The sequence below is a fragment of the Brachionichthys hirsutus genome, chromosome 1 (assembly GCF_040956055.1).
Source record: "Brachionichthys hirsutus isolate HB-005 chromosome 1, CSIRO-AGI_Bhir_v1, whole genome shotgun sequence".
Taxonomy (NCBI): domain Eukaryota; kingdom Metazoa; phylum Chordata; class Actinopteri; order Lophiiformes; family Brachionichthyidae; genus Brachionichthys; species Brachionichthys hirsutus.
The window spans coordinates 10,732,945-11,017,724 of NC_090897.1; the positions used below are offsets into that span (position 1 = coordinate 10,732,945).

A 284,780-nucleotide genomic window follows, 5' to 3' on the forward strand; every position below is an offset into this window, starting at 1 on the left:
TCGCTTGTAAAGATCTTGGGGAAATTGTGTGCAACTGAAAGATCAAGAAACTTTCATCACAGATGTCCGTCAAAATGGCTCATTCAACTATCAGGATCATGTGTGCAGTGAAGAGAGCTGGCGTGAGCGTACGACCTGGGACTCTCGAGGACGGACTTGATTATACTGCCGACTGGGCACATTACAACTCATTGGGTTTGATTGTGGAAGACTGATTGTCGAGCTGTTCAGAAATCTTCTGATGAGACTCCGAGGATATTGACTATTGATGAAATATGGAAAGATGTCAGAAGATTTCCCGAAGCTGATCGGCTGGAGATGCGTTTTTGGCACCCTGGAAAAAGGCAGTGGGATGAACTGATGTTTTCCCCATTTGAACTTGATCACAAGATTCCTATCTGGAGGACTTCCACACGTTGTCGGCAGCATCTGGAATTGTGCATTCAGTGTGATTGAAGTACCGAAAGTGTGAAGATCTGAGGAGCGCCGAATGACCCCCCCCCCCCCACCCCGTTTTCAGTGAAGATTGTGTGTTTTGTGTCTTCCTGTGGTGTCTACGCCCTCGATGACCATTAACACTGAATGTGTGTTCTATTCTACTTTCAGGTCAAGTATCAATCGACATGTCAATGTTAAGTGTTTTTTTTTTTTTTTTGCCATGTTTATCCTCCATTAAATCCCTCAGATGTAACTGAAACAGATGATGGTACGCGTGAAAATACTAATCCAGCACCCCGAGAGGACAGCCTCCCTCAGGCTGATGCTGAGGTCCCTGCTGAGGTCCCTGCTGAGGTCCCTGCTGAGGTCCCTGCTGAGGTCCCGGCTGAGGCTGAGGCCCCGGTTGAGGCCCCGGCTGAGGCTGAACCGGAGTCAGAAGCTTTGGATGCTGATGCTGATTCAGAGCCTGAGCTTGAGCTTGAGCTGGAGCTGGATGCAGAGGCTGAGCGTGAGGTCGGTGCAGATGCCGAGTCCGAGGTCGATGCAGACGCCGAGCCAGAGGTGGAGAATGAAGCCTTGATATCCACTCAAGAAGCTGAGGACGATCACCTGTCCGTCTCAATCCAAAATGAAGACGCCATCACCCTTGATGTTGATGGCGATGATCTCCTGGAAACAGGTAAACATGTGAAACTTCCAGATTCTGAGGCTGAGAAGGACACTGCTCAGCCGGAGGCTTCTGCCGAGATGGGCCCAGATGATGTCACGAAGGAGGAAGAGACAGATGACCAGATAGATGATGGATCCAGGGGAGAGCACATGAAGAAAGACGCCTCGAAGAAAGCTGAAACGGGAGATAAAGAGAAGGATTCTGGGAAGAAAGGGCCCTGCACTACTGGGGCTTCAGGTCAAGCAAAGAGGTTTGTCTTTCTATGTCAGTTCTTTGATACTACCAAGTCGAGCTCGCTATGAACGCAGCGTCGTGGGTAGCCTCAAGATGTTTTTTTCCGTAAGGCGGTATGTTGACCGATGTACCCAATCCTGCCAATTACTACTTTGATTTTGCTGAAGTTGGTTAAAGTGGGCCATTACCCAGCAGCTGAGAAAACGCCTCTTTTTTTTTTTTTGTTACTTTGACCTGCCCGACCGTTTTAAACCCTTTTACAGTTTCCACACGAGGCATTGTAGAAGAGCGGTAGCCCCTGCGATGGCAGCGTTTCATTTTCCTTTCCTTTTCTTTTTTGGTCGAATGATTTGCTGTGAAGTTGAATACAAAAACTTCTGAAGATTTCATTGGTCCAGGGAATAAATTGGCTGGCAATCTTGATCCATCCCCACCACTGGAAAAGCAATGAAGCCTTGAGCCCCATTGGTTCAGATCAACGCCTGCAAATAAAAGACTGCGGTGTTTGTTTGTTTTTTCTCCAGTCTCCTTGTCACTTAATACCAGGTTTATATTTACCTTCATGTCTTTCCTTTTGTTTGTTGTTGTAATATTTGCTTTGCAGCGCTTCAAGAGACAGAGATGGAAAAGAAGAAAAAGGTAAGAATTCTTGAAGACGCTTGGTCATAGAAAAATACAATTCAGGAAAGCCTTTTCTGAATTGGATCACTTTGTTGCATTTGATTTACCAGGAGTCATTAGCATCAGTGGAAACAGCGCCTCGTCTCGGAACATATGGGTGATCGGCTTGTCTTCAAATACCAAAGCGGCGGATCTGAAGAACCTGTTTGGAAAATATGGAAAGGTAAAAGCATTTTTAAAATTGTTACTAAAATAACTATCATTCTGAAATAAATGTAGAGAATCGTCGATGAAGGAAACACTGTTGCAAACAGGTGTTGAGTGCCAAGGTGGTGACAAATGCTCGCAGTCCGAGTTCAAAGTGTTACGGCTTGGTGACCATGACGTCCAGTACGGAAGTGGCGCGGTGCGTCTCCCACCTCGACTGTACAGAGCTTCACGGACAGCAGATATACGTCGAGAGGGTAAACTGGAAACAGAAATCACATTAATATAATGCATGTATTGATCTAATCTTGCATTTCTCATGAGAGCAAAATGTGAACCTGTGCCTTTCAGGCCAAAAACGATCCGTTCAAAAAAGAAGGATTGAAGAAGGAAGCGGACGACAAAGCCGGTTCCAGCAAATCGAGTGACAAGCGCTTCTTCACAGGCGTAAAGTTGGTCAACAAGTAGGTGACGGAAAATATGAAGTCAATGTTTAAGCTTTTGTCACTTTTTGGGCACATTTGACCTTCTATTGTTTTGGCGTGCAGAACACCACCAGCTTTTAAAAAAGAAGACATTAAAATTGAGAACCTTTCCGAGGAGCAGGAAGCATCCAAGAAACAAGAGTCCAACAAGTCTGAGTCTGTTTCATCAAACTCTGGACAGGAGTCTTCAACGAAAGACGACAGGAAGCACGGACGTAGGTTTCATTTGCCCTGTTTTTAATTCAGAGAATCTTGAGTTTGCCAATAAGCACCAGGGACAAGCTTAAAGAGCGCCAGTTTTTTCCTTCTCTTTTTCTTGTAGGGCTGAAGAGTCCAGGCAAGATGATGGTAAATCTCAAAGGTGGTTTCAAATTTTGCAAAACGAGACCTTTCAGGAATACACGGTATTTTGAAAAAGTAAGGCTTTTTATTTTTACTACAATATATTCTATTGCATATTCAGGAGTTTAACAGAGCATGTTTGACAACATTCTGCTTGGTGCTTTTTTTCCAGCCCTTTGTCGACATGAACATTCAAAAGCGGCCAAAATGGTTGATTCCTCCTGAAGAGGTACGCAACGCTTTGTACTCTACGTGATGAGATTAGTGAGCCGCTGTTTGAAATGAAATTCTCTTCCCCCTGCTCCAGTTGGAGATGATGAAGAAACAGCGATCTTTTGCCAATAAGGGGGAGGACTTCCTGCCGTTTGAGAAGATGAAGGAGCAGAGGATGCGTGAACGGATGGTTCGGCTGGAGCGTATCCGTAGAGCCGTGGAGCTGCGCAGGTTTGTCTTGGGTTCTTGTTAAGCAGATCATAAGTAGCTGTATTTTTTTGTTTGCGTTCCAACATGTGAACCTAATTTTTTTGTTATTTAAGGCGCCGTGAAATTGCTGAACAAGAACATCGGGAACGTGAACATCGGGAACGCGAACGTGTCAGCCTGTTGAGGGAGCGGGAAGAACGGGAGAATCTGCTCCGGGAACGACAGCGGCTAGAGATGGAGAGACAAAAGCTGGAAAGGGAGCGCTTGGAGAGGGAGAGACTTGAAAGGGAGAGAGTCCGGATAGAGCAGGTACAGCATCACTTCTGGCTGAAAGGTTGTAGTTTTGCTGGAAAGATGTTAGACTGATGGTTTCCTCCTGTCTGCCACTTGTTTTAAATTCTGTTTGTTTAAAGTTTAAAAAAAATTTAAAGAAAAAAGCTATGTGATTGTCCTATGTTATCTAAGCCTCCCTCTGAAATATTGCATCCTTCAGGAGCGGCGTAAGGAGGCTGCCCGTATGGCCCGTGAACGCGAGGCGCTGCGGAGGCAGCAGGAGCAGCTCCGTTACGAGCAGGAAAAGAGAAACAACCTGAAAAGAGGCCGTGAAGGGGAGCCGGGGTATGTGCACACCTTTTTATTACACGTCTGATCGAGCTTCCAGACTACTGAGCATACCGGATTATAAGACGCAGCTCTAGATGGAACATCACTGATAAATAGCAGATATATTAGTCTACCAGGAAAGCCATTGGTCACCAACTTAATCTTCCTTCTGCGCATCAAAACCACTGAAGCCATCTCCTTCGCTGTCGGAATGGAACAGCCTTAAAATCACACGTCTCTTTCGCTGTCGCTCCTGACGTCCATTCCCGCTGTTAGCCAGATCAATCGTCTTTGGCTAGAAAGCCACATCATGTGTAACTTTCTTCGTGTGTTTTCCATGAGTATTTTTAGCAAGTGTGACGTCGCTGTATCTGCTGGCGTGAAGGTTTGGTCCCGCCGCACGCTGACTGGGACTTGTGCATCAAGCCAGTCCTCTTTAAGCAAACAATGTTACGCTCGAATAGAAAAACAAAGACTCTTCAGAGGCGCCGTGCGTCGAAACAAGTTCCAGTCTGGAAGAAACGACACTACGGTCCGTGCTGACGACTCGCGTCTGTCTGTTTCAGGCGAAGAGACGATTCCTATTGGAACGGCAACAAGAAGATCCAGTCTGAAGATGGCCGACCGAACCAAGGCTCCAACTTCAACCGGAATCAGGACCGCTTTCAGAGTTTCAGCCCCAGAGAAAGGGGGCGCTTTCCAAACACTGCTGCTGACCAACCCAACGCCTATGAAAGGTCTGTGCCTTTCCGTCTGTCTGATGTCCTACAAGTTTAATATTTCCTGACTTGACTGACCCCTCTCGCTGTCGTTTAGACGTCACCGGTTTGACGGCGAGCCGGAGGTAAAGAAGAGTCGTCCCGCTCCTCACAGAGAGGGCTCCGGGTTTGAGCGCTACCCCAAAAACTTTGAAACGGTTCGAAGAACCGAGCCCCCGCCGCCGCCTCCACGTACTGAACTCCGGGACACGGACCGCAGGGAAAGAGATGAGAGGCGGCCTGTTCCCATTCACCAACGCCCTATGGGAGCCAGACCCGCAATACAGAGCATGTCGCACGACCGCTCATCCAGGGATGGAGGCCACGGGTGGAAGAATAATGATGCAAACACCAAGGGAGATACACGGTAAAGAGAGCGCAGCCGTCTATCAGATGCCCGTTTCTAGTCCAGGGAGTAAAAGCCTGCTTCTTTGGGTGGACAGAGGATCGATGCGAATGCGGACAGAGCGATCCAGCAGGGACGGTCCAGGTCCTTCACTCAGGGGGGGCTCCTCCAGCAGCCGCGGGAGGAGCAGCTTTAACGACCGAGGCACAAGGCCCATGGCGATGGGGAATCAGGTCAGCCTGGCTTCTGACTCGGTTCGTCTTTGAAATGAGTCCTTGAGTCGGCTTTATACGCCGTTTTTTAGAATGATGGGTGCATTAAAGACTTCTGTCATTCGGAGCAGATGTAAGATATATTTTTTCCGTGTCTGCAGCCATTCAGTTCCGGCCGGCAGGTGGTGGTGGAGCGTCAGAGCAGGGAGTCGGGACTGAGGAAGGAGTGGCACGGGGGATCGAGCTCCCAGGAAAGGGCGTTCCCTGAGAGTCGCAGGATGGGGGACGGCCGCGGCAGGATGTTATCTTCTAGCAGGTACATCCAGTTCACAAATGGTAGTTGGTGGTGAAGCCTTGATGACAGGCTACTTAGACTTTGGGTTCTCTCTCTCTCTCTCTGCAGCCACTCTTCGTCTGGAATGAACCGCGTTGTACAGATCACCAGCAACTCCGTTTCCAGCGGCGGCAGCGGGGGCGGGTTCAAGCCCTACAAAGGAACGCAGCGGCAGTACTAACTGCAGCCAAACGCTTTCCTGGACTCGTTATTTTTAGCCACGAGGGTGATGACTTTTTATTTAGTGTTTAACCTCATTGTGAGGTTTCCCCCTGTTAAAACGCCCCCTGCACACGTTTTATTTCATAATTTGGCCGCTATTGGACAGCTCTAGCTCTTTCTTACTTCTCAAGTGACGTTGCCCACTTCTTGGATTGCACGTTCTATGTACATTTTCGATAGACCAGTTTCACATTGTGTCCTGTGTAATATGTATTTTGTTGGATTGTAGCGCTGATTAAGTGGAATAGTTATTCACTTCTGTTGCTGCGTGTGTGGAAAGATGATACATGATACTAATTATTTTGAAAAGGCATATTTTGTGTGCACAACTAGTTTTGTAAAGTTCAGTTGAATGTGCTAAACCCACCTCAGACTGGCCGCTCTAGTCATGTATGGATCTAATTACGGTTCCAGGTCTCTGAAATAAAACTTGCCTTTACAACCTGCGACTGCAGAGGACTCACGCTGATTGGCTTCAATATTGTTTTTACGTGTTTCAGCGGTTCCATAAATTTGATCACGCCTGGTAATCCAAGAACTTTTCATTCTGGCTACTTGTATTTAATTCTTTGCAGGTTGTCTGAAATTGAAGACCGTGATTTTGGAACGAGTGTTGGCTTCCTTTCATCCTTTTGATGTGAGCCTCGGCACTGTCTCGGATTTGAATAGACAATCATCTTCGGTTTGATTTTTGTTGTACAAAATTATAGTTTCATTTGAGAGCCGGAGCAACGCCGGCCGCTGCTGCTGCCTGTCAGTCCTCCAGTTGGTCGCTTGCTATGGCCAAAGTGACCAGAAATATTTGTTTTGAGGTCTGTTGGCCTCCCACCTCATCGACCTCATTTCCTGTAAGTCGTGATTTATTGACCCGTTTATGGCACGATGCTAAAAACAAAGTCTAAGCAGGCCAATCGTCTGATGGCAGTCTGAAGGTGACCTTCAACATTGGTGACCTTTAACGCCTGTGTTCCAATCAAATATAATGATTGCATTCCAAGACGCTAACGGCACCTGATTATGTTGCTACAATAGTCTCGAGCCAGAATTTGACTCCCTCACGAGACCTTCCTCTGAGATGCTGCATGCTGCTGAATCACAAAATTACACTCTTGTAAAACGGATCTTTTGATTTTTCTTTCAATTCATTCCTGCAGAATCCTCAAAGTACTGTTTTGGAAGTGGATTCATCCTTGCACTTCAAGTGTTTTTTACATCTCAGGAGATTCTACACTGAGTTCGGGCATCTTTTTGCTGACTGCTTCATGCACTGCCACTGACCTTCTCTCGCTCTGCTTCTGAATGTTGATCAGTCGGTCCGTGATCAACATCACGCATTAAACAGTCAGTTTACAACCTAAAACCTAGCAACCTCTGTGTCGTGATGATACAAACTTGTGTTTAAGACCTTATCGAATCATTTCATTTGATTTATTCTCTTTCTCAAACTCATCGTGTTGCATCCTTTCAGTGCAGTCAGAATGTATCTTTGCATGCAATTCATTCCCCAATACGGGAGACAAACATTTAACATTACCCTGAACCATAGTCAGTGATTTGTGTCAGAGGGAGGAGACTTTTATACACGACAAGGAAACTATTGTTCTTAGTCTTTTATTGTCCTGGTAGTTCAATCAGGTTGAATGTCCCTCGTCTATAAGGCATTTGTTATATATATTTATATATTACCACATACATTATGCAACTGTAATGTGAAAGGCTACATACATTATTTGGTCATTTATGCAAATAGATGAACATTGAAATCAATACAACTGATTAACCTCCTGTATTCACAGACAGCTTCCGTTCACGTGTGTTTGACATGACCTGTAAACATAATGGGCCGTACAGTGGAAATGAATGAATGAATGTGTGTGGGGGGGGGGGGGGGTCAGACCACACTACACAACAAAACTCAAAATCTGGGTGTTTGATATTGCATCAAAGAAAACGCCTCCATCGCGATTGTTCAGCAGTCAGGATGTGACTCACTACAGGAGTGAGCATTTGCTTCTGCTACATAGATAGTGTCTCTCTGATGCTTCCTCCTGTGGTATGTTTGTAGAAGTTTGAGCACGTCTGAAAAAGTGTGCAGTTAAATGATGGAGAAGTCTCCACCTGAATTCAGGGTGCCACTTCACCTTTTTTTTTTTTTTTTTTTGCAGATTGGTTCAAGTACCAGTTATCTATAACTACATTATTTAGGTATATATTATATTTTTTCATTAATTTGTAGAAAAAAAATCTGTTCCGACAAAATAAAATCAATCTGCTGTAATTCATTCCCTATTTAAGAGCTGTGAGCTGAATTAATCAAATTGCAGCAAGTCCTATTGGCCTGATTCCTTTTTTTATATATATAAAGTAGATCATTTTAAGCCAAAACATTTAAAAGAGCTCTTTGCTCTATTCTGCAAATTAATATTTTACACTTTGAGATCATTGTTTTGGCCGTTGTTCACTTTTTAAGGGCACCCAAAGAATAAAAGCACTCCTGCAGGATTTATGTTCTGTATAAAATGAGGTAATGGTTCTCATTTGTTAGTGCATATCAATGAAACAGTGCAAAATCAATTACAATGACTACCATTTCAAAACACTAGTGTTACAGCATTTACCCCACAATTACCTCTACAGGGCAAACGAGAAACCACGTTGAGACACGAACCACACAATATTCCTATCGATTCATTTACGATCCAGGGTGAATCAAGTACGAGAAAAGTGTCAAATTCAGGTGACGAGTAGGGATAGCAAGCTAATGCACTGAAATAATGATAAAAAAAGGGTTGGCATGTGTCGCTGAATCCTCACGATACATCATCATGTTTCCCACGTAGTGAAATGTCAACACGAGAAAGAAAAAAAGAAGCAGAATTTAGTCTGAAAGCACCCCCTACACCTTTTTGCTATTTAATTAAACTGCGTAATTATTTTTTTTATAATAGATTCAATTTAAAGTATATATAATCAGCAACAACCCTGTGCAAAAAAGGTTTTTTGACTTTATCACACACTCGAGTCAACACAAGAAGAGCAGCTTAAGTCATTGTTGTTGAGACGTTGAACGACGAGGGTCTTAAATAAGTGCTAAGCACTTTTCAACGTGTCAAAATGGGTGTCCTGTGCACGCACCGGCAAAGGTGTGGCTGAGAATGGGACAACAGTCCCAGGAACGGTCAGATATATCCTTTCAGAAAAGGCCTGCAAGTATTTCTGTTGTTCGTGCAAAAAGAACTATGTGGATTGTCTTATTGTGGTAATAACACCTGTTTCATTCTGTCCCATAAATTATATTGAAATGTTGTAAGGCTTATATTACACACAAAAAAAACATAGCCTTCGTAGGGCCAAATAAAGATGGAGCTAGAACTCCAGTCGTCACACGAAAGGAAACCCTAAGGAAAGGGATCCCACACAGCAGGTCGCCCGCTGCCTCCGTCTAACCGTCCTTTCCTGACATTGAGCTCGTTCTCACTGAGCAAAATACTGGAGAACATCAACCAAGCGCCACACAAGACACCCCCCCCCTCCCCGCCGCACAATGGCAACATCGTCCCTCAGTCTGTAACGTGGCTCCAGTGAAGGCATCCGATTGGAATGTATAGAATAGTAAAGTTTCACAGGAGGCAGTCCCGTGGTACAAACGAGGATGAAAGTCCGTATCGAAATCCATCGTGAGAATGTGTTGGGTAAATATGTACATCGTGATGGCACGCGCGGCGCCTGAAGCTGACAAAGCAAGGGGCTATCGTACATTTCAACTCCACGAAAATGCTGCAGACGCCATATTGTTCTAAAATTAACGCTTTATCGATTGGTGCTTGGATTTAGTTTGGTAGAAATGAATCTGAAACATTTTCAATTTGGAGGATTCTTCATGCGGCATAATAAAGTCTGCGGTATTCCTCTGAAAACTTGTGTGCAGGTGAATGTTTCCATCATGATACGACATATCTCTCAGCTGGCAAGAAAAAAAAAAAGAAGACTCTTGAGAGGCACCGTGCATCTAAACAAGTTCCCATCTGGAAGAACTCGAATCGCCCAAATCCTTAAAATCTCACAGAAACATCAACCTCATATAAAAAATCCCTCAATTAAAATCTGCAACGTCCCAAACAATTTGAAACGTAATAACAGCTTGAAAGACATTAAATATCCAGAATTTGTTGCTTAACACAGCAAAATAAACAAAGTTGCAGCCATTTCCAAATGTGACCTTGTTATACAAGTGCTGCTCAGTAAAAGTTTTGTATAGCACACAGCACATATACACAATACACACATGAAAACACACACTCATACAGCAGACTGAAACACTCCCATACTCTGGTAAGGCAAATCTGAACAGGGTAAGCAGTGACGAGTGTTGTTGTTGTTGGGGGGGGGGGGGGGGGCTACAGTATCAGCTATCTGGTGTTAACACCCCCCTCATGTACGAAGCCTTTCAGAGGGGGCACAATTAGCATTTTAGCATTACGGTACGTTGATCATAAACAGGCAACATTATGAGAAATCTGTCTCGGCCAATGCAATACAAAACGAAATCCGAGCAACACAAGCACATAAATAAAACATAAATCTTGGCATTTTTACTTTAAAACCCATTGACAGGTAAAAAAAAAAAAAAAGAAGAAGCTTATAACCTGCAGTAATGAATGAATTATTTCTTATTTGTAGAAAAACATGATGAGATGATTTGTTTCTTCAGGTTATGTCTTTTGCTATAAAACACAGAACCCAAATTAACTTAACCCCACATCACAAACATAGTGCACTGTGCAACCTGTAACAAAGTTTGGCCAACTCTGCGAAACACATGGGGTAGTTGTTGTTGTTGGTGTTGTTGTTGGTGTTGTTGTTGTGTCCCTGCCTGGCGTCCAGGCTCCGCTGAGGATAGAGGATGGCAGGCACCAGTGGTTTGGGAACAGCAGATCCTCCGTTTGTCACTACTCTCCTCCAACGTCTCCTTCCCTTGCTCCTCCTCAAGTGGGGGTTGGGCTCAGTGCGTCCAGTCCATGGTGCAACAAATGTTGTCCCCTTTCACACGGATAAGCAAATGCACAAAACACACACACACACACACACACGCTGTATGTTACAAAATAACACATTTGTCTTTATCCTTTGACTCTTTCTTTGCTTTGCGCTCCCCGCTGGAGGACGGTTTCCCCGGGCTGGGTGTGGCTCCAGCTGCTGGTACCATCCCAGCGCCGGCCGCTGCTCCACCTGCTCCTGCTCCTGCACCTCCCTTGTCAGCGTCGTCTCCGTCGGGGGGCTCCTGCTGGCCCTGCTGCAGAAAACGGCACAACGTGGCAAAGGAGCATCAAACCACAGGCTTGTGTGTCTCAAAAGCAAAGTCACCTATTACTCTGGAAAAAACCCGAAGAGGAAAATATTAATGGGAAAACACAGTCCTGTGATAAAGAAATCCAAGAACGTACCCAAGAGGACACGACATAATCAGGTAAAAGGTTTTCATTTAACTCTTTAAGTATAATTCATATATATTGTTCTACTTTTTAAAATACATTTTTGGTGACTGAAGAAAACTTAGATTTGTATGTACTGATCAAACTATCTAATGGAAAAATGATAGTTGAAATATTTGCACTGCCACACGGAGGAGACAGGGAATCTGCCTCAATCATTGCAGTCCACATAACTCCAACGAGGAGACGTGTGATAGTCCAAAGCTGCGAAGCCATTGCAGGAAGACAATGTCTTCGTCTTACGGGTGAAGGCAAAAAAATACAAATAAAAAAATCCATCTCCAGGAATCCATCTATTCCACAAGGGAGCAGATTCCATGCAGTCCCTCTCTCCCTACCTGTGCTTGTGCGGCTGCAGCCGCCGCCGCCGCCGCCGCCTGCTCCTGCTCTTGCTCCTGGTAGTACTGGGAGGCTCGCCGGTCCTCCTCCTCCTGAAGCTTCTTTGCCAGCTCGAGATCGCTGATGCCCTCCGGGAGCTGCTCCCACTGCAGGTCCTGGCTTTGCTGCTCCTGCTGCAGCGACAGCGCCATCAAATAGTCCTGGCACAGGGGCGCACGGAGAGAGGAGGACTTCATTTCAACAAAGCGTCTCAAGTACAACTTAACCGTTTGTGTCTTCAAGAACGTCCATCGCATCAAACCTTTGTAGTTATTAGGTGTGTTGCAGTTTGCTAACGTATGCTGGTGTTGCTATTGCGTCTTCTAATAGGTCATGTTCTTTGTCGCAACCAACCCTGACCCCCCCCCCGGAGACACAAATGACTTTTGAGCAGATCATCGATTTGTCACCAGCCCCGTGTCGTAGAAGCGGATTGCCGAGCAGCCAAGGAGACTACAAAGTAAAAGCACGGCTGTCCTCGTCCAGTCTGAGTCGGAACAGGCTGGAGAACGTGTCCCTCTGACTGGCGTGACACCTGTCAAACTGTTTTCCGTTTCCGTGGCACAGCATGATTAAAGCATGTCATGGTATTTGGTATTCTAGCATTGCCTGCGACAGACCTGGTCTATCTGATCCTGCTGGCCTCGATATACAGTTTCTGGATCAGAAGGAGGACGCAACCGGAACTCCGAGTCACAGAAGTTTCCGTCTCCGTCGACATTGTGAAGACTTTCCCAGACGACCTTCTCTTCTGTCAGGAAGCCTTGGTCTGTAACCAGGAGATACAGCTGTCCCTGGGAAACAACCACACATACACATACATTACATACACATTACATATACACGTGCACATCCGTGAGCATTCACACACACACACACACCCATATTCCGTACAGCGTTGTTTTGTGTGTTCTCGTATGCAGCTCTGAGATGACAAGAGAGCTTGTGGTGGCATCATGCTGTGTCTGAGGGTTAGAGGCGACACTCACAGCTTTGAGCACATTAAGCAACAACAGAGGGCGATTTCAAAATAAAAGTAAGCGGGCGTCACTTCCCCTCCAGCAGATGGCAGGAACGTTTGGTTCGAGCTGCTACATGAGTTATTTGAGATGGGATGCAAGTGTAAGTCGAACTGAAACCTCTTAGAGCACATCATGACTCGTCTAATATTGGCAGCGCCGTGGCCTCACAGCAAGAAGGTCGCAGGTTCAAATCCGACTTGCGGCCTTTCTGTGAGGAGTTTGCACGTCCTCCCCGTGTCTGCGTGGGTTCTGTCCGGGTTCTCCGGCTTCCTCTCACCACTAAGAGCACGCAAACTTAGGTCCAGGTCGTTATTGTAAAAGAGAATTAATTCTCAATTAACTTACCTGATTAAATAAATCTGCTTAAACAAAGTCTGTGAAGGGAACACACGGAAGTACTACTTTACTGGAACACGGCATGTACTTCTCGTAATGTCAACCAATATTTAAATACAATAGAGCTTTGTAGGTGGATGGCAGGCGGAGCCTCGGAGTGTCCATGAAGAGAATTAATATCAATATAAAAAGAAGAATTCAACATTCAATCAAGTCTGTTTATTTCAAAGACAAGACATATTTTGACAGATATCAGCCCATAAAATTATAAAACAGCTGGGAAAAAAATTGTTTTACATGGTAGAAGCTTATGAAAATGTAAATATCAAATGTTACTGCACGTGGCTTTAGGTGCTCGTCCCTGACTGGGACGGCACAGAAAGCCTCCCGGCCTCCTTAAACTGCTACAAGTGTCGTCACGACACGAGTTCCAATCCAGCTGATGCAGACGCCAGCGGTTAGCCGGAAATACTCTTTCAGAGCTTACCTTGTACTTGATCATGGTGCTGAAGTGGTTATTCCTGAAGAAGACGCAGAGCTCTCCCTCCTGGACAGTGGAAGTGAGCTCACACAGGCCGTGGTACGTCAGCTGGGTGGCCGTACTGTTCAGAAACTGCTCTGCCACGATGCCTAGGACGAGCGAGGATGAGGAGGGAACAAGTGAAAACAAAGAGAGGGGAGGGGCGGGGGGATTTTTGATAATCAGCAACTGCAGGAAGAAGAAGCCGCATCCACAGCCAGGCTTAAATTAATATTTTATTAGGGTATGTCTGTTTATATGTGAATTCCAGGATACACAGGTTTAAATTTGATGCTTCTATTCCGAGCGTCTGCCCCGGTAACTGGTCTGAAGGTATAGTAAATGAAATAATCTAACTTCTAACTTTCTTTTGCTACTTGGACACGAAACATTTCAATCACAAAGATTGTTTTTTTTGGTCAACCCCGCAGACAGCCGAACAACGTGGCGCCAACGCACGGCATGAGGGGATGTCGAAACAAGCAAGAGACACAATCCGTCCTGGAATGAGCAACAACTGACGGGAAAGACAGCCGTACTATTACAGTACATGCTCAAATACATTCACGCATGAAAAGAAAACCCCCAAGATGCTCAGGTTTGTCATGATTACGCCGGCCCCAGTTAAGCCACCTGCATCTCCTCGTGTGGTAGCATCGATCCTTTCTATCATCTGCAGACATTTTTTTTAATCAGGAGACTCGCCATTCGATGAGAAAACCGTTTTATAGTGGCAAAGTTATCTGGTGTGAAAGCTGAGAGTTCTGGAAGCAGGTCAGGGAACGGGTAGCCCACATGCACGTCCTGCTCCAATAACAGCGTGGTGCAGTAAATAGTTCACGTAGAGAATGCCACATAATTCATGTTGCATTTCAGCAAACTTGATGAAAAGAAGACACGAGGGGCGTTCGGGAGAGGAAAGCGCTCACCTTCCCCTGCCAGCTCACTGTTGTCTGACTGTTTGCAGGATATTATCTTCTCGACCAGCTGGTTGTAACTGCAGTTGCCCACTGCCTTGACAATGTCGTGCATCTGCAAGCAAAGATAAGAACGGTGGGAACTTTGCTGCCGTCTTACTAAAAAAACACGTACAGCCAATTCATGAAATGCTAAAACAAATGCTTGTTCCTGAGGAAAGTTGGGCCTCTATAGCGATGCTAGCGTCTCTAATAATAGAATTCAACCAAACACTGGGGGGGGCTTTTAAATGAGAATTGTCTTTATCAGACCTGCCAATGTTGGGAAAAGATTTCATTTAGCACGGTCGCGTAGCTGTTATGCTGAGATCATGTTTTCACACAGTGCCATTTATCAGCTCATGTCCATGCCAAGATGTTGTTAGCACATAAAACAAGACAATCAGTTATTCTTGAGAGTATTTATTTTTCGAATGAAATGACGTATCAACGGCCATCTGTAGGATGTGTGGAAAAAAGTCCAGTTGGGATGAGGCTGCCTGCTTTAAAAGTGTTTGCATAATATTATAATATACAGTGAAATTACACAGGCATCTAAGTTTTTTTAATGATTAATATTCCATTGCGCGTGTACACAAACAAATACCTTAGTTGAATTGCATTAAATTATTTGATAAAAAAAATTCACTTATCTTTTATATTTTTTTTACACTTTGATCTTCTAATGTAGACAAATGCGGGAAAACAGGCATATTCCACCAGCTATTCATGTGTGAGGCTCGGGGTGTGTGATGTCAAAACGGTTTATAAAAAGATATTTCAAAAGAAAGGAAGCCACAGAGAAGTGATCCAATGGAATTCTTTATGTTGTAGGTTTGTTTTTGTTTTTGTTTTTTTAAAGTCACAGATCCGTAGGTCAACAAAACAAGCTGGCTCGTCTCACCTGGGGGTCAACCAGCCAGCCGTGGTAGAGAGGGATGTCCAGCAGATCAAACACAATGCATTCTGGGGTGTACTCGAAGACCCGCACCCCCGTGAACTTCACGTTCACATCCAGCCCCGTCTGCAGCTTGTGCAACACCGCCATGGCATCGCTCATGTTCTAGGAAACCAGAAGAAGAAGAAGAAGATCACAATGCAGGAGAGCAATCAGACGTGGCGAAGTGCAGCTGAAACAACTCGCTTCGTGTTCTGCGGACACTTTGAGAGAAGCGAGCAGGAAGTCGTGTTCTCTGAGCCGTCTGCAGTCGTTAAATCGCCCTTGGCTTGTCTGCACACAGTCAGCATAGCCGGAGCGGATCGCAGATCGATCCTCCTACTCTTACAAGAAACCATTAGCAGCCACGCAGTCTGGTGCAAACAAAACGCTGCCACTAGACCTTCATTTGTTTCACTCGTATAGTTCTTCGTCGTGGTTTCCTCGCTGGTTCCCAAGGTGGATGTTTGAGTGCTTTCTGCTTTAGTAAGAAATTAAAAATGTACGCCAGGAAACTATTGAGTGTCACATTTTGGGGGCCGGATCTGCCCTAAAGCGTTTAAACGTTATTCACGTCAGACAGATGATTAAACTCCGGAGTCCTTACCGCCACCAAGGAGGCGAGGCTCTTGCTGCCGTGAGTTTGGACTCTGTTAGCAGAGTCACACAGAAAGTTATCACTGGCTCTTAATGACGGAGAGGTACAATCGCCATTAGGGAAATATATTTTTTTCTTGTCTGATTCTAAGAGCAGCTTCTCATAAACTCATTGCTTACAGGTGTGGAAGCTGAGCTACTTTGAGTTTAGACATTTTAAACTCCACTCGTGTGTTTTTTTTTTTGGATGGCAGGAACTGATTCGCTGAGTCTCGGGACCTGAGCTACATGAGCTCATTTCTCCATGATAAATATCAGAGGGCTGTGGGCGTTGGCTTCAAGCGTTCTGGTGATGTGTATACAGCTTCACACATCCTGTGATGCTACATGACACAGAGCCTGAAGGCATGAAGATGCACGAGGCAGGATTAGCGTTTACTCAGCATGACATAGAGCCTGCTAAAAAACCCAGAAAGCACAGAGCGGTGCGGAGAAAAACGCTCTCGGGTTAATGCGTCCTGAAACGGATGCAGCGGTCACCAATGTTGAGTTATATTGAAGGTTTTCCGGTTCATCTAGAACGCTGTGTGGTCGTTACGGTTACAGAGGCCCATGATGCATGATTGCCTCACCTTGCTGCAGTTCTTTGGCCTTGGGCAGTAAGAACTTGCACCTGAATTCTTTGTACGGCTCTTTAGCATCTTATCAGTGTTTTTTACAAAATACCACCTGACAAGACATTTCTTGCTGTCGGCCTCAGAGCAAGGTTTCCCGGCTGGCTCTAAGGTTTCGCTGCACGTTTAACGCCGACGTCGGGGTGAGACTTACAGCCGAGTCCTGTGATTCCATTGCGAGTTACGGTCATGAGTGATTTTCACGATAGAATTACATTAGAATTTAAGGAATTTAATGGGCTGGTTCTTTCTTCTGAAGTTAGCGGGGTTTCTCCTTCAATGACTAACAAACTAATAATGATTCTAAATCCCATGGCAAAAACATGCAGACAGGTAAAGGAGTCGCACGATGAGGGTCAAACATCCCACGGACGGTGGGCGACTCCAGCTTTGTTAGCGCCACTGAGAGACGTTCAGCTGGGCCGAGTCGAGTGTGGATTAGGACGACTATGAGCGGCGGTAATTGTAGGATAAGCTGGGCTGTGTAATGGACCACATCGCTTCACTTGAGGGCATCGGGCTCCAACAGCAGACGATTAGTCCTGCATCACTGGCATTCATCTGTGCTTTCCAGAATTTTGGTCAGGCTTTTTGCGATACTCTAGTGTCATCCGAGCGGATGTAATTAGCAAGAAGTCGACTGTCAAGATGAGATCCGGTTCACACAAAGCTTTCATTTCTTAATAGCGAGTCGAAATTATTTGTTTGTATGTAGTAAATAAAATAACTTTCCAATCAATCAGCATCAACCAAAATAACCCGACCATGCTTGACAGTCCAAATTCCAAAGCACAAGGACAACAGAACATGAACCACTAAAGTGACGCCACTACACTACATATCATAAAGGCAGAACACTGGAGCTACATTAACAACCCCATTAAACCGTACAAAACAAACCAATACGCCCTGCATACTGGTTAATACTAGATGCTATAATTAGAAGGATCATCATGACTGCTTAAAGCTTCATATGGAATTGAATGTTTTTTTTACTCAGAACAAAAGACAAGTTTAAGAAACATTCCCAAACAATTCCCATCGCTGTGAATGGCAGCGACTGAAACAAGAGCAGGCTCCTGAAACCACGATAAGCCATTTCCTGCAGTAGTTGAACAGTCACCGGGGACGAACGGTCTTGTAAGTGCCCAGTGACTGAGTGCTGCCGAAGCCGGGTCCACCGAGACGTACGCGGAGCAAAGCTGCTCTCACTCCTGCAGCGCTTCGGAGTAAATGTTTAACAATAGCTAAAGAGCAGCCGTGCGTCTGCTATTTTAAATCCGCATAAACTCCTGTGACAGATTATTATTATTATTTTTTTTAAAGCTGCATCTTAATAAAAACAACCGCTTTTATTATCATGAGGTCTTCCTGCACAAATTCAGGGCAACCCCAGCCGTATCCCACAACGGGCCAATCAGGAAAGGAAGCGAGACCTGCTCTCGCTCAGGTCCAGGTTGAAGCCCAGCCCGCCGTAGTCTCCATGTGGACCACACAGCGCACAGAGACGAGGACACTCGCATGCTGGAGCGCTCCCAGGTCGGCGTCTCGGATCAGACTGCCGCAATAACTATGCAACACAATCTCTAACCATCGCCTTATTTTAACTCGGCATGTCGGGTACACACCACAGATATTTTAAGTTGTATTCCAACTCAACTTATATTTAGATAGGAGGGTTGCAGTGAGCCACGATGAGGAGGCTCAACCAGCGGCAAGCACGGCCTCAAACCATTCACAGATGTGCTGCTGCTCTGCCATGCAAGAGGAGGAGAGGCAGGGAGTAGAGGTGGGAGGAAGCAGGAGCGCTGGAGCTCCATCACACACACACACACTCACACACACACACACAGACACACACACACACACACACACACCTTCAGAGCTGAACCAAGCCATGCGTACCTAAGCATTCACAGCCATGTGAAACTACACAATGTGACACTCCTGACCCTCGCTGTTCCCTGGGCCTCACAAGACACATCTTACATAACCTAGAGAGCAGTGGATAAAGATCTGTGTTGCAGTTTTATGTGGTATACAATGTTTTTTTTTCTCCATGCCACAAAGCATTGGTTGTCCTTATGCACTACCTCTAATGCAAATGCACAATCCCACTTAAGCGTAAACACGCAATTATACTGGCTATAAGTGTGTCAGTGGCATGAAGTGAAAGCTCCTCTTAAAATTGCTCAATAATGCTTCTACGCTGAGACACAGTCAGATCCCAAGAGCCTTGCAGCCCCACACAGTCAGCAGCTTTCTAATACGCACACATGAGCAAAAACACACATCAATAATAATAATAACAATACTTTGCAAGGCCTAACCTGCTCATAGTTTAGTCGCTGAGCCTCCGATATTTCTTTTGGCTTGGTTTCCAGGATGTAGTCTCCTGCAGGGCGGCACAAGGAAGAGAAGCTGACACACATTTTGACTTGTTTTTGTACACGGCAAAGCAATCGCTACCTTGTCGCCGATTATCCCGTCGGCTTCATGGCTCAAGCATTTGTGCAGAGGGTGACAGATGTTTCTGAGATGTTATAAGAGGCCCGTTGTGGGATTTCACACCAGCCAGTTGTTTCCATAAGAAAAGCTCGTGTCAAATATGCAGGATCAGCGGAGACACGACCCACTTGGCGGCTCAAGAAATAAACAACACATACGTTTGACAACTCTTTAAAAGTTACTTTTTGAGGGCGGTTAATAAAATGTGTTATTGTGTTATATGACCTCAAACATTTATTTCAGTCTAGTAACGTCTGGGAAAAAAAAGATAATCTTTAATTTATGAGGAGCTGGGGACAAAATGATGCTGCAATGTCAACACATAGTTTTTCACAGAGTTACTAAAAGGAACGTCATCAATGCCATCAGCAGCTATATAAGTTAAAAGCAGCTACGCCCACGGGTGCAGGATAAAATCAACGGTTTGCATTCAGGAAAAAGTTGTTTTCTTGCGCTTCATAATGGCAAAGAACGGAGGACACAATTAATTTTTTTATGCCCATGCTACAAAAAATAACCACCCAGTTCTAAACTAACCAAACTATACATTAGGGCATAAACTGATGCTTCTAGAACCAAACTCAAACCGACGCGCCAGTCAGGCTTGAACCTCCACAGAACCCCTGCTGTAATGGAGAACTCCACTTTGATATTGTAGCACAACTTGAGTCATGAAAGGGCTGGAGGACAGTCACGGAAAGATTAGATCATGAGAAGTATAAGGTCTCTCTGTCTCGCTCTATGCTGCAATAATATACTGTATATTATTATTATTGTGTATAACTAGTGTTGAAATCCTGCACTTGAGGCATGAAACGCTCACAAGTGAAGACTCGCGACACTTTATGTCAGGGTGACTCTGGAAAAAAGCAGGTCGACATATTATTACTGGTGTAAACGTGAATGAATTTGTTATCTTCCACAGGCTGCAGAACTGGTTCGATTATCGTGAAGCCAGGACAAGAAACGAGCAGACAGTCAGACTGAGAGGTGACTCAGATCTAATCCATTGATCTGACGGCTGCAATTGAAAAGATTTCAAACTAACCAAGATACTCCATCAGCTGTTCAGCGGTTATGATTTCCATCATCGGCGGCATCTTAACCTGCAAAAGACACACGTTAAGTTACAGCCGACAGAGCCCGGAGCTACGAAACACGTCTGCATGCATCGACTTACAATGAAACTCTCCATTACTCTGTGCACGTCGTCGCAGAGCCCTCTTACCTTCCATGCCAGCAGCAGGACATTCATAATGGCCAGTAATGGGCATGGGCCGTTCTCGTTCTGGGTGATGATCGGAGTGTTCTCCTCCCTCCACTTGATCCACTTGATGTGGTATATGGACTGGCCGGCGGCCCGGTCCTTGGCACAGCTCTTTGTCCCATCGGCACCGGCCTCGTTCTGCAGGGCCAGGGCCAGTCCTCGCTCCTCCAGCCCGTCGCTGTTCAGCTCCGAGCTGGGGCAGGAGTTCAGGTTGGAGAAGGACTCCAGTGAATCGATGCTTCTGGACTCCCCGCCGAGGCTGGGATCGGGGTCACTCCCACTCGGCAATCCCTCCGATGAGGTGTGATCGCAGGACTTCCCCGAATTTACGTTTTCCGGACACAACCGAGTCGGCTTGGCGGGTTTTGTCGGTTCATGTGCCGGTACTTCTGCACGTTCCTTACCGGGGGGCGAGGACAAGCCATCGGTGTTGCTGTTGACTAACTTTGAGGCGCCACCCTCGCTATCTCCTGCAGCCAGCGGAGAGTCATGTCCCATCCCGTTACTGATTTGATCCCGGAGCCCCGACCGCGATCCACGAGCCGCGCTTTCCCGCTTATCTTCCTCCGCAGGGAGAACTTCCATCACTTCTGGCAAGTCAGACTTCCCGGCATTGGTTATAGCGTTACCGGCGATGGAAGCACTAACATTTGCGGTGCTGTTATCACAGCGAACGGTAACCGGAGTACCGAGAGAAGCCTCACTGTTCCTGCATTTCTCCGCTGCTCCTTTCGCTTCGCCGGCAGTCGGAACATCGCCCATCTCTCCGCCGACCGCGGCACACAAAGCGCTCCCGTCACTGTCTCGATGAAGGCTCGCATTCTCCTCCATTTCGTCCAAGAGACTTGTCGATGGACCTTAGCTAAATTGCAGTAGCAGCTTTGGTCCCAAAGACGCCATGACAACTCTGCGAGTGACGTCATCAGAGTGAATTGTTCAGGCCGAGGAAGGGGGCGGCAGAAAAGTGCCAGCCGGTGATGCGTTTGCGTCAGCTCGTATTCTTTAAATTTATTAAATGACACTTGGTTTACTCCCCGGCTGTTGATTCAATTTATAATATGTTATGTTTGTATATCCATGGCTAGATTTCACTAAATATATTATATTAGATTATATTTTTTTATTGCTCAATACTGAGGTAACAGTGCAGTTCACACCGCTTTTGTTCGTTAAAGGAGAAAAAGTGTATTTTGCGACGGAGTTTAAGGGCCACACTAATATTTGTTTTTACATTACGAGATTAAAGTGGTAATATTACGAAAAAAGGTCGTAATGTTACGAAAATAAAGTGGTAATATTACGAGAAAGAATTAGCAATGTTTAGCATTTAGTGAAGCTTTAGTTCGGTAAAGTTGGAAAGATATTCACAGATTCCGACTTCCGGCAAAAAGTTCTCAGTGTGGCCCGAATAGTCAGCTTTCGTATTTGCCATTTACTTGTATTTGCCTTTATTTATTTATTTTTATAAACTTTCCATATTCTAAAAATATTTCTTGGGTGCCTTGAGTTGCTTGAAAAAATAGCACTCGCTCTGTAAGAAATGCAATATAAAGTTTTCTATGCACGGTATTATAATTTTGACTGGTCTGATCAATTCACATGTGATCAATTCACACGCAGTGAAGCGCATGTGACTGTTTCAGTCACTGGGTGGAAGCAAATAGTCAAACAAGCTGTAAACCTCGTCCATCAAACTTTGTGGTCCAAACAAGGAGACATGTTCAACGGGATTATTTCAATCCCAAAACTTGTTCCTCTTATTTCAATTGTTAGAATAATAATTAGCATATAATTTGTGAAGCCTCCCCCCCCTCCTTTTGATGTGGAAAATAAAGTGATGTTTAAAGTGACAAGACTGGTATAATCTTGTGTCCAAACGAACTTAATAAATTGTGGTTAAATGTTGCCAAGTAATAATAAATAACGAAATAATTATTAAATATGATGGGAAAAAATTATATCTCCTCTAAATGATATAAAGCAAAGACATTACTAAATAAACTATCTTAAAAATGAAGAAGGTAAACAAAATTTAAACAGCACAATAAAATAAGATGGAACATTAAAACTCGGCGCTTTGAAGTTAATTTCTCGGTTATTTCGATTTTTTTCAAATTTAGAATGGCTGTAAAATGTAATAGCTTCACTATGGCATTGCGCGCATTTGTTTGTTAAATTATTTGTACTTATATGTAAAGATTATTTTTCCCTGTTCGTATACGTTAATGTTCGAATCATAAACTCTACTTTACTTTAAAATCCAAAAGTGTTTAAAAAAAACAAAACCAAATCCCGGAAGTGGTGATGTTGCGGAAGTAAACAACTTGCTGCCTGATCGTTTAAAGCGGCGGAGCAGCAGCTTAGCGTTCGTTTTCAGGCTGGGTCCAACACAAGACGACAATAGTTTATTGTCAAACTGCATCGTGGCTGAGAGGAATGTGTAGATTATCTATAAAGTCCAGATCGATGGGTGTGTCGAGGCTTTACTTGGCATAACGCGCCGGAAGGGAGGAGTATCTGTCTGTCTGTCTGTCGGTCTAGCTGTGTGACGTCAGGAGGCAGGCAAAGCAAGCCGGTGGTTGTGATGGGAGCCAACTAACTAGGAAGGGCAACTACGCCTTTAAAAAAAAAGGGACGAGGAAAGAAGCGATCGATCAGCCGAGCCGCTGGGTCGAAGGGCGCACAGCGGCGTTCGAAATGTTATTTGTCAGCCTCATTCTCCTGTTTTGCTGCGTACCAGATGTCACAGGTAAACGTTCACAGGTATCCGGTCACGGTCAGTGGCGCTAACGCTAATCGGATCGAACTGTCGTACTCTTGTCCTTTAACGTGTCAGCGAGCTGGCTAAAGGTACTGTAATTTAACTAAAGTGATTGTGGCTGCCGTATTGGCGGGTCCGTATTGATTGATCAGGTTTATTAAGTTTTGCATATGTAGATAAGCTACTTTCTGATGTTAAGCAATACATTTGTTTTACAGTTCGGAGCGCTGAAGCAACATTGCAATGTTTATGACTGCGCCGATTAGGTTGCCTCCATTGACTTGTTGCGAGGTAGATTAAGAAGAAAAAGTTTGTTTGGTTCAACACACAAGAAGCTCCGGAGTCCACCGACGGGTGGGCTAACGTTCCATGTCTGGGTTTAACCAGGATTAGTACAGGATCGTTTCACTGGAGATTACTTGTAGCATGTCACAATCCACCAAAGAAAATACACATTTATAGTTTGTATTTATACCGGCGGGTACATGTAAACAATATGGTAATGTGGTTTGAATTAAGCGACTTGTAACCCTTGATAAGCAGTGATTTTAGTTTTAAATACGACAGCTCAAGCCATAAAACAGGAGAACACATTTTGAGAGCTTAATCTTTGGGACAAACACCAATATTTATATATTCAAAATAGAAAAGACAGTATTTATAAAGGCGCAGAGTTTTGTTGAAAGTGAAGTACCTGCTGGTTGTAGGATGTGTGTGCAGTTTTAGTTTTCGCTAGTTTAGTTCAGCTTGAAAGGAATTATTTTTACACACACGGCATGCATTATTCTTTTCATTTTAAAATCTTGACTACCTCTTTTGTGTGTCAGCCACAGTTGTTTCTGTATGCCCCACCATGTTTTCTGCAGCGGTGACACACTCTCATGCCACATGTTTTCCTTTGTCAACACACCACATGCTCCACTCAATGCGTTTCCTTGCTTCAGTCTCCACCGCCACTGACATTGATCATGTTTCATCATCGGTCCATGGCTTTTCCTGGCAAAGCATTCATTTGCATTGGAGTCGTATTACATAAGAAAGGGATGGCCATTTTAAGATGATTTGAGACTCATAGTGGGTTTTTTTAGAAACTGGTAAAGCAAGGCATTTATACTCTGTCTTTTTTTAAATCGTATCCTCAAAGTTGGAAATTATCTCGAATAATATGAAGCGTAAATCAAGAAAAAGGTTTATCATTTTTCTGAAATGTGATGGTTAAGTTGACTCTGATTTCTGGGAAAGGGCTGTTATTTATTCGAACAGATGAGTCACGTTATTGGAGTCACTCATTATAAAGAACCTGATGTTTACCTTTGCAAAGGATGTTATGTTTTTGTTTATTAGCAACATTACATAAAAGGCACTCAGCCAATTTCAACTAAATGTGGTGGAAGGATAGGGCATGGGTCAGGAAAGAGCTATTTGGTTTTTGGAGAATATACCGGGCAGACACGGTTTAAACTCCTCCAACATCAGCTCTTGTAGCTGCTCAAAGGTGGAGACCTTGCTCGCAGCACACCACTTCCCAAACAACACGGTTTTCTCCCGTGCGAACTCCACATACGTACGATCATATGATCATACATACGATCAAGGTTTAGATCTGCTATTGCTTCCCCCTCTGCTACTACTGATGAGTGAAGGGATTTGTTCTACTTTCTTTATAGAGGTTCAGTTAAAGTAGGGGTATTATGGCAATTCTGGCCACTTTTGTTCTGTGCAGCTCAGTGAAACCTAAATAATTTAAAAACTATTAAAGATTACTTTACTTTACAGAAACAAATAAATAGAAAGCGAATAAACAATTCAACTTCAAATAAAATATATATTAAACTATAACGTATTATATGTCGCATGTTTCATTAATCGACTTTAGAGCACAATACTGTGTGTTGTAGTTCGTATGGTGTTTAGATGCTCATACGTCCAGGTTACTCCGGTTACCATGACAACGACCAGGATGGTTCAGAACTGATGAAGCTTCAACCAATCCTTGAACGCATCCAATTGATTCCTTGTTTGCTCTCCTTGATTTACCTGGCCCTGGATCAGATTTAATATGAAGTTATTAAGAGCACGACTGTCTGCTGCTACACCAGCATTGAGCTGTCACATTATTGCACATTAATTGGGTTGTTGTTCCCGATTGAGCAGGATGATCTTTGGAAATCTGAGCTCGCAGAGTTTGCTTTTGTAAGAAAAAAAAAAAAAAACAGTATAATCCCTCAGTAATTACAGCCTGTAAATTTCATCCCAAAGGTCGTGTAGTTGACTTTCAGGCTGGTTTTTGGTGTCGTCTTGTTTGGCGTCATATTTTCAGTCTGAAGGAAAGGCTGAAGAAGCTGATGTGTGAAATATTTTCTTGCTGCATTCATGGACAGGTTGCTACTAGCCCACTAGACTGTTCCAGTTTGGGGAGTTGTCACTTCGATTGCATGGAGGAGCTAAAGATGTCAGAATATCATTTTTTTAGTATATGTTTAAAGTTACAGGCGAGGTAGAACATAGCACTTTGGTCTCCTGGTAATCTTTCACAAAATCTTTCTTTGCCACCTCATAAAGGACCATTAGTACAGTAGTACTGAAGCAGAGCCTTGGTCACCTGATGGTCATCATGTGCTTCTATTGTCTACTTCCATTGTTTTTGTGAAAAGGACAAAATAATGGTCTGTATGAAAGCCAGCAGGATTTACCTCTCGGTCTAGAACAGTCTGTTAATCTTTCCTTTTCCTACAATAATATGTCAAAGGAATCGTAGTAAAGAAATATAAATGTTGCGCTTGTTCCAAATGCTGCCAAAATATTGATCAGCTGTTGAACTCTCTTCCAGGTCAACATGGGAGACCCTTGAACCAATATATTCACCATTATGAAGGTTTATCATATGACACTGAAGCCCTGCACAAGAGTCACCAGAGAGCCAAGAGGGCACTTTCTCCTCAGGACGGGACCTTACAGCTAGACTTCCGCGCACATGGAAGGTTAGTTTCAGCACAAGCAAACAAGCTGCACCCTTCCCACTGTTCACTCTCTTTCTATGTTCTGCCTTAACCTCATGCTATGCTGCTTGTGTTCTTGTAAATGTTTCTATCAGCTTCTACATTATAGTTGTGAGCACACAATGCTGTGATAATTGTGTTGAAGTAACCAAGAAACATGTTAGTATTTAATTAAGTAAGTTATCCAGCGTTAAACCTTCTGCTTTCAAAGACCAGAGATATGAACATATTGTGTTGAGTGGGTTTTATACCTAATAAAAACAATGCTTCCCGCTCTGCTGGTGCAGGCTTTCTTGGGAGCACCACCAGCAGCCTTGTAGTTATTTAAAGACTTTTCCGATCTAATCACTTCCTTCCTTTAACCTCTGATAGTGGAGTCCCTTTGTATTCAGTTCCCTTCGTTGTAATTCTGTTTTAAATTACACTTAATTTGAGCTGAATCCTTGTCAAGGCAAAGCTGTCTGAGCACAGTCATTCATGTTTTGAAGCAATTTATTTTAGGCAGAGGTATGTTTTTTTTTCTTTATCAGCCAAGTCTTTTCCACTTGGTATAGAGTCACAGTGGACTATAATGGAATATGTGTGATTGAATCATCTGTAAATAAAGGACTTGGGGAAAAATAAATGCCACTATATATCGGTAGAAGGATGGAACTGCCAGGGAACAGGGCCAGAGGTCGACCCTGGAGAAGATACATGGACATAGTGAGGGAGGACATGATGGTTGGTGTCGGGGAGGATGATACAAAGGACAGGGTGAAGTGGAGAATGTTGGTTTGCCGTGACGACCCCTGATCGGACAAGCCGAAATTACAGTAGTAGTTGATTACTTTTATAAGCATTTGGGCTGCACAGTGGTGCTGTGGGCAGTGCTGTCGCCACATAGCAAGAAAGATCTGGGTTTGATTCCAATCTGTGCGGACTTTGCATGTTCTCCCCGTGTCTGCGTGGGTTTTCCCCGGGTTCTGCGGTTTCCTCCCACCTCAAAAAACATGCAATTTAAGTGAATTGGTTACTCCAAGTTGTCCGTAGGTGTGAGTGTGTGCGTGAATGGTTGTCTGTCTCTGTGTGACCCCGCGATGTGCTGACGATGCATCCGGGGTGTACACCGCCTCTCGCCCCAAAGCAAGCTGGGATAGACTCCAACAACACCTGTGATCCGCTAGACGAGACAATGCAAGAAGATGGATGAACTTCTATAAGCTGTCGCATAACATTTTCAAACTATATTGATATTAAAATAAACCTTCAATGAACTGAATATTAATAATAATATTGTGTTTTCATCTGCATGTTTGTTCAACTTGCCATGCCTCAACTGCTTTAATGGGGGCATTGATGTAAGGAATGAGGTCATATTGGCTGTTGTAGCATCATCAATGGGCCAGGATGAATAACAAGCAGAGGAATTTATACCGGATGATGTGTGACACAGCTCTGACTTCAAGAGTAGATCATGTTGCATTATTTGAGTTGGGTTTTTTGTCCAAGTTAATTTCCTTTTTTTTTTTCACTTTTCTTGTCATTATTTACACTTTGTTTTCTGAATAAAGGAAACTAATACAAATGGCTATAAATAACCATGTCAATATGTTGGTGTAGAATAGATTGTCATCCTTCCAGGTTGTCTCATTTTGGCTCATATGGGCTGAACATGATTTATTAAAAAAAATATGTTCCTGTCTTACAATGCCTACTGTTGGATTATATAGGGCTACTATCCTGTTGACAAAAGGACATGTGATTACATTCTTTGCCTGGAATGTGCATAAAACATAATTTGAGTCATCTAGAGAAAGCTCCACAGTTGGAGATTACAAGTCACGTGATCACTAAAGCGATTCATGATGAAGAAAATTCACCGGCTCCCTGGATCATGTGCACCGCATGTGATGGTTGCCTTTTTGCCTTTGACATCACAGATGGAGGATTACAGAACAGAAGGATTACAGACAAGAAGTAGTGTGACTGCGCACCAGCAATCATGTGGGGTTCTGACATAATAAACACCGAGCTGCTACCAGAACAACGGCTTAAGGAAGCGCAGTAGAAATGTTGCATTGTAAATAAATTGTTTATGTTTTTGAGAGAGCGTCACAATAATAATTTTCCTGTATTCTCCTGTTTAGACATTTCCACTTGCAGATGAAGAGAGACACGTCTCTATTTTCCCCCGATCTCATCATTGAGGTGTCGGGAGAGGAGGAACCCATCGACACGTCACACATTTACAGTGGAGAAATCTTTGGTAAGTTGATTGTACACGCACCGCGTACTGGGTGGAGGTTCGGTTTTCATGAAGGGAAATCCAATTATAATTGTTTTATTTATTTCATTGATGGGAGAACCTGTGTGAGGCTTTGGGTTGATGTCCTAGAACGTAAATGGTACATAGACTGCACTTATATCGTGCTTTTTGCACCTTCACGGTGCCCAAAACGCTTCACAAAGCACTGCCAGGCGCCCTGCATGTTCAGGTTAGGGTTCAGTGTCTTGCCCAAGGACACTTCGACACGTGGACAGTTGGAGCTGGGATTAGAACCACTAACCTATCGGTCACTGGATGTCCTGCTCTACCACCTGAAGCACAGCCGCCTCATATATGGGATTGAGACGCGTTACTGGATGACTTCCTGTATGCACACTAATTTGGCCACTGTCATTGTGCAGTCTGTTAGAAGTGATGGCACACAAACACAGAAGGAGAGTAGAAAAGGTGCATTTGTTTTTAGACAAAGCTGTTTTGTGTCTCTATGTTCATCCTCATCCTCTTTTGTGTTTCAGGTGAAAAGGGTACAATTACCCATGGCTCAGTGATTGGTGGGCGTTTTGAGGGATTCATTAAAACCCAACAAGGAACATATTATGTTGAGCCCTCTGAGAGGTACCTCAAGGGCGAGAATGTTCCCTTCCCCTCTGTCATCTATCATGAGGATGACATTCGTGAGTACCTGCCATTGTACCTGCTTTTCTTACAGACTCTATGATCTAGATGGGATTATCAAACGGAAATCTAAACGGCTGGTATGTTCTGAAATAGCAGCATTCTTGCTGTGATGTCAACCCTTCTCAGTAATGAACAAAACGCACTAAATTCACGATATAAAGGACATAGTGGGATTAGATTTGTGCCTTAGATATGTATAACAAGGTATTTCTAGTATTAAGCTACGGTAGTTAAAGTTGGTGAAGGAAAACCCATCTGCCTATACATTCAGTTCATAAATTATTCAAATGCTAATCGGTAGGACCCTAATAGAGAAAGATCCATCGGCAGGTTTTCATGTTTGTAGCATTAAAAGGATACAGAAGCCCAAGTTTTGCAAACGAATGGACTGATGATAAAAGGTTTGACCAGCCTGACAAGCTTGCACATCATTTTTACTGGAAGTATGGAAGGAGCGTGACCCTGCATATGCATTATGCACGATTCATAGCCGCGGCTATGGGAAGCTTGCAAACAACTGATAAATGCTCAGTGTGGAAACTGAAAAGCTTCCCATTTTTTTCTGTACAGGCAGCTTTGAAAAGGCTTTGATTACATTTCATGGAAGCAATGATTGGTCTGTCAAAAAGACAATAAAATAAACAAATCACGAGTAGAAACATTCAGTGAGATTCATGATTCCAGCATTCAGCAGTCAGTGAGTTTCTTTTCACCCTGACGGCACAAACACGCAGCACAAATTTGAAAACGTCTGGGTGGAAGACGAATGAAATTCCTGTAGTGAGTAGATGGTGATCGTGGGAAATACTGAGAGCGGAAGTTGAACGAAAGCTACGAAGGAGACAGATTTGCTGACCAGGAAAGAAAGAAGTGAAATTTAAAGCTATTTATTTAGCTTTTTTTTTTTAGGCCTTCTTGCAATCGCTCACACTGCTGCACCTCCTGCCTTCTACAATCCATGATGCAGTATTCACAATTCCCTTATCACCCCTTTATCTGCCAGACTATCCTCATAAGTATGGCTCACAGGGCGGCTGTGCTGACCACTCTGTGTTTGAAAGAATGAGGAAGTACCAGGCATCTGGATTGGACGAGCCGGGAAACGTAAGTGCCAACATCATCACAAAGCCCACAACACCGGACAGAGACTGCCAATGGCCAGATTAAAATCCTCGTATCTCAAGAATAGTCATCGTGGCAGACTAGTTTTTACCTCCATCTTGTATGGAATTAAAATATAATGGCTTGTGGAATGAAAAGTAAAGTTATAGGTATTTGATCACAAATGATGAGTATTTGGTTAATTGTCTATTTTACGCTCCTGCTTCCTCTATAGTGATTACGTTGTTATCCGCCGGTCCCTCTTCCATTGGTTTGTTCTTGACAGTTGTGATTTGTTTTCAGGGAGTAAGCAGTGTGTTGGAAGAGGAGCTCTCCCAAGGTCCTGTTATTCTGAGGAGTAAAAGGGCAGCCGCCAAAGAGAAAAATACCTGCCAGCTCTTCATCCAGACTGACCACCTTTTCTTTCGACATTTTGTCACAAGGGAGGCCGTCATTGCCCAGGTATGTTACCTATGCACCGAGAGCTGAAACATGAAGAGATTTCTATGTTGAAATAAAAGTCAGGGATCTGCCATGACCTGGTTGACTGGAGACCCTTCACAGGCGACATGAAGAGCTTCTCTTGTCTGCCGAAGCTGATGTCATATCTGTAAAATCCAAATGTTGTGAAATGGTAACCTGTAATGTCTTCATTGCATCACTGTGAATCTGAAGGACCATTGTCTCTGCAGATCTCCAGCCATGTAAAAGCCATTGACACCATTTACCAGGCCACGGACTTCATGGGCATTCGAAATATCAGCTTTATGGTTAAAAGGATCAGGGTAAGTTGAATGTCAAAAAAAAACCTGAAACATTTTTGAGTCTGTGGCACACAACCAGTTTGTGATGGCTGTCCTGAAAAGGTTAATGCTACTGGCATCTTAAGCCATGAAGACTGCAGGATCTTTTTCTTGTCCTTACTTCCCTTCCGTAATTGTTTCTCATTTGTACAGATTAACACAACCGAAGACGCAAAGGACAAAACTAATCCTTTTCACTTTGCGAACATTGGAGTGGAGAAATTTTTGGAGCTGAACTCTGAACAGAACCACGATGACTACTGTCTGGCCTACGTCTTCACCGACAGGGACTTTGATGATGGGGTCCTCGGCTTGGCTTGGGTTGGGGCTCCTTCAGGTTGGTACGCATTGCCGGAGACCCACACATATTGAATATTTAACACATTGAATAAAATCCATTAGAAATGTCTCCACTGATCAGTTTACCTTAATAAGATGCACATTTTTTTAATCCCAGAACTCAACTGTAAATCAAAGGACAACCACCTGCGGTACATTTTTGAAAGCATGTCCTCATCCTATTGTGTATGCTTGTTGGTCTATTTGAAAGCAATAGTCAATAAACGACGATCAAGATATATTTTATTTATTTAATGAATGATACTTTACAACAATCAGAGTGCACACATCAGGTCTTTGAATTACTGTAACTATTGAAGTATGTTCCACAGTCCCCAATTAGGGACGAATTCACTATCAATTATTTTACCAATTTAGTAATTAGTAGTTACAATGAGACAAACGTCAAAAGTCACTTTGTTGTGCGTTGTGCTGTGGGTACTAGCGTTGTGTTATGGGGACAGGCTACTTCAGTTATATAATAGATACACGGTACCTTGCTCTCCACATCCCAGACATTGTCTGATGGCTTCATTAATCATTTAATTTGTCATTTAATCTGTCCTTCGCCCTCTTTTCCTCTCACAATCCTTTGTTTTACTGTGTTCCATAATAATATTTCTACTCGTGTCATAATTTACAATAATCATAATTTACAATAATCTGTGGGTCTTTTTCTGCTAGGATTCATGATGTGCTTTCAAAGAAAACATTACCGGTATTATAGCTGTGTCGTTCTTTCCTCATGCTTTGCCATGCAAGAATAATATTTAATATTATTTATTGCTGTTCTTTTGATTAGGTTCAGACACCACCACACACACAACATGAGGAATCCTGTAACAAGAACAGTTGACCAATACAGGGAAAATGGGAATGCTAAAATACTGAATTCAGTTTCTCAAAAAAGTTGCATTTAGGGTTCAGACAAACAAGTGCTTCAGTCAATCAGCAGCACATACATGTTCATACTGTAACAAAAACAAACCAGTGTACAGGTAGGCTCACAAAGTCCTGCACATAATGGGCACATTGGGTAGAAGCTGCCTCCTCCTGGCTGGGTTTATGGATTATCGGGATATCAGTACTGCTTATTCTTAGTGTTTTGTTGTGCTTTTTCAAGAGCACCTTATTTTCTCCTTTCTCATTTTAAACAATTCAAAGAACTAGAAAAACATGTGCTTCATGTGCTTCAGTCAGAATAACCCGAGATCACATTTAGGACGATAGATTTGTGTGCCTTACTTTCTTTTGTTGTGTCTTCACATAGCTACTCTAACCGTATATGCCTTTATGTGTGTTAAGCCTGTTAACACACTTTAACAGGCTTTTTTTTTTAAGATGATATAAACCTTCTTGAATACCATGACAGTTAATTAGCAGTGTTATTAGTAGAATATAAATTGAATGGCATGATCATCCATTCTGTTCTTTTCCTGTCACAGGAAGCTCTGGGGGAATTTGTGAGAAGAGCAAGCTCTACTCGGATGGAAAGAGGAAGTCTCTGAACACTGGCATCATCACTGTCCAGAACTACGCCTCCCATGTCCCTCCAAAGGTTTCCCACATCACCTTTGCTCATGAAGTTGGACACAACTTTGGATCTCCTGTAAGCACTGTGATATACGCGTCCCTTCATTTCCCCTCTCTCTCTCATAGCTGTTTATATTTTACATGCAGCTCCCTCTCAAAACTTTCTGCTCAATTTACTCGCTGGACTGCTGTTTTACAGCACGACTCCGGGATCGAGTGCACCCCTGGAGAGTCCAAGGAACGGGACAAAAAAGCACGGGGAAACTACATCATGTACGCCAGAGCCACATCAGGAGACAAGCTCAACAATAACAAGTTCTCCATATGCAGCATCCGAAATATAAGTGCCGTTCTGAATAAGAAGCGAGGCGATTGTTTTGTTGGTGAGCCCTCTCTGCTGAACACATGAATCCTTCTCTCTGTGTGTGTGTGTGTGTGAGAGGGAAACCGTTCTCATGCTCTGTGTACAGAATCGGGCCAGCCTATCTGTGGTAACGGACTAGTTGAAGATGGAGAACAGTGCGACTGTGGATATAACGATCAGTGCACAGACGTCTGCTGCTACAGCGCCAATGAAGATGAGGGCAAAAAGTGTAAACTGCGACCGGGCAAAATCTGCAGGTCAGATTGTGATGAGCATGCATGTGTGTTCTTCTGCAATGTGTCTGAGTATTATTGTGAACAAATATCACTGTCTTTACCATTTTGTTTAATTTTTCAATTTCATTATTTGTAATTCTTATCATGCAGTCCCAGCCAAGGCCCGTGCTGCACATCAGAGTGTTCATTTAAGGGCACCAATAACCAGTGCAGACAGGAGTCTGACTGTGCAATGGAGGGAACGTGCAACGGAGATACTGCTTTGTGTCCAGCTTCAGAACCAAAGGAAGACTTAACCTCTTGCCATTCAGAAACACAAGTCTGCCTCAATGGGGTACGGTAGCCTGAGCCACCCCTTTGCTGTTCCATGTCTGGTATGCACAGTTTTTGATGCTGCATTTGTGTGTTATCACACTGGTTTTGGCCAGGTCTGCTCGGGTTCCATCTGTGACAAGTATAATTTGGAGGTTTGCACCTGCGTCAGCAAAGATGGCAAAGATGGCAAGGATGAGGCAGCCGAGCTGTGCCACGTCTGCTGCATGGAGAAGAGTAAGTGACAGACACAGTAGTGATGTAAGCTGGGCGTCATGTGACATGTAATATCAGCCTGAGTTTTTCTTCCTCGTTTGTCATTTTGAGACTAAAAGAGTGTATTATTGTTAGCATGTCAAAGGTCACTTCTTCTGCCCTCAGTGAACCCTGCCACCTGCAGCAGCTCGGGCTCAGACAAATGGGCCAGCCACTTCAACAAGACGGTCATAACGCTGCAGCCCGGCTCACCCTGCAACGACTTCAAGGGCTACTGTGACGTGTTCACGAGATGCCGTCTGGTGGATGCTGACGGGCCTCTGGCGAGGCTTAAGAAAGCCATCTTCAATGCAGAGCTCTATGAGAATATTGCAGAGTGGGTAGTGGTGAGTGTCTCTCTCCAGTGGAGCCAACGGTGACACTGATCCATATCGAAACGGAACGCATGCCTGACTTGATATTTCCTTGAATGTGACCTCGGTTTTCCAGGCCCACTGGTGGGCGGTGCTGTTGATGGGCATCGCTCTCATTATGCTAATGGCTGGCTTCATCAAGGTCTGCAGTGTCCACACCCCCAGCAGCAACCCCAAACTGCCACCACCAAGGCCACTGCCAGGTACAGTACATCGTCCACCCATCCATTACAGCTGGCATAGAGATGAATTAGAACCTTCTTGCTGTGGGGTGACAGTGCTAACCTCTGCGCCACCGCTGTGATTTAAGCTCCCAGATATCATCCGTTTTCTCTCTTTAGATAAATCAGTGTTACAATCTGATTGATCTTCTTCAGACAAATGCCAGAGAGAGCAAAGCGATCAGGAATGAAGGATTCCTACCTCATGATTGGACATTTTGTTGCTATATTGGCCTCATCGTTTATGCTGTGGCATTAGTTTCTTGCATCTGTCTTGTTTTTTGGATCCTCACTGAGAGGTTGGTGTCTTGTATAGGTACATTGAAGCGGAGGAGACAGCAGCAGCAGCAGCAGTCAAGCCAGCCTTTACAGGGGCAGCGCCAACACCGACAGTACAGGGAGAACTATCAAATGGGACACATGAGGCCCTGAGAGTCCGCCCTTCGCCTTGGTTCTTCCTCGTGCCTACAATGGGAGCACTTCACTCCAAAGAGTAACCTTAACCACATATTGCAAAAATCAAAAACTTGCAACTGGATTTATTTCACCAGAGAAAGCCTGAAAGGCTTTGCGCCTAAAAAAAAAAAAAGACCCTCATTCACTGCCTCTACTCTGAGAGGCAGATTAGCAGTGGTTCACAGAGCTTTTATAGATAATAACTTTTACAAGAAGGGACAGGAGGAGAAATTCACTTGTCTCTGTTATGTGGTCTTAAGTTTGTTTTTCTTTGAATGCTTTTCTTTTTCTACCAGAATGGAGGACAAATGCAGCTTCTTGTTAGCAAACGTCCACCGTTCTACGTCTGTTCTCTCCTTCTCCTTGGAAGTGCTGCCATCATCAGCACCAAAGCAGGACTTTTGTTTCAGTTAAAAGTTACAAATGAGATTTGGAGGAAAACCTTTTAATTAGATTGTTTTAAAAGCACCATTAAAAGGAATAAACTTTTTTATTTTCAAAGCTTATATTGTTATTCAGTTTTTCTTTCCTTCTTTCAAATAAAATGCATTTTCTGTTTTTATTCACTTTCTCAGGATTAATAAAATAACAGCAAGCGTTTGAGTATTCTGACAAGATGTTTAATTCAGGGTGAAGTCCCTCCCTTCATGTAAATGCCGAGGAATAAAAAGAATGTAGGTATATATATCATCATCTATAATCACATGGAAGTGTCGCCTGTTATCAGATGGGGAGAGGTTGATTATCTGGATTTGTCTTTATAGATGCTCATACACGCAGGCTTAAATAAAACCTGCGTATATAAGAACTTATTGAAATGGGTGTCCCGATGTGAATGTCTTGCCGCTATTTTCCTTCTGTTCACCGTTTGAATTTCACACACTGGAATATGTTGAAGTTGTTTGGTTTAAACCACTGTAAGGCAGACCTCTGACCTCTGTAGCCGGATGAGCCTTTCTGCTTTAAATAAGACTGTGGTTTTGGCTTTCATTGATTTTGCTTGCAGTTGTGATTCTATTTTATTTTTTGTGAATGTGGAGGATTTGAATCAAATGAGGTGAAACTAGAGCTTCTAATTTTATTGTTGCTTGTTGCTGTTAAAAGGCATTTACCAGAGTGAACATTAACTTGTCATCCGCCCACTGCTCTTTTGTTCTTTTTCTACCAGCCACTGTTGTCTCAAGGAACTTTGTTACCCTCTTGGTTTGTGTCATTGCGTTAAAATGTGCCTATTCATCCTGTTGTGACTGAAGTTGTTCCAGTGTCAGATCCATTCTAAGACTGAAGCGACGCATGTGGTCGCAGTTTATCCCATTATCAATCTGCCTTGCTTCAATTTGGATGAATCGCATTGTAAATGTTTTGGTCACATTGCATAAAAGGTAAGCGATTATTAAAATACAACCAGCAATACACATATCAAAACATGGAGGCTGATTCTATAATCCCTAAATTCTCATAATTAGTATTTGTATTACGTTACTCTGACTACAGATTGGGCTTACCTTAAATTTCTATTGTCTCCATCCAAAATAAAGTTTGGTAAATTCCACTGACGGTTTGTGTTGAGTGCTGAAAAGAATTTTAGGATGGTAAACTATCTATCTATGGTGTTCCTGGACTACAGTAAAGTTTCCGAACAAATGAAAATGCAATCCACCGTGGCTTCTACATGTTTTGTTATTGTGGTGCTACTAGCTGTGCTTTTTCTTATGTTAGAGCTTAAAATTTACTTTTCATTATCTTTGAATTTTCAAGTGTGTGTGTGTGTGTGTGTGTGTGTGTGTGTGCGCGCGTGTGCGAGTGAGAGAGAGAGAGAGAGAACTGCTTTGCTGAATTATTTTCTGCTGTTGGTAAGATGTTGAGAAAATGTGCACTGAAGTGTAATGATGTAAAGAAAGCATCCAAAATGTTATAGACTTAAAGATTACTGTATGATTGGAATGCATCCTTTATTTTATAAATATAAATGGTATTTTTGTTTTTATTTACTTTTCCTGTTATGTTTTCCCATTCTGGTTATTTGGGAAATTTGTTAAGGTATGGTGTCAAAGTTCAATTACATTTTAACTACTAAGTGAATTAATAAAGCAGAATTGATCAGAATTGTTTTGTCTCTGAGTTTGTACATTGTGTTGAGTGTTTTTATTACATTGTAGAAGTTAGATATTCAGGGCAGAGATCATGTGCCAGATGTTGACGGGACAGGATTTAGATGTCTGATATCCACCTGGAGTCTTGACAAATACCGATATGAACTATGTTGCAATATGTCTTCTGGATCTGATCCAGAATGAGGACAGGAAAACATTTTTAAATTTTAACATTGAAAACCCCAATTACAAATTCAAAAATCAGTTAAAAACACATAAACTATGATTCACTGGTTGGTGTATAAAGATACCAAGAACAATTTAGAACCTTTTGATGATGATCCAGATCACCATGTGGACGGTGTAAATCCACTTAGGAGTGGGAACGAGCTGCTTGGTGGAGGTTTGTGCTCTCTGAGTGCTTTTCTAGTTGTATATTTTCATCCTCAAGACACAACAGATAAACTCATCTGTGTGTCTTGTCAGTAATTTACCAGCTCATGATTACAGTCATTTCAATAAGACAAATCCGAATATAAAAAGAACAGAGTTCATGTTTATTGCTCTGGTATGAGTTTGATTAAAAGATGAACAGAATATAATGGTCACAAAAGGTTGCAGCCTTTGCAATCACCTCATATACAGGTGAATGTGAGTTCACTGTCTGCTTGATATTTGAGTTGTCATTTCACTGTTAATACTTTGAGAAACATTTGCATGCAGATATGGCCTGATTCTCAAAACTAGGCAGTGATGGTTCTGATCAAATAAAATAAAAAGGTCTGGTATAAAGATCACAAGCAATGTTCACTGATAATTTTATCACACAGTCAATTGGTAAATTGTAAACACAATTCAAAATAGTTCCTTGTTGTATTCTGGCCTCGGTTTCCCAGGATTCAGTCTATTTTTAATGTAATTTCTGCACATCCTTGGTTTGAAGAGTTTACAGAATCTCACCAGCTTGTGGATTTGTAGGGCATCCATCAGAGATCCTCATTCTGTTGAACATATTAAGGCGCCCACACACGCTGGTTGTGCTTTCTTCGCCGCTGTTTTGGTGCATCTTCTTTACACCTCACTAACACTTTATCTTCGGACACTTCAAGTTGACTGTCATCGATTGTCATGGCGCAGAAAGAGGTCCTACGAGAACACAAGCAGTGTCGTTGACATGTTGGGCTTAAACTAAGGTAAGAAAGGTTCCACTAGGTGGCATTAAAAGTCTGTGATGGTGTGATTGCAAAGGATTCTCATGCTGTCAGGAATTGAACTCTCCTTATGGTGATGTTATTATAGCGGAATACATTCTTCCAGCCTTCTATTTTAATACTTGGTTTACAGAACTATTATAAAACCTACTAAACAGGCCGTTTTTTGACAGCAAGTTGTTTACTGTGATTGTCCATTTAAAAAAAAGTTAGCAAATCAGCTTGCACAATTACGCATCTGTGTGTGGGAAAAATACATCAATAAATATATATATATGCACACACAAACATTTAATGTGTATATATGTGTGTGCAAATGTGTTTGTATTTATATAATGTTCTTATATCACTGAACCCATCTAGATCTGAATGTACTGAGTGATGTACAGTAATACTGCTACTTGTACTATAGTTGCGTATTTCTTATTGGGATGTTTCTACCATCTGAATACTGCCTCTTCTCTGCCGTGCAGTAACGCTGACTTTTACCTCTCTTGGGTCTCTCCTGCTTTGACGCTGATCTTGCCCACAGTCAGTAGAGGTTTTCTCTTTGGGCCGCCCCAGGGCATGATGGTTTGCACCCGGTTCCAGACCTTCTTCCACAGAGCTGATCCCTCCCAGTGCAATTTGAGCAACATCAGATCCCCCAAGTCCTTGTCCAGGGTGATCAGGGAGGTGAAGGTTTTATTACCTGAAATTGTTTCTGGTCTGTTCGGTTTAAAAGGGAAGACACAAAACCAAAAACACAAAGTTTGTTTATTAGAGCGGGGAAGATCAATCAGTTCCATTTATATGTGTCTAACTAAAGCAGCACAACACATGACGTTTCCTCCACGGCTCTTTTATACACAGAACATGAAGGATAGCACCGTCCTCGGAGAGTAGTGTCTCGGGTAAATTATTTATTCTATCATCCCCATTTAGAGTTCTCTTTCCTGCAGCTGGAGCCGTTTCTCTGTGTGTCAGCTGCTCTCCTTAACTTGCTTTCTTTCTTCATAGAGTTGAAAGCCCGGCTGCACAGTGCTCGTGTCGGAGAGAGAGTACTCTGAGCAGAGATGGGATTAAAGTAAGCCTGAAGTTTGTGGTGCAGCACTCACATGGTAATGGGAAGGTCACCACTCTCATCCTTTGTTCCAGAGATGGAGATGGTGATAGATGGCTTGATCTTTTCCATCTGGTTGACAAACTGGACCCTAAACTGATAATGAAAGACTACACAGATGGGAAAAAGCAACAGAGGATGAGATGCAGGCAGGTAACCCAGCCGGCCATATTCTCACTACACTACACCTGTATCAGTCAGGTGTTTGATAATACTGGGTCAGATAGCCAGAGCATTCCAACATTCCCATTATCTCATAATGTAATGCAAACAGAGCCTCTTTGGAATCATATAGCTACTAGAATTTATATGAATCTAATCTATACTTTAAAGCCTTTAATCAGGTTTTATACCTTTGGGCTCATTCACAATAACAATATTTTCTCTGTATGTAAAGTATTTCTTTCAGTCAATGTATAAATAGTAGTAGAGTTTTTTTAAGGTTTACTTGTACAAAGTAAAAGTGCAAAAGTATTAGCATTAAATCATCATCCTTTAGATTGTATTCTGTAAAGTACAACATTTGCTGTACTAAAAGTTAAAAAAATTGTACTGCATTTTATTAATAACATTCACCTAATGCTGATGCCGATGAGGTGTGACACAAATTCATAATTCTGCAGACTGGCTTAAAGAATAGGGCTGATGATCTGGATTTTATTTCTAACTGTTCCATGAAAAGACAAAAACCAAGTAGTGTCTGTTGTTAGATAATAATTTTCTACCTAGTAATTAAAATTAAAATATCATTTTCATCTTGAATACATTCTTAAAGGAGAAACTAGGGCATTCATTTTTGTCATATATTAAATTCATACATGTTTGGCGCTCTACTCAGAATTTAAAGAAACAAAACAATATATTTAATGTACAATACATACGTATTGTACCAGCCTCTGCTTCCATCAGAGAGGATCAATCTAACTTGTACAGTTGATCTGGAAACTGAGGCCATAATGACGCCAGATCATTTTGAACTGTCGTAGGCTGAAATGAAAAGGACCGCACGTACGTTTGTAAGGCATACGAGGGCGTGTGTTCAGGTAGAGCCTCTTTCTGGTGCCTTTGCGGACCTTCTTGATATTGTAGCCCAGGGTGTTGCAGCGATTCCTTCGACAGTCCAGACAGACACCTTTGTCAAAAGCACTTTTGTCGCTGCAGCTGTAGGCCATGCTCTGCCTGTCTTTATTCAGCAGAGAGTCGATGAATAAATGGACAGATCGCTCGTGAGCACATTTCACTGTCTGCTCAAAACCTGTGGCAAAAAAGCAAAAATTAAACTATTAGGCATTGATTTTCTTTTAAACAAAGGATCATTTCATTCTTTTTACTTCATTCTCATTTCATTTATTCTTATTCTCATGTGAATTTAAAGCCTGTCACAAAGATTCACCCACAAAAATACACTGACTGACTGACTGATTGACTGACTGACTGACTGACTCAACCCTCACTCATCCGAAGCACAGTTGACTTGTTTTAGGATTAGTTGCACTGCAGATTGACAGAAAAGCAGCAAACAAGAGCACAAATTATACAGGAAGTCCTTCAAGACTGTCAGGAAACCTGACATTCAAGATGAGGACCTCGTGAAGCTGAATATGGAACTGTCAAAGACTCAAAGGTGTCATGGAAGCAAAAAGCTATTTCATCGTTTTTGGATGTTTTAATGAAGGAAAAAAAAAACTGATTTAGAAAGTTTGTCCAAACGTGGATACTGTATGTGTCATCATTTCCTAAGACGTTGCAGCGCGTTCCTTTTCGTACCGAGGAGGCCATACTGGGATATGTGGTCGTAAATGTTCCTCAGGTCACATCCTGGCTGAAAGTCTCCTCCGTTGGGATAAAAGTCATAATGTGCCACTGCTTGCTTGATGCCCACACTGAGTCCCATACGTTCGTGAGTGAAGGTATGGATGGCATCCACAAATTCAGCGTCATCCGGAGACAATCTGTCTGTGGGCGACATGCCTTCAAACAGTGGCGCTGCTGGATCGAGACCTGGACAGATGCGATGCACAGTGGAGAAACAGCTGCTACAGAACACAGACTAAACAAGGTCAGCAGCCAAAATATATACATTTGTGAATTACATCTTTTTCTTTTTTTTTGTGCCCCAATGAATTTAGAAAGCACAGTTATGACCTCACCTAGTGGAGGAGCTCACCTGTGATTCTCCCAATCCTCTCAGGACCTTCCAGATAGCTCCCAGCAAATCCAGAGATATGAGCGCCCAGGCTGTAGCCAATCAAATGAGCCTTTCTAAGTGGGAACTGGTAGTGCACCTATTGGGTTTTATGACATGTATAGACTTTAATTAACCTCTGACAGCTGACATCTGGTATATAGGTGCTATTTTATGCTTCCCCTTCCATGTAAAATCCCTTTTCTCCTGACCTGAAGTGACATCAGCAGATGTGCTATGTCTTTTCCAACAGTGCGTGTGCTCTGCGCTGCTATGGGGTAGTGCTGGTTAGCCAGGGACAGCCAATCAGTGATCACTATGTTGCTGTCCATGAGGGTTGTCTTCAGGGCCGTAGCCAACCTCAGCACCCAGCTTTCCAACATTCCATCCACCTTAGGAAAAACAGGAAATATGTTTGGATGGAATAAAAACACTAATGTGAATATTGATGTGCAACCATTTTAAAATAGTTTCACGGTTCCCCACATGGTTCAGGCTTATTGCTATTTCTCTATTATGTTAGGGTTTTATGTGCAGCATTTACATCTGAGGCTTTTCAGCAGCCCCATTAGAGTCCCATATTTTGTATGCAGAGGTTCAAGTCAGTGAAGCTGAAGAAAAGCTGACCTTACCGACCACCCATGAGTGATGATGATGAGGGGATTACTGCTGTTGAAGCCACAGGAGGTGAGAGTGTGCAGCTGCAAAGGGTCCAGTATGCAGTTGTCCTCATCCTCCACAAACAGCCTGAAGACTGAACTGCCAACATGCGGCTCTTTTACCTCCTTGAGTTCCCGCTGCGCCATGTCCACTGTCCCCATGAAAACCAAACAGTAGAGGAGTTAACGGCTCATCCACCATAATTACTCTGCAGGACAGAACATGCTCAACACCTGTTTTATTACTATAAAAAATGTTTTTTTTTTTTAAAGAAAATGATCTTAGTTTGTTTCCTTAAGCAACTTTTTCAGGTTTAAACGGTTACCTGAGAACTAATTCGATATTTCTGTTTAGGCCAGGGGTGGGCAAACGTTTTGACTCGTGGGCCACAATGGCTTCTAAAATTTGCCAGAAGGGCCAGGCCAGGAGCAGGTGTGGGAGTGTTTGTGTTAGCTAATATAAATGACATGGAAAAGCCATTACATGAAAGGATTTGGCCTTTTACAGGTAGCATTACAGGGAAAAGGGAAAATTAATGAGGTTTAATTATAATAACATTTTATTTAATTATATAATGGACAAGTTCGGCGGGCCGGATTAAAAAGACCAAAGGGCCGTATATGGTCCCCGGGCCTTAGTTTGCCCATGCCTGGTTTAGGCCCATGTGGACTGTAGGCTGACTGATGCCTTTTCAGAAGTACTTTACATGTTAAATTCAGCAAGGTTTTCATCATGCGATGGGATCTCGCTGCTAGCATGGCCTGGCTGAATGGTAGTGAAAGTAGAGAAAATAAATACGGTCTGCCATTCAACCCCTGCCAATTTAAATCCTACATTCCCTTTGTGTCACTTTAATGTCATCACTGTTTATCCATATGAACATGGAGTAAAAAGTATGACAGTATGACTGATCGCAAATAAATGTGCGTTTGATGAAATATAGCCTCTTGATGGAGGGATTGAATGATTGGGCAGAAAGAAAGTAGATCGCATCTGTGCCAGCATTATGTGACCAGAGTAAGAACGAACGACTGCCTGCACATGAGGAAGAGGATTCCTGCTGTAATCAATGCTGACTGGAAACACACTAACTACTGATTGTTTGTAATGCTTTATACTGTATTGCAACCACTCAAGCACATTTTCTGACTAACACAGATGCAATTTTAAATCCCTTGAGTGTAAAACTGACCTTACTGACCAGACAAAGCAAAAGATTTCTGACACACGACTTTTAAAATAAACACCTAGAATGACAGTAAGTAGAAGGCATACATCCACCAAGGCGCAACAGTCCTGTTTAATTCAAGGCCTCAAGTGGATTTGGAAGGTGGCGGAACCCTAGATCTCAGAGTAGTGGCCAGAGATTATAGGTCCAGACTTCAATTCATTATAATGCCTCTAATTAAAAGTGTAAAACAAAATTTCAAAAACAACTTAAATTCTATCTATTAATAACATAAAACTTTAAATCAAACAAATGAGTGAGATTCAAACTCAGATCATCCAAATCATCGACGATCCAAACCATGGGTGTCAAACTCTGGCCCGCGGGCCAAATTTGGCCCGCAGTGTAATTATATTTGGCCCGCAAAAAATCCAGACATTTTAAAGAAATTAGGGGGGGGGGTAAAAAAATAGGCCTCATCCTCTTACGTAATGGAAACAGGCGACACAGGCCACTCCCCAGTGACTGCCCACTGGGGGCTTTCTCTTTAGCCGAGTTCCCAACAAAATGACATGGCAGTGACGTCAGTTGATTGCGTCACCTGTCTTCATCTTGTCAACCGGCCACTGGCTAGCAGTGTCGTGTGAGGTAGGTCACATGGTTCAACAACAACCAATCAGCTCGCAGTGAAGTCAGCTGTTGGAGTTCTCCGGACCTAAAGACCTACCTTTCCCCACATTCTGTTTCAACTCCACTCAGGACTCAGGAGAAATAAATTAAAAATCATTATACACCACAATCAGCTTGAGGAAACTGACAGAACAGATGTACATAGGTTCTATGCTACCTCATTTAGTAACGTGAGTGTCTGGACCGATCGCAAACCTTTGGCCTGTAGTGGGCTGCACATGGTGCACAACTGAGAATTGTTCAAACATACAAAACTCTGTCCTGAATTCTGTAGATGGTTCCTTCGGTAGCCTACTTTTATAGAGAACGTATGTAAAACCATGCGCTGTACTGTGCTGTAAGAACTACACAACTGAATATTTAATAGGTGTTAATCACAGGGCACAATAAAAAAATACAGATCAATACAATAAAAACTGTATTTACTTACAATTACATACATATATATACAATTTTGCAATAACAGTAAGTGGTATTTTAATTTAAGTGATGTTTGTGTTATTTTCACCCTAATTTGACTTTACTTTTATACCAATAATTCCTATTTTTACGGATTTCTTCTTTTAATTTCAGTTTCTCTTTTTCTACTTTCTGAATGTAAATTCTTTATTGTAATGCAATATTTTTTATTGTTATTAATGATTTTTAATGCATGTTGGGGAAAAAATTAAAGAGGTTGAATTGGTTTAATCTTCCTCTTAAAATGACACAACCAATTTAGAGGCACACTCCTCAAACTTTCAACGAGTCTACTGTGTATTTATTAATAAGCACAGTTAATGCAATGTAATCACTCACTTATGGCATCATTTCAACTTGACATTTCACTCACCAGCTCTGATTCCTTTGATTTTCTTCGCCTCATTGAGTGGACACATTAACAGCAAAAAGAAGATGCTTTTCACCACAGACATCATAATTCCTCTGAGTGAAAACTTGTCCAGAAGGTGATAAGGCAGGTAAAGTAGTCTGAAGGGGGAAATCCTTTAATCTGAGGTTGTGGAAATGTTTATTTAAGCCTCATTACTGTCTGTAGGCTCAAATGTGAAGAGACACATTTAGCTGTACAGCACAGAAGGGTCCGAGGGGGGGGGGGGGGGGGGGGTAATGGTCTTATTGATAAGGGGCTCTGCCATATTCTGATTGGCTGGGGGAAGTGTGGGCTGAACATATTGCGAAAGAGCAGAGTTTGAACAGTGAGGGAATCTGGTGCAAAGTATACTGATCGGGACTGAGCGGGAGAGGTGACCTCAGATCAGTTTGACCCTCTGCATGTCCCTCTCCAAGGACAACAAATATTATTCAATATTCTGTTGGGTTTTGTCTGGTGAGGAAGTAAAAATATTGCTGCTTGTCTGTCTGTTTGTCTCTGGGGTATTATTCGTGCTACGTTATCAGCATTTTTGGTGAATTTATTGAGGAGGTAGGGCATGTCCCAGGGCACAATGAAACATTATCAATCTTAAAGCAATAATCTGATAGTAAATTTTGGGCTATGTATTCTGGGGATGGCAGTAGCTCAGTGTCTGGGACTTGGATTGGGAACCACAGGGTTGCCGGTTCAAGTACAGTGCATCCAGAAAGCATTTACATTTTCCAGGTTTTGTTATGCTGCAGCCACATTGCTAAATGGAATAAATACGGTAAATAAAATGTCCTCATAATACAACACCCAGTAAAGAAAGTTTTCATTTTTTAAATTTGTGCAAATTTATTACAAATAAAAAATGAAGACATCACATGTACATAAGTTTTGACAGCTATTGCCACAAAGCTCAGAATTGAGCTCAGGACGTCCTGCTTCCACTGATCATCCTTGAGATGTTCCTACAGCTTAGCTGGAGTCCACCTGTAGTAAATTCAGCTGATTGGCCATTAATCTCCGGTTCCGCAGGTAGCAGTGCATGGTAGAGCACAAACCAAGCATGATTCAAAGGAACTGTCTGCAGACATCTGAGACAGGATTGTCTCCAGGCACAAATCTGGGGAAGTGTATAGAAACATTTCTGCTGCTTTGAAGGTCCCAATGAGACCAGTGGCCTCCATCATCTGTAAATGGAAGAAGTTCAAAGGCACCAGAGCCCAGACTTGAGTCTGATCGTACATTTCTAAAGAGATCTGAAAATGGCTCTGCACCAACGCTCCCTATCCAACCTGATGGAGCAAAGAGGATTGCCCAAAACTTCCCAAAGATGGGTGCACCAAGTGCCTCATATCATTTTGGAATAAGGCTGTAACAGTTACGCCGCAAAATGTGGAAGAAGTGAAGAGCTGTGAATCCTTTCCCGACGCACTGTAGAGTACCTAAGCTTTACAATTAGTGTTCATCTAAGACCCACATTTAGTGAATCTGCCTGACCAGAACTGAGCCCTTGCCTGGATCGGGTCAGTATTCAGACACAAACACATACCGAGTTACCATATCTCGTCCTCCGCTGTTTGTATTATCAAGTATACAGAACAGCATTTCAAACTGTAAACATGTTCCCTGAAGTTTCACTTCAATTCAGAAGCAAAAGGGTTTATCCAATGTGTGATGCCAGATCGGGCGGCTCGGTGGCGCAGTGGTGAGCACTGTTGCGTCACAGTGAGATGGTTGCAGGTTCGTCTCCGGCTTGTGACCATTCTGTGAGGGGTTTGCATGTTCTCCCCGTGTCTGCGTAGGTTCTCTCCGGGTTCTCCGGCTTCCTCCCACCACCAAAAACGTGCAGCCTAGGCCGATTGGTGACACTAAATTGCCCGTAGGTGTGAGTGTGTGTGTGGCTGGTTGTCTGTCTCTGTGTTGCCCTGCGATGAACTGGCGGCTTGTCCAGGGTGTCCCCTGCCTCTCGCCCATTGACTGCTGGGATTGGCTCCAGCTTGGCCCGCGACCCGACAGCGGAATAAGCGGTTAGAAAATTAAATGAAATGATGCCAGATCAGCAGATGAAGCGCAAACATGACAAACTTTGCTTTTCCTGGTACTGTGTGCACAATCCTGCTGACAGGAAGCTGGCCTTGAAGCAGAATAAAGCTATAAAGATGAAGTTAATGCTTTGCAAATTATTTTTGATTAAAGTTCAAGAAGATAATGTCAAGGTTTTGATAAATATGTACTCATTCTCATTCAACTTTTAAAAGTACAAATACTAATTAATACTGATGATGTTACTTTTAATATAATATGCCTCATTTTAATTAAAGCAACTGACCCAACTCATAACATTAAGAATAACGTAAATCAGTTATCTATGAGTTATCAACTCATATGCATTTTTATATTGTGGGGGATTTGGATTTATTTTAAATCTAAATATAACCTTACTTTTCAAGGAGATTCACTTCCAGATCCAATTGCACAAAGCAATTGAATATCATGAGTTATCTATGCCGGATATTTTTTTTATCTGGATTGGCATACTATTTTTTATACCTTGACTCTCTTCTGGACAATTATTCACAAAATGTCATAAAAATTTAAAATGTTTAAATTGTCTTCCTGACAAAGAAAAGTAAACAACCTGATGCTCTTCTTGGTGGAGATAAGAAGTTGGAGGTGAAAACAGATGGGAAATGTTATGGAATATTTTAAAAAAGAGCTACTCTATGTACTTAACAAATGTAGCAAAAAAAGGATGTGTGTTTGTGTGTGTGCGGGGACTACAAAACTACAAATACAATGAACCGAAGCTAGAAGAATGCAAAAACTGCCCAAAGTACAAGATCAGAAAAATGGAGGACTACATCCTCAGAAGTGTGAGGCTCCATTAGTAAAGCGGTTCTCACTCCAGCCACAGAGAGGATGCACTCTGGGGAAGAGCTGTGAAATTATTGAACCACAAAAAGCCACTCTTCATCTATTCTCCACCAGGTTACGGAAGCCATTCCTTGTCTTCTTTTAATATTTAATGTGTTTCTGCCAGGATTGCTGCTTTCAGTGACTCATTTACAAAACTACTAGATTTCTACTTGGTGGTGCGCTTATTCATGAAATGATTCAAAAAAGCTGAGAAATGAATAACATTGCTTAAGGAGGTTCTGGGAATTTAGTTTGCATTTGACACAAATGTGACCTACCCTGAATCTGAAACTGTCGGCAGCCCAAATGAGAGGTTAGAAGCAACGACCCTCCTGTAAAGAAGACTTCTAACTTTTTGGAAGAAGTGTGGCTCATGCTATAAAGAAATGGAAACTCGATATGAATGATTGAAGTAACTGATGTTGATGCCTGCCTGTAGGACTGTAAATCTGATAATTCCTTGTATCTTTAATTTATAATTCCTCTAATATGTCCATCACACTTTTTCATAACCTTAATAAAAATTTCCTAAGAGGTGTACATCCCTAACTATACAATATCTATGCGTAACCTGCAGTTAAATTACATAAATCAGCTTTAGATTTTTCCAGATTTTAAAATTTCACTTACGGTATTTTCCATACTTTCAGGTAAAAAGAAAACTTCCTTCAACAAACACATCCTGATACAGCCATGATCATGTATATTTTCTAGATAAGAAGTGTAAAGGATTTGATTCAACTTTATTAAATATTCAAAAAATAATAAATAATGTAAATAGTGGAACATTGATGATACAATTTTGGAAACTACATAACAAGATTATAAAACATCAATTCCTGATAGGCTGCAATTCAGTACTGAAGCATTAACTATCAGCATGCAGAACCGACATCACATTTTACTGAGGCGCTGGACAGAACAGACTCATGAAAGAACGTTTGGCTGATTTTCAGACATGCACATGTTTTTTTTCTGATTCTTAAGCACAGTTGCGCACACACAAGTTTAAAACCGGTTCTCGTGAAAGCAGAACCAAACAAAGTCGGGAACTACAAAATCACTTTCCGCATGTTTCAACAAAAGAAAAACATACCAATGAAAATTATACTTCATAATTTCAATGTTTTTCACATTTCCATACATGTTTCTACAAACATGCTGTGATGTTGTAAAATGACATTCAGTGAACATATTTAATTTGTCTGCAAGTGTCAGTTCAAATTATGTCAGATATCTCATTATGCTGTCACAGTGACGTCAAAACACGCTATTCCAGCATGGGTTAAATTGATCATTCTGAAAATTCACATGTTAACATCATGCATCTCAAACAAACAGTAAATGAAGGAAGGTCCAGCATGTTGTACCTGCATTTCACATTAATGCTCCCTTTGCACAACTTTGTTGTTGTCCAACCTCCTCTGTAGAACTTGGAACCAGATCTAAATGATTACCGGTACTAATTTTTGTTACACAATTTACCTTAACTCTAAAATGTTTTTTTTTTTTATGTAAACAGATTGCACCAGTGTTCAAATTTTGCCCCAGATACAGCATGCTCACCAACTAAAACGCAATTCATCAAGGACATGGCGTGTTTTTAGTGGGAACAAAATTAATTATTTACTTATAAATCATTGAAATGATATAAATGATTTAAGTTTCACATTAAATCAACTGCTTGCTACACGGTAGATAAATAAAGGAAACAAATGTTGCACAGAAACTTGGCAAGATTTCAAATAAAATAATTTGCTCTCCCTCAGATAAATGGAGGCTATAAAGAATACTGCATAGTTATGATACAGAGTAAACTTTCCACATAAGATTGTGGTTTAATAAAATTGTAGAAAAAACTAAAAAGGGAGCATATTTTTAAAAAAGTTCAATAATTTTCATAATGAAAAAGACCCTGCCAGGTAAAACCTTCACAAAAGAAATGTTAAAGGCTTCATTACACATGCATGTATATTATTACATCTATAAAATTATATATTTAAATAAATACATTTAAATCACAAGCTGTAAATATTATCACCATTTCTATTGTAGAAATACATGAAATTGTCTAGGATGACCTTTGTTCAATACTTTAACCCACGGTAACCATTTCATATTTGTCCTGGACGTTGTTCTCCTCCTGTTTTTCATTGTCCGGATGGTGCAACTCAATGAAAAAAAAATAAACAGCTGCTCCGACTGCTCCGCCCACCATTGGACCGACCACAGGGATCCACCACCAGCAACCTCCAGCCCTGCAGGGAGTTGGACCCACACACATTAATTTTTAATACCTCCATCAAGGAGGTTATGTTTTTGCTGGCATTTATCTGTGTCTGTTTGTCAGTCTGTTTGTAACAAAACTCAAAACGTTACATATAGATCTTGATGAAATTTTCAGGAAATATTGGGAATGTTACCAGGAACAGAAGAAAGTTTGGTGATGATCCAGAAGAGATCCTGGATTCTGAATCACTTTGAAACTTTTGTTAACCTTGTGGTCAATGAGCTTCAAAATTTGTTCCTCAATATCTCGGTTGATTATTGACCGATTTTTATGAAATTTGACAGAGTCATGTAAGGCGGCGATGTCTATTTAACCACAAAATTTAATCTGGACACACACCCACACCTATGGACATGAATAAAATAAAAATATATCTTGAGTTGTATTACTCTAATTTCAGTCATTTTAAAGTATATTTCCTTTGCAATTTCCCAGATTTTATAGAAATGGAATTCAACATTTCTGTATTTATTTATGGCTTGCTTTAAGGCGTAATCCCGTACTACAGCTAAATCTGTGGGAGTGTTAGCGTCTCAGTCCAACTCTGGCTGACCTCAGTAGTTGAGGAAGGGAGATTAAAATCCTGCTAGTCAATGTGGCTGTTGGAAGTCATTACTGCAGGTGAAAGGGCTTCACGTAACAGAGCTGATGCACCTACCTGAAAGTAAACAAGCATCCTCTCCTGTAGACTTTCAGGAAGCAAACTCAAGGAGGGAGGGTGGATTATAGACTTTAATCTATGGCCACAGCTAAAGTGATCAGACCCGGAGACAGACACCCAGTAGGTCACATTGACGCCATGTGGACCTTAAATTCAGCCAAATGCCACCCTTCTCACTCAATGCTGAAAATATAGGAAATGCTCAATCTACCTTACATTGCATCGGCAGCGGCTGTAACTATAGCATAGCAGATTATGTCAGAATTCGCCCATGCTTTATACATGCTCTTAATCTGAGAGCACCAAGAGTTTATGTGTGCATTCAGGCAGCCTTGCTATGCATTTGTTAAGTCAAGTGAGCCATCTGGTGACGGTTAAAGCTGTGAGCAGAGTCTTCACCCCAGACTTTACTTAAACCAATGTTATGTAAGTATTGCTTTAATAGAGGTGCTGCCATGATCTAAGGCGTCTGTTGCTGGGTTTGCAGCCATATGTTCTTCAATCTTACCGCATGTTGTCAGTAGCATGCACAGACACTGTAAAGGGCCAGGCCAGAAGACACAAACAGTAAGATCTGTCACCAGTCAAGCCATAAACAGGCAACCCATGAGGTAAGAAGGTAAATATCATACAAATACTACAAAAGATGATGATTTTTGGCAGAAGATATAGCCACACCTAAAATATGCCGTTTCTGAGGACGTCCATCTGCACAGTGTCTTATCACCTAAGAGACAACGTCCATCATTTCAACGCAGTGCAACGTTGCTCTCTCACGACATTTGCGAAAAGCAGAGGAAACATGGATTGAAACATGACCTGGAAGGATTTGGAAACTTTGAGTCTGCAGCCTATCTAATTTGTTAGGTAGAAAGAGAAGCTGAGTAATGTACAATTATGCCAGTTTGGTAATGAGGCTTTCAATATTTCATAATTATCTGCATGGAATTGCTCCGAGTTCCCTTAAATCCCTGAGCCAATTTTCTAAAAGCAGGAACTACACTCATGGCCATTGAAATATTTATTTGGATTGTCAAGAGAGCAGAGATGGATCTACAAATGCTTCTCTTCACATGTTAAAGGACTGAGCAGCCATTAGGATTGCGCTTCGTTCATCGCATTACCCATTATCTGCAAACGCCTCTGAGTGTGTGGGCAGCTCTTATCGATAGACTTTCACACTAAGCTCAGCTAACATTTCCTGCTCGCTCCCGTACTCCATGAGTAGAGCCACTGTGGTGTTTGAACATTACCTGAATACATCCATGCCCCACCCGGCCACAGCTGTGAATAACCGGGGGCCAAGATCTCGTGCTGGGTTGATTGGATAACCACAGTTCAGACCGATGGCCACGCCGATGGCCATGATGATCAGGCCGATGCACAGAGGCTCCATGCCTTTTGGAGCGCCGATGTTCCTCCTGTCAGTGATGGCCAGGATGCACAGGATCAGCACACCTGCACCAATGACCTTAATGCAACACATCAGGGAATACATTACAGCCCAGTACATTTACTTAACTTAATACTCCCTTGAGTAAATGACGGAGGTTATGTATTAACCCATGCTTGTCTGCAATATTTCTCACAAAGTTAGGATTTTGGTGATTATTTTATGGCGTGAAATTCGGGCCTGAAGCTTTTATTCCCTTCCTTCAACAAAAATGGATCAAACTTTCAATTTCAACATTTTCCCAAGAACTTAAAAAAATACCGAAATAAATTTGCATATGGTTCAAACACTGGAAAGGTTGAAGAATTAGGGGGTATTACTTAATTTACCACAAGGGAAATAAGAGTAAAGCAAAATTACAGTATTAAGGTGTCATCAGGTAACGCGTGCTACGCTGGAATCATTGATTACTCACAGTGGCAGATGCTCGGTGAGTGATTCCAAATTATTGATTCTTTTCAAAGGATGTTGTTGACGTGACGTTTGCCCTGTGTTTCTAAGTATATTATGAATTCAGTCTGTAACACAGACTTATTATCGAGCATCAAGGCTGTCTCCACGGCCGTATACGAAGAAAGCAAGTATATACAACAATAAATATATACAGTGATGTAAATGATGGATAGTATTTCGACCTTTGATGCCTTCACGTCCTTCACAGATACTTAAACTAAGAGTGCATCTCGTCTCATACACATCTAGATCACATGGACTCACATGTCCCCGCCTTGTTCATGGCTGCTCTAAATGCCCACTCACAGGCATCTCTGTAGCCTCTGAGTGATTTTCATATTCACACAATAGTGCTGCAAAATGCTTGTACTATGATCAACGTACAAAGAAGGCAAAAGCCAACCAAACCTGTTATTTACAAATCTTTTAATCAATGAAAATCATTTTAAAAACACGATTTAGCTCCATGTTATCAGGCCCGTTGAATTGTATAAACTATTATTACCCATCTGATTTTTTTTAATGAGACCTCAACAGCATATCAAATTATACATTAAAGAGAAATTAATTGTAAAATTAAAAAATTACTCATAAGCTCACCTGATCAACAAACCCATTTAGGACTGAGAGATGTTTTGCAGGGTAAGATGCAAATATGTTGGCTGTGGCATTCACTCCAGTAACTGCAAATTCTCCGTTGGTATAGTCCATCAAAGCATCTGAGGAAAGTGAAAGACAGTGATGTACAATGGGTGTTTCAGTTCCTAAAAACATGAATTGTTAATTGACTGTTAGCGGGAGCATAAATGTTTCAATGCAGGAGGCCATCTTGTGAAGTAAATTACATTTCATTTTTATGGTGGGTTTACTCCGAAGTTCTCTGGCTCAGTTCAGTTCAATTCATGCATTGAAACCTACCGTAATACAACCCATAGACCGCACAGGATCCAGCAAATGCCCCCAGAAATTGTGCTGCAACGTACACAGGGAACTTCTTCAGAGGCAGCTTGCCCAGGACCACCATGGCCAGAGACACTGCAGGGTTCACATGGGCTCCTGGAGCCATACAACAAAAAAAGATGAGCAAAGCGGCACAACAATTAGACAAGAGCCTTTCTAAACAATACCAAATGAAAGAGATAAAAAAAGAACTAAAGGACACAAAATAAACTTCATGTTAGAGGTGCAACTGAGGATTATTTCAACTCAGTTTAACTGTTAATGTATAATATGTACATTATGCTGGTATTACCAGTACATATTAAGTACTAAATAAATTATGTACCGGTAATAGAGTCATTTTCAGTCATTTTAGCCAGTTCTATGCAGAAATGCTACCTATCATATCTTTGTTGTTGTTCAGTCTCTAGTATGTCAGATAGTAGAGTCGGCCAACAGACAAAAGCGTTAACACAACATAAGACTAAGAGAAGTAGAAAGTCCTCCCATATGAAATGTAGCCTTGAGCTGCTAACGTCAAGCATCAATGCTTTATCATGAAACATATTCTAGGGACACGGAAAGACATCCCGAGAATATTGTTCATTTCCAAACTTCTCTTCTTTTCAGATCCAATGGACTCTGATTTAATTGTGATCGCTAGATGCAGTTCATCCGATTTCATGCAGCTCCTTCTGGGTCCATAAAAGCTTTTATTTTATTTTATATATAAAGTATCAACTAGTGTGTATTATTCTGAAAATGTAATCGCTGTTGATTTTTCTGTGAATTGACTAATTAATTAATTGAAGAATCCTTTCGGTTCCAAACGGAACGTGAAACATCTGTGACGGAACGGCGGTGGATGACTTGGCCCAGGTCTCTAACTGTCTCCTGTGTCCTCTTTTGCAAGACAAGGTAAACAGAGTTCAGTGGACTAAAAACAGAGTTCCAGTCCATCTGATTATTTAGCCTTCATATCTGATCCCTCTGCTGCTCATCCATTCAATGCTTTGAAGGTACTGCCAAACAAAGAGCATGTGTCTTCAGAGTCAGGCTGTTTCCTATGTCCCGCTTTGTCCTTAAGAGACGTGTTTGAACACATTTGAGCCAAATGTTACTGGCCTGTGATGGCAGTGTGGGGTCATTTATTTAACACTCTGGGATCTTGGCTTTGACCTCGCTGTGGTAACACCGCTGGGGGTATCAGCCATGCGCCCATTGTTAATCTCTCCATCCTGCTCACAAACACCGACCACGACGACCAGCCAGACCTGCCTGTCTGAATTGCATCTGACATAATCTCCCTGAATCTGCTTAAGGCACACGTAGACTGCAGGTCATTAGAGTGACCATTATGTGTCACGCTTACGGTACGCTGTCATCCAAAATCTGAGACTACAAAGTGAAAACAATTGTGTTTTCTCCTCCTATGGGGGCGCCCTGCCAGGAAAGCCTAGAAAGCCAGGCTTGTCACACCTGGCCCTCCTCCTCTGCAGAGACCCATGCCCCAGTAAAGCTCATTAGTCCAATACCTACGATCATCTTCAGAGATGTCGTCGAACAGAAGCTTCCCACTGGGCTGTGGACCCCAGGGCTGAATGGCCCAGTCATGCAGCAAAAGCTCTCCATATATTAACCTCCCTGTCCCCAGGCCTTTCTGCTATTCCTCTGAAGTTGGACAACTCGTCTCATTAAACAAGAAGCACAACTAACACTGCAACGCGAGTCAGTGTGATCACAACAGTCATCTTAAACAAGACAGACATGAAAAGACTTATTCACACATTAAGTCCTCGGCTTTTTCCATCCTCTATCAAATTCAGTGTGTGCCATCCTGTCACTGGGGGAATGTGAAGCACATAGCGCTTGTTCTAAAGGTTTAAATCAACATTTGAACATGTTAAGAAATACCCTTTCGTGCAGTGAGATGCAGCTTCATTTATAGGAGACTATTTACTCCCTTAATTAAAGGTCCCATATTCTACCCCTTTTCCACAAGATAATGCATTTCCCAGACTTCTCTATGAAATATCTGTGATAGTCTTTGGTCAAAATAGCAAACAGATGCTGCAGGGCAGCGTCCGTCATTTCTGTCTCAAACAGCTCCGTCAGAAAAGCCTCTGAAAACGAAAACGAAACTAAGTTCTAAAAATGTGATGTGACGTCACATTAATGAAGATTTCTTCCAGATGCGTTTCAGTAGAACTTACAGAACTACGGTTTGACTGGATGGTTTATTTAGCTGTTTTTGGGTTGATAATGACCCAAACTCACCATAATAGTGTAGAAACATGGGAAAAGTGAGGTTTTTTCCCATTATTATAGCATCAGATGCAAACACACACACACACACACACACACACACACGGTATAAATACTCTCTCTGCTCTGCTTGTGATGGGTTTTCACTCCCCAACAGTTAATGAAGCCTGCACAGTGGACAGCTCAACATAATAAACCCCTTGAATGCTGGTTAATGGAGACTTATCCATGTTGGCTTACAAACCCACGAGAAGAGCTGTGACATTTAAGAAGTATTCCTTCCTGTCCAGCGAGCGCTCGCCTTGCTCTAATCCTTAAGGAATGTTGCCCATAAAGTTCCAGGACAGTCATCAGAGCAAACTGACACTAGTCTTCCACTGAAACCAGCCCGATGGAAGACAAATCTGTCTAATGCAAACACACTTCCTATTCATAATTAGAAGTCTTATGTTCTACAAACGGTAGAGTTCATGTTCACAGTTAAATGCTGACATAATTTGTGTAATTGTTGGTCTAATTATTACTTTATTTAATTATCAAGTTAGTGAGATGAGCATGGAGTGGGAGTGGCCTTTTCTTTTCTGCATATCTCTTTAAACTCTTTGATGATGTGAATCACAGAAGTTCTTTTGATGCAATAACAATGAGATGTCCACACACCCACTGGCAGTGACAAACACTCACAAACATTTAACAGATAAATAATTATCTGTTGTTTTTTACCCGAGAAGCCCAGAGAGCTGAGATAATGACTGAACTGAAGGGAAGCCATCTTTTTTTATTATTATTAATATTATTACCAACAATCCATTGGGGAGAGATAAAAAACAACAACTTACCGGTAGTAACTTTTAAAATGATTAATTTATAATTTTATGATGAAAACTCACCTGTAACTAGTTGTTATTTTTATTTTTTTACAAATTGTAATATGTAATTATTTAGGGAAAATGCCTTTTGTGAATACTACACTTTAAAGTGTACTGCACTGGATGTGAGCTACTTGTGTGTCCGTGGGCTACTTATACCTGACACTCCCCCTGCCATGTAAACAGCCATCATGACACCCAGGGTGAAACCAACATGGATGGTCAAGGGCTCGCCGAGAGCCCCTTTGCTCAACACCGTCTGGGCCACTGAACCACATCCGAAGAGCTGGAACGCAGACAAGAACAGAAACCCAAAGGGCGGAGGTAGAGCTAGTTATTGTTCATCTTTCCCAATTATTCCCACAGCTAACACAAAACCTTTTGTTCACCAACATCTGACTGCCACATATAATTTCTCCCTCGAAAAATAATGAGGATGGTGGAGGAGCAATTTAGAAACACATAATAAACCGAGAGGCAGGGAGCTGATAACAAATCACAACAAAACAACAAATAATAAAAAACTTAAAATGTGATTCTCTTCTGAGTTGCAAAATGAACAGATCATGTGCTAAAATTAATGGAGTCTAATATTTGCTTTTTTTATTTTCACAAATTGATCACTGAAACATATTTAAAATGATTAAAATATGAATTTGTGAGGAAGACAGACAGCCCCCCATCATCATCCTCATGTTGGAATGATTGTCAGGATCAAATGGAAGAAAGATAAGAATAGTCTGAATCTAGAGACATGCTGTATGAGAGCCGGCAGTCAGAGTCCCAGATTGACATCTTATTAGCACACTGGTCCTCGGCTTTAACGCTGCTTAAGCCGGGTGACAGGTGCAGAGGGAGGTACTCACTATCAGCACGAATATGCCCAGAAATTCCGCCAGGAACTCCTTAAAGATGTCACGCCTCAGGCCAAATCTCTCCTTCATCTTCCTCTTGGTCTCGTTTTCCATTTTTTTTTTTTTTTTACTGCGGATGCTCGATGTCTTTCCACGACCAAAACAAACAACTAATAACAGCGAGGGAGTCTTCGCGTAATTGTCCGGTGCCTCCCACTCGGTGCGCCGTCAACGGGCGCGTTATGCGTTCTGCGTCCATTTCCATCCACAACCACAAGGGGTCTATAGTTTATACTGGAAACCCAAGTTTCTGCAAAGGCGTACTAACTGCTGCTGATTTGTGATTGGAAATAAAAGTAGATTAGGTGGAGAACGATGGATAGATTTTATTATCGGCGAGTATTTTAAATGTATTTATGTATTATCACAAAATAGATAATAAAATTAAATTGATATCCTAACTGACTAATAAGCGACATTAGTAATTTAGACTCTTTAAATTGATTGCATAAATAAAAAAGATTGACATTATATATATATATATATATAAATTCTTTATTTCAGACCCAGGGGAATCCATATCACAAATAAAAAATGAACAAACAAACAAAAACAAAAACAATAACAATAAAAAAAAACAATGTTCAATGTCTAATAAGACAGAAAACTTGAGAGTTCTTAACTTTATACCTATTGCGACAAATGATGTCGCCTTTATGTTTCCTGTATCCGAAAGGCTTTATGATGAAATAGAGAGTTCTAAAATACAGGCTGCACCTTTGATCAGCGTAAATGAAAAACGTGACGCTGCTGAAAAATAGTGTCTCATTTACGTGACAATTTAGTTACTGACAGCTGATAACACATCCATAAAAGTTTTAAATGATCTATAGTTTTGATTATTTTTTTGGTGTTTAATTAAGATCCTGTTAATATTTTAAATCTAAAAATAAATCGAAATTAACTTGGAAACGAATTAAAACCCTCTTTAAAGTAATTAAAACAAATAATTATTATTGATGTGTGAAATTTAAGTGCTTATTTTTAAACATTAATGAGGTAAATATGAGCCGTATGATACGTGATGGTGGGATAGTAAATTATATTTATAATTTAAAATCAATGATGATGAACGTGTCTATACATTTGGACTCTTTTGCCACCCACAAACTCCATAATGGTTTACTATGCAACGACAATGATTAAACTATTTAAACATTGTTGTTCTTGTTCTTTCCTTCCTAAACCAAAATGTCATCGCAACGATTTTCTTTCTTTCTTGGTAAACATTGTCACAACTTGCGTCTGCGAAGGGTCCGCGCTCATTTCCTCCAACAGAGGGCGCTCCACGCACACGCTTGAAGCACCGGCTGGGTTGGTCACGCCGTCTCCACCGGTTTGTCTTATCTTCCGTTCGCTGTGCTTTGTGAAAAGGTGAGGCGACAAGGCTGAGAATGGGATGTTTTCAATGCATTAATCAACGTCACTGATCCACGCAAGTCCCTCTTTGATGTGAAGCAGACTCTTTCAGAGTGTCGCCCACGCTGTGAGAAAAAGTTGATGTGCTGATGGAGAAACAGCATCCTCCGGAGAGCTGCAACTTGTGGGCCTACATCTGTCTCCACACTCCTTTGTCCTGTCAGAGGTCCGGGTTATGAAATCTAAAATATAAAGAGTGGATAACGAAATTTGGTTTATTCTATATGTCAATAAATTGTGTTAAACTACAGTTTTAGTCACCATAACACTTGACTCCAGGTTCCTATCCCATTATTATTATAATAATAATAATTATTATCATCATTATTATATATTTGTTTTACATATTTGACACAATAAATGTCAAACAACTTGTCATTCACCTTTTAGCTGTCGACATGAGCGTGCGTGGGAACTGCAGTTGTTGCGTGTGCGTTGCAACATGCGTGGGAGGCGTGTTAATTCCCTTTTTTCGGGGGGAGACAGGCTCCCTCACAACTATTGATGGATGTTGATTGCACGTTTTAAAGGAGGCGCTGGAAGGAATTATCACCTGCGGGACAAATCTCTGCCAACAACACCCTGGCAAATAGCATCAATCCCTTTGGAGCACATTTACATAACATCTTAAACCACGCTGCTGGTGATAGTGGGCGGAGAGAGCTAGTTTGACACCTTTGTGTCACTTATAGGAACTGCTTAATGATAAGAACTTCTATTTTCAGTGAAGGATAAAGTGTTTGTGGAGAAGTTGGCTTTTAGATTTCTGATTCAAAGCTCAATAATAACGTTTTAATATCAAAGTGTTTTTGCCAACATGGATTTTTTTTTACAATTCCTCAGAAAAATTAGGAATTTGGTAATTTACCTGAGCAAACCGTCACCTGCGGCTGAAGGTCGTGGGATGGGCCAAAAGGTCGTAAACAGTTACAGAGAGAGTGGTGAGATTATGTTTTACCAAAACAAATGGGAAGTTCATTTAACTATTATGCTTCAACACCTTTATTAACCACAAATAGCTCAAATGTCCTAAAAGACCTGCGGAAGAGCGGTTTTAATAAACCACGAAAGGATCCTTTCCGTGCGTAAAACCACGATTTGCTGTAAGAAACCGGCTGTTCGTAAGTGAAAGCGGTCTAAAATCTGAGCGCGGGGTGCGTGGGTGGGGTGGTCGCGTTTCTCCTCCTTATCACGCGTTGCTGAGTCCGTTTATGTAAATGCGTGAATTACATTTTCCAAAGGACAGCCCTTTTCTCTGCCCAATGAAAACCAACCGCGGCTGACACCTGGCTATAAACCCAGGAAGGAGCGCGCCGGTCCTGATCCCAAATCTGTAGGAAAAGCCCCCACGAGCGGAGACGAGCCACGATGACTTCCAGCGAGATCCAGATCCCCGGAGAGGTGCAGAGCGACCCCGCGGCTCTCATGGCATCCCTCCAGCTGATGCCCTCACCGGTGCCCGACGCGGAGATCAAGTACACGAAGGTCAGTGTCTCTCTCTCTCTCTCCGCTGCCGACGGGCAAGGCATCAGCGCGGCCACTCGGGTTTGTTTTCTAATGGAAGCAGAATGTGTGTTTGAGAGCAGCTGATGCTCAGAAACATCAGCCCGGGGTCACGCAGGACGGCTGGGGCGATGACGAACTCTGAGGAGACGTCACGGCATAACCTCCAGTTCAGACCAGAAGAGGTGATCCGCGTCCACGTGCAGCGTGTAACGCAGCAGGGAGGGATCAGAAAGTACAGTTACATTATCATTAGTTGCATAAAAATCATTTAATTCACGTTACCTCATGAAATGAGATTTTCACCTTGTTTTCAAGTTAAAGTCTGGGATTACGTTTAGAACTGATCTGGTTGTGTTTCTGTTTATAATTTAATTTGGGTTGTTTGTAATTGCATGTGCAACAAAACAACTATTTTTAGGAGGCACAATCACAGTTTTAATGAGGGCCGTGTAGTAGTCCAAATTTGTTTTGGGAACAAAGCATGGAATCAATAAAGTACTCCAATGAGTCACATAGATAAATATTACTATGTTATATTTACTGGACTTACGCCAGTTCAGTCTGTCAGGCAAACATCTTCTCAGGTAGCCAAGTAAAAAAATATTGTTTTTATAACTTTGACAATTGATGGGATACAATTAAGCAATTAATCCCTTTAAATACTTAATTTAGATATTGCACAATGAAAAATGTCTCTATATTTCAAAATATCCTTTAAAGTTTCCCTCCAGTAGCATTTTAGATGTATTCATTGAGTAGTAAAGTTCTCAAATGAATCAATGTTTGCAGGCTGACTTCATTTTAAATTTGTATTATTATATTTTTATAGTGAATCACTGAAATCAGGAATCTTTATGATGGCGTAATAAATTTGGCATATGACGCATGATTTTATATTGCCTGACAGTTATAGAGGTGCGTGTGGTTGGAGAAGAGCGACGCAGAAACACATGAAAATAGAGCTGGAGCCAAAGTCTTGAAAAATAATGCTGCATGCAGCGATGAATAAACATTTGAATCCTAACAAGGATACTGAATATAGTCCCACATTATGTGATCTAACAGTTTGTTACCAATGTAGGCAAAGAGCATGTGAACATGTTATTGTGCAATTGCGGCGACCCTCACACAGTAAATCACATTATGTTATTTTAACATTACAGATGACAGAAATAGCTTTCATGTGAAGTGATTTAATGCCTGAGCGATAACAGCTCCATAAATCCCTCACAGGTTTTATTTCTGCATTCACACAACGGAACGCACAGAATAAATTCAGGCCATCAGTTCAGGTTCTTTCCTCTGAGATTCTTTTTATGTCTCGTCACCATCCTCTGCTGGGATGCTGCCCACGTCGGCCTCGTTGCTACTGCACAAATCTGGGGTTTCTAACTGCAGAGCAACTGTGTTTATGATTGTGAGATGAAAGGGCATGCTTCCTGATTCATGATAGCTTGTAAGTGCATTGAGCGCTATTAACTGCTGTGCGTTTTTAAGTGCAAAGGCCACGCTGCTGCTGCTGCGCCGTGAAAAGGACGGTCCATGTTGTGTGTAGCCTCTGTCGTGTTTACATTCCCTCACGGTGCAGACGGTTAGTTAAAGGGGTGAACACGACGGTATACAGGAGGAAATTTAGGGAGCGACTTGGTGAATTAACCCCCAGGAATTTGGATCATCCAGTCCCTGTTGGTTTGGTGGACATAGGGGGCAGAAGGGCCCTGATTTATGGGAACCCCTGGCGTGGGCTCTCCTCACACCCTGGTCCTGTTCCTCCACTCCACTGGCTACAACGGAAACAAGCACCGCCTTTTCTTCCTTTTAAATAAGAATACAAATAAAATATTTTTATAAGCTTGAGTAAAGCTTTTCTGCAACATTAATCTTTTTCTAAAATATACAAACATTCAAGAATTGACTGTTCCTTATTTCACAATACAAAGATCACATCTGGGCAAACCCCAGAATAATAATAATAATAAAAAAAAGATATCATAACCACTTTACAGGTGTGTTCCTATGATGTGATAAAAATGTTACTGCAATCAACTCATGCCCCTTGTCCTCTTTGCTAAGTCATGAACTCCTCAACTTCAAAGACAAGTTGATTACAGCAGTGAAGTTATCCAATTTATGACTTCTCTTATTCAACTCTTGATTTCCCCCCATAAGCTCAAATGGTAGTTTTCACACACCCTTTTCTCCTGTAGCTAAAAGAATGAGGAGGAAGTCTATCTCTTTTTTTGTGTGCTATCCCCTACCCCCACATTTCTGAAGCAAGAAGGCTCTAACAGCTGGGTTAGAAGACAGAAACAGTTTAAAGGTTGATAGGACCACGAAGGAAGCCATAAATAAGAGTGACATCATGACTAGTTATTGATGTTTTCCCACTTGTGCTAGAAGTGAAGAAAAGGCCCCCGTTTCATGAATAATTTATTCAAATACGAGACTTGTCCTGCTCTTTTTTGGTTTGGTTGGGCATTTGTCCTTCACGCCACTCAGTGATAATGAGATGTTAAACCAGGCGATTTGTGAGACATATTTTTCAGAAATGAAAGTGCATAAATTTTCTGCTCTCACTATGAAGGATCAGCCTTTAAAATGTTTTAAATCGCGTGAGGTTAGGATTTAAGATTGAATTCATATTGCCTTTTTAAATGTTCTTTACAGGACATGATGCACAAAGAGTTACACAGCTGTACTTTAGCTGGCTAAAAAAATGTGCAGGCAAAAAAATAAGAACGCATTTTTAAATTGTGGTTTGCAGTTCCAGTTTTATTGTAGTCTGTTTATTTAACAGGGTAACAAAACTGCTACAAATACAAAGGCCTAACAAGGACCAGGTCGAGGAGTAAAATTTAGTGGCTTTGTACACTGTCTGACTTAAAGATCTCTAAATCTAATGTGTTGTAAATGTTTTAGTGAACCTGTGCAGAACCTGTCTGCCGAAGAACCGCCTATTTGTAAAGAAGTCTATGCAGAGGCATCCACTCAGTGTGGATGAATAAGAGGCCCCATCAATCTGTCACTGATTGAGATAGCACAGATGGAGGCTTGGGGCTCCCCGATGCTAGCTGCTGTCCACCGAGATCTAAATTATGGCCCCGTCTCACTGTGTGGGTTAGTGGCCCTGGCTCATCACGGCCTGACCTGCAGCTCTTGAGTTTTTTCACTTCAAAACCGCCATCTTACCGCGATCAAGATCAAACAGAGCCAAAGCTCGGGAGATACTGTGCACCTAAATGATTTAGTGAGACCCGCCGCCCCAGCCCCCCCCACCCAAGACGCATCTCATGTCTCTGCCTTTGCTTACACAACTTCAGCGTTCACACATACGCAGCCACGTACTCTCCAAAGGGCACCTCTTTGATTGTGACAGGGTAAGTGTGCGCCACCATTAATATGTCCATTGGTGTGAAATACCTACTCGTGCAGCGAGTGTAAATTTTCATCTTAGCAGACACGTCAGCATCACGTCCCCCCGTCTCTTAATCACCGCTTAAGGAAGAGCAGTGACAGCGAGGTTACCCGGTTGACTTCCCATACCTTCAGTCTGCAGCCCTTTTGACAAGGAATGTGTAAATCTTCAAGACGTCATTATGAAAAACACCGGGGTTCATAAATCTGTTAGGATGGCTTCTTTCTCCACCGAGCTCGCCGCACAGCCGAGACACAAGTGCTTTATCTGCGTATTTATTTATCTGCGGAAAACCGTCACATCTCTTTTAAAAATGACTTCCTCTTTGTCCAATAATCCCACAAGTAAAACAATTCTTTCAACATTTCCCTGACCGGAGAATTAGAGAATGGCTAAGTACACAGGAAACCCATCGGAGCTCATATGTCAGAAGAACAAAAGAGCCACTCGTGAGTAGAAAGGTCAATTTTACTCTAAAACCATGAAAATCAAAGTGCATGAAGCATTTATATTTTGCTTTATCTCACCACAATCGTTCATCATTTCATTTCAGCAGTACTGTGGAACAAGCGTGATACGCTTTGCTGAGGGACTGATATATTTTTGTGAAGTGATTCCAAGTTCTCTGGAATTCTGCTCTGCTGTGATGTTTGAAAATGGAAGTAACATTTTATGATTTATGTGTGCTGATTAGAGAAATTACTGGCCTAACAAATTGTTGATTTAAACTATTTAAGCACTGGAAGAGAATCTGCTCAGCATTATAAAAAAAATACTGTATTCAGTTTAAACAAAAACTGATTTTCCCTTTAACAATTCTGATAAAACTAAAATAATCTTTAGCGTGAAGTGCTGCTCCAGTGATGTTCACCATCTGCTCTGATTTCGTACTACCGGGAGAAACGCTTCAAACGAGCGAATCAGCTGAAACAGAATAAACAGTTGTTCGTAATTGCAGCCTTATGTCAAATTAGTGTTTCTCACTCGACTTCTGCATCTCTGTGAACAACTTGAGCTGCTCGTCCACACACACACACACACACACACACACACGGCATCAGGACAAAGATGTTTCCCAGCCCGTGACAGAGAGGTTGCCCTGGCCAGACCGAGGAGGGCCGGATGGCTTTGTCTGTGGGTGTGCGAATAAAAAAACGGGAAGGCTCCACAGTGTTATACATGAGGAGAGGAGCAGGAGGAAAAAAAAAACACCAGCTGGTCTCCACTTTCACATGCTCTCCACTCACTTGTAACAGCAGCAATTATTAGAGTTTTGAAACCCGTCCAGATCCAGAGAGGAAATAGAGATCCTGTGATAGGGGAGGATATGAAACTTCCTGCTCAGACGAGTGTTGCAGGTGCCCGAGTCAGATTCATCTGGCTGTGGAATCTTGGCGTGTTGTGTATAAACACTCACATGTACATAAACCCTCCTGCCCCCGCCACCCACCACCATCACCATCCCACCCTTTATGAAAAACACAAGAACTTACGTGGTCCTTCAGACATTAGCGTCTGAGCTGTGAGAAGAAGCACAAAGCCAAACAGATGTGTTGTTGGCTGCAGAATATAATTTGGTGATTCTTCCACTTCTTCCTTCCTGCTGCAGTTAACTCTTAAAAATGTTGGGTTTTACATATATATATATATATATCTACAAATATACATGTTAATAATGTCTCTTCTTTGTCCTGCTTGCCAGCTTCTCTCTCTATGGATGCTGCGATTAACCGCTTTCCCAGAAAAGCATTGGAAAGGCTTAGTATTTTATTTTAAAATCCTCCTGATGAGCCAGGCATTGCATATCCCAACTTCAGATAGCATTTTTTAATGCACTGGTGCAAAAATAATTAAATTTGATCAATTAAAAATCATTAGTGCAAAGCAAAATGAGAAAATGATGTTTTCATTCCAACTCTCCCGATTCCAATTTCAATCTAAGTACTTGCAGATTCTTATAAACACCAACCCATCATGTGGAGCGCTAGCAACAACCCCGCCAGCAATGGGAACGAAACACTTATCATTTATCATTCCTGTACTTGTGTTTTCATCCTTGTAGTCCTTTCCCCTCATCCAAATGATCCAAAAAGTAATTTTAAGAAACCTTGAGAGTTGATTTACCTCTTGGGCCTGTCATCTTAATCAAGTCTCTCAATGGAACGAGACAAAAGTCCAACACCAGTCCGAGCCCAGACAGAGGGCCAAGCCAAGCGGCAGCTGACAGTTGTCCTTTTCTGGCCATGATTTAGGTGGTGGACCGCTCCACTGTTCTCCTGCTTCATCCGTTCTTCTTTAGCGGTGTCTTGTGAGAGGGGTTACGCCATGTATAAAGCTACCCATGGTCTGCATTCTTGCTTGGACTGTTGAGGCTGTCAGGGGGCTCCCCCTGATTTAGGGCACCCAACTTCAGTGGCCCCTATAAATTAAAAAACTAATTCAGTGCTCTACAGGACTTTCTGTTTTTGTAGCTGGCGCTCTGCTCCTTATCATTACTGACAATTTTATGAAGTGCTCTTAATGAGTGTCAGATTAAAGGTGGCCCCTGAAAAGACCGGCGAGCACAGCCTCGTCGATCTCGTTAAGGTGTGTGGGGGATGGTGGAGGTACGTCGGAACCAAAGAGGAACGCTCCTGTAATGTATGGTTCTTGTGGGGTGGTACATACTCATCGCCATAAACGTCTGTATGTGAGTTATTCATATGTAGCATCCACATTATGAGCCTGTGAGCCGTGGGAATGAAGAGGGGGAGGAGGAGGAGGAGGAGGGGGAGGAGGAGGGGGAGGAGGTGGAGTGATGTGTTTGCTCCAACAGTTTTTAGACTCCCTGGAATTTTATACCAACCTGAATGTAAGCACAACTAAACATTTACAACCAATTAAAAAGTACTTAAAGGCCGGTGTTTATGGCGGTAAACATGGGGGCGAGTCCGGGGCGGCTCAGGCCAGTGGGACACTTGAACCCTGATCTCAGGTTTGCTCTTGCAGCCTCTGAACTCCTCTAAAGTAGAAGGACGGCAAAAGCACACATAAACATAGACGTAGAGTTGCGTGAACAGATGTTTTCTTTACTCTCTACCCATCAGGCAGATGACAGCCATTAAAAACAGTGTGTGAGCAGTTAGCCTAATGGATCTAAACATGTCAGCATATTTTAAATCTTGCGTAAGAAACATAAATTCTCGGTCTGAAATCACATTTTGATCCTCTTTTCATCGGGCTATTAAGGGTTTCCTGCGCCACTGTCATATTTCTCCGCTCTGTTAACGTTCTTTGTCTTGTGGTCGTCTCTGTTGGTCATAATAGATGTTAGATGTTGAATAAGTCCTGTTCCCAGGTGGTTGTTTAACGGAAAACTGGCTTTAACGCATCACAGAAACCAAGCACGGCACATGTTTTATGATCTCGTAAACGAGCAGTGATGTTGTGAAACGCGTGTGTGTGTGTGTGTGTGTGGATGGGAGGGTGGGGGTCTGGTTTCTGATAGGGATTTATCTCCCCCCCCACACACACACACCCCTTTGTCTGGATAGTGGAGCACTCCCCAGAGAGCAATGGTGGACAGGCAGGAATCTCTGTCCAGATTTCCAGAGATTCTCCCATATCCCTTACACAAGAGTCTGGAAGAGCTGGGACTCGTCGGCAGTCGTGTTGCTGGAATGATACGACTGCTCAACACGACTTACATAAACCCTGAAAAAAACAACTGACAGGCTTTATCTCCCGTCAAACTCACCTCAACTGCATTAGAGTCAAATGAAAAGTTATTTTGGGGAAAAAAAGGTCGATCAATCAATCTAATTTATTAATTGATATACCTTTAATTATTCTTTTAAGTCAGTTACTTATTGCATCACTGCTAAAATAATAAAATAATAACAAAAAATATTTCCTGCAGATTTTCATCAACAATGAGTGGCAAGACTCTGTGAGTGGAAAAGTCTTCCCTGCATACAACCCGGCGACTGGAGAGCAGATCTGTGAGGTCCAGGAGGCAGAGAAGGTGAACCACAGCATGCATCCTGTCTTCCAGTCCCACTGAGAACTGGTTGTTTTTTTTAATACACACAAGAAACCAATTACAGAAGTTATTGTATAAATGTAGACGAGTGATAATAAAATATATTCCTCTGAAAAGTACAGCTGCACAAGCAGAAAGAAGTGTCTTCTTTGAATGAATTAAAAATACTGCTTTGTTATTTTCCTCTACTATAAAGTTCAATAATTAAAATACAGTTTCAGTTTCTATTAGTTTATTTTGACAACACTATTCCTTTGTTTTCCACCGTCCTCTCAGGCTGACGTTGATAAAGCAGTGCAGGCGGCCCGTCTCGCCTTTTCTCTGGGCTCCGTTTGGCGAAGGATGGACGCGTCAGAGAGAGGCCGCCTGCTGGCCAAACTGGCTGACCTGGTGGAGAGAGACAGCGTCTACCTGGCAGTAAGTTAACAGTAGTATTTCTCTCTGTCAGTTAATAATAGTATGTGTAAAAATGTCCTTGTGTATAAAGACAATGTAATCCACTTATTCATCCACGAGTTCTATAAGAGCTGCAGCAGCATTAATAAAATAAATGCTACCAAATAAAGAAACAGTTTAGTGCTATCAGATATCCGTAAGCTCATGCCTGCATTTAAATATTTCCAACTGCATCAAAAGCGTAACCTTCCGCTGTCTGTTTATTTCATTTTACGCTTTATTTGATGTCCTTTTTCCCTGTTATTAATGTGTTTCTCCATTGGTTTCTTGTGTGTGTAATAAATACACAACCTCTAACTCTAACTGTAACTCAGGGGCAGTGTCTGCAGCTGGGTGTTATTTTAGTATCTCATTTCACCCCTAGGAGAGCGATAAGGCTGGTATTAAATAGTATTGAATTATGTGAAGATCACAAGGTGATGTCATATATTTCTCACATCGTCTCTTTTCAGACTATTGAGTCACTGAATGGTGGGAAGCCTTTCCTGCCCACCCTGTTTGTGGACCTCCAAGGAACCATAAAGACACTGAGATACTTTGCTGGATATGCGGACAAGATCCATGGAACTACAATTCCAATGGGTAGGATTTTTTCAGGCTTTAATGACAGGTGGACACTTTCACATTTTAAGGACACAATTTGAAAGTTAATAGTTGATGATGGCTCATGTTTGTCCCTGAGGACAATTTAGAGATTAACTTTGTGTGGGATAAAGATCAAACACAAAGGATTAGAACATTAACTGAACTGTGCTTCCTGTAGTTATTATAGCCCGTGCCCGGGAATATCCCCCCCCCCAGATTTTGAAGATGACCTGCAACATCCTCGGAATCATAGTTTTGTTCATTTATAGTTTTAATATATGTGGAGAGTTTGTGTTTAAACCTGCAATGATTTAATAACTAGCTGTAAATACAGCAGCGTTATCTTTTACGTTGATATGGCTATGCTTCATATCCGACCGTTGTTTGCTGTAATCTATACTAATATCTAAGACAAATACATTTCACTTTGGCTCCTCAATGCTCCATTATGCTCATGAGAGGAGGGTTAACAGATTCATACTGAGAAGGACAACCCTAAATTACTTTAATGCCACTTCAATGATTGTTATCTATTGCCAATCAATACATTATTATAGCAGAAAAATAGCTCACAGCTTTTTCAACTAGTTTGCCATATTTATATCAAATTTAATGGAAAAAGCCGACCATAAAAGGAAGGTATAAATTTAGTGATCAATCCCAAGATGAAGCCTTATTGTCCAGTGTAGTCACCATATTCCCTGCTCTGAGGCAACTGAATCTGGGGCTGGGTGAGAGGAAAGTTGGCTCTGTGTAACAACAGGAAGCATGAAAAGGAAATAGAGTAAGAGAGAGGGAACCTCCTGATACCGTGGCATTGTCCCTCTCTTCTTTTGTACGGGTCTGCCAAACCAGCCACGGCGAACATTTTCCCAGGGCTTTTCTGCTCCAGTAGAATTTCAAAGAAAATATTCCTGCAGCCTTTATGATGCCAAGTTGTCAGTAATGGCGTTTGCTAACTTATAAGCAGGGCACCTATCAGCAGCGACTACTGAGCATCTTTCTGTCTTGCGTGCTATGGTGAGCTCATTGTGTTGGATTTGCATCATGCAGTGTCAAATGAATAGGGGAGTCATTGTGTGGAGCACCTTTGTCTGTGAAGTTTGATATGGCTTACGTGGCTTGTTCCAAGTTGAAATATAAGTCATTTGTAGGAGTCATGCTTTCAAACGAATCCTGCAGATACTTGAGTTCCTCCTGGAACGATAAAGCCTGATTGGCATAAGCTTGTTCTTCTAACAGTAACTGTTTTGAAAGTTCCAACATCCACTGCGGAATTAAGGAAACACACGACAAACTTTACTGCACTTTTGTTTCCATTGTTATGCCTTCACTGCAGACCGCTGGCTTATCATCCACCATTGATCTGTCCAGTCCAAATGCAACATGAGGCAGTGTTTCATTAGCTGGCCACTGTTGTAAATTTATGCAGACATTTCTCAATATCAATTGTTTTTGTGGAGCACGAACAAGCATGGCACACCCTGAGTAAGTACCTCCTTTTTGCTTAAGTAATGCAAGAAGAATGAGAAAATCTTTCCAGCATAACACCCATCTCTGTGACCTAAAACGGTTACACAGAGGCCTGTGCTGTAGGAGGCTCAAATGAAATGCAATCTCTCACCGGGGTAAAGTAGCCACTAGCCAGGAATGTTGCGTGTGGATTCATTTACAAATTAACATGTTGGGTCAACGACAATGGGGGGTATCAGGTGGAGGCATTTTTCAAGTGTTTCAGGCATAATTTGTCAAAGTTTAAGCTTGAAAAGACTAACCCTGCTTTTTCTCTGTGTGTGTGTGTGTGTGTGTGTGTGTGTGTGTGTGTGTGTGTGTGTGTGTGTGTTTGCTTGCTGCACATGTGTTCCTCCACAGATGGAGAGTATCTGACATTTACCAGATATGAGCCCATTGGAGTTTGTGGACAAATTATCCCTGTGAGTATTAAGCCTTCTTACGAGTGAGATTCTTGAAGTATACAAACTCACGCTAAAGCTCGATAGGAAGAAGTGATCAGAGGGAATTGGCCGAGTTTAAAAGAGATGCTGGAACTGTTGCTTCAGCCTGTTTGCAGAATTCTCTTCTGTATTCCCTGAAAGTTTCTGTCTGTTTGGGTAAAGATCCTGCTGGCAAGTCTCAAAAATAACAGTGCCAGTGATGTTGAGTCATGCGTAATGAGAAATGAGAGGCAGAAGAGGGAGATGAGGGATTCAAAATAAGGGGATTGGGGTAAGGAGAATGGTGAGAAAGAAGGGAACGATCAAGGAGAAAGAGACACTGTTGATTGTGCTCGAGTGCAGAAAGCGTGTGGTTCTGCGTTGAGCCCCATGGGCTCCTGTGTAAAGCAGAAATAACACAAGCCTGCGTGCTGCACAGTGATACGGGTTTATTGCACATGTGTTGCAATTTCCCCGACTTTCTCACAATACTGTGGGAAGAGAAAATACTGTACAAGCGCCGAGAACATTTTCTCACTTGAATATGTTTAGTGAAAATGAGTGACTTAAGAGCGATGAGTTACTGAGCCGCACTTGTGACCACCCAGTGTGTCAGATATATGATGTCTTTTTCCGGTGTGTGTGTGTGTGTGTGTGTGTGTGTGTGTCACGGACAGTGGAACTTCCCTCTGTTGATGACAGCATGGAAGCTTGGTCCAGCGCTTGCATGTGGAAACACGGTTGTCCTCAAGCCTGCTGAGCAGACGCCGCTCACCTGCCTCTACATGGCAGCGCTCGTCAAGGAGGTAACGGGCCGCCACGGTTCATTCGCGAGTCCAACAACCCAATCAGGCGTGTTCTTAGCAAATCCTTCATAAGTGTTCCGTGTTAGTTTAACCACAAACTGACCGATAAATAAGAGTTTACCTGGTGAATCTTTACTTTCTGCTAAATCGCAACGAATCCTCTTTTATCACTCACTTTGATTTAACCAGCTCACGTGTCCAGATTTCACTCTGAGGCTCGGTTCTTTGTGGTCCACAAAGTAATGAAAGTGATGCTTTTAAAGGTCCAGTGTGTGACCATCTTTTATCTTGGCTCATAAAAACACGAAAAACAAAACACGCTATAGAGCCAGTATTACACGTGCCTTTTCGGGGATTCCATAGAGACCTTGTGATGCAGAGGTTGAAAACAGGATTTTTAGATACAGGTGAATGACTAGTGGAATCCTCTCTGTTAAAATCATCCTCCATTTCTGCCACTAAACCCCCTAAATCCTACAGGCAGGGCCTTTAGCACAGAATCACCATTGTCTCAGGACAAATTCTGTAACTTTTAGGGATGATGTTGTCAGGCCAGCCGTCTGCAGCCATCCCGTCCCCTGAAAGCTTGTTAAAAGACTGGGAAAATCATAGAAGCAATCATAAGGCTATTACTGTTACAAGTCTTCGGCTTATAAGTGATTATGCTTTATTTATTTCACGTCGTTTAGACCATAATTACAAGCAGCACAGTGGGAAGGGGAAAAATTATCATCAACCTTTGACTTGCAGTTTGATTTGCAGAAATCGGATGATGTGTCTCGCTTGATTAAAATTACAGGCATGTCAAAAACTGTTACTTCAAACTAAAAGCTGATATTAACAGTAAGGGGAAATGCTTTTGCTCCTTTTTGTTACTTACCCGATAACAATCTGCAATAAATATGCACCACACCTGTTTTTCCCATTGTTTGGGAACTGGATGAATGCAGCATCAACCCAAAAACACTGGCAGTTTGCAGCCGTGGGAAACATCAGGACTGCTAAATATCTGAACCATGAGGGAAAAAGATGGGCCTTTGATTATTGCACTTTTACAACGCTATGTTCAGTTAGTGCTCAGAATGCAGTGAAAAGACTATTCATGGAACAGTGCTTTTATTAAAAAAAAAAAAAAAAGTCATCAGGGGTCTTTGTGACTTGTGTATAGATAAAACAAAAACATACAAGTGGACTCCCAAAACTCAAAGGAAGAACATAAAACAATGCTGACAGTGAGTAACGGAGACAGTCAGATTGGGAATGTCGAAGGTCGGATTCACGAACGTAGTAAATTCAAACGCTACCTTTGTAGCAACTCTGTTTTTTAGCAACAGGGTTAAGGAGTGCAGATGTGTCCAGTAGGGCTAAGTCAAACCGGATAGGATTAATACAGCATCACATGCTCCTGTCGAGAAACCTAATCACGCTGGACGAATGTATCTGCATCCTCTCTGTCTCCCCCAGCCCTCTCTGGCCTCACCTCTTTTGGAGACTATCTGTCTGTTGCCTTCTTCTTTTTCATGTTCCGATCTCTGCTGGTCGGGAAGCTGGGCCGGCTCCAGATTCCCCCCCACACCGCCAGCGGTTTTGCTTGGCTCTGCTGTCATCTCCGCTAAAGCTTGTTTCCTCTCATATTGTTTTGACAGGCCGGGTTTCCACCGGGAGTTGTCAATATTTTGCCAGGATTCGGGCCAAAGGCAGGAGCTGCAATCGCTTCTCACATGGGCATAGACAAAGTCGCGTTCACAGGATCAACCGAGGTAATCGTCTCTAATAAAGCAGCTCTGATGAGCAGCTGCTTTATTGCGCGCTGTCAGCGAGTCACCAACATGTGCAGAGCATAAGAGCAGGGCTGGGTAATTAGAGGACGTTGTGTTCCTGTATTGAAGTCCAAATGACAAACGACTGCATTAAGAAGCGTGCCCTGTCATTACTGCTCATGACAGGTGGGGTCTGATTTTATCTGGCACACATGCACATATTTACTTTGCCCAGACGACACAAAGGCATCTTTGAAAGCCGAGCCTCCCCTGCGTTCCGTTCACTGTGTCTTTGGCATTAATGAACCTGCACATTCTCCAAACGTAATATCAGGACACAGACAGGAAAATAAACCCGTGCAGCTTAGCAGTGGAGCAGCTAATGGAAAGCTCAACCATCAAGAACATGCCATGCTTAGGTGTTGAGCTCTCTGAGGTGTGGCGATCCAAACACATTCCTCAGGCCAGAGTGTCAGCCAGTTCTTTTTTTCTTCTTTTTCTTCTGTAGATCATTTACAGACATCAGTTATTTCTATCCACAAACTAAACCATCTGATAGGAATCATTCACAGCAGCCCTAATGCAATAGTTTATTTATTTTATGATGGGATCAGCCGGTAATGTTTGGATTAGACTTGTGGCAGTGTTTTCCACCTGTTCCATCCTTTTCTTAACCTATGGATGAAAATATATTAGCCATTTTCATTCTTCAAGGGTTTTAGCTGACAAAAATAGTTCTAGTTGCCAAAATGTTTCCTCTCACTAAACTTCTATAGTGCAGCGTCCATATAATCAGCTCCATGTTTTTGCAGATGCAATGGTTACAGCCGCATGCACATCAGTATGAGGATGAGCTGAGGAACTTAAATCCACCTGTGGCGACACAACCACCATCAAGGAAATGCTGTGGTCAGCAGTACCCCCCCCCCCTCCCCCTTCCACGATAGAGCTGACTCACTGTCTGGGCATCAGAGCTGTCCTACAGCACTCGCTTTATTCTATCACTAATTAACTCCAGCTCACACGAAACATGAAAAAACCAACTGGGTCACTCACAAAGGAAATGTTCAATTAACACATAGTGAGAAAAGAAAAAGGAAAGGAGATGATTTTGGTAAAGCATGCAAGGCTCGGGGGCAGACCTCCAAGAATGTTCCTGCAAATGGTGGTGGTTTCATTAACAGCTATCGTGACTCGACTCATGAATAAAAGGCATGCAGAACAAACCGAAGGCAGACTTTGACCATGAGCAGGAGGTTCATAGCAGAATTTCAACATCAGGTTCCACTGAAGAAATCCAGCAATAGACAATGAAGTACAATAAGCAGGAAATGTCGAAAATGAAAGACTGCTGTTTGCTATAATATTAATTAATTTACTATTCAGTAACTTTGGCCCAGATGGCCTCAGGAACACTGATCAGGGTTTGCTAAAGGATGCTGCCTGTCGAAAGGATTATTATTATTATATGTATATGATTTATGAATTGTAAATCCGTATATATACGTTTGTTATTTACATGTTGGTGTACTTTTGAGTGAGAGTTTCTTGAAAGTGTTAAACTTCATCCCCAAAGAGCAGACTGGCAGCACGGCATGTTTCTTTTGAACAAAGTCACGCTAGCCTCTCCTTACCCAACCTCTCTGATCAAAAACAGACAAAACTCCCCAAAATGTAGAAGCTGACCCAACTATTGTTTTGCTTTAAGCCGCTCCAGTATGGTCTGTCCCATTAATCTCAGTGTTGCAGTGACTCAGCTTCTGCAGGAGATAGTGAGTCTTAAACATGTAGGAGGTAGAGGTTTTTTTGGGATATTTGTCTGCTTCATCCTGTCTGTCCTCTGTCAAAGATGAATGCTTGTTTAGAGAGTCATTTGGGGAAGTACACACTTTTTCAATACCATGCTAATCCTGCTACTTGCGCTTATCCGTTACACAACCCATGGATAAGTGCAAGTACATCGATGGACATGGGTGGATGGTGCACCTCAGGATTTTACTGTAATTAATATATTCCAATCTTACAGATAAGGATTGAAATCCTAGAGTGAGCAGAGTCTCAGAAATAAAACAGTTAAGTGAGGTTTGGTTCTCGGGGAGAATCAAAAGATGGGTCAAAATCAGATCTGGTACACAGAATCCAGAGGAACAAATCCGAAATGGTAGACAATGGTCAGATTCAGAAAATTGGTAGCATAAAAAAAGAAATCTGTAGCAGCAGCAACACTAAATTTAAATCACCATAAGGAAACGTAACGTTTTAGGACCGGGGTGTGACACAATAATTGAAACAAAACGAGGTTTAAAGGTGCTGACAGTGTTCATGCTAACAGTTCCCCCTGCGTGATACCGTCTTTGTGATATGCTAAGCTTAGTGACAAACCTGCCGCTTCCAGGTACTTATCTGGTGTCGAGATTCACACGCCCATTCATACACATCTGATGCTGTTGCTACCAGGAAGACCGTTTTCTATTCCCGTTGCTCCACAAACCTCTTGTAGACATTCGTTATGTGTTTGCAGAAATCATGTTTTACCTCGTCTGCCGGCCTGTTTAATCTATTTAATAGCTCCAGCTGATTTACTGATCTGGCCACAGGCCTTCATCTCTGAGTTTTAAAACGCCCGCTCTTTCCCTTTGATAGGTCGGTAAGCTGATCCAAGAAGCAGCTGGGAAGAGTAACCTGAAGAGAGTGACGCTGGAGCTGGGAGGAAAGAACCCCAACATCATTTTTGCAGATGCCGATTGTAAGCTTTCATTTACTTTTTATTTAGTGCTCCATTTACATGTCACCCTCACTTGGTGGTCCGTCAGCAAGGTTGTTTTGTTTAGTTTCCGTCCTCAGGACCTTAAATCATCGTGTAAATACACATAGACTGATAACCTTGAATTGCTCTAGCTTTGTGCTGCTATTTAAACTTGGATGGATGGCGTTCATATAAATTCTAAGTGGCTCACCAAAACTGGGGGTGTAGAAGCCCCTCTCATGGCTTTCAGCAGCCATGAGAGGGGCTTCCTAAGGCCTGTAAATCAGGAGAATGGACCCTGACTCAGTCGGGTGCTTCAGCCGAGACCAATAAATCACTGGGGTCCGTTAACCCTTTGTGTGCAACAGCAGGGTCCTGTCTCTCAGGTGTCATGTGTCAGATCTGCAGAGGATAGGTCCAATAAATATTGGGGTAAATATATTTATTTGTAACAATATACAACACACATATACATATTTGGTGTGTCGATGTGACGCCAAAGACGGTAGAGAGTACTGTCTGTATGTAATGAGGAATAGTCTTTCCACGCTTATCACAGCTGCTGGATAGCATTCAATCAAATTTCACTCTAGCTTAAAAGTGATTAGTTTCTACAGTTTCTTCATTTTTTTTAGGCACAACTGAGCTTATCTATGCACGACCACTGATGAACAAAAAGCTCTTTTATTCTGCTTTTTTCTAGTGGAGCTGGCTATAGAACAGGCCCACCAGGGTGTGTTCTTCAACGCAGGCCAATGCTGCACGGCGGGCTCTCGCATCTATGTGCAGGAGCCCATACATGATGAGTTTGTCCGGCGGAGCATAGAGAGAGCCAAGAGGAGGACTGTCGGCAGCCCTTTTGATCCCACTGCTGAGCAGGGTCCTCAGGTGAGGCCATTAGATCTCCTGATGGATCTTCAGCAGTACTCTGTCTGTCTCTTCTATGAGATTTGAAATATTTATCCTTGTCTTTAAAATCGCATTGAATCCTGGACTTCCATCTGTTCTCCGCCACTACAGATCAGTCGGGAGCAGCAGAATCGGGTGCTGGAGTTTGTCCAGAGCGGCATCAGTGAAGGAGCTAAGCTGGAGTGTGGAGGCAAAGCACTGGGCCTGAAGGGGTTCTTCATCGAACCCACGGTGTTCTCTGATGTGAAAGACGACATGCGTATCGCCAGAGAGGAGGTGCGTTCCTGAACATACATCCAAAATGCATGTATGTCTGTGTACATCACAGTAGTGGAAGGAGGATTTAATCAAGTTGTACTGCATTATGACAAGACTTTATTTAAATCAGTTTCCTTCATTTAACACGAAACAAAACAAAAGGTTACCAGTGAAATATGATGACAGCATAATGGTGCTTTAGCCATTGTTAAACCACCTTATGTTTGATTTGGCTGTTTAACGATCTATCAGAAAGCTTTAGAATCCATCTGTAAAGCTGATGTTTTCTACCTAAAGTCTAAGTAACTGTACTTGTGTAACTGTACTTTGGTCCTTTTTGGGTAAACTACATGCACGTTAAGATTTGTGCTTGAGTTGAATGTTGGTAATCTCATCCTTGGCTCTGCACATCTCTTTTTATTCAAAGAAGACAAAGTTACAGGAATGAACGGTTCTGTAATCAAGCCTTATGTTTTTATCTACTTGTAGATTTTTGGCCCGGTCCAGCTTATCATGAAGTTTAAAACTATAGAGGAAGTGATTGAGCGAGCAAACAACACAGATTATGGTTTGGTCGGGGCTGTATTCACCACTGATATAAACAAAGCTCTGACCATAGCCACAGCCATGCAGGCTGGCACTGTCTGGTAAGTTGAATTCGCTTTGTTTTTGGGCTGCAATCAGGAATTTCTATTTGAGAAGTATCGACTTTTTCAGTTTGGCCTCCAGAAACTGGAAACGTGCCACTTCACTATCATTAACACAGACCACAAAGTAATGTTTTCCTTCCCTTTATCACGTTTCTTTTAAAATACGTATAAACAATGAGTGAAATATGCGTGTGCGAGGCAACAATGCAGAAAAGTAAACTGACACCCTAATTTTGTAATTAATGTAGATGAAAAAAGTTATAAAAGTTACTTCTTGAGTTCATTTAATATTGTTTTTTTGTTGTAATTACCTGCAGATGTCTTTAAGTAGGGCTGAAGTATAGCTAACATGCAGCATCTGCCAAGAGGTTTTCACCACTTGTCACAGTTGACTGGAATCCTCTGCAAGCTGAGGAAATATTTTCTAGTGTCCTTCATTCTTGATGCTGCCTAATCATCATCCTACGTCTTCCCTCTGCGGAGGATTTTATTTGATACTTAGACGAGAATCAAACTTCTCTTTTTACATTCTTTTGTTCCTCGACACATCCTGACTGTTCCAAGCATGACTCCCTCCTATAATGTGAAACGCCACAGAACAACCGCTGGCTTCATGTAACTCTAAGAAATAAATAAGCTGATTTTCCACATTTACTTTAATTGATAAATGGATGAAATTGGGCGGCACAGTGGCGTAGTGGTTAGTGCTCTCACAACAAGAAGGTACCAGGTTTGAATCCTATCTGTGCGGAGTTTGTGTGTTCTCCCCGTGTCCGTGTGTGTTTTCTCTGGGTTCTCCGGTTTTCTCCCACCTCCAAAAACATGCCATTTAGGTCAATTGGTTACTCTAAATTATCCGTACTGTATGAGTGAGTGCATGAGTGGTTGTTTGTCCCTGTGTGGCGACGCATTCGGGGTGTACCGCGCCTCTCACCCATAGCAAGCTGGGATAGGCTCCAGCAACTCCCGTGACCCGCAAAGCGGAAAAGCGGCTGTAGAGGAGACGATCGACTCATCAACGAGAACGTGGATGGATGAAAATGTTAAATCTCAGTTCAGAGCGGTGAAGTCTGTATCTTCTATCTCTTGGTGTCTCACGCCACGAGGCCACATCGACTAAATGCCCCGTCTACGTTGACGACTGTCGTAAGCAGCTACTTTGACTCAACCTTCTATAAACTGACCATATTCCTCCCCTTCCTACAGAATTATTCCCAGAACCCTTCGGGCTGCACCTTCCCCCAGCTGTGTCTGCTGATTACTAAGACAAGAATGATGATATATTTAATACTAAATACAGCTGTAGCACAACGGCTTTATGTGTTCTTATGATACCATATGAACCAAAGGCAGAAGTGATCTAAGTTCTGTGTATTTCCCAGGATAAACTGCTTCAACGCTCTGAGCACACAGTGTCCATTTGGAGGATATAAAATGTCTGGCAACGGACGTGAGCTGTGAGTATAAATATCTTGTCTGCCCATGGTTGTTACTAATAATGATTTGGCTTCTTGAAAGCTTATTTTACAAAATTGCTCAACATCACACAAACGTTTATCTTGGAGGACAGTGCAACATTTCTGCATTGGGACCCTCCAGAGGTTTATCCACCATAGCTCAAAGCTGCTTGATATAGTCTAAGAAATATGAGCAGCGTGCAACTGTTTCTGTTTCCAGAGGAGAAAGCGGCTTGAAAGAGTACTCAGAAGTGAAGACCATCACGATGAAGATGGTTACCAAGAACTCTTAAGGCAGCCACACTTTCAGGAGGAGGTAACGTCTTCCTCATCACTGACTCCGCCTCTCGTTGGTTTGTCGATGGTGAACCAAAATAACCTTAAAAAACTAGTTATCTCTACCATGACTAGGCTGTGACCACTTCCCGCTCCCAGCTCCTCCAACAACTTTACATTCTTTCCACAAACAGTCAGCCGGTCCCTGTCCAGATATCTCCTCGCCTTCAGCTTGCCGACTGTTTCTTTTCTTACTGACAACCACTGAACTACCCTCATAATGTATACCTCCTCCACTATATACACGAAAGCACTCAGAGACGATGGAGAGACCCCAATAAGACCACCCAGCGCCCCTTACCCCACCCCACGATGCTGGATGCTCAGAGACTCAGTCGCTGCACTTGCAATCAACCCTTTACTAGCAACTTATTTGTTGCGAGGCAGTTTTTACTGTGTGGAATAATCATCAGAAACCTCATGTGTCATTGTCCTTGTAGAAATTATGCAACCATTCCAGATCATGCAAGACCACTGATGTTGTTGCCTCTGTAATGTATGGATGAAATTTTAATTCAAAATTAAAACTGATTTCTAATTGTCTTTTTTTTTTTAGCTTGTGTGATTCAACACTGTATGTCGACCATTGACTGATGTAAACATAAAGATTTTAACCTCTTAAAAGCATTTTATTCTCACCTGTTAAAAGAGAAGTAGATGTATTTTAAACATGAAGTAACTGATTGTCACTGATGTCCATCTTATGTTTATGTTTATACAATCTTATGTTATGAAAATTATAAAATGACCATAATTTTGTTTCAGTAAAACTTTTTTGTTTCTTTTTACTGGAAAACTGTATTTTTCCTGAGTCTTCTCTACATTTTAGTGCTCAACAGCAACATTCACACGGATGATGTCACACAATTTACAGTTTCATTCAGGAATCTGTCTCTATACACATTTGTTTTAGAAACACCTCACAGGAACTATACAAAACCTCATTTCTTATATTTGAAGAGAAAATGAAAATAAATGGCAGCTCGGTGGCGCAGTGGTAAGCACTGTTGCCTCACAGCGAGGTGGTCGCAGGTTCGTCTCCGACTTGTGGCCGTTCTGTGAGGAGTTTGCATATTCTCCCCGTGTCTGCGTGGGTTCTCTCCGGGTTCTCCGGCTTCCTCCCACCACCAAAGACATGCAGCCTAGGAGGATTGGTTGCGCTAAGTTGCCCGTAGGTGTGAGTGTGTGTGTGGCTGATTGTCCGTCTCTATGTTGCCCTGCGATGGACTGGCGGCTTGTCCAGGGTGTCCCCCACCTCTCGCCCATTGACTGCTGGGATTGGCTCCAGCTTGGCCCGCGACCCGATAACGGATTAAGCGGTTAGAAAATGAAATGAAAATAAATCTCAATATTTACACATTTAATGCATTTTTAATTACTGATATGCCGTTGAAGCAGTACCCAGACATTATTCCTCTTCAAAACTTTAGGAGTCATTCTTAGTTCTGTCGACTCCGACTGCTGGGTGAGCGAGTTCATGACCTCAAGATGATATAAAACTATAAACTTAATGAAAACTTGAACGTACTTAAAGTGTGCATACCTCCACATACACCATTGTGACTAGAATTAGATTACATCACCAAGGTCACAGCACACATGGTGATGTCGCCATGATGCCATCACTTCACATTGTAAGACAAATTATGTAGTATCACTTTGAATTCCTGAATCAGTCAAGATTTAGAATCAAGTGTTTGTAATCAGTAATCTCTGATTTATTCATGATGGTTGACCTGAATCTGTTTGGGTTTTTTTCAAAACAAAAAATAACTTGATCTGAGCGACTGGATCTTCGTTATCTCAGCTGTATATTGTAGCAGTGTTGCATTTTACCATAGTGGGACGCAGTACTTCTCTCTCCCATCCAGATTATTATTATTATTATTATTATTCATCTTCCTACGTGGGTTGCAGTTTGTGTGATCGTCTGAGGCCTGATTATTTCCACTGGTTGTGCAGACTTTCTCTTCAGATTCTTCTGACTCCTTGACTCAGGACTCGGTCAACAGACACTCCTCCACACAGGAATGCTGTGAATCCTAATGCCTGCCTGAAAGAGCGCATGACAACCCTGTTTAAAACAACAGACATCAGGAGGTTTTTATTTGTGTCCAGAGAGGGGAATTAAAAGTTCAGTCCTAGATTTGACAGAGGACACCAAGGGGAGATATATATCTGTCTGAAGGATTACGCATAATATGAAAATGAAGCAAATCAGTTACAGAAAGGTTTGACCTCATCGTGTAAAGAAGGCCTCTTAAAGTACAGCGCTGCATTTTATTTTGATTCAGTGCACATATATGTACCTCATGTAGATCGCTTCATTTATGTTCTTTGATAATAAAAAAAAAACTGAAATCCAAAGCAATAACTTACCTACAAATTGGTTTTACATTTCTGTGTTTGATTATGGCTTACATGATTTGGAGTTATTTACTTTCTGACATCCATCCATCCGAGACAGGGCAGAAAGGTATTCATTCAGGGAGATATTTACAGTGATTTTGAGGCTTCATATTTGTGTTTTTACTTCATTATATCTTTATTTCTTTATTTCTATACTTAGACAGCTGTTGAATGGACTGCCATGAAGAGGATCTTTTTTTGTGTCTGTGTGCTTTTTTTTAATGGAACCTTTTGTTATTATGAAGCAGTTGAGGGCAGAATAACTATGAGTTGATCTTTGCTGCTGAAACAAATGAAAGTAACAATACTATAAGCCCCATATAAACAGTATTTTATTCTAGGGCTGTTGCACCTTTACACTAACCCTTCATCTTAAATGAATAAAGGTGTGATAGAGCATTGATTCTTCCTCCTCTACGGTAGTTCAATGATTTAACTATGCACCAGCAACAGGAAGTTCTTTGTGTGAATAACAATAAAAAAAGGATGCTAAACTGGGGAGTAAAAATATCAGCTATTATGCTTGATGTAGTTTCTTACTTTTGTTCTAGAATTAAAATAGTTAATTTGGTATAATATGAACGAGAATAATTACATTAGAACGTGGTCAATTAGAAATGAAATGCGTACCACTTTAAACTTGTCCACTGTCTTCAGAGTCTTGCTTCCACAGTGGGAGTTAGGAAGTTACATGACTTTTGATGAGTCACATGATTGAGTAACCCAAAAATCACATGATCATGATAGAGATAGACAGAACGTTGTTATTATGATTGGACAAAATAAAATAATCGAAAATTGACATTTGTTTGAAATAAATAGTAATTTATGCAGAAATAAACATTCAACAGAAAAGCTACTGACTGCAGGCCTGTTATTTTCCAAACCCCAGCCAGACTGCTGTCTTCTTTTCATTTAGTCCGTGTCTAACTAAAACACAGGATCAGTTATTATTTATTCATTTATTCTGCCGCCTTGGTCTTAGTATAAGATTATCAATCTGATGGATGAACAGGACAAGATCATTGTCTCACCAACACACACACGCACATGCCCCCCCCACGCACACACAGATTGTCAGTAGTCTGATTTTAAGAGTCTGATGATCTTGAACATGCTTTGAAAGAACATCTTGCAAATGTTGCTGTTTGAGGAACATTTCTTTTGTTAAAATACAAAATGATGTAAACTCAAACACAAAGATGAAATGAATGTGGTGCACATATTTGGCAGGTGAGAGATGTGAGGAGTCACTGATGAACAGAAAGTGAATTTGCGACATAGAACAAATGGTGGAAAATGCGATGTAACATTTAAAATGAAGTCATGTATTACTGATTAACAGATCATTTATGCTACAGACCACAGAAACAAGTTTATAGGTATCATTATTTTTTCTCTGAAGTCTTAAACTGTAGATGAAATAAATCCATTCCTTTCTCAAGGCCCTTACCCCCAAGCCGCCTTAACAAGCTCAGTTTCTAAAACCTCACATACAGCCGTGTGTGAGAACAAACCTTTTTGAAACGCTTGTAGAATGTTCAGGAATGAAAACCGTCAACAGTAATTGCTGCTGGCAGGGTCAGGGTCTAGAGCTGGTTGGGAAATGAGAGCTGGCCTCCAACAAGAAGCCCAACATCTCACGTCCTGGAGTCTTTCAAAGTTGTTTAACTTGAAGACAACTATGCGTGTTTGATTTGTTGGTTTTGTGTATTGTTAAATGCATTGTGCTTCTTGAACAGAGATAAAGTTGACATTTTTGTCTTTGGTACGTTCACAATGCCAGGCTGAAGAGACGCCACTCTGATCTTCTGTCGTCTAGAGATGTGTGAACAAACAAATCTAATCCAAAAACAAACAAACAAATAAATAAATAAACCCCGTCGCTATACCATTTCGTTGTTGAAAGAAACCCCCATACAAAGGACCCCACGATGCGCTGGCGATGCTTCCGCCCATAGAAAAGCTGGGACAGGCTCCAGACTGACCTACAAGGTGCATAAAGCGGACATGAAAATGAATGAACGAATGAAAAAAGTTTTATAGTTGCATACATATAAGCCATTCATACTCTACATATGCACGTACTCACTCACAACTCTGCAGGCATGCATTCCACTCGTCATAACAGCAATTCCTTTTGCTAAACATATAATTTAAAATGTCAGAAAGTCCGTCGTAACTCCGAGTCGTCATTAAGTGAGGACCAGCTGTAATTCAGCATAGCCCATGGTTCTTTGTTTAACACGGTGCCCCATCAAAGGTCAGCATCCATTCATGAATTCTCTTATCCTCTTACTCTGGAATCCGGGTCGCGGGGCGGGGCCACAACCACTCACGCACACACACACACACCTACGGACAATTTGCAGTAATCAATTCACCTAATTTGCATGTTTTTGGAGGTGGGAGGAAACCGGAGAAAATACACGTGGACATGGGGAACATACAAAGTCTGGACAGATCGGATTTGAACAATAGCACTAACCACTACGCCACTGTGCCGCACGAAGGCCAACATGTTATCAATCAAAGGACCATTGCTATTCATAAAAGCTACAGTTACATCCTTTTGAAAATAAAAGGATATTGATGCCTGACACATCTAAGTGATTAATAGTTCATCAACACCTCCAGTTTAATTTATCGCATAAAACACATTTTGCATTAAGAAGTGAATCCTTAAAGACTGGTCATGCCGTTATTGGATAGATAATGTATTGGGTGATTTAAGCGGAGTATTGGAATTACTCCAAGGTTAAGTGGTGATGCATCCATCAACACTTGGATCCTGATTCAAATGACCTGGACTATGTATTTATTGGAAGGAGCACTTATGGAGCTTGATGAGTATCATTCACCGGCTATGACCCTATGCTCAGAAAGATGATCTACGAGAGCCATTTGCATGCTAATCTCTCCTGCTCAATACCCTTAAGGTTCAAATCTCTGCACAGTGTCTCATATTCAGCCACTAACATCCTCAAGAACAGAATTACCAAATTGATCCATTGGTTTTCAACGGTGTGCCAAATCCATCCTGAGTCTAATTAAATGACTCATTTATACATAAATGAATTAAATGAAATGGTGACATTGTAGCTTTGAATGTCATCATAAAAATTGTGCTTGACCCGTTTACTGAGTAGAACTATCCTCGCTATAATAGGAGCAGAGTCAAAGGAGGGTTTCAAAACCTCCTCGGTACTGTGAGGGTGGTGATGCCTGATTATGCAGACTCAGCTTGCTAGGGACTATAAAAAACTGTTCAATGCAACTGTAACAGCAAATATATCATATACATCATCAGGAACTATTTATGAAAGTTGGGAGGGGTGTCGATTTGTTCTCAAAGAACATCCAAAAATAGCCACGATTCTGCAAGAATGATGTCAGTGTAATGATCATAATGCTCACAGTCACTAACGATGTCGAAATAGTTTCCATCTGCCCACATGATCAAGTACGAGTCAAAAGTCGACGCATGGATGTCATTTAAGGTACTGATCTTTTCTTTCTCTCTGTAATGATTCGATTACAGTCTGTATATTACAGTGTTCAGATTTATAGGAGCTACAGGGAAACGTACGCTGTAATTGCTTTTTAAAACATGCAGCGTGTGTTCAATACGCTCTGCAGACAAAAAGTGAAGCAAAAGAAGTTGGGTTGGGTTAGTTTGTTTATAGGTCATCCAGAAACGATCTACATCAGCAGGTACTTCACAAGCTCTCCGGGCATTGGTCAACACGTTTTTATTTTTTTGTCCTGAGGTACTATAAAATATTTTGTCTGCAAGATACAAAGGAATCAAGAAAGAGACTTGAGACTGAAAATATAAAGACACGTTTTCAGGGAGACTATGTAATATGTTATTACAAAGAACACAAGCTTATCTTTTATAGAGAAATAGCTGTGATGCATTTGCCCAACTAATCCGAAATGGCCACTCTGTTGATAAATGAACATACCCTTACCAAAAAGGCACGAGGTTTGGGGAGAGAATGGCATCTGTAAGAATGACACAAATGGGGCAAATCACTCTGGATACCAAAGGACACACACACACTGAACTGTCGCAAAAAAAAGACATTTGTGTTGCTTACATGTTTGAATGTTGCAGCAGATCTCATGTGGAGCTTTGAGTGTATTTGTGTACTGTATATTGAGACACACAGCAAGGAGAGTGTTGCAGAGCCAGAACAAAATCGCCATTTGGTCCATTTGATTCTGTTCCTGGAAGAAGGGCGGGCCAACTTGCTGCGAGCACTTTTGTTTTAAGCCTTGTTTTTAGTTTCAGCTCAGCATCTGTTTTTCTTCCTCTTGGGGTTTTGCACTACAGATGCTTGTAGAAAACATTTGTTTTGAATTTTAAGTTACAAATGATCTTCTGAGCAGCAAACGTCACGTTCCGTAAAACATTATCCGACAGCAGGCTTGCCGGTAAATAAAACCCAGCTCAACATTAGAATAACGTTGTCCCTTTGCAGACTAGGCAGCAGGAAAGCAAGCTGTGAGACATCTCAGAAGGAGGTCCAGCATGGTAGACTCTTTGTTACAATAGCTGTAATCCTTCAAATCAGGATGTATGTCATTATTAAGAGCAAAATAAAAACAACATAATTACTGTGATGCCGGTCAGACACCGTAACTCTGGAACAATAATGCATGGATGAAATTAAACCGTGTTATTGACCTCCAACAAGTAAAATTCACTGTTGTTTTTCTCCTCCTCATAACAGAGGAATCAGAGATGTCCTCTAGAGATGTGTAAGATTAGTGCACCAAAAAGCCTTTAACTATATTATTCAAAAGCAAGAGCCAGAGTTTCAGATGAACATCAGAGACAGCACACCTCGACCAGCACCGCTGTCACAGAACCCGCACTGGAGAGAAAACATTCGGTCACTCAGAAGTGTTCTGTGTGATTTCTGTCAGTATTCTGGTCTCTGGATGAAGAAATCAATGCTCTTGAGTCTTGAGGGTGCGCACACAATGTTCCATTTTATATGAATGAAAATGTCTGCTACATATTGGTTCAGATTATGATCCGGATCTGGATTACAGCTGAATCTGGAACTAATTGTGCATAGAGGTGAAACTTCATGAGATATTCATGCCTGGGTATTTTGATTTTGGTTGACCTATTATTATTTTTTTCAGGACATTGGCACGCCACATACGTTCTCAATTTAATTTCACATCACAATTCAATCAGCATTTTCTTGATAAAATAAAACGCCACAGCTTCACAAATTTAATACCATCCGTTGTCAACCTTTTTTTTTTTTTAGATACTTTCAGACAAACAAACATTGATAAGTGCGCAACTTCTCCCAACTGTCCCTGGCAGAAGTACCGTAATTAGAATCAGTTGAGCATCCTCAATCTGAATCAGCTAATACATGATGCAGAACTCCCATTCATGTCCACTGCTGTTGCTCTCATTACTCTGTGCGTGCACCTCATCAGAACTTAGTTGCACAGCATCCAAGGACTTTTATGGGAACATGACCAAATCAGAGCCTGCAGGTTGACAGGAACTAAACATTAGGCCTCTGCCAGAATGTTTCTGCTGGAAAGCTCCTATTCTTGTCTGTTCATATCTGATTTTTCAATCAAATTCACATCTAATTAACAGGAACATGGTCAACCTGAAGCCTCCAGGGCCAGCAGTAATCTAGTCAGTGTACATTCAATGCAATACACGTGTGCGTCCTCAGACCCACAACGTAGTACCAAAAAGTTCAACGAAACTTTGTTTTATGCTGAGATAGTTCTACAAGCAAACTGTGTTTATGCAAAATATCCTTACTGTTAGCATGTATTATGATAATATGCTAAGCACAGGCCTGTGAGTCCTGCACAACGCCTGCTCTAAAAGTCTGCTGTGATCCATCCCTCCAGAAGAGTGGTGAAACATAAATATCAGCAGGACACAGAACGATCTTTCACTTAACAGATTAGGTGGTGTTGATTTTTCATTACAGATGATGAAAAGCTCACATTAATGTAGCAAATGAATTAGTTTGTCCATCCATCCATTTGTAACAGAGGATTCCATCAATACGGAGCAATCTCATGGGCTGTTCCATTTAAAAAAGGAAGTAATCTTTAACCTGAAAATGACAACTATTGCTCCATTATAACAAATCACAGCTCATAACTAGCGATGCCAAGAGAAGCAGTATTCTGGTCAGCGAGCCATTTGGATGAAGTGACTATGCTGTTAAAGAAAAGAAGAGGGAATGAGAATAAGGAAAGTCTTTAAGCCAATCTGGGTCTTTGCCAACCTGAATCTAACCTTTACTCTTTTGGTTTGGGAGTTAGCTGGTCTCCTTTTTCCTCTGACATCACTCCTTCAGGATTCACACAATGATAACATGACCACGATTGCATGACATTACTGTTTCCTTGAATGCACAGGGGAGACTTGTGTTAAAAATCCCTTATGACTAACAGCATCAGCTGCACAGCTGGTAGCCATGGGAGAGAGAACAGAAACACATTGTGCAGCAGGGATGTTAATTACAATGCACTTTATAATGCACTTCACAACAATGTATTATATACATGCGTAAGCAATCAAAATATGTCTGTACCTTCAAATTATTAGATTGGAGGGGATTTGGCTTCATTAGCTTGTAAAACAATTTGGAATCCTTCCTATCCAGAAATGAATCCTTTGTTATCTTAGTAAGCTAGCTTTATATTCCAATAAACCTCGCACAGAGCAGACTTAAACTCCTGCGTTTAATATGTTCAGACCCCCGGGGAGTCTGGTTCTGAAATTCAAAGCTAATTGCTGCTGGATATAAGTGTTTTTTTTCTCTGTCTCAGATCTTAATTTGTTGTTGTACCCTATTTCAGTAATATAAGCCAAATACAAAAGCAAAGCACACACAAAGAGGGGAGAAAAAAATGCACCTTGTGTGCTTTTTTTTTTTTTTTAATGCAAGCCAGATGTGACTGGGACCATGGAAACAGGTGATGATAGCATTACACTCTGATTGCAAACAGATGGAGAGGGGTTTGAACCTATTCTTGTGTCATTGCTGGGGTCATAAATAAAGATTTTTTCCCCTCCTCTGATATAATGGTTTCTGTATATACGAATATAGTACTACAGCAGCTTGAGGTGTCCTGTAAACAAGAAGAGGCTTCTCTCCGTGGTAAGAAGAGCTTTCAGAGCATCACTGGTTTGTGTGTTGTGGTTGCAGGTCTGTTATCAGCTATCAGAAAATTTGTCTTGTCAAGCTCCACTTTCTGCAGCAGGGAAACTCCTTTTGTTTCCTTTCCTTGGCGTGTTCGGAACGCGGGTCTGCTTCACATCACGTGATTAAATCACTGGCAGAGGAATGTCTCCAGCAATCAGCCTTGATGAAGTGGCTGGTAGAAATGTCCTGGGAGACAGAAAAAAGCCACTGTACGTGTTGGACTCGCCTCAGAGAAGGAGAGGACACTGTGCAGACCTGTGCTGAATGCCGCCCCCCCCCCTTAGAGATGGTTATTTAGTGAGCAATTACAACTTGTAGCACCGAGCAGAGCAATGAGCTCCACCCCCTTAACAAATACTGGATGCACTGCTCACATTGTGATCTCTCCAGACATTTTGCATGTTGAGTGCAAAGAGTGCTCAAAACTCATTGTACATCTGCTGTTAGACAAATAAAGCCCACATGCAGCTAAATCAGGACAATGGACTGACGTGTGATTCAGAAGTCGTAAAAAAGACAAAGACTTTAGTGGCTTAACGAAAAGGGATTTCACATTTGACATTCCCCGGAGCTACCTCAAGAGTGCACAGCTGGCCGACTCTCCCTCACACAGGTGTAAAAGCCCAATCCTTCATCTCAGATTCATGGTGTCACAGCTTCAACCAATCACCCCAAATGGGGCCTCCCATTCTGCCATTTGGGAGACTGGACTTTCACGGTAATGGACACTTAAGAAAGCAACACCTTGGCCCAGCATGGTGCCACAATGTGACAAATATTGAGCTCCTAAATCATTAAATTACAGAGTGAAATGATTTATTATCCCCTCTAGCAAACGGTGTTATCAGGGGAGCATTAAAGATGCTCTCCGCTTTAGAATTCACACATTCTGTAACACGTTTATGCAGCTGGATTGTTTTATTGGACCAATTGAATTAAGCTGTGATAAGTGAGCGGAAGAACCCCGCTCAAGGGTACACTAGAAACGCCACACCTGTCAGTGTGCTGTGCTGGATGGGTTTGGCTGTGGAAGCATTCCCCTCACACAAAGTAAAATATTTTACTTTTGAGATTCATGCCTCAGTCTCCTTAACTTGACTTATAAAAATCTTGGGATTTCCTTATTTGCTTTTATTTAAAGACACATCTGCTTGGCGCATACCAGGTCGGTTTCACAAATACATTTAGTCTCCCAGTTTTCCCTCCTCCTGGAACTGTGGATTAAGCGCTACTATGGGTCAAAAAAAAAAAAAAGCTAAAGCTTAGTTGCGGTCTGCTCGGGAGGATCAGATCATGTCCTTTAATCACAGCACTGTGTGCTGAGCGCAGAGCTCGTTTTAGAAGATCAATGTCCCCCCCCTCCTTTGTTGCATCAGTCATGCAGCTTCTGCATCACACAATGGCATCAGGGTGCCTGGCTGAGCCATGAAAAGCGTGACTGGAGAGCACAGAGGACCACCTGACCGCCTGCACCACGCACAATGACGACGGTGTCTTCATCTGTCTCTTTATTTCTACTCGCCCTCCTGTAAAGTGAGGCAAAGTGCTTTATTATCCTTTGACATATCAAACTACACACAGTTTAATGTGTAATAGCTTGGCAGAGCTCAGAGGAACGCTAATGCGTAGTTCTTGCTCAGTGTCATTGAGACAGTAAAGCTGTTTGCCATTATGAAGTCTTTGTTTTCATTACTTGCCCTGCTTTTTCCATTCTTCAGACCATGCACCTTTTCTCCTCCATCTCCCTCATCAGACATGTTATTATATTATCATATCATTCTGTCAATGTTTTGTCTTTTGCTAATACTGTATATGTCAGATATGTAGATTGTTTATTTCCACTTGGGAGATTTATGAATCATGCCATCTCTGCAGTAAAGAAAATCGTTTTTCAACTTAATGAGTAAAGCTTTGGACCTGGAAAAAGAACTAAAGGATTTTTTTTTAAATTAAGTTCATTATTTATCATTTGAGATCCCCAGTTTCCCACATTTGTACAGCTGTGTTGATGCAAAAACCAAAGTGCATTTTCTATGTTATCATTTTCTCATAGGCAGTTAACAAGACAGGAAGGAAGACCAGAGCTTGATGTGCCCCTGCATATTCTCATTAAAAAGAGGTTGTTAAGACAAGATAATGAAACAAAATAAACAATCAGCAGTTGCACCATTCTTCATTCTGACCAAGAATGTACAAGCTGCTGGACCGCTGGGACCAGAGGCCTGCTGGCGATGACACTTCTGATCGATTATTTCTGCAGCCTCTCAGAGACTTGACAAAGTCCAGCATCCCTCTCTCTCTCCCACACACACACAGACACACACACACACACACACACACACAACACACACACTCGCAGGGCATTTGTTTTGTTAAGTAAGTGCTAAATGCTACAAGGTGATTAAAAAAGGAGGTGATCTTCTCTATTTCCAGCAGGAACTAAAACGTTGTAAAATGTGTTTAAACCAACTCTAATGAAAACGTTTTCTTAATGTTACTAAAGTCGTCTCATTAAACCTAAATGCAGACTTTAAATGCTCTGTTCCTAAATTTGTCTGAATATTACATAGTACTGCAAATCGTTATTCAAATTGGCCGGGACTGTGATGGATGCGAGAAAGGTAAATTAGGAAATTATAAATCCTTAACTAACGATGCCTCTTTGCATTTAACATGTGGTCATTGTCCACATTACTTCTGGGGTAATAGCTTCAGTAAGTTTCAAGCTGTGTGTCGTTAATGAACTGGTGGGAATTTGAAGTTAGCTCCATTTACGCTGCTTCTGTTACCCAGGATGTTTAGAGACATTAGTAGTGCATGGGAGTCCAGTGCATGAGGCTGCAGCTAAAACAAGGCTCCCAAAAGAGCCTCTCTTTGTCTTTTATTCAGAATAGCCAGCAGTGCTCTTTTTTACAGGTCTCCAAAAGGCTGGTTTTACACTGTCTCCACGCATTACTCCCATAGTCTGTTGAAGGCTGATCCTGTCACCCACATCTCCACTGCCGCCGGGCCACCCAGCCTGGATGTGTCTCCAGCATGTCATCCCCCTGTGTGGTCCATCACAAAAGGAAAGCAGAGAGAAGGAGCGAAGCCCCACAGCGCCAACGGGGAGAGAAAGATGTTTCAAAATATGACAGTGTCATCTTTGGGAAGGCAATACAGAGAATGGAAAAGTGAATTCCACAAATAAAAAAAGGGTCTGAAGAAATGTAAGTGCTGTCTGGGGTGAGCCAAGCGGTGCTCTAAGAACAGCATTTGGTATTATGTACAAACTTTGTGGTGGCCTGTTGCACACTTGACACTTTTTGTAGTGATACTGATGTATGTTATTGTCCTTTGTGGTTCTTGTTGGTGCTTTTATTTGCCAGTTGACGGATGTTGAACAATCTTCTCTGCCGTTGGGCTAATTTGTGATTTGCAAGTCAAAGATCTCCAGTTTACAAACCAGCTCCAATGTCCTGGACTGCACAGGAAAAGATGATAGTGGTGGAACCAAAGTATATGCAGTGCATGTTTATTATCCTACTTGTCATTTTAACTCCCAATCTTACCTGTCATTATTACAGCTGAAGTACTTCAGGTATCTAAAGTACACCAGTGGTTCTGACTGTGACAATTTTGGACTTGTACGGGTCCCCAGCACCTCATTTACTCTTAGTTTAGAATTTGTTTTCAGCCATACCAATTGGTATTTCATTCTCCTTATTATTTGATGATGAAGAGAATGTTTTAGTCTTTTGTTTGATGGTCATTAGCATAAAACATCAGAGATAAAATAAACCCTCCATTAAACAGTTTAAGAGCAGGTTTAGTAATTTCAAATGTTTCAGTTTAGTAAATCTGTTTCATGACGCACAGATTGTGTGGAGTAAAATAAAAATCTGTCCAAGATGCCTTTTTTTCGTTTTGTCACAATTAGATTTATTCAGATTTCAATGGCAAAGATGTGATTCGGGATTTGGGATGGAGGTACGGATTATATGACAGGCTAATCTGGTAAAAAGATGATCAATATAGATATAGATAGTTCTGACGGTATCTTTAAGAAAGGCCACGTTAAGTAATAGCTACTTTGTGGAGGTTATCAGTGTCATGTTGGGCTAAGTGTGCAAAGTCGTTAGTGCACTTCAAAAGTGTTTGGTGAATGATTGAAGAGCAGCTGAGAGCTCCTCGCCTTCCTCAGTTCTCACGTCAGGTTTGAAGGCTGCATTCAACACGTGATTTTTCCAAGCAACACCAAAGCACGCCCTTTATTCAAATTCTTTATTCCAAACAGTTTGATATTTTCCACTCCTGAACAATTCATTGCAACTCTTCCTTTTGACTGACAGCTATTGTATTCCCTTTTTCTTGCCTCATTCAAAATCACAGCAGCAGAACACTGTATAAAACAGTTCCGTTCTATGAAGGACTGGAAAACGAACCGTGAATGCAACGCGTCTCACAGAACAGCAGCAGTTCAACTTTGTGTCTTCTCTTTTCTTGCCTTCTGCTTTATTACAGTTTTATATTCAGATGCCGTAGCTGTTGTTACGTGTATTCTTGTAATAACTGCAGCTCCCTTCTAGTCAGCCCAAAGAAATTAACTAAAAACACAATGTCCAACACCTATACCTATAGAAATTACAATTAATAGGTCACGACATTCAGATTAAATCAATAATAACCAGATAAACTGCAAAGACATACTGTATTTAAGTAGATATTTGTACAACAGCATAATTATTTTTATTTTTCACACTGATAGGGACATGATCTTGTGTGACTTTAAAGAGTATAGTACTTAATGCAGTACTTGGCTTCATGATAGGCTTGACAAAAAGTAGTGTTTGATTAATAACAAAATGTTCCAAAACATGATCAGGTAGGACGATTACCGGTACGCAAAATCCTTGCAACACACGTGAACAGCATTCGTCATAGATAATTAGTGCTATTTCACAATACAACATATTCAGTCGTACAAACCTCAAGTAAATCAGCATGCGACAGACTGACACACAAGAAGACCTGAAAAAGTGAACGGATGTAATCAATGCCATAATAACAAGACATTATGGTTGAACAGCTGGACGACTGTGAGCCACTAAACAGTTCCTGTCCCATATCCTGTCCCAAAACCTCCAGCCTATTTATAAAACACACACACACACACACACACACACTTCTGTCTCTCTCAGACATGAGTTGCTATATGCTAATGGAATAATTTAAATAGATGATTATACAGTCTCTCAAGAAGCCTATTTTCTGTCAGAGCTTTCATCCTCTGATTAAATTCCCTCCATGTTTGTCTACAACGAACCACAAATGCCTGGCCTGCAACAAACAAGTGTGTTCCTCATCATTTGCTGTGAAAACAGTCCCTCTGGTGGCCTCCCTGCCCCCAGCTTGCATGCTCTCCACTGTAAATCATGATGAAATGGCTTGCATGTGTCAGGATTAAAGAATGCTCTAAAGCAGTGCATGTCACAAACACAGTCACAGCTGCCTCGCTCCGTTTGCCAGGCCCTTTATTTGCCATTTGTTTTCGGTTTAGTGTGATTGTCCTGTTGTGCCAGTACTAGGCTGGAAGAATGGCCAATCTCCAGAGGGTTGACATTACAGTAGAGCGCTTTGCCATAACTCCAAACATAAGCTAATAAATCAAAAAGCATCAGGCCATCCCCGGGTGTTCAGCATATCTACTTCCCATCAGTAAACAGTGTTTAACTTGAGTTTTCTGAGAAGCCACATTACCCTGTGCCAGTATTTCTGGAAACAATAAATCACTTCTCAGTAGAGAGAGGAGCAATTCAAAAACGGATCATTGCTGTATTTTTGTAATCATGGTGCCCAACGTACTGATTGGCATCATGGAGAAAAGACCAAACTGCATCACGATGTCTCCCATAAACCTCCCCCTTCACGAGATGACCTTAATGAGTGAGTATGGGCCCGTTCAGACTCCCCCATGTACGTAATGGATCTGTCTGTCGGCTCCTGGTCTGTCCATCCACACCTGCATACCTCTGTACGTCGGAATCGATGCAACTGCAGGAGAGCAGGAAGTGTTTAAAGTTTTGATAGCAACAGATAGGATGGTCAGAGACTGTGATAACGTAAATACAAAGTGGGGAAAGCAGCGGTCGATGAGGTCACTGTATACGTGAAGACCTGAGAACACAGATGGGTTTTTTTTCACTTTTCACCTTTTTCATCTTCGCCGTCATTCCTTGCTTGAATTGTGCTTAACCTGTGGCCAACCATTTATGTACAGTGGTATTGCTCCACCTTCTCTGTTTCCACCACCTCCCTGAAAACACGCATGAATAGACACTAAATGAATGTAAGAAAGGCTCGTCTTTATCACAGAGCATAAATGGGTCTTGAAGCTCAGCTCATTCATTCATTCAATCATTTTCTTGAAGACGTAGGCAATCAGTATTCGTCATCGGTTTGCAGGTTTAAGCTGGAGTTTATCCCAACTGACTACGAGTAGAGGCCGGGTACACCCTGGACAAGTCGCCAGTTTATCGCAGGGCCGCTGAGTTGTTTCTCGGACAGTTTCCTAAAGGAAAACTACCGGCACCTTTAACTTTACAGCCTGGAAATATTTTCCTCTTTAACAATCATTGATTTTTTTGGCTCCTTTTGGCTAACAAAATGAGAGCACCCTCTTTACTGATTCCAACTCAGATATCCTGATTCCCTCCACCGAGGAGGTTGTGGAATCGCTGGCTTTGGTTTGTTTGTCTGTTTGACTGTTAGCAAGATAACCTAAAAGGTTACAGACAAATCTTGATGACATTTTCAGGAAATGTTGGGAATGTTACATGATTGATTACATTTTGGTGATGATCCAGGAGAGATCCTGGAATCTGGATCACTGGTAACACTGCAGTCATTCCTCAATATCACAGTTGATTATTGACTGATGTTTATGGAATTCGACACAGTCATGGAGGGTGGGGGCCTCTATCTCATCACCAAATTTCATCAAGATCAGATCCCGAATGAGGTCAGGAAATAATATTACATTTTAACATTGAAAACCCCATTTACGGATAAGAAAATCAGTCAACTCTGATTAACTTTTACTTTTCATGGTTGGTGTGTAAAGATACCAAGAACAATTTAGAACCTTTTGATGAGGATCCAGATCACCATGTGGACGGTGTAAATCTAATTAGGAGGAGAATGAGCTGCTTGGCGGAGGTCTGCGCTCTCTGAGTGTGTTTCTAGTTTAAAAATGATGTACATAGAATATAGCTAAATGATAGGAAGAAATGACTCTAATGCTGCAGCTGATCATTCTTTAGCTATTTTCACCACTTGTGTGTCTGCTTTGGTGGGCAGGTTGCATAGTGTATTTTATTTTTTATTATTCTGTCAGTAGTTTTTACCAGAAACAGCTGACTTCTGGGGGCCTAAAACTGTCTTTATGAGAAAAGTGAGAAGGAAGCAAAACTAAAAACAACAATCTTAAACAAGCTCACAGAGCTGAGGGGAGCTGCAGAGCCGAGGAATGATCCTCTGTGGGTTTCATCGCTAGGAACAGCTTCTTCCATGTGTTAATAGTCATATGATCCTTGGTTAATATTGAAATATATATGACGCTCTGGAAACTGATAGAGCCATGAGCCACAGATATGTTAATACGCTTCACGCCATAATCGCCTGTGTTTTCCTTCAGGGTTCTAAGTCTCCTTGGACTGATGTCAGGGATAGGAGACTTAGATTTGTGTGTTTTCTGTCTATTCCCAAAAGAGAAATACGAATTCTTCTTCTGGCGACTTCGGGGAAATACATAATCCTAGTTCATTATGAAGTAAATTGTACCTGACAGCGGTGAGCTCGCACCTAGAAATACATCTTTCTCACAGCAGCCAGTTTTCTTGTCAGGTGTAACTAATAACATTAATGATGGCTCTGCTCCTTTCAGGTGCCCCAGGAGGCCATCCACTGAGTCAGCATGTACACCAGCAGGAACCTGGCACTGAGGCAGCTAAATGGAATGCAGCCATCATTAATGGCTTTCACTACACCTGCGTTTGACATGCCGAAGTGCTACGAGAAACCTCTATCGAAATAGTACCGATTAAGTAAATGAAGTTTAGCACTGTGTGTGAATAATGGCATGACTTGATATCATCATACGCTGTTATTCTACATGCTATTTCCAAGTCAAAACAAATAATGACGTTTCATTACGATTAAGTTATGAGATCTCTGTGAAAACAGAAACTCTAAACCAGTAAGACTTGGAGGAAACCTTCTTTCAAAAAAAACCTTTGATGCCAAAGCAGGGAATAGCCTAATGATTTGCTGGGGGACGTTGGGTCGGTACTGTGTGAGCGAGTGAAATGAGGCTGCACAGATTCGACTGCTGAGTGCAGTTTATTTTGAGTACTTTTGTACCCTGCAGAGCTGCTCCAAGCACGTACCAGCCACGTTCGCATGCAAGCCTGACGTAAAATGAGTGCTTATGTTCTATCATGCTTGGGCAGCGTTTCATAGTTATGTTACCTAGTTACCTAGTATTATACGAGGCTGCTGAGCAGGGACGAGCACCGCCCCTGTAAGGCTGGAAGGAAACCAGATTCTCACTGACATTAGATAGGGCGAGTCCGACGTTTCCACCTCACAATGTATTTCTCTGAAGCACTCCTTGCTTTGAACTTTGTGTTTTTCATTCATTTAATTTTCCCTCATGATGTCATCGTAACTATATTCATGTTAGATACAACAATGAGCCATCGCCAGCTCCATGGCTAATATTAATGTTGAAGTAAATATGGGCTCAAATATGAGTCAGCATCCAGTTCTACACACACCATTCATAATTAGGCCCGAGCGCCTATCCTAGGCGTAATTTAACATTATTATTCTACAAAATAAGGGAAGCAATTCTTTCTCGCAAAAGCACACATCTACATCTTTCTAATTCTATCCCCACTTATTAATTAGTAAATATAGTGACTATAAAATCTAGAATGCTACCCATAAGCATTTTCTTAATCCTATAGGATGACATATTTTGTCCAGGGCTTCCTTAAGGTTTCTAAATTATTGTTGAAAACGAATGCTTTTGTTAAGCTTTGTTGCTTTTGGTTATATGTCATAATTATCAAGTAAAACAATAATAAATGCAAGCTTGAGACTAAGGAGTGATCCTGGGGATGCTGAACAGATCAGTGTTGACTCATATTTTGTTCACATTCACTCGTATTTGCTTTGATGCCACTTTCAACCTGAGCACAGTTCTTAAATGAAAACAGCTGTGTTGGTGTGCAGGACGTCTCACATAGAAAGTCATTCCACTTTCTGTATCCGTATTAAATTCCTCCTGCACTGGATTAATCGGAATTGACAGAGGATTTAGAGAAAGACAACTTTCAACCTTCCAGCATCTGTGTCATCCTAAACATCTTTCACAACGTGTTAAGAGTCTTAAACCCCCGCGTTTGGAGAAACATCTCTCAGGCAGCTTTATGGCCAGTGAGTGAGGGATAGGGTATGAACAAAAGGATGGGGAAAAAAATGAATACGAGATAGGATATGAACAGGTGACATTAAAAAGTCCAGAGATGATGACAGAGTTGAGTCGTGATGCATTCGTATCTGCTGCTCCAGCATATGTCATCACCTCGAGACCTACATGTTCACAGTCACACTGCAGCGGTGCAGCAGAGCACTAGTTGTGAGATGTGATATCAAATAACAAAATCGATTTGTCATGACCTGACTAAAAAATCTCATGCATCCACAGTAGGCCGAAGAATAGAACCATGAGCACGAAACCCGGGGTTTTCAGTTCGGAGCTGAGAAGCAGCTACCCCAAACCACAACATGTCCAAAAAAAAGGGGATGAAGTATAAACTGGAGTGTAAATATGTGTTCTGCTTTCCCTCAGTGAGACACATTCTGGGAAATAATGAGATCAAGTTTGGTTCTTGCCTCGGATGTTGTGACATTCACGGTGGTTTGTGGTCTGAAGGCTGATCCATTGTGTGTGACTGCTTCTGATGAAACTAGCTTTGCAAATGACCAAAAAGAAGAAAGGGCTAAAAAAAAAAAAGAAGAAGAAGAATTCCATCCATTTACTTGGGGAGTAGAAGGTATTAGAAGCAGCTTTTAAAATAATATGCTTCATCACAGCAGCAACAGACATCCTCAATAACAAACATGGAGTAGAATTACCACCTATCTGACCACCGTTGACCAAATGAATGCAGCACATACATTTATTATTCTGTCTCACCACCTGTTTCCTAATTTTTTAATCTCTAGATTTCATCATTGATCTTACTGGAAAAAGATTCCCTGGTGTGACTTCAAATGTCTGACAAAAAACGTTTTTTTTTCTAGATTTCTAATATGTTAATGATGAAAACTTTCCCATTTGATTTGTTAAATACACAACAAAGGTCAGTTCCATATATGGTTCAGCATTTTAAAACATGAATAAGCATCAATCTGATGTTTGAAAGAGATTAACACGTTGCATTTTACAGTGTGTTGTATGTTTTGTTATATTTACCTCCTCCGAAAGGGAGATTATGCAATACCTCGTCTGTACATCAGTCCGTCCGTTAGCACGATAACTCACAGTTATCAACGGATCCTAATGTAATTTTCAGAAAATGTTACCAGGAACAGATGATTACATTTTGGTGATGATCCAGAATAGATCCTGGATTAGGGATCAGTTTGACATTTTCAGTAACATTGCAGTCAATCGAGCTTCAAAATTTGTTCCTCAATATCTCGGTTGATTATTGGTCGATGTTTTTGGAAGACACAGTCATGTAGGGTGGGGGCCTCTATGTTACCATTGATTTAATCTAGATCAGATCCAGAATGGAGTCAGTAAAGAAAAATTATTTTAACATCAAAAACTTCATTTACGGATTCAAAAATCCGTAAACTCTGATTCACTTTTACTTTTCATGGTTGCTGTATAAAAATACCAAGAACAGTTTATACCCTTTTGAAGATGATCCAGATCACCATGCGGACCGTGTAAATCTAATTAGGAGGGGAATGAGCTGCTTGGTGCAGGTCTGTGCTCTCTGAGTGCTTTTCTAGTTATCTGTGTTCTCTTGTTCCACAGTCCAAAAACAGACATTAGTGACTCTACATTGGCCATAGGTGCAGGTGATTGCACGATGCTTTTTCTATGTGGCCCAGTGTCCCGGGTCTACCCTCCTCTCGCCCAGTGTCCGCTGGGATAGGCCGCTGTAGTTCAACAGCCTCATCCAAAATCAAACACACAGCCCCATAATTTCAGGTTATAGCAGACCATCGAAATCTGATGGATCAGCACCAAAATATAAACCACGAACCAGCTAACACACAAACTGGTGGAGATGGAGCGCGCTTCCTCAACCCCCATTCCCCATTCCCCCAACATCAACACGCAGATGCAACTGTAAAAAAAAAATACTGTGTTCCAAATCATGATCACTTGCATGTGCAAAGATGGCTACAATGTGACTACCAGAACACATCTGAAGAAGCTCACCATGCAGCACGCGAAACACGTGAAACACATCTCTCCTCGTCCTGCCGCCACGCTCTGCTTTTTATTACTCCGTACCGCGGCACCTGTAGGGCTGAGACAGGGATGTGTACACAAGTCAACCAGGACCATCTGCAGGCGCTGAATGATTGCCAGAGTGTGATACATTCTTCATTGGCCATGGCACGCGCTCTGATGTTGTTATGTTTTATGCTGACAGAGAAGAAAGAGCAACAGGATGACAAACTTTCAGGAATCCATCTGAGTGACTGCAGAGGTGACAAAGTACACTCACGAGACATGAATCATATACAGCCTGCCTACACTTGTTGTTCGATTGTTGTTGGGTCAAACGTAAATGGTACAGAGTTGTTTTGGATTTCAGTATTTGATGGGTAACTTGGTGTGACGTTTGTAGTGTAAGAGTATTTCTTATTTTAAACATCACATAAACATCAGTTCTTTGTTGTGTTCAAATGGTGTCATGACATCAGAATGCCTGTCGAGCTTTACTTGGCTTTGAACAATGATTTGAGGAGAAATATAGACCCTTACTTTTACCTAGTGGAGGATGTACTACACTTACATATGAAACAATTGCTTGCAGTTTAAAATTGAAATATCAGCCTGTAAATCTCCTGGTGTTGTTACTTTAAACACTGAAGTAAAACATATATATTGCATAAAGGCTGTAGGAAAACCTTGAATTATACAAAATATTTCTACTTCTGTTTGGATCTAATAATATGGGTTTATGTGATCACTTGCGCTGTTTAGTGCTTTTGAATTCTAAGAGTGACATCCCACATCTTTGAAAATCCAAGCACATATAGTGTTCTTATAATATTTAAGAACGATGATAGCACAGAGGCTTCTTACATTTTCTGATACTAAAATGTTCTATAACGAGTATTTTTACCTCCGCCAAGCCAAGTTTGTTTATTTGTTTGTTAGCAAGATAACTCAAAAAGATATGGATGGATATTGATTACATTTTCTGGAAATGTTGAGAATGTTACCAGGAACAGATGATTAAATTCTGGGGATGATCCAGAAAAGCTCCTGGATTCTGGATCACTTTGAAATGTCCAGTAACATTGCAGTCAATGGAGCTTCAAAATGTGTACCTCAATATCTTATTATTATTATTGACCAGTGTTTATGGAATTAGACACAGTCATGTAGGGTGGAGTCCTCAATCTCACCACCGAATTTCATCCGGATCTGATCCCAATGAGGTCAGGAAAAAAAGTAATCACATTTTAACATTGAAAACTCCATTTATAGATTCAAAAATTAACTCTGATTCACTTTTGCTTTTCATGGTTGGTGTATAAAGATACCAAGAACAACTTAGAACCTTTTGATGAGGATCCAGATCACCATGTGGACGGTGTAAATCCAAATAGGAGGAGAATGAGCTGTATAGCGGAGGTCTATGCTCTCTGAGGGCTTTTGTAATTCCTAATAAAATTCTACAGCGAGGTTAAAGCCCATTTTTCCACCAGAGGGAGACATTATCTCTTCCCTCCTCACAGAGAACAGACTTGAAACCGTTCACTGGATCTTCTCACTGTGGTGAAAACGATGCTTAGAGGAACGCTTTGATAGCAGGTTGTTGCTCTAGTAGTCCGTCACCAGTCAGTCTGACAGCTGAAACGGCGACAGGTAACAACCAGCAGCACAGGGTACCAGAGGAACGCTCTTTGGTATGGGTAAACTCTAATAACCAGAACTGAAGCAAGCAGAGAAACATTCCAGATTGTTGGGAGAATGAAAGTGAAGTCATTGCTGCGTCTCGCCTGTTATGTTTTTGCCTATGAAACAGTGATTGCACTCATTCCACCAGAATTCTGCCTGTTCATGAAATAAAACCTCGTGTTGTCCTTGCCTGAAGTTTATCCAGAACACTTCGCTCACTGAAATGAAGAACCTCAGCTGGAATATATTTACACAGCGAAGGAAGCCATCAAATGAGAGGGTGTGGCTGCTCGTCCGTCTGACAGCTTCTCTCAGAGAAAACAAAACGTCAATAAATAAATAAGAAAAACAGTCCGGGGCCTCCCACTCCCAGTCGGTCTCCTCTGGCTTCATGCTGGTATCCGACCATCCTGTGGGGCCGGAGCCGTGCGGCAGAGCGGCGCTCCAGCATGCTATGCTGCAATCAAAAACACCTGGCCTCGGGCTTTGGAACAGTCACAACATTACAGCACATAAACGAGCCAACTGCTCCATATAGAGGCCCCATAATTGTTGGATTGGAGAGTATTTCTGGGGGGGGGGGTTAACTGCACGGTTTTTACTATTGTTCTAAGACACACGGTCCAGGCCAGCTTTATGGAAATAGTTTTACAAACAAATAGGATTTATCCAGGAAGCCGTGCTGCTCCAGAGTCCTACCGGCATGGGAAGATAAGCTGAACTCTCCTTTATTTCACACCTGCAACACAATAAAATTATTTTCCATCAACAATTTATTTTTTGACACTTTATGTGCTTATAAAAAAAATTGACAATTGAGATTCTTCCATCATTTGTTAGGCTTTGCAGGAATGAAGAGTTCTGGTGTTTGTTCATCGGAGTGTTCGTCATGATGTCCCTCAGGCACTAATCAAAAACAACGTTGTGTTGATTTGGTCCACCCTCGTTTCTGGACAGCTTCAGATCGATGTCATGAACAACACTGGCCCAAATATCACACCTCAACACACTGGCACTCTGCTTTACTGCCACAACGGACAACACTCAGAGTCAAATAATCCGGAGATGAGAACAATACACTGATGTAACCAACAGTGATTTCCACTCCATCAGTTGAAGAAATTGTGTAATACTGAAATACTTCATATGAAAGACGTTAAACATTGTTGTTGTAAAATTAATGGGCATGCAAGAATTACATTTTTTTCACCCTGATTATGTCCAAGCTGATGGGCCGGGTCTCCAGTTTCTCCCTCCTGCCGTGCCCTGGCACCCTCGCGGCCTCCCTGCTGGGACGGCTTCCTTGCTGTGATGAGCTTTTGACAGGCCCCAAAACAGCCTGCTTAATTCTGTGCCAGGTCAGACATGGAGTGGCTGAGACGCTGGCAGCTTCTTGGCCCATGTCATGCATCCAGGCCTCAACCCATTTTATCCCCACTCGGCCTCCCCTTCTCTCTCCTTTCTCTCTTGTGTTTCATGATTGGTATGCAAAGCTTTCCGAGCAGGGATGTGGGGATTTTTTGGAGCACAAATCTACTTATATTTGCATATTAAATATACAGAAAATATAATGTATGCAGCTTCTAATATCCTTATTGTGTTTGTACACTCTTTCACAGCCAGAGGCTTTGATTTAGGAGCTGTTATCTGCGTCCAAAGCGGATCGCTTACCTGAAACCTGCACAGAAACCCGCTGCCAGGAGCGAGACAGTAATTTTAGGTATTTGTTGCACATTACTGGTGAGAGCTGCTCATCAACTGGCTTTGATCTAAAAAATAGTATTAGTTTGTTTTAGATAACATGCATGATGACAAATTACAAACATCCACAGAAGAGAGGAGCGACACTGATGATGGTTTTTATATCAGTGTGTGTATTTTGGTACGCAGATTTAGCATGGAAACTCAAAAACACGGTATGAAAAGCCTCATATAGGCATCAAAGATCAAAAATACCCTACTGCCATCTAGTGTTTAAGTAGAAGTACTACCTGCAGACAGGTCAAATAAACGCAATCCCTTTGCACAGAATAATTCATTGCTGTGAAACCACGCCTTTTCCATTTGTGGGACGCATCATGGTTTTTTAATTGTAAATATTGTCCCAAGTTAAAGGAAACACAGTGAAGTTGTGAAGTTCCCCCGTCCCTGAAAGTCCCTCTGCGGCTTGTAACCATTGGCTGAAGGTGCATCAGTTGTTGCTCATTCACAGCATCGATTTACAAAGCACTGGTTTCACTTCCACACTGGTGAGAACACAAACGAGCATTCTCCACCCAGCGGAAGGTTGTCCTTCACGTGTTGAGATCAATCAAACACATTTTAATATACCAACCAACATTTACTCAAGCACAGTGAAACGTAGTGCTTTTAATTCGAGTCCACTCTTAATTTTAACAGATTATTTTTTTTATCTACATAGTTACTGGTTATTTTTCACATCGATAGCCGACCATTTGAGCTTTCAAATGATTATAAAAGATAGAAACAAGAGGTTCGTAGCTGTGATCCAGTCCTGAGTCATTTAAACTCCCAGCTGTCTGTAAGAAATGTCTCTTTATCCCTCTCAGGTGAATCCCATAAACTCTTTCAGACTCAAAGAGAATAAATTATCCAGTGTTTCCCAGAAAAGCAGACCCCCCCCCAAAAAAAAAGCTTTAACATGTCAGAACTGTCAGAGAGAATTATTAAGCTTTAGCATTACTGATGTCATATATAATAGCCGTATCCTCATCCTGAGGGAGTTCTACTATTACTTTAATTGCATTCAGATCATAATGCTTGACTTCATTTATGTTCACTTTGCATTGGAGTTTTTAACTCTCTGCGCGTCCTCCTCCACTGGATCCAGTGACGTAAGAGGAGGGAGAGCTGGTTCTGATTGGGGTGAGGAGATAGGCTGTAACCTTATCTGAAGCAGGCTGCATTATTTCATCTGTCTGTGTGCCCCGAAACAAATATGACAAAATCATCAGGGAATGGAAAAAGCATGAGCTCAGCCTTTGTAACCTGGCAGATATAATCCAATCATCCCGCTGAGGGCCTCCCTCGTATTTAACGCCAGTCTATACATCATACTGTATATCTAATTTGAGCTGAGCTGCCTGGCCTTTGAAGAGGCCGTTTTGGAAATCACACTTCAGTTTCACCTCCAAAACAGCTAATTATTTATATTCCCACAAGACTTGTGACGTCAGACTCAGAGTTGGAGCAAATCACTTGCAGACGACTTCGTGAGTTTATTAATCTGAGTCTGAGATTCAAGTTGAAGTACGACCAGCTTCAGCGTAAAGCGACTGAAAAGCTTTGACTATGGAATGCGTTCTTGGTTCTCCCTCAAAACCCTGCAGGAACCCTGCACCAAGAATGCACCCCATTCTAACAGGCGGTAGGAAGGAATAAAGCGCAGCACCTCTAACATTACCAAAGGTCATCATGGAGCATCTTCTGTCACAACCACCTCATCTGAGCTCAGTGGGTTTTTTAATCTTCATTAAGAGCACTGGATGGCAGGTCAGTTTGGGATTGGCCTGCAGCCTGTTCCGACGCTGCTGCTGCTGCTTATCTAACACATGCGTATTAGCAAATTTGAGAAATGTTTTTTTACCCTGTTGTGTGAGTCCGCTGCCGTCCCATCGTCGCCTGCCATTCCCAGCAACAACATGATCTAAATGAAGTCCAGATGTGTCCGCCATCAAGCGTCAGTATTTCACGAAGCTTGCATTAATCTTATCAAGTGTGTAACAGATCCCTCCCTGATAACATTTCTCAGGACTTCCATCACCGCCTGCAAGCTGACCCTGCAGATTCACTGCAAGGTGAAATTGCTATCAGTTTGCTGACATCCTGCACAACAATGAATTAAAGAAGCTGGACGTCTGGGGCAGCACAGAAATGAGGTGTTGTGAATGAAAGTTGTTCCTTTTTAGAATTAGAAATTATGTTTCACGTGGTTTAATTAAGAAAAACAGCTCAATACAAAAATAAAATGTTACAGTTTCTTTTTATTGTTAAAATGACGCCACACTAGAGGAGGGATTTAATGGATTAGCAAAAGGTTTATGGATCCAGTCATTTTTGTTTTTTTATACAGATGCTCCGACTCATCTGATATTTTTGACCGGGTTGGAGTTCAGCCCTCCCCTCCCCTCCCGGCTCAGGCCTGAGGTATTTTCTCAGCGATATGCCTTCATGATACCAGCAGAAATACCAGCACTCATTACAGCCGTCAGAATATGATTTGAGATACAGTATACAGATGTGAGAACTGAGGCCTGTTGCTGATAAAGACCAACTTAAACCGCTTTCTTCATGGACTCACATTTCAGATTTATTTTAGTTAAGAAAACTTCTCAAGCATCTATTTTCATTTGTACAGAAAACGCTGACAGTTTAATTTAGGGGGTGAAACGTGAGTGTTTACTAAGGTTCAATAACAACTACTTATTCTGTACCATCCCCATTGTGCCAAAACAGTCTGCTACACCAGCAGAAGTGTTTTAAGTCTCAAACAAATGGGTTCAACATACAGTACTCATGATTAAAAAGGTGGGGCATTATTATATCGGTATTCAGAAATGCTTCCTTCGTAATATATGCATAAAAAAAATTACATTTAAAGCTGTCCAACAGCAGCAGGTATTACTGCTGCTGTTGGACAGCTGAACTGAAGCAGGACAAACTTTGTCATACGATTGGTTTCTTGAGCGGAGTCTGAAGAATCCTTGTCCTTGAAAGTCCAATTTGCTGAATCCTGATTGCGAGGTCCCAATCCCCTTTTCCCTCAGGATCAACGACACACTGGTCTCACCGGCTCTGGCCTTCCGGGATCAGTCATCCTCTGAGGCTCCTTCATCGTGAACCTCTCTGTAGGACGCCATGGGCCCGCCATCAGGAGTGTAGCTCTCCATACAGATCCTCAGTCCCTCAGACAGTTTCTGGGCTGCCAGCTTGGCCTGCAACTCCTGAGATTAAAGGTCCCACATTATGAAAAACTCTTATGAAATCCTGCGTAGTTTGCTTTGTTCTGTAATCAAGTACAGAAACGCTTCTGGAAGAAATCCTTGTTCATGTTACGTCACATTGTTAGAACGTGCACAAGATGTGTGTGCACATGCATGCACATTCATTGCGTGCACGCTCAATGAACTTAGTTTCGGTTTCAGAGGCTTTTGTGACAGAGCTGTTTGAGACAGAAAAGAGGGACGCTGTCCTGCAGCATCAGTTTGCTATTTAGGCCAAAGACTCACAGATATTTCATAAAAGTGTCTGGGAACTGCGTTAACTTGTGGAAAGAGAGTATAATATATGATCTTTAAAACACAACAGAGGGAAAGTAGACATGAATAGGCTGGTAAAGACAGAACAAGGACATTATCATAAAGCCTCAACAGAATTCAACAGAATTACGGCGTTGGACGTTTGGCTCTGAACGATTATTCTGCATGTGAAGTGGTTCTACAGCGCTTGAACGCTGCCCTCTAGAGCCGAAGGAGGATTCTGACACAGACGTCAAGTAAAATATCCATTTGGAGTTTAAATGTATTAATTCTACAAGGAATTAGATGAAATGTTATAACAATTTAACACCGCGTAAAATAATTTCTTTAAAATATGAACCCCGCACTTTAATGTGTACTTTGCATACTAGACATACCGTAGTATTATATGCTTGTGGAAAAAAGGCCACGCTGCCACTATGGGCTAATATAACCCAATGCATGTTTTTGCAATGGTGGGGGTAAACTGGAGCAGATAAGAAAAAAACCCCACTCAGACACGGACAGAACAAGTAAACTCTACACAGAAAGGCCATACTGGTAATGCTGGGATTTGAACCCATGACCCTCTTGCTGTGAGGCAACAGCACTAACCACTAAGCCACATTACATAACAAGATGAGGTGCACTGACATCAACGGAAAGACTTCGAGCTGCTTGACAAACATAAAATAAAAATGCTTTCACTCATCTTAACTACATAGATCGGCAAACATTTTAACATCAACTGTGTCGGAAGACAACACATATTTAAAGTTGATTATTTACAACTATGATTGTCTTGTATACATCGGAGAATCCCAATATGAGTTAGTCCTGGCAAGGATCATTATTAATAAAAACATTCTTCACAAATGCTTTCTCTTTTGCCCGTCTTGCGCCGGTCCAAGAATTTCACCTCTAGCGGCACAGCGAATGCCCCCGCCCCCCACCCGTCCCTCTTAATTTATTCAAAGACCAAATGTATTTTTGCCACGTGGAAATTCCAACGCCGTTTGCCTGACTGCAGGTGATGGCACACACTCGAGGAAAAGGATAAGTGGATGCATGACTTACATGCTGCCTCTTGGTTTGCTCTTGGAGGAGGACAGCCGACTCTTCCAGAGACAGAAGCTGAGCCGGGCTGGAATGAAGAGGAGGTAGTCTGGCTGCAGTGATGTCATCTAGGTGTTTTCTGTCCCGCTCCCTCCTGGCCTGTGCAGACAGCTGTAATGACCCTTGTCTGGGGGACAAGGATCCTGATGCAGAGAGTTCACCGCTGTGGGGCAGCCTGGAAACACAGACGAGAAGATGGTAGCTACAAATAATAACTTAGAGAATACTATCAACACTGGGACTTCACTTCATCAAATAAAGCAGACTCACTGATTTGTTTTGAATCTTTGCTTTGGTGGAGTCATCTCAGTTTTTTCCAGGACAGTTACATAGTGAGGCTTTTGTGGCATCCCCTTTCTCAGAAAGTAATTGTCTCTTCTTGTGTTGTTTGACGGCTCTTTGGACTCATTACTGAAACCGGGACTAGTTTCAGACATGGAGACCATTTCCAAGGCCTCCACAAGGTCAGCCTCTTTTGTCTCGTTGGAGTTCAGAGAGGCCCCAGGAGCAGCAGTCTCCACGGTTTCCCTAGGGTGGACTGTGGAGACGAACTCGCCGTGTTCCTCGTCCAAAGACATGTTTTCCTGCGCAGCATCTGAAGCGGGTGAGCTTCTCTTCCCCTGCATCACATTACATATAACAGCCTCGCTTGGCGTGCTTTGGTGAGAGGCTGCTGGTGTGTTAGGGATTGCAGGCTGCCGATTAGTGAAAGCCTGCTGGTACTTGGATTGTAACTCTGTTTTGGCTGGAGATACCGAGCTCCTTCTCCTCTCCTCCTCATCGTGGAGTTTAATGGCAAGTTGAACTCTCTCCACAAATTCTTTAACCTTCTTGCCTTTATCGGGAAGTGTTTGCACGAACCTCCTGCGAACAAACAGTCAGTCAAGAAACACACGAGACAATAAACAAAGAAACATTTAACATGCTTGATAATTGATGGAAATGGATTAATACAATTCCTCATAATATTATTCACAAAATAGATGTTTTAATTTAAGATTGTTGCTGCTCAGGGCCGATGACCTTCAACCCCAATCTCCTTACAGGAACTAAGCACCAAAAATAATCTGACAAATTAATTATCAATCATCAGCTGCTGTTTCAAGCAAGTATCTTTACGTCGTCCCTTTTTCGCATTCTTTGGTTAATTCTCCCACATTATTATTATTGCAAACTATTTCACGTGACTAGCTTGACATACGTCGCCTTTGATACCTCAAAATACTGCCACAACCATACAGGAAACACATCAGTGCCTTTTCATCAACCTTTGATTGATCAATTTTGCAGAATGGTTGTACAGACTTAATAACAAACACGCAGTTTGTAAAAATGACCGAGATAAAGTTGATGCTAACTTATTTTGAATAAGCTAGCTGCTACATAGATAGTGCAGCGCTTGGTGTATTTTGTGTTTGTTTGTCGTTACATAGAAGCATCAGATGGTATTCCACAATGACTTACGTACGAGTTTAGCCATCCATGTGTCGCTAATTGGAGCTAATACTGTAGCATACCTGTTGGAGAGAATCTGCTCCTGCCGCTGGAGCAGCTCCTGGAGCTCTTCTTTGCTCTTTTCTCCCAGGTTTCCCACCTCTCCTTGGCGCTCAGTCCACGACGAGGACATCGCTTTTAACTACAGACATGTAGCTCCAGCCATTTATGAACAGAGAAGCACAACCTGACATTACCAGCTTAACATTTCACACGAACTGTGACCAACCGGAAACGTCAACATTTACAACGCGCTTCCTCTTCTTCTTCTGCGGAAGTCAGCTGTTTGGCGGGAGCTCTAGCGCCCCTCCTGGCCAGGATAATGTGATGCGCCTGACGACCACTAAGGGTAATGTGGTGCTCTCTACAGGCCAACTGTTGAATGTAAAGACCCACTCCGCCCACTCTGCTCTTCTGAAAAAAGGGAATGGGATGAAAAAAGGCACAACTCAGTTTATCTACAAATTCGCTTTGGTAGTTTGTGTCTTATGAAAGTAACAACTTGTATTTGAATCTTTGCAAATTTCTTATTTTGTACTTATGTTCATTTCCTCTGCAAGTTGCAATGATCACGGTTGTTTGTTTTTTGTTTTTTCTTCCTGTCTGTAAAATTATACAAAAAGTACTTGAATTTTCATTAAATGATGGTTGGGCATGAGGTAAGAAAAAAAAAAACATCAGGGTTGCATGCATTTCCCTCCGGTGGAAGAAGGAATGCTGACTTTGGAAGAATTGTTTTCCCAAAAACAGAAGTTATGGAGCTCTTGGTCTATGTTTTCATTGTGAAACAATGTAAATACTGTTGTTGCATGTATGAAGTGACCCTTTGGAGAGAATGCTCAGCACTGGAGGGGGTTTGTGGTTTACATATTCTCTTTTTTAATCAGTAAAAATAAAAAAAGAGAGAGACAAAAGGAAAGACAACAAAGAATGCTAGTGACCAAAACATTTTGGGTAACTCAGCTGGAGAGCACATCATTTTACACAATTAATGATCAGTCTGTTGCTTATCGGCAGACTGTAGATTACAGCATTAACCATTTTCCTCATAGACTGATACAATCTCCAGATGTCATCCTGTGGATGGCGGTCCATTCTATAATCACAGTGGCCTGGAATTGTCGCTGAGGATATACCTTCTTTCACTCTTCCTCATCCAAGCAATTTAACAGCTTTCCAAATGGGTTTAAATCCGGGGTTACTGTTGGCCAGAATTTGAGAACGATGTCTTTCTCCTAACAGAAACTGGGCGCATACACATAAACACCCTGTGTGTTCCATCAGCACAGCACTAGCATAAGGTCACAAGGTCATAGGGTCTCAGATTTTCCACAGCTGCATTTCCTATTTGGGTGTTTTCCAGTCACTGTGCCAACTAATTTTTCACTCTTCTCAATGAACAATGACCAAACTTTGACCAAGAGGTCACAGCTGTTCCTTTACTTCCCTTAAAGACAATCAACTTTTGGCTGTCGTCATGCAGCTTAAATTAAAATCCTGGTAATTTTATAGAACATATATTAACTCCACTGATGCATTATTACAGTGATCTCTTTTAAATGGTTTAATTTGAGCATTTGTGCCTTACACCAACTCAGAGCAGACATCGAAAACATTCTCCATTCAGCCTTTTATCACATATCGTTGTTTCTGCTATCAAAATCAAAGCAAACCTAGAAAACGACAATCAGAGATTGCAGTCCCTCGCCTCCAAAAGACTATTCGATCTTGTGAGACAGTAAACAGGGCTTCCGGATCAGAGGGGCCAAACCTGCTCTATCTTGCTGCTCCGGAATGCACTACAAGCCATCTTCTGGACTCTTTTTCCCATCATGACATTCATGTCCCTCCCTCATAAAGTGGCAGTTTACAGCACAGGCACAATTCCAGATGTAAAAATAATTCTAGAATCTGGATCCAGATCCGGATCAACGCCATTCTCGGGGAGGCCCGAGCCACAGACAGAACCTTGCTTGTGTAAAAATTTCAAGTCGATTGGGTTACTAACTTACTAGTTTTTGAGTTATGCGCTCGGACAGACAAACAAGCAAACAAACAAACAAACAGACAGACAGACAAACAGACAAACAAACAAACAAACGCACCCAATTGCAATACCCTCGCCTCCTCTTCGGCGAGGGTAATAACAGAAAAAGCTGTCGAGAATACTTGGGTGTCTCATTCGATTTCTGATCCTTATTCTGGCAAATGTCTGTATGTATGCATGTTTATTATTTTAGCATTAGTGGACATTTTGCAATATTGTATCACTGAAATATTGAAACTTTTCCTACATATGGTGTATGAACAAATGACACAGAAGTCAGTTCCTCCTGTTTCCGTGCATGTATAAACCCAAAGTTCATCTAGCGTTCACTGATGAAAAAAGTCATGAATAAAAAATGTGAAATTCACTGATTAAAAGTTAAGGAACTGTCTTGTCATAGAGCCTTTTTGGACTGATGAGGTTGTACTGAATGTAAGTGCTGCATAAATGTCTACACATCTCCTTTCTCTTGCAGCAAAGCCTTTATTATGAAAGACAAAGTTTATTCAAAAACAGTCATGGCAGTGCAGACAACAGCTGGATAATACTTGTGCATATGGCTCAGGAAAGACAATCACCTCAGTAATGTCATCATACTTTAAGTGATTGCACAGTTTAATCATTATCACAGAATTACAAATTATATTACATCATTATATTACCCTGTCACCAATTTAAAGAGCACCACCACCACCAGTATCAAATAGCAGGCTGCTCACAAAGGCACAAAGGATGTTAATAAATATTTTATATACAATCGATAATAAGAAAATAGTATTCATTTCATTTTCACAGAGCCAATATAAAGTAGTTACATACAGAAAATAACATTTTCCAGGCCGACTGTGTACAGCTCGATGAGCAGCATACTGTAAGGCAACATTCACTGTAAACAAAACTAATATAATCCTTCAATATATTATTTACAGAACATTTATTTCAACCCAACAGTGAGCAACATTTTATCTTCACATAGCGCTTATGTGCAAACAGAGGCCAACCTCTAGTCTTTTTAAGTCATCAGTTAGAACCACTTTCTTCTTCATTATCTTTATGCTACATTAAACGCAGCTACGTTACTCAGCATAGCATAACGGCTGGAAACAGAGTTTAAGTTTTTTACAGACACATTGTCTATATTAATCATTAATAAGGTATAGACATTCTCGTAGGTTGATTTTCTCTCCTGCAGGACTGCCATTTCTCCTTCATTCCTGTTTTTAATGCTCCCCTCAGCTAACCATAGCCTCATACTTAACATTTCAAATGACTCAACCAGGGCCAATATTTTATTTTAAAGCTGTTTTGTAAAGTTCAGTTTTGGTTTGTCTTTGGTGTTCCTTCCAAAAGTTTCATGAATGGTGTATACATTCGAGAGGCTCTTGGTCTCGGTTCCACAGAGGGCGGAGACAAAGTGGATTCCTCTGGGCTGAATTGTGTTTCTGTATTTATTTCTGCATCCACCTCATCTACCCCGGACTGAACTGGACTCACTGGAGACTCCGGTTGAGACGGTTGGCTGTAGGACGACGCCCCGGCTGATGCTAAGGAACTTGACCGCAACATGCGGCTGTATTCAAGAGGAGTGTACCTCAGCAGGCTGGCCTCTAGTCTGCTAGGTGGAAGGTTTCTGGGTGAGAATGTTCTTGGTTGGGAGGATGATGGCAGAGTGACGAATGGATATCCAGATGTTGTAGGGGATGGAGTTTGTATGGGGGATGAAGGTTGCACAGAGGATAGAGGTGGTGTGAGTGATGGAGGTTGTTCAGGTGATGGAGGCTCAGCGGGTGGTGGTGGTTGCATTAAATGGAGATGAGATGGTTCATGCTGAATTGGGGGTTCATCATTCCTTTTTATTTCAGGTCTGCAGATGCACAGCCAGATATCACAGTGAGAAAATGCAGACGGGATGATGCTAACTATGCTTCTCCAACTTAACGTCTTACCTGTGGAGCAGATCACACCCCACTCCAATTTCTCTGGTTTTCACATTTTCACGCGATTTATTCTGTGTGGACATAAAATACTTCAGCTTGTCTTCTAATTCATTATTCTAGGAAAAGGAAAAGAGGAAAGAACGCCGTCAGATCAGACATGCAAAAGATTGAAGTTTCACATGTGACAGTGGCTTGATAGGTGCAGAGACACAAGGAACTCCCACAGACAAGTTGAAAGTTCAGCGCTCAGCAGCCCAGTTAATGACGTTTAGACAAACAGTAGCTTTCCAGACCTCATTTAAAACAGACGGAACAATCTCACCTCGCACTCCACGATCGCAATTCTATCCAGAAGCTCTGAGATGAACAAATCCTTCTGAGCAACTTGACCTCGCAGACATTCAACCTTTACACGTGCAAGACGACAGCATTTAATTAAAAACAATTAATGAAATTATTAATTTAGTTTTACTACAACTTACTACAATGCAGACCCTCTAGCAAATTTATCAGTTAGAAGTGCTAATAATTGCGTCAACATGAATTACAGATCCATAAAGTAAGTGTTACCAATGGCAAAACACAGTCCATGCAACATTTCCAATTACCCTGCAAAATATGACAGATACTTAATAGAGGACAATAATATTTGTGGAAAAGATTGGGCCAGTTAAATTCTAATAATGCACTTTAAATATGAAATCACTTAGACTTAACCAAAAGGTTAATGCTGTGGTTGATATTCTCTAAGATGCCAGACAAACGTCTTCTACTTCAGCAGACGTGTCTCATCCACACACCCTTCATCATAACCCAAGTAGACCTGAATGCATTTTAGAAGAAAGTATTCCCTCACTGATTCCTCACCTCCTCTATCATTGCTTTGATTTTCCTCTGTTGGCAGAACACCATGTCGTTCAAGTGTTTGATCCTCTCGCGGAGATCCACGGACTCTGACTGCAGCTCTTTGTTCCTGAACAGGAGTGTAAACCCGTTAATCTGACGCATCGGCCCTTTCCTGCGGATCAAACTGTCAGTCATTTCTCGGGTGCCTTTATTTATTTATTTAAATGTTCGAACCTGTTGATTACAGTTGCATCAGTTGTGTCACACAGTTCCAAAAAGTGGAGACGCTTCTCGCAATCATCCAGTTTCTTCTGGAGTTGACTCTTCTCCTGTAAAAAAAAATTAATATATATTTCATTATTCGTAAATTATCTGTAATTATTGTAGTTGATTTCTGGGGTTTAAAATCGGCCTTACATTTCCCATGCAGTCCAGTAAGCGCTCCACTTCAATAATCCTTTGGTCCCTCTCAGCAATCCCAGCCTCTGCAGTCCTGATGTTCTTCTCTGCCTCCTCCAGTCGTATGATGTACTCATCGAGTTGGGCCTGTGTAAACATAAAAGCGTTTCATCAGCATGCATGAAAAATACCAGCTCGTCAAGTGCAGCAAACTATCTGCACGCCAGCACACAGAACTCTTTGTCTTATGACACATATAGCGTTTGGTTTACTGTATACCGGAAATGAAACTGTATGAGGAGGTATGAATGAGTAAGGAGGAATGCTGACCTGCAGGCCTTCAATCGCCTCCCTGTGCTTCCGCTGCTCCTCCTGCAGCTTTTCCTCGTACTCCTTCTGTAGCTTTGCTGAGAGCTCCTGAAGAGCCTGACTTTGGGCCTCTCGCGAAGCCTCCACCTGAACGATTCACCACGTGGCAGAAGTGAATACGATTATATAATATGATTATTCCATAAACACTAAATGTAGGTGTGGCTGACATGCTGAACGAAAGCTCGAGTGGCACTTTGTGATATTACGTTCTGTAAAACCTAAATTAAATCTCGGATGGACGGCAGCCATTTTTGTTTGGTAATTATACAACTGTGCATCGGAATTGTGAAACGCAGCCTCGTGGGTATGCTGTGAGTGTCTGGGTCCTTTTTAATAATCAGTTCAGTTTTGTAAGAAACGATCTTGTATTCACCGATGGACCATTTCAAAGCTTCGTTTAGATGCTGCACTGTAATGATTGGACAGGGGTGAATGCATGAAGGTATGTTAACGAATGGGTGTGCACTCAATCAGACGGGCACACTGTTTACCTTGAGTTTCAGGGACTGGTTTTCAAACTGGGCCGCAGCTAGTTCACTCTCTTTGTCTCTCAGTTTTTGCTGTGCATTCCCAAGGTTGCTCCTCATACTCTTCAGCTCCTCCCTCCTGTCTACTCTGGTGTGACAGTTCTCCAGAAGGGATTTCTTCAAAGGAAACACAAAGTTCATTCATTACGCGATCGCTCAGGGAGACATCGTCACAGAATCACTGTCACTGATTTTGCTACCTGAAGGCTGATGTTAGCCGCAATAAGGGAGCTGTTCATCTGATCAAAGCTTTCCATGGCATTAGCACGAGTCTTCACCTCCGACTCCAGGCTCAGTCGCTGTGTGTTGGCGACCTGCAGACACACACGGCACAGCATTTTTAGATTTATTCACATTTTCAAGGACTGATACTTATGAGAAATTATAGGGCTCATTTCATTTATTACCTTGATTTCCTGGGTCAGCTTCTTCACTGATTGCTGCATCCCTCCAAACTGCCCGTACATCCGCTCTCTCACCTTCTCCAATGAATCTCTCACCTGTTTACAGATACACAGGAAGTACACGTATTATTCACACAACATCCCAAACATTCTTCCTCTCGGTAGAAATGGTAAGACATAAATATTACGTCATTATGGCCCGTTTTTGCTTGTGTTTGTCTCCTCTCACCTCTCTGATGTACTTCATCTCCTCCTGGAGGTGACCGACAGTCCACTGCCGTGCCATTACCTCCTGCTGTCTATCTGCTCCCACCCTCTGCACAACACCGTACACACTGGGCCCATGGTTCTGTAGCAAGGTCTCTGGCGCCCCATTGGTCATGTCTCCATGGTGCTGATGGGGGGGACAAGATGACACCACTAAGGTTTCTTTAGCCACCCTCCACTGAGACTCAATTTGTTATTTTGACTGTATTTGTGTGCTTTCCTCTGCACACACATGCAGTCTTAAGGGTGGCTCAGTCGTTTGTGCAAATGCCTGCATATTTACTCTTGATCAGGTATTTCCAGCACCACCAGCACTGGAAACTGGAGGAATGAATGTCTAAAAAAAAAGGTGCAGGGTGTATAGGCGGTATCAAATTTCTGCAACCCAGTACATGAGCTGTGGCCGTTCCTATTGTATCACTAGCAGAGGGGTGTCCAATGAAAAGATAGGCACACCAGCAGAGAAGCGCAGCACTATTAACACTGCATTAGCTAAATAACAAAAGACACTTGCAGTCATGGTCTCAGATAAAGTCCAAGGCTTTGTGGATGTAGCAGTACGGTAGTGTGGGAGGAAGTGGTTGGTCTGGATGTTAGAAATGTATTTTAGGGCTGAAACTAATGACTTCAGTGCACATATAGATGGATGTCTGTGATGCACGGAGTGTGCTATACTGTCATCTACAAATGTCTGTACATGTTGAACCCATGAATTAAACATACGCATAATTAAACATTATTGATGACAGCCTGAAGGTGGATGCACAAGTTTTACAGGTGCGCTACTAAGGACGTCAGAGACGCACGCTAAACCTGGAGCAGTGCATGCATCGCGGTGTCACGCCTATTACTCATGTGTCGGATGCTTCTGTTACCTGCTGAGGTGACTCTCTGCCAGCTGGCCTCTCTCTTTGGATCAACCCATTCTTCTTCCTCCATGTCCCACTGGCATGTTTCTCTTTCTCAGCCTACACACAAAACAAATATTCAACATTTTTGTAGAGGTTGATTCACTTTGTTCCTGGTTTCGGCCTCGTTAAAATTATAACTTATTATCTTGTTATCTTACCGGTACTTATTTTTTCTAAATTGCATAATGCAAGGTTTTGCACCCCCTAAAAGGCCGTCTTGCATCCCCGACCCCAATTCAGCTTCCACAGGCAGTTGGTTCTCCAGTTAAACTCCCCAGACTCTCCCCAGGTTTCTCCTTAGGCGTCGTTTGTAGATGTCAATTTTATTTACGTCACTTCTCTGGCCTCTTTACCTCTGCTCTCTGTTTTATTGTCAACTTTATCATTGTTCGGTCACAAGAGCACATCGTAACTTTGTGCTATATAAAAAAGTGTTTCTGTTATTATTAGTAGTACCGGTAGTAGTACTAGTCGAGCTACTTGTTATTCTTGTTGTTTATAGAACGTATATAAAACCTACAATAGTTTTTTTATAGTGTGTTTGGAGACCTTGCCATCGGTAGGGTGGAAGTAGGCAAAATATTTTTAAATGCTCTTATTATATAAACTTCTTCTTCTTTCAGCTTGTCCACTCAGGGGGCACCACAGCAAATCAGCCTTCTCCTCTTCACCCTGTCCTTTGCATCGTCCTCCCCAACACCAACCATCATGTCCTCCCTCACTACGTCCATGTATCTTCTCCTGGGTCGACTGCCAGGGAACACCTGGCAGTTCCATCCTCAGCATCCTTCTACCGATATAGTCCCCGTCTCTCCTCTGGACATGTCCAAACCATCAAAGTCTGGTCTCTCTGATCTTATCTCCAAAACGTCTAACCTTCACTGTCCCTCTTATTGTCTCATTTCTAATCCTATCCAACCTGGTCACTCCCAAGGAGAACCGCTACTTCTAGCTCCGCCTCCTGTCTTTTCCTCAGAGCCGCTGTCTCTAAGCCGTCCATCATGGCTGTCCTCACCACTGTCTTGCAGACCTTTCCCTTCATCCTTGCTGACACTCTCCTATCACATAGCAGCGTTTGTTATATTAACAATTTGCTTTAAATATAATTTTTTAACACAGTTTTTCCACCAGGGCCTTGATTAACCTGAACTTGATATGAGCTTGAGCTTGAACTTGAAGACGAACCCGTTACCTCTCACAGATAAGGAAGAGGAAGAATGAGTACAGAAAACAAAGGTACCAGTGTTGTCTCACTGAGCCGCACATTCACCTGATGTACAGAGGACACTGTTGAGAAACGATAGCCAGCCGATGGGAGGGAAGAACAGTCAACATCTTTATGCTCTAGGAACACTGAGAGCTCAGCCTGAGAGCTCAGCCTGCTCTGTGTGCAGCTTTGACTTTTACAATGACAATAATACAATGACCACGCCGGAGGACTGTGTTTACTGAAGCTGTAGTCATGGCGGTAGGAACACACCTGGTTTCTTTTGAGCCATTGTCTTGAGGATTAAAAGAACCTCAGAGACGTCATTAGATTATTTAAACATGTAAATAAAACTGCGCTGATATGTACTTTTAAGAGACATACTGCATATACGCAAGACCAAATATTTTCCTGCACATTTCACATTTCTGCATAGGACTGCATTGTGAAGGACTCGACTGACAGGATTAGCTTCTTATTCTATGGCAGCTCACTGGGTTCAATCTCGTTCACTATGAAGAGACTTTCAGCTATTTTGAAAATGGAATCCCTGGTTGTATGTGCAGGGAAAAAGTTTTTTGAGCACATTGACTCAAGGCCTAAATGATTGTATCAGAACTCATAAATCAAGCCACCTTAAGGCTGTGCTGCTTTGGAATGCCGTGCTAGTATTTGAAACTGCATATCCAACACAGTTTCTGTTTCTGAGCAAGCACGGCAGCACCTGCTCTGCTTATTTTACTCAGTTCAGTGGAGAATTTCCAAAACCAATGAAACCCCACTATGACCCTGTACATAGATAAAGTACATAGACAGTCTATGTCTATGATCTAAAAGAGTAGGAAATCTAATATAGTATGACCTGCTCCTCCTCCAATAGTAATAATAACATCTTTACACACATAAAGAGCAGAGACAGGACAAACCGGCAGGCGAGTTTATAACATTCTGAACCCTGACCACCCCCCCGAAGTAACTTCAGGTTACACCTTTACAAGTCATGACAGTTTTACAGGTAAATTGCACATCATTGTGCTTTAACACTTCAGTAGTTTCAGTTTGCATTAGTTTATAGTGCGTAAAACAGTTTCCAGGCTGCGCCATCCCACTGACTCAGAACACATTGTACTGTTGCAGGGCTGCAGAGCTTACACCATGCAATGAAGTGCACGTAGTCACACAGCACATGTGAAACATTCTTTGCTCTGAGTTCAGTGTTGATCAAGCCGTCCTCCGTCCTCAGATCCAATAGCCATGGTAACTCCCTCCCAATGGGAAACCCACTCAGAGATTAGAGCTGCATGCTATCAGCAGAGCATGTGGAGGCCCGGTAACTAAACAAACATCCATACTCCTCAGTCAAAGTTCATGTAGAACATACTACCATGTGTTTCTACGAATAGCTGAAAAGGACGAAGGTGCTTTGGTGCCAACAATAACTCAGTTCTCACACTCCCTTTGTCAACGTCTGGCAAATCTGACTGCAAACAAAGATGGGGTAGAGTCTCCTACAGCAAACACACACACAGCCTACAGCACGCACTCACACTTCTAATTCACACCGTCACATTACACAGTCTACTTCATTCCAAAAGCTATAATGCAACTTTAGGAGCTGCGTTTGAGTCCCGTTCTTTGGGTTGCTATTGTTCCAAGTTCCATCCAAGGCGTCCCAATGAGGTGTAAAATATATCGTCAGCAAAAGGCTTTTAAATATTTTCATTGGAAGGTGGATTTTCACAACACAGGGCCGAAGCCGAGTTCTGAAGCAAATGTGACCCAGCTGTGTGTCCATTCACACCCTGGTCTCATAATGGCGAAGCTGATTAAGATGAAATACAGGAAATAAAAGATCAGTTTGCGCCACCATCTTATGATTAGCTATAAGTACCTTCATTTGTATTTGTGTTTTATGAATTATTATTTTTAGGCGAACCTCAGAGTTCCACGTTGTACACTTGCAGCTACACAAATCTAGCTGGTTTATTTAGGTGAAGAGGGACTATAAGATTTTGACCGGCTGCATGCATCACATCATCTAGACAGGACGGTAAAGCAAAATAAATGACTTACTGTGGCCGAGTTTGCAGTTCTTTGCTCCTTGCTGCCATTATCCCCTGCGTGTAGGGTTAACCTCAGGTGCCTGATCCTCCTCTGTGGAAAACAAACAGACCCAGGGCAAATAATTGATGTTACATGGAAAAATTATTTGTTGCCCCCATTCTTCAGTACAGTACTGAGAAAACAGTGTATACAGTACAAATTAGGTACATTTACATACTTTATTCAATAAAGTATATGAAATGCTTTCCGAAACTACCATGCAGTAATGAACTCGCACCGAACCTGTTTGCTAAATAGCTTATTTCTTCTTGAGAAAACAATGGTGCTAAAACAAAGGCCTGTTTGATCAGAGAGCTGCTCCAGTAAACATGACAGCACTGCTGCACACTCAGCGCCCAGTACGTGCTCATATATGAGAGAACGCAACAACGTTTTAGGGGATCAGGGGACAGTAAAAGGACTGATAAAAACAAGGAGCAGACAAATATGAAGTGTTTACAGAGTTCGGAGAGACAAGGGACAAACAGACAGGGAGGGGGGGGGAGGGAGGGAGAGAATGGAGAGAGAAAGACGGGAGCTTTCATGCTCCTGTCATCTCTGGGACTTCTTACCTCGCGCAAAGACTCTGGAGAGTCTACTGTGATGGTGGTGGAGATAGTTTGTCCTGAACCGTAGTGCAGCATGTCTCCTCGTCAGTCCACTCCTCAGCTCTCTTCCTCTTCGTCTCCCACTCCAGACCTCCTCCCACCCTTCCTCTCACACTCTTTCCTGAGTTCTGCTCAAATGCTCACATCTGCCCCCGGCTCCAGCCAAGGGATGAGGAGGGGAAATTCCACTCTGTAACTACTGGTGGTGGGAGGCCGGAAGGGAACCCTGTCGTTTCACCCTCAGTCAGTGGAATGATCAGGTGCAAGCCAGTTTCTCAGCCAGCGACGCAAACACAGCTGAGTCGTTGCTGTAAGTCCAGACAGAAGGCTCCTCAGCAAACCTGGTTGACAGGCTTGTCAGTCTCTCACCAATGTCTGCGGCTCTCTCTCTCTCGCTGCCTCGCTCTCTGCGTCTCTGAATTCCCATCGGACCTGTTGGACCACATTTCAGCTGACTGCCTGGTCTGTGCTGCCTGCATTAAGAGCAGGACTTTCACAGGGCGGGTCCTCTTACACGAGACAGGTGGAGCACACCTTATCAACAGGAGGAGGTGCGTCACCTCACAGATGAGGAGTTTGACAAGGCAGTGTCTTCCTCGTAAAGAATTGCTTTCTGTCACATATTGTTTGTGTCTTTCATTCATTATTGCACTTTACTTTTGATGTGTGATGTACATTTTATTGGCAAAGCCTTTTTTTTAATTTTTTTATTAAGTGAAATTTGAAATTCAAGACCTTTAGTGGTAATGTAGTAATTTTTACACAGTCAAAAATACACCAATATTTGGTCTGACGCAATGAATGTTTTCTCATCAGCTTGTAATAAACAAGCTGTCCGGTATCCTTGAGGATTAGACGGGCTGCTATCTCGATATACAAAGAACATTCCTTGAATGAATATCCTTCAGTCACTCCTCCCAAATAGAAACTAGAGACACAGAAGAATGCAGAAGAAAAAGGCTGACATTGCCGGCCGAGGTTTCGGTTTGATCGGAGCTGCTGTTGGGTTGTATCGAAAGTCATCAGCAACTACGAGAAGTATTTTCCTCTGAACAATTTCCAGGAGAATTTCTACAGGTTTCAACCAGTTAATTAATAACAAGACATCAAACAATTGGTGTTTCTTTACTCCTGCAATCAGTGAGCCAGTCACACAGCCAGGCCTCTGTCCAAATCTGATATCACGTGGAAGTCGGTGTGGAAACGCGTCCCTGTGGCTTCATAGTTTAGTTTTTGATGTTCTGCACATGGGGAATATAATTTAGTAAAAACTTACTTTTTACTGATTTGTCCCCCAGAGGGCAATTTGGTTTACAGCAGTTACAGTCTAACTGTAGTCTGCTGCTGGTCCCTGCGTGCGCAGGCCCCCGGGGGCAATGTGGGTGAAGTGTCTTGCCTAAGGACACAACGACAGTGCACACGTGTGCCTGAGCCGGGAATCGAACCGCCAACCCCTCGATCACAGGACGACCCTCTCAACCACTGCGCCCCATAGTAATTCGGTGGGATGACACTTTGCTGTGTAGACAAACGTTGTAATTATGTCACATTTGCTATTGTAAATTAAGAAGAACAGTGATTTTTTCTAATGACACAATGGCAAAAGGGCCAATAGTGTAAAGATACATTCCCTTTAAAAGGCACACATTGAAAAGCTATTGTGTCCCAGGTGTAAGTTTTGTGTGTCATTTGTGCTTGAGGATTTCATTGTTGCAACCAACAACAACAACAACTGTTGTCTGTTCAACATCCCTGCAAAAAACACAACACAAGTAAAGTCGCACTCAGCAGTGTTCTGTAAGGTCACGAAACACATCACAATCAGGTTTTATTCTTCACTTCACTTTTGTCTTCTTTGTCACCTTTAGTTGGATTTATTTGTTGTGTTTTTACGTTTTTGGGATGCACTCTTTAGGTGATTTTTAAATTTCCCATTTCCACATTATAGCGTTAACAAAACGTGACATATATTTAAATTATAAAGCAGAGTATGGACGGAAGGCTGAATTTGTATTTGTATATGTAACAGTGATCATAAATGATTAAGATAATTCTGACACCATTAAAAGTATCTCATTCATGTTAGTGTGAGTTTTCATTTTGTTCATGTACAAATAATTCTATTTTTAAATCGGGTTAAATATGTATTGAAAATGGATGAGTTTGAGAACAACATTCTTCTTCTTTCTTTATTTTATCTGAAGACCTTGAACCAAACACCCTCATGTTGTAATCAAACGTGCTTCCGCTGACTCTGCGCATTAGACTGTCCATTGAGGCTACAGGTCTGACTGGTTGATGGGGATTTACTAACTCAATGACAGTCATTAAGGACAGACGTTATCGCTTGGGTCAACAGTACCGTCGTGGCCTGTCACAGCTGCTGGAAACACAATGGGATTGTTTGGCTAAAGGAGCGTCATGTGAGTCATTAACATGATTATTATCACCTTTATCAGTTTCTCTCCTCTTGAACAGCGGAGACTCTTTGTGGGGACAGATGATGAGATCAGAGCGAATGAGGCTGTGCAAATCAAATTAGAACAGCCACCTCCAAACAGAGGTGGGGTCTCCACCTCCACCTGTTATCAAAACCTAAATCATTCACTCCCTGGATCTCTTTCAGTGCAATAAGATTGGATTTAGGAGAAATGTTACGACATTATACTTGAATGACCCTCCTACCATGACATAAGCCAGACAACGTCGCTGTTTTCCTCTCCTGTTCTATCTGTCCTATCCTGTTTTGTCTCCGGGTGTCAACTGCGTGATTGTCGTCCGCTCACGCTGCTCATTTCTGTTATGAAAGTGTTGCCTCAAAAGTGTTTAATCAACAGTCCTAGAAAAAAGGTCCCGTGTGTGACTGAGAAGAGTAAATGAAGGGACTAACCTTTGCACTTGACTCACGTAATCTGCTGTTGACACAGTTTGTTGGCGATACCTCTTTTTTCTGTTTTGGAAAAGATCCGTTTTTTAGACTGAAGAATTGCGTAATGTTTGTGTGATTTTGTTTCTTTTCTTTTTTTTATCAGAGCTACAGATGAATCTGACCTTGGTCCTGCCCTCCTGGCTCCATCAGGCTCTTTCGTTACTGTCTCTTGCGTTGTTTTGTTTTAACAAAGGAAGGGCTCAAGACAAATAAAATGGCAGCAGCTTATCTGCACAGCTTCTGATAAGTGACCTGAATCAAAGTGAAAGAGAGGACTTCTCTGAGGTCAAAGTTATTTTGCTACGTTGTAAAATGGATGTGTAATATATATGAGCTGACTACTAAATCCATGATGATTGTAAAAGAAGTGAGATTCCAGTGAGTCCAAGCACGCGTGTCCTGAAAGAGGGACTATTAGTCACACTGAGGTGTGTGGTGGTAGCGGTGTGGTTTGTTTGTTTGGGGGGGGGGGGGGGTGCTTTCTCCTTTTTATATATCCCTCTGGTTCTCCAGAGGTCTTAGCCCCCACACACCCACCAACCATTACTGCACCTTGTTGCTGGTAAAATATATATTTAAATATATTATTAAATAAAAGCTTTATTTTCTTCATTATCACAGCTAATCCCTCCATTTTTCATAAATGCCAGATGACAGGGTCTAAATAAACCCAGCTGATACTGGGCTCGAGGTGCAGCACACCCACAGTTCTGCAGTTTGACAACACACAGAGGGACAATCAGGGGACTGTGGGAGGAAGCTGTATCACCCACAGGAAAGGGACGGACAGCATGCCGTTTCTGCACAGAAAGCCCGGTCTGGATTTAAACCAGAATCTTGTTGCAGTGAAGTGACACAGAAAATAACAACACAGAGATGTTTTATGGAGCTCGTCAGTCCTCCAGGGCATGGTAGATATCTGTGTTGAATCAAATCAACTGGAGCAAATGTACAAATTCAAATGACTTGTCTGATCTAATTTTAATGTCCACACCTCCATCTTATTCATACTTCCTTCCATCGCCTCCTAGCCGAAGGCTGGTAGCTTTGGGATTACTACAGCAAGGGGGCAGCATTGCATTGTGACACGCTCTCCTGCAGTCTCTCCACCTCCAGTCCTGCAATGAACCGCCAGATCTTTCGAGAAACCCTGAAGGACTTGTAAAACTTGTATGTTTACTATTAAGAATTGTGCAACACTGAGCTTTGTGCGAAAGAAACAGCCCCAAGTTAAACTCGCCACACAAGGAGGGAGGAGATCTCAGCTGTCCTCGTCATCAGGTCTCTAATCTAGATGAAGTCACTCAAGCAGCACTTGATGGAATCCCAGGAATGATCACATTGTTAAGCATACACTAACGTTCCCTCTTAAGCCTTCCGGCCAGCAGCCCCTGCTAGTTTACTGCTTGGCTTGGCACGAGATAGAGAGGGACAATGTGGTGGCACTCAAAAGGTTAATTTGTTTGTTCCACACAGAAGAGCAACAAACGAAGGTCATGCCCTGCCAACAATAACCAGTCGACCCTTCAGCGTAAGGAAGCCCAGTCTATTCATCTGCTTTAGTCGACTGCAGATAAATGCTAGGAAAGTTCTCTGAATGGTTTATAAATCAAGCAGAAGAGCAGCTCTAAAATATGACCCGACGGGAGTTTCAAGCTCACATGAGGAATCAATCAGGAGCCGAAGGAGGTCAAAGCTCTGTGTCTGACTCATTCTTTACAGCAATACTGACCCACTGAGCACGAAAATAAAGATAAAGTGCTACCATTGACACAGCTGCTTTCACCCACAGAGATTTCACCAGTGGACGAATCAATGACTGGTAGAGTGATCGCAGTCGAATCAGTGGAAGGAAGTGCACTGACCCATTTACAGACCCTATACGTTACCCAACTTTCTTTCAGAGGACTATTGTGTTATTATTCTGGGGTTACTTTGTAGATTAGCATTTCTATACGGTAGTATAAGTACTTTTTGTTTAATTAAATATATCATTGTGAAACAAGTGCAAAATCGTTTTCACTTAAATTCTTAAACAAACATTTCTGTCAGAAACAGGTTTTAACAAGCTTGAAATTGTTTTTTTTTTTATTGCGGCATCATGTAACTACACACATAATTAAGTCACATGATAAAATGCTATAAATAATCATTCTTTACAGATAACCTTTGTTTCTTTGTACATATCAATTTAATTTTGCTGATCAGGAGTGGATGGAGTATTGATGCACTCAGGTCATTAACAGATCTTAGACAAGTTTGATAATCATTATCATATTTGATAACACTTCTGAGGGGAGAAAACAACAGCCATAACAGAGTATTGTTATATTTCCAAAATGTCTGTTGGGATCTACACATTAAAATCAGTTGTCGGGATTTAAGAGCAAAGCATGTGAGAGTAACTGCAAGTAACTTTATTTTAGTTTCAGCAGGATTTACATACATGAATGTATATAGAGAGGTAGTGGCAGGTTTTAGTCTCCGTCCTCTCTCCCTCCACAGGCACCACATTTAGGCAAATTCAGCTCAGAGCCAACTGAGTGCAAAACATCACAGTGGGACAAAAACATTCATTATTCATTATCCCATTTGAAGAAGCGATCGTTCAATCGGCTGAATGATAATGAAAGGGGGGCCACACATGGACAGATCCAGGGAACACACACAATTTAAGCCATGTACAACGTTAAAAAGACGTCCACATTCAGACAAAAATCAACAGAAATAGAGGTTATATTAAAGTGTTTCCAGTTTACTAATCACTTCCAGATATGCAATGGTTCCTTTGTTATGTTCTATGGCTGTCAGAAATCTAGATTAAATCAATGATCACAGACAAGACTAAAGAAATTTAAGTTTCTTTTTTATGCCTACGTCAAAATACTGTGATAATGCAATTGTAAAATGTAACCTACCGGTATATGAAATAACAACAAAGCTTATTGATAACATCCACATGGATCCATATAGAACAGCATAAAAATGGACGTGCACAAAGTCCCTCATTTAGTAAAACCTCCACCAAGTCTGGATTTTGCATATTAAAGTATGAATAAATTACAATAAACATTCTGGCAATCCTCACTTCTTATATCCAAAGTTGATCTTCATTCATTAAAAAAGGGTGAATATATTTTATTTGAAGGAACGATAGAAAAAGGAATTTTCAGACACTATGTATAAAATCAACATATTTGATATGTATAAAATATCTGGGTTAATAACTTCATATTGTTCATAAAAGGCAGTACTGGTTGCTGGTTGTTGTTTTACAGTGCATTAAAGAGTGCATTTTACTACTGCTAGAATAATCATTGACAGGAATGTGGAATCCTCTGGGTAACAAGGAAAAAAAAACACTCAATAGAAATGACAAATGTACAGGTTGACCAGGTCCAACTCCAGTTTACCAGTTTAAACAGTATTTACATGTCGCTCCTACGGGACGGGCTGCTTTTACTCACTAATGTCAGCGTTAATACTGAGTGATTTTTATGGACATCATAAAAACATTAGTGTATCCAGATATTAGCTGGACAGTTGGTGGATATTCATGCTGACGTCTGGGTGTAACACCGACAGTCTGGTTCAGAAGGCCCGGCTCTCCAGCCGTTCAGCCTGACAGATGAACGTGCAGCAGCTTTATCCTGCACCCACGCGGCTCATTTACATAGAGAAGGTGGACAGGATATTGTCCTGACTTGAGGAGCGCTTGTAGCCCGATGATGAGCTGAAGTACGTCTCCCCATCGGTGCTGATGTCATCGTCGTCGTCGTCGTCGTCATCATGCAGGGTGCTGAGCAGCGGGGCAGAGGTGTTCTTACGCCTGGGACAGACAGAACCGCGTAATAAGAACACCGTCAATTTCTGTTTGTTGTTTCAAAGATTTTGGCTTTGCGTTTTACCTGATCTCATTTCGCAGAGCTTTCAGCTGGCCCTGGAGCTGCTCGTTGGCCTCCTGCTGCTCGTCCAGGTCTCTCTGTAGCTTCTTCTTGCTGTGCTCCAGTCGGTCAATCTCCTCCTCAGCCTCGTCCATCTGCCGCTTCAAGGCCTTCAGCCGCAGATTCAACTTAAAGAGCAAACAGGCGTAGGAGTAAAGAAAAGTTCAACGAAGATCAGAAAGTATTTTCAGCCCCTGTCAGACTTTATCTAGAGGTGTTAAATTCAGTGAGAGTTTTATTGCATACCTGATCCTTCTGATCTTGCATCGAGTTCTGTTCTTCTTCACCTTGCATCACCATGTCTTTCGCCTTCCTCTCCAGCCTGCGGTTCGCCTGCTGCTGGTTGGCACGCTCCCTGGAAAACATCAAGATCCCTCACCATGCGACGCAGCGGATCGTTCTGACTCGCATAAACCATCGACTAGAAACATGGACATACTGTGGCCTCTGTGATGTCACCAACAGGTTTTTGTGGCGGCTCTGGCCGTCCCCCGTCTTGGCAATGTCTGACTCCGCCTCACTACCGGCATATCCAAAAATGGACAAAGAGGTGGCAGCAAACTTCTTGGGCTGTCTGTCAGCACCACTAACTGCACGGCAGGCTGAAGTATTTGTCCCATATTTGCATAAAGAATTCACTAAAATTCACCCACCCGTGAAACCTAGCTGTTAGCTGCCAAGCAAAGCGTCCACTCCCTTCATGAGGCATAACTTTAGGCCTTAAATGTATCATCACTCTGACCTGCACACTTGTAATGGGCAGGGAAATTGGCCTCAGCATTGAGAAATGTCTCTGACAAAATGTGATATTAGTTTTTCTAGGTGGGATAAATACTTGGGGTTCATGTGGACAACATACTTTTGGAGTAAGCTTCCATTGCCCCTTACATCACCTATTCATAGCATAGTCATGTCTATTCCCAGACCTCCTCTCACCTTTCCTCCTCCTCCAACCTCTCCTCCAGCTCCTGGATGCGCTCCTCCAGCTGGGATACCAGGCCCTCTTTGCTGGACTTCTGGGAGCTCTCGAGGTGAGACAACCGGCTCTTCAGATCTTTGTTCTGCACAGGTCACAATGATATAGTGGGCAATTAACTGTTAGTTTTGTACAAAAGTCTGAATTAGAAATTGATATATGGATAGAATCAAGTGAAGAAGACAAGAATGACATATGACTGAAATGATTGTGTGTGTGTGTGATTTGTGAGTTTGTGGAGCAACAGTGTGTGTAGTTGTTTTCCCACAGACAGGAGAGTGTGTACCTGTCTCTCCAGAGCAATCTTGTCACACTCCAGGTCCTGCCTGCTAGCCCTCTCCTGCAGGAGTTCATTCCTCATCTGCTCCACCTGTCAAGCCGAGTCCAGACACTGTCAACTCTAAAGTCCACACAGTCTGATGACAATTATTAGCAGACACTGAGTTCCACTCAGCAGCAGAAACCACCGCGGCGGTGATCACCGGTGGACGAGTTAATGCTCGAGAGGGCCTCGGTTAATTGGTGAGCTGGATTTTCTGGTTTGGTTGCATTCCACCTTTTGTTTAGTCTTTCATATAAACTCAGAGTGACACAGTGTTGTAATAAATTATGTAAAAATAAATCAATGACAGAAGTTAGAGACAGAGAAATTAAATATGCTTTTATGTTAAGGATGTGTGATTAAACTAAATTACTCATAGACAGCACGGGTAGCAGGAGCGAGCGCAGCACAGCCAGCGTCTCCCTTGAGCCGGTCCCAAGCCCGGATAGGAATGGCATCCGGCGTAAAACTTGAAGCATGTAATCAAACTTTAAACACGAAAGTCATACCGGATCTGTCGAGGCCCGGATCATTTTACATCATGCGATTATGAGACTTAGACGAGAGTGAAGATCAAGATCAGTTTCATTTGTAAATGAGAAAGTTAGCTTAGCATTAAGTCTGGAAATGAGGGGAGACAGCAAAACCGGTCTCTGTCCAAACCCACCGAACGACACCGGTGATGTGATTTGAGTAACTTTCAGAGGCGCTGGTGGGAATAATTTATCTCCAGTCGCTGATTCCTACTTTGTCTAACATTTATGCTGAGCTAAAACAGCAGCTGATTTTTAGCCTCGTATTTAAAGCACATACGGTGGTCTAGATCATCTCATCCGGCTCTCAGCAGGAATGGGAATAAAAGTCTATCCAAAAATGCCAAACCATTCCTTTAATAGTAAACTGGTTCCATTATACATCCATGAAACATGAACATGAAATCAACTCGGAGGCTTAACTGCATGACCGCTCAGCGGTCGCCCGGTTCAAAAGAAAGGAGGATGAAACCGATCGATATGGTGGTGACGGTTCTTTCTTTGTGAGAGCAGCTTAGAATTTGGTGATATTTTATGCCAATTAGTGGATGACAGTGTGCTGCTCTGATGAACGATGGCCCCTATAACTGGTGCACCCAGCTCAGTGCTAGAGGGAGCTGAATCAGCGGACTGGAACATACAGCGAAACTAATCTGCTTTGTGAAAGACGGCAGGAGAGGAGAGGGGAGATTACTCTCATTTAGACAGGAGAGGAGCACCTGGTGCCAGGAGAGACGCAGGTGTTCTTCCTGCTGCCTCTGCTGCAAGCCCACCACCCCTCCAGCCCACAGGCATTAGAGCACACACACACCCGCACATGCCCACACCGTGTGTGTGTGTGTGTGTGTGTGTGTGTGCACGCACAATCACATACACATACCACAAGCTTTCAAACGACTGCACCCAGACTCCTAGCAGCCTGATTGTTGCCGTGACAGCGAACCCCAGACATGCTGAACCAACGCCACTGTCACTCTCCTCATTGTCAGGGATTATTTTAAAAAGGAAACCATTGAAGTAAATGTAAATACGCTGCTCGACCACATTAACGGGCCCACTCCTTTTAAATTTTGGTCATAACCTTTGAACTGACTCAGAGGAACCCGTAACCAAGCTAAATTTCACAGCTCACATATTTTTCTTTGAGAAAGTGCGACGAAAACACCAACCACTACAGAATGTCTTTTACACGAGATGTACACATTAAGAGAAAATCAGTAGGGCTGCAAAAAAAAAAAAGGCAGTGTTATTTGAAAAACTTTATAAAAAAAAACCCATCCTCTCTGTGATTAGTAAGCATTCTCCCATGGACAAACAGCAATCCTAATAGCACTTGCACTTTATCTAAATCTTACTTCGCAGTGCTTCCGTCAGCAGCTTTATCAGCAGGGAAGGAAAACTGGAACATTTTCTTGCAAGGATATAAAAACCGACTTCAGGCACAAGAACTGGATTTGTTCTTGAGATGTTACCGAGCACAATTTCCAAGTGAACTCAGCAACCTGAACACTTGAGACTTTTGGCAGTACCCGCATGACGGCTCAGGCGGTGCTGCAGTAAGAAGGGTCTTTTGTGGCTGATGCATGAAAATTGGATAGACGCTCCCAGACCGTGCCGGCAGGCCGCCAACCTGAATGATTATGCAAGATCATCTTACAAAGCAATAACCCTTCCACTTCATCCAGACCCGAAATAAAGTCAGAACTTGTGGAGTGAGGACAATATATGTAAAAACGCAAATACACCTGAGAGAGCGTCGGGCTAACATATGAAACTGCACGTAAATCATGTGTCGACTCTTTCTGGGCTGTATTTGGGAGCTGATATTGTTCTGTACTCATCACATGACTACATAGATTTGTTCTGGCTGTCATGATGTTAGTGATGAATGACAACGCAGCATGAGACCTGGATATCATTCACAGGTTGGGATGAACCAGACATGTCAGCGCAAACACTGGACAGAGGCGAGCACCGACTATGAGAATGCGTTGGTCATGTGGTACGTTCGTGTACCTGCTCTCTTCCACGGTCGATCCTGTCCATCAGCAGGTCTCCGCTCTGACGCTCCTCATCCAGGTCCAACTCCAGTTGAGCAACCCTGTCCTGCAAAACAAGCAGTTGCATCCACACAGGCGGTGAGTGCTGCTATCCGTCTGTTTTCTGTGAATATTAACCCTGACTGATGGCAACTGTGATTTACTGAGGTCTTTAAACACACCAAGTAAGCACCTCTCATAATGCCACTACTAACAGAACATGATGGCTTTATTCCAGACCAAGAGTTACCTCAATGAGTTTAGCTTGTCGAGTTTTGTCCTCCTTAGAGTTGGCCTTCGTCTCGGCCTCCTCCTCTATATCGTGGATTCTTTTCTCAAGCTCCTTCTCCCTGAGCAGAGCCTCGTCTCGCTCCCTCTGACACCGGTGCAGGGCCTCCTCCTTGTGAGACAGCTGAAACCAAAATAGAGAACATTCTTTAACGCATGAAAACATTAGTTTTGTCTCGTTAAATACCTTCACCACAGAAAATTAGTTGTGTCTCATTACATGTTCCTCGGTGTGTTTTAAGCACTTGTGCATAAAATGTAGAGTAAATCCAGTTCTCATAAAAATCCATCTCCTTCTTCCTTATGTCATGTTTTTTAATCAAGTAATATAACGCTGGGCTGATGACCAACACTTCACTTGCTGCTTAGGGGAAAGATTATTTGCTTCTCCTGAGTGACTAATGGCTCCTTTGTACCTCATGTTTCCCGTGTTCATTCACCTGCAGTTCCCTCCACAGCTGGAAAACTAACCCCCCCCCCGGCCACTGCTCAACACTCACGAAATGAAAATTCATCATATACCTTTGTTTCTCACCAAGAATAAACTCAGCCATTATTGCAGAAAGGTTCCATATGTCATCATGTAAATACTTGAGCAATACCTAATTTAAGATACAGAACTGCAGCTGGGCCTGTGAAGACTTGGAGAGAGGCGTAATGGCTAAAAGGCCATTTGGCTACAAGTGTACGGGTCATAACTTAATGCAGATCTGGGGAGTGAAAACTGCTATGACTATCATTTTTTTCTTTTTGTTAACTTGATCAGGTGTCTCTTGTAAAGAGACCGTTGCAGAAGAGGATCACACTTATCATGTTAGTGTTATTCTGCCAAGTTCACAAGGGCGGAGATTGATGGGCCATTTCAGAGCAACTGGAAAAGTGGACTCACTCATCCCGGTCCAAAGCAATCCCTTTCCTCAGGCGGAGAGGAGGAGGATGCGAATCCTGCCAGCACAGCTTTCAAAACAATGATATCAGAACACTGACATCCTCTGCTTCCTGTGCACCAGCTGCACGGCGGTACATTGTCATGGATGAAAGCAGGAAAGAAGGATGACGACGTTGTCCCTACATACACATTTCACTCCCGAGCACATCCAGCTGAAGGCCTTTATCGGGCACGTCCAAAAAGCAACGGTGGCACCATGATATGCATGTTAAGCAAAGGCTGAGAGTAATGATGAAAGGATTGAGAGGAAAGTTCCTCCCACAAAGGAAACGGCACAACACTTATCTATTATTTTTGTTATAGGAAAACTCTTGATCTTAAATCAGGGCAGAGCCTGACAAAAAAAAAAACAGTTAAAGGTGCCCAGTGCCCATTCAAACAGACATGGTTCTGTTTATACATTTAGAGTGAGGGCATATTTTTATGACAGCATGACGAGCACGCCGAGTGCATTTAAATCATTCAAGACTGTTCATTTCTTTCTAAATCTCTATTGTTTACACATTGTCATTCTTGGATCGCTCCCTATTAAGAACCTTGGTTCTAACAGCTCTTATCTCCCTGCCCATTCAGCAGAAGCCTGTGCATCTAGCATGCACCCCTGGCGTACACGGTGTCCTGGAGTACATGCTGGTACCACACAAAACTGAACATTATGTCAGAGCAGCATAGAGGTTAAAACGGTTGGCTCAGTAAATTGCTCTTGCCACAAATTAGTGGGAGGACAGCATGAGAACTGTTTCACCACAAAGATTTAGAAGTACCTTGAGAAATGTATACTTGTCTCTCCCGGGCCTGAATATGTGTAAAAAATCTGACACTATAGTGTAAGAAATTATATTAGTATTGCTCCGTTTGGCCAATTCCCATTTCTCCCTGAACTTTCTTAGCCCTGAATGTCCTGGTGAGTTTTCATCAGACTATAAAACAGTGTTTGTGCGATTACCTCAAGTACAATCTTGACTGCCGCACATACTTCAACTAGTTTGATAGATGCATAAAATAACAAAAGCCACCCTCTTTCCAACATAAATTATTCAAAGTCCTCCATTTCCACACGCAACAAAAACATTCCTCACATTGCAAAGTGCTCACAAAGATTAATCACCACAATACAAACTAAGCAGTGTGGTCAAAAGCTTCAAGTTTACAGCCAAACATCAAAGCGTCATAAAGGAATTCTCCACATCTCCATTTTAATTCTGATTCTAGGAGCAAACTAGAGCAGAATCTTTCGGTGGGTTGACTTGACTCAATGGCTTTGGGTTTGGGAGGGTGGCCGCCAACAGAAATGCCTGAGTGATGACATGTCTCCCCTTTTACACCGCCTGTTCAAGCCAGAAGCGTTGCACCTTTATTACGCCTCCATGTTTTATAAAAAAGGTACAGAGGAGACATTAATGTTCCGCCTCTGAGCCAGCAGTGGAGGTAGCAAGACTGTCAAACACACAACCGGATAGAAGAAAGCAATGGCGGTGTTTTGTTTTGTGGGGGCTTCTTTACTTCCAGGCAGAGGATGAGATCAACCACCGCAAAGAAGGGAAGGCACGTGATTAGTCGTCCATCACATCTGCATAATGTTACACAAGCCGCTGCTGTTTTACGTCACTGAGTCATGTCTAATATCACGCATTGCTTTGTAAATCAACTAAGGCGGTGCAATGTTGTACAAACTCTATAAAAAACGGCTTCTGAAATAAGGAGGGCGTTGAAGGGAGTGAGTCAGAACAACGGCTCATCATCTGCCGGTCTGCACGATAGGCCTCGGTTGGCTGACTAATGATGGCCCTGGTTTGACCCGTCTCACCACTAGACCAGCGTCAGCATCCATGTCTGGGCCCATTACGTTAGATAAGGCTGACGTAGCCCATGTACCTCATCTTGCAGGGTTTTGGCAGTCAGCAGGTACTTGTCCAGCTCCTGTCCTCGGTCCTTCAGAAGTTTCTGCAGTTCTGTCAGTTCCTGGCGGTTCTTCTCTTTATAAATGTCGATCTGCTCCTGCAACTCACGGGTGGACGACTGGGAAGCATCCACAATGTCATTCATCTGGAGGCGCAGTGGGATGGAGTACAAACCAAAGATAGAAAGGAATGTGAGCAACAGGGGACTTTGACAATCATTTCATATCACTAATTTTAAAAATAAAATAAAGGATCTGCCTTGATCAAATTATTCTAAAATACCCTTAAGGATGCCCCAGACGGCCATAACATTGCCTTTTCTTAGAGATTAATATAACTGCACTTCCTGCATGTGACCTAAATCTCAACTCATTGTTCTAAAAAGAAAAGAAAAAAAAAGCATTTAATGAGCATTTGCTGGGATGAATGTCCGACACACTCGAGCGCACCCACCTCCCTCTGAAGTTTCTCCACCGTGCGGTCCAGCGACCTCCTCTCATCATCTATATCGTTCTTCATGTGCTTGAAGTGCTCCTTCTGAGTCCTCTCCTCCTTGAGCCTCTCCTCCAGTTCCTTCTGGTCAATGTTCAATTTGGTCAAGTTTCTCTAAAGAGGGACAAACCATTAAAAGATGGCTGCGTTTGCAATCGGGAGCTGCATTTGTCTGCAGTGTGATGCAGCGTTGCTAACCCCACCTGCACATCCTCCAACCGAAGGGTCAGTGCTCGATTGGCTCGTGACACTTCCTCTTCTTGCTCCTTGATTTCAGCCAAGGATTCTTGCAGTTGCTTTTTCTCTCTCTGTCCGGTGGACATAAAATAGTATACAATATAAAACTAGCACCAGCAGCAGTTCTGTAACCGCAACTTCTTGACCTCTGACCTCCAGTCGGCCAACTTTGTCTGCCAGCCTGTTCTCCTGCAGCTTGGCTTCATCGATGATGCGGTTGAGCTTGGCAACCTCGTTTTCCAGCTCCTGCACTCGCCTGCGCAGCCGCTCAGCTTCCTGGGTCACTCGTCCTGCCTGGCCCTCCGCTGCACCCTTGGCTGCTTCCACTTCAGCCTTTTCACGGACCACCGCTGCACTGCTCTGCAGATCAGAAAGGGACACGAGGCTTTAGTACAAAGGAAGCAGGAATCTGTGACACTCAACATGAAGTGGAACAAGGAAGTCCAACGGAACATTTGAGATGCTCAAATGCCTCATGCAACAAGAAGCCATTTGAAGTGCTTGGTTTCCCAATGTAGCTTTGTTGCCATGGAGACAGAATACCAATTTCCTTCCGCAACCCTCTCATATTTCAGAATAAACCAGAAAAGCACTCAGAGCACAGACTTCCGCCAAGTAGCTCATTTCCCTCGTAATTTTATTTGCACCATCCACATGGTGATCTGGATCATCATCAAAATATTATAAATTGTTTTTGGCATCTTTATACACAAGAAATACATAGTTGATTAACAGATTTTTGAATCCATAAATGGGTTTTTAATGTTAGAATTTCATATTTTTTCCTGACCTCATTCTGGATCAGATCCAGATGAAATTTGGTGGCAACATAGACGTCCCCACCCTACATGACTGTCAAATTCCCTAAACATCGGCCAATAATCAACTGAGATATTGAGGAACAAATTTTAAAGCTCCATTGACTGCAAATTTCAAAGTGATCCATAATCCAAGATCTCTTCTGGATCATCACCAAAATGTTTAGCATCTGTTTCTGGTAACATTTCCAACATTTCCTGAAAATTTCATCAAGATCTGTCCAGAACTTTTTGAGTTATCTCTCTAACAGTCAAACAAACAGACCAACGCCGGTGATTACATAACCCCGGCTGGGCGGAGGCAACTCCAAGTAAAGACAATTAACCCTCATTAGACTGTATTGTACTGCGGTCTACCATGCTAACCCACTGAATCGTTTCAGTCAGCAGGCCGTCACGGTAGATCAGCTATAGGTTCTCTTGTGAACACTACTCGGGCCCAAACTTATGAATGAAGAGCAGGCTTTGACTCTGCTGTTTCAGGGTGGAGTGCTATGAAGAAGGGGGAAGAATGGAAGACAGAAACACGTGGGAGAGAAGAAGACAAAGACTAAGAATCAACACGACTCAATCAGTATCAACAATAAAAGGTTTCGCCTACGATGACATCCTGCTGACAGTGCCAGTTTGAGACCGAGCTGCTAAGGTTTGTTTGGAAATGTGTTTTAGATGGAATGTTAGGAAACCGGTTTGTCAGTATCCTGATCATTTCATTAGAATGCGGCAGGACTGTAGCCTGAACAACACATAGATCACAATCCGGACAAAAAAAGACCCAAACATGAAATAGAACTACCATCGTTTGGCGTGGACATGTGAAAAAATATATGTCCGCCTTAATAAATACACAGCAGATTCTAAAGGTCATGAGATTTTACTGGCGAAATGCCAGGAATGAAGGCTGTCATAATACTCAACTTCTCTGTGTCCATACGTGTCTCTGTGTATTCTGTATTTTTGCAAGTTAGAGTGCCGTATTTTGTGTTGGGCTTTTGAAGGAGGTCCCAAAGGTGGAAACCTATTCAAAATATCAGATGTGGCGTTAAGTAGATTACTCATCATCCTTTAGTAAATTTAGTGACTAAGATCGGGTGTGAATAGGGGCACCTCCTATCCCAAAATGTGACGGGTGCCTCCCTGCTTCAGCAGCAGCCGACCAGTCGGACCCGTTTACCCTGTCACCACAGAACCACCAACCTGACTGCATCTCTTACTCTGGTGACGGGAGTGAGAAACCCGGGACAGACTCAGTGCTGTCGAATCCAGAGATTAAACACACCTCAAAAGATTAGAAAGAAAATACACAAAGAAGCTAAGCCACTGTAACGAGTACTTACCAGCGTAATACAGCACAAACTCCTCCAACTCAAGTAACCAGAGAGCAAATACCTCTGTCAATGCAATGAACATCATTAAAACCAAAACTAGAAAATAACTTCCAGTTGTAAAGAACAATCCCTGCAATGATTGATTATAAGAGGTGAACAAATACTCTTACCTTTAAAACAAATATTGTTGTCTCTTGAAACAAATGTCATCCTCTTTAGAAGATTTACTCGTCAAATAAAAATACAGCTATTTGCAGAATACACACAGGTCATGCATGGATACAGAAAAGTTGAGTATTATGACAGCCTTCATTCCTAACACGAAGACATTTTAACACTGACAATGTCACATTGTTTAGATATGCCTCATTGCGAATAGTACTAATAGTACTACTACCACTCACATCGTAAAAGTAACTGAAAAAGTGCTGCAAAATATGCATGCAAACCCCGACCTTCCATAAAATGGAACCAACTCTTCTCTGCACAAAATTTAAGCACTAGCCATTGGAACCTTTCAAGATAGCTTGCAGGCAAACGGAGTAATTATATAAATTCCTCTAACTGTCACTGGTGGAGGCAAATATAAAATTAACCATCACTACTGCTTTGAAAATTTCAAACCAAGAAAACACCAAACCAGAACATGTTGAAATCCACCTGAGGTCCTTTCTTACTGTAAGATTCTTCAAGTACCAGGTTTATGGGTCGATGCGGTTGTAATTTATGATGAGATGATCTAAGTTGCTGTGTTACAGGAACTTCCTCATTGTTTGAAATCTCACATATTAGTATCTTTCATAGTAAAAAAAAACAACAACAACACAATGCTCTGCCTGTCCCACTTCCCACACTGGGTCACACATCCTCAAAAGAGGAACAAAGCCCGGCTTGAGGGTTGAGGACCCGGCTGCTGTCATTAGGGGGCGGGGGGGAGCTTATCAACTTCTTTTTAGCTTGCAAGAAAAACACAAAAATTCACTTTAGCGAGAATCGCTAATATTACCCATTAGTTCTCCGCTAACTAGATTCACTTATTATTCACTCAGAAGAGGTTAATCATTTATAACACAAGTGTTTGAGCATACCTGACAGTCAATCAATGATAATTTCAAACAAAACAATGCCATAATCAGCTAATAAGCAACGATATATTTAATTTGTCCAGAACGGTTCTTTATCGCCTCTTTGAATACAAATTCAACAAAGACACCGTCACACAAGTTCACTTCGTTGTCGTAAAGTATCACAGAATATAAGGAAATGTCATATCACAAGTACTTTTGCCTCGTGGAACACAGTTTCACCTGGGTCCTTGTGTGTACTCAACTATTTATCTAAAGTTGCACATTAACCAACTTTGTGCAGTCTTTGAAACACTGCACAAATGCTTGAAGTAACGAATGCGCCCTGGGTCAGGCGTTGTGGTGAAATATTGGCCCTCTCTGCTTTTTCCTCATTTGCAGGAAGAGTTAATGGTCTAAAATCAAACACAACTGATCAGTCAGGCATGATAAAAACAATGTAAAAACTGACTGAACTGACTGTTCAAGTAACAAAGTTCCATTGCAAAACTTACGACAACTATGAGAAATAAGGAGTGTTGCACTCAAATCATAACGCACACAGACAGACCGCTGTTAAGATGATGCCATTTCAATACCCACAGGTTGGAGAGACATCAAAATATATTAGTTAAGTCAGATGCATTACTGCCATACATTTATAAATGCATGAACTTTGTTAAGTTACGGGTGAGAAGTTGATTCTGGTTGCAGTTCAATAGAGCACACTGAACCAGCGACTTCCCCTTCCTTCCACAGTGGCTGCAAGAACATGCTGTGATTTCACTTATAAAAAAGTTCCAAGTCGATTGACCGATGCCAAATGAAGTTTCCCTCGAAGGAACATTTCCTCTCGTTTCCTCTGTTCCATTACTTCTGGTGAATTCCCTCTCTTTCCCCTGCACTTCCTGTTGTGAATCCTTCCAGCTCTCTGTCTTTTCTACGTTCTTCTGTTCTCTGTTCTACTCTCAGGCTCAAATTTCACGTGATAAGACATGCGTCGATTAAAATTTCTGTTCTGGTTTGTGTCAATAGCAGTTATAGATCAATCATCACAAAGCCGTAACCCTCTAGTTCAGCTCACCTGCTGATCATATTGCAGATTCAACAACGTCCACCTGCCGCATCTGTCCTGCCAGAAGCTCCTATAGACTATAATAAAATTCACTCATAAATTCATGGGCCTGAGGATGTTTACGAGTTTTTACAGGGAGTGGTTCAATTGTCTGAGTTTTTCATATCCTAGTGGACTTAACAGATATAAAAAAAAAGTTAATAAGACATTCAACTTCTGTTACGTCTGTCTGAAGACAATCCAGTGGCACATTTAGGTTTAGTAGACATTTGTTTTATGATTACTGTCTAGTCAGCTGTTTTCTGTTTTGACGGTGTCCTTATCGTGGATTTGATCTTTGTGACAAAGAGTTGTGACAAGGAAATGAAGCCTTTACTAGAAAGTGGCCTTGTCCTGAGTCTGACGCATGCATTAATGAAAGCTCACTCACGGTCACAACCCAAGTGGCTCCCTGTATGGCAGCACAAAACCTCATCGCAGATCAGGGAAAGAAATGACAAAAAGAAAACCGGAGGGTTTGAACTGAAGGAGTAACTAATACAAGACAGCTGAGAAGCATAGGCCAAAAGGGGGAGAACCGCTGCCATGCTTGTCCTTGGAGGCCGAAACAGAATCCTCCTCTAAATGGGTCTCTGTGTACAGCCACACCACCCGGTTTTACAGATAATGGTGACATTGTGATCCTGCAGGTGTTCTAAGAAACACTGATCACAGATGTCTCTGATTGGTCGCTGACACGCCGAGTCAAAATCAGAATCTTAGTGTCATTTTAACAACAGCTTTCATATTTGAGCCAAACTTCCTACGGATCTGTTAAAGTTTAATTTTTTTATGTGTAAAATGGAACTAATGAAGAGAATAAGGAGAGGAGCTCTGAACAAAATGTACCGTCGTTATATTTCAACTGATGTTCATGTTCCAGTAGATAAAAGACAGAGACAGAATTTAAAAACACACACAAAGAAATGTCAGATCCTTATTAGTTTACTGGCCGGGTGGATTAGAAGGAGTTGGGTCACGAGTCTGAAGATTCACCTCTAATACCAAATATTCTTGGTCATAACAGGAGGGAATGAGCCTTGACTCGAGCTAGTTGTTTTCACATGAGGCTCACAACACGCAAGAGCTCCATGAACACAAGCATCCAGGCCGCCGACGGATTTTACACGGACGGGATCCTCACAGGACAGAGCTCTGCATAACAACATTTTCCAAAATAACCATTTCAGATTAAGATGTTGGATATTTAACTCCCATATCTGGAGTGTTTACGTCTATGAAGTTACCAATGAAGCCATTTGAAGCTCATATTTCAATAAAGCCATGGATAATTCTTTGCCGTCTCCGTCGAGATCCAGAAACTCTCCCCCATCACTGGTTTCCTCATGTGCTACCTTGTGTCTCACTCTCCCATCAGCTCCTACAGCTATGCTGAAATAGGGTGCTATCATCAAACACACAGACTCAGGCCGGAGTCTTTACTTTCAAAACAAGCCCAGGGGGAGCTCATCTCTGTGCTACATAAATTTGACGATCAAGACAGTGAGGCTTCAAGTTCACACACGGGCAGAGATGACTCGAGAAGCCAGCAGAGGCCCGGGTGAGAACGACGCAGACCAGAAAATGAATTGCATTTAGTGGAGTGGGTGTCGGAGATCGCCGCAGGTTCTTGTGGAAACTGTGGAGTCGGGAAATGGAAAAATACAGCATTTAGGACTGGGATCACAGATGAGCTTCGGATAGCAAAGTGGTCGCATTCCACACTGTGGCAAAGGGGCTGCAGGTGAAACAGGAACTGGAAGTGCTGCGATAAGTGCAAGGCTCTGTCTTTGCAGCAAGGAGTGGAGGGCTGAGACCTATTAATGACGCTAATATGGAGAATCTGGAGGAATGCCGAGACAGGGCTGCAACTGCAGGAGTCTGAAGAGGCAAAACGGAAATATCTGAGCCTCTCCCACAGGTCGGAGTGACTGCAGTGTAACAGAGCTGAAGCCGAGCGTAAACGGACCGCAGGGAGCGCCTTCTCCTGCTCCGACCCTGGCATTCCAGGAACCTCTCTCCACCGGCCGCACCTCAGCTTTCCACGTTTTTACATAGCGGCCCATGCTGACACAAAAAGATCAAATTCACTTCAAAAACACACAGAAATCCTTTGTTGCCTAATATGAAGAACTCATAAATGATGCTCAAATAAGTGGGTTCACATCTCTTCAAGAAAGCATGATGACATTTGGTTCCACACTGATGAAATTCCACACATTTCACCTCATTTGAAACACAATGCTGCTCTCATGTTGTGAGACAAAACAGGCCCCGTGGTCTTTTCAGGGGTTTAGCCACGCACCCCCCTTTATCTTCAGCATACTGACCCACTTATTCATCGTGTCCCAGCCCCCGCTGCTATTATTGTGTGAAACAAACTCATCATTCATCTTTGAATGAGGTCCGCAATTACCCTTGCTTTTTCGAGGCGCAGAGAGAAGAAGGGGCACGACGCGACTCGGGAACGGTTGTTCATTAGATTAGCGACGGCTTGCCACTGCAATTAATAAATAGTGCTCCAGTTTCCAGCATTTCTGTTTGCATGGTGCCATAAAATGCCACTCAATGGGGGGGTGGGGCTCTGGTTGGAGAGGATGGGGTCAGGAAAATGAAGAGATAAGTAGTTCGCCTTTGAGTGTATTTGTGAGTAATTTGGACTTCAAAAGGATTTCATGGGAATATTTATTATTCACTATTTGTCAAGATGTTTTGGCCGCTTGTGGCGAGCACACATTTTGAAACCATAAAGTCTAAAATTGAAGACATGTAATTTTCACTGACATGAAATAAATGCTCATATTTTGCAGCTTTAATTTAAATGATCCAACATCTGTCTCTTTTATGTGTCAGATCTCATCATTTGCAGCTTGAAGTTGAGTTAATCTGCACAATAATTCAGTCTTTCAATCTAAAAAGAGAACTTTACTTTAAGGACACAATCAAAGGGTTCTGATGAGAGGGCACTTCTTCACGTCTTAAAAGAGAAATAAACAATGACTTCATCTTGCCAAGAGCTTCCAAAGCAGTGAGTGTAAACCCCCGACGACTCGCTCGAGGGACCATTACCTCTGAATGCTCTCACAGACCCTTTATGCAGCGCGCTGCTGTGGACCCCCACTAGGACTGCAGGAAGCCCAGAACAAGGGCGACTTCCAGTCTTTAAGACAAACAGGACGCACGTGAGCCACACGGCAACCTCATGAAAACAATGTCTTCGGTCCTTTCAGTGTCCTGTCTCCTGCTATGCACGTCTCATTTTTACTCTCCTCCCTTTCCAAAACAAAAGTTGGCAAATCCTTTGTGATCAACACAAACTGTACTCCTATTTATTCAATTATGAAGAGCGGCTGGCGCTATTCTCCTCGTGCTGTAAAATGCCACTAAAGGGTTCAAGGAGATACATTCAGTGGTGCAACTTTTTCAGGAATGTTTGTGTAACAACCCAACATTTTAATACAGATAACGGTAATCAAACGGCACCATTCCGGTAAAAATGTTCCTCCCCGATGAAAAACGTAAGATAACAAAATGCCTCCATACTCTGAGTCTGCAAGAAGATAAACATCCCATGAAAAATGATGACAGGTCGGATTTAAGCGTTAGAAAGTGTTCAGTGTTCATGTGAGCAGGTTGCTCCATCGACACAGTGAAAATGTGTGACCCTATGATGACCCCAACACACCCCAGCTTCTCGCCGCCACGGGCCAGAATCACATCCTGTGCATCGTTATGCAGTGCTATGACATCACCATGCCAAATTCAAGGTTGTGAAACAGTGATGATGTATGATATTTAAAAATTCTTGTATTAAATCCTGTGTTGATTTGTTACATTCAGGACTTCACCAAAAGCAACGGCTGTAAATTGTCCTGTTTTGGACTCCATTTTCTGTAAATGCTTTCCACAGACAAGCAGCGGCACTGAAGCTCATTCCGAATGTTTCCATTTTGAAAGCGTTTTGTTCAGTGTGAATACGAAAAGGGTCTTTGTTGCAGCGGTGTTGCACAACCTCAGTTAGAGCTCCCATGATGCAGAGCTTATCGCCCCGCTCCGCTGTGACAGGGTGTGTTCTCACTGTGGGGGGGGGGGCACAGGAATGAAAGGAAATAAAGAGGAGGATGCGCAGCACAGAGGAGAGAGAGAGAGGAGGGAAAGAGGAAAAAAAGAACAGAGAAGCTGATTACCTGCTTGGCCTCCTCCAAAGATGTCTGCAGCTTCCTTATTTCCTTCTCATGATGCTCCCTCATCTTGTCCACCTCCTGATCATGAGCAGCCACTTCTTCCTTTAGGGCACCTTTCAGGGCTGTCAGCTCTCGCTCCCGTCTCCTCAGCACCTCCTCCTGCTCCTCCTTCAGCAGGAGAACTTCCTGCATCTCCAGCTTCAGTTGCATCATGTCCTATGTTAAATTAACAGCTGGTGAATTTCAAGCTCCAAGGTCCCAATACGAAAGCGCGTCTCTCCACTCGTGACAACAAAGGTTAAAGCTTAAATACAGTATGATATAGCAGCTTAATTTAACTCCCTCCACAAATACATATTATTTAAAGCCTTTAGTATTCAGGCAGAACAGAAAATCTCATTTGTTGCAGTTGTTGTGGGGACCATTTTCCATCTGCCGCATGTTCGCTAGAGCAAAGAGCAGCGCTGTGCTTTACCGTCAGAATGGCGTCTTTCTCTCCGTCGGCGGATGACTTATTGGCTGAGTCAAGCTCGTCGTGCATCTCTGACAGCTGATCCTGTAGGTCTCTGATCTCCGTCTGATATTGCTCCCTTTCCATCTTCACCTGGAACAGCCTGACAAGCCATCCAACATGTCAAAACACACTACGTGCACGCTAAATACTGTCTATGTGCACACAGACACACCAACACACCTGCAGCTTAATTCACACAGATGAACGGTCTGACCGTGGAACCCACGGAGAGCCGATGTTAAAACGCACGTGAGCGAGAGCAAACCCATAATGTACAAACTGCCTCCACACAACAACACTGAGGGGGGAGGGGGGGGGGGGGGGTGATAAGTGATGTGAGAGACTTCAAACAGATCAACGTTCAGGCTGAGCACTACTACAGGAATCTGGTCCTGCTGTTAGAACAAAGAGGGGAGTGAATCCCTGGTTTGATTCCAGGGACTTTTCTGTTGCTCTTCAATATTGGCAGTTTAAAAAAGGCAAACATACTAAAATCCTTGTGTTAAAAAGAATGGACTTGAGAAGCAGAGCAATGTTTGCTATTAGAACATTCACCTGGAAAAAAAAAAAACACGCAGGAAGCTGAATCTACCGATGATAATCAACTGAGCAAAAAAAAAAAACAGAACTTGAGTTAAACTTTAAGGTTGAAAAGTTCTCAAGTCAAAGCACAGATGGCATCACCAGCCAAAGGCACATTTCCCTGCGTTTGCTATCTGGAATCTTCAGAACGGTTTATGAAACCGGTCGACCGTGGACCCGTTCTGGGTTTCAGACTGAACAGAAATCGGTCTCCAAGCAAACATTAATGGCCCCTACTGAAAGATGAACCGAACAGGCGGCACGGTAACCAGATCAGTAACTATCAACAGTCTGACCGGTTTCATTAACAGACGTCAAGCACTGGTATGTGACAGCATGCGAAGAATTCAAGCGTGTTAGAATGAAACTTGTGTCTCCGTCAAGTCTTCAGTGAACAACGACGTGATCAGAAGTAAACGTTGACTGAACACCGAGCGCGTTTCTTCTGATGAACAAATCAGCAGGGATGAAACACTCAGCACCAACTTCGCAGTCTAACAGCCAACGTAACGGATTATTGATTATTGTGGTTCTCTGCACTTACTCTTCCACTGTGATCTGCAGCTCGGCTTCCGTTTTGGACAGTTTTTCCGTCACACGCTTGCACTCCCCTTCGCTCCACTCCAGCTTTGGCTGCAGCTCCTTCAAACCAGCTACTGTCCTCCGCTCAGCCCGATTGTTCTAAATTGTGAAACACAAATCTGAATATTACGATTCACTGCATTAATGTACCAACGTCCCTCTAATGAAGATAAACAGGTTTGGTCTAGTTAGTAGATCCACAGGTACATACATAAAAAAGATTAACTGAAATGAGCTTCAATTACAATGTAAAAACATTCCTGAAAGTTTTTTTTTATTCAATCAACTTTCAATGCAAATAAAATTTTGATACTTTCCTACATATTTTAATGGGGGCGAAAAACATAGAATTGCAGTTTTCAAGAGACTAGCATGTTTCTTGTATAGTTTTTTTCCAATTCTGTGAAAGAAAATTTACTTTGTTTTGCTAAACTTAGCCCTTTCATTAGTCAAGAATCTCATTATTTTTCTCAGATTGAGGGTCATCTTTTGAATCATGTCAGGTTAAGCAGATAGAAATGTTCATGATTTCATCGTCAAAATTGTTGCAATACTTGGTTGAGACATAAAATGCGGCAGTGAACAGCCTCCCCTCTCCTCAGATTGTGCAATCCCTCACTAATTGGGTTTTCAGACACTTTTGATATGCATACATATTATACATGACTTTCAGAATTTCTCAAAATTGGACAACCAATCAATACAGGATCAGGATCGTCACTCTGTATGGCTCATAAATGTTTAAATCTGACTCTGTCAGTGCCTCACCAGCCACAAACCTCACCGCACGTCACCATTTGGAACCAATGTTCCCATCAAACCCTTCATTTTTTTCCAAAAAGGTGTTAATTAAGACGGCTGTTACCTCAAGTTGTCTTTTCAGTTCAGCCATTTCTTTCACCATTTCAGCATTTTTCTGCTGCAGAGCTCTGGTCTGAGTGGAAAGGCCCAGGGTCTGACAAGAGGTGGACAGAAGATTAAGCATTGGTCGGTTCTTACCAATGTTAGGAGAGGTGGTAAATCGTCAATGGTGACAGGCATCTGTAACCGCAGCCTGACATAACGTGCACACGGGTTGGAAAGAACTCATTCCATGGCTATGAACTCAGTTTTCTTATGTGGTCAATTAGGATGTCAAAGGCAGAATTAAATGTTTATTTTTGACATTTTATGTTGGCACAAATATGTTTGTTGTAACTCTCAGCCTCTTTAAAGCCACTTCAGCCACTTTGGCTGGCAGATAGCGACAGCATGAAGATAAGAACTGGACTTAAACAAAAATAATTATATGACTTCAGTATTAAAAACAAACTAACAGATAACCTAAAACAGTATTTCTTTAACTTGTTTGTGTTGCACAGCTGCAAAGACACAACAAGGTCTCACTTTTCCGTCGTCTTGTGAACTCGCTGTGGCCCGAGACTTCAGCGTCTGGATCTTTTCAAAGACAAGGTTGACCTTTCTATTTGTTGTTTCATCATTGTCTTTGCTCCTGCACACACACACACACACACACACACACACACGTAAACACACAGGTAATTAGAAAGTTAAAAAACCCTCTCAGTGTTTATGGGTTGAGGAATAAATTCCAGACTGTTCTGGGAGCAGGGTAGCTCATTCCCAGCTTAGAGAGGTTCAGGAAGGATCACACTGCTTTGATGTGTCACCTCAGAGCACAAACAGCTTCATTACACCCACCCAATAAACCAGGAGTCACATGAGCAGAAAAATCAAACCTATGGGCAGCATAATGGGATTGCTGCCGAGTCTTATTTCATCATCTGATAAATTAGGGAGAACTAGAACTGAATGTTTCAGCAGCAATGCAGGGGCTGAGGCGTATTACGGCATCTAACGCTTTCAAATACAAACAGTATGCGAATATTGAGGGAGCAGGAGCTTCTTTAAAGAAATAATAATGTGAAGCGCTTGTTCTTGGCGTTTAGATGACATGTTTTAATGGTCACATGAAGCATTTAATTCATGTTGAAATGAATTATTGAAACCAAAATGTGTTTTTTTTTTTGCATCCGTCAGTGAAAGAGAATATTATGCAACCACTCAGGTTTGTTTGTCCGTTTGTCTGCAATGAATCTCAGAAAGTTATACAACAATTTGTATTCAATTCTGTGCAGAAGCAGATCTGATTTAAATGCAAGATTCCAGGTATAGATACAATTACATTCTGGATCACACTTAATTAATGAATGCAATATTGGTACTGCTGATAAAACCATGGTTGCAAATCTAGAAATGGGTTTCCAGGATCAAGGACTAAGTGGTATTTTTTATTTGGCATGAGGCAGATCAGAGCAACGCGGTGTCATCCCTCTCTGATAAATGCTTCGATTGAGCCTGGAAATAAGTTCTGATTAGTCAGGTTTTAGTGACGATGGTGTGGGTGGAGCTCTTACACTGTGTATACTTTCTGATTAGGAATGGATTAGTGTCAGAATGACCACACCCTCAACATGCTCCACGTCAGGTCTTTTCTCCCTTACAACATAGTTTATGCCTCAATTAATAAAATAAAAAGCTCCACTACAGCCTGAATTTATTCGCTGTCGAGTAAAGCAGCTTTGTCTTTCGTGTTTCAGAGTTTTTCCAGATGAGTAAAGGCCCAAAAAGGAAAAAGGAGGATTTTCTTCTTCTTTTTTTTACCACGGAGCGATATTTATCCGTCAGAATTCAGCGTAGCAACACTTTCACATGACAGCAGTGATATATTCTTTCAATAAATAACAAGCGGCACAAACCCCCCACCCTCAAATATCTCCTCTCCTCATACAGATGATTTTCATTAAACCTTCATAAGCCTTGTTGGGGAATGTTTGTCTTTTCCGTCTCGGGAATGTGGCTCAGTTTCAGCCTCAGCACTTCCAGCTGTGCTTCCTTTCCTTTGTCCCGTGACTCCTGACCTGTGGCCGGACACACCCAAACCGTTTCCTGTTCTCTTTCCACATTAACACAAGCCTGTAGTACATGCAAGAACTGTAGAAGTATAGAAACTGTTTTTTTGCTCCAAAATTAAATGCAACTAATGAAACGTGCTGAGAGTAAAACGTATATACTGTATCTCATCAAATTACGAACTTAACCAAAAAAAAGGCTGCAAAGAAGGCCTAAAGCTCATCATAACCGTCTCCTTTAAAAGTTCACCTGCGGTTAACCTTTTTAACCCACCATGCCTTTTCCCTGCCGGGCAACAAGTGTCTGATTACAGGAGCAAACAAAACGCCAAGTCTCTTCAGCAAAGAAAAAGCAGTGTGAGAAAACAAAATCCAGACAGCTGGATCACTCAGAGCCTGGATGGGAGGGGAAGAAGATCCACATTCCTTCACTTTTATCACAAACAGCTCAGCTCTGATAAAAACCATTTGCGTGCTCCCACTGAATCGTCTCCCCCGCCAAGATGCCTTGGCTAAACGCTACAACATGTGGGATTTGAGATTTAAAGGGAGCAAAATGCTTAGTTTGTGAATCACTCAAGAGTTAAGTTAAGACCATAATATTTTCCCAAATCTTGGTCACATTTATTTTATTAATAAAAGCAAAAATAAAGCTAAAATTAAAATTAGCAAGAATAGAAACGCGGATAACTCACCCATCCTTGAGATAACTGAAGAGAATTTGCTTTGCCGTCTCTTCGTGTGTTTGTTGTGAAAGCTCCTGCTGACCTTTCAGAAGATCTGGCGTCTTCGAAAATTAAATTAGAGAAATGAAATAAGGGAAATAAATAAGCAAGAATATGTCTTCTTCTCACACAGAGATTCGATTTGATCATAAAGATTTCGATAGCTGTGGAACATCAATAAGTAAAATAAGGCTTCAGTTTAAAAAATGCCACATTTCATCTTACAATTGTTAGATCCGATCATCAAGCAAGAGCATAGCTCTCTGGCGTCTTACCTGAACATCCGCCTCCGTACTGGGACTTTTGTCTGAGCTGGAAGGTGTTTTGGATTGCACCACTGATGTTGAAACCACTGCAGGTGAAGAAGCGCCATCATTGCTCTCTTTGTTCTTCAAAAGGAGGGAAGAGGAGTGAGTCTGTGGCTTTCGATAGGCCTGGATGGAGCCCAAGCCCTTGGAGATGCTGCTCTGTGGAGAGCCGGGGGAGCCGGGTGCGCTGGTGGCGCGAGACGAAGCCCTGGAGTCAATATTACCATCTACAACCGTAGACCAGGAGTCCTGGCTGCCAGATGATCTCTGAAGCCGTAGCTGAGAGGGACGCAGGACGTGCTCCGTTGACTTGCCTCGCTGGCGGCCAAGCCCATCCAGGTCGCTGGAGCCATCTCCCCACCTGAAGGCACTGTCCACACTGCGTGAACGCTTCCTGTCATCTAGGTCAATTCTATTCCTACGCCCCGCTCTGCCCCTGCGATGAGGTGTGCCATTTTTGCTGTCAAACTTCTCTATGAGTTCATCAACCCCAGGAATGGACCCTGTGTCAATGTCCCTGCCTGAACCAGGGGCAAATGGGATGTAGCGACGATTCTTGTGGCGATTGATGGAGTCAGCATACAGGGCTTCCATCTGTTCATCCAGCAGACTCTTGGACGCAGAAGGTGAAGAGGAGTGGCGCGAGCGCGAAGAGGGCTGAAGAACTGGCCCACTGGAGTCACTCCTGTGTACTGGAAGAACATCAGGATCACGGCGGGGGCGCTCTAGGCTGGAACTGGAACTGCTCACAGAGCTGGTGGATCTGTATGATGTTTTGTTCTGTTCACTTGTGGGACTCGACAGTCTAGAAGGTTCAGGATGGGCTGCAGGCACGGGTTGGTCTTGGATTTCAGGGCCTCGTTTAGTCTGAGGTGGATTCAGGCTGGAGAAACGAGGCTTGGACTGTGGCTCAGCCACTTGTGTCAGGGTTCTGCTCTGAGGCTTTAAGGGCTGGGTTGAAGGCAAAGACTGAGGCTGTAACTTTGGCTTGGATGCATCACTCAGGCTTTGGGATGGAATTTGCCTTTTGTCTTGATATGCAAGCACTTTATCCTGGCCCAAGCTTGATGACTTGGCATAGGATCGTGCAGGTAGAGAGGATTTGGGAGGCAAGTTCTGCTGTTGATTCCAAGTCTCAGCTGGAGGCAAAGGCCTTGAAGGTTGTCTGCGGCGGCCATCGAGGTTCAAGGAGTTGGTTTCCGGATCATACGGCTGCAGTATCTCAGGGTGTCTCTGGAAGTTCATGAGGGAAGAGGATTTTCTTCCTAGTGAATCTGCGGCACCGTTTTGTGGATCAGTGTAATGCTTCGTCTTCTGAGACCTGTACTCCACGAAGGGGCTTTTAGAGCCAGCTTCCATCGCACCCTTGAACTCATACTCCTCATAGTTCTCGATAAAGGAGCCCTCCGTGTCAGTGTATCCGTTAGTGTTAGGGTCCAGGTAGGATTGAGAGCCCCTGTCCTGGTTGTTGAGAACTACATAAGGGTGTCCATCTATACCCTGGACACGGATGCTTAGACCATATGAGCCAGCTCCGTTACTGTGGGGCCTGGAGGGACGGGATGGCGGAGCGTTTCCCCGCTGTGGTCCACTGTGGGGAATGCCAGTCACACTGAATGACTCCATCAGGAATGCAGAAGGAAAATAAATCCCTCTTTCTGGATAAGGTGGGCCGCCTCTGCAACCAGTGGTTTAGAAAAAGCTGTATTAGTGAAAGAAGAGCCGCGCCACGATTCTTTTTAGAAAGATGTTCCACAGTTTCAAACTCTTAGGACAAACCAACACCCTGCTGCAATTAATGATGTTGTCCACTTTCATTTTCCTTCTTTGTCTTAGCATTCATTATGTTCCATTTTCTCTCCAGACAGATTTTGTTTCTGCAAAACTATTCTAGCAATGTCTTCCGGCAAAAAACTAAGACTAAGATAATAGGAGTTGAGGTAACATCTAGAAACCACCATTACAGTATCACTGAAGATGTGAGTCAACATCAGTCACATTCTTTTAAGCAGCAGGAATGAGTGGGTGCCGTTTAGAAGGTCTTACAGGTAAGTGACTGAGAAGTATGGTATAACGAAATGACTGTTTACCAAGCACGACACAGAATACGAGTTAAAAAGGTTGAGAGAAAGGAGCTGAAAGATAACACTCCGACGCGAGTCAGCCAGACCTGAGAAACCTGCAACAGCCCGTCATCACTGCAAATAGTGTGTATGTGTGTGTGTGTGTGCACAGGATAGTTAAAATTTGGGAATGACTTTAATGGAAAATTCAAAAAGGATTGACAACATCTTATCAGGCTCTGTTTTGTCACATTTCTAATAATAGGTAGACTTCTCAAAGTCATTTTACAGCATGACCGCCAGAACGCATCTGGTAATAAATAAGCTCTGAACAGATTGGTTTCTTTTTTCGTTTCTTTTTTCAGGCTGCTGCATGCGCTTTTGATATATTTATGCCGGGAAATTCAATGAAGACAAAGCCAGCAGTCACCATGTGTTTCATTGGACAAAGGGCTTCGGACAGGTTCCTGTTTGTCTTGCTGATAGCATCGCGTTCTACCGGCTACAACAATACAAAGATGGACCAGGAAGAAAGACACTGGTAACAATGGCACAAGCGGGATAATTTACATTAGCATGAGGGAGATAAAAGTGTAGCACCATGTAGGGTTGGGAGTAGTGCTGACTGATAAGATGCATTTTAGCTCTGGGATATGAAGATGCATGACAAACACACTCAATGAAAAGGGAGCATTAATGCTTTTTACACAAACAGTCCATTCACATTTAACCTATTGGATGAACCGTCACCATTTGGCCAATCAGAGGGACCGCCAAATAATTTTAGATCTGGCTGCAAAAGGCCAAAGTGAGCAAAGATGCAAAACACAATTCAGGAGCAGGACAGCTTTGTGTCTATATTTTCTATCCATCCATTCTCTTCCGCTTTGCGGGTCACGGGCATTGGTGGAGCCTGTCTCAGCGTGCTATTTACGGGGGTACACCTCGGACGCGTCGCCAGCGCATTGCGATGCCGCGCAGAGACACGCACGCGCTCATGTTCAACAGGCCAATAAAAAAGTCCTATCCTGAAGTAGGATTTCAAGGTGTCCCTCGGAAAATGAGTGATGTGCATTTTAAAAATATATGGCATGAAATGCAACGTCTGCTGTTTTTTAATGGCCCCAATATTTCATAAATGTAGATACTTAATTTCAAATGTTGCTTGCAAAGTTTGGTTTTATTTTAGGTAGGATGAGCTGCCCCCTCCCAACACTAAAGCGTACGTCGTTACCGCAAGTGATTTTAATGAGTCAATGCTTATTGGCCAATCTTTAGTATAGTGAGAATTAGCGTCTGTCAAATAAAAGGGTCAAATATAGAAAAAAAAAGCTTAAAATGGGACAACAAACTCTTGCATCTTTGCTGACATGCATGTAAAAAATAAAAGAGTCTAAGAAGTTTTTGGGGTTTTCTTTATTTCCATTGTCAAAAGAGGAAACACTGAACTTCCGCTAATCTCCATCACAGGGACGGTGCTGCCTTCACTGACCCATGTGCTGCAGCGTGAGACGGGTCAGCGCAGAGATTTAACCGAGGTTACTCTGCTCCGTCTCTCCCTCATGGGGGAACTACTCAACCTGTGCGACAGAATTCCGGCTGAGGTGAAGCGCACGACGCGAAAACGCAAACAGTCGAGCCATTAAATAAGTTAATGTAAAAAAAAAAAAAAGCTGAGCGCGTCATCCAAGGCCGGTGGGGAATTATAAAGCCATATTTACGCGACTGAGCGGGAGGCATGTAAACGCAACACCGGAATTAAAAGGAGCTACTTACTGTCAACAGTAAAATCATAGCAGCGAATCCGCATAACGTCAACAGCAAAAAAAAAAAAGAGCTTGAGAGCCCAAGCAGCCGGTTAGTTAACAGAAGGTAGTTGTTTAACACAAGCAGCTGGTTAGTTAACAGAAGGTAGTTGTTTAACACAAGCAGCCGGTTAGTTAACAGAAGGTAGTTGTCTAACACAAGCAGCTGGTTAGTTAACAGAAGGTAGTTGTTTAACACAAGCAGCCGGTTAGTTAACAGAAGGTAGTTGTCTAACACGAGCAGCTGGTTAGTTAACAGAAGGTAGTTGTCTAACACAAGCGGCTGGTTAGTTAACAGAAGGTAGTTGTCTAACACAAGCAGCTGGTTAGTTAACAGAAGGTAGTTGTTTAACACAAGCAGCCGGTTAGTTAACAGAAGGTAGTTGTTTAACACAAGCGGCTGGTTAGTTAACAGAAGGTACTTGTCTAGCAGAATATGGTGAGTTTAAATCCAAGTTTCATGGCAACAGGTGGCATGAAACGCCAGCAGCCTTCGATTTACTATAAACTCCTTTGAGTCCTCACTGCATGAGTCGCTTATTCCCAGTTTATGGTGTTAAATGTCCTCTTTTTTTTTGGTGTTACTGGTAAAGTCTCAGAGGACGATGCCATTAGTAAGTCACTGCTCGCCGGTTTACTCACCGGCGTCGGGATTTTTGCGGCTCTTGTTCAGCTCCAGCAGGTTTTAAACTTTTGTTTGAGAGGGTTTCAACAACCTGCGGAGCGCTGAGAGACTTCACCGCGGCTCCGCTGACCTATCAGTCCCGTGTTGCCTTCAAAGACAAGAGGGACGGCCGCCCCTCCGGGCCGCCCCGGGCCGCCCCGCCTCCTGAATCAAGTGCTCCAACCAGCCCACCCACCCGGAGCCGGCCCACGGGGATTCACGAAGTACTGCTGATAGTTGCTTATAAGAATGTGGGCCGACATAAATAACTTCAGCATAAATACAAAATGAGCTCATTTTACTATTTGAATGACTGATATTCTTTGCAGAACCACTAGATTTGCCCCCCCCCCCCCCAAAAAAAACCCAACAACCTCCAGATGAAAGAATAGGGGATTCAAATAAAAACTACACTGTACTTCAACACATTTATATCAACACGAAGAGTAAACTAATGGTTTGATTCTTTAATTATCAGTTAATTGTAAAAGTGCTTCAAACTAAATGTAGCCTGCTTATTAATTATTTGCAACGTGCATAAATTCAATTGGTAGCGCTTTAAAATTCGATAGCGCCATCTAGTGGTTGGAAATCTGCCCCTGAATGCGGCTGGTTAATGATGGCCTGTGTTGTGGGTTGCTGGGACATGCACTTAGTCCGTGAACGCATCACCAGAGACCAGAGCAGGTGAGCGTCTTTTGTGACCTGCAGAGACGGTGGAGTTCATACATTACGTACAAATGTGGCATTATTCAGCATTATTCTGAATGGGATCAAAAGATTTGTGATTTTATGTTTGTGTGTGTGTGTGTGTGTGTGTGTGTGTGTGAATGTGCTTTTAGAAATAAAATATCTGAAGTGTATGCACACCAAAATTAAGGGAGGCTGGGGATTAATAATCCCTTGATTCAATTTGTGCATGCTTGTTTTTGCTCTGTGGTAGACATAACTTTCAAACAACTATTAATAGTAATACATTTTTAGGTATGAAGGTATTTTTTGCACTTCCTTTGTATTGCCTGCTTTGCATATATAAACTCTAAAACTCAAATTGTGTTTGTTGTGTTTCTGTCTTGATGCATTTCACAGAAGTTGTAAAGGTGTAAGCTGCATGCTGTAAGATAGTTAATGGAGTCACATCAGTACAGAGACACTTAAGCGGGCCTACGGATGTCCAGGAGTAGGTTTATAGTCACTGGACTGAGGGAGGGATATAACTATCTGTGTAAACATTTGCATGCAACACAGAACAATAACAACATATTCTTTCATAAAATTATATTATCTCAATTCTATGTAATTTTCTTTAAAAGAAATTATAAGATAGGATTTGTTTCTGTTCGTTATTTCTCAGAGTCAGAAATTGATAACTGATTTCAATCATTACCCAATGTCTTGTCTTCAACGTTAATTTATACTGGAAGACTTTACTGAATGACTTCACAAATGGTACAATGGCAGTTTGCACAAGCTCAGCCTTAGTAGTTTGGATCCATTCATCCATCCATCCATCCATCCATCTATTTTCCACTTATTATCCTGTGCCAGGTCATAGAGGGAACAGTCTGAGCAGGGATTTCCAGACTTCCCTCGCCCCAGACACCTCCTCCAGCTCTTCTTGGAGAATCCTGCAGGCGTTCCCAGGCCATCCAAGAGACAGAGTCTCACCAGGGTGTCCGAGGTCTTCCCCGTAATGCAATCATTACTGAGGCATGGAAATGTAAACAGTATTTTAATGTTCTAGCTGGCAGAGAAAAACATAACGGCCACTCTGACTTCCACAGAGATTTTAAGAAAATATAATCCCAAAAATATTTTTAAAAAGCGCCATAAACTACATTAAACTGGTCTTTGTAGTGGCCCACTGTTTGTGTCCGCGGAGAGAGAGAGAGAGAGCATGCAGCAGCGCAGCCTTTAATCTGAGCTCTGAGCCACTGTTGGGTTACAGCAGAACACAATGAGAGCTCTGTTCTCTGCTGAGGTGCCATAGCTGGGACCTCTGGGCATGCTCAGAACACAGCAAAGTCTTTCCAATGACAACTTCACCAAATTAGAGCTCTCACAGGCAGCCATTTTTTTTAGCTGCTTCCATTTAATCTTTTCCATTACTGATTTCTGAAAGGCAAAAAAACATTTTGGTGAATTGAATTCATGTGGCAGGCAAAAAATACAACACTGAAGCCAATATTTGCCCATAGACAAACGTATTTCCCGGTCCTTTAAATTGTTTAACTTTGCTCTAGAGACATTTGGTTTCATCCGTGGTGGCGCGGTGCTCAGCCAACAAGTTGGACTTTCCAAAATCAGGAAAGCCATGGCCACAATGGGAAGGACAACCAACAGGTGGAGAACTGCACACTCTTGGGTCTAAACATCTTCTCTTCCTTAAAGTGGGAGGAGAGCAGCTGAAGAAAGCCCAGCAAAGAGCTGAACTTCATAAGTGTTCCATATGAAGCATTTTGCTTGCATCAAGAGCATCCATGCAACAGCACTTATCCAAAGAGCGTGTTGTCTCAAACTACCAAGATGATCACTGTGCACGTGTAAATGACATCACCACCTCTTCAACACAGGAGCAAGAGACCCGAGTGTTGTCTTTGCAGTTTCAAACTGGAGATGGAGACGCAGTGAGGCTGTGATACCAGAAGAAACCAGCATTTCCAAACTGACAGTCATCTGAATAGCCATTACGCTAAATACAACAAGACAATAAGAAAAATGTTTCAGGAAACCGTGACAAGAACACATCAGCTTGCAGGTGTCGGCTGTTTTCTTTGAACTGTGTATTAATTAAAGGTTTCTGAACCATTAGCATGATGTACAGCCGTATGTAGAAAGAAATAACTCAGGAGTGTTTTACTGCAAAGAAAGAAGTAATTCTTGTATAAATAAGAAAAACAACAACAACAATATTTGGTGTGATATACATGAGAACTGCAGTCCACGGTTTAGTGCAGGCATGGGAAAACCCAGGCCCGGGGGCCATATGCGGCCCGTTGGTCTTTTTAATCCGGCCCGCCAAACTTGTCCAAATTATATCATTAAATAAAATTGTATTATAATTAAACCTCATTCATTTGACCTTTTCCCTGTAATGCTGCCTGTAAAAGGCCAAATCCTTTCATGTAATGGCTTTTGCATGTCATTTCTATTCGCTCACACAAACACTCCATCCATCTGTTCCTGGCCCCGCCCATCTGCCAAATTTTAGAACCCATTGTGGCCCGCGAGTCAAAAAGTTTACCCCCCCCCCCCTGGTTTAGTGCCTTAATTTCATTCATGTTGCTGAGGCCGAATTAGTAAATTTAGCATTTATCTTTTTCTCTTTGAAAGTTGACACTCTTCAAATTGACGTAATTAAATTACTACATATTAATTCAGAAAGAATTCACGGAAAATTAAATGAGTTCTGAATATGAATTCAATTTTCTTTGCTAAAAACAGATGTTTCCTTTTATCTGGAGCAGTTTTAAAGCAGGACGCGTCTCTGGGGCTTTTCCTTCACCGAAGTCTGAATGCAAAAAAAGTAGGAAGTCAGCACATGTACAGTACGCTGCTATTACACTTTATTAAAAATAGAAACATATATTCATAGCACTTTTCATACAGACTACAATGGTCCACTGGTATTATTTTCAAAATTGAGATACATACTATAAAACACTCATTTGGCCTAAATACACTGTAGAAATGTCTTTAAAAAAGCAACAACATTGCGGAAGCCTAAATTAACTGTCGCTTCTGAGCTCATCCTACTTCATAATACTTGTCACTTGCCAAAAAAAACCCCATTGAGGATAAAATGCCAATATAGAGAAAAAAAACGAAATAAACATGTTTTGTTCACTTAGAGAAATAAATGCACATACAATTGAGTTTAGAAAAGATGGCACATTTATTGCAACATAAATGTTATTTACATTGTATTTTTCCCGTTAAAAAAGACAGAAAATTAAAATTCCTGTCACTGCCATTTTTGGATGTGCATTAACCTCACCTTTACATTTTACGCAAGAACAAATCTTTTACCAATCAACAGCTGAGCCGAATTAGATGGAAAGCAGACTTTTTAGGAGTGTGGAGCTCGTATGAAGCCTTTTAACGTACTAGTCTATGAGAAACATTTCAGCTTCGTGTTCTTGAGATGTCCGTTCTTGAAATTTCCCGTATTAATGGACAGGTTATTGTAAATAACCATACATTTTACTATCTAATATAGTAAAATAAAGTAAGAAACTTTTTACTCAAAACTTTTGCATTCAAAAATCTAGAAAGAGTAATATTTAGAATTCAAGAAATATTCTTACAGTATTATTGTATAAAAGACTAACTACAGTGAAAAATAAGCCAAATGTTTTTTCTTTTTTGTCTTTTCTTTTTCTTATAATGTACAAGGGAAAGCGTCTGAGAATACAGCAACGTCTAAGTTGGGAACAGAGAGGCAAAAAAAAGACAGCAGTGTCAAAGTCTGCCAACATGATTACAGAACAAGGCCACATTCAGTCAGGGAATACACAAAATAATTGAGTGTTTTCATTTTTACAGCTAATACATTTTTACAAAATGTATGTAAACTCTTGGTGTGGCATCTTTACTTCTCGTTCGAGTCCCTTTTTGTACAGAATGATGATTGTAAATGTGGCAGCCTTGTTTAAGGTGCGTATAGACTCAAAGAAATAAATGGACAAATGGAGAAACATAAAGCATGCATGTTGATATGAAAAACAAAATAAAGCCATGTCTCATAATATAAAAGAGAATCCTGTAAACTGATTTTGTTCTTTATTGTGCTACAGTTCCATGATATTAAAAAAAAAAAAGAATCCATAAAATATCTCATTTGTTTTAATGTGCTGAGTGTATCTGACTTAAAAAAATAACTTCAACCTCGTAAAGCAGGATGCCAAAAGAAATTACTTACTTACACAAATAAACACAACTAAGATTTAATCAGAATTACTGCATTTGAAATGTAATATCTTCAGATATGAACAGATAGAAAATAAAGCGATGTGTTCATCAGTCCAGAAGAAAGTGTGGTCATCGTTTCATTGAGATACATTTAGGAAAGCATTCTGATTAGATGGTGATGCAAAAACAGCCAGGAGGCAAAAAAAAAGACAGACTATGCAAAAAAGATGTCACTGCTTAGACTTAACACTATATGGCAAAGGAATTCAACGGCCAATGAAGTCCACTGTTCCAGTTAAGACACTGAAAATATGCAGGGAATGCTAAGGTTTGCAAAAAACTTGCTCTCTGTATTTTCACTGCTCACTACTATGGGATAAAAAGCCATCAAAAGCTGAGCTTTCAGTGAACCTAGAGTTTGCCATTCGTCTGTCACCTTGACAACACTGCTGATGTTACCCTACTAGGACCCATCGCTACACCGGTAAGTAGCACAGAAGCTGCTCTGAACTACAGCAGCAGAAACAAATACGCTGCTGGACGTTTGGGTCAATCATGTAGCCAGTGGCAGAATGAGATAAATAAAAATATAAATAAAAATCTTTTTTTTTTTTTACCACGGGGCTCCTATTGTCTATTTCTAACACCTAATAATACATTTTACTAGTGTATGAATAGGATTATAAACTGGCCAATAAATAAATCTTATCTGCGCCCAAATATTTTCTCCTCATCTCAGACTTGCTAAAGAAATAACTGGGTGGAATATTCAGTTTTCATGGTGACACTGGCAAACAATAGATCGAGTGAAAAGCTGCATACTCCTGTTTGAAATTCCCCTTTAGAAACATACACTTTATAGCTCAATAACATAATAAATAGAAAAAAGAAACAAAAAAAACAATTGCTGTTACAATGCATTCGTCACTTCAGTTTAGGCACGAGGCAATTTTCACACAAGGTTGGAAGAGATTGCAAAGTCTCTGATTGTTCAGAAGCAACACACTTCAGACGGACAGCAACGTGCTGATTTTTCTTTGAGGGGAGAAATTTGCAGATGGAAACTGGTTTTAGGGAGCTGGACGCGTGGCTCTTCTTCAATCTTAGGATTGGATTCTGTTAGTCTCGTAGTTTCACTTCGAGTGGCGTGTCTTCTCTCGACTGGCGTCACAAACTGTCTGTCTGTCTGTCTGAGTCCTGTCTGTCATGCTGCAAAGCAAGGTCACCGACTCAAATGGAGCAGAAATGATCTGGATCGCCTTCATCTGGAAAAATGAGGGGGGGGGGGGGGGTCGACTGATCAGAAGCGTTTATCAAGAATCAAGTAATTTAAGCTAATTATTGAGTTTTTTAATATTAAAGGATGGGGTTTGAACAACCATCATTCACCAAAATGAAACACCCTGAACAGGGAGCAGCACATTGCCCACATTTTCATAGATTTCTTTTCTTATGTGTTTTCATGTTATATGCATTCTAGCCTCTTAAAACTGCTTTAAAGGTGTGCCAGGTTGATGCATTTAACTTTTAAATCTTTTCTGGGGCAGAATGCCCATGAGGGTTGAAGGTCCAGAAACTCACCAAAGCCAGACTGAAATCCTGTGTATTTATATACAACTCTCCTCATTACAGTGAGGTGAAACAATACGTCATTTAATCCATTGGTTGATCAATATAGATTACACTGCAGCTACATCATTTATCAGGCCACAGTGCCGTTCCAGCTACTTCATAGTGAAGATATTCATTCTTCTCACCTCCAACAAAGTGGTTATATCCTCACCTGGATCTGTTTGTTTATTTGTTGATAGCAGGTGTTGGCAGAGGTAAATTATTGGGTATTATTGGTAAGACAATTAACTGAAAAACAATTGTCACTGTTAATTCAATAAAGCCGTATTCAAAATCACTCACAGCCCAGCGACTATAATTTACCGGGCAGATTACTCCCTATGGAATCACATTTAAATATGGTGGATTTTTTTTTTTATATATATATATTTTAATTCCTGGATCCATACCATAATCTATTGGGATATATTCTAGCCAAATATCTATCCATCAATTTAGGGTTCGAAGATGAAAAATGGTTGTAACTATAAGGAAGGTGTTGACTTTACAGAGATGCTACATCGATCATTTAATCATTTGTAGGAGTCGATGAAAGCATGAATGCTACAAACAATGGTGGGATTACCTGTCTGCTGCTCAGAGGTGACCCATCGGGTTAGATGTGTCAGTCAGAGCTGGATGGACTCCTGCGTGAGCTTGTTGGCCGTCACCGGAGCCTCCAGATGCCTTCTCCTCCTCCCTTCTCTTAAGGCAGGCTGCTTTGGGGTTCAAATTCCGCTCTGTGGGTTCATCATAATAAGAGATTATCAATAAATTTGCAATTATAGTGACACAACTACTACTGTTTACAGCAGTGCTCCAGTCTCTTTTCATGAACATGACTGAATGCGTGAACGCACCAGGCCTTTAACAGCCTCAGTGTTAATCTAGGGTGATTTGCACTGAGATCTTAGTTGCTAGTTTAAAGCTTTCATTAGAATCTGACCTCTAACTTGGTGCTCCAAGTTAAGTATGACAGCCACAGCCTGATGGAGGATGAGCAATTTAGTTTGCGGCTTCTCGCTTTTCAGGTGCAGCTGGCACATGCGGCCCAGCTCCTTGAAGGCCTCGTTGATGTCTCGCACCCTCACGCGCTCGCGGGCATTGTTAGCCATCCTCCTCTCCCGCTCGCGCTCAGCCTTCTGCTCTGGATTTAGATCCTCATCTTCAGTGATGCTATTAACAAGGAGAAAGACTATGATGAATGCCAGATGAATATAATATATATATATATATATATATATATCCTTTTCTCTGAGTGAAAAGACAACTTTTAAAACAAACACACTCAAATGGTCAAAAGTGAATGTGAATGTATTTAAGGCATCAGACCTCCTTCAACAGCCTAAAACCTGATGACATATTGTCTTTATTATTTTTTAGGGACACCGGATTCAGCAATGATTCAGCAAGCCTCAAGACATGGCCTGCTTTCAACAATTCCTACTTCATGGTTTTATTTATTTCTCACACCTAACCGAACACCAGATAAAAGCGCAATGATTTGACTATTTAAATTCAATTTTTCTTTGTACCTTGTGCGTGTGCCTGGTCTAGGTGTCCTCATATTTCTGTCGCTCTCGTCATCTGACTTATTGTCATTAGAGAGGCTATCCTGCATCTCATCCTTGTCCGATTTCTCCATCTTCAGCTCCAGGGTGGGAAGCACTTGGCCACTCAGCCCACTCAGGGCTGAAGAAAGACCTGTAAAGGATAACAGAGATTTGATATGAAACAAACCGTGCCCATCATCACATCGCTGCCACATAATGAGCTACTACGGCTGAGGGGAACGCATCGGACCTCTGAAAGCTTCTATTTGGTGGCTCAGTTCTGTGCTGGATGTGGAGCTGGAGCTGGGCAGGCTTCCGTGGCTGTTGTTCAAGCTGGAAGCACCATCAGCGTGGGATCCTCCCTGCTGCGTTGACAGAAAGGACAACGTCAAGACAGGAGGAAGACGTTCTCTTGAGATGATTCATAAAGGTTTTTCTTGCACAAGAGCATAAATGGAGAAGTAAATAAGTTATAAATGACTTACGACATGTGAAAGGTATTCAGATGTTCAGGTAGGTTTTTGACAACCTGTTTATATTATTAAGATTTCAGGAGTCACTTAAAAAGCTATTTCTTGATAGTTAAATGTGGCCCCTGGTCCAGAGACCAAGTAGTAGTGCAATGCAGAAATAAAAAATAAAAGAACAGGTGGCATAAAAATGCTTCGACCAAAAGGCTCTTTCATCCTATATTCCGAAAGTCTTTTTTATTTATGCTCCATTATCCTCTCGCTCGCTCAGACTTGGCTCTCTTTAGCACTAAACCAACACGTCTGTTTCTCATATCTGTTCTGTTTCAACTTTCAAGAGATGTCAAAATGAAAGAATCCACATTCACAGCATAAAAATGGTACACTCCCACTGTGTCGTACCACAAAGTCCCCTCCCTTCTGAGTAATTCATTTTATTTCCAACCTCAGAACCAGGGAAAAGCAGGCAAATCTTCAATGAGGGTGGAGGGTACCCCCCCCTTTTCTTATGGAATGTGATCCCCAGTCACTATTGGCCTCTGCTAACCCCACCACCCTGAAACGACCCCCCCCCCCCCCCCCCCCCTTCCTCGGCGCTACGCTAATCTTTGCTGTGCTCTCAACAGGTGTCCAAACAACTCTTTGTCTGGAGAAAGAGGAGGGACTCCGGGTCTCTGGCGAGAAACGAACGCTGCCATTTTCATGGCTGGGCCTGATTACCATACAGCTGAGGACTTCCATTCGGGTGGAGGCTGTGGGTTCAGACACACGTTACCCAAGATTCAGATTTCCTGGGTTGTTAAAAAGAAGTGATGAAAAGAGGTGGGGAGGGGAGGGGGGCAGGGTGTCAGCCAAAGTAGAAAGCCTGCGGCTGTGCCATGCCGAGGCTGGTGAGCTCTGTCTGAGAGGAAATGCTGTGTTGGTGCAGGCACAGTATGTTCCGTATCACGACAGTCGGTCAGCCTGACTGCCACAACCGAGTTGTGTTCAATAAGCACATAAAACAGAGCAGTCTGACAACCACAGCAAAGAATAAATAAAACATCTAAAAATACAGAATGAAAGGAATCAAACAAGAAACTCAATCTGTGCTCTGATAAATTAATCTTGACAATAAAGATTCCAGATGTGGAACCAGAGAGGACGTTAAATCGATCCTGATAAGAAGCCGGAGCAGAGAACAGCGCTGCTTTGACAACCATGCCAACAAATGGTAGTGAGTGCTTTCTGGTTAAAATAAAACCCTAAAGAGTCCAAAAGAAAACATCAAACAAATGTTTTCACGCCTTTTTTTTTTTTCCAGGAAAAAAAATATTGTGCAAAGGATAACTTATTTTGTGTGTGTTCAATATCAGCTGGATGTCTAACAGGAGAAATAAGGAATGGAATCCATTCAAATCAGTCAATCAACAGAAAAACAAACTGATCAGCAGCAGTTTTTATTACTCTGGTTTCAGACGCTCTTCTTAAAGCATTAGTGAACTGAATAGTTTAAGTTTTGTACTCTTTCTTGGACAAAATGTGTATAGTACGATTATCTCAGCTATTTGGACATTCAAAAAAGCTTTACAGCCCAAATAAGTTATTTTAAATTTTGAGTGAATGTAATGTTAATTACCATATGATATCAATTAATAAAACAAAACGATTAATCAAACATGCTGTGTTTATAATCTGTCTATGACGTCTTCCATTTTTCACAACCCGAATGCTTCCAGATAGCAATTTGAACTTCTTGGAAATAATCTTTTGCCCCTCAGTGTGCGACCCAAATGACTTCCAAAGACCTCCAGATCACTTCACAGATGTGTTCCCAGCTCTTGGCTGTGAATGAGATACCTCAGACAGAAAAGTGTGCCAAGATGCCAAGATTCATCTTTGCCTGAGATTCTTGTTTCTCAAAAGCTTTACAGTTTCACTGAACGTTGTGCAACACACCAACAGGCTGAGCACCAAAGCATAACTTCACCTCATCGGGCCTGTTTTTCCTCTTTCCCTCTTGTGTGTACAGCCACTCTCAAGAGGAGGGTGAGCTTTTGGCCAGCCATTACACTTATGGAAAATATGCCGGGCTACATTCAACTGCTCATGTGTGGAAAATGTCTATGTTTTTACAGATGGCAGTGGACCTGTCTCAAACAGGTGGCTAAGGCTTGTGAAGTTTGAGAAAATAACATGAAGGAATGCAGCAAAAATATGTTTTTGCCTTAAAAATATCAAATATCCAGAATACACGTAAGTCTAGAGATTTGAAGATTTCGTACCATCGCTGCTGTACGACTTGGAACCAGTGCAGAGGCGGGGAAGTTTGCTCCAATTGGCCCATTTTGCGTCTGTCCCAGTAGACTGTGTATGTCGCTGGGCAGACTGGCAGTAGAGCCCACTGCGTGGTTCCTCAGAACAAGGATTGCATCATCCAGTCTATCCAGGCGATCCTCCATTCGAGACTGGAAGGACCAGTGGGATTGAAGAATGAAGGGTTAGGGAGGGGGAGAGGAGAGGAGAGTAAAAGGGGGACAGAGCGGCTTAGTATAAGCACATTAGGACAAAAATTGAAGACACTGATTGCATGGTGTGGAAAGAAAAGAAAAATACATCTGAAATAAAAGATAAAAATGGCAATTCCAAATGAAAGATCAACTGAGCCATTCCAGCTTGCGATGGAAAAATCAACAAATGTCTTCCTTTGTGCTTAAAATGCAAACAGATTCCCACTATCCACTTGGAGTGCATCGACAATTAATTTAAAATTGAAACTAAGATGATTACTGCAAGCTGGAGTAGCTGAAAATGACATAGACAGGACAATATGGGCAGGCAAAAAAAAATCAAACTGAAGCGCATTCCGCTGTGTGGAATGTGGACTCGAGGCTGAACTTGGAAAGAAAGCAAAAATGAGGAAAGACATATGGAACACATAACGAGTAAAGGCTCTATCTAAAGTGTACCTCGCAGACATCCTTTAAGAAAGACATGGCATCCTGGAGATGCTCATGTAACTGCTGATGAACTCTGTTTTTCTGGCAAAGTCAGATGAGAATAAAACAGGATTATGAGAAAGGATCAGTATCTATAAATACTAGAAACACACTGTGGATAGAGATTGTTTCTGTAAAGACAAACAGACAGGACATGCAGGAACTGGAGGGATGCACGCAGCTGCTGACCATTCACTTTATGAGGATGAAAATGTTTATTGTGTACGCACTTTTACTACCTCTTTCTACAGCACTGGTTTAGAGGACGTGCGAGACAAAGTTCAATGCATCAAGGTTTCTCCCACGTTGTGTTTGTATTAATTATTTTAGGTGTGAATCAGCAGCACAAGACAAAGTGCAGGTGGTTGTGCTTTAGTGGAATCTCTGGCGTATGTTATGTGAACAGACCACACCCAAGAAAACTGCTCCAAGTCAGCTGTTTGCATGGCCCACACTGCAAGACATTTACTTACTTAGGCTTTATGTGCAAAAAGCACAGAACAAACCAAAGGTGATATATGGTGAGAACAGCACTTCAGGCGCCCGTTTGAGAGCCAGACCAACAACTTTAATTTATACTGTCAGCTCCATCAAGATGAGGTAAAGTCCTCACCCGTATCTATTGGTTGGTTGGTTTTTCATTAGTAATACACAACAACTACTGAGTGGATTTTGGACTTGGTGGACGGACGGTACATGGACCAGCCAAGAACCCAGTAGAGATTGAAATAAATCCAGATAAAGGGCTTGAGCATACACTACAATTATTGCACTGATTCCACACACGTTGTTGGCGGGGTGGGGCATGGTTCAGGCATGCTGGACAGATGTGTCGGATTGTTGGGCCTTGGTGGAGGTATGCGTTCCGCTGAGTGCCATTCTAGTTGTATTTATTGTATCCAGCTGTCTTTCCTTATACCCAACCCATATGAACCAATGGGGCACCTTGCAGGAATGTTCAGGGGGTTATCAAAGCCTCTTTCACAGAAACGAATACAGATACTCTCTTTCTGTATATAAACTAAACTGTCTCAAAGCGACATTCAATTACAAGATTAGCCATTATGGCTGCAATGCAATCTTCAAATGGCATGTTTAGACATATCACTGTTTCCTTGAACTGATTAGATTTTCAGAATCTACTCAACTACCATGGAAGTGTGAGCTATGAATACATTTCAACACAATATCATAATGAAAAGTTAGTACGTATTTGAGCCGTCCTTGATTGACTACGAGGGGACTCGTTTTATTCACCAAAAACTGTAATGGAATCTGTTGAAAGTAATGCAATGGGAGAGGGCGAGAGAGAGAGAGAGAGCAGCACTAACCACTTTAAGATAAAACATTAAAATGTTGGAGAGGCATGCTGCAGCTCTTTATCTGCGTTGTATCAAGTTAAACAGGAAATGAATTGAATTTACAATAATTTATCAGCAGCGGCTGATCTTCAGGTTATCTGATGTGATTCATTTGACTGCTTAGCTTCACTTGTTTGCTCTTGCTTATCTTCGGTGGCCATGAACAGTCAAAACAAAGTGGGAGACAGGGTGGGAGGAACAATCTAAATGCCGATCGTCGATGGTATCCTCACACGGGTTTTGCTGCTTGACTGACACTTGAGTGGCTGCGTCCCACATTTTGTTTCTTTGTGAGGGCTGATGATTTAGAGCTAAACACTGGCTTCGTCTTTGTTACAATTCTGCCCAGCACAATTTATTTCTAGAATTGCTGCGTTTGACTGAAGTGCATGATGTATGCATCGTGTGGTGGGGGCTGGAGGAAAGCTGATCTGTAACTCTGGTTGCATGGCAGCGGAGGAATCCTGGAGAAGCGGTTCAGCTAACAGCTGCCGTCTCCACACCAGCCCCCGCACCCCCAAAACTGTCATCCCCATCCTGGCCCACAGACAGATGGCAAGCCCCTCGGGACAGGTATTGTTCAGTTTGGTTATTCCTCCACCCCCCCCCCCCCCCCACTTTCCTCAGCAGTGTTGCCAGACAAGGATCTCCATGTAATGCTAGCTCAGTACTTCATGGGTAGCATATCTAAACTGACACTGACAGGGAGCTTACCAGTGAGTGGAGGGAGTTCTCATAGTGTGGAGAGGAGGGGCTCTGCCCAGCCGCCCGGGGCCACTGGTTGGTACCTGGTGAGTAATAAAGAGATAAAGCAGAGGTCAGGGTTAGTCGCAATTCATTTTCATATTCATTTGACTGACGGCTGCATCCTGCTGCTCTGGCTACACTGAAGAAACAGCCGATTTACACGCACAATAACATCGAGGAATAACTGACGTCCTGATTTTCTGCTTTCTCGTTATTCCACACATATTTTTTTTTTATCTTTTGGGGCTCAAGGGCATCACCTCCTGATGGCTGGACTGCATCCCGACACACAAGGCAGTGGGGGGGGGGGGGGGGGGGAATTTATCCAGAACCCACTTACACCCTGAAATATAGGCTGTATCTGCTACAACACACAAAAGTAATGCAAAGAAAGCTGGCTGGTTGCGTTTTTGGTGCGTGACCTTCATCAAGGTTTTTAAATCGGTAAATATGTCAAATATCTGCGTTCAATCTGGCGTTGCAGAGTTAACTTTCCCTTTAATTTTCATCAGTCAAACACTCATTTAGCTCGTACTATATTTTACAACGCACACATCTGGAAGCATCGAAGTAAAATTGTTTCAGTGATAATAGCTTGTCCCGTGAGGCCAGGTTTCATATGAAAATGTTTGTGTTTTTTTCCATTCTAAATGAAAGGAAGACGTGAATTTGAATCACACAATGAGAATGTGGGGGAAATTAAGATGTTTTATGTTGTAGATCACAGCTCACCTTTGTTTGAAGGAAACCAACTGTGGAGTTTGTTCATTTTTCTGAGCCAAAAAAAGCAAATCTACAGGCCAGTGCAGGATATTTGTGCAAATGAGAATGAAATTCACATCTGCTCATCACATTTCTAGTTCCTGCACAGCCACTATACTTTAGTCCTTTTTCCAAATTGTAATCATCCAAGTAACGTGCCTGTGTAACATGAGGAAAAGCATTTGACTATAAAATAACCTTTATGGACTAAGACAGGAACTGGACGTTGCTGGTTGATTACAGAACAGCAGAACTTCCCAGATCACAGCTCTTCCGGTGTATCATTGTGGAAGGATCCCAAACCCGACCTACATCTTAAATGGAGTCCACTGTAGCACACTGCAAAGGGAGAGTTCACTTTGGTTGTTTATCATTAATGTTTTCCTGAAAAAGAATTCGAGCAGACAATAATTTAGGTAATGATTCCGAGCAGAGGAGCCTTGGGAGCGCTGACCATAATTTTAGTCATCCTTATGAAGAATAATTCAGATCCTGCACAGTGTGGAACAAAAAATTGTGATCTTTGAGGCCTGGTGGAATCCTTATTCGCCTTGTTCCAGCTTTGTTAACGGGATAGTTTTCAAAACAAGCAAAAAAAAAAACAGACACAAGAAAAATAGCACAGACTTCACGGCTCGGGAAACAAGTTTAAAATGAAATAAGTGTTTCCATTAATTCATTCCATGCCATGTGTCATTGCTGTAGTCTGGGAAAAGCCTTGCAAAATTCCGATTTTAATTAACAGACCATTAAGAGTGACTTTGGTAGTGGAAATGGAAAAGCCTGTACTGGAGCTGATCTCTATCCCAGGTGAGTGAGACAGGAACCTCTGCTGGCTGGCGGCAGTGAGGAATTATCCCCACGTACAGCAGAGAGGGCTAATTGAACAAACCCGTCTTTACTAATGTTGCTATATATCAGTGTAATCCTAATGATAAATGGATTTCCAACGGCGAGCCAAATTTTCTACCAGTTTTAAAGTATCGCTCGTTTTCTAACCCCAGAAGCGGAACGAGAGCACCAATCCCAGATCTGCTCGTTTCGCAGGATTTATTTACGTGAGTTCGATTAGTTTAATTAAAGACTTGGAAATGAAATAAAGACATTTTTCTATCAGATAATCTTGATGCATTACTTTTCTGACCATGCGTTGAACTAGACTAAATGATGCGGATAGGCTGCCAGGTATGCATGCTGTACTGTAAATAGGTGAAAGGGGGAGATGCCCCTCTGTGAGGCTGAGTCACAGCTACCCTCCTCCGCCCGCTGGCAGATAAACGAGGTCTAATGCAGCCCGGTCCGACTGCGTGTGGGTTGGGGGGTGAAAAACAGCTGTCCTTGGGGCATGGCAACAGCTGAGGATGAGGGGGGGGGCATACGTACAGCTGTCACCACTCTATTGCCACACATGACACAACTGCCCACAAAAACTACACACTGGGCTTTCCCTCGTTGGCCGCACTCATTCACAGTCCATCACGCTCTCTGCGCTGCAATCACATTTATCAATCTATCTATTTATTATTATTTACATGTATTTTTTACCATTACAAAAAAAAACTAATTTGTAAACACGAATTTCTTTATGCGTTCACGCCACTGTACAGGAGGAAGGATGGGTGGTTTTTCAACTATTGTCCTTGTTTGTTTTGTGCACTGCGTGATTGGATTTCAGTGGGAGGGGTTTAAACTGATGAGACTGGATCCTGTAAAAAATAAAGTCTTATTATACCGAAGGGCAAGCGTCACAAGAAACTAGATGAGTCATGAAGCCTCTGGTAAGACTTAAAACCTTCCAAAAATACAATTCAAGAACAACTTGAAACATTTCCATGACAATAAAATGCACCATAAAAGTCACAGGCCTTACATTATCATTCTGGGGTGTTGCCATTCAAAGCTCATTTCTGTCACTTCAGTCTGCGTCAAAAATTATTCTCAAAGTATACGTCAGCTAGATCTAAATTTATGATCATGAATAAATACCCTCGTAAAAAGCTGACAGACAAAACTGGTCTGTGATGTCATGGAGAGTCGTCATGTAGAAGGTCCGTATCCAGGATAAGATGGGCTTTAATTTAGAAAGGATTTATATAAAAAGTGTTCTGGCATAAATAAAATGTGGAGCTTATGTGTAAAATTATTGACGCTTTACTATTAAAAGGGATATTACATTTTTATTTAGGAAACATCACACTCGCTGCTTAGGTTTAAATTAATGCAACTAATGTGCCACAAAGTAATTTAATCTTAGTCATATTCACTAAAACCTCTTAATTGGCTTGGCTCCATCGATGATTAATCCATGTTTAATCTTTTATCGTTTGTCTGTGACGGATTCTTAAAGCCCTCATAAAGCAGTTTAAGTGACGCACATGTTCCCTTCTAATACCTGGTGTAGGTGTGTAGGAAGCGTTAGTGGGCTCTACCTGGCCTTGCAGACGGGGTGCCGGCAGCGGTCACCACAGTCCCTGCGGGGGCAGCGCCTGCAGCGGCTGTCAGAGGTGAAGGAGAGCCCGCGGGGGTCGACGGGTTGGATGGATAGCTGCTGCTAGTGTGGTCAGGTGAGTAGATCTGAGTCCCAAAGAAGAGATGAGAGAGAAAAGCGAGATGAATCACAAACGCACCATCAGCAATACGACATAAAAATAAAATGCACATTGCTGGTTTTGCTGTTTCTTCAACTTTTAGCTGTTATAATCTTCCTGTCAAACATGCGTCTTCAGTTATGAGGATTTTACTGCCAGGATTGTCATAAAAGACTCTCAGTGATTGTGTACGAGTCGTTAGTCATCTGTGATCACAGCACGACTGAATAAAGTAGACCATAAATTATATTCATTTGACGTCTCGCTGTGCATCCACTTCTACACGACATAATGAACCAACATTAGCGCCACGGGTAAAACGCTGTGCGTCTGAACACCACCTTTAATTCTGAGTTGGAGTATGTAAATCTTTTTAACTTTAAATCGGGATGCGCCGGTATCAAGCTTTAGACCTGCCTCACTCACAGTGTGTAATAATTCACATTATGAGCAGAACCATAATGCCCCCCCCCCCCTCCATCCTCATACATACTTTTCTCCACATCCTTTAAACCTTGTGTTTAAACTAAGCTAAATAAAAGTTGTGCAGCAAGCATACCTCCCAATCAAGACAAGTACAAGTAGCCAATCACAGCAACCAGCCCATACAATCAGGCGTCGACAAAATTTAGTCCAGTTCACCCATCGACTTGAGATTTAAGCATCAGTGCTAAATAAACACTTTCCAGCCATTATCCATTTACTACTTTGTGTTTGTCCAATTATACTCACAAATGGGTTTTTTTACCAGTATATTTAGTTTCACACTCGTAATATAAATAGGGTTAGGGAAGCTTCAACTCGCATAAACAGAACAGATAAATCACAAACAGACGCACTTCTAGTTTTATACAGCAAATGTATTGCATTTCTAAGAAATTAGTAAATCAATCTTAAAGTGACATTTCACAATAATTAAATCAGCAGGTTGAATCCTCGTCACATTCTAAATGTGAGTCAGTCTTCAGGGGTCAGAGGTCAGTGTTGTAACCAAACGAAAACATCCGGCCTTTCGGTTTCTGAAATGAAATAAATTATATCCTCGCAGTTACTTGTTAAGCTTAAAGCTTTATAGGAGAGAGCCCCCCCCCCACCACACACACACACTTTTATAGGAAGTTATTATTCCTCTGTGGCTTCAGAAAGTGCAGATGGCCAACCTGGAAACCCTGTTAGGCCGACCACAGTAAATCTCGGGGGCTGCCTTTCATTTTCACCGGATATTATTTTTCAAGCCATATCAGAATACTGCATGATTTATCTGCTGCTTATTTTGGTACGCTCCAAATTTCTCTGGAGCGAATGCCTGCATTTTCTGCCTATTGTCGCAATTTAAGCTGGAGGGACAATGTCCTTTCTACAATAGACACTACGTAGCATCAGTATTGTATCCATGCATCCTCTGCTAAGTTTCACTGATGTCACTGAGTTTTCGGATGACATGTCAGTCACAATGGAATGAAGAGATTACCTCTTCAGAACCTCCACCGGGATTTATTTTGTTCAGACAAATGCTGAATTAAGCACCGACGCATCCCTGATCTTTTCTTCTTTGGAGCCAGAGGACATTGTGCCATAATTAAGCATGTCTCCGAAAACTCTGGGTCTAACTGTTGGATCCCGGCTAATTAGCAGAAGAAAACAGCAGATGCACCAAGATTTCTCTTCTAAATTAAGACCAAATGAAGCTTGCAGGAAACCGCTCGACTTCTGTAGAGATGAATGAATGAATGCACTCGTTATTGATAATCCCCTTATTTAATCTTGATCTCTGGGCTTTAGATTTTCAATCAACTTAGAGTTTTGGGATAGAGGCGTCACTGAAGTATGCGACATAGCAAGGAAGAGAAGGGTCGACTGTTATCTTTGGAGAAAGGAATTGCTATTTATGCGTTTCTATACTCTGGGAATGCAATGTTTACCTGAGCTCAGCATTTCCACTCTCAGATACACAACTTGGTCAGAATCTGTGGCAGATTAATCATAGTGTTGGAGACCAACAACACTCTCATAACATTTCCCTGTTGATCAAAAGCAGGCTGTTTTTAACTGTGACTTCTGACCAGATAAGGCATGACTTTGTACTCTTTTCACTCAGTGGCCACTAAGACTGCTTTTAAAGTGAATCATGGCTCATTTTAATGGAATAAACGAAGCCCCGCCCCATCATCAGTTACACTCCCGCAGGCGGCATGGGGCCAATAAGCACGGCCAATTTTAAAAGGCGGAGAACAAAAGCTTCCCAAAGGGCGGCCCGTGGAGTTGAGCCACAGCAGTTATAAACTCCCCTGTGCCCCCTGCTCTATCCACCCGCCCCCCACCCCAGTCCAACCGTGTCCATTTCAATGAAGCTTTGTCATGCTAATAGTTGGAGTCTGCGAATATAAAGGACTTCATTTATTACTATCATCCCTTAACGCTCATATTTTGTCCCCACCTTTGGTAGAAAATATTCCTCCTGAACATAGAGCATTCAAATAGAACAAACTTAAAAGACCAATATTTTCATGCATACATCATGTCTAGTTTTGTCTACACAATTTTTTTTGACAGTATCTAAGAAAATTTTGGTGAAATTTAAAATACTTCTTTTTTTTTAGCTTATAATAAAAGGAATTTTAAGCAAATGGTAAAAGTGTTGATTCAATTTTACAGTTTGTTAAATTCAGCTCGTCTTTTACACCAATCACGACATCACAGAGACTGAATCCAAATATGACCAACGGTCTACCAATCACAACAGGAAGACACATTTATTTCAATTAAAAACCTCTATGACCTGCACGAACTTGAACAGTGATGTAACGGATCCAGCGGTGTGACGTGTAATCAACCGGCCCTTGGAGTATTATCAATTTACAATTCCCTTTCTTGAATAATCTTAGTTTAAACCCGCAATGATCCGGGCTTAGGTCAAAAAAGGTCTTTTTTAATCAGCAGTCAGTATAGCATTTAAATCCCTGCATGATGAGAGAGAGAGGGAAGGAGAGAGAGTACAAGTATCTTGTTTATGATCAGGTATTGCAGTAATGTGTTAAGTTTCACGTTTTCTGCATATGTCTCTTTGCGGATTCCAAGTGAAATAAAAGTGAACACCTAGTCAAGAAATGAAGGCAAAGATCCATACAGGCGACCAGAAACTGACAGAATCGGACAGAATCAAGCATACATGAAGAGCAAAGCTCAAACCATTAAAGGTTCACACGGATTTACTCTCATTGATGACAACTCTGCTTCAAATCCAAAACCTTTGAATTTCCCTTTCTTTAGGGTCGCATGGTGAAATAAAGAGATGTTCAGGTCAGCTGGAGGGGCAGTAACTCACCGAGGCCAGAGCTTTGCCCAGTGCATCTCCAGTTTGTGAGCTTCCAGTGGGGTTCCCTCGATTTGCAGCGGCTAAGAAAACACAGAGGGAGGCTTTGTAACAGCAACCGCCAGACAAATGACGGCGCACAATGCAGTTTCCTGACTTGCTGCTCTTTACAAAATGATGTCCAACAGTGATGACATTTGGGCAGCATTGAATTGGTCATTCTGAACAGGTATCTGAACTGTTAACACAGGAAAGTACCAATGGCTCCATCGGATGCGCTGGCGGACGGCGTGTGTGCTGCGGTGACAAATGGGGAAGTGCTTGTGTTGCTTCTGTGGAAACTGGACATGGGAGGAAGACTGGCAGTGATGTCTGGAGAAAGCGAGTGTGCAGGGTAATTCTGGAAGATGAGAAGCAGAGACACTCAGAATTCAGTGAAAGTTACTGAGGGAGGGGGGCAGAAATAAAGGGGGTTAGGGGAAGAAATAAGGGGGGGGGGGGAGGGCAGACAGCATCTGTAGGCTCCCTGTAAAGCCTAGCCAGCTGAAGGCAGGCAGGCGAACAAGAGCAGATCAAACACTGGCACAAAGAGGGTCAGCAGTGCCCCTCCCTGAAAATAACCAGACAGCAACTTCAGACACACACCGTCTTGACTGGGTGGAGGCCCGAAAAATAAATTAGGTGCTGCATGTCCTCGAAAATTTATGTTAGGTCTGTTGCCCAAGTGTGATGCAAAACAGTTACTGGCGGCCGTTTATCACCTTTAATTGTGCTGGGGCTACACCAGCTGAGAGCTGCTGCTTACCAAGCGCTCGTGCGAGTGCAGGCTGCTGTAGTTTCCCGACTGAGGCATGTGAGATGAAGTTCCTGTGAGCATCCCTCCGTAGCCGGGCTGACTGATCCCATTGGAGGAGTTCCAAGGGTCAGATGAACTGTGGGTGCCATCTACAAAAAAAATATATCTTTGTTAACAACGTGCACTTCAGTTCTGACACTGCCAGACAACTTGGGGGTCATCCACATCCAACTAGTACTTTCATTCTCTCCCGGGGACTGAAACACGATGCTCGTCCTGAGCACAGCTGAGACAACGAAGCTTCGGCCAGTAAAGGAGTTGGTTTTATTGTCGAGTCTATCATACTGGACAAATACTGGACGATGGTAAGAAAGAGAAAATAACTTTTTGGTAACATAAAAAATGTCAGCATTGAAGGTAATTTGGAACATTATTATAATCCTCGCAAAGCTTGTGGTGAAAGAGTACAAAAATATTAAACTGTGTTGTACTGCAGAACCACAAGGTTCTTCATTTTGAACCCACCAAAGAAAGTGCTTGCAAACATACTGCCGGAGGGTTTAGGGGAGGAGTAAGACGGTGAATCTCGGTTGAAGTCTTCTGCGTTTGGAGACGGTGCATACACCTGCCATGAGAAAAAAAAAAGAAGCTATTAGCGAGATAGCCCTCGGCTGATCATGCAGCACAGCATTGTGGGATCTATCCAAATGATTTGTGTAGAACACAGATGCATGGCTGTTGCACACTGTCCGGTTCAGGATGATGCTGAAATCTTCAAAGCAAATGCAAAATTCAATCATCACTACAAATTTAGCAATAGGATACTAACACACAGGCACGAGTAAAGACACATTTAGTGTAGCTAGTGCCTGAACCACAGAAAACACTGATGACTAGCAAGCCATCAAGCTCATGAGTGCAGAAGTAGATTATCAGGGATATTTGCATTTCAGATCAACAAAGCCTCTAATGGAAGTATAATGACACTCACTTAGATGCGGACTAAACGCCCGGCAAATTACAGCATTCCCAGAGAGAAAGAAATCAGATATGTGGCACAAAAACAGCTGGCTTTGCTTTCTTTATCTTTCTACCTCAGAGTCGGTGATTTAGTGAAAAAACGAGGCAGAATGGGCCTGACTGGGGGTGGAGGATCAAAGAGGGTGGCAGTCAGACACCAGTGATGCGGTCTCTGACTCCATCCTCTCCAGATGCAGGGAGGGAGGGAGGGAGGGAGAAAGACAGAACAAGGGAGGGAAGGGAGAGAAAACCTTTGAACAAATCCTCCTTTCCCACAGATGAGGCTGGTTGACCCCTGTGTCACACCGTGGACACAGGTTAAGGCCAGATCTGCAGCTAGAGTCCACCTGAACCCCCCCCCCACCACCACCACCACGCACCGCACGTAGATAAACTCCTCGTTCAACAGCTGCACGTCGCTCAGGCGAGGGGTGGGTTGAGGATGCCAGCGGTTGTGACAACAGCCACAAAAGTTGTTTACTTGCTTACGTAAGTTGTTTTACGACACAGCACTGATGGGAAATATGCCACACAACCAAAGCATGCAAATTTAAACACCCACTCGCACACGGGGCACATGGGAACAGAATATCAATCCAGCGAGAGTCGTGGCTGTTGGGCCGTTCTGAATGAGCGCCGCTCCAACGGGTCGCTGTCTGGGTGTGTGATTAAAGTGCTCTGGGAGGGGCGAGGCTCTCAGGGGTCCTTTGGTTTCCACATGTGACCGAGGTTGATGGCAGTCCCACAGCGGTCTCTGGTTAGCCTTACGCTGGAGCCGCAGCTCAGTCAGATGCGGAATGGGCAGCATATGGCAGCGGATAATGCTAATTGTCCTTTTTACCCTGGACTAACCAGTCAAAGCATTAATAAACCATACCAAACACTGGGTGTCTCTCTCATTCCGCCAGCCTCCAGAAGACAAGGTCCGCCTGGGTTTTCTTTTACAAAGCCATTAATTAAAAGCCGTCACTCACAGGGATTAGCGGACCAACACAGAGCAACACCAGCGGTTTGAGTATCTTTTATTAAAAGACGAATTCCCATCTGCACTCTACCCTTCAGCAGTGTTCCTACGGTCTTAACCAAAGCGCTCTAGCTGCAAGGGGTTGTTTAAAACAAACCTATGATATGGCATGTCTATCAATACACTCCTTCATGACATAGTGAGTTTTTATAGCTGTTTTTAGAATTACAAAATAGTTTAAATATTCCAACTGTTCAGCACATGTTGGGTTGTCGCACCTCTTTTTCCATTCATTAAATTGGATCCCACGGTTACACAGTCACTGCCTCACAGAGACGCTGCATCACGTTGCCCAATATGACTCAAAGGCAGTTTTGAAGCTGCTGCACCAGCAGGGATGAAACCGAACCAGAATGATTAGCTCTGAGCACCGAGAGATTTCATTTAATGAGTTTAGAAACTCGTAAAAATCAGCTTGTTTCATATACATGATACTTTATTTGATCTGTCAAACTAACATTCAAATGTCAATCTCACAAAGAGCAACTTCTGCTGGCAGAATTTGGGTATCAGGGATGTTTTAAGCGAGGAGATACTCCCAACACTATGAGCTTGACAGGAACATGCCCCATCTGGCTGAGTTTATGAAAACGATCGTTCTGTTAAAATCCTAAAATAGCTTCTCACACATGAATTCACAATTACTAAAACGATTAAAAGTCAATCTAATGCATTTACATGGAGCTGAGCATAAACAGTTAAATGCTCCCACATGCAAATAAATTAATAGCATGACTTATTAATTAACATTATTAGCATACACAAATAAGACAGAAAATATATCATTAGATCTTTAATCTGCCGTCAATCCAATCGTCTTCATCGCACTGGTTTACTGATCGAATTCAAAGCAGAAAATATTCATTTGGGTAAACAACTTTTAGTGTGCTTATAACAGAAATATGTAATTTTAGAAACAACATTTGGTAAGCAAACGTACATTCTGACAGCAGAGCAGCCAATAGGGAGCCAGGTCCTCTAAAAGTGGAGCAGGCTCACTGCAGAAGAAAACCCCACGGCCGTTCATAACACAAATTTGGTTTTGGCATCGAAGCAATCTCATTATCTACTAACAACATGAGCGATGCTTATACACAGTTGTGTATATATACTTATACACACTGCACATGCATCTCAGCTTGCCTGCTCCAGATCATGTGCAACACAGGTGTGAGGATTAGCTTCTGGAGATGAGCGTTAATCTATGCAAAGCCTGACAGAACTTGTTGCACTAAAAAAAACAAAAAAAACAATAAGAGGTATTTCACACCTTAAATAGTGTCTATTTTTTGTATTTACTATTTTAACGGATAATTTCATGACAGCCCACTTGCAGAGGGAAGCTTTTTTCAAATCATAGAAGAAAAATAGTGCAACAATAACCACATGGTTCTCACTTTAAATTCTTGCATTTACACTAATGGGCAACGGAAGGAAGATCAGTGCGTTGCTCCATCTGTATTTTGGTTCCGTGCCACCGGCTCACAAGCCAATGGCCAACTGCGAATTCTCTCAGTGCTCCAGATGGTGAGCCTGCTATGCAATTCTGCATTTTACAAATTAATGTGGCTCAAGCCGATCTAAAAAATGAGAACGATCTTTCTTTCTCTTTTCAAGTAAAACATGAAGTCTTGGTGCTTTAACAAGTTCTTTTGTTCATAACATTCGCTCTGTTCTGTCCATATGCTATCAATTTTCTCCCTGTAAATCTGAGCCTGTTAATACTTAATATGAAAAAAAGAACATCAAAGTCATCTCTGTGCAGCGGGAGCAAGGAGGAAATGCTGTAATGGGCTATAAGAAAAGTTGAAACACAAGCGTGAGTAAGATGGCCTTTTCAATGCTACATCATAAAAAGGCTGACCTCTTTAGTTTTCCTTCATGTGCCTCTTTTGAACAGTAAAATTAGCACATGCAATCACAGGTGGAAATCTGTCTGCACTTATGACTGGCTCATTACAGCCAATGTCAGAAACGTGTCCTCCGGCAGATTGATGTTCACTCCATTGTTTTTTCAGACGTTTTTATTTACGGGGGATTCATTTCAAAGTGTTCTTAAAAACTTTCGACAGAACAAGCACAACTCACCTAACAGTCGATACTCGGTTCTCACGACTCTGAGAGCATCGTTTAGTGCAGATGCACGACAAGTACTCAAAGAGAAAAGGCTTCCAGAGGAGCAGAAATCAAAGACATCATTACAGAGAAGTTCAGAAATCACATTAGGCTCCCTGTGGTGTTAAGAATGCCAATGTGATTAAAAACAGATGGAATAACAGCAACACTGGTGCTTGGAGCTCAATCTGCAAACAGGAAAGTCTAACCTCAACAGACAGCCTCTTTCTCTTAATCATTCCCAGACTCCCACTTGTTATTATTTCAAACCCAGTCTCAGAGCTCGAACCACCAGCCAGTAAAAATAAATTCAAGGTTGCACCTTCTTTTTTTTTTTTCTTCGACCGTACAGTTTCATTTTGAATGTTGTGAAAAAGAAGAGTTTTAAAAAATAGCCAATCTCAATAGAAAGTGTGTTTGTTGGCACGCAACAGCTGTGTCCTATAATTCAAAGTGCACAAAAATCAGTTTGGAGACAGCTGAATTGTGTAATTAAATTGGACTGTCGCACAGATTTAAGTGATGTAATGGAAAATCAGACCAAGGCGGTTCAAGCGCTTGCATTCACAGGCGAACACACACACACACACACACATAAATACATGGACACACAGACACAGAGGAATATCGTGGTTTCATCTAGAACATTTTCATGTACTAAATTATAAAAGAAAAGTCAAATGGACACGCATGCTGGGACCTGCCCCCAGTGGAATACACTTTCAGTAACGCACACACTTTTTCCAGCTCCTCTCCATCCAATACACACATTCCCAAAGAGACTACTCACCGATTTCCCATTGTAGTAATACATTAAAGAGTTGCTGCCCATTCCGGGGACAGGGTAGGCGCAATACATTATAGCGTTAATTTAAAGTGATAACGGTACGCCACAACAGCACAAACTCTCTAGACATAGATCCAAACCGTTCAAAAGGGACTAATAATTCTTCCAGTACTGGCCTCCACACACGACCCACTCAGAGGAAACTTATGCAAAGCAGGATTGTTCCATTCCACACTGTGGGAAGGGGTGTCTGTCAGAAGGGAGTGGCTCGCGTGGTACATCCCTCTCTTAAGCCCCTAAATGCTGAGGCAAAGAGGAAAAGCAGGAGGGGGGGAAGGAGGTTACGGGGAGGTGGGCTTAAAAAAGATAAAAGGAAGTGGGAGGGACTGAAAACAAATGTATGAGCGGATTTAGAAAGAGAGAAAATAAATTAATTCCAGGCATTAAAAAAAGCCTATTTTCTAGAGGGGAAACCCCAACAAACAGCATTTTGTTAATATGTGTAATAAAAAAGTGACTAAATGACTGCATAAATTAATGAGGCTGTTCTCCTCCACAATTTTTTTATCTCAAGTGTATAGGGTTTTTGTTTTGTGATGATTAAACGGCTAACAGGCAGCGAGGTAAAGTAATGCCTCACTGTGACGAGCACAACCATCTGGCAAGTCATTTTGCCTGGTTCCGTATGGTTCACGCCCCAATTAGGAGGCGTCACTCAGCGGACGCAAAGACCTAACACGTAAAATAAAAACAGAGATTCAGATGAATTCAGATGAAGGCAGTAAATGTACGAAACGTGCGCTCGGGGAGTTTTGCCGTTGGTGGAGTTGAGACCTCCGGTTAAGAAGTGTCCGTAAACACAGTTGTAAAGCATGTAACAGCTGCAAAGGGGCCTGCTGGTGACGGGGGAACATGAAAATCATGTTCCATTTCCTAAACCCTGGGGGCCTCAGATGGGGATGGGGGGGGGGGGCTTTAGGTGTTACTGTTTACTGTCACTGCAAACCACACAGCTCTACATCACCGTTATGATGTAAGAGGAGTGGGAAGAGGAGAGAGAAGAAAGGGCAGGTAGAGCGATAGAGGCGATACTCCAGTTAGAGCCTGGTCTGCAGGCTCTGAAGCCTTTCATGTCGACCACTTGAAGCTTCCTGGACTCGACACAGGACTGTGGACTCATTGAGAACAATATTGTGACAGAAAGATGAAAGCTTCCATTTCCCTAAGAAAGCTGGGCCTTTATTCTGCATTTCCTTTCAGTGCTGTTATTATTTATCCCTTTCTTCTCTAGGACTCTTTCAAACTGGTCCAAAACACTAGCTCTCGATGCGGTTACCGCTCTCGAGCTGGCACCGTTTCAAGTCCATGTTTTAAGGGAAATGGTAATGATAGGAGTGTTTGAAGGAGTCTAAAACAAGCCCAGACACACAGCAGGGCTTTTACCAGGGAGATACATGAAAGCAGGGTGTCACAGGCATCAATCTGGGAAATCATGCACACGTATCATTCCAGCACCGACTTAAATAGTGACTCTGCAGGAGACACGCTCAGAAGATCTTTTTCGGGATAGACAGGCTGCAAACTTGCCAGAGAAAAAGAAACCTCGTACATTTTCTTGACGACCAATATTAATCCAGTGATAATTGCCTGCACATCCATGGGTACGATGTTAATTAGTAGTTGCTAGTAGCTCATTTAGCTTGTTTTTAATGATGCCAATTTTACCTAAATGGAGACAAATGCAAGCTCAAATGTAGCCTGCAGCATATCTCATTAGCCCTTTTTACAGAGATAGCACAATGAAAACCCTTCTAACGCCTCTGCTATTACCGCTGCCGCCATATCGAGCCAACGCCACACCATGACACCTTCACTGGGTCCATGCAGAATGACAGGGTGGAGTAAAACAGCACCAGCTCCAGATTGGAAATGAGGTTATAGAAATTCCAGGCTCACATCTCACAGTGGTAAACCATAAATAATTCCTGTTTATTGTATTTAATTGCCAGTAATAAGGATCTAAATGTCCATAAATAAAATAAATGACGCTGCTCTATCCACTGAAATACAGTTACTGTATAATGTTGACGACCTGTGGACCTGTTGGCAGAAACCAAGCAGCTGAAAATTTTACCCAGAGGACAGTTTATTTATTTTTTTAAACATCCGTTCTTGGAAAATGAGGTTCCTCTCCAGCCGGCTGTTCACACCACCTTCTTTGCACTGGAGTGACCACAAGGTGTTTTTCCTGGGATTTATTTGAGTGTTGAAAAAGAGCAAATCCACAGGCTGAGGTCACCGCTCCCCACAGTGGATTTAGCGATGATGTCATCAGACAGGAAGATTGTTTCCTGTAAGACGCTCTGGTTCTAATTAGAGGGCGATGACTTGGAGAGTGGGGAGTGCATGGGGTATTGAGACCCCCACCCAAACAAACTCCTGGCTGCATTACGAATAGACAGATTTGAAGACCACAAAGATCAACATTTCAAGGCCTTTTAGGGACTTTTACTGACTTCTGACTTTTAATACTTGATGCATGATGTCAATAAGGCCAAGAATTATCATTATTACATCAAAAAAAAAATCTTACAAGATAAGATAAGATAAGATATAACTTTATTAATCCCAAAAGAAATTCTGGTTCCAGGTTTCGCCAACAAATTACAGTAAATAAAAAATAGAAATATTAATTAAAAATGTATGAACTGAACAGAATAAAGATAATAACAATATGAGATGGAGTGCATAACAATAAATTCTAGATATATTTAACTAAATTAATATGGTGACCTGGACATTGATAAGCAGTAGAAAACAGACATTTATTCATATTAATAGTTAATAATTAAGAATGATTAATTTCTTATTAGGGTATTGCTTATTAATAATCTCTAAATTTGATTGTCCACATAAATACAGTTAAGCTGTGTTTCATCCAAATACTCATCCCATAGTCTAGATCAGTTTCATCAGCATACGCTACTCTCAGCTCAGCTCCGGTACCGTTCCGGAAGTAGTTTTCCATCATTGTGACCCAGCACGATGTCATTCTCAACACAACCGACACCTGTCATCCACCTGCCACGATCCTCTTGTTGAGAGGACAGGAAGGATGTAGTTGGGGTTGTTAGGAGGGGTTCAGGGGTAACCCCCAACCAGTTCTCCAGAGAATCTGCAGCACTGTCACAAGCATACAAACTGCTCTGCTGAAGATAGATCCCTCTGTTTCGTCTCAATCATGACACAATAAATAAAGATGTAAATCGTATTAGCATCCATCCTCTCTTTTTACGTCACTGACAGGAACCCAGAATGTGAAAATAGCCTGACAATGAATCTTTTATTTATTCTAATGGGCGTCAACATAGCTTCAGTCATAGCTTGTTATTAAAACAATAATGGACATGATTAGAATGATCAAATCCATATTTAGATAAACATTTATCTCGGTTAAATTGATAAGCTTTACTTTTGTGTCTTTTTGAAGGCACAGCATGATGAGAAACTCCGATGTACTCATTGGTGTACTGGTAATAGACTTGTGAGTGTTATCTACTGTACATGTGATGAAAAAAAACAAACACAGGCAGGTAAGAACTTCAGAGATCGCGTTAGCTTCGTGTGGTTTGTTGCTGGAAGTCAAAGGTTCAAAGCAGCCGGGTGTGGATGCTCTCTCAATAACACTGTTTCAGTGATTGTTGACAGGCCATGTTCTGGAGCCTGGCAGCAATCTGAAATCAAGATTTGCATTAATCTCACATAAACCCGGCTGAATGTGAGCAATGACTTTAATCTGTGCATTATTTGTGTTCTCTTTGTCCTTTAACTCCTTGTTCTCCTCACAGATGAAAGAGGTCAGGCCTCTGGCTCGTTTGCCTGTTCCATTATCTGCAGCCTTTACTGTCAGTGGTAAATGTCAGTGAGCCAAACAAAGACAAGCAAAAAGCCCAGGGTCCCAGAGGTGGCTGTGACTGTTCAACATCATCCCCCGTCAATACTAGCGTGTCTGTCTAATCGTCCACCTAATGAGCTCCTCTCTGGGGAGCTCACCAACCGGGGTCAAACTACTGTCCAGTTCTAGCACCATAAACTAGCAGCTAGTCAGATCTAACAGCAGTGATACAATCTATTCAATTTGTAAAACATTAAATCCAAATTAGTCAATTCAATCACAATCAAGACGAATGTACCTATAAATAAATACCCTATTTATATCGCTATAAATCACCACAGACACCCAACGTATAGCCATCGATAGCAACTAGGCTTCTGATAGCTTTTACATTCAGGACCCTCGTGTTAAGAAGTTCCCGAGTACACCATCAGGAATCCCTGTGACAGCAGGCACATTCATCACAGGCCTGGTGAGCCATCGGGCATAGGGCAAGTAGCTCGGACACAGACCATCTACTTGGAAAGGCTTGATGAGTATGGAGAGACCTGTCCTTATAGTTTTTGTCTTCGTGGTCAATGAAGCTAAATACACATTACCGGTAGTTGGAAAAATGTACCTTTGGACAAAACGTGATCATGGCCGGACGGATAATAGAGGAGATAATAAAAAATTGGGCAAATAAAAAACAATTATTTGGGGCAAAGTATAACACAAAAACAAATGTCCCCAAATATTAATTTGTAGAAAAGTAATCTCCACTTGTCCCAAGATCAGATGTATGAGAAAGTTGCTCCTCTCATCCAAAAAAAAGCAGTAAAGCAAAGTTAAATACAGTCAAATGCAGTCAGGTACAGAAACATCTACAAAGATCAGCCATAGACAAGGAAAAAAATGTCCATATTACATATTAATACAATGAATATGGATTTAAATCTCTACATGAAATGTATTTATTTCCTCTGACAAACTTGAGCTGCTTACAGCCTCTAATTACAGCATATCTGCACAGTTCAGGCTAATGGAGACACGCTGTAGCTCACAAACGGAATCATGTCTTACATTATGTATATTTTAGTCACAAATGATATGTAACCAAAGTAACTGCAGTTTTCAGAAGTATAACAAACTGTGAGCAATCGTGCTGCTGGTTTGATTAATGGCCTGCAGAACAGAACATGCACTGCTGCTTGAAACGAGTTCAGAAAGTCTGACCTCCTTCCAGGCACAGGAAGCGCACTGTCCTCATTATGGGCTGAACGGGTTCCTCGCTAGCCCTACCTCGCTTCATCACGCCAGCTCCAAAACGGTTCTGGACTGGAATACAGAGCTCCACGTTGCTCGTTGTAGACTCAGTTGATGCAAAAGTGTATGCAAATACAAATAAACTTGTTTCAGTTCTTCTGTGTTGATGTTCCATGCAGTTGCTGAACTCAAAGAAAGCAAAAACGTTGTGTTCAAGGACACCGATATGCCCTGATTCAGGAAAAATGCAGACCATAAGATAACCCACCTTTGGTGGGATAATTAAAATATAACACACGTACCTTTAAACCATTAGGATTTAGCAACGCATTTCGTCCATAGTCTGTTTCTATGTCGACCAGGCTCTGATGCTGCTGTGCGTCTTTGGCCTGCTTTGAATCAAAGGGAGGAAACCCTAAAGAGTTTCTCAACAACATCGTGTTACTGTTGCATTTGTGATCTCTTTGAGCTGTTCAAGGCAGATGGGTACAGAGACAGAAAATATATCCTTTGAATGTCATTCACCAGACGGCACTACAAGAAACAAGTTTCTAAGCCGCCCAGAGCAGACTTCCTTTGTATTTTTCTTACAGCTGGCACAGTACACATCGCTCAGGAACAAGGGGTGTCTGTGTGATCTGTCAAAAGTAAATGTCAATCTGTTTTGTCATCTGCAGTCAGGGTTCTCGCTTGCAAAGGGCCCAGAGGGAAACTAAATCTCAGTCAGTCCACCACCAGCTTCCTCTCCTCCTGCAGCCCCATAGTCAGCACGGCCGGGGAGCAAGTGTCACGCTGAACCGCGGTGCCATTTACGCTAACAATCTGACACGCACACATATACGCACCATGCCCTCGCAGCTTCCCATAAATATCCTACGAGCTGCAACTGTCTTCCCACGAGCTCTCTTCTGTCTTCAGCTCTCCTGTCAGACAGGTGTCTACCCAGCTGCCCGTCAGCATCCCTCAGTCCAGCGGCCTGCCGCTCTTGTACTTTGCTCTCGGTATATAATGGTGGAAGTCAGTTATAACCAAGGTGTCTACTGTAACAAAAATACAATGGAGGTCTTTCAAGATAAAGCGCTTCTTTAGTTGATGACATATTCCAAGTTTGGCAACAAAGATCTCTATTTCTGTTTTAACTCCTTTTGCAAGAATAAAAAAAAAACTAATTTAAACAAAGTATGGAAAAATGGCAGATAATTAACTCATTGAGTGCCAGCCCTTTTCAACTCAGCTATATGCTGCGTGCCACAGTTTTCCCGATTCTCCAAGCCCCACAGAATACTCTTTACTATGACTATGCAAAACACCGAACCCACCGACTGAAAGATTAAAGTCTCTTCTAGTGTGTTCCTACCATTTTTTTCGAGAGGAAGATTTCAATGATGTCAGGATTGGCAGTGAATGTTTGGGATATAAAAAACGTCTTTAGACGTGAATGGCACTCAAAGAGTTAAGATTTCTAGGCATGTACATGACACAATTACAGCCAGAGCTACATTATCCCATGTCTGCAAGCACACGTCCATCAGACCAGAGGAAAGCATGTGTGTGTGTGGGTGTGTGTGTGGTAGACGGAGGAAAGTGTGTATATAGGAACGAGTCGTAGAAACATTTAAATGTTTGCAATCACCAGCTGGTCTCTCCAGATAGCCTTCATATCCCGGTACACAGCAGTGTCAGAGCCAAAATGCACAGAGGATGTGCTCCCGTAAATATTTTGGTTCAGTTCTATCATGTGGTGTACACACACACACACACACATCATGCTTGGACTTATAACTTGCCAACATGATTTAGAACTCCTACATTTATTTTTAGACTGAGGAGCGAGGAACACAAGCTTGGAGGCAAAAAAGGGGATTTCAGAATAAAATAAATAAATAAGAAAATTCCCAGCAGTCGGCATAATGATAGGAAGTGTTGTGTTGATTTTTTTTTTAAATCAAGCGGCTATTCAGATCTCTGGTGAGGCTCTCACGCTTGCTTACACAAGCAAAAGCTTTCAGTGGCATCTGCAGCTGCATTCATGCTGCACAGGTACAACTGCAGGCTCTTCACACAGCTGCCTCTGCTGAGGTAGCTCTGACTCCAGGTGTGCCCCCCCCCCCCCCCCCCCCCCCAGCACCACCTTCACCGTGCCATTGTCAGCACCAGAGACACAAACAAGGGTCTCGGCTGATAATTACCCAGAGATAGACGGCAATCACCTGCTGCAAAAAAAAAATCATTTATCACAGTTACATGTTTTTGGGTGCTGTAAGTATAGCTTTTCACAGCAGCCATTACTTAATGCAACTATTCCTCACTTCTGCTTCCTACTAGTTCAACGCCAGCATTCTAACACCTCCGAAAAGCTGCCAGACAGGCTCCCACTCAAACATTTCCAACATGCACCACCCATCAGAAAGTGTCTTGAGTTTTCCCCTTCTCTGTCAGTGGGTTATGAGACCTACAGCCTTTATTCAACACTCCCCATCTTTATTCTTTCAAATGGGATCAAAGACTAACTGGGATAATTCCTCCAAGCTCCGGGCTTTATCTTCTGAGCAGCAATGAGTGACAAGTAGAAGCTTTATTTCATGCCATGCTCTAACACTGTTTTCCCCCAATCTCGCATTGCACCGCTTGATTGTATTCTTATGAGTCAGAAACCGCACCTGCTCCCATGTGTTAAGTAGTGACAAATAAAAGCCCAGCGTCCATTTACACAACAAAGAGATGTAACCCGCAAGGCAACAATCCGTCGTCTCCCCCCCCCCTGCCTCTGACAAGACCTCGAATATATCACTTATTTAAGAGGAAGGCGGCACTCGTCCCTGCTGCTGCCAGCCTCGTCGCTCCCTCATGCTCTGACAAACTTCTTTTCAAATACAAATCCAGAAACAAAACACATGCCACATGCCTTTCATGTTCCACGCCATGTACCGTATTTGATTTCAGAGAAACAGCAGCAGAGGTGACGATTATCAAAGCTCTCAAAGGCAAATCAGTCTCAAAGTCCCTCGCCAGAAAAAAAAAATGAAAATCCCTTTTATTGTTTAAGGAGAGGGTGGGTTTAAGTTGCTTCTTACTTAGAAGGAAGGGGGGGGGGGGGACCCCATTGTCTTTTACCAGTTCAAGGAATTAAAGGCAAGGCTTAATAAATCCTTTGGCAATCCACCAGGGTTTTAACAATGGGCATCTGACTTAGTGATTTATGCATATTAATGAACTCCAATACCCGCTGTCGAGGCGAACGCAAGCTGAGCTCCACACTTCTCTGCATCCTAATGGTTTCTGCTCCACCGGGATCATTACCAATAGATATTTCAGATATTCTGTGCTATTAATCTCTGTCTGTCCTCCTGTTGGGCTACGTAATGACTAATTAAACATCAAAAGAGCAGAGCTGGGGATGCACTCTGACAGCCTCTCCTTCTCCCAGGAGAGGCCACGAGGAGGCGAGACTCTGACAAGGCAGCGCTGAAAATCAATCACCTCAAAGTGCGTGTGTGTGTGTGTGTGTGTGCACATTCAAAGGCATAGACACTCACACAAACAAGAAATGTGCAGAAACATTTGGAGACATTTACAGACTAATGTTACGTATCAGGCATGTAAGTAAGAAACAAAATAAGTCAGAAATTTAATGAACACGCATCAACGCTGTCACCAGCAAGCACGGCAAAAACAACTGAGAGAGCGAGTGTGTGTGTGTGTGTGTGTGTGTGTGTGTGTGCTTAAGTAAGCTCACTGTGAATTCTATTTACATAAGAGGTAGATGATCTTCCACTCACAGATGAAGGCAGCCCAGGAGGGACCTTGCGAACCTTTTTTGTTTGTAGAGGATCTGAGAGGAGATCAAAGCACATCCAGTCATTCACAGGCAAAAGAGAGGCAACTGCGAATGCGCTACAAACAAGCCACAACTCGCATGCAAACCCTACTCTGTGGCACTGCTCTGCAATAGGTAGTGTGACATTTTGAAATTGCACATAAAGAGCCTATATAAGGAACTTCAGATAATCTTGCATTACACATATATAATGCTTAACGGCATTTGTATTTACAATCAATTTACCTTGAGCTTTCTCTCTCTCTCTCTCTCTCTCACACACACACACACACTCTTTCTTTCTCTACTTGTGACTGAATATAGCTTTTGTAAGGTTCTAATTGTTTTAAATAATGTCTAAGCATTAGTTAATTCTGATATGACGGAACTGACCAATGGGCAGAGGATCTGCTGACGAGCGTCTTCTAGGATTGGCTGCAGTGAAGGAGTATAACGGTGCAGCTGACTTTCCCGTCGTCATCGCTGATCCAGGACTCACCAAGCCGGTGTCAGGCCTTGCAGAAGACTGAAACAAAGTCAACACAAATTCACAAATTCAGAAAGCACATAAATGAACTAATATATAATATGTGATCATATATTTTAAAACAAATAAACACCTTACAATCTCACGCCAAGTTATCTACCCCATTTATAGATTCAACAATCAGTTAAAAATATGCATCAACTCCGATTCACTTTTAATTGTCATTGTTGGCGTATAAAGATACCAAGAACAGTTTATAACCTTTTAATGATGATCCGGATCACCATGTCCAGGAATTTTTAATACGTGACCGGGTTATTTCTTTATTTATTGTGCCTTGGAGGTGGTTGGTGCTTTCCAAGTACTTTTCTAGTTATATGTTGTTGTGGCTGTTTTCCTGATCCATTCTTGGTTGAATCTATTAAAAACTACTAAAATTATTTATGTTCATAGTTCCTGTTGTATTAACTCAGCAGATGTGTGCACATTTGTTCAAGTTAGGATAATAATAATGATCATCTACACAGACAATCCATCAACATTTTGAACACAAGCTGCCACCCACCCTTTAAACAGACGAAGACAGATAGCCATTCACACAAACAGAAGAATGCATTTTTATTTTCTTTTTTTATTGTTTTATTTCTTAACACAATTTTTGAAATCAAGATGCCCAACTTTGCAGTATGAGCTACAAGCTTGGAATAACATGGTACTGTTGAAGAGGATTTTACCATTGTATCTGCATCTACAACAGCTACAGCAGCTCCACCTCTGCCCGCTGGTTCATCAGTGCATCCATGCATCTGTCAACAGAGCTGTGTCCACCCTCAAGGAAATGCAATGTTCTATCTTCGACACAGGAATCTAATTTGAGGTTACATTTTTTTTTTTAGCTATAAATAAAATCTGAAAGGAACAGGATGCCAATGGACGGAAGTTCTCTTCAGATAGATAAATGTCAATAAGCAAATTATGGAATTCCAGTTCGGGCAATAGTCTGACTGCTGTTTGTGGTAGTTACAGTTCTGTAAGCACCTATTTATACAGGAACAGAGGGATTCATGGTAATCCAACCTCACGTTAAACAAAGACATGGATTCTCTTTCTGAAATCAGAGGAACACTTAGTCCAGTCAGCTGTCAAAGGTTACAGAAAATTAATTAATTACTTTAATTAATTCATTACTTACCTGGCCGCCTGATGCTCCAGGATCCCTCTCATAACCGACATATGAAGCGCTCTCTGATTTACCTGTAAAAACACAGAAAGGACAATATACAGATTTCTTTCATGATAATCGTGGACACAGCTGGAATAGCAACACGAGCTATTACACTGTGTTTGTTCTTTACTGCACTTCTTTCTTTTCTTGTTCTTTTTTGCTATTATATGAAAAGACTGGCAGCAAAGTGGGTGATGAAGCAAGACATGGGAATCAACAACCTGGAATTTAATCGATATATTGTGTCATCTTACATTAAACTGTAGAGCCTTCATGAGTTTCAAAACTGTCAGACAAAATTAACTCAGGTTTCCATCAATGCATTTCAAAGAAATATGATTCCCTCGGGTCATGGCACCGTGTACTACGGACAAGGGAACATTTGTAATTCCCCAATTTGACAAGCCTCTTCATAAAAGCCTTTCTATAAGTGTCACATTCAGTAGGCGCATCCTAATTGTACACAACCATCAGGGGAAAAATAAAAGTTTCAGGATACAACCCACATGAATCTCACACATCACAATTTCCAAACTCAGCAGTTTCACTCCCCCCGGAAAAACAAACAAACAAACAAACAAATGAGAGCACCAGGGAGGGAGTGATAAATAACTTTTACTGTGTCGTACATTATTTTGGTCAGACTTCCAAATATTACAAGCACACACAAGCGCTGGAACTAAATTCTGTTTACTCTGGGGGGAAAGCAAAGTATTTTTTTTGCAAGTTAAAAACTTGCATAGCCTCTATGTTTTGTTACACAATGAGTGATTTGAACACTGTAGGTGCAGGTGAACACAGGCACATGTAAGAGAATTCGCTTGTGCTTGTCTGAGCAGGCCTGCAGGAGACGGTTGTTCTGCATCGGTGCAGCCCATCTCCAGAGTGCGGGGGAGCTCGGCAATCAGGGAAGATGCTAAAGCTGCTATTCTACAACTATAAACTGGCTGTTGTTTACAGTCCTTCTTGCAAAAGAAACCACTAACCCAAATACAGCACACAACCATTTACTGCATTTGTAAGCAATGAGAGACATTTTATTGCTGCAGTATGGACAAGGACAACACTTGCTTGTGCAAATAAGTGACAAGTTACACTTCCTCCTACTTACACCAGCTGCAGCCATTAAAGCAGCCTATTCGGTGCATGCGCTATGGATACTCTTTTATTGAAAACAATCCACCTAATATATCACAAAAGTCGGCCGCTATGAATGATGCCGTTCCTTTTCCTCCTGTTATCAACAATATATCAATTTGCATTGCATCAGAGCAAATGCGTGGATGGATGTCCAGACTCTGGCTCAGTCTGCGAGGTGTAACACACCCTTCATCAATCTCTGTGTGAAAATAAAAAAGGTTCGGAAATGTACTGAAGTTATTACTCCTATTATTCTACAGGAAAACAATCTGGATTTGGAGTTTACGTGAAATAATGATTATTACCATTATATCTTTGAACATGTCACACACCTGTCTCTAAGGGAGACGCTGCGCCGATGTCTATCTCTGTCTATCTGGCGCTCCATAAAGCTGTCACGTTCAAAGTGTTTACCACACACTAAAACATTTTTGCCATTTCCGCAAAAATGCGGTAGAGCGTGGACGGGCAGAACGCAGACACAGGGACCCACACGCGCATGTGCACGCACATCTTGAGCACGTTTGCCCCGCTTGACGTCAAGACGGGTGCGATTTCCTCCAGACCTGTTTCAGGAGGAGATTACAGAACTACGCAAACTACGCAGGATTGACTAGATGGTTTATTTAGCTGTTTTTGGGTTGATAATGACCCAAACCCTCCATAATAGTGTAGAAACATGGGGAATGTGAGTTTTTCATAATATGGGACCTAGACGTAAAAGACAGACGAAAGCTTGTTAGCCACAGCGTGTCTTTTTTTAGCCACTGGGGTTGCAACACCTTAAAGCATGCCGGTGACATGCCATTATTGACTTCAATAATGTGAAATGTAGTGTCTCCGGGGATCAATTCAAAAGCCTTGACATAAAAACAACCAATTAGGAGGCATGCTTAATTGCATCTCGGATGCGTTCCAGGGGCCTCTTCCTTTTCGGTTTTTCCTTTCTCAACGGAAAGCCAAGAGCATGAAAACAATCACATAATGCAGGATGAGGAAATGCTATTGATGTAGAAGCCAAATAAGCCTTCTTCTCTGAGCATATGCTTTCTGTTGGCCTTCGTGTGCCTGAGCTCTTGTTCACATGTGAGGCACCACACATTCCTGACGAGTTTATAGACCGTCAGGATAAATGAATGGAAACACAAATTATTTTATTGTAACTTTTTACAGTCTCTGTTTAAGACTGTTTTCATAAACATAATCGTCCTAACCTGATGGTACGGTACTCTTCCTTATATTAGTATATTTGTGCTCTCTGGATCTGTAGAAATAAACATCTCTGGCAACAAGAGACAGCAGAAGGACAAAACAGATGTGCCATCACCGATCCCACCCAACCCCCATGTCTTTTACAATGCCTCCTTTTGTTTATTTCTGAAGCGTTTTTGTGCATCCATCCCATCAAAGCTGCTTGGTACTTCAACCAGGATGTGTTACTAAAAGCTGGCTGGGGTAGAGCTTAGGTCAGTGTGAATGAGGAAACGGAGCTTCCTCCCTGGCCAGAGACAGCGTCTGCAGTCTGCGTCAGGAGGACAGACATGCACGAGGTTTTTGTGTACAGCTTCGTCAGCGGTGGCATTATTCAAAATAGCGAGAGCAAATGTTAATGAGTTCTTATTTGCATATGTATTTTTCCTTTGTTGAAATGTCACTGATTATTACGTACCATGATGATAAATGCATCTGCTCATGGAGTCTGATTTGCAATTAGCCATTAGGTGGAATTAATAGATCAATTAAAGGAGAGGGGCCAGCATTAAGAGGAATCAAGCCAGGAGAAAAGCAGGAATGAGGAACAAAACAGAGACTCAGTGGGAAAAGATTATCTAGCCTAATCATCACTTTTTGATTAGGCTAGAAATCCAGAAAGGGTTAGTAATCAAGAATGGAACTCAAATGTCACCTAGATAGCCCTCGTTTCACTGCAGTCTTACACCTGAAGTATGACTTTTTAATTCAGGACATGTTGCCCTTGCTAAACATTTCTGCTTCTCCCGAAAATCCATCTCAGTGAGAGAGAAGATGAGGATTTCCTGATTGTCTTTATCATTTTCCGGGATAATCAGGTGCCATGGCTTGGTCTATTTGAATATTTTTTTTCTTTCTCTGTAAAAAGGAAAGAGGAGGAGGAGGTGTAAAGGGGAAAATGTTTTCGCTTGGCCTTTGCCTTTTTCTAAGCCAAACTATTCTCCTGCCAGTGCTTGTTATTCACGAATGAGGAAAATAAAATGCATTACTGTGGACCAGATGGGAACATTCCACATGACCAAACCAATCAATCACCGTGGTGGGACGCAGGTGTGACACAGCCGTGCAGCAACACACCATTTCACAGTCTATCAGGCACAAACACATGGTCACCAATCAATGGCACCCCGAGGACCCGTGAGGAGGGGTGCTCCTCCGCAGCCTCAGTGGTTCATGGCTGATGACTTCATAATCACACATCCATTCTCTCAGAGGAGAAAGGCGATGAGCTCTCTAATAACGCCTCCCTCCATGTGAACACCAACATTGTAATGGATGCTGCTCTGGCAGGGACCCCCCCCCTGCATCGCACATTCAAATGTGACCTCAGCAGTCAGCTTCAGAGAGAGGACGGTCCAAGGCGAACGCTGCAATTGCCAAGCAGAAGAAATGTTCCCCCTGTTGGACATTAGAATTAAACCTGGGTTAGGGATAAGATGCCAAACCCAAACTGTTGAACAGTGGAGAAAAAAAAAGAGCTGAGGTGAAAGAGGAGGAAGGACACACATGGGTTAGGAATGCTGATCCTGCTGTGGGCATATTTCCTTATGGAGGAAAATCTCTGCAAACGGATGCAGTCCAGAGTTTAAGCGTAAAGGTTTGGACCAAATGCATCGCACTGCCTGAAGGGGAAGAATCTGAGGGGTGATCTTTATTCCTATTTGGAGGTACTCCACAAATAACTAATTCCAATTTTCTTACGTAACATAAATACAATTAACTGGGATAGTTGTAATTGTGTACATTAATTGAGTATTTCCACCACATACAATGAATATCAGAGGTTAGCTACAAGGAAGAGTACATTTTGAAATTAAAAATGTGAAACATTATATTTGGTACAATGAATTTCAAATATATTTAGTTTATTTATTATAAACAGACAAAAAAAACTTTAATGACAAAAAAAGAGCATCAAATCCAATATTAATCCAGGTTAATAATTGGTCTATCTGTAAAATACGCTACTATGCTATATATATTTTGGAGAAGTAATAACAAGAAAAAGAGAAGATAATCTATAAATTTGATATATTAAATAAGAGGCCATTAAGACCTGAACTCGAGTGACTGCATTTGCGATTTACTTCCCAGTCACTTTTTTGTAAATCCATGAATCCAATTAACAATGCCAGAGAGACGCTTTTTTAAAGTTCATCTTCAGTGTATGAAATGACGAGTGGTGTTATTTTCACTTTTTTACCGGGCAACGGTGGCACAGGTGGTTGAGCGGGTCGTCTTATGATTGAGAGGTTGACGGTTTGATTCCCGGCTCCGGCACATCGTACATTGTTGTTGTGTCCTTGGGCGATAGACTTCGCCCACATTGCCTGTGTGAATGTAGTGAGCGAGTGAATGTCGGTGGTAGTCGGGAGGGCCGATGGCACAAATTGGCAGCCTCACTTCTGTCAGTCTGCCCCAGGGCAGCTGTGGCTACAGTAGTAGCTTCACCACACCAAGTATGGCGTGAATGAATAATGCACAATGTAAGAGCACTTTGAGTTTCTACAAAAAAAAAAGCGCTGTATAAATCAAATGCATTATTATTATTTTTGCTAAAATGAAATGAAGATAATGTTCAACGTCTAAAGTCTGAAATGGTATGGATGAGTGTTGTAGATTAACTCAATCAGGTCAGATCATTGACACGGAGCTCTTTATTGAGGTCTCAAATGAAAACATGTGTATTTTATCTTTAATGCTCTCAAGACAACATCTGTACTTAAAGTCCATAAGTACTTGAGTCAGTGCCAAGCCTGCATTAAGGATCAAAGTTAAACAATGTAGTGAGGCTGAAACGTATAGAGATCATATGAAAAATATGTCCGAACATCCCGTTTAATAGAGACAAATACTCACCAGCATGGTTTGAATTTACACTACAAGAAAGTAAGATGAATACGTATGAGTTTCTGCAGAGAAGAATAAAACATTGCAAGTGGGTGGCAGTACTTTGAATATATGCAAGGCATTCTGTATGTATCTATGTATGTATGTAGTAGTCAGCAGACTTTAATTATTCTAAGAATACATGTTCTAAATGATTTATGTCTCTTTTAGCATTGCACTTGTATTAAATAATCATTAAGATTTTTCTCGACATCAGCTGCCAGCAGCATGAGCCAAGAGGAATAAGAGGAGGCGGCGGAGCAAAAGAGAGAGATGTGGGATGCTCAGAGAGGCCTACAAGCATAATAGGTCTCAGTGATTACTCTTTATCTGAACTTCCTTTAACCACAAAATTTGTATTTTCAGTAGAAAATAAAGCTTTTAAGTAAAAAAACAAAAATCACTCTTTGTCATACAAATATCAGCAATGTAATGTGTGTGCGTGTACATATGGATGTATGGATCCACTCTTGACACTGCTGTTTTTCTGGTAGATTTTTGTATTTCTATTTTTTATTGATCTTGGACCATCAGTGTTGACTTCTAGCCTAATGAAAAAGTGATGATTTGGCTTCAGGTTTTGGCTCCAGGAGACCTGTGGCTCCAGGAGTACCAGCAAACCTGCTCCATAAATGCATAGAACTGATTCAAAGGAGCTAATTAGAGACTGCAAATATGATTAGTAAAATCACAATGTCCAATAAAGCTCAGTATTTTCAAGACAGATTAATCAAGATTATACTAAGAAAAAAATAATTTTGGACGCAGGTAAGAATTAATTTCTCAATTGTTAAAATAAAACGTCAATGTGCAGCCCATCAAATTGTTTTTTTTTATTGTGGACCTGACACAGAGCTCTGAGGTGTTTTGGATTAGGATGATTAGGATTATGACACAACACAAAGCAGTGAGCACTGTATTATATAACTGCAGCATCAGTACCATGCTGTCTAGGCGTTTTCTTAATGCCCTTGAAAAATAAAGAACAGGGCAATGGAAAACTCCACCAGTCTGCAGAAATAAAGAAACCGAGGTGAAAAAGAGAAAAAAATAATTCCTCATGCGTAGAGAAAACATTCTCTGATCTGACAAGTGAAGTGTTTAAAGTTGGGAACAGAAAGATTTAATTACTGTCAGTCTTGGGTAACAGGCACCTGCAACTGCCCATCAGGTTGTGGGCAGCTGCAGGTGCCTGTATGTGGGCGAGACTAAATGGGACAAGACAAGAGCTCAACCTGACGCAAGCAGTCACATGTATATGCCGACAGGCAGGGAGAATAATGCATGTGGCAGTGCGCGTGTGTTGATGAGAACATTAAGATGATTAATTGTCATGCACCGATAAAGACTGTATGAATAACGCGTTTGGAGCGCACCGGGGTGAGAAGCCCAGCGCATCTCAGGACTTGGGATCGCATCCTTGAGCACATGGCTGGAATGAAGATCACAGGTATTCAGCGGGAGTCAACTGGAAACCCAACTGGAAAGAACGAGCCTGTGTTAAAATACAACCAGTGGCTCTTACTAATTAGCATAATAAACAGCATCATCTGAGGTCAGGTTTGAGAAAAATAGCAAGAAGTAAACAATGATAAAGGCAAACAGGGAACATACCAATCACAATCCAGCGGGGAAACAAAGGCACATGGTGCAGAGCTTTCTGTTGTTGCTCATCGCCTGTGATAATTACCCAGATTGCTGGAAGCCCCCCCCCCCTTCTGGGTTGACAACAGAAAGCTAAAATCTTTGCAGGTAATTAAATATAGCTATTCAGAAGCTTTAACTGCTGCTATCTCTGTGGATAAGAAACAAGTTCAGCGATCCAATGAGGAAATGGCTATCCAGCACGAGTTGTAGAGTAGAAAGTACATCCATCATTATCGCATGCAGAGGAGGAAAAGGGGGTTCAGGGAAATACGTTGATAACCAGGTGCAAAGACAAAAAAAAAATGGAAATAACTACTGTGTACATTAAAAAAATAATAATAATAAATGACTAACCCTAGGAAAGATGAAGGATTAATTATTTATCTTTTGTCTCAGAGTCTGACTCAAACATGACTCACATCATCAGAGACATTAGAATGAAACGGGAGGATACCATTTCAGAATATGAATACCAATTTGGATTAGATCCGGTCTGAGTCTACAGCGGAGGCGGTCATCCAGTACATCTGGAATAACTTCAACTTAGATGATGCACCCCGAAGGAAGACAGCCAACTTTAAACTAATTATTTCTGTCATCATTAATTTCAATCAACAGCAGATCAAGGACTTCCTAATGAGGGAGGCAGGTAAACAAAGTGTTTTGGAATACCGTGGCCAGACGTTCGGCGTTTTATAGGACTCAAAAAGCCGATTTGTTGAAGCATCTGCCTTCTTTTTCCTGCGAAGCGGCTTCATTGCACATCTGTAAGTACCTGAGGACAAATGTTCCCATTCATCTAACTCCTTCCTGTGGACGAATTCGTTCAGTTGTCAAATAGGATGGTAAGCCTCGCTGTTCTGTTTATCTGTCAACATTTTTATTCATGCAGATCTTTTCCCCATCAGACAATAGTATCGCCTCACTTTAGCTATCGTCAAAGGACTGCTAAGCAAAACCGCTGCAGCGTAGTCTTCACCACGACACTCACCTCGCGTTGCTTTCATCAGCTATCAGAGACAGAGCAGTCGACACCGCCTCAATCTGGCGAAGGCAATAAACCGGCGAATTTCATCCGGATTGGATCCAGAATGTTGATACTGTCCGAATCTGGATTTTCCCATTTACTTATAATGGAGGCTTTTTCAAAGCGATGTAACAAAATCTTGGTTCATCTTTCATCAGCAAGATGTTGTTTGTCTGATTTGATTGAGATCTCCCACTCTATATCAGAGAGAAAGTCTGTGTGTGGGGGGGGGGGGGGGGGGGTGCTCTGTCTTGATCCTGGTTCTACACCATTTTTCCACATGGAGGTGGACATTCAATATTGCAGTTTGAATAGCATCCCCAAAACACCAGAGTGCTATGGGTGAAGGTAAATGGTCCACATAAACATAGGATAGCTGCAAATGGCTGAGCCAAAGGGACTCACAAGGCCGGAATGGGGCTGCCATGCGCCGGATGGTGCGTCCACTTGTAAGAGGATTGTAACACGTGGGCGGAGCTACAATGCATATGCAGCCTAATCAGACTGATCCAAAGTCCACCCGAGCATGAGATGACACCATGAGGAGAAAAGTGTGATTATTCAACAGAAATTCACACAAAATTCATTGACTTAAGAGTGAACATTGATCTTGTATTAGAGGCTATATTTATGTACATTATTTAATGTGACATTCATACATTTAAGTGGAATGAAAAGACAACTTCACACATGAAAGAGGTTAGTTTCAAGCACATTTAAATGGGAAAACACCTAGTACTAGCATAGCTGTTTATTTTTGCTTTACACTTTCATGAGAAATATCCTTCAGACATTTCCTGATGACGCCCTCCAGACTCGATTAGACTGTGTCCCATATATTAATGTGTAAAAGCTAGAAGCTAAGACTAGAGTCATCCTGAGGACCAAGAACAAGATAAGAGCGTCAAGCACTCCCAAGTTAAGAATCATTTTGTTTGAATCTCACGCCGCAGACGCAGAACCATAATCTGCAGGTTGAGAGTGGAGATACACAGTTGTGTGTGTGTGTGTAGGTGTGCGTGTGTGTGTGTGTGTGTGTGTGTGTGTGTAGGTGTGTGTGTGTGTGTGTGTGAGAAACAGACAGACAGGCAGGCAGACAGTGATAAATTGCAAGAAAATAAAGCTTCCTTTCAGCAGCCTCGACAGCAGGGCCCATTGCAAACTAATGGTTTGCTTGACGACCAGTCTCCAGGGTAATTTAACAATTGGAGATGTTAACTATTAAACTGTCAAAGAGCTGGATAACGCACAGCTCTTAAATGGTGTGGCAAGAAGACATGTTGCAAGTTAGTAAAATTACATAATTGATTACAAGGAAAATATTTTATGCTCATAATGGCAATGTAAAGTAAGGGCCTCAAAAAGGAACAGAAAGGAGATCTTAAGCATCAACTAAACCAATTAAATTTGATTTTAAAACCATTTAAAAGAACTTACTTTGAACATAATGGGTGGTGGAGGTGAGAGAGTTAATCTGGCCTGTGTGGGTGGGTGGGGAGATCAGATCAATAAGATTAAATAGCACCGCTCTGATAGACACTAACAAAACAAAATCACGATTGCGCTGAAACTTAAATATAAAATTCAGACCAATCAAGATTGTAGGATAAACTCTAACGTGAGAAGTTCTTTGATGCGGCGGCCTGTTTAACCTTTCTCCCACAAATCCCTACCCTGCTGTCAGTGATAGCCGTTCTGGGTGACTTGTCAAAGACGGCTTCTCATGATGGAAAGCTATACTGATGGCCTGACTTCTAGCCTGGGGGAGGGTCATCACAGGAGGAGGAGGAAGATGGAGATACAGAACGCGAAGAGGGATTAAGGGAGAAAATAAAGACAGCAAGAGAAAAGGAAACAAACTAGCCCTGTAGCGCGGCACGCCTATAAGCAGTGCTACGTCAAGATGCATGATGTGCCTTAAACTCAATCAGACATTTTTTTAACTGCGTCTTTCCACTACTAAAGGGCATGGGAGGGGCAAATTAAAGAGAATTACTTACGTACCCATTATGTTCGAGTTCATAAAAGGTGTTGGAGACAATCCTTCATGGGGCACTAAGCGACTGTCACTCAAATGATCACCATAATGAGGGCTGTCGGCAAAACCCTAGGGGGAGAGATCAGAATATTAAGCACATAATCGGGCATCCTCACTAATTGAGCGATATGGTAGAGCACTAATTAGTGAGAGGAGAACGCAACTGGCCGCTCATGCTGAAAACTGAAATACAAACAAAAGAGAAACACTCCTTTGTATCCGTTTCTTATATTTAACAGTTTGTTCGGGTTAATATCACATTTGTCATTACGAAACCATCATTTTTTATGAAGATGCAAGTCATCAATAAAAATAAAAATAAAACAGTTTGTGTGGTTAAAACAACTTTGTCATTGATGAGGTTGGTCATGATTGTCCAAGTCACCAATTGATAAAGTCATGCCATTAATCTCGGCGGCAAATTATTGGTCTTTCTCCATTGGCTGATGCCCAATCCAACACATTGATTGGTTCTGTCTTATTCTGTTGCATCATTAGCAAATGTCTATTGTTTTATTTACCAACAGTAGACTTTGCTGTTATTGTAATTATCTGAGATGTCAAAAGAAAAAATCAATTTACTCTATGGATCTCACAATATTCTTTAACTCCTAATATTCTTTACACATTTATAAAAAAATCAAGTTCTTAAAAAAAAGTGAATTGTGACCATCATAAAGAAACGTCTGTGCTTCAACACACCTCTTAACTTCCTCAACATTTGAACTTTATGTCACAAACAAAGGACAGGTATTGTAAACATCTGTAAAGTTTTGTTCATTTCTGAGCTCAGAGGAAATAACTTGGACCTGGAGAGTTCCCTGCTTTGTATTTATTATCATGCAGCCATAAAAAACAACCATATTTATTTGTTTGATTATTTGTCTTTTTTTATTACACCATCTTATTTATGTGACAACTGGCTTATATGTCAGCCAATAATTCATAAGGCGGTGTTGTTACATAGAGGAGGGGGGGGCAGAGAGATTCAAACATAAATCACTTCTAGGTACCTGCAGCTCAAACAAATAGTATTTTTGCCTGCAGCTTAGCGGAGCCTTTTCATGACAGTTATCAGCTGGAGGGCTTCGGCCCGGATATCGGCCACAGCATGGCTTTAGAGAACCCATGTAATAAAGGATACCCTGTCACAGTGCTTACCCCAAGCACTGGGAAATTCTTCCTATGTTCCACTCAGAAACATCTCTGCAAACCCCCCCACCAGAGGGACTAAACTACAGTGGGCTTGCATTCCTACAGACCCCTTTTCACCAACTTACACCTATTGCATTCAACATATAGTAAAATAAATAAATTATCTTATTACCCATCTTCTTTGTGTGAGTGGGTGGGTGATGGAGTAATTTCAAAGGCGTGTTGTGCTGCTGTGTGGAGAGAACCCTCAGACCCCCCCCCCCCCCCCCCATTGTGCTCCTGCCAGGTCGCACAAACGGTTAATCACACCGCGAACAGACATCACAGCAACCGCCCCATGAGAGGCTCAGCATGGCCAACATATACGGACTTATAAAGCTCATAAGAAAGAAAAACACGACGCTTCCTTGATCCTGTAGCAAAAAAAAGAGACAATGATTAAAAATCCTTTAACATTTTATAAATGGTGTGTATTCATTCCCGGGTGAGTTAGAGAAGCACTTCTTTGTCTGGCTCACACAACATGTACAACGTGAGCTTGTTTCACAATCATGTGAGAGATGTATCGATCCTATCAACTGCATCCCTACCGGTATGCTAATAAATACACTTTCCAAGATGTCATGTGCCTTTTCACTGACTGGTAATGAACCCTCTGATTACATTATAACTGCCAGCGTTATGCGTCTGCGTGTCTACGTTCGCTCCTCCGGGACGGCTGATCATTAATCAGAGATCCCTCGTCATTCCCAAACAGTGGTGGCCTACATCTATCAGAGATGCTAACACACACTGTCACTGTTGCCACGGGGCTGCACTGGCACTAGCAGCTAAATAAGTGTCAGAGCCCCGCTGCAGCGTACAGGCAGCAGGATGCAGGCAGCAGGGTACAGGCGGCAGCATACCGTTCATGCCACAGCCCCCCCCCCCCAATCACTGCCACAGCTTTTGAGTCATCTCCTCCAAGCACTGCGCTGCGTCCCAGGTGAATGTGTGGCTGCGTGTGGCAGCTGGAGCAGTAATGATATGCTCGTGATGGATGCGTGTGGAGTGGAGTACGAAGTCGGAGCAGGGCACTGGGGAAGTGGGGCTGTTGTACAGCGGTGGTGGGCAAAGCCCCCGACTGTCAGACCGCCAGCCTACAGCCACAGCTGCCCAGGATGCAGCGCCTGGCTGGGGGCCGAGGTCGGCACAGCAGGGCTCTGGACTGTTCACAGATCACTGATCACACACTCCGCTCACCGGCTCAAACAAGCTCAGGGACAGGACTGAAGTCCTCGTGTGAGAGCCTGAAGGGCGAAGCACGGACCATGTCTTTAGAGAGTCTTGGACACTTTGAGAAATGTACGAAAATAAACCATTTGATTTTGATTTAACAAAGTAATTACATTTTTAACTAGTACTTATAAGAAAAAGAACGTCTTGGGTATATGGGCCATGTTTTTACCGAAGAAAATAATACATTATTATATTGTACAATGTGACATTTCTGTTATCACTGCCTTTCAATATCAAGGATAAGAAGAGAATGAAGGAAGGTCTACAAATCTCAGGGACAAAATCTCACAAGTGAGTTTTAATTGGTTCTTTCAAATGTCGGCAAATGAAAAGGAAAGTTGCAAATGGTTGCAAGAATAATAAAGAGAATTATAAAAATTCATGTTTTACGTACTTTTTTTTGCATGCACACATACACACAAACACACACACAAACACACACACCAACGCACACAGTAGCCTAAATGATCTTTGAGGGGGTGAATGTGGCAGGATGATTAGGAGCAGGAGATGGAGCGCCTGGACCCTGCGTCTGTTCTTCATATAAGTTTGGCTCAGAAAGCTCAGTTCAAAGAACAAACACAAAGACAGCACATACTGTTCCATTTATCCGTCAACTGTAGCGTGACACAATCTTCAAATACATCTTGTGGACTATTGCGGTGCTAGAAATGCATCTCACTTCCTGCGGCAGAATATATAGCTTATAATATTTCATATGCTATGTAAATCAAGTATCACTATAAGGTGTGAGTGTGCAGCTGTGCAGCATGTGATTGCAAGTGTGCCTTATGGAGGCGCAAACAGCTGTCTGCTGGCGGATGCTGTGCCTTGCATTGTCGGAAACACTCATTTTTAAGCACCTGGAGCAAAGATATCTCAAGCTTCTCCGTCTTATAATTCAAATCAAGCTGCCTGTGTTACCATAGCCTGTAGATGTTCACTCGGGAAGGGCACAGAGAAATAAACAAGGCAACGCGGCCCGAGCGGCTCTGACATTTAACTGAATTCTAATAGAAAGTGACAGGAGATTGACATTAAATGAAATTCATACAGGGCATCTAGAACAACCAACGTGTGAGGGACAAACAAACTGGGGGGGGCTATTCACACTAGCAGTGCGATGTTCTCACTTAAACACAACAACAGAGATGTGGTTTAATGTTTTATCCTTTAAAAAAGCAATAATCTGTTATGCATCAATACAGACTTATTTCTCAGTGTGCCATGTATTTAAAATCATCTCAGCTCAATGTGTTTGAGCTGAGATGTCGCACCTGTTAAATATAGCTCATTGTCCATCATTTCCATTGCTTTAACGTGGTTATGATGACGTTTTCTTTTTTTTTTTACCTCCTGTAGATCTACAGTATGATGACATACGAAGTGTCACAGTATTCAACAGAAAGTTCAGACGCAGCTTCTCAATGAAAAACAGAAAAAGAAAAATGTGGCCTCAAATTTCAACAAATGAAACAAACTCAAAGACAAAGACATCTTTGTATTTGCAACAGAAATGTATCTAATTTATGTATCATTATGGTACTGTTTAGAACTATTTGGCAATAGTGTGCCTAAAAACAAGGTTTTTTAGCATGGACTCATGCTACTTGGCCTTGAGTTTGTTTGTTTTTGACTACGGTAGTTAAAAAAAACGCTGGAGTCATGTTAGCCTCAATCTGGGAAATTAACATATAATAACGGGAGTTCACTCGTACTGACAAGTACAGTTTACTGCAGTATCTACAAAGACGCAGAGCATGAATACACCTCAAATAAGCATTTAAACATTCGTGGTTTTCAGTGTAGTTTAAGGCATTACTTCCAGCAGCATTTTCAGAGTATTGGACAGATCAGTGACATCAAAGGGCCATTGTCTAGAGGTCACCCTTAAAACACTAACGTCCTACAGTGTTACCGCACCGGCTTGCTTCGTCACCGTTGATAGGAGTGTTTTAAATGTGCACAAGGGGAAGTGTTCATCCTCAACAGTTTGTTCATGCCTGCTTAGAAGAGGCATCCCAAGAAAGAGCAGAAAAGTCAAGTAAGTATTCAATCAGCTGATCAAGAGAAACTTAGAAATAATTAAGAGCTGGGATGAAATGTTGGGGTCAAACGGGGTTCTTACATTACTTTTTTTTAAATAAAACATTGATTTTTAGCAGTAGTTGTTTCCTCAATAGCACAACATGTGATTATAGATTAACTGCTGAAAACATGTTATTTTTCAGAGATCTGCTTATGGGGGGAGATTTACATTTTTGGTTCCAGCATTAACACAACTTGAGTCAAATCACCTGAACAGATTTGTTGCTAAAAACAAAAAAAGAAGCTTAATCCCTCAATAATATCCAGTTCCAGAGACCTGCTAAATATCAATCAATTCCAGCATCAACAATAAATGTATTTCCACTCATGCATCATGACTGTCAATAAAAACACTGTGAATATACCACGTTGATATAATAAGTTTAGGGTTGTGGAGCAGAAAGGTCAATGATGGTTGTCAGGGCGCTGGCCTTCTTACCCGAGAGGACTCGTAGGAGGGACTAGACTCCTCAGTTGGGGCCCAAGATGATTGGCTGCTTCGCTCCTCCATTCCTGACAGAGCAAGAGAGAGAGAGAGAGAGAGAGAGAGAGAGATGCATCAGATGGAATGGCAGTACAGGAAAATCATCGGAATATGTTTTTGATAGCTGATTATTATCTGACATGAGACTTTCTCATGCTTAGCATTTGCTGACATTTTACAGTGAGAAAGGATTAATTCAGGATATCATCAATGAAATTGCAAAAAAAAAAAATCAATGAATTCCGTCACAGCATGACGCATCGCCGAAAACTGAGCTAAAACAAAAATTTGACTGGGAAATGTCAATGATATTTTTTTTCTTTGTTCTGAAATGGAAGAAGACTTCTGCATTAACCTCAAGTTAGGTTTTATTACATTAACAAAATATTCTCTATTGTTTCATTTAGTTCATTTAATCACGCCTACAAAAACAAAACCACTTTATATGTCTCAATGCACCAGAAAGCAGCTCCTTCCAACCAGCTGAGCACTAGCACCTGATGAAACTCATTTTTATATGAAAGAAAACCTGTATGTTTCAAAATCCGCACAGACAAACAAATAAAATCAATGACTCCGACAGAGGCGAGACCATCTGGCATATATTGAAAAATATAATATCTGATGTTTGGAATCTGATTTATGTGACACACTCTGTAAACATATTTCATCGCTCAGTGTTTCTTGCTGTTTGAAACAATATTGTGTCGCAGTAAAAGCCAAAATTCCCACAAACAAAACATAATTGCAGAGAGAAAAGAAGCATCAGCATTCTCCAAGTTATTGATTGCACCTGTTGTAATTTCATCTGTTTCAGTAAAATTCAATACCAGGGTTTGTTTGTTTTTTTATCGTGTATGCTCATAAAAATAATAATATAGCAAGCAAAAAAAAAAAAAACTTCAATATTAAGAATATTTCTAACTTTGACATTAAGAAGTGGATCTGCACAGAGGTACCTTCCATGCAGCAACATCAGACATACGACAAGAAACAAAGAGCTGCTAAAAGTAGCGATAGAAACACAGAACATGGGAGCAGAGCTCTGATGAACAGAAACCAAAGTGTAGCTCCAGGAGCAGTCGAGCGACTGCAGCGATGGATTCCTTCACCTGGCTTAAGGGGAACTACGGATGCCAAGCTGAATGAGAGCTTATTAAAAAGGCAGCAAGGGGGACATGGTTTTTAGCTACTGTACCGTTCTGTGAAAAAACAGCCCCCAGTGTGAGACGTGATCAATTACAGTGCCGATGATTAATTCCAACTGACATGCTGCCAATCAGCTCTTAGTCAGTCAGATAATTAAACACTTCAGCAGAAAGTCAGTGACACTTCTCAAAGCAGCAATCACGCTCTGGTAAGCAGCTTTACAAAGTTTCATCCTGACAAACATGTTGTATTGCTATGTACACAAAGCAGATTCATTTCCTCTTCATCGCCCTTCACCAGTACTGACAGCAGTTTAAAAATATATACAGCCAGTAGTCCCCCCCCCCCCCGCTCCGCTCCATTATTTAGCTGTGTGATCATCATCCACGTTAATAACTGTGACAGACTCACTTCCATTTTAACTTCTGTGTCTACATTTTGGTATTGTGATAACTAAGGCCCTTCACACCCTGAATGCAACAATGGCCGGTGCTGACTGTCATCTCGCCTGATTACCAACCTCTACCAGGACTCAGGGGCCCCTCACTTCTCTAAGCACAGACAAGGCAGCACAGTCAGACGCCTCACTGGCAGCAGAGCCAGAGGAATAGAGACGAGTGCAATGGCTGCAATTTAAGTGTAATGAATCAAAACAACACTCAACTATCAAGTACTCCAGGGTAGATATGCAAAAAGGCAATCCTACTGCAGGTAAAGGACATTCCTTCCCTGCTCTCAGACAGAATGCTAGAAACTATAAATAACTAGACAAGAAATGCTGTGAGAAATTAAATATTTTAGGGTCCAAACATTCCAAAAGAGGCTGGACAAGATCCTGGAGGAATCCTCAATCGAATGAAATGTGGCAAACGGTCACTAAACAAACTTACATTCATAAAAAAAGGTGATTAAACTCAATAAATCATTTTAAAAGAACGATAATGAACACTTTGTACATTTGGACCGAGCGTGAGAATCGACTCAGATCACACAAGAGGCCCTCCAGAGTCCAGACCTTGAAGCAGATTCTGTATTGTGGGACCCAACTGAGCGGAAATCCTCCTCCACAGTTAGCATAGGTACCGCTACATGTTGCTAAACGAAAGTTATCCTTTCAACGCATTATCTGTGTACCAGCACACAATGGCCTCATCGCATCTGCAACATCAACGCAGCTGGAAGCGGAAATGATGAATCTCTATTAGATCCCCTTTGGGAATTTCCTCCAATCCATCTTCCTTTGGCAAACGCTGCCCGTCCCGCTCTTCCTCAATTATTCACCAATGCCCAGCTGAGATGCAATAATCCAAACTCTCACTCCCAGACATTTCTTCACCGTCAGTCGCTCACCTTACGTGCACATTCACCTCTGTAAGAGCTTCTTCCAGTTTCTTTATACAGTGACACAAGCAAATCCTGTTACCATAGCCACAATCAGTCAATCACTACATCAATTCATCAATCAGTCAAAAAGAATCAGGTACCAAGAAATCTAAGCTTTTTTTTTTCAAGCAAATCAAAAAATGACTGGTTACAGCTTCGTGCATGCGTTACCAAATAAAGATTATTTTGATTATGGGCTGTTGGTTGAACAACATTATGATACTTGATATTTTAAATCATGTGCTTTTTTGGGGGGGGGGGGGGGGGGGCTCATGCCGACACGGAAGGAACATGCAAAAGTCCCAGGAGGATTTGAAACCATAGGACCTTCTTGCTATGAGGCAACAGCGCTACCCTCTGCCCCACCATGCACCCACCAGGTTCTCCGGTTTCACCCCAGCACCCACGACATGCAATATGATTGTGCTTATTTGGTGACTTCCAGACGTCAGCGGGAGGCGAGGTGTGACGCTGGAAACACCCCACAGCTTAGGTTTCATTGTGTTTTAGCAACTATGAATTAATCAGTCAGTCAGTAGTGACAGTAGCAGATTTATTTAACAATTCGTTTCTTTACCAGCCACAAACTCCCGGTACTTTTCAAACTGCATTCTGAACCACATGAGATTAGAATCCTTTCAGGAGTCTAAACCTACGCAGGCATTCGTTTGATCAGACACTGGAAGTTATGGGAACCACTGAACAACATCAGCCACAGTACACTGAAAAAATAAAAATAGTAATTAATTCCATTCCTTTGATGCCTGGCACATGTTCTGACCACTAACACAGGAACCAATAAAAGCCATTACGGAACAGCATAACTCCAACGCCAACGCCGTTGTCATTAAAAGTTGAGCAATCAGGAAATGGTTTCCAGACCAAACCGCAACAAAAGCTCGGAGTAAATGTTCATCAGAGACTTATCATCAATGGCATCCATGATCGAGTCGAACAGTTATTCACATAAAATGTCATTCATATTACACAGGAAGAAATATGTTTAAAGAATCTGGATCCAGGTCTTCTTTAGTCGGAGCTCAATCCCTCCACAGAATTTCATTCTAGCTACCTTGTTGACAAACAGACAAACAAATACGGGCTATTGCATAACCTCGATGCGAATTGCGTTACCAGCCGACTCATTTGATCGATGTTTTCATTACATCAAGACGAAGCAAATGTTGTTGACCAGTATTTTCCATGGAACAGGAATCACACCATGAGCGGCTGCAATAGTGCCTAAAGCAAAAATAATTAGATCGATTGTTTGTTAAAATGTTCTCTGTTGCTGCCGTCCTATGAAGATGGGACAATTTCATGAACAATAAATCAGAGAACAGCACTGATGTAGCTTCACAAATCAATATATATATATTTTTAACTGCTATAAACCAGTACAACTACACTGCCACCTTTTAGACGACAACATATATTTAATGCTAATACTATTACCACAACAGCTGACTGTAAACCTTTACTCAAACTACTTCACCGCTTTGACTGCATCTTTAACTCTAACTAATGATCAACTCCAACATCGCATCATCGCGGCCTACAAGGACGGACCCGGCCCCTGAGCCGAGGCTTAAATGTGTTTGTGGGAACAGCCAGAAAGGTGTGCCTTCACTTAAAAGCCACCTACACACTTGAATGGGAGGGGGGGGGGGGCTATTGTAAAGCCCGTCCCTCCAGCTCTGCGGTTAGTGAGTGACAGCTCTGTTCTTCTTTCTTTGTCTCTTCTGCTCTTTCCTTTCCCACAGAACCGACTACAACAAGGCTTTGTGGATGCGAACAAGACGTGTTCTCAGAACACAGGACGCCTCTCGGTTGTTGACTTTCTCTCACGGCACATCAAACAATAGATCTGCTTTGGATTTTAGTGCCTTGTAGCAGTTACAGAAGGGAGGCCAATCCGGGAGAAGGAAAATCTGACCACTTGTCGTGACAAAACTATAAAGATGATCGTGCATAACAAAACAAAAGGAGTCATTTATGTCAAAGGCAGCTGTGTGTGCTCTTCTGTGTGCACATGAGAGGCTTCAGGGAGACTGATCAATCATCAAAATGCTCTTTAAACAATGACAAGAGAAACACAGCTGAGTCATAATCCTGTTAACCTTCATGGCATTTCACAAGCAGCTTCATTTACGTGAGCAAGGCATCTAGCGAGACCCACAATCTGCTTCCTGCTTCAATGCCGTCTTGTTTCTGCAACAATCGAGAACACACCTTGGTCAAAATATGCTGACTTGTCTCGTTTTGTGCATCTAACCGTCAGATACGACATGATCAATGACTGCGATGGTCATTGATCAACCAAACCTACAAGCTAGGCTGCGCTTCGTTGTGTCTCTTTTTGCTGCTGAGCTCGAGATCTTCGAGTACCAGATGTGAACGCTGCAGAGGATGGGGGGGGGGGGGGGCGGGGGGGGCAAGGATGGAAACCGAACCATCAGAGGGTTTGCAGAGACGATGTCCTCCTACCTGATGCACTGAACTGACTGCTCCCAAGTGTGGTTGGCCTGTTTTTTCCTCCACCTACAGGTGGAGAAAACATCTGCAAGGATAAAACGTGGACATGTAAACAACGTGCAAAAAAGGCAACCATCCGTCCATCCATCCATCCATGCATCCATTCATCCATCCATCCATCCATTCATCCATCCACCCATCCATCCATCCTGATCTCCACACCTCCAAGAGACCAAAGAATGAAATCCTACCGCGCTAAAATCCAGCAAGTCACTTAGTTCCTTGTCGGTTCCAAAAGCAGCGATCCGCTGCTGAGGATTCATCCTGACGATCTGGAGACCTGAGGAGGACAAACAGTCCGGTCAGGGGGCTCGTCTCTGCTGGGGGGGGCAATCACTGTGAAGTAAAAGTTAGTTCCGGCGCTGACAGGTTATAAACAATGTCCTTTTACCAAGTGGAACACAAAAAAGGAGTCCGCGAATCTCCACAACTTCACACATCTCGAAGGAGACACCCAGCGTGATGGCATGAATAACGGCGTCTCTTCTGTAATAACGGTGTTATTACAGTAACTCACTGGCCAGGCGAACACTCGCCGGAGTTAACGGGGCAGGTTAAATGCGGTTCGCGTCGGCGGAGGCGCCTTAGCCGGCTGGCTAGCGCTAGCAGCAGGACGCAGCCGGCTGCAGCGGCTCTGATCAGCGCAGTGGAGCCGGAGAAGCTGCTCCGGCGAGCGGAGCCTTCATTACGCGCTTCTTTGATACGAGTTTACGCAGCGGGACAAGATGGTGACATTCAAGCCCCCCCCAGCAGCAAAACGCAATGATGGGTCATTCTCAACTCACAACTTCTGTCCTCAGGTCCGAAAGCTTTACGGCAAAACAACTCCCGCTGATATTATTCTACCTTTTTATCCAATTAGAATCCCGACTAGGGTGATCTGGAGAAGACTCGGTGTCTCGCCGTGCGCGCCTCGGGAAGAAAAAGAAAAAGCAGAAATATCTGCTAAATGGCTCAGCCTGCAAGACACCCTCTCTCTATATCAGTTACGAGTTCCCCCTTAGGCAGACATATTTTAGCTTTGCGAAAGCCTCAGCACCGCGATGACATTTGGGTATCGTATCCCTCCGCCTGAGCGGTGTGTGACACGATGGTCCCACGCAGCGGGGAGTCGTGGATCTATTGGCGTGTCAGCAGTGGGCTGAGTGGAGGTCGCTCCTAATATATTGATCGGCAATAATGAGTGTTTAATAATTCTCCCTTCATTCCACGCGGTTTCACGAGCAGCATCTGTTTCTATAGATCCTTCACCTGCTTTCTCAATCCTCGGCTGCTTTCCATGATTCTTATTCTTCACACACCTTTGTCCTCCATCCCAGCTGCGATGCCGACAGAGGAGCCCGATCCATAACAAGCCTGGACAGAATGAGACGATCTGTGCTTCAGAACTGTCATTTTAAGCCTTTAGCCTCAGTCGTCTCAAAGAAAAATTAAAAGTTTAAAACCTCTATGGGTCAAAAGTTCACAAAAGAAACAGTCATAATTTACCTTGTTGGAAGTTTGACTCCTATTAACAGTTTTTGCAATTTGTAAGTAATTAAAGATGAGTCTACCTTTCCTGTGAAAACTTAAAGTCATTATAAATTATGCCAAATAATACAGATGTTGCATTTTGCCTTTCTCAGTAAAAAAAAATCCTTCATTTACGGTATATTAATTCAAAGTAGGGCTCTACCAAATGTCTTTTCTATCATTCTAACTTTTATTGATGATTCTTGAATTGAATGTCTGCTGCCGTTTTTAGATTATATATGATGCCACATGTCAAATTATCATTTATTTCTCTGTGATTTTGCCCACAACATCTTGAGTAATTTACTGGATAGCATTTTATTAGTTCCAGCAGTTCCACCATCTCAAATGGTGAGATTGGAGTGTGCATGAGAGACCAAGCAAAAGTGAGCTGCATGTTCCCAGGGTTTGATGAAGGCATTTTATTGTGCAGGTGAGGTTTCTTCCCAGTTGTGGAGCCAAACATCTTCACCTCTCTGCAGCTCAGGTCTGGAAGCTGAGCAGGAAAGGCTGAATACATTGTTTGCATTTCCAAGGAGGCTGTGGACTTTCCAACATTTGTTAGTAAGATTACTCAAAAGTTATGAATAAATCACAGGGACACTGTACTGTTCTCTGTCATGAGAGGTGAAATAGGTTCCTGTGTGTGTGTGAGCTCCATTACAGACCTTTTTTAAAGAAAAGAAAAGTTCTTTTAAAAGCAGAGTTGAGTCAGTTGACGCCTTGTGACTCGTGTGACAGCTCACTTTATCTACATCTGTATTCGTGGCTTTTCATGTTGCCTGGTCTGCTTCGTGATGCAGAAACGTGGCGACAGTATTTACAACCATCGCGTCCCTCGGTAATGCGCAATGGAGGTGACAGGTCCTTGCTTCGTGTGTGTGGGGGGAACTACTTTTTCTTCCGCGCATGAGCGTCTCTGTAAAGTTGCGCTGAAATCGTCGCAATCTGGAGGATGTGCAACGAGCGTCATTGAATTGAGGACATCTCCGACACCTTACACTGAGTCACTGACCATTAACCCCTTATTGTCTTCTGCTTTAACACGCACGACAGGTGGTTCACGATCCGTCGCATTGCAAGAGGTGTTTAAAAGCGACACTTTTTTTCAACAGTAAATCACAAATGCACATTTTTATCCCATCCGATATTTAATTGCATGTGAAACTGATTCACGTATAATTAAAGCAGAAAAAAAATGCATAATGAATATTTCAAATGAATATTTCTCAAGATAAGTTTACAATTGCCAATATACTCTTTAATTATTGTGAAGTCCCATTCATATTCAACTAAATGCAAGAAACGAAAGAGGATGCAGGCCCTGATGGAAGCGGTCAAGATATATATTAAAAAAAAGGAACATGCTTGAAACTGAAAATAAAGGATGAAAGACATAGAGAAGACACAGGCGGATCATTATGAATTAACATCTAGCATTTAATAAAAACAAATAAAGAATTATTAAACTGTAGAACTGTAAAACAAACCACGTGTGAGCCTGCCAAGAAACAAGGGGTGTGTTGCTGTATCACTGGGTTGTCCCTCCTATCTGATCCAGATGTTTTATTGAATGAGGCCTCTTATACAAGCTCCACTATAAACTCAGACCGGACCCACCAACACTTTTGGATCGGTTCGGACCTTCAGCGATCCACACTTCCCACGCAGCACATGCTTTTACACGGGAACCTGCAGCCAGAATATTTCAGCCAGGATTTTATTACAGACTCCAACAACTTTATGATGCCATACAAATTATATTAAGCATAGAAAACACCTCAAAGCAAAATGCCCTTCTAACATTGACGTGCAGCATTTTTAAGCGAGAAAAGTTGAAATGAAACATTCATTATCAGTGAGACATCATGGGAGGGACCCCGGCCCAGTATTACTAATTCCAGACTGCCACCTGTTGGACGAACACGGAGCAGACAAACGTCACTATGCTCTTCATCAAAACGAAAAGCAAATGTTCTGATGTAACTTTTAACTTCCAGTAATTCACAAATGTGGAAAATAGTAACACAAAAGTATACCAGGTATATGTCGTCTGACAGGAAGAAGGCTTCGGCTAAAGGCCGGACCCCACATCGTATAGAATTCTACATCTTCTCCCTTTCTTTCCCAACACAGTTTAAAGACATGTAATAAAGTAAAACAATAATTAAACAAATATAAATACTGCAGCGATGGATGTGTCTACATCGTCCCAGTCCGAGTGCTTCTGATTACTACGCTTCCCATGAGGCAAAGTGGCAGAGTTTTGCATTGCCTCAGGTGACTTTCACCATTATCACCAGTACCTGAATTTATTATTGGTGAAATATTTACACTGGCCCTGTGTGATAAGTGTTCCTTAACTGCTGGACCTTCTGCTCCAGAATGCAAAATTCCAACAAAATGTTTTAACATCTCTGCATGGCTCCTTTTCATGTAAATACTTTTAGCTGTTACCAGTCATTACTTCTGACTATTCAGCAATCACCTCCTCGTTGAAGGCCTGCTGTTGGAGGAGTGAACATCCTCCACATAAAGAGGAGCTCCACAGCAGTTCTGGGAGGGGGCGCGCCTCCATCCCACCTGTGGGCTGCACCAGTCCATGAGGAGGAGGATTACTACTGGTAATCAATGCCGAGTGTTTAGTTTAGTTCAGTTTATTTGTTTGTTTCAAGCAGAATACATTTTTTTTAAAATAAATAATACCTTTTCGTGTACAAGAAACCATATTTCGACCAAAGAAACAAAAACCCATTAAATATGTCCAAAACAAACACCAAAGGTCATGTACACAAAAATAGCAAATAATACATATAGAGCTTGAAAAGGAGTGGGAAGAAGAACATTTATTTAATCCCACCCCCAAAATACAACTAAAATTTCATATCTGTTGGAATACTAATAATGGAAAAAAACAAACCAAACAATTAATGAATATTTATATATAGGATAGATTACTAAATATTTTATAAGTGTGTAAAAATGTTCAATCTAGCTGTGTCCGCTGACAACTTTGTGGTTCGTGTACATATTTAAACGTATTTATTAATTCCATTCGAGGAGAGACACGTCCCTCTGAACGCATGCGGAAGTAGAACGGAAGTGAACGACCCTGTATCCGGATGTCTGGTCCGCAGTGTTTCCGCCTCCTCTCTGTGCTGCAGACCTTTCCGTCTCTTGCGTGGAACTCCCCGCGGTGTGTCTGAGCTCTGGTCCACCCGGGCTGCATGAGGGGAAAGCGGCTTGATCGGAACGGCTTCGCGTTGGGTCCCAGAGGCCGGCGGGCCTGAGAGGTAGGGCTCACCCGCGTCTTTGTCCCAACATGGACCTCCCAGCTAGCTGGACGTGCTAACGCAGCCTAGCTAGCGACGCAGCGAGCCCAAAGGCGATCCAGCAGACTCGCAACGTAATGACGCAGCTGGTCGTGGAGTACAGTTGTTGTTGTTGTTGTTGTTTTGTAAAAGATAAAACATCTGATGTTGTTTTTCATGCCCTGATCACGTTGTGTTTTACGATAGCCGGAGAGAAAGATGTAAAAAGAAAACTATAGCCAGTTATCAGCGGCGTTAATATTATACAGTCCTAGCAAAACAATAGACAGTGATAACATGATAAAATAATAATACTAGAAAGTCATAGTCGATCTGGTGACTGAAGGGATTTTAGGAAGCTAGTAGCTTTGTTGGAATAATAATGATTGTGGTGGAAACGAGAGACAGCTTCAGACAATGGCGCCCTTTCTGCTCAGATGTTTCACCGGCAGAAAACGTTTTATTCCCTGGTTTGTTCCTGGTTTGTTTGTCAGAAGATAAAGGCAGTGGAATGATGGGAGCCTCCAGCTTTAGAGATGCCTCTGGCATCATTTGGCCAGTGGTTCCACTGCCAGCCATATTGGACCGGCTTTGTTTTGTTAGAATTATGTCTGATCTCGTCTGAGTGCCAACATGAATATTGCTGTGTCACTTTAGATTTAAATGTTTCTAGTGGGTACATAAAGAAAAAAATACTTTGGTGTTGGGTTTTAACTTTAACGAGTTGACTATAATCAATACCTTCATATTGACAAATGGTCAATCGACTGTTATGTTTTCTACGTAAATGTCACGGCCTGTTTCTGCAGCGTTTGACGTCGCACGTTGGGTGAACAGCAGGATCGCTGCTGCTGTAGGAACCGATGCACAACAACGGCGTGACAGAAACAATCACAGTGTTTGATTACCGATAGTAACATTCAAAAAAAATACAAGTCGTCTACTCTAGATTAACTCCACCAGCAATTACATAGCTCTCAATGGAGAACGTATTAGCTGACGTCATCTGACCACTGGAATACACACCCCTCAGTGGGTGTAACCACGGTGACTGCTTTCTATGACGTCATAGCGTCCATACATTCAATTGTTAGGTGGGTCTGCGCTCTCCGAGTGCGTTTCTAGTTGGTGCTGTTCCTCTCAGGGCAGCCGTACTTCACTGCTTGCGAATGGACCATCTGCTGCTCGAGTGAAGCTTTGCCAGGTCTGTGTGATTGTGGCTGAGGAGCGGCGTCTGTGCCCCGTCGATATCCTGTTTCACCTCGTGTTGCTGCAGAAACGGAGAAATCAAAGACTGTTGGTAATGTTTTAACCCAGCCATCCAGTGCAGGAGGGATGACGCAACGTTATAGACTGGCTTCACTGTGACGCAGTCGTCAAGGCGATGTGGCACTTCCTGCTTCTCTGCATAATTTCAGTCAAGCAGCACAAGTACGTGGAGATTTCTGTTCTCGTCTCAGGCAAAGCGAAGCCAGAACTGGAGCTGGCTTCTGTCCAGCGCAGCATGGACGGGTTCTACTCATGAGTCCAAAACGTGACATGAAGCTTCTTTTTGTCTGTGAATATTCTCAATCATTTGGGTCACGGTAGATCGCAGTACGGTAGAGAGTTCCAGATATTTGACCTGCTGGGGGTGCTCGAGGTTGTTAACTCCCGAAGCGAGTCGGTGATCAACGCAGAGAATCTCCCGTAATCTGGACGACTAAGAATCTCAACGACTCCACTCAGAATCATTGTGCAGTTTCACCGTCTCACTCGGCGCATCGTCTTGGATGATTGATGTACGAATTTGAATTCCATTCCCCTTTCAGCCGTTGAAGTTGAAGAGCTGTATATATATGACCTGCGAGCTAGCGCTGGTTCAAGAATGTGGAAGTGTCGGAGATCGCTTTAATGGAATGTGAAATGTCGATTATCCAATGACTAGATTTTCCACACATATAACTTATATATAATGAATTTCCCCATAACCGGATTTCTGAGGGTATTAAAATCAAGTTATTGTGTTTAATGCTTGTGTATTAAAGGTAAAGCAGTTTTCATGGCGTGCTATAATACAGTAATAACATACGGGTATTACTGGTATAAGTCATGGGACAGTGGCTCACAACTGCCGAAGTGTTGACCTACTCTCATAATTCAAAATGATTTAATTGCGTGTTTTATAAATGTTATAAGCACATGATGTTTATAGGTTTTATTATAAAATCAGTATATTGATTTTAACCGGGCGCTAACCAACCATAGCGCGACTTTTTCAACCAGCTGGACGTTTTGGATTAGATGTCGCACAATTAATTTTGTTTTGCTGTCGTGATGAGGAAGAATGAATATTTTTATAGTCCCCTACGCAGTAGTCCTCGTGTTAGCTGAATATTGTCTTTGTCTGCTTTTGCAGCTTCACGATGTCGGAACTTTTTATGGAGTGCGTTGAGGAGGAGCTGGAGCCGTGGCAGAAACAAGTTCCCCAAGTTAACTTGATAGACGACGACGATGATGATGATGACGAGCCCATCTTCGTTGGAGTGCTCAGTATGTCATAGTACCATTATGAATAGAAGATACTCGTTTGACCACCTTACTCTTTTTGATGGCTGAGCTCCTAAAGCACAACTCATTCTGTAATTATTAAGACGTGCTCAATACTGATTTATGCATTTATTCTATAAATATTTCTGAGTTTTGTAATTGTTTAAATATAAGACGCTTTATTCATGTTTTAAGTTTACTTCTATGAAGTTCATCAACTTGCTTTTGAGCTGCTTATTTTGGCTCGTTTGTTATTTTCCGACAGCTAATAACCAAAATAATGGTAAAAATGGGAAGCCTAACCCACCCCCTCCTCAGAAGAAGTGCCCCGAGAAACCAGAAAAAAAGCCCCCGGGTCTTCAGCCGGCCATTACCCCCTCACCAATGATGCTGCCTTTGGGCATTGCTGGAAATGCAGTGAAAACGGCAGCGCGCAATCTGACAACGGTTGCCCCGCAGCCGGTCATGGTAAACAGCCAGGTATTGTTGCCATGGATATCATTCGATCAAAGGGACGTACAGTGAGAACAGACGCCTGTTCAGAGCGTCATCGTGTGTTGCTGTTTTGCAGGGCTTTATTGTCGCCTCGCCCCGATTAGCAAACAACAACCTTATTGCTTCTCTTGGGTCGCAGTACCCCCCCGGGACTACATTCACTCTTGTACAAGGTAAATCTGCATTTAATATACTGCTTGGGGAGTAAATATTCTTCTTTCTCTCATCAGTGATTTTCTGCAGTGGAAAATGTTTGTATAATCTTAATCTTGTCCGTAACTTTGATCGCCGTTTCTCCGTTCCGTTCTTTCAGCAGGTCAGCAGCAGCTTTTCCAGCGTGTCGGTCCGGCCACGGTTTTATCTGGAGCCGTCCACCGGCCTCAGGTCCAACAGATCAGCAACAACATCGTGACGCTGTCCAACGTCCAGACCCCTGCTGCGTATTCACCATTGTCGAGCCAGACGCAAGTCAACAACTCCAAATCTCAAGTCTCTCCGGCTGTTTATGTGCCGGTTAAACCCGCAAACAATGTCAGAGGTAGTTTTGTTTTTATTTGTTATTACTGATTTATTATTACCATCCTTGCAGGACATTGAGTCGGCCATGAGTTAAAGGTAAATGCTTTTATTCATACAGATCAAGTCTTAGTCAAGCGAGCATTGCCACTCCAGCAAGCGGACGATGCAGCGAAAAAAGCCAAGCTTGATTTAGGCAAGTTCGGATATACATTCAGCAGATATTATAGTGCAACTAGTCGTATGTCTTCCAATGTTTTAATAGCACGCTACATTTAACGCTTATCTCATGTTCTGTAGCGCCGACTAAAACAAAAGTCCCGGTGGAAAATGGAATCCTCAAGAAAAAGTGCCCAAAGTGCCCCGAAGAATTCCTTTCACAGGAGACCCTGAGAACTCACGTGATGGTGAGTAAACATCTTCTGGAGTCCACAGATTGACATTTGAAGGTTACATATTTATCTAAAGCGTATCTTTTTTTTTTACTTCAGAGGTGCTGTGCAAGCGTGGAAGGCGCGGCGCCTTCGGCCCAGGACACAAGGGCGAACAAGCGCATCATGCTGGTCTCAGAATTTTACTACGGTCGGTTTGAGGGAGACGCAATGAAGGCGGTTCTGAAGACCAACAATACTTTCAAGTGCCAGAGCTGTTTAAAGGTCCTGAAGAACAACATCAGGTACTTATTTTATATAGTGTGTTCCTTCCTTCAGTAGTGGATGAAATGATCTGTCTAGGAAATGGGACGCCACTCGTCACATCATCAGTGGGTTCTGTTCCATTACAGTGAAGATAATAATCACAGGCAAACGAACTCAACAGTCACGTCGCTCCCACAGCAGTTTGGCAGCAGATTGACTTTTCTGTTGGGTTAATTCTGCCTGGTTTGCCCAGGTGCCCCTTGAAAACCTAAAAGTATTACACTTCTGTACAAGCATGTTGCTGCTGCATTATCAGCGAGTGACAAAGCCGACCTGATGTGCAGGACAGGACAGAAATCTAGGTAAAAAAAATCAATAAAAACAAAATCATGTTTATTGTACAAAACGACATGAGATTGTTAATTGTGGATGATTTATTCATTGTGTATTGTTAAGGACTTTCAACGGAAACAAGACCGCAAGGGCTTTTTTGAAATGCTCCTCTTAGACAGGATGTTTGACTTTATTTGTACTGTAATACATGCTACTGTGTGACTGTACTTGTACTCTAACATTCTATCTAATAAATATATTCATTCATTCATTCAGAGTAGCATGGCTAAAAGAAGAAGAAGCTATTTTCTAATATCAATGTTACAGCAATCCAAGTGCATATTTATTTACATCACATGTATCCTATAAATGGTTGTTTTTTAAGATCTGAAACTTTGATGTACTTCTTTCACCGGAACAGGGGCCGCCTTTCATTCACGCTGCCTCTGTTCACAAAACAGTCTGGAATTTTCGGCCGCTATCTTCTATCTTCCACCCCTCCATTTGTAGTTTGTATCTGAAAACACTTCCTTTGGAGGGCCCTCTAGGGGGGCCAGATTACCGCTACACCTCCATCCCCTAAAGAAACGGGAGCATGCAGAAAGGGGCCCTCGAGTCATTGTGCAAACGGAGTGAGCTGGTGCAGTCAGACAAGGTGGGGGGGGGGGACTAACTCTCCCAGCAGAGGACGAGATGATCGCCACATCACAGGGAGGGTGAAATACTTTTTCTACAGTAAGATTTTGTTGAGTTAAAATGTGGCTCATGTGAAGCTGCTGCTGTCACGCTTCAGGAAAAGGCCGCCTTCCTCTCCAAATCAAACGAGACCGGTGTGCTGCTCTCCGTTTGCTCAGAGGCGTTGCGAGGCTTTTGTGTTCTGCAGGGCTATTCAACGGTCGCCGTTTAAGAAGGGCAAATGCCTATCATCAGTGGATCGTTGTCAGGCAACAGAAATGACAATGATAATTAAAAGGACTTTCCTCAGCGTGTCAGGTATTCCTGTTGAGCGCTCACACTTCCAGACTTCAGATCCCTTCGCTCCTACAGGGAATGTGAAAAGAAAATCCAGCAGCCATTAATTCCTGCTGGATTTATCGCTTTCAAGAGGGATTCAAGTGTTAAAACCGGCGTTAAGGAAACCAGCGATGCTTTAAAACTATCATTCAAGGGATCCTATTCTCCAGTGTGGAGTTTCCCTTCAGAACATCTGTCGGTTTATTTGCTCTGAGCTACAGGCTTTGACTTGAAGGGCAGAGGAACGCCGGTCCCGCGGCACTGCAGCGAGCGCCAGGCGTCTTTCTCAGCTCTCGCTTCTGTTTTCTTCTCTGATGGATCACAGCATTCGACCGATTTTTCCCCTCGTGGGTCTAAAGATGAAAAATGACTGCTAGTTTAGGCGGCGTAAGAACGTCTCCTTTGATTAAAGAACGTTCCTTCAGAACATTGCCCCCCCCCCCCCCCCAAAAAAAAGGCCCCTGCAAGCTGCTTTTAATGGGGAAACACATTTGTGCTGAAACCATGCTCTCGCAGTCAAGGTCATAGTTCAGCCACATGAAAATGTCTATTTGGGGAGCTGAGGCGGCAGAACGGCCAGGCTGAAAAATGGGCTGTGCCTCGTCAGGGCGGCGGCGGCACGGAGCTGGGGGGTGCTGGTTAGAGCGCCGGAGCTCTACATCATTAATACGGCAAACATCATTGTGTAATTGCTGATATTATAATGGCCATTATACATGCTTAAAATCTGTGGCTCAAGAAGAGTGCTTCATTTATCTTGGAACCCGTTGGGACCTGGACCGTAACACTGGAAAGTATGCAGGTCATTGGGAGATTTTTAACCCCCGCTCTGACTTGATTTGTACTTTTTTTTTTTTTTTTTTTTGCATGGGGGGGGGGGGGGTCATTTCCCCTGCATGTACAGATAATAGCCACCCATCCTTCCATTCATTTTTGTCTACAACAGGTTGATCCACCTTTCCCACCTGGCGAGAGGCGGGGTACACACCGGATGAGACGCCAGCTCATGGCAGGGGCCATGCATACACACATACGACTGTGTGTTGATTGACTTGAACAGATAAATTCAACTATTATGACATTTTTGACTTAATGCAGTTAATAAAATCTGCATTAAGTCCCTGAATGGCTTTTGGGAAGATTTCAGGATTATAGACAGCCTGGTAAAAAGAAAAAAGTGGCTTCATTCTCTGCTGTCTCAAATAAATGTCTTAGGACCTGTAAAGAGGAGTAGGCTGATCATTTATGGCGCCCCCTCTTTGCGGTCTCTCAGGTTCATGAACCACATGAAGCACCACCTGGAGTTGGAGAAGCAGAGCAGTGAGAGCTGGGAAAGCCACACGACATGCCAGCATTGCTACCGTCAGTACATGACGCCGTTCCAGCTTCAGTGCCACATCGAGAGCGCCCACAGCCCCATCGAATCCTCGAGTAAAGCACGGCACGGCCCAACGAGTTAAATGCAACGCGACTGGTTTGGTCGGAAGTTTGAAGACATCTTTTCTTTTTTCCCAGCTAATTGTAAGATATGTGAGCTTGCATTTGAGTCGGAGCAAGTTCTGCTGGAGCACATGAAGGACAACCACAAGCCTGGGGAGATGCCATATGTCTGCCAGGTCATGTTTGTTTGTATTGGTTTGGTTTTATACGTCCAGGAAACCTTGAAACGATACTGACTGTTTTACCGATCCCGCAGGTCTGCAGTTTCAGGTCGTCCTTCTTCTCAGATGTGGAGACGCATTTCCGAAGTGTCCATGAAAATACGAAAGACCTGCTCTGTCCCTTCTGTCTCAAAGTTCTTAAAAGCGGTCACATCTACATGCAGCACTACATGAAGCATCAGGTATCTGGCGGCATTTCATCTCTCATTACGCAGTTTACCGGCACCATCAAGGTTGTCAATGTCAGTTAATATTTGTTCACCTCCTTTGGGTTTGATGACAGCTCGGATTCTTGGAGATGCAGATTCATGAAAAATATAAAGCTGGACGAGGGAACTTTTTTTTGTTGGCCTTCTTTACTTTTTTCTGCTCTGTGACGAGATGCAATATCGTACATCATCACCACCAAACCTGTTCTCTACTGATGAATGAGTCATGTTCTGGTTTTTAGTGTACACCTTTGCGTTTACTTGTTTTGAGGTAATGATTGCCATTTTTCTTTCTAGCCAAGCTAAAAATAAAAAAAAAAGCAGAAAACATGAGCATCGTCTCGTGATACCATCATTTTTACGAGGTTATCCATACGTCTTAAAACCATTTAATTAATTTGTGTTCTAGTAATAGCAAAGAAAATATCTTTTTTTCAGTGACTCCAAAAGAAAACAATTCCGTAATTTGATTCTAGGCGCACCGTTCGGTAGTTTGTTTTTACACTGGTGGTTTTCCTGTTGCAGAAAAAGGGGATCCATCGCTGTGGAAAATGTAGACTGAACTTCCTCACCTGCAAGGAGAAATTGGACCACAAGACTAACGCCCATAGGACGTTCAGCAAGCCTAAAGCTTTGGAGGGCCTTCCCCCAGGAACAAAGGTCTGTTAGATCAGTTTGTTGTCGATGGATAGGATTTATCGCTTCTTAAATTAGCTCAGCATCTGTACGTATACATGTGTATGTTTCTCCTCCCAGGTGACCATTCGAGCCTCCCTCACAGGAAAGATTCCCTCAGCGCCGATCTCCCCTGATCAATCTGGAATTGTCGTCAGTCCATGGTTGAATCAGCAAACGAAACATCCAGACAACATGTCCAAGTACAAATCGAATGCCTCTGGAGCCAGGAAAGCCAACGCGGCGCAGAACAAGAAGCATAATCTGGCTCTCAGGAATCTCAGGTTGTTGGCAAAGCTTCTTCACCCAGGAATCAGACTAGAGTGGGAACTAATGACACTGAATGATAATCTACGCAGCAATTACAAATAAAGTAGGGTTAAGATGTGATATTTTTTAGATTTTACGGGAATATGTTTGGTCCTGCTGGCACACCTTGAACCTAAAACCAAACTGAAAATCCCAGCACAGTGTTGGTTCCGATGGGGAAACATTTCATACCAGTGAAAATGTCGACAAAACCAATCTTTAATTTAAAAAAAATCTACAAGTTTGTATCCGTGGAATTACTTAAGGTTCCCAGTCCCACTCTGATCACTGTAATGTATTATATAAACCCCCCCCCACTTCCAGTGTTTATTGCTGGATGATTTCTGCTGATGAGAGATCAGCACAGTGGATTTTTCCATCTGGAGCAGGTTTCCTGGTGCATCCTTTTCCCTATATCTCGAGTCCACTGGCTGGGTTCTGTGACAGGATTAATGCATGTTATTAAAGCACTACACAACTCTGCTAATTGCATTTTCAGTTAAAATTGCGGCCATAAGTCTGGCTGAAAATGAAAGAGCGGAATTTCTTTCTTAGAATAAAACGAGTGTGATATTTGGCTAATTGGGCTCAGCAATCAAGCTGTGCTTGTTTTTGTCGCTTGGTGTTGACTTTGAAGCAGGCGAGGTAAGATGTATTGTGACGAGTTCAGAAAAGCAGGAAGCTGCAATACTCTCGGCAGGCATTTATCAAAGCTAATTGGTTTAGGGTTTAGGGTTTATGCGTCTGCTATTCCTGGAGACCGTAACCGTCATATAATTTTGCATCCTTAAAGTGTGACACAAAAGGAACAATTCTGTTGCAGGTGTGAAAGTCTAGGAAACCTGATCGAACTTTGTGTTTTGTTCTTTCAGCGTCGATGGAAGATGCTACATTTGCATCGAGTGCAACTCGAGAGTCGACCACTTCTTTTCTCATTTCCCGTTGGTTTTGAGTTGTGGTGCATGCAGGTATCGGACAAGTTGCAAAGTCTCTATTGGGAATCATATGATAAGGTAAGTAAGGAAAATGAATCCGTACTTGTTGCACTTCAGACCTTGCATACTGATTTGGGACGTATGTCTTTTTAGATTTCATAGTACCAGAGCCAATATCAGATTTCAGAAAATGGATCACAGGAAAAATCAATCTACATTAAAGTAAGCGTGCTTCAGAATGAATGCTTCGTGCCTTCTGTTTGAAACTGAATACGAGAAACGGTGTGCGTCTCTTCAGATTAACCCTAGTGTGTCTCAACTGCGACCTCCTGGTGGATGCGTCGGGTGGAGACTTGATGACCAAGCATTTAAGTGATAGGCCGAATCACGTATGCAAAGTCATTCAGGAGAAAGGTACGTCCCCCTTCCTGCTCGTACCACCCAAGACCAGGCCCGTAAGTTGTTGCATCATTCCTGAAAAAAGGTTTTCTTGTTTTTAACCCAGCAGATATGAAAGACATACATCGAGGGTGAGTAGAAACTAAAACCCACGTTACATTTTGTCATGTTTAATCTGTTAAAAAAACAACGAGTAACAACAACAAGTAAATAAATCGTCATAATCCAAGTTAAATAGAATCGCTTTTCTGTTGCCCCATCTTTTTATTATCCAGGCAGAACATGTGGTCCCTTGTATTTGTGTACTCTCAGACAGCATCGATTACAATGGCGTCCTCTTTTTTTTTTTTTTGCACAGGTATCCCATGGGGCCAACAGCAAATATCCCAAACCTTTTGAAGTTGCCAACCGCTCAAAGACACAAGGAAATGGACTCCACTGTAGCTGAAAGTGAAGCATCTCAAAGTAGTACGCTCGCTGTCAACGAGTCGGCATCGGAGCGGATGCTACCAACGGCCGAACGGGAAAAGATGTCCGCGGGAAGTTGTGTTTCCAGTTCGTCTGAAGGACAGTTAATGCAGCCGCAGCCGTCGGCTTTGTCGCCTCCCTGTGCATCAGACGGGCTTTCAGATGTTGGTGCTGAATCGGTTGGTGCTTCAAAGAGCCTTGATCTCACAGAGCAGCTCCCTGTCCCCGAGCCGGCCCCTGAGGCTGAGATGAGGAAACAGCAGTCTAAATAAGAGGAAATGTGTTCATCATCTAAGCAGCACTCGATTCTAGGAAATGCTTTATACTTATGACTTAGAAAATAATTGCATGGCATTGTTTTACAGATATGGAACATTTGAATATGTTGCTTTGCTGCTGGTTTTACTAGTAACCCCCCTGCGGTTCAGTATGTGGATTTGTTGACTCTGTTTTAGGTTTGTCTTTAAATCTCTGTATTTGTTAATCCATTAAAAGTTATTCAAGTTTTTCCACTTTTGTTTTAGATTACCAGTAGTCTGATCCAGACAGACTTACATCTGTTGGTGAAAGTATAAATAAGATCTAATTCTATTCATATTTACTTTTCTTCGTTAAAAAGGCAGGAGGAGATGGTGTGTATGTTTTACCAAAGACGTTCTTGTGTCTGAAGTGGATTGGTGAGAGGGCGTTTGGAATAATTTAGAGGGATGATTTTTGGGTAAATGAATGTGGCCTTTACCTTTCATGTCTCTGCATCATCTTGGAATCTGTGCTGGATCCCTCCCTTGCAGTAGAATCAGGATCATTGAAACAAACTTATTTCAGTATTGAAATACCCAAAACATCATTAAATCTGGATACTAGGTGGAACTGATTTTTCTTTTTTCTAAATTCCATTTTTAAGGCTTACATGTCCTGTTTTTTAAATTTCAAGATTTAAAGATGTCCAATAATTTTGATCTTGAGAGAGATTTTGGGCTCTTGAGATTTGTATTTCTCATAAAAAAAGAATGAACTAAAGTACTTACCCGATTACGTTTACAGGTAAAGAATGTTCACATTCATTGATTTAAATGAGTGTATTAGAAACATTCCTGATTGCTCTGTAATGTTTGTTCATTTGATCTAAATCATTGTGGATTTTTTTTCTTTCAAGAACTAGTTAGTGACAGTAAATTATATTTATCGCTACTCATCTGTAGAGCGACCACACTCATTTCCTCTGGTGTCAATCAGCAAGTTTTCTCATCCTTATTTGTTTGTTTTGTTTGTTTTGTTTTGGCTCCCGATTCATTGAATGTAAAATGACTACCATATACCAAAACGATTCTCACTGGAATGTGTCAGAAATAATTGATGTGGAACAGATTATTGATGTCACTTTGTTTTTAACATCACAGAGTAACAAATATTCCAGCACTCACAAAGACCCTTTATCATTAAGAAATGTATTGGTACATGTAGAGAAAACACTAACTTCATAATCTGTTCATGAAAAGAAAGAAGAAAAAAGCTTTGTGAAATGACACAGTGCTTTGGGGCATCAGTTTTACTTCCGCTATTTATGGTGAACTAAATATGTATAAGACTGCTCTTAAATAGATTTGTCTTACTTTTTATTGCTTTGTTACAGAAATCTGTCTCCATTTGTAGAGGTACTCAACACAAGTCTGTCAACCTATTGTGTCTCAGCTGCTGGTTGACCTTGACTTTGCATTTAGACGTTTTGAAAAAGGGATTTTACATGTGTGTACAATATCTGTAGCCTGTCTGTAAGTGCTTCTATGTCGATGATGACACTAAATGTAACCAACGTTCCCCTAAAAATATTGTAGGACACATTTCCTCGTCTATAATCTGTTGGGTTTGGATCCGTGTTTTCTTTTTCATTGGTTTGTAAATAAATCTTTACTACATGAGGTTTGGGTCTCTGGGTGATATTTTTGAACATTTACTTCGTGAAAGTCAGATGTCGGGAAAGCATTTTAGTAATTATGAGCCCACGGTGTGTCCTGCAGGCCAACAAGGACTACAATAACCTACAAAAGTTAAACACGTTAATTACATAATCTTGATTGGTCATTAATAATATGATCATTCACTGCATTGCTATGAATTAAGGGATGTCCGCAGGTGACTTCAAATTATACAAGATGTAAAATAATTTTCCACATATGTTGCTTAACTAAGATCTTAATCTAATTTTACCAGTAAAAAATAAAACAATCCAGAATTTAAAAATAAATATAATTACAAATTCACTTTATTAAATTTGGGGTTAATTGTTATAATTATTGTTTTCTTTTAAGTTGAGAAAAATATTTATATTTATTATTTGTTTTTTTTCTTTTCTACGGGTCATTGTTGCTGGAGCCAATCCCAGCTTGCTGTGGGCAAGAGGCGGGTTACACCTCGGACGTGTCGCCAGCGCATTCACCTAAATTGCATGTTTTTGGAGGTTGGAGAAGCCGGAGAAAGCCCACGCAGACACGGGGAGAACATACAAACTTTGAACCTGGTACTTTTTTGCTGTGAGGCGACAGCGCTAACCACTACGCCACCTGTGAAAGGCCATTTCTAATGTTATTTTGCTAGAAAATTGAAAAGAAGTTTCCTCAAAAAACAGATGAATGCAATTGTGTGTAGAGCGATAATCTGTACTGTATTAATGAATAATAAAAACATCTCATTATTTTATTTATATCTTATTTTGCAGCACTAAGTGATTATTTAGAGATAGGACACGATATCTCAATATTTTGAGGTAGTAAGAAAGCAATTACTTCAAGATACTTTATCATTATTTTTGAGAAACCAAATCAATATTTTGAAGTATTTTGAGACCGAAAGTCATTATTTTCAGATTTTGATTAATAACTTTGAAATATTTTGTGACCATTAATTGCAGGGCCTTTTTTGTTGTTTTTCTTTTTACCACAAGAGGCGCTGCTTCATAATTAGCACAGTGTCACTACTAAAGTCAACGGTAGGTGGCGCTGACATTCACATTGGGTGAAATCCACCGTTCAATTTGAACTAGAAGAAGCTGCTCGAGCGTCGGTGACGTCGGGCGAGGGAAATCCAAAACACCGAAGTCGTAAAGTGGATTTAATCAAACCGGTGCTTGTGAAGTTTACGACAGTTGTTGCGACGGGACAAAAGTAAGAACTCGAGTTTAATTATCGGACAGACATCATGTTCTGTTCGTGGTGTAATTATTGGACGCAGATATGCTGACCTGGATCACCGGTTAGCATCTCGAGCGGTAGCTTGAACTTAGGTAGCACATTCGAGCATCTAATTGGGACAGTCGGCGCGAAGTAAAGTGAGGTAGTTGTTGTTTTAGCTGTACACGACGTACACACGAATATTTGTTATTATCCGTTTATCAGAAATGCAGAGGGCTTCTCGTTTGAAACGCGAACTTCAGTTGCTGAGCAACGAGCCACCTCCCGGGATAACGTGCTGGCAAACCGAGGACCTGATGGACGACCTCCGAGCGCGTAAGTTCGCTCCAGGATACGTTGCACTGGATTCCGCGTTGTTAATAAATGATTAATCTGATTAACGCACCCTTATTGCCCTCCTCTGGTTCACAGAGATACTGGGCGGATCAGAGACTCCATATGAAGGGGGGGTCTTCTCTTTAGAGATCAAGATCCCAGAGAGGTATTGTCTCAGAGCTTTAACATTTACAAACACAAATGTCCGCTCTCATGTCAACATTATATATACTTGCTGTTTTCCTCTCATAGGTACCCATTTGAGCCTCCCAAAATACGATTCCTGACCCCCATCTACCACCCAAACATTGATAATTCAGGGCGCATCTGCCTTGATGCTCTTAAACTCCCACCAAAGGTTGTGAACAAATCATCATAAATGATGATATTCACTTCTGTCATCTGGAATTTATCTGTTTTTGGTCTTTTTTAAATGAAATGCATCATCGAACTTTCTTTCTTGTTTGTTTGTTCGGTCTTCAGGGTGCCTGGAGGCCGTCCTTGAACATCTTAACCATTCTCACATCCATTCAGCTGCTCATGGCTGAACCCAATCCAGACGACCCACTCATGGCGGATATAGTAAGTCACACACTTTGTCTGTGTGAGAAGCAAATCTTTCACACACACAATCACAAAGTGGTGTTTTTCTGTGTTTTATGCTAGTAGAAATGAAGTTATGTCACATTTGAACTATTCCAAATATCTGTCTCTTATTCTGCCTGTTAATAGCTATCGTAGCGTTGCTATGAGCAACAATAGGGATGAGTGCAGCCAAATGCTGATTTGCTCTTGTTAAGATTAGCAGAAAAAATATTTTTGCATTATTTTTTTAGTTATAGCCAACAAAGTACAGAATTACTTTGTTAGGGTCTGTGGGTTAAACAGGCATACTGTTGATTACAATGCGAGGAAAATAGTGCTGCTGACTATGAATACGTGGATGCAAATCAGCAATAACACATCTGCTACTCTATGGAACGTGGAAAATAAGCTAACATTCTATCCAGTAAGCACTTTTATTACGATGCATTACTTTGTTTTGCAAAAGTCATTTGTCTCGAATCTCTAGACGAAACGGTTATCTTTATTGTCCTAAAAGTACAGCCTTGTGCAGCTCATCTGACATTTGAAGGCCGATACTGTGATGTTTTGTATCTCTGCCGTCTACACTTGTAACGATATGCTTAACATTTCTTTCATGCAGTCGTCAGAATTCAAATACAACAAACAGCTGTTTATAGAGAAGGCCAGGAAGTGGACACAAGAACACGCCTTTCAAAAGAACACAGTAAGTCTGTCTGGTCTCTAAGTGAAACGTTTTTAACTGTTTCGATACGTTGCTCTTGTATTATTGTTAGCCTGTTTTATTGTTATTCTGACATGCATGCCGAGCTATTGTATCAGCTGTGTGTTGTGGTGTATTTTACGTGCAGGGTGGTGCTGTTCTTCCTCAGTGGAATGATGTCTACCTCGTTTCCAATTGGTTTAGCTCATTTCTTGAAACTTGAAGATCATTTGGCAAAACAGTCTTACAGTTCACCACAACACCATAGCTCACTTGTAAAAGCTCACATGTCCCTAATATAGATAGTCAGTGGAACCAAAAATACGAAGATCATTCTGGCCATTTCTTGAAACGGACCGGACATTCTCAAATGTCTCTCGGGGGGCCAATAATGTTACGGCCACGTCTTCGTAGATGTCAATGTTGTCTCTAAAATAGCTGGTGTGTTTTATCCAGGGAGTCATGGCTATGGATATGGACGACAAGGAAAACTCTTTGGGTCAGAAAACGTCATCCCACAAAAGAGAGGCCGCCGGTATGGAGGAGAGAGCAGAGAAGCTGGCAAAGGGACCTTGCATGTAGTCTTTAGCTCACTGTAGGGCCCTATACGCCTGATAATTGGATTTCCATTTAGTGCCTTTACCCGTTTCCAGTTAGAATGCATGCATTCCTCTTACTTTAGACAGATCTGCATATTTATGTTATTTTATGTGCGTGTAGTGATATTATTGTTTATTTTAAACATTGATCATTAAACTCATTGAATGTATGACAGAGAATAATTAAGAAATGTGTTTCCTTATATTATACATACAGTAGACATGTACTATATAAAATTGTTTCTGTATGGTCTCATAATTATCTGTAAATCTTTGTTAGTTTAAATTCAACTGTACAAGATATTTCATTTTCAAACCAATAATCTTTACTGTTTTTCGGTGTGTTTTTTTTAAAATATATATATATATATGCCTACATTCTGGGAGGGGGTCATGTTTACCATTGTGTTGTGTCACCTTTTAACAGCACAGTAAGCATTGGGGAAGAGTGGACACTAATTGTTGAAGTTTTGAATGCAATTAGTTACATTCTTCTTTGATATACGGTTTGGTCCATGTATATTTGGACACTGGACGAGTTTTATTATTTTAGCTGTTTGCCAAAACATATTCAAGATAGTTATACAATAAAAATGCATTTAAGGACTCTTGGCTTTAATATCAGGGGCAGGGCATTCACAACCAAATTATAGGAAGGGTTTGGGAATTACAGTTCAGCTGGACAATTGTCTCAAAAGCTATTTCCTGGGCTGCAAAGGCTATTCCCTTCATTGATATCAGAATGGAAGGCAGGAAGCTGAGGAACATACGTTTTCAAGCAATGTATTCCACTGCCTCAAAATAAGACCGAAATCAAACTGAACTCTGGAGATTGAGTTTTTTAATTTTACATGCTTAAACAAACAGGTACATTATAAAGTAAAATCTAATCAATCATTTTTATTTGCACTGACCAGAAAGTTCCATCAATAGCAATGGATATGCTGCTGAAACAAATGTCACAGAAAAGATGGCAAATGTTGACATGGAGAGGGAAATGTAAAACGATGCAATGAGATTGAAATCTCAGCCATTTCAAGATGACAATAAATGTCAAAGCAAGAGAAGAGTAAGCTACTGATTCTCACATTGGTGTCCTTGGGTGATGATATAATATGGTTCCATAGCAATGTGATTTAGCATGCAAACATTTCAAAGAGATCAATCAATTGTAAATACTCAGCTCTGACTGAAGTGTGAATGAATGTAGAGTGTGTGTATATATATATCCCAATCAGTTTATTTGGCTGTCACATTCCGTTTATCTATTTACCGATTTTTTATTTAATTTCTTATCTTCGTAATTAGTATTCATTTGCGATCGCTTGGACTTGAACGCAGTCCTGAAACCGTGTTGTTGTGATTCCACCGGAAATGACGTTTTTACCGATGTTTAATTTTATTGGCTGAGCGTCCGGAACCGCGGCGTTCCCACGACAACGGAATGCCAACAAGAAAGGAAGACCAGCGAAGCTACATTTTACGTTACATACAGCTGATTAATAGTTTATGTCGACTAAACAAATTTAAAGCTAGTTAGTCTAAAGTTATTTACGAGTTTCCCACTAAAGATTTGGAGGAGTTCACCAAGTTGCGAATCAACGAAAAGTTTGGAAACATGGTAAATGCTACTCCTCTATGTTTAGAACGAACGCTAGCTTGACTGCTACTAGCACACAGGCTACAACGCTGCTAATAGTTGTTGTCTTATTCGTCTTTCCCCGCTGGGGGGGGTCAGAGTCGGAACTGGATGCACAACCAGCAGCAGAGGCTGATGGTTCAGCGGCAGAAGCAGGAGCAGCTCCGGCAGCAGGAGGCCGGGCGCGTGGACAGGGAGCGGCAGCTCCAGGCGAGTCTGCGGGGCGAGGAGGGCATCGAGAGGAGGAGACACATGCGGCAGGTGCACGAAGAACTCCGAGACAGGCAGGCGGAGAGCGCTCTGCTGAAGGTAAAAATGTCTCTTCATTATTATCTGCGAAGGTGATCTTAATTTAATGACTAAAAACAAACACATTATCGTGGCTATTGCTCTAATATTTGAGTTTTCATACTCACAAAACCCGCCGAGCAATTTTAAATTAAAGCAAAGCTTTTCTCACATTTAGACTGACTGTTAGTGATGGATTTGTAAATATTTGAGTTTAAAGTTGGAAAATAAAATGAACATTGGTGGCCCTTTTGGTGACTCAAGAGCCAAACTCTAAAAAGCATGTCGTAATGATAATGATGCTTTTTTTTTTTTTGGCTGGCAGGTAGAGGAGGAGAGAATAATCAGAGAAAAGCAGCTTGAACAGGAGGAGAGAATGGCTAAAGAGCTGGCCCGCATCAACTCCCAGAGACTTAAAGAAGAGAAAATGAGGCAATATATTAAAGAAAATAGGTATAAAAACGATTAACCTCATTTTACTGCATATTCTGAGTCAATCTGCTTCTGACGACTGCTGAAACACCTTTCAGCTTGGAGCTTCGAGAGCTGGAGTCCAAGCTGAAGTCTGCATATCTGAATAAGGGAAGAGCTGCACAGATTGCTGAGCAGGAAGCCATGAGGCTTCAAACAATGGTGAGCACTTCTTCACTTTAGCAGCCACCAGGCAGAGCTCTGGTGCTACCAAACACAGACAATGGTGAAAGGAACTACCTTTACTTCACTTTCACTTCAATTCCAAAGCATCTTTTGAATACAGAATGTCTTTATTCCTTTAAATAAAGGACATTATAGATACAGAATAGCTGTGAGACGTAGCCTACGTGCTACATCCTGTGTTCGTCTGTGCTGTTACATTTAGCGCGAGGAGGCAGACTTCACTCGCAAGATGAGGAATGAATTCGAGCAAGCAACAATTGAGCAGCGGCGACTGGAGCAGGAACAGGACGAGGAGCAGGCGCGGCATCAGAGAGCGCTGGAGCAGCAGCTCGCAGAGAGGGAACGCAGGAGACGAGAGGCGTACGAGGAGTTCCTCAAAGAGAAGCTCATGGTCGATGAGATCGTCAGGAAGATTTACGAGGAAGATCAGACGTGAGTGTTTTATTCATTTTCACACACACACGTTCGTCTCGCTTAACCTAGCGGCGAAGATGAAAATGTGATTCCACTCGCTCAGCACCGCTGCTTCAGTCAGAGTCGAATGAAGTTTCTTCTTTCAGTCATTTCCTAAGAAAGAACACATTAAGACCGAAACGGAATGATGGACGTGTTTTGAGAATGGTTTTGTCTATTTGCAGGGAGCGGCAGCTGAAACTAGAGGAAGTCAAAGCCACTCGGCAGCACATCGAAGAATTCAAGAGGCAGCGAGACGAGTGGAGACGCATGGAGCAAGACAAGGTGGAGGCGGAGAACAGACGCATCGTGGAGTTCGTGAGCCATCAGGAGCGCATGAAGGAGACCCGACTGGCTCAGATCAGAGAGAGAGAGGAAGCAAAGGAGCATCTCCATCAAATAGTTGAGACGACGTTTCTGGATTCTGTTATCTGTTTATTGAATAACGCACATCCGTGTTTGGCACCAGACCTCAGTCGTCTCTGTGCTCCTCTAGCTGTCGGAAAAGATGGAGGAGGAGAAACAGCAGCGTGACGAGATGGAGCGAGTCCGTGAAGAACTTTATCTAGAAGAACAAGAAGAGGCTTGCCGGCAGAGAGAGATTGTGAGTATAAATATTCAGGATCAGCAATTGTGTCCTAAACAAGGAAAATGTTGCAGTCAAAGGGAAGCAGGACACCCGAGTGATCTTATATATATATATACTGTATTTGATTGAAAAATTAAAATTAACAGGAAGAGATGGACAAGAAAATCAGACAGAGGCTGACGATGCAGCGGACCTGCCAGGAGCAGATGGCATTCAAAGAGATGCAGAGATGGGCGGAAAAGGAGGAGGAGGAGGAGGCCTTCAGGAAAGCAACGATGGCTAAGTTTGCCGAGGATGATCGGATAGAGCAGATGAACGCCCAGAAACGCCGCATGAAGCAACTTGAGCACAAACGAGAGGTGGAGAAACTGACGGAGGACAGACGGCGGCAGCGTGAGGCCGACATGGTACAAAGTGGCGCCGGTGGAGTTTCACTGGACGATGTTGTAATGATTGTACTGCACTGTGGAAGTGGCATTGATCGGGTTTTATCTTTGAAAGGCGACATTTGATCTTCATCATTTGAGTCAATACATTTCAGTGTCTCCTTGAGAAAAGATCATGTAGCAGTTTGGATGAAATGAGATTTTTTTTTTTACCACAAAAAGTTAAATTGAGTGGAGGGACAGACAAATCTAACCAGAATGTGTTGTTAGTTTTGAATGAGCTGCTCAGATAATCTAATCCTTCTCTTCTAGGAACTGGAGGCTAAAGAAAGAGCGACTGAGCAGGAGAGGGAGGCACTGAAGAGACAAATAGTGGAAGAAGAGCGGCAGCGACTTCTCAAGCATCATGCAACGAAGCTCCTCGGATACCTCCCCAAGGTACGAGGCGGGGCGTGCTTCCTAAATTATTCTACACCGGGTCAAATCTTCAGACGCGTGTATGACCACGAGCGTGTCCTTCCTCCAGGGCTTGCTGCGTGAGGATGACTTCCAACACTTTGATGAAGACTTCAGGAAAAACTTCAAGTCACGTCATGCAGATGTTCTTTCTGAAGATGGCTGGGAGGGAGATGATTAGATTCTGTTTGTTTTCTTTATTTTAAAATCAAGCACGATGGCGGTTTAAGGTTAGAGTGAGCCAAGTTGTTCTTTATTTTTCAGTACACATAGAAAACCTGATCAGTACATACAGTATCCACACAATGACTAGAGAAATTTAAATAGAGTACAATACAATACAGTACAGCAGACACAAGTATGTTTGCATATATACACAAATAACATGTAAACATGTTCTAAAGTATATCAAGGCGCCCTTCTTGATTCTCCTCTACGACTTCCCCCAGTCCAGGGCTTTCATGAACTCCTCCTCTGTAAATGACAGCAGCCTGGCAGCTTCAAAATGCATCTGCTCAAAAGCGAAAGTCAGTCGATATTTTGAGGGAAAGCAGGGCGGCTAACGAGCCGGAGCCGAGGCACGCACCTTCTGTCTCTTGAGAATGTCGATCAGCTTCAGCTGTTTCTTGAAACCCACGATGAGTTCTGATTTCTGTTTTTTGAGCATGTGGTTTTCAGCAAGGAGGCTTTCTTTGCTATGATGTTCCTCAGTTATCTTGTCCTGATTTCAAAATCATTTAAAGGACAAACATTAATGTGAGGCAGAGCTTCACATTTCATTTGCAACATGTTGAATTTGTGCTGTAGCTCCTCTTATTATTTTATAGTGATGTGTTCTTCAGTCAATGCAAGTTACTGAGCTCCTTGTTTTCATCACTGTGCTTATATATTAACATGATTTGTACCTGACAGATGGCAGTGAATTATTGTCTTCATCTTAAAACCGAAGCCCTTGATTAAATGACTTTAAAATACATCAGAGGAACTCTGCATTTTGATTGTACTGGTTATAGTATCTGCAATGGAAATGAATTAGTTTAAAATGTTTTGGATAATATCAAAAAAAAAAAAACATATCCCTTAGAAAATTATTTTTCTGCTCGATATTAAATATCAGTTATAAGCATCTGCTGTTTTTGTACATTTGGTAATTTTTTTTATACAACGGAAAACCCAAAAACAATCTTTTGATGTTTTCCTCAACTTAGTATTTTCTTTTTTTCATGCACATCAATACATTTTTAAAACACATTTTTTCAGACCAAATCAAATCAAAGGCTTTTTTAAATGAAAATACACAAAATAATGAATGTAAAATATAGCAATGACTTATTTTGAGGTGTGCATACCACTTTTGTAATACCTGGAAATGTGTGACTTATCAAATAATGAAATCCAGACGCATGACTAATAAGAGAATGTTTCCGTTCTATAATGTGCTCACCTTGTTCACCTGCTTCATCTTGTCCAGCTGAGCCTTTAACCTCTCCCCCTCTTCCAAGGCTCTGTTCAGGCGCACCTCCACGGTGCTGTGGACGGCTGCTGCTTGCTTGTGAGCTCTCGTCAAAGCTTCTATTTCCTACAAACACCACAGCCGGGAGGGAATCATGAGCATAATCGGACCTATTTTGCAGCTCTTAAAGCACGCGCCCACAGACCTTGTGTAAAGAAGACACTTGCAGTTGAAGACCGTCACATTTTTTTCCAGCCTCGTCTGCTAAAGCTCTGTGCTTCTCGATCTGTGTTCTCTGGATGCTTGTGGTTTTCTGCAGCCTGGCCCGCTCCTCCTCAAGGTCCTTCATTTGTGCACAAAGCTTAGCGCTTTCATGCTCCTGCAACAACAGAAATAATGCGAGCTGTTTTCCTGTATTCATTCATCCCTCTGGCTTTTTGGTTTAGCCAGGAAAAGTGAAGGATGAGTTTGATGCTCAGCTGAGAAGATCTCAATACGTGGCTTTAATATGCCAATGAGTAATTAGTAAAGGCATTAGATAGAAAGTGTCATCTTTGCCATTAAAGAATAGCTCTTTGATTTTCAACTGAACATCTGTCTTCCACTAATATGCAGGCCAGCGCGAGTCAAAGCTGAATCAGTCTTCCTACTTTACAATACCTTCTCATAATAATCACTTGAGAGTTGATCCAGCTCCCCTTGCATGATTCGTAGTTTTGCCGTCACAATACGGACTTGAGCGTCCAAAATGCCTTCACAAAAAAAAACAATAAAAGCAACTCAATGATGTAAGGGACAAACAAATAATCTAATCAATCAGCAAAGAATAATCTGGATCCACGTAATTGTGTGACGCATTGTGGAAGAGCAGAGTAAATGAAGGTGGTAATAATGTGTTATTATGCTGAAAGAATGAAACTACAGCAATAAATGTAAATAAGAATGGAACAAAAACATTTATTTACATAAATTATAATTACACTGACTGTGAAGTTAACAGAGACTGTGTGATAAAGAAAAGTAATTGTTTTACTCAATTCTTTGAAAACTATTCTTCAAGCAAAGTATAAAATAATTTGGTTTTTTTTGTACAAAGTGAGACGGACATTACCTGATCCCACATTATCTTCCACTGGGAACACGTGCACAATATTTTCTTGCATGGCAGAGCCGTTCGTCTTCTCCTCCGCACCACGTATTGTGTGATCCAAGAACGGGTCAGCTGAGCGTTCCATAGTCAACAAATTAACCATGTGAGGATTTCTGTAATCAGAAAGAAGCTGTGAAACCCTTTAGATAAAAATTATATATATTTAACAGTAGACGGTCATTACTTATAAATAAAAATAAATGCACACTACTGTGAAACTCACTGTGTTTTATCGGGACGTTCTTGTTGTATTCCAGTATTCTTGGATATTGATGTGACCTTTTTTTTGTTTACCACCTATGAAAAAGTCCAACAAAAAAGAAACAGCTCAACCTCCATTAAAACTTACAGGACTCAGAAACAACCTGAGGATTGTAAACCGTTGAGCGGAGTGTGTTTAGTGCTCAGAAATACAGACACACAGTCTGAACTGATACCTTCCTACTGGGATCCTGCACAGCGCCCCGATGAGACTTCATTATCCTGCACATAAATAAATATAAATATACATTCACACAGAAAGAAACGGCAGATTTGGGTCGACCTTTATCTTGCATGTTTGGTTACTGATGAGTAGTGGAATGATTTTAGCAGAGGCTGGAATAATTGCTTGTTTCTTCTGTATTATGAGCCACATTCTGTATTATTGATTACCTTGCGTCTTCTTCATCCTCAATGTCTGTCAGCAGCAGGCTGGATAACGGTCTTGATAAAGTTTCACCCTGTTCGCTCTAAAACCAGATAAATACTAGTCTGGTTTTTAAGATTTGACTTTTCAGAAAGCAAACAAAATAAATGATCTTGTTTACTTATTTTTTTTACAGTGAAAACTTACCATAAGCTGCTCTGCTTCTCTCACTATTTCTGCTGTTTTGGCCTCCAGCTCTGCATTTAATATTCTAAAGGAAATAAAAAAGAGAATGCATTTAATCATTAAGAAAATATTTTTCATCCAACATGACTGTAATAAATAAACTAATAAATAAGCTTTAATCTATTGAAGTATTATTACAGAGGCATTCTCTCCATGTTTGAAGGAGTATAAATTAGTTCCCATTAGAGCAGCTTATTCATATTTATCAATATATTGCCACAGCTTCTTAAAATGTTGAAGATACTCAGAATCTGGTAAAAACAAACAAACTAATATGCTTACTTGTATTGTTCTTCTTTAGCAAAAAGGTTGTCTGTGGGCCTCTTTGCTGGACCGGAGGCAGACTTTAGCTGTGGCCCTGCTTCAACCGTCTTGGACCGCTCTGCCTTGCCATTAGTCCGCGGGCATGTTTTGGACTAAACAAGAAAAAGAAGCAGATTTTCATAATAGCCAAGTAGATATTTAGATTTCTTGAGATTACATACCATATAATATAAATTAATTTCACCTGGTTATTATCTGTGGTTGCATGACCTTAGGCGTTCTATAGATTTGGGACCAGGGTGTTTGACTGTACTTGTCCTGCTCTAACATTCTATCTAATAAATATATTCATCATCATCACCATCATCATCACGTACTGATATTTGGCTGGGCGTTTATAGCAAGCCTAAGGCCTGTGTATCTGTGTGTTCACATACATTAGGTGAGGAGTCAACTGTAATCTCTCTGCAGATGGTACATCATTAGAAGGCGGTGTTATATCGAGATGGCAACAAGACCAGAACAAACCTGCGAGACGACGGGCCGGGGAGAACGGACCTTTATAGTGTAGCTTCTTTTAGCCATTGTTGCACTTGGAGAGTCGACAGCGGCTGGTTACCAGGCAACCACTTGTTCATGCGCGCAGTACGGCAGCCTTGTAAGGACAACTTTAGTCCAGGCACGCTTGTTGGCCTGTTCTAGAAAAAGAGCAGTTAAGTCATGAAAACAAAATAAACACTGAGCTGATTTTAATTTATTATTATTGATGTAGAAAGCGATGAAATAGAATATAATATGAAATTACACAGAGTGCATTACGGTAAGGGAAGTGTGTATTTCAGTAAATGTAATTATTCAGTTAAAGATATTGCTCAAGTGTTGTTCATTTTAAGAGCATGAAGACAAATTGTCTAAGTACTGTTTATCCTAAAATATCTGGTATTGCTCTGATTATGTAAGCGGTCATTTGAACACATTTCTTTTTATTCTCACCTGTTTCTACAGTGTATTATGTAAAATAGGAATAGTAGAAGAAAATTAATGAATGAAAAGAAATAAATATATTTAAATGAATTCATTTTAATTATCTTAAAGGCGATTCTAAACGATCATGCATTTTCTTTTAATCCCTGGCTCCACGTTTATAGTAACGCGCTCAGTAGTAACGCGCATCTTGTTTTTATGGCCGCGTCCTAGTGCGCATGCGTCCCACACACACACACACACACACACACACACACACACACACACACACAGAGGACTACTCAGCGTGGAGACGGGCAGAGACCCTCTGAACGTGACAGACGCGACTCACCGGAGAGACCCGCGAGTTGTTTACCTGCTGTCTGTTTACTGTGTACACCTGCGCGTGTCCGTGTCCGTGTCCGTGTCCGTGCGTTACCTGCCGCTGGACGGCGACACCGACTTTCCCCTGCTCGGTCTCTTTGCTTCGTCCAGTCTTTTGGGACTTAAAGGGAGTGATGTCGGAGGACTGGGACGCAACAACAAGAGGACGCCCCGATGTCCCGTTAACATCGCAGTGCCCTTCGGCCGTCGTTTAACGTCACACGCCCCGCACCGACAGCCCGGTCCGGTCCGGTCCGGTCCGCGCTCGACCCCGAGGCTCGCCCCACCGTGATGGAGGAAAAGGACCCCCAGCAGCAGCAGCAGGAGGCGGACGGCGGGGCGAGGGGTCTGCCGGGCCTGCTGCCCGGGCTGCATGGCGCAGAGGGTAGCGCGCTGCAGCTGAGGATCAAGAGCTCCATATGGTGAGGAGTCCCCGCCGCACGCACCTTTCAGGGATAACGCACATGTTACCAGAAGATCAAGTTATACTTTCTAAATAATAGTCTGTGAAGTATCAGGAAAAAAAAAAGAAAAAGGTTATTTACCTTAGAAAGTCATTTAGTGGCAGAAAATACTTAAATACTCTGCAGCAGTAAATGTATGTGGCCCAGTGTAAGAATAGTCCTGCCTTATAAGAAGTACAGCGGTTTAAAGTATCACAAGCACAATCTCTCATCATGTGTGTTACGTACTACAATGTTGTCATACTTTGTACATCACGTACTTGTATGTAATACTGGTACAATAATGTGAGAAGCTTTTTGTTTGAGTTTTTTTTGGTAATTAGATGAAGCTGACTAACTTTTTGTTTTTGTTAGTCAGCGGCGAGTAAGTCTGTGATGCTCTCAGATAAATGGAACTAAGTAAAAAGTGCAGTATTTCCCTCTGAACTGCAGTGAAGATGAAATACGAGTGACATTAACTAGAGTTCCATTTCAACACTGCTTACCTCTGCTACTAAAGAGGTTGTTTTTAATCTGTGTTTGCTTGTTTTTTTATGTCGAAGAATTACAAAAAAGGAAATGTACAACAGGATTGTATAACAGTTAGTATAAACGTATGCAGGGTTAGGCAAGGAACACAATTAGTTCGCTACAGATTTGGATGTAGAGACAGATTGAGGTTTTTTTTTTTCAACCTTTCAGTGCAAGATGGGATGAAACTTTGTGGAGAGGTGGGTCAGACGTAGGACTGCTGGGTCTTGGCCGAGGTGCCTTTCTCGTTATAAATATATAGACGTAGTTTCCATAACATCACCATTTCATATAATGCGTTCTGAGGGTCCTTCCTGCACACTGAGCAGCGAGTGGCTCTTGTTGAAGTGATTTTGAGTCGATGGACAGCTCAGTCTCTTTACCTGTTGCTCAGCTTAAGTAGAAATAGTGGACAGAAATATTGTGTCGCTCGTAGACGTTTGGGTTGGACGTTGATGCCGTCAGATCAGAGTCTGTTGACCGTCGCTCCTTTTATTAGGGTCAGACCTTGACGTGGACAGTGGTGGAATATATCCAGTTACATTTGTTCATGTGCTGTACAATTTTCAGGTTCAGCTTTTTAACTCTGCGGGATTGATTTTTATATTGTTATATTATGATCTTTTGAACTCTAAATACTGACCCGGGGAAATTGGTCCCACCTAGATTAACATATTCACATCAATAAATGGTCAATGAAATGTTAAGTACATTTTAGAGATAAACCGTTAGTGAAGATAAAGAATCATTTAATTATCCAGTCATAGCAGAATAAGACAACAAGCTGATTAATGTCCATATTTAAATATATCTGCCTTAAAAATCTACAATCGGTCAACTTTTACATTATAAAACAGTATAGACAGAATAAGGTTTAAATTCTTAATGACCTAATTTTGTAATAAAATACATCTTACTGGATAATTCACCTTGAGTATAGTTCAATGAAATTATTTCAGATGCAGGGCATTAACTTGTACTAGAATATTCATTTTTTTAATTGAGTCAATGCTTCAGCGTGTGTCTGTTTTTTAAAATCTTAATATTCCCATAATATACATCATGATGATGATGATGAATATATTTATTAGATAGAATCCACTCACTAATATCACAAAGCCGCTACAGTTCCAATAGGAGGAATTCTCTTTTTGCGACGCAGATTCATACAACACAGCGCATTTTGATTACAGCACAAATATACAGTCATAAATCAACAATAAAATGTATTTTTGGAAGCTGCTCACACCAGATCTGAATAAGATTTGACCAGATAATCTGAATTATTGTCACACGTCTTTAATTAAAAAGAGTTTACAAAGCTGAGACTTGTTCATCTATCTTTAGGCTGCAAATTACTATTACAAAAATAAGAGGCAGAATCACTTGATTATGAGTCATGCGAAGTCAAAAATTACCACCAGGAAAAAAAAAAAGTCTTGCCTCTGTCGCATTACAAATTCAGAAAGACTGAATGAAAAGCGAAGCAAAGAAGTGACAGAATATTTTATATGACACAGATTATACAGCTACTGATGCAGGATGCTGTTCTTCAAGGATGATGCTCTGATGTGCTCTGACAACAAATAGCCTTTTTATTTCTCCATGTGAATGAACTCAAGTACAGTTCTGCTACTTAAATATCATAAAATGTCAGCAGAATACCAGGAAGCACAACAGTTCAGAGTTGAGCCTGCGTCTGCAGGAAGAACCTCAATGATGTAAAACCGGAGCGATGACATCACATCGCTGTGCTGAAGACACGCTGGTGCAGATTCTCATTCATCAGGTCATGAAATCATTGAAGGTTGAATTTGAGAGAGGCTGAGACTGGTGGAGGCCTTAGACCCCCCCCCCCCCCCACCTCTGTTTAGAGATGGTGGTTCCAGTTTGTCAAAGATGGCTTCTTTCACTCCCCTCTCACACCAGTTGTTTTCTCTGCCCAAAATGTGTGTTCTTCAGTTATTCAAGAACACAAGAAGCCTCTTGGATGAAGGTGAAATGTCTGCTTATAAAATCCAAAAACCTTTAATCAAAACAGAAATATTGATGTTCACCTCAGAGTGTCACGGTAGAAGGAAACCATCTTGGTTGGAATTAAGCAAAATGATACTATAATAAAGTTCTGTGGACAAGCCTGCGCCTGATGTTTGCTATTTTATTCTTCTCAGTCTGTTGCTGAAATACATGGGAATATTTTACATAATGTGGTCTGAAGGTTCTTTTTTTATTGGCTCTGTTTTCTTCCTTCTCATGTTAGCAGTAGTCAAACCAGTTGTCATCCATTGCCTCTGCCTTACAAACAGCCCATCATCACTGGGCAGTCACCTGGTAACAGTACATTAAAGTGAACTGTTCTTGTTGTGGCTTAGAGCTTTTCCTGAGAATCTTTAAATGAGACTTAACCTTCCGTGTCTCAGTAAACAACAGCCCGGCCTATCTCCAGATTAGGAATTAGACCTGGGGAGGTTATTCATGTGGGCCTCTGAATAATGTTTCAATGGGTTAAATCGCTATGTCGTATGCACCTGCGTCTGTCGTCTTACCTCTGCCACAGAGGTTACGATTACAGTCCTTTTATTTGTTTGTTAGCAGAATATCTGAAAATGTAGAGAGATGGTTCTTTGAATTGGGAAGGGGTGGCTCGATTTTCAGATCGGATCCAGGAAATGATTTGGAGCCTTGATGCTCTTTGAATGTGCTTCTGACTTTTCAGTGTGTTTTTTTTTTTTTGGCAAATGTGACTGGTATTTTTTACAGTACAGATATGACTGTGCAAGACGCTTGATGATCAGATCATCATAATGAAACAGGAACAAAAGATTTCATTTTAAAAATGATTTAACATAATGACTAAAAAGTTCATTTGCCTCAACATTAAAATCAGTTTGGATGAAGCAGGGTCATACTTTATATTTCCTTAATGAGTATACGACAGCGCTACCTCTCTCTCTCTCTCTCTCTATGTATGATAACATGTGTTGCTGGTGATGGGATACATGACGTTAAAGATGCTGAAGGGAGGGTCGCCTCATACCGAACATTCCTGTGCTTTATAAATAAATACACTTTAGACACAAGCGCTCAAGTTACACCAGCTTCATACTAATTTATTCTATGTCTGTATTTTGCAGCAAATCCGTTCAGTCAAAAGTGGAAAACATTCTGGTGAGTATTCTTCAAACGTATTTACCGTACAAGTCGCAATTTAATGAAACCTCTTTAGTGTTTTCTCTTAATTTTGTCAGCACATACAGTGTCTGGCGAACAGAGTTGAAACACAATTGTTTTCCGATGTCCCAATTTACTAATTTCTTAATTTCTAATTTTCTGATATTTCATATATAAAAAAAAGAAGAATCAAATCTGGCTGTAAAAGGTATTTATTCCAATCTGTAGAGGGCACCTCTGAAGACACACGACCAGAATGACTTACTGACGTCATGCGGCTGCCTCTACAAGGTCAGCATTCATTGCTCAATGACAAAAACAAAGTTCTAAAATGTGTGAAAAATTGAAGTTATCGCTGTGTGGGATGTCGGCTCAAAGATGTGCAGTGGCCTGCAGTGAGCCCCTGCAGGGAATGGTGACAACAGATCCCTGACAGCAGACCCATCGATAGCAGACCAGTTGTCTCCACTGCCAGAGTAGAAATCAATATGATCAGGCTCAAACATTATAAGTTTCATTTCTAGATGGTACTTACTGTCAAATCATTTCTGACACAAACCCAGTCCACACACAGGAGCCAATGGAAATGGCAGCACAACCTCGATGACCACAATTCTCTGCAAGAAGTGGCAATCCTGAAATGCTTCACTCTTCCTTTCATGTTTGTGATAAGACTTTAAATTGTGAGTGCGGCAAGCTTCATGCGGAATGATACAGAAAAACCTTTTAGCAGAATTACATCTACATTGTGCGACAGCCCACACTGTGGACTTCATGGAACAGTCCTTACCCTCTTGGTTTTGTCCTGTACCCATCTCAATAGATGGATATATATATATATATATATATACCCACACACACATCATACTGCAGGCTCCCTGAGAGACAGGTTAACAGCAGAAGTCAACACACATGCAGCTGTCTGCAGCCATTCATGCATATTTATGCCTGAGACAATACCCTGCAAAGCAAACACATTTCCTTTAGGAGAGACTAGTGGTTGACTTAAATAAGATTGTTTATCAAGTCGGTTGATTCGGTGATATTTAGTCCTGCAGACTTGAGGGTTATCTGCCCTGCGCATCAGTACAGGTGGTGGTGGTGGCGGCTAATGACCCTGGTAAAGCGGATGAATGATGATCTAGGTGAATCCTTGAAGACTGAACAGTCTTCAAGGATTCGCTCGACTAGCTATTCAGACTGGACTCGGAAGCCAGACAGTCTTGTTTTTACAACATATTCTCAGATTATATGTACTGCTTATCGACTGTACTTACTGTTATTAAATTTGAGTCTAGCTAGTATTTGGCTATGGTGGCCTCAAGGCGTCAGTAAGTGGAATAGAAATATCTCCTGTTGCCAAGTTGTGTCCGAGGTTCTTCCTATTCAGTGGAGCAGTGAACATTTCCACCGCATAGAAACCTTGAAATGAAATGAAAGCTCTATGAATTAGTCAAACCTTCACATGTTCACAGATAAATACGGCTATGCTTTATTTTATAATATATTTATAGGAGTAGTCTTTAGTTTAAGTGGGATGTGAGATACATTTGAGGTGTCAGTTTTCAGGAATTATTGGATAATGGTTGAGATATTTCAGTCTGTCCCTCAGGTACCCTTACCCTTAGTCGCTAAGGGACCCTTACCCTTAGTCCCTCTCGCTCTTTGAAATCTACTGTGTAGTAAAGAATAGGAAACCAAAACATTAAACTTTTAATCTTTTCAGCAAGACGTAGAGAGGTTCACTGACATCGAAAAACTCTACCTCTACCTGAAGTTGCCTTCTGGTCCGATCAGCAGCACCGATAAAAGGTGAGGACACGCCTGCCCTGTGACGGGGAGATTCAGAACATGGACAGCTAATGAAATATTAGTGAAACAGAAAACATTTTAAATACTTTTTAATGTCTTTAAAAAGTATAGTTATGGTTTGGGTTCAGGCTGACTTGACAGGTGATTGGGAGGGGTCAGTAAAAGAAGTGCATCTTAATTTGCCAATCAATCCGTGTTCTTTTCTCAGTGACCAGTGCGCCCTGTCATCAAGCCGCACACAGCAGATGCATGCCTTCAGCTGGATCCACAATCATTTAGAGGAATATCCAGAGACATCTCTTCCCAAGCAGGAGGTCTATGATGAGTACAAGTAGGTGCAAACAGACACGGGAACCTTTCGGAGTTTTTGCCAAACACGTTTCCAATATTATTACATGTGGATAAATCTTTGTGTCACTATTTTTACTATTGTCTTCATTCATTATGAAACTTGCTGATCACCTTTTCATTAAATAACAGCCAGAAGCTTTGAAGATTCTTTCTCCTCCAAATTGCTGCTTGCTGAAGTGTCAGTATAAATAGACGCGCTCTCACAGAGTAGCATGTGTTGGTAATATTAGAATGGAAAGTCTGAGGCTGCCATTGAAATGCTCTGACTGTGTTATGTAACTGTCTTTTTAACTCTACCAGATCAAATATATAGAGCCCGCCAGAAACACTGGTGCCTTTAGAATAGACAGGTGAAATGCCTCTGAAGAGACGTAATGGGATTTTGTTCAAAACACCAAATCATTTTTAATTTTTTTTTGCATTGCACTTTTGAAATGATTCCGTTTATCACAGTTTTGGTTGAATTAAATGAAGGTGACCTGTGAAGGTCAGGTTTCAGAGATAGTTTGCTTGATGAGTAGAGCAGGAATCTGCCACAGCTCTATGTATATTGAACTTTTTCAGACTTACCACTTCATTCAAACTAACTGTTATTTTTTTTTAATACGTATAACATCGTGATAATTTCATCACTGCGATTGACTATCGACATTTTCCCCCAAGTAATTTTAATGTTCTGTGATTCCAACCTGTATTATCGCACAATTTTAATTTCAAAATGTAATTTTAGTTTTTCTACTTTTATCACTGTACGATCACCAGGATTTAGTATATTCATTGCTCAGAAAAATACTTGCAGGAATGTTTTTATTAAGGGCTCGTTCTTTACATCTAATTACATTTATTCTGTAATGTCTTTCAGGAGCTTCTGTGACAATCTGAACTACCACCCACTGAGTGCTGCAGACTTTGGAAAAATTATGAAAAATATCTTCCCGAACATGAAGGCGCGCCGACTTGGCATGAGAGGAAAATCGAAATATCCTTTACTGGAATAGATTGTAACAGTCTGGTCTCTGTCTCTGGTCACAGACCACCTGCTGTTGCAGTTCATAAGCTCTCTAAATATAGATGTGAAATGAAATAAAGTCTCACTCTCTGCTTCAGAAGCACAAGCGATATACAGAGGCCCTGGGTGTGACTGACTGTGATTCTGACCTTCATGAAAATATCATTTCTTTTTTCTTTTCAAAAGTCATAATGAAATTCGACCATTCAGATTTTGTCTAAAATGAGATCGTAGGCCTTTAATTTTAAGGGTTATTGTGTGGAAAATACTACAGACTAGTAAGAGAAAAGTGTAAATGTTATTGTGCTTTTCGTCTCTACAGTACTTCCAATTTTAAAATGTAAAATAACTGGCTCAGTATAATAAATACATGCAATCAACTTCTAATGCATTCATGGAATCACGTGCTTTTGATCTTAACAGCATCTCACATATTGCTATAGTGGCTTACGGAAGAGGCCCTTTGTTCACATGCCATCTCTTCCCACTCTGGACCTCCATAAAACAGGGGATGGAGTAAGCACGCTTATGCCTTCCTTCTCAGTATATCTGAACAATCCCTAAATATTCTGAATCCATTATGTTCATGTTTCTGTGATTCTGTGTGCCATTAATAGCACCTCTCATGCCTCTTCATGTAGCTCCAGTGTGATGTCATAGATTCGGCAGGTCACCTGACCAGCATGAAGGAGGATGTGCGATTTGCAGCCTGTGATCTGGTGTGTGAGTGGGCCCAAAAGGTTCTTAAACGCCAGTTTGATGCCGTGGAAGACTTGGCCCGCTTCCTAATCGACAGCCATTATATCAGTAACAAGTCTTTGGCAGCTCTCACGATCACAGCCGGCACAGCCACAGGTAAGAAGATGTCACCTCCATGTCTCATTTAAAAACAAGCCAGCAGTGGCACCTAGTGGCACCTAGTGGCATTATCGCTCCATGACTTCAATCATTTTTTATGAAAGGTTGGGATATTTTACTTATTTGTTTAATTTGTGCTTGTTTGGCTCCATTCATTCGTTTATATGAAGAGCTGATCTATTTTAAGGCTAAATTATATTATGGGGGGGGGGGGGGGGGTGTCACTTTTCTTTTTAATTGTAGTAATATAGTTGCAGTATGAAAAATACAGCAGCATTTACCAGGTTTCTTTGCTTTGTTGATGCAGGTGCGACATTTAAAATGCAGAGAAAGAAGCCTTGCAGTCAGTGTCACAGATGAAAAATGATCATTAGCAAATAAGTAGGTCAGTCGAAACCAAACAAAAAGCAAGTACGGGTAGATATAAGATTCCAGAGTCATGGATTATTTTACCATGAGCAGGTTCCACTTGCAAGGACTAAACAACACAATCTAATGCAGACGGCGTCTCTACTCCACTGAACAAACTACGCTGGTGGCTTTGAAACACCCAGCGCTAGTAATGAACCCCACAAAGCTGGAACTCCCATTGAATATTTGTTTGTTGCTAATCCTTGATATGCAGTAATATTGATGCATCTTATTACAAATCTAAATGCCTCTGTTCCATTTCTTTAGAGGTCAATACTCCACAGTTGGTCTCAGCATTCGTCCCCACGGCTGAGACTCACTCCTTCCAGCCTCACGTGACCACCCTTTCTTCACCCTCCATCGATGCCAAGCAGCAGCTCCAGAGGAAGATCCAGAGGAAGCAACAGGAGCAAAAGCTGCACTCTCCGTTACCAGGAGAGGGACAACCCAAAAGGGCAAACGATGGCGTGTCTTGCAATAGCCCCACCCCTCCATCGACACAGCCAGCCCTAGGCATCGTGGTCGCTGCTGTACCGAGCCCCATCACGGTGAGGATGCTGCACTTTCATAGGCAATAGCACTCTCTAGTCATCGGCTTTAATGCAACAACTCAATTAGTTAACAAGCGGAACAATCAGAGATTGCAGACCCTCGCCTCCAAGTGCCCTATCTCGCAATGCTAAAGAATCCTTTAAAAAATTATAGAATCTGGATCCAGATCCGGATCAACGAGCCGAGCCACGGACAGAACCTTGCTTGTGTAAACATTTCAAGTCGATTGGGTTACCAGTTTTTGAGTTATGCGCGTGGACAGACAGACAGACAGACAGACAGACAAACAGACCCAATTGCAATACCCTCGCCTCCCCTTCGGCGAGGGTAATTAGTAAAGCTTGACTGATGCATTGTGTTCAACTTTATACCTATAATTTTAAACTGAACAATAATTATGAAGTAATTAATAGAATTATCAACACAGTAAAGTAAAAAAAAAATAGCTGCTATATAAATGTTTATACATGTTTATACATTTCAGTGAGTCAATTGTTTCTTTCTGTAGACCCAGAATGATATGTCAGTTAATCATCTACTATCCAGTTATGTATTGTTTTATAAATGTGACAAAGCTCAAATTGTAAATGTTTTGGATTAAAAATTTAATTATGGCGTAATTGCAGCACCTGCCATATTCCCGAGTAGCCCAACCTATCTTCAAAATAATGTTATTTTATGTAATACAATAAAACTCTGTTTCAACAGACAGTATTCTGTCAATAATGATCATTAATAATAATAATAAGATGTGCTATTGTCCTTTTCTCCTGCAGGTACAGACAAGCAGACAGCGGACATCCCCCAGTCCAGTGAGAATAATAGAAAACAAAATGCTGCCTATTAACTTTCAAATGGTGACCCATCCAGTTCAGGCGCTAAAACAGAGCGCCAAAACCCCACAGCATATTTTAGCCAGTCCTGTGGGTGAACGCGCTGCACGACAACGTTATGCTCAAATCCTGCCAAAGCCTTCAGCCTCACCCGCCATCACTTTGCGTTCACCTTCCACCATGATCATTGGTAACAGCCCCATTAAGACTGTGATGAGTACATGTCATGTCAGTCCTGTCAGTCTGGTCAAGATGATTGCGCCAAACAGCAACAATAGCGCCACTTCCCTCGCAAACACGACTCTGCAACCAGCAACTGCAGTCAATAGCAGTCCATCAATTGTGGAAGACAGTAGTCACAATCAGAGGAGCACTTCTGCAGCCCTCACTCCTGCTGCAGACGTTCAGGCTGAAAATACCCATCCGATGGATGTTGAAATGGAAGTCGAAGCTATACATAACAGCCAAATTCAAAATCCTAGCAGTGTCATCTTACATGACGGAGCAATGGCAAATAGAGCCGGAGGGGCTGTACAGAGGGCCGCTAGCGTGCCTATCCCTCAAACTAGAGATTTCCTGGGTCTGGAGGAAACATCCAAGACAAACTGCTGCAGAGAACCCTTCTCTAGCACTAGCACTGTGGCAGCACCTGAAAGCAGCACCTTGCACTCAACTGCTGACAGTCAGACTGCCAGTGCTGTTGCTTTACTTAACACCAGCAGAACACCATCATTTGTGGAAACTGAAGGCGATACATCAGCAAAGCAAGGTTTCTGTTCCACTCAGAGCCTCAGGAAACGCTCAGGCCTCAGTCCAAACCTTTTGCCAATCAAGAGGGTTTTTCTTCCTCAGCAGGCTATAGATGGCACTGCTGGCCTTGGGTATGGTACTACAAATATAGAAGGTAACCTCCACAGGCCCGGAGCCCCGGCTAGACCTGAAAGTGCACCAGCATCTAGGGAGGTAGAAATGAGGATGAACTTGTCCACCCAAGTCCACACTTCCTCTGTAAGAGCCAGTGGCTTCTACTCTGTTGCCAAAACACCGAGCTCAATGCAGAGGGCAAACATGTCCGCTGTTATGGAAACTGGCAGCTCAGTCAGTCACACGTTCGTAAAGCAACAGCAGGGGCACACATTGGCTAACATGCATGCCATACCTGATAGCTTCCAAAAAGGGTCAGGTGTAAGTGATGCTCGGAGTTCTAACTCCACCACAGAGGCCATGGAACAACAGACCTACAGTCAGCGGTCCAAGGGCGTGAACGAACCCTTTGACTTCTTCCACCAAGCCTCGTCCTCGAGCCAGCACCCTACGCACACTGATACACACTACTTTCCCTTTGACGATGACGACCTGACTCAGGATAGCATTGTGGAGGAGCTGGTGCAGATGGAAGAGCAGATGAAACTTAACAACCTGCAGGCATTTGGAGACTATGACACATTACAGGGAATGGCAGACAACATGATGTCCAGCAGCCAGACCATCAAGGCATTCTGTCAGACTTCAAACAGCCACAGCAACCCCTTCCAAACCCCAACGCCGACCCCCACTCCTACACCCACCTCGGAAATGATGGGGGGCGGACAAGGGCTCACTGGAGAGAGCCCTTTCTCCCGCATCGTATCCACGACACCAGTGGACACCAGCCACCACACGCCAGTCGGTACTCCACACTCCAACTGCAGCAGCAACGTGCCACCCAGTCCAGTGGAGTGCAGGAATCCATTTGCATTTACGCCCATCAACTCCAGCATCACAGGCCTCGATGACGGCAGCACCGTCTCCTGCAGCCCCGTCAAGCCAATGCAGAGACCGATGGCCACCCATCCAGACAAGACGAGGCTTGAGTGGATGAATATCAGCTACAGCAACAGCAGCGGCACCATAAACAAGCCAAACAGTGGAATGGGAAATCTCCCCAGCTACCCAGGCCTGATAGGTGAGCATTTTCAAAAACCGCATGCCTTTGCCGTCCCTCATGCAAGATACCACGATGGCAAATTTGGCCGCTTGACCCCCATTTCACCGGTGCAGCAGCAAATTGCAAACTTGTCCAACTTGACCAAGCCGGAGGGTTTCGCTGTGCCTGCTCCTTTGGATAGCAAAGCCGCCAACACACCGTTTTCAACTTCTCGGTGTCGCAGTGTCAGTCCGGCTGTGCATCAGAGGATGTGTGGGAACGCGGGAAGCCTTCCCTTTAGCCCGCGTTCAGTGGTGTCTCCGTTTAACTTAACCCCTGAGATGCTAAACGTCTTTGCAAACAGTCAGACAAATCTTGGCGTGAGCAACATTGCTCAGAGGAGCCACTCTGTACCGCTCAACATCATGATGCAAACTGAGGTCCCGCCTACATCTGGCCAACAAGGCAGTCGTGAAAACATCACCGATATCCTTCTGAACAAGTTGCATGCAGACCATGATGACACTGTGCAGGGTCTGGGCATCAATAATTTACCATCAAACTATACTGCATGCATGAACCTCACCCAGATACTGGAGTCTGACTCCAACCTCTCCTACGGCGACGGCCACCTCAGCCTAATGGCCTCTGGCTCCACCAGCCCATGCAAGTTTCAGAGGCCAGGCTACCTTATGGAAAATACTGTAGATGAACAAGTGCTTTTCAGCTCAGCACAGCCAGCCTCTGGAGAGCAGCACCAAAAACAGACCCCATCGATGTTACCTCTGAGCTCACAGCAGCATCAGCAGCTGGATTTTAGCAGCACCATGAAAGACCTCCTGATAGACAACAGCCTCACTGCCGGTAGTCAGTTTATGCATCACATGTCAGACCTAACAACAGGACAGGCAGATGCCCACTGTGAAATCAGGATGAAATCAGAGCTCTCCGGTGGCATTAATGACCTGAACACATTAGACACCAACCTTCTGTTTGACCCCAGTCAGCAGCAAGGGCAGTATGCCACTCCAGAGGAGCTGGTGGACGACCCACTGTTTCAGCAGATGGCCAGCGAGGCGTCACATTCAAGCGGGCTTGACTGGCTAGAAAGCAAAGAGCATCCAACCGTTGGGTTGATGGGTTGAGACTGATATATGGAGCATTTAGTCCTGTTGGACTTTTAAACTTTGTTTGCTGTTTGACTAATTTATTTTCAGACATTTTAATTTTATTAAGTAACATTGGACACATTGTGGTTTGTCCAGTTTAAGTGTCAGGCTTGAAGTGCAGTGATGAGGAAACTTAAAATGCTGGTCATTTTCCTTTATTAGAGAACATCACCTCTCATTGTTTGATCAAGAACATTTCTGACAAGAAAACGTGTTTCTTGTGTTGTGTTTGATATTTTCACCAAATATTTAGTGGGAGAAAAAAATCACGACAGAACTTAAGAAACAAGATTATTATTAATCAGTCGTTTGCGTGATTTCTTTATTTCATTGTTTTTGAATCTCGGTAAATGTAAACATGATCCAACAAATGACAAGGTATGAAAGAAAAATATTTGTAGCGGTAAATGATGTCATAAGCTAAACATAAGAAAACTATTTGTGCAACGTAGGATGCAGAGTCATCAGAAAAACTTAAGTATATCATGTTATATCTGTTGGAGCTTTTAGGCATGAGCTTAGCTGCATTTTATTTAACAAACAAAAATACATGGTTAAAAGTATTCAATCATATAGAAAAATTATATATTGATGAATAGATAATGTTTATTAAGAGTAAAATTTACCAAATTATTCACCTATTTAATAATTTCTCATCAGCTGTCATCACAGATGGCTCACATTCATAAAGAGCATTAAGAATATCTCTCTATTACTCTGTGTGCCAGAACAATAAATGCTGATGAGAAATCTCTAAACTCAGAATGTCATACTTTAAAATCATCTGTTTATCTCCCTAATTTCAAGCTTTGAAATCTTGTTCTTTAAATGATGCCTCCCTGACAATCCTAGCAGCTTCTCAGAATAAGACAAAAGCAAATCTAAAAAAAACTGAAAATATTGACATCAGTAATGTATACATGCACAATACATATAGTTTAAATCAAATATATGTTTAGAAATAAGAAATATGTATACACAAGTATATGGGGGCAAAATTTAAAAATTGAGGGGGGTTCTCTAGTGGTCCTGAGCTGTTTTGTGTGAACCTGTTGAGCTAAGAAAATTATTTCTTACATTGACTCCCATATAATATCTTTATGTATGTACTCCGTATTATTATTTTTATTCAATTTTTAATTCATTTTAATTTGTACAGTCCCAGATCATAACAAAATGTTATCTCAAGGCACTTTTCAGGTAGAGCAGGGAACGATCTTCTCTTATAGAACCCAACTTGTCCTACGTGAGCAAGAACTGTGGCGACAGAGGCAAGGAAACATTTCATTTTAACAGGCAGAAACCTTGAGCAGAACCTACGACAGCCATCTGTCTTGATCTCTTGGGTTGAGAGAGAGCAAAAGAGAGAGAGAGAGGAAGACAGAGAGATAGAGTCCACCCTATGTGATAGTAGTGTCACACACATTGTGGAGGACCGTGGGTTACCTTTCAAGTTGTGCTACGTAGAAACATGCAGTGAAACATGAGGGCTGAACCATTTAACCTGTCATAGGAAAAATAAATAATTTTGAACAAGGTTTCTGCACTTTTAAATTGATGATTCTTATAAAGACTTATGGTACAATAAAATGAATAATACTCCTTTGCACTTACGAAATGCATTGCTTGTGATGTGTGAAAGAAATAAACCTGTGCGGTTAACACAAAGGTTTCCATCTGAAAATGACTGACTGGACTTTAAAGTCTGATTCCAGTTATTGTTTTCATCATCCTGCACTGACAATCTGTAGAAGTTGTTTTTCTGTACATGACACTGCACTGTTTCTTTGGATGTTGAAGGAGCATTTTTTTTTTTACTTCATGCCCTGAACTGATCAAATGTGAAAGTTTTTCTTGACATTGATTAAGGGCTATGTGTAAAGAAGTCATGCAACTGCAAATGAGGTGCGACTTGGGTGCTCGTCAGACTCTTGGTTTTGGAGAGCTTGTTTCCATACCAAAGACTTAACCTTTAATTATTAGCTTTCAAAACATGCACTGAGATCTTGGATGTCTAATATCAAGCTACTCTGTAATGGACATAGCCATAACTGAATATCAATCACGGAGAATAAAATGGGAAGTTAGTGAACAGTGTGTCTGTCACACTGGAATTGTGTCTTTGTAAAACCACATAGATCAGTACATATCAAAAATCACTTTGTTTTCTATTGTCGATGCTTTTCTAGATCCAACAGGCAAATAATGTTTTTATGGAGGGATTAAAAATGACGACTAATATATTCATCATGTGTTTGTACTGTAAGTCACACTAACTTTATTTGTTGTACATATTGGCAGTGTGTCCTCTTGTGTGTGCTTTTGTTCCACTATTTATTTTGAGTGTGTCTTTTGTACAGAGAATGTTGTCTTGATCTTGTGAATTCACAATACTCAGAATTGCACTGTTGTTATGTTTTGTAGCAAACTAAACTTTTTACAGGTTTAATAGCATATTACCACGTATCACACTCGGTTCTTTCGTCAGCGTGATTTATTCAGTACATTGTGGTGATTCATGACAAATATGCACTAAAGCGCTCGCAATGCATGAGGAATCGTGACTGTCCGTAATAATACTCCATATATAATCCAATATGTCGTGTCATATTGTAGACAAACTTCACAGCCAGTTGTTGAATCTGTTCTCTCAGTTTAGGTGCTTCTCTTTACCGTGCTTGTGACAACATTTGGCTAGCACTGGCATTTGTCTTTGATTACGATTTAACCCTTGCTCTTGTATAAGTGGTAGCGCTGTAAAGCTGCCCTCACCGCTAATGTCAGTGTACAGACACTTTGTCAGCATTTTAGCAAGTTCTTTTACAAGTGGAAATGCTTGCATTAATGGTTTTTAAAGACATTTTAGACTAATAAACATTTTTAAGTACATTTGTATCTTGAAGTGTTTGTTTCGTCTACTTATTTCAGAGACAGAGTCCATGACACGACAAGAGTGTCTTCTTTGTTTTCCAAGAAAACATTTACTTACCGTGACTTCTGATTGTGCCAATTTTCGGGAATTTGCAAGGATGTAATGGTTGGCTCAGGGCACCCTCTGCTTGCTTTCCAATTCCATAAGTCCATAATAACCTTGCCAGGGTTTAAATCCAGTTTGTGCCTGTGACTCAGTAATTTCACAACAATCCATAATATAATTATTTTACATTTGCAAAGCCTAAAGTAAAAATTTCACAGGATTAATTCTTAATCAGATTATTGTCTGAGTAAAACCTTTACTCAGTTTTATGCAATTCATTTTTAACAGGCCTTTGTGTTTGTTAAAGGACTGCATTTCCTACCACGCCCTCTTTGGTTATTTTGTTGCCGCTCCGAGTGAAGTACCAGAACACATTTGAGTTGATCTCATCGCTAAACATTTATTGACCGCAGGTACAGTTCTCTTTCTCCGCAGCTAGAGCAGAAACATTGTTCACAGGGTATTTAACAAGATTTTTTCTTACGTCAGCTTCTCCTCCTGCAAGACAGGATAACACACAATGCCACACTTTTTGCAATGCAGGGAGACCCCCCCCCAGATTTCAAATAATGGTCACTCCACTATTACCAGTACATGATGTTATTGTTTGAGGATTCATTTTACTTGCTTCCTTTACTAACCTTCCTCTTCCTCTACATCAGGGGTCCCCAAACCTTTTCCTGTGAGGGCCACATAACTTGATGGAGGGCCGGAGTCAGTTTATACAGGAAAAGTGTGACGATGGCAGGGGTGCCTAAACATTTATTGTTTTCCAGACAGCCACCAAATAACCCTTTCTTCACAAAAAAAAAGTCAGCAAATAAATAATAACACTATTAATAAAATAAATAATAACTAAATAACCCTTTCCGGGTTTGTCACAGAAAAAACGTCCATTGAACATGAACTTTCTGGTCGTATGTGACCAAACGAAAGGAAGGATTCTTTTCTTCATAACCTTAATATATTCTCCACTATCAATATTATTTTAGGAAGCAAAAGATCGAATTAATGACCCCTCTTAAATGCAACGAATACCATTATTGATCCCCCACCGGCTACTCATGTTGAATGGAAAGGAAAATAAGAATATATATATATATATATATTGTCTCTGGTGTTGTTCAGAGGGCCGGGCCAAATGTGGAGGCGGGCCGTGTCCGGCTCGAGGGCCCGTAGTTTGGGGGCCCCTGCTCTACGTGGTCTGGCCCTTAAGATATAACTAAACTTGATATAACTAAACCTGAATGTCCCAGGCAGTGTAGCATTACTACATTACTGCTGTTGCTTACTGATTGTGTACAACCCTGCATACAAAATTTATGCACATTAAAAAAATTATATTATGTTATCAGTGCTGTTTTTGTTATGTCTCTTTGTTTTTAAATACTTAATGAATTACTTATGATAGTCAAAAACCAAAAAAGGAACAAAACCAAGTAGTTGTTTTCATGCCACAGGCCGTGAAGGTAAAACTCTGGTGGGCTCGGTTCGGGTGGGTTCGGCTCGGGTGGGTTCGACTCGGGTGGGTTCGGTTCGGGTGGGTTCGGCTCGGGTGGGCTCGGTTCGGGTGGGCTCGGTTCGGGTGGGCTCGGTTCGGGTGGGTTCGGTTCTAGCTGCTGCTGATGAAGGTTCTGCACCAGATCAGTGTGAATGCGGTTAAACACTGAGGATGCATTACCCTGCTCCGCCTGCACGCAGCCACAGAACCACGAAACGAGGAGGAAGAGGAGGAGAGAAGGAAGCAGGAGGAGGAGATAAAGCAGGTCGGGTTCACGGTTCCTAACTTCCTGCGTAAACACGCAGAGAGGAAACAACAACGGCGGCTCAGAAGTTGCCGAACACACAGCAGGAGTTTCCCGGTACCCTCGTCTTCATCATTTGGGGGGAAGAAGTGCGAGGACGTTATGGCTGCGGCTTCCCCACAGATCCGAGGACTTCTGGCAGATGAGGTAAACTCTTATCAGCCTTCATTGGGTCTGCTCACGTGACCGCGTCGGTGGCTAACTAATGCTAACTAGTGCTAACTGTTGCCGGCTAACTAAACCCGGGGGGGGGGTCGCTGTGTGGGGACTTCTGTAGCGGCTCTAACGCGCTTAAATGAATGTAACGACGTCCGGATGGAAGACTCCGGACTCCGGACTGGTTCCAACCAGGAAGCCTCGCAGGCTTCCCGAGCCGTTAACGCCTCCCTGCTGGCCCGCCATCGGCACGCAAATCACGCACGGGCTGGTGTGCGTCGGGACCAGATCGTTTATGCTCCCGATCTGAAATCGATTTTTAACATCTCCGGGTGATTCGGTAGTTATTTGGCAGGGGCCGCAGACTACGAGGCTGGCGCTGTGGGAACGTTCCGAAGAGCCAAGTGTTATTCCGATGATGTAACATCCTGCCCGAACTTGGCAACCCTGAAGGGTCTGCCCAGAATCCGCCTGACAGGGATTCCCACGAAACACGCCTCTGATAAGGGAGGAGGAGTTTATCACCCAGGACCTCCGTGTTCCTTTCTGCAGCTGTTTTGGAGTAAAGTTAAAATGTTGCTGGCAATGTTCTCTCTCTCAGGCAGCACTTCTTTTTAAGTAGGGTCTGTGTTTGTTTGTTTGTTTGTCTGTGAGGAGGATTACGGCAAAAACTGCTGGATGGATCTTTATGGGAAAGATGGGTTTTGGTGGAACTTGGATCACATAAAATCTTTAGAGCAATCTGGATACCAAATAATAACAAAAATCCCGTTTACTACAACTGAGGCTTTTTCGTTTTTTGTTTTTTTTAAACATCTTGTAAAATATGTTCAGTTCACTCACCAAAGATCAGTCATAAAGGGGTCCAAATATGCACTGTCATGTAAAATGTGTTCTAGATCTGATCCAGAATGAGGTCAGGAATTATTTTTTTAATTTTAACATTGAAAAATCTATCTATGGATTCAAACATAAGTTAACTCTGATTCACGTCGACTTTTAATTTTCATTGTTGGTGTATAAAGAGACAAAGAACAATTTATAACCTTTCGGTTATCCGGATCACCAACTGGATCCAGGAATTTTATAAAGGATTATTTATTATTGGGAAATAGGGCTTCTTTCTGCATATGTGAATGTACCTACTCAGTAAACGGTGCTTTCCTAGATCTTATTTCACATTTTTATAGTTCATTTATAATGAGAACATCAAACTCTGACCTTGATCCCAGTGATAATTTAAACTTGATCATCCAGAATGCTTTAATTTTTAAAGGCTCACTTAAAATTCACTCGTGAAATAAAAATAATATTGATACAGTAAACGTAGATCAAATTGAGACATAAACTTTGCTGATGACGTTTATTTAAATGTAACATACCGGTCGGTACCTGTATATTGAAGAGATGCTGAACTACGTCCTTAACAAATATTCAGGAAAATATATTTTTGGGGAATATCTATCAAGCCGATTCTAGGAGTGGGTTTGTCAGTCATTTAATAATAGTTAGGTTTTTTATTTCAAATGCAGTGCAGTGGCAGAAATGAGCTTCATATTATTTTACTAAAGTGATATTTGGTTCATGATTTATGTCTTTACAGGAATAATAAAGTTCTCTGTCTGTGTTTTTATGATGGCTCATTTTCTTAAACTCATAATACATTTTTGGTTATTTCAGGAGGAATCCAGAATCCTAAAAGTGAAAGTCATTGCAGGACTTGGATTAGCCAAAAAAGATATACTCGGTGCCAGGTAAGTTATTCTTAGTTAACATTAGCACAGGGATGAACCGGACGATTATTATAATTATAATCATGCCATATTTCAGTTGGTCTTCTCTATTTAAATGCAACAAATGGTATTTTCCATCGTCCCAACATGATTCACCTTTAACCTGCACCCACCTGGTGTTGACATGATTCAGTTTCGTGATCTGTCTTTATCGGGTACCCCTAGTTGGCCACTTCCTGTTTGCTTATGGCCATCTTCTCTATTGGGTATCTTCTGCACAACTCCTTTACTGGCAGCCGGCTTTATATTCTACAGCTTTACATGCAGAGTTAACTTGGCATTTGCTGAACATCACACTGTTCATTTGTGTGGACGTTGGAGGACCCTCCCCCTAGTGCCCACCCAGGCTCTGTCAGAAAAGAAGGGTCATTTCAGACTAAATATAAAGAACCTCAAGAATGTGTGAACGGTTGAAAGCTGGCAGTCGGTCATTCTAGAAATGTGATGTATAAGTACAGTCCATTAAGCGCATTATGGCACGCCAACCACTTAAAGCATTACTAATGACAAAAGATGGCTGCCGATTTCAATTGATATGGATGCCGGAAAGTGGATAATGTGGAGTCATGATGGACGTGGTTTTAATGATTATCACAGAGCCTATTGGAAATGTACAAGTAAACCCAACTTTCTATTGAGCAAAAGCTGCGGACATCGTTATGTTAGCGATTCTAAAGTTTGAGTACAACGCATGATGTGACTGGACAGCGAAGCCAAATACTGGGTTTTCCCTTTTGGGTGATTGTGTTATATTTACCAGGACGGGGCCTTTCTTGCGCACTGTGGCGATGATGATCGATGAACGTTGTTAGAAAGGAAGACATCTGAGAAGGACCTGGATCCTAAATGTTCAAAAAATAATGAGCACTGTTTATTCTGAATGTGTCTTAATGTTTGCAGCGATCCATACACGAGACTTTCCCTCTACGACCCTGTCAATGGAGAGATCACAAGTCTTCAGACTAAAACCAAAAAAAAGGTAGACGCGTCAACGTCAGCGTTAGACTCGCTATGGTTATGTGACCCGTTCTATTCTAATTCTGTTTCCCCCCCCCCCCCTCCCTTCTTGTGGTACATCAAGACACTGGACCCAAAGTGGGCGGAGGAATTCTTTTTCAGAGTAAGTGATGCTTGAAGTGAAACCATCTCAATCTGTAACGTATCGGTCTCTTGTGCTGTGTGAATATTACATGCATGTTCAGATAAATTCAGAACATTACACATTTAGACATTCAGTTCAAGCACTTTGCTTAGTTTGCCGTTGGTCATTAAATTCGTGCATCATCACTCGTGCATTTTTACTACAGTCGATGTCCCCTTCCAGGTTATTCCCAGGAAGCACCGTCTGCTGCTGGAGGTGTTTGATGAGAACCGTCTGGTGAGTTTTCCTTTGTTGTTGTTGCTGTTGTTGTTTGCCATGTTCAACCAAAAGAGTGTAAAATGTGTAGGAGTGTTACTTTTCATTAAGGTCTCTCTATGTTAGATTCAAACATGATGAATGTGCATCATATTTAATCCAGTATTTGTTCCACCTACAGTATGTCTCTCGTGCTTGTTTTCTGTAAATGCTTCTCGTGTGTCTGTTCCTGACTGATCAGTCCGTTCTGCTCGTGGAGTTGTGTGTTTGGTTAGCAATTAAAACCTGAACTAGATAAAGAGCGTGTGAAATAAGAGGCAAGATGTTCAAGGGAGGAGACAATCTCACTCGGGACTAAAGATGGAAATTAGCCATTGGCTATAATCTTACATATTTACGTGTAAACGTTCATGAATATATATTGTCCCTGTTTAAATAAACTCAAACTAAAGGTACAAAGTATATATACTGTAGTTTTGCAGAAAAGCTCTTTCAATATAACTCCTTTGAGTTTGTTTTTGAATATACCCGTAATGTGTATACAAAAATCAACAGATGTGTCATATTTCATTCAAATGATGCCCTTATTTTGCCATGACATATCTGATATTGTTAGAAAACTGAGACACCAGATGATTCAGAGCTGTAAATATGGGCCGCTCTGGCTGCTTTAAGGGCATCCCTGATGCCTGTTGCTTACTGTACAAGTGTAGATAGACATCAGAAGCGTCACATATTACAGGTGATGAGCATTATGTCAATTATGAGACTGTATTTGTAGTTTTGCGTACCCAAACAGACCCTGTGAGGGCACAAAAGGTTGGTTCCACTGTTGACTGGCCTGTCTGGATGTATTGCATCCATGTGTTTCCACTCATACCATGGATGATTAACACTCAGTGTCATGTTTCCACCTTTTGCACCGGCAGCACGGTTGCATGGTGGTTAGCGCTGTTGCCTCACAGCAAGAAGGTCGTGGGTTTGTGCTGGGATTACCTCAAGGAGGTTCAAATGGCAGCTCCTGCTCCTGTTGCTCGGGCGCGTTGCCCTGCTCGTTTGTTGGCTGGTTTTATCTGCCTGATTATACAGAATCTTGCACTGGAATAGACCTCATTAAACTCTGGCTAAATCTGGACAAAGGATCAGTACCGTTTACTCTACTCTTTTTAAATTGCATGAAAAGGTGCTTTTCTTATTGAATGACCCACGGACCGGACACCCTTAGGAAGCTGTTGTCATTTTATATTGTGCTGCAGATCCATATGAAAATGTGGATTCATCTGTTTGAAACGGTTTCCTGTTCCAGTAGCCTTAAATGATGGTTACAAGATTAGTTAAATTTTCGATAAAGCTTGATTGCATTAAAAGAGCGTTGTGACCTTTGCAGCCGTGTGTGGATTAGTAAGCTCCTTCCTAGTTGATGATGATGATGAATATATTTATTAGATAGAATGTTAGAGTACAAGTACAGTCACACAGTAGCATGTATTACAGTACAAATAAAGTCAAACATCCTGTCTCAGAGGAGCATTTCAAAAAAGCCCTTGCGGTCTTGTTTCCGTTGAAAGTCCTTAGTACATAAATCATCGACAATTATCAATACATAGGAACATGCATGGCAGTTTTCTTATTGAATTTAAATACGGACATTTTGAAAGACGGTATTTGTATTTTTCTGTCCTCCAAGGTGATTCCTCAGCCCGTCTGAACTGGTAGCCTGCTCTTTGAACATCACAACGTCCAGGCAGCTATTTGGAGCAGTTAGTTCTTGTCTCCACATGACACAGTTTTGCACAGAACAAATATTTCTGTGCTATAAAAGTAAAATCATGTGATTATTTTGTCCCACTCCCTTTCAGATGATGCTCTTTATGCTTCTTTGAGCTTGTGCAATGTTCAAGTGTTGCACAAGAGTTGGCTTTGATATGATATTTTATCTGCGGTCCTTAGGCAAGCTACAATGACAAATCAATAACAGTCTCTCTCTTTACACACACACACACACACACACACACACAGAGAGAGAGAGAGAGAACTTCCTCTTCATTCTGCTTGTAGTTTTATTTGTGTTTCTCAATCTTTTCATCACACAACGAGGGTGTGACTGACTTGTTGCCATACCTCATCTAGATTTTTGTGGAGGGCGTGTGACGCATAGTTTGACCTTTCAACTGGAGTCAGTATGAGGGTTTTTATTATTATTTTTGATCATCATATCTCAAAATGATGTATCTTGAAAGCAGGACATTTAACCCTTTAAAGTCTGAACCATGAAGTAACTGTCAGAAAACTCTATTATTTGGAAAATAAAGTCTGAATGGAACCTTCTGACAATTCGGTAAAAAGAAAAAAGAAAAATCTGCATACATTTGTATACAACTGCTCTCATTTATATTGCTTTTGCCAAATCAAGAATTGTTTTCATGGAAAATGCAGATGCATGTGTGGGCTTGTATCCATCAGCTTTTTCGGGGAAATAAATGGCAAACGTCTGAAGTAGAAGTCTCAAAATCAAATATGATATGTTTGGCTTTAAAGGGTTAAAAGCTGGTGCTTACCAGTGTTATCAAGTTCTGATCTGTCATCTTGTCATTGTTAAAAGTGGCATGTGTACTGAATGCTGATACCAGCTGAGCAGGTTAAGCTTCATGGTGATAGTTAAAGAGGAATGTTCAGGTGACTCCAGATTAATAAGTAAGGATCCTTTAGACATGACATGCTTGCCTCTCTGACTTCCAGAGACCACATGAATGGTTAGTCTCCGTATGACGTCAGCGTATACAGAGGTTGCCATGGTTGCGGTCCTTTGAACGAATGGCCGTCAATAACACACGGAAGACCGATAAAATGAGGAGCTGCTAAGCAACTGACTGAAACTGATTCTGAAAGATTTGGTTCTCCAGATCTATCCGGAGATGAGCAGCGTATCTTCTGAAGTCCAGACGACTTATCGGGCTGACCTACTTTAGCTCGGCGTCTTCAAGCTTAACGTCAGGACACTTGGATGAACTCCTGTTGTTTCTGTATCGGAGCGCACGGCTATGCAAGCAACAAACCGCGCCTCCAATAGAGATTCAGGTCAGCAGTAGGCCTGTGTGGGAAAAATAAGAACTGTGAAAATAGTTTTGGATTGCAAATCAGAAAATTCTAAAGTTGGATCACATATATTATGGTGAGTTAGTACAGTCGCAAAGAGAACTGGGTTCGCTCGAGAAGCGTTTCGGGTTGTGATTTCAATCCAGATTGAGACTGATATCGGGAGGACCAGGGCAGTAAGCGTTATCAGCATTATATGTATTATGGTTGTCTTTGCACACACAGAATGTATGTCGCGTATGTTTTGCTTGGTCGGCCTGTGGTCCGTCGCTGCATTTATTCCCCCTGTTGTTGTTGGATTATTATGGATTACACACCACCATGAATTAAATAAGGCATCCTGGTAGTTTGTCATATTTAAAAAAAGAACATGCCCCACTGGAGCAGCAAAGTCTCCTCTGGTGAATCATATTTATCAGTGCACCCTACACTGAAACTGATTTGGAAGCAGTCTAATGCTCTGAAATAGGCCTGCATGGCTCACAATAGGCTGCCATGAATAAATATGGCTGTCAACGGCAATGGAGAGGAAATAAGGCCAGCACTGTCTGATACAGGAGGTGTCGTATGACGGGTGTCGAGTCACAGCCAGTTCTCCTCGCTTTTATCTTTGTGTTTTCTATAGGTAGGCTGCTTTACCGCTGCATCTCAATGCAAGATGTCTTTTTTTTTTCTCTCCTTGCAAGAATAAGAACATTATCTGAAACGGCTTCATATTTTCACTGGACGTTATAGTCTCATTGTGCGCTTCGAGATTTTGCGGCGCGCTCGTCAGCTTTACACGTGGTTATGTTGAAAGTCATTCTCTTTGATTTCCTGTAATCCAATAGCAGCGGGTAAACATATTTGTGGGGGCCACAGAGCAGCAGAAACATTAGAAGCCTGTAGCTGCAGCAGGAAGTCGCCTTGAGTGAGCGACCTGAAGCTGTAACCGTTAACCAGAGCTTCAGTCTCGGACGCAGCGCAGAGGACTTCCATGTTGTTTCTATTCCTAAAGCAGTCAACAAGGGTGAAGTAGCCAGACAGACGGGAGGAGTTCTATTTGATTGGAAAGACGGAAGGTGTCGTTCTATCTGATTGGAACTTCTGAGGTGCAGCTGAGCTAATGTTGTACGACAGGTTGGCGGTAGAAGCCTTGGGTTTAGCTCTTAGGCTTTTTTGTGTTTTATTCTGTGCACGGGGTTCAGGCTCCCTGAAGGGGCAAAACCTTTTTGGATTGCTCTAGTTTCAAAGGTCATGTGTTTGGGTCATATCTCCAAACGGAACCACTGACTACCTCCTGACTAAAAGCTGAGATCAGCCCGGACAGGCATGTCGGTTGTCACCGGAGCTATTTTGGCAATGTCCAGCCGCTAATGATTGTGATCACAGAGCGGCGTACGGACCAGTTGCTTTGCTTTTTTTGTTTTTGTTTTTTGTCACCAGCAAGTTTGATCATGCAGCTCTTACCAGCACTGCAGGGATTAGAGAGTTAAACGAATGGCATGTCGGCTGCGCTTGCATTTCGCGTCAAGGAGAAGCAACACGGACCCTTTGTCAGAAAGCCTCAGCGGCCGTGGTGAGGAGAGTGGCGTCGGTGTGCCAGCGTGTACCCCTCCAGAGAGTCTGACTCACAGCACTGTCCGCTTGAAGGTGACTCCCCTGTCACCAAACTCTGCTCATTCACAGAGATATTCTTCGGTATTCAAACCCCAGGTTAAAACAGGAGGATCTAATAAGAAGAGCATTCTGCAGATTTCCCTGCAGCCCTGTGGAAAGGCCAGTGGAGAGCTCGATGGCAGCATAGTGGATGGAGTCCTGGGCGGCTGCGAAGGAGGAGCAGGTAGCGGACCTGACCGAAGCTCGTGCAGCTGCAGTATGGCAAGTGATCCCGGGTACTGTAGCAGCAACAGCATCTTTGAGCCAGAAGCTCCAGAAAAGCACAGGACAAGCCAGGGGATGAGTTTACTATGTCGCAAGTCCAAGGTCCCACTGAGACGGTGCTCCTCCTTAGTTATATTTCCAAAAAGCCCCTGTAGCACCCCACCTGCTTCTCCAGTCAGTCCTGTGGCTTTTCCTGCTCTCCAACCAGTGGGGGAGACTCATCAGTCAACTCTTCAAACATTTCCCAGCGAGTTTTCATGCGATGAGGGAGTGGCTTGCAAAGGGTCCACCACCGCGGCGATACATCTCCGACATCTCCCAAAAGGAAGCTGTTCAGCCGAGTTCAGGGACGCCAAACATATGGTGCAATTTAATATTCCTTTACAGGATGAACCAAAAGGCACAGCGGAGGAGACGTGCGAAGTCATGGAACCGTCATCGCCTCTAGACGGATCGAGCCGTCACTCGAGTAGCTTACTGCTGCACTTTGCTCACCAGAGACCAGTTTTACCTGGGAATGGAGCTACAACTGTGACTACAGTCAACTTTGGATGTCCTGAGGCTCCGAGCCCAACCGTGCACTCTGAGGGTGGGCAGAACCCTCACAAAAAACTGTATCGTAGTACCTCTGCTTGTTTGTTCTATCCAAAGGCCTGTTCAGCAGGAATAGGGCAGGAAGCGCCTGAGGGAAACCTTTGTCATCATGCCATACAAAGGAGCTTTTCCCTGGACTTGCCCTATGCTAACACTGGAATTTCATGTCACGTTTCAAATTCAAAACTCGGTAGTCCTTGCTCTCCACATGTGCATATTCATTTGTCTCCTCGCTGCCCAGCGAACTCGGCTAACGTCGCTACTGATGTTAACACAATCCGCAAAGGGAATAATGTGTCTCAGAGCCCAGGTCAGAACTCCAAGGTGAGTGTTGTGTTTTTTTTTATTAGGATTAATGGCTTCACCCTCGCCTTCAGGAATGAGCTGAGTCAAAGTATCTTCACATGTGCATATGCCACGTAAAGCCCTGTGAATGAGCGCTGTGCACTGGCCTTTAGGGTTGTTCAACCGGTTTTAGTTTGACTGCGCCAGTGTCAACACTTTAACTTCTGTTTTCATGCGCAGAGTTTATGAAAATTGGACTGTCAGGAACGCATCGAAATATTCATCCTTTTTCTTTTTCTTTTAAAGTTACTGTCGCTTAAGTAAAGTTCAGGAGATTATTTTTTTCTAAGCGTGTGCATTTTATAATAATTAGTGGTGTTGTGACGGTGCTGCCGTCTTTTGCAGCTGTTGACATGCTAATCCTTAAAACTTAATTTACTCAATGATAGCCATTAGAGAGAAATTCTGTAACTGAGAAGTTTTCTGCCGCTATGTCTTGCAATTAACGAGCTCGATGTGGACAAACAAACATTCAGAGGTATTGGATTACATTACAGTAAACCATTTACATATTGGTTTCAAAGAAATGGGAGGAGGGAAGTTGCCTCTTTCACCTCATGAGTCGGTTCATTTGTTGGCCGGTGAAGACGTGCTCAACTTTTTCAGTTGCTCGTCTTTTTCCTTATTGTATAAGGGCCATGAGTAATCAACTTAAATATTTACCCGGCCTAATCTCGGCGGTGGGAAAAGCAGTGTCCCTTGCTGATATAAATAAAGTGCCCCTGAAATATTCACCCTGACTCCAGATAGTCTGGTGGTGTGTAGCACTGCCCAGTCTCGTGGATTCAAATTTAACAGCATGACACTAGAGTAGCGCACAGTGATTCCAGCCATCTGTGGACATGGGGTGTGTGTGTGTCTATGTGGTGGGGGTAAAGTAATGTAGTCAGGATGTGAGCGTGAGCCTTTCCCAGTAAAAGGGTGGTGCGCCCCTTCCATGTGCGCCCCCCTGCCAGGCAGTGTTTGTGAAGAATCAGGTGTCAGCCTTCCCTTGCATTTAACAGGTTGCCAAATAAGCTCTTCTGCAGTAATGAGACATTTACTTTAGAACATCTCAATTTAAAATCTAACTTATTTAATATACCCATGATGGACGGCTTAGAAACAGTGGCTTTGAGGAACAGACAGGAGAACAGACAGGAGGCTGTCCATTAGCAAGACAACTCAAAGTGCTGGACGGATCTTAAGGACATTTTCAGGAAATGTTGGGAATGTTACCAGGAACAGATGGTTACATTTTGGTGATCTAGAAGAGATCCTGAATTCTGTAACATTGCAGTCAATGGAACTTCAAAATGTGTTCCTCAATATCTCGGTTGATTATTGACCAAATTTTGTGTTGCATCCTGATTCTCTAAATGAGGCATTGAAAGAGACAATTTCCTCTCGGTAGACATCGTGGGTGAGACGGCAGGAACTGTCATACACTCGATTCGCTCGCTCGCTCGCTTTCCGTCATGTTGTAAAAACACCTCGTAATCGGACACAAACCAGCAGACGAGTTCGGTCATAAAGTCGGACTGTCGTAAGTCGCATTGGTCGTAAGTCGACAACCCCCTGCACTCAAAAATGACCTTCGATTTACAACCTTCGTAAAAGGTACCGACGATAATGTTGGAACAATAAATGGGAACGCTTCGGGATCCCCCCCGGAAGAGCTAGAAGAAGTGGCAAGGGAGAGGAAAGTTTGGGCTTCCCTGCTTGGGCTGCTGCCCCCCGCGACCCGGCCCCGGATAAGCGGATGAAAATGGATGGTTGGATGGTGTCATGTTATTGCCAAAAAACAAATCAAATGTTGAACAGCTTTAATATCTGAATGAGTAACAAATAAAACATTTCACAGTGGAAATTTTTTGGAAAGTTTCAGACGGTCTTATCTGCAGTAAACCCGTAACGCTGTGTCATCGCACGAGTTAATGAACAACCAGCTGTGACCTCCTTAACACGTGAAAACATGCGTCAGAAAAGTCTCTGCTGCGTTTCTGAGCAATCACTTGTTTGTTTTTTGCCAAATTAAACAGCCAGTTGAGATTAACTATTATAAAACTTTCTTGTGACCAAAAAGTTGATAATGTTCTACCATAATAGACGGTCCATATTTAACAGTCTGAGGTAGTAAAGTGCAGCTGCCACATTGTGTTAATGAGAGGGGGGTGCATCTCCTACTTCAATTTGGGTTCCATTAAATCTGATGTGTTCAGCCCAGCCAAAGAGAAGCCAATCAATGCCACACTAAAACTGTTTGAACTGGACCACAGCCATCCGATTTCCCTTTTATTCCTCCAAATAGATCTATTTTGCATGTATACCATCAGCAGATGATCTGGATTGGCACTAATCCTTCTTGCTGTGTTTGGCAGCCATGTAGAAGGTCATCCCCTACCATGCTGGGAGCCTTTATCTCCCCCCCCACCCCCAAACTGACTGCAAAATAAAACATGTTTGTAAGTGATGACTCCAGACGGAGACGGGTGCCACTGGGCTTTTTCTGAAGATGTTAAACCATCTCTGTAGCCACATCCTCATACGGTATGTCACATGAAACTCTGGGGATGCTCTGAACGGACATTTATCTATGTTTGACTTTTTATCCTGGTCATGCATCCAGAGCATACTGTACACTTCCTCTTCATTAGGGCCGGCCTTGCCTCACCCTGCCTTCAGGAAGCTTCCAGGAAAGAGGCGGTCTCATTTGAGGAAAATTCAGTTTGTGTTTACTGATTGTTCCTGGAATAGAAATGATGTATTTGATGAGCAGAGCAGACACGACTGTTGGCCGGTGATTGTTTATGAGTAGTTGACGTTCTCGACTCCGACGGGATGTTATGAAGGGAAGTGAATGTTACATTACATCACTTTATTCTAAATCTTGACAGTAAGATTTATAATTTTTACTGCAAATGTTTGTTCAAATTATTACTCGTTGGTCAACAATTAATAGTAATCTGAATCAAACCTTAATCTATTTGTCCCTAAACTGCAATGAGGTCCAAATGGGAGTGGAGATTAGATGAATGTAGCTCTTATCAGCACGCACAACTAATGTGAATGTAACATTTTGAGTTCTGTCCTTCCGGTGAGCGAAGCCTGAACTCCAAGAAGAAAAGCACAGACCTCCACCAAGCAGCTCATTTCCCTCCTAATTGGATTTACACTGTCCACATGGTGATCAGGATCATCCAAAGGTTCTAAATTGTTCTTGGTATCTTTATACACCAACCATCAAAAGTAAAAGTGGATTGGAGTTTGTGTATTTTTTTCAACGTAAAAAGTTTATATTCTGGATTAGATCCAGAAGACATATTGCATGATAGTTCATATCGGACTCCTTTTTGACTGATGTTTGGTGAGTGGATTGAATGCGTAATTTACAGGATATAATTTTTTGAAAATCATCCATTATAAGTAAATAACAAAATCCAGATTTTTTTTTCTTGTATCCAGACAGTTATCTGGATCGCTCTCAACTTTAATGGGATCTGAGTGAGACCAAGACTCATCTTCAGATTTGTTTTCATCAAGATCCATCCAGCAGTTTTTCCGTAATCCTGCTAACGATCACACAAAAAAAAAAAGCCGTCAAAAACATCACCTCTATGGCGGAGGTAATAATGACATTTTGAAATGTGTATTAGTCGGGGCATGGCGGTGTAGTGGGTAGCGCTGTCTCCTCACGGCAAGAAGGTATTGGGTTTAGTTCCTATCTGTGTAAAGTTTGTACGTTCTCCCCGTGTGTAAACATACACTTGAGGTGAATTCATGAGAAACATAAATGCCAAAGGAGGAAAAGAGCACATGACCATGTTTTATGTGAAACCACACGACTGTGTGGACTGTAAACGCTCGTATTTCCAATATACTGGACATTTTTAGGACATGCATGAAGCACATTGCATTTTGACTTTCTTACTATCCTGTGAGTTGTAGTGCGTAAATAAATAAAACCAAAGTCAATGGCTTCAGGGCTGCCATTAAGTATAATCATTCAATCCTTAGTAAATGTCTTGTGTTGTTTTTGTAATGACAATAATCTATCGATGATGCAGGAAGGCGGACGGTGAAGTGTTGAGAGAAGAGCCTTTATTCTTCTAGCACAGTGCAGCTATTCATTGTAGACTGGACAGTCGCACTAAATCGATACAAACATTAGATAAAGTCAAATTATTAACACAGTGTTAAAAATCAGTTGTGCTGATCATAAAAGATTATTAACTATTATATATTGATTGATCTGATGATTGAAGGGATTGACAGCCTTGTCTTAATGTGACAGAGGCCTGACAGCAGCTAATAATCAATAATAAAAAAAACACAGCTTGTTCCTCTGGCAGTATTATAGTGGCTCTTGTTGCTGAGGGACAGAACCTGTGTGGGTGGGGGCAGGAGAGCTTTTGAATTGTGTAATATAGATGTTGGATATGATCCTGACTTTTCTGCCCCCTCCTCCTCTCCCATCAGACACGGGATGACTTTCTGGGGCAGGTGGATATCCCCTTAAATCAGATACCGGTGAGTTCTGTTGAAGGAAATCCTTGTTTATACTTTTTCCAAGTTCATTTGTTGTTTGCATGTCAACTTTGCTGTCGAGCTCTTGACCTCAACCTCTCAAGTCTCCATGAAACCATGCACACCCTTATTCCAGTGTCTGTTCCACATCATTGTCTGCAGTTTTGGAAACACTGTCCATCTTGTTTATGTTACCGTCTAGCTTTGTTTCATTATAAATACAACACCCACACCTTGTCCCTAACGGTGTGTGTCACCGTCATCTCACGCAACACTTTCTTTAGATGTACTGTGAAGTGTTACGAAGCAGCAGATTTATTCATCCAGCTGTTGAAGTATTTCTGTTTTTCTTTTTTCATTCTCAGACTGAAAATCCTAATTCAGAAAGGCCATACTCATTCAAGGATTTTCTGCTTCACCCACGAAGGTTGGCTTGATTCAAATGCGTTTTTTTTTTTTTTAAATCTCTATCCACTTTTCATTCCGTTTTTGCATCTGTGAGAAATGACAAGCCTCACTTCATGCTTTTTGTTTTCAAGCACTCCTAACAATATTCATATCTTGTACAAAAATCTTTCACATGCAGTCACAAATCCAGAGTCAAAGGCCACCTTCGTCTCAAAATGTCCTACCTTCCAAAAAACCCAGACTCAGAGGAGGAACCAGCCGAGCAAACTGAAGAAGTAAGTTTGGCTAATCAACAACCAAAGGCCTCCAGATCTCCCAGAATATCACAGATCATCCCGTTTGGTTTGTCTGTGCAGCGATCCAGTGAAAACGGCTCCATTGATCTCCGTTCATTTTACTCACTATTACAGCTTGTACGTTTGTTTTTCTGAAAGCCTAGTATATTTTGAGTGCCTTGATGACCTGTGCAAATTTAGCTCCATGTAAGATGATAGCTGTGATAATAACAACAATGATGCTAATAATGCTAATTAGGCAAACAATGGAACCTTTGACTCAGCTGTTAAGGAGCGACTTTAAGGACTGCCAGTTGTTGTCTCTGTAAAACTTCTTTATGCTGTGCAGCCTGGTTGGGAGTTCCTGGAGGCCCAGGACATGTCGGGTCCCAGACAAAGTCAGCTGCTACCCGCTCTGCCCCCTGGCTGGGAGGAACGGCAGGACAACCTGGGAAGAACCTACTTTGTTAACCACGAGAGCAGAACCACTCAGTGGCAGCGGCCCACAACACAGTAAGAGGGTTTCCCCAGCGAAAGCTCCAGCACTTTGACCTGGTGCTGCAGTTCTGACCGTGCATGATGTGACTGTTCTCCAAACAGTGACAGTGAGGTGGAGATGCAACGAAGACAGAACAACAATAATATGGAGGTGGAGCATGCTTTTATTTCACGCAGACAGATTTCTGAACCCGACGAGAACAACACACAAGAGTCCCCTGAGGTAATATTAACATGTGGTCCTTTGCATGCCTTGTTCTGTTCAGACCTACTTGTATCTTCCATTATGTTCAGACTAATAGATATTGAGTTTTCAAAAGTTGGGTTTATTTACTTCAAGAGAAGCAAAAACGAACTTTTTTTTTTTAATACTGCCATGCCCAGTTTATTTTTCCCGTGAGTTTTGATGATGATCCAGATCATCATGTAACTCCGATCAGGAGGGCAATGAGCTGCTTGGCGGAGGTCTGCGCTCTCTCAGTGCTTTCCTAGTGCTTAAATGTAAATACTGCTGCTATTACTAGTACTAATTTAATTAAATCTTCTGTGCTGCCATATCACCTTTTCTTGAATGGCGACCATTTTTAATTCGGGAGCTTCGTAAATTAAGTTTCGTGGACCAACGTATGTGAGTGTTTTATCATACGCGAAATTCCAATAATGTTGCAAACCTGATGTTTTTATGTTCCGAGTGTCTTTCCAAAGACAAATATGCCAAAATATTCAGCTATTGCAGGTTTGTCACTCACCATGCCTCTGGCGTAGCTTTTAAAAATGCTTCTTAGGGTCCTGGGTTTAGATCGCTATGTGGATCCCACATTGAAGCCGGATGTCGGTGTAGTTTTCACCTGCACTGTAAGGGCTTTGGCGTGAACACTTTCATCGACTCTAAACAAACTAACACAAATCTCAGCAGCGTAATATGTCAACTTCTGCAATTTGGCAGATCTGAAGAATCGGGGCCCCTGCTGTGTTTTCTTGATCGGTCTCCTCTTCTCCATCTTTTAGAGTTGGGATTTCATTACAGAGGACGACGACGTCCTGTCCCACAGCTTTAACCAGGGCACATCATCACCTTCACCTGTGCCCGAGCTTCACCCTTACTCCGACAATCTGAGAAGTGTCCGTGCATCGGCGTCCGCCGCTGGCGAACTGCGCGCTTCCCGGACAGTGAGTGAATTTCTCTTTAAAAATTAGATTGTAGAGAAGAGAGTAGGAAATAGACTTATCACATCTATTCCAAACGATGCAGGGTCGTTCGAGTATTTCAAGCCATTCCAGTCTCAGAAGTGCCCGAGCTTCAACGGGAGAGGAATATCCCATTAATCCTGTGGTGAGTGTTTCCCACCCTGCTGAAAATAACACGTCTTCATTTGAGTGAATTCGGACTGAGAGCAAGATTCCCAGATGATTTATGTTGTGTCCTTTACTCTGGAAATTTCAATACTGTTTAATTCATGTCGGGTGTTTCTTTGCTGGTGTTGAGTTACGCAATGAGCTTGAGCATTGATCGCTGTATTCAATCCTGTCATTCAATAGCTCCTTCCCACCTCCTCCGGGCTTCCTCCAGGATGGGAAGAGAAGCGAGACACTAAAGGGAGACGCTACTTTGTCAACCACCTCAGCCGAACCACTTCATGGACACGACCCCCACTTCAGGTGCAAAATGGGCTTTCTTATTGATATTTGAAGGCAGGGAATGTGTGTGTGTGTGTGTGTGTGTGTGTGTGTGTGTGTGTGTGTGTGGCGGTCCATCCTGTTCCGAGGTATATGTTTACCAACGGTGCTCTTTGTTATTGGACAGAAAACCACAGATGCACAAGCAGCAGCAGCAGTACAGAGTGGTGCAAGTGTACCCCAGAGCCCCCCTCCATCCCAGCCATCTGCCCAGGCAGAGGCGTCTCCACAGCAAACCCCGAGCCCCGAGACCACAGCAGAGTCCGGCGTCCTACCGGCTGGCTGGGAGGTCCGCAGCGCTCCCTGTGGAAGACCCTTTTTCATTGACCACAACACCAAGACTACGAGCTGGGTGAGATGGCAGCACCCCTCAGATATGCTCTGACCACCTGATACAGGTAGTGACTGGCTGCTTTGGGGATGCTAATCACATCGATGACCTCTGGTAACTGCCTCCAAGAAAACCAGTATGTATCTCCGTGACGAGGAAGAGTTTCAGCTGTTAAGCAGATTTTTTTTCCCCCAATGTATATGATGGTCGTTGTTTAAGAACTGTCCCCACCAGTCAGTTGCTGCTCTTGTGTTAATAGTCATATTGGACTGAAACACCTATTTGTTTATCTGTGAACAGGGAGATCCCAGGCAAAAGCTGTCTGTGAAACCGAAGAGGGCGGCCTCACTCGACCCGTCTGACCTGGGTGCTTTGGCAGTAAGTTTATCAGTTGCACAAAAGCTCAGTTAAATAATAGATACTTTAGATTTTGTCAAATGAAGTTGGAGCTGATGCTGCTGCTGCCTCTTGCATTTAATAGTCAAAAGCCAACTAAATAATGTGATATGTTCCTCCTTAAAAGCCTGGCTGGGAGGAGAGGGTCCACAATGACGGGAGGATATTCTACATAGATCACAGTGCGTATAGCATTCAATGCTAAGCATTTATAGCTATCTTATTAATGCGTTAGATGAATGGAGGGACTCTCCTGTATTCCATTTCATAGACACAAAGACCACCCAATGGGATGATCCCAGACTGCAGAACTCAGCTATAACTGGACCAGTGAGTATAAATACATGTTATGTGGTAGGATATTATCATACAATACAAACTTCTCTGTGTAGCTTCAGGGTTTCCTTCACAGATGTGCCATTGACTACAGTGTAGATCACAAGCTTAAGATGGTCATTCTACGGGATGGGAGGTCTCATTTGGGACGGTATCACCGTGTCCTCGATGAACTCTGCTTGAATAGCATCGGGCTTCTGGACATTTGCTTCAAACTCTTCTGCTTGCAGAGTATTTCTGTATCACCGCTATGACGACCTGCGGGACGCCTGACGTAGTTTGAAACTCTGAGAAAGTTGCAAACGACTTGATTCCGATTTGGTCTAAATGAGGCTTAAACTTGATTTGTTGCCACTAAACCCCCTCCTTTGTTTGATTACAGGCAGTGCCTTATTCCAGAGATTATAAACAGAAGTATGACTACTTCCGGAAGAAGCTGAAGAAACCGGTGAGACTGTCGAGCTTGTGAATCCCGGAGGGTATTATTCTAATGGGAGCCTTTATATTATATCGCCACTTACCACTGATATAATGCAATGTGGTTCTAGGCTGACATCCCAAACCGTTTTGAGATGAAGCTGAGACGAAGCGCGGTGCTGGAGGACTCGTACCGACGCATCCTCTCGGTTAAGAGGGCAGACCTGCTGAAGGCACGACTGTGGGTGGATTTCGAAGGAGAGAAGGGGCTGGACTATGGTGGCATTGCCAGAGAGTGGTTCTTCCTCATGTCTAAGGAGATGTTCAACCCGTACTATGGACTGTTTGAGTATTCTGCCACGTGAGTCTCTTTTTGTATCTGAACTAGTGTTGTGCTGCAGAACTTATTTAGAGGAGCAGGTAATGATGCTCTGATTTATTTTGAGAAACATTAAATGATATTCTTGCCAAATATTTTGGCTCCAACATAGCTCTGGAAATGTTTTTCATAATTTAGACACATAAATGGATCTTTCTGTGTAGTCTTAATAATTTTTGTTGTAGGGAAGAAATGTTTTTATTTACAGAGGTACAAGACTCGTACGACTGGGGGGGAAAAACCCTCATCCTCTTTAAATGGCAACATTTACAAATGTGGTCTGGAAAGCTGATTGTGAAGTAGAAAATGAGGAGCGATAAAGGTCTTCTCTGGGGAGTTAATGTGTGTTAAGATGAGCATCAATGAAAATAAACCCCTTAAACTCAAAATCCATGTACAGTAACTGAAACTATCGGCATGCAGGACAGCTGGTGTTGTTATTTGAAGCCACTTCTTCATCTTGTGTGTCTTCCAGGGACAATTACACACTGCAGATTAACCCTAACTCAGGTCTATGTAACGAGGACCACCTGACCTACTTCAAGTTCATCGGCCGTGTGGCAGGCATGGCAGTTTACCATGGAAAACTCCTGGATGGTGAGTGTAACCCGATTTAAACATTCTCAAAGGGTCGTAACAACGGTAGGGGGTTGGAGCAAATTGTGTTTTGAATACATCCTGATGTTTTTTCTTTTTCTTAAGCGTTCTTCATTCGGCCTTTCTACAAGATGATGCTGCAGAAGCCGATTACTCTCCAGGACATGGAGTCTGTTGTGAGTGTCCAAACGAATTCCTTGAATCTGAACCTTCAAATCCCATTTTTATCTGGAGGTCGTTCACTCTGTAAATGTGTTTCTTGTGTTTGCAGGACAATGAATATTTCAACTCTCTCGTGTGGATTTTGGAGAATGATCCAACAGATTTGGATTTGCGATTCACCATCGATGAGGATCGCTTTGGGCAGGTCGGTTCAGCAGACTGTGTAACTAAATGGTCTGTGGTTTTCTGTGTCGTTGATTTGGAGCTGTTCTGCCTGTTTAGACTCACCAGCATGAACTGAAGCCGGGGGGTGAAGAGATCGTCATAACCAATGAGAATAAGAAAGAATACATTCAGTAAGATGTGGAAAGAAACGCTTCATTGTCTTTTCCTGTTTGATGACATATTGGATGCTGATCCGGTGTTTTATATTTCAGTCATGTGATGCAGTGGAGGTTTGTGAACAGGATAAAGAAACAGATGACTGCTTTCAAAGAGGTATCTTATTTTTTCATCACTCACATAGTGTATTACCAAAGTATGACATAAGAGCCTGAGCATATTTTTGTGACAGGGATTCTTTGAGCTGATACCACAAGACCTGATCAAGATCTTTGATGAGAATGAGCTCGAGGTGAGTCTTCACTTCATCCAGTGTGCTAAAATGAGCCAGATTAAAACCAGACACACGAATAACGGTCTGCCTGCCTGCATTCTTGTCCTCAACAGCTGCTCATGTGTGGGCTTGGAGATGTGGATGTGAACGACTGGAGAGAAAACACCAAGTACAAGAACAGCTACGGCGCCAACCACATCGTTATCCAGTGGTTTTGGAAAGTAAGGCAACTTTCCGTGCCTCCGGCCTCTGAATGATTTCTCTGTTTTAAGATGGGTTTTGCTTTTATTTACTTCTTTTCGTGTCTTCCTACAGACAGTGCTGTTGATGGATGCAGAGAAGCGAATTCGGCTCTTGCAGTTCGTGACGGGAACGTCCAGGGTCCCGATGAACGGCTTTGCTGAACTCTATGGTGAGATTAGATTGTCTGGTCTTCCATCCACTTGGTGCGAGTAGTTTCATCTTGTATGCAAATAAGAGCCTTGGCCTCCTTGCCTGCTGTGCATCACACACATTTTATACACTTGATTCGAGCGAAGTCTTTATTTTCCAGGGTCTAACGGACCACAGCTGTTCACCATTGAGCAGTGGGGAACGCGTGAAAAACTCCCCCGGGCCCACACATGGTGAGCACTTCACTGAGATTTAACACAGACAACGTTTATGTCAAATTTTCCAGTTCATTTAAAGTGTGTGCAGTAATTGAAACAGACTGAAGAACCATTATGCAGCTCACAGGTAAAATGATGTTGTATGAATGGCTGTTTAAAAATGGATACGGACATAGCTTCCAATCTTCATCTGAGAACTTCAGTGATCACTTAATGTTTGTAAATTATCTCTCAGAACTTTGTCAATCTAAAAGAAACTGTTGATCAAATGGCAGTGGACAGAATTAGCAACAAATGCTCTTAATGACGGAGGCTTAGATGCTGCTTTTACTTTAATTCACTCCTTATCTTTACTTTCACCTCCTCAAGCTTTAATCGTTTGGACCTGCCTCCTTACGAGTCCTTTGAGGAGCTGAGGGAGAAACTTCACATCGCCATTGAGAACGCGCAAGGCTTTGACGGGGTAGATTAGTGCTTCTGCTGCGCTGACATCGCATCCGTCATGGAGAAACAAGCTGTGCATCGACTTTTAGCCTGTGTGTCGTGTGACGTATGAAGGACAGTCACACGACCTTCAGTTGGTGGAGCCACAGTCAGAGAAATGACTATAAATCTCGTTTTGATGGATATATTTAATTTCACCCTGTCTTTGTAAGTTTACAAAGCAAAAAATATAAAGATATATATTTCATGACAGAAAATACAGAATTTTTAAAAAGGCATATTTTGTTTTGTTTGGGCTAAATTGCCTTTGAAAAACTTTCTCACTTCATATCTTCACAGTGTGGTAAATAAATGTAGTTACGCATTAAATTGCATGTTGGTGCTGGAAAGAGTGGACCATGGGTCAGAAGCCCACTATGACATTTGAATGAAAAGATTTGAAGTAATAACTTATGTCTTCTCTCCAAAACCGATCAGATCCAAAATCCGTTGGAGCCATAGCTTTGATTCAGCTGGAAGAATTATGGCAAGAAAATATCACTCAGGTGTTTAAAAGTCAAACATTGAATACAACATGTTGGAAGACATCTGTAGAAACGCAAAATGCATGGGCCGCAAAATTTAGTAGTTTCCTCTTGGAACGATTGAAGCTAAATAAAACCGATGGGAACTGTACTCTGTGAATTGAATTGAACATATTTGCTCTTTTTTTTCTCATTATATAAAATCCATTCATTTTTCATTCCATATTGCTAGAAACACTGATACAAATCCCAAATATATGTGCCAGACAAGCAGAAACACTGCAGTATCCATAAGTTTGAGCATCTATTCTCGCAGCAGGTGTCATTTAATTACCGTACTATAGTAGAAATGGATCAATATCAGGACCAGTAACAGGATAAACTAATTAAATGGCAGTTCATATCTGTGCAGTCCACAGATCCAAAGAAGTGGCTGCAGTGCTAGTGTGCTGAAATACTATGCGCAGTTGTACATACTGACATGAGATTATTGAAAATCTTTTAATTTTTCAATTACATGTTAAGAAAAAATCATTCATTAAAATGTTTGAAAGTAACAAATTGGATATTTGTGCACGTCTGCATTATGTGTCATTTATGATCAGTAATCACTTATCACTACTCATATTCAAGTTGAACACTGACTGTGTATCAGAGGAACACAAACCTGATTCCAGGAATGTTGGGACACTGTGAAAACCGAAATACAGAATGTGATCATTTGCTTATTCTCTTTGACTTATATTCATTTAAACAGTATTAAATGCTTTATATGATGATTTTTACTCACTTGTAAATATATGCTTACTCTGCATTTAATGCCAGCAGTATGTACGTGGGGGAGGGGGGGGGGGGGGGGGGGCAACAAAAGACAGGGATGTAATGCTCAAAAGCACCTGTCGGAATCGTTCCACAGACTCCATTGATAACAAGTGATGTCATTGTGATTGGCTATGAAAAGGGCATCGTCAAAAGTCCTGCAGATGCATGGATGGGGTGAGGACCACGGCGTCGTGATATTTACTGTGTAATTGTATAATATATACTGTATTACTACATGTGCTGAAGAACACTTTAGAACTGGTTGTTGTTAAACACCATTAGTGTGCAGGTGATGCCGTTTTGTTCATTTACATTTTACAGTGTACTTGTGCCTTCTGGAATCGGGGTTGTTTATAAATGTGTATATTTCCTGGCCAGTATCTTAAAGAATCTTTATCCAACTGACTGGCCTGATGATAACTTTGATATTTTATGTTCTTCTACTCTAATTGTACCACAATGCTCTATTTTCTTTTTTTTTCTTTTTTAGAGTACAACTTTAAAAACAAAAAAACTTTATTTGTCACAATGTGTACAGATTATTTGTTTTCAGAAATGACTTATCAGTTGTAATAAGTTTGTAGGAGAGTAACTGTACTTATGCAATAGTTTTAACGTTGTCTGAAAGGACAAGCGTGTTTACACTATCTGCCATGTTTACCGGTTGTTGATAAAGGAAGATGCTGTGGGCTGGTGCTTCTCTCTGACAACACAATTTTATACCCATGCTTTTATAAAGTGAAGCACTTTGTTAATATTGATGAGTCTTACTTCTGAACTGTTTGATTCTTTGCCAATCTGTCATCTGCAGACTGCTTGAGTCACTCTTTTTAAGAACACGATTCTATGCTTGCGCATGTTTACATGTGGACGTTTATGAAAATAAGAACATTCTCTTCATTTCTATTTAAGATTACATGCAGTGGCCTTTGTTTGTAATGTAATGTACACTCTGATTGTTTATAACATTTTGTGAATATAGAATCACCTATAAGTGCATTACAACTAAAATGACATGCATGCCACATATATAAGGTGGACTTGAAGCATAGCTGTTAAATATCAGTTTTACTATAACACCAAATTGAATATATTTGAAAAAATAAAAAGCTTAAACAACTCTGGTGTTGTCCTGTTCGTCTTTCGCACGTTAAGGGTTTTCTGTGATGTATTCTGTTGATTGTCATCTTTATCTGAATGAATGCAGAGATCACAACTTGAATGCATTCAGCTGTAACATTTTGTTCTCGGCATTTTGCATGAATTCGTTTCAGTGTTTTTTTTTAAAGTAAAGTAAACATGAAATAATTATTCTTCCTTTCTGTTCAGTTGCATTAGAAAGGCTGTTTTCTGGGACCCAGCCCCTCAGTATCGGCCTATAAATGCAATAAAGGTTTGTTCTGCTCATTTGGCATTTTATGTCTGACAGTGAATGCTGATTCCTTGTTTCTATTCTTTCGCAAGTTATGTTTTTTCGGAGCTGTATTTCACTTTTGGAAAAAGCACGTTCAAGATATTGTCTTTTGTGTGGCTGAAGGTATTTGCAGTACTGCGTTACGCCAGCAGAGGGAGTTAAATCACAAAATATAAATCCGGGAGCGCATGCCTGAATATTTGAACTTGCATCTGAAGGACAAAAGTTGTTTCAAATCAGAAAAACTTCTGTATTCTGATTTCTTTATTTCCTTTTTTTATCCAACAGTTTTCTGTATTTTGTCGGTTTCACCGTTGGACTAAATTTAAACTACATTTTCCTGTATAACCAGGGCAGTCCGACTCTTTATCACAAGCTAAAATAGTTTTCAAACATGAATGTGTGCTATTTTATGACGGTATGCATAAGTAGTCTTAGTTGATAACAAATAAGACTCATCTACATCTGAAGTCAGAGCTTTTTTTGTGTGATTTAAAACAAACAGTCCTAATTTCCCCACAACCCCCTTTTTGTGGCAATAAAATCTTCTCTACTCCACAGGGGTCAGTAGAAAGGTCATATGGGATTCAGGGCGGCCTTTTGGACACTTCTGGGGTCAGAGGGGGTGGACATATATGTGGTGGACAGGAGGACTCAGGCTTCAGCCAATGGCACCCTACTTTACTGCATTCATAACCTGATTAATGGCATTTACTCCTGTTTTCCAGCCTCAGAGTGTGACTGCTAA

At 42.0% G+C, this 284,780-nt stretch overlaps 15 protein-coding genes across 15 annotated transcripts in view; 8 read left to right on the forward strand and 7 right to left on the reverse strand.

The window, feature by feature from the left end:
* sltm (SAFB-like, transcription modulator) overlaps positions 1-6,344 on the forward strand; it is an 8,796-nt gene extending 2,452 nt beyond the window's left edge. Inside the window, exons 5-22 of the mRNA XM_068760361.1 lie at positions 686-916; positions 1,022-1,358; positions 1,947-1,981; positions 2,074-2,186; positions 2,278-2,427; positions 2,522-2,634; positions 2,719-2,870; positions 2,978-3,072; positions 3,170-3,226; positions 3,305-3,441; positions 3,534-3,729; positions 3,914-4,032; positions 4,450-4,452; positions 4,590-4,760; positions 4,840-5,148; positions 5,225-5,360; positions 5,501-5,655; positions 5,743-6,344. Of these exons, the coding sequence (XP_068616462.1) occupies positions 686-916; positions 1,022-1,358; positions 1,947-1,981; positions 2,074-2,186; positions 2,278-2,427; positions 2,522-2,634; positions 2,719-2,870; positions 2,978-3,072; positions 3,170-3,226; positions 3,305-3,441; positions 3,534-3,729; positions 3,914-4,032; positions 4,450-4,452; positions 4,590-4,760; positions 4,840-5,148; positions 5,225-5,360; positions 5,501-5,655; positions 5,743-5,854 (2,621 nt within the window). The 3' untranslated portion in view covers positions 5,855-6,344. The remainder of the gene's footprint in view (positions 1-685; positions 917-1,021; positions 1,359-1,946; positions 1,982-2,073; positions 2,187-2,277; positions 2,428-2,521; positions 2,635-2,718; positions 2,871-2,977; positions 3,073-3,169; positions 3,227-3,304; positions 3,442-3,533; positions 3,730-3,913; positions 4,033-4,449; positions 4,453-4,589; positions 4,761-4,839; positions 5,149-5,224; positions 5,361-5,500; positions 5,656-5,742) is intronic.
* Positions 6,345-10,993: 4,649 nt separating this feature from the next.
* mindy2 (MINDY lysine 48 deubiquitinase 2) lies at positions 10,994-21,413 on the reverse strand. Its single transcript, XM_068738808.1, has 9 exons — positions 20,544-21,413; positions 20,364-20,421; positions 19,138-19,202; positions 15,504-15,662; positions 14,573-14,675; positions 13,611-13,753; positions 12,386-12,559; positions 11,738-11,926; positions 10,994-11,188 (listed from the first exon to the last, which is right to left on the reverse strand). The coding sequence occupies exons 1-9, from the start codon at positions 21,411-21,413 to the stop codon at positions 10,994-10,996; spliced, it is 1,956 nt and encodes a 651-aa protein (XP_068594909.1).
* Positions 21,414-23,279: 1,866 nt separating this feature from the next.
* Positions 23,280-37,383, forward strand: adam10a (ADAM metallopeptidase domain 10a). Its single transcript, XM_068741884.1, has 16 exons — positions 23,280-23,331; positions 26,174-26,324; positions 28,472-28,590; positions 29,127-29,285; positions 30,293-30,393; positions 30,694-30,852; positions 31,083-31,175; positions 31,347-31,530; positions 32,978-33,141; positions 33,265-33,448; positions 33,536-33,686; positions 33,816-33,999; positions 34,094-34,214; positions 34,359-34,579; positions 34,683-34,809; positions 35,144-37,383. Exons 1-16 carry the CDS (start codon positions 23,280-23,282, stop codon positions 35,257-35,259), a joined length of 2,286 nt encoding a protein of 761 aa, XP_068597985.1. The 3' UTR covers positions 35,260-37,383.
* A 1,006-nt stretch (positions 37,384-38,389) lies between these two features.
* Positions 38,390-45,309, reverse strand: lipca (lipase, hepatic a). The gene is made up of 9 exons (XM_068744090.1): positions 45,225-45,309; positions 42,507-42,685; positions 42,087-42,266; positions 41,857-41,974; positions 41,457-41,690; positions 40,702-40,944; positions 39,685-39,799; positions 39,077-39,295; positions 38,390-38,522 (listed from the first exon to the last, which is right to left on the reverse strand). Exons 1-9 carry the CDS (start codon positions 45,307-45,309, stop codon positions 38,390-38,392), a joined length of 1,506 nt encoding a protein of 501 aa, XP_068600191.1.
* A 4,956-nt stretch (positions 45,310-50,265) lies between these two features.
* Positions 50,266-58,068, reverse strand: aqp9b (aquaporin 9b). The gene is made up of 6 exons (XM_068741530.1): positions 57,967-58,068; positions 57,260-57,386; positions 53,946-54,083; positions 53,628-53,746; positions 52,375-52,592; positions 50,266-50,428 (listed from the first exon to the last, which is right to left on the reverse strand). Exons 1-6 carry the CDS (start codon positions 58,066-58,068, stop codon positions 50,266-50,268), a joined length of 867 nt encoding a protein of 288 aa, XP_068597631.1.
* A 2,733-nt stretch (positions 58,069-60,801) lies between these two features.
* aldh1a2 (aldehyde dehydrogenase 1 family, member A2) lies at positions 60,802-81,012 on the forward strand. The gene is made up of 13 exons (XM_068742533.1): positions 60,802-60,918; positions 68,253-68,357; positions 68,652-68,792; positions 69,284-69,413; positions 71,289-71,350; positions 72,028-72,156; positions 73,803-73,916; positions 76,560-76,662; positions 77,366-77,550; positions 77,683-77,847; positions 78,319-78,476; positions 79,862-79,936; positions 80,157-81,012. The coding sequence occupies exons 1-13, from the start codon at positions 60,802-60,804 to the stop codon at positions 80,227-80,229; spliced, it is 1,557 nt and encodes a 518-aa protein (XP_068598634.1). The 3' UTR covers positions 80,230-81,012.
* Positions 81,013-107,083: 26,071 nt separating this feature from the next.
* On the reverse strand, positions 107,084-122,631 carry LOC137896009 (myosin-9-like). Its single transcript, XM_068741542.1, has 19 exons — positions 122,560-122,631; positions 121,958-122,038; positions 118,642-118,728; positions 117,729-117,893; positions 117,503-117,595; positions 117,296-117,409; positions 117,060-117,212; positions 116,527-116,652; positions 116,215-116,343; positions 116,032-116,126; positions 115,819-115,924; positions 115,274-115,357; positions 114,961-115,067; positions 114,338-114,878; positions 111,223-111,381; positions 110,991-111,109; positions 109,744-110,337; positions 109,435-109,648; positions 107,084-108,063 (listed from the first exon to the last, which is right to left on the reverse strand). Exons 1-19 carry the CDS (start codon positions 122,629-122,631, stop codon positions 107,929-107,931), a joined length of 3,174 nt encoding a protein of 1,057 aa, XP_068597643.1. The 3' UTR covers positions 107,084-107,928.
* Positions 122,632-127,920: 5,289 nt separating this feature from the next.
* cgnl1 (cingulin-like 1) lies at positions 127,921-152,962 on the reverse strand. Its single transcript, XM_068752458.1, has 18 exons — positions 151,304-152,962; positions 150,999-151,090; positions 148,778-148,883; positions 148,257-148,346; positions 147,354-147,490; positions 146,189-146,327; positions 145,717-145,929; positions 137,359-137,565; positions 137,172-137,276; positions 136,930-137,082; positions 136,451-136,621; positions 133,589-133,750; positions 133,316-133,405; positions 130,731-130,814; positions 130,405-130,529; positions 129,715-129,823; positions 129,433-129,596; positions 127,921-129,353 (listed from the first exon to the last, which is right to left on the reverse strand). Exons 1-18 carry the CDS (start codon positions 152,960-152,962, stop codon positions 129,194-129,196), a joined length of 3,966 nt encoding a protein of 1,321 aa, XP_068608559.1. The 3' UTR covers positions 127,921-129,193.
* Positions 152,963-162,987: 10,025 nt separating this feature from the next.
* On the reverse strand, positions 162,988-213,227 carry tcf12 (transcription factor 12). Its single transcript, XM_068739817.1, has 20 exons — positions 213,155-213,227; positions 212,829-212,917; positions 212,590-212,662; positions 207,526-207,599; positions 202,532-202,634; positions 192,541-192,602; positions 191,255-191,387; positions 190,824-190,876; positions 177,484-177,583; positions 176,968-177,107; positions 176,421-176,562; positions 176,175-176,245; positions 172,691-172,835; positions 169,467-169,540; positions 167,362-167,433; positions 166,678-166,860; positions 164,194-164,308; positions 163,926-164,094; positions 163,337-163,566; positions 162,988-163,130 (listed from the first exon to the last, which is right to left on the reverse strand). The coding sequence occupies exons 2-20, from the start codon at positions 212,898-212,900 to the stop codon at positions 162,988-162,990; spliced, it is 2,154 nt and encodes a 717-aa protein (XP_068595918.1). The 5' UTR covers positions 212,901-212,917; positions 213,155-213,227.
* A 4,090-nt stretch (positions 213,228-217,317) lies between these two features.
* On the forward strand, positions 217,318-229,560 carry znf280d (zinc finger protein 280D). Its single transcript, XM_068738528.1, has 18 exons — positions 217,318-217,442; positions 219,859-219,992; positions 220,255-220,469; positions 220,561-220,657; positions 220,798-221,022; positions 221,122-221,196; positions 221,301-221,407; positions 221,492-221,676; positions 224,259-224,416; positions 224,501-224,601; positions 224,682-224,828; positions 225,381-225,515; positions 225,612-225,814; positions 226,712-226,852; positions 226,928-226,996; positions 227,073-227,188; positions 227,280-227,304; positions 227,532-229,560. Exons 2-18 carry the CDS (start codon positions 219,866-219,868, stop codon positions 227,911-227,913), a joined length of 2,508 nt encoding a protein of 835 aa, XP_068594629.1. The 5' UTR covers positions 217,318-217,442; positions 219,859-219,865; the 3' UTR covers positions 227,914-229,560.
* A 1,475-nt stretch (positions 229,561-231,035) lies between these two features.
* On the forward strand, positions 231,036-233,203 carry ube2t (ubiquitin-conjugating enzyme E2T (putative)). Its single transcript, XM_068748503.1, has 6 exons — positions 231,036-231,144; positions 231,241-231,310; positions 231,397-231,502; positions 231,628-231,726; positions 232,352-232,435; positions 232,889-233,203. The coding sequence occupies exons 1-6, from the start codon at positions 231,036-231,038 to the stop codon at positions 233,012-233,014; spliced, it is 594 nt and encodes a 197-aa protein (XP_068604604.1). The 3' UTR covers positions 233,015-233,203.
* An 878-nt stretch (positions 233,204-234,081) lies between these two features.
* On the forward strand, positions 234,082-237,695 carry mns1 (meiosis-specific nuclear structural 1). Its single transcript, XM_068741553.1, has 11 exons — positions 234,082-234,100; positions 234,603-234,652; positions 234,770-234,979; positions 235,284-235,411; positions 235,489-235,591; positions 235,818-236,047; positions 236,254-236,470; positions 236,565-236,672; positions 236,804-237,064; positions 237,356-237,481; positions 237,570-237,695. The coding sequence occupies exons 1-11, from the start codon at positions 234,082-234,084 to the stop codon at positions 237,678-237,680; spliced, it is 1,563 nt and encodes a 520-aa protein (XP_068597654.1). The 3' UTR covers positions 237,681-237,695.
* Positions 237,696-237,700: 5 nt separating this feature from the next.
* tex9 (testis expressed 9) lies at positions 237,701-241,825 on the reverse strand. The gene is made up of 12 exons (XM_068745753.1): positions 241,769-241,825; positions 241,259-241,392; positions 240,938-241,001; positions 240,757-240,833; positions 240,540-240,585; positions 240,326-240,399; positions 240,064-240,215; positions 239,613-239,704; positions 239,158-239,331; positions 238,944-239,078; positions 238,086-238,220; positions 237,701-238,010 (listed from the first exon to the last, which is right to left on the reverse strand). The coding sequence occupies exons 1-12, from the start codon at positions 241,823-241,825 to the stop codon at positions 237,933-237,935; spliced, it is 1,218 nt and encodes a 405-aa protein (XP_068601854.1). The 3' UTR covers positions 237,701-237,932.
* Positions 241,826-242,878: 1,053 nt separating this feature from the next.
* LOC137901568 (DNA-binding protein RFX7-like) lies at positions 242,879-255,609 on the forward strand. The gene is made up of 9 exons (XM_068745645.1): positions 242,879-243,009; positions 246,696-246,729; positions 248,459-248,544; positions 248,753-248,875; positions 249,758-249,874; positions 250,336-250,420; positions 250,546-250,759; positions 251,441-251,721; positions 252,502-255,609. Exons 1-9 carry the CDS (start codon positions 242,879-242,881, stop codon positions 255,607-255,609), a joined length of 4,179 nt encoding a protein of 1,392 aa, XP_068601746.1.
* Positions 255,610-268,296: 12,687 nt separating this feature from the next.
* Positions 268,297-282,631, forward strand: nedd4a (NEDD4 E3 ubiquitin protein ligase a). Its single transcript, XM_068740287.1, has 25 exons — positions 268,297-269,598; positions 274,078-274,128; positions 274,491-274,552; positions 274,712-274,808; positions 275,158-275,321; positions 275,409-275,529; positions 276,315-276,476; positions 276,559-276,639; positions 276,846-276,965; positions 277,111-277,335; positions 277,615-277,692; positions 277,838-277,892; positions 277,982-278,040; positions 278,429-278,494; positions 278,595-278,824; positions 279,318-279,439; positions 279,545-279,615; positions 279,711-279,806; positions 279,884-279,957; positions 280,039-280,099; positions 280,176-280,235; positions 280,331-280,438; positions 280,533-280,629; positions 280,771-280,843; positions 281,198-282,631. The coding sequence occupies exons 1-25, from the start codon at positions 268,297-268,299 to the stop codon at positions 281,298-281,300; spliced, it is 3,738 nt and encodes a 1,245-aa protein (XP_068596388.1). The 3' UTR covers positions 281,301-282,631.
* The last annotated feature ends 2,149 nt before the right edge of the window (positions 282,632-284,780 follow it).

Excerpts from the sequence above, each read along its gene's own strand:
- mindy2 (XM_068738808.1), bottom strand. The coding sequence starts at position 21,413 with ATGGAGGAGAATGCGAGCCTTCATCGAGACAGTGACGGGAGCGCTTTG. Across the intron at positions 12,560-13,610 it reads GCACCATGATCAAGTACAAG|GGACAGCTGTATCTCCTGGT; the intron begins GTAAGCTCTGAA and ends GTTGTTTCCCAG. Across the intron at positions 11,189-11,737 it reads CGGCGGCGGCGGCTGCAGCC|CAGGGCCAGCAGGAGCCCCC; the intron begins GCACAAGCACAG and ends CGTTTTCTGCAG.
- adam10a (XM_068741884.1), top strand. The coding sequence starts at position 23,280 with ATGTTATTTGTCAGCCTCATTCTCCTGTTTTGCTGCGTACCAGATGTC. Across the intron at positions 26,325-28,471 it reads GACTTCCGCGCACATGGAAG|ACATTTCCACTTGCAGATGA; the intron begins GTTAGTTTCAGC and ends TCTCCTGTTTAG. Across the intron at positions 30,394-30,693 it reads GATTGGACGAGCCGGGAAAC|GGAGTAAGCAGTGTGTTGGA; the intron begins GTAAGTGCCAAC and ends ATTTGTTTTCAG.
- lipca (XM_068744090.1), bottom strand. The coding sequence starts at position 45,309 with ATGATGTCTGTGGTGAAAAGCATCTTCTTTTTGCTGTTAATGTGTCCA. Across the intron at positions 42,686-45,224 it reads AATCAAAGGAATCAGAGCTG|TGGACATGGCGCAGCGGGAA; the intron begins GTGAGTGAAATG and ends TCATGGGGACAG. Across the intron at positions 39,800-40,701 it reads CCCTCGTATGCCTTACAAAC|TCTTTCATTATCAGTTTAGG; the intron begins GTACGTGCGGTC and ends CCATCTGTGTAG.
- aqp9b (XM_068741530.1), bottom strand. The coding sequence starts at position 58,068 with ATGGAAAACGAGACCAAGAGGAAGATGAAGGAGAGATTTGGCCTGAGG. Across the intron at positions 54,084-57,259 it reads CATGGCAGGGGGAGTGTCAG|GAGCCCATGTGAACCCTGCA; the intron begins GTATAAGTAGCC and ends GTATGGCTCCAG. Across the intron at positions 50,429-52,374 it reads TGGGGCATGGATGTATTCAG|GGCTGGAGGTTGCTGGTGGT; the intron begins GTAATGTTCAAA and ends AACTCCCTGCAG.
- aldh1a2 (XM_068742533.1), top strand. The coding sequence starts at position 60,802 with ATGACTTCCAGCGAGATCCAGATCCCCGGAGAGGTGCAGAGCGACCCC. Across the intron at positions 71,351-72,027 it reads TTTGTGGACAAATTATCCCT|TGGAACTTCCCTCTGTTGAT; the intron begins GTGAGTATTAAG and ends TGTCACGGACAG. Across the intron at positions 77,848-78,318 it reads TGCGTATCGCCAGAGAGGAG|ATTTTTGGCCCGGTCCAGCT; the intron begins GTGCGTTCCTGA and ends ATCTACTTGTAG.
- LOC137896009 (XM_068741542.1), bottom strand. The coding sequence starts at position 122,631 with ATGCTGCACTACGGTTCAGGACAAACTATCTCCACCACCATCACAGTA. Across the intron at positions 122,039-122,559 it reads CTCCAGAGTCTTTGCGCGAG|AGGAGGATCAGGCACCTGAG; the intron begins GTAAGAAGTCCC and ends TGTTTTCCACAG. Across the intron at positions 118,729-121,957 it reads GAACTGCAAACTCGGCCACA|AAAGAGAAACATGCCAGTGG; the intron begins GTAAGTCATTTA and ends GTGTAGGCTGAG.
- cgnl1 (XM_068752458.1), bottom strand. The coding sequence starts at position 152,962 with ATGGAGTCATTCAGTGTGACTGGCATTCCCCACAGTGGACCACAGCGG. Across the intron at positions 137,566-145,716 it reads CTTTGGAGGAGGCCAAGCAG|AGCAGTGCAGCGGTGGTCCG; the intron begins GTAATCAGCTTC and ends TCTGATCTGCAG. Across the intron at positions 136,622-136,929 it reads TGGAGAAACTTCAGAGGGAG|ATGAATGACATTGTGGATGC; the intron begins GTGGGTGCGCTC and ends CTGCGCCTCCAG.
- tcf12 (XM_068739817.1), bottom strand. The coding sequence starts at position 212,900 with ATGAATCCTCAGCAGCGGATCGCTGCTTTTGGAACCGACAAGGAACTA. Across the intron at positions 166,861-167,361 it reads TCTTAAAGGATGTCTGCGAG|TCTCGAATGGAGGATCGCCT; the intron begins GTACACTTTAGA and ends TGGTCCTTCCAG. Across the intron at positions 163,567-163,925 it reads AGACCAGGCACACGCACAAG|CATCACTGAAGATGAGGATC; the intron begins GTACAAAGAAAA and ends CCTTGTTAATAG.
- znf280d (XM_068738528.1), top strand. The coding sequence starts at position 219,866 with ATGTCGGAACTTTTTATGGAGTGCGTTGAGGAGGAGCTGGAGCCGTGG. Across the intron at positions 221,197-221,300 it reads AAAAGCCAAGCTTGATTTAG|CGCCGACTAAAACAAAAGTC; the intron begins GCAAGTTCGGAT and ends CATGTTCTGTAG. Across the intron at positions 227,305-227,531 it reads ATGAAAGACATACATCGAGG|GTATCCCATGGGGCCAACAG; the intron begins GTGAGTAGAAAC and ends TTTTTTGCACAG.
- ube2t (XM_068748503.1), top strand. The coding sequence starts at position 231,036 with ATGCAGAGGGCTTCTCGTTTGAAACGCGAACTTCAGTTGCTGAGCAAC. Across the intron at positions 231,503-231,627 it reads CTCTTAAACTCCCACCAAAG|GGTGCCTGGAGGCCGTCCTT; the intron begins GTTGTGAACAAA and ends TTCGGTCTTCAG. Across the intron at positions 232,436-232,888 it reads ACGCCTTTCAAAAGAACACA|GGAGTCATGGCTATGGATAT; the intron begins GTAAGTCTGTCT and ends TGTTTTATCCAG.
- mns1 (XM_068741553.1), top strand. Across the intron at positions 236,673-236,803 it reads CTTGCCGGCAGAGAGAGATT|GAAGAGATGGACAAGAAAAT; the intron begins GTGAGTATAAAT and ends TAAAATTAACAG. Across the intron at positions 237,065-237,355 it reads GGCAGCGTGAGGCCGACATG|GAACTGGAGGCTAAAGAAAG; the intron begins GTACAAAGTGGC and ends CTTCTCTTCTAG.
- tex9 (XM_068745753.1), bottom strand. The coding sequence starts at position 241,825 with ATGGCTAAAAGAAGCTACACTATAAAGGTCCGTTCTCCCCGGCCCGTC. Across the intron at positions 240,400-240,539 it reads TGCAGGATCCCAGTAGGAAG|GTGGTAAACAAAAAAAAGGT; the intron begins GTATCAGTTCAG and ends ACTTTTTCATAG. Across the intron at positions 238,221-238,943 it reads AGATGAAGCAGGTGAACAAG|GACAAGATAACTGAGGAACA; the intron begins GTGAGCACATTA and ends TTTTGAAATCAG.
- LOC137901568 (XM_068745645.1), top strand. The coding sequence starts at position 242,879 with ATGGAGGAAAAGGACCCCCAGCAGCAGCAGCAGGAGGCGGACGGCGGG. Across the intron at positions 243,010-246,695 it reads AGGATCAAGAGCTCCATATG|CAAATCCGTTCAGTCAAAAG; the intron begins GTGAGGAGTCCC and ends TGTATTTTGCAG. Across the intron at positions 251,722-252,501 it reads CTGTACCGAGCCCCATCACG|GTACAGACAAGCAGACAGCG; the intron begins GTGAGGATGCTG and ends TTTCTCCTGCAG.
- nedd4a (XM_068740287.1), top strand. The coding sequence starts at position 268,297 with ATGGCATGTCGGCTGCGCTTGCATTTCGCGTCAAGGAGAAGCAACACG. Across the intron at positions 275,530-276,314 it reads ACACACAAGAGTCCCCTGAG|AGTTGGGATTTCATTACAGA; the intron begins GTAATATTAACA and ends TCCATCTTTTAG. Across the intron at positions 279,958-280,038 it reads AATAAGAAAGAATACATTCA|TCATGTGATGCAGTGGAGGT; the intron begins GTAAGATGTGGA and ends TTTATATTTCAG.